Source organism: Rhipicephalus microplus, chromosome 3 (assembly GCF_043290135.1).
Source record: "Rhipicephalus microplus isolate Deutch F79 chromosome 3, USDA_Rmic, whole genome shotgun sequence".
Taxonomy (NCBI): Eukaryota; Metazoa; Arthropoda; class Arachnida; order Ixodida; family Ixodidae; genus Rhipicephalus; species Rhipicephalus microplus.
In genome coordinates, this window is record NC_134702.1 from 88,238,627 (window position 1) to 88,490,856 (window position 252,230).

At 45.0% G+C, this 252,230-nt stretch overlaps 11 protein-coding genes across 12 annotated transcripts in view; 9 read left to right on the forward strand and 2 right to left on the reverse strand.

Moving 5' to 3' along the window:
* Positions 1-1,925, forward strand: part of LOC119172595 (uncharacterized) — a 2,021-nt gene extending 96 nt beyond the window's left edge. Inside the window, exons 2-3 of the mRNA XM_037423754.2 lie at positions 646-1,726; positions 1,819-1,925. Of these exons, the coding sequence (XP_037279651.2) occupies positions 646-1,726; positions 1,819-1,820 (1,083 nt within the window). The 3' untranslated portion in view covers positions 1,821-1,925. The remainder of the gene's footprint in view (positions 1-645; positions 1,727-1,818) is intronic.
* A 20,993-nt stretch (positions 1,926-22,918) lies between these two features.
* LOC119182156 (uncharacterized) lies at positions 22,919-24,912 on the forward strand. Its single transcript, XM_075889952.1, has 3 exons — positions 22,919-22,953; positions 23,655-24,708; positions 24,803-24,912. Coding segments are annotated over exons 1-3 (1,059 nt in total). The 5' UTR covers positions 22,919-22,950; the 3' UTR covers positions 24,805-24,912.
* Positions 24,913-49,163: 24,251 nt separating this feature from the next.
* On the forward strand, positions 49,164-74,720 carry LOC119172556 (uncharacterized). The gene is made up of 6 exons (XM_075887916.1): positions 49,164-49,288; positions 49,990-51,016; positions 65,995-66,056; positions 72,718-72,735; positions 73,431-74,511; positions 74,602-74,720. Coding segments are annotated over exons 1-6 (2,193 nt in total). The 5' UTR covers positions 49,164-49,285; the 3' UTR covers positions 74,604-74,720.
* Positions 74,721-85,288: 10,568 nt separating this feature from the next.
* LOC142802850 (uncharacterized) lies at positions 85,289-106,081 on the forward strand. The gene is made up of 6 exons (XM_075887917.1): positions 85,289-85,341; positions 86,538-87,429; positions 103,278-103,292; positions 103,947-104,029; positions 104,997-105,888; positions 105,972-106,081. Coding segments are annotated over exons 1-6 (1,887 nt in total). The 5' UTR covers positions 85,289-85,338; the 3' UTR covers positions 105,974-106,081.
* A 10,567-nt stretch (positions 106,082-116,648) lies between these two features.
* On the forward strand, positions 116,649-133,765 carry LOC119160293 (uncharacterized). Its single transcript, XM_075887918.1, has 5 exons — positions 116,649-116,728; positions 117,695-118,617; positions 131,406-131,523; positions 132,612-133,551; positions 133,647-133,765. Coding segments are annotated over exons 1-5 (1,986 nt in total). The 5' UTR covers positions 116,649-116,725; the 3' UTR covers positions 133,649-133,765.
* Positions 133,766-139,375: 5,610 nt separating this feature from the next.
* LOC119172548 (uncharacterized) lies at positions 139,376-146,276 on the forward strand. The gene is given in 7 exon segments (XM_037423706.2): positions 139,376-139,508; positions 140,005-140,596; positions 140,599-140,962; positions 141,045-141,168; positions 144,539-144,622; positions 145,119-146,076; positions 146,159-146,276. Coding segments are annotated over 7 exon segments (2,127 nt in total). The 5' UTR covers positions 139,376-139,505; the 3' UTR covers positions 146,161-146,276.
* Positions 146,277-157,762: 11,486 nt separating this feature from the next.
* LOC142803816 (uncharacterized) lies at positions 157,763-161,517 on the forward strand. The gene is made up of 3 exons (XM_075889946.1): positions 157,763-157,920; positions 159,630-160,680; positions 161,405-161,517. Coding segments are annotated over exons 1-3 (1,056 nt in total). The 5' UTR covers positions 157,763-157,917; the 3' UTR covers positions 161,407-161,517.
* A 6,044-nt stretch (positions 161,518-167,561) lies between these two features.
* Positions 167,562-172,371, forward strand: LOC119160260 (uncharacterized). The gene is made up of 3 exons (XM_075887919.1): positions 167,562-167,573; positions 171,349-171,787; positions 171,905-172,371. The coding sequence occupies exons 1-3, from the start codon at positions 167,562-167,564 to the stop codon at positions 172,369-172,371; spliced, it is 918 nt and encodes a 305-aa protein (XP_075744034.1).
* Positions 172,372-191,136: 18,765 nt separating this feature from the next.
* Positions 191,137-194,063, reverse strand: LOC119172541 (uncharacterized). 2 transcript variants are annotated; one of them, XM_037423694.2, is made up of 3 exons: positions 193,975-194,063; positions 191,601-192,747; positions 191,137-191,216 (listed from the first exon to the last, which is right to left on the reverse strand). In XM_037423694.2, coding segments are annotated over exons 1-3 (1,152 nt in total). In that variant the 5' UTR covers positions 193,978-194,063; the 3' UTR covers positions 191,137-191,214. The 2 variants fall into 2 exon arrangements, with proteins under 2 accessions (XP_037279591.2, XP_075746070.1); XM_075889955.1 differs by having other exon boundaries at positions 191,137-191,236.
* Positions 194,064-198,379: 4,316 nt separating this feature from the next.
* LOC142803821 (uncharacterized) lies at positions 198,380-205,741 on the reverse strand. Its single transcript, XM_075889953.1, has one exon. It carries the CDS (start codon positions 204,773-204,775, stop codon positions 201,200-201,202), a length of 3,576 nt encoding a protein of 1,191 aa, XP_075746068.1. The 5' UTR covers positions 204,776-205,741; the 3' UTR covers positions 198,380-201,199.
* Positions 205,742-233,436: 27,695 nt separating this feature from the next.
* Positions 233,437-236,682, forward strand: LOC119172523 (uncharacterized). Its single transcript, XM_037423670.2, has 3 exons — positions 233,437-233,472; positions 235,025-236,471; positions 236,560-236,682. Coding segments are annotated over exons 1-3 (1,452 nt in total). The 5' UTR covers positions 233,437-233,469; the 3' UTR covers positions 236,562-236,682.
* The last annotated feature ends 15,548 nt before the right edge of the window (positions 236,683-252,230 follow it).

Below are 252,230 nucleotides of genomic sequence, written 5' to 3' on the forward strand. Positions count from 1 at the left end.
GAGAATAAATATCCGCTAGTATCATAAAACAACTGCCTGTCTGATGTAAAAATTGGTTCACTTCATAACCGTGGACGTACTCTTCACCACCAAGGAAAATTAGGTTCATAGTAAATCTATGTAGGCTTCATAAAAAACATAGAAAAGGGAGGTCCCATCTATTAGCGTAGCCACAATATGCGAGACTCCAAATAGATGAAGCCAAGATTGCCTTTGCGTGAGCCAGTTAATGTATCCTTGAACAAGTGGCAGGGTACCGTCAAAGTACAGGGTCAGAAAAGGTTAGTGCATGGAACAAAACGTTTTTTGTCGAATCAAGAATTATGCAGGAGAATTTGGTTGTGAGTGTTCTTTTGTTACACATAAAAAAGCTCGGTAAACTAAAACGACGATGCTGGGGCCACTTCTCTCTTACCAGAACACCTAGAAGGCAACGACAATAGGCACAGACTATGAACAGCGTCTTCGTTGTTCTTGTCATTTGGTGTCGCCCTTTACATAGTCTTTGAAATCAAAAAGATGAGCACATTACACAACTAAAATATTTCGGCACCGTTATTAAAAATCCACGAAGAGTGAACACTTTTGAGGCGTAACATAGATGATATTTTTTTAAATCAGAAACAAATTTACTTTTCCTTTCAGCTGCACGGCTGCATCATCCTCGCCATGGCCACCAGCGCCCTTGCTGGTCACGTTGGCCACCTTGCTGGAGGCTACACCCTCCCCAATAACCTCGGTTATGGCCTTGGCTATGGTAGCCTTGGTTACGCCGGTCTTGGATACGGTGGTCTTGGTCTCTCACACTACGGGCTTTCCCATGGCGTTGGATATTCCGGTCTTACTGGCTACGGTGCCGGCTACGGATACGGCTACACGCCAGCCGCCAGCTATGCTGTCGCTGCCCCAGCCGTCACCCGTACCGTCTCCACCTACCACGCCACTCCCGCTGTGACCGCTGTGCACGCTGCCCCAGCTGTTGCTGCTGTGCACGCTGCTCCAGCCGTTGCTGCTGTGCAAGCTGCTCCAGCCGTTGCTGCTGTGCAAGCCGCTCCAGCCGTGACCGCTGTCCACGCTGCCCCAACTGCCACCACTTATGCCGGCTACGGATACAGCTATGCGCCAGCCGCAAGCTATGCTGTCGCTGCCCCAGCCGTCACCCGCACTGTCTCCACCTACCATGCCACCCCAGCTGTGACCGCTGTGCACGCCGCACCAGCCGTAGCTGATGTGCAAGCTGTTCCAGCCGTGACTGCTGTCCACGCTGCCCCAACTGTAGCCACTTATGCCTCGGCACCAGCTGTCAACTACGCTGCCGCCCCAGCTGTAACCAGGGTTGTCCAGCAGTCTGCTCAGGTTGTTGCTGCTGCCCCAGCTGTCGCCACCTATGCTGCTACCCCAGCTGTGACCACTGTCCACGCTGCTCCTGCTGTAACTACCGTTCACGCTGCGCCAGCTGTCGCTGCCGTCCATGCGGCCCCAGCTGTGGCTGCTGTCCACGCTGCTCCCGCTGTCGCTAGCTACGGTGTGGCCCACTCTGTTCCAGCCGTCGCTACCTACGATGTGGCCCACTCTGCCCCACTCTACTATGGTTACGGAGTCGGTTCTCTGGGCTATGGTGCCGGTCACTATGGTTATGGCCACGGTCTCCTCGGCTACGGCCTGAACTACGGCTATGGTCTTGGCTCTCCTCTGAGCTACGCCACCCTTCTGCGCAAAAAGAAGTGTAAGTTCACCTTACTTCTATGAAAGATTTAGGAGGTGAATTTGATTTCTGAAGTTTTCACAAACATGCACCATTATGTTTTCTTTTTACAGAAATGGCGCTCTTCTGAGCCCTTCCGCAGAACTCCTCGATAGTGAACCAGACTTGAAGCCTGCACTGAAGTATGTTGAATATGGGATAATAAAACTCTTGCACAGTACCTGCTTTCTCTATAATATTCCTTCACTCAATCGACAGAAAAAATGATGCCGTTGAACTATAGAATTGAGAAAGGAGTCGCGAGGCAACAACACTGACATTGCACCGTGCTGACGATGAAGTCGCAATATTCACGAACACAAAACACTTACGTTAGTACTGGTGATACTTTTAGTTGAAAATCACTTCATGTTTTATAATAGATTTTATCAGGTTAGGCAGCCATTTTTTCAGTAGTTTTGATCAGGCATATGTGATTCAAATAAAGCTATAGTTTTTCTGGTGTCGAGAACGTCAGGTTTATTTTTCTGTGGCCCTAAAGTGAAAGGCGGTTGGGTTTAACACTACGCATTTATTTACTCTAAAAATTCATGGATAGCCGTTTCGGCCCAGTGACACGTTAATGATATGTTTGTGATTAATACAGGCTCCTTGTGTAGATAACCTTAATCACTGTGGCAATGTGGCATGTCAAGTAATGATTCACACAAGTTTGTTTGTTTGCCACACCCGTGGTGCTGTTTACAAGTACAGATTACGTCATCAGGAGTATCGGTTTGGTCAGTAAAACTAAACCTAATACCACTTTTTCTTTTTTTGGCGAACACTGATACGTGATTGTCGTTGTGGACGTGATTGACAAAGTTTGCGTTTTGACATAACGAATTAGCCAGTTATACTCACCGACGATTTGCCATGGCTAATTTAGTCCAGCACGACTTTAACCAAGGAGGTGGTAATTGAGCAGCTAATCATGCACATCACCCTTATACTTTCAATAAATATTAATGGCTGGGTGTTTACGTACGAAACCCGCGATATCTTTACGAGGCACAACTAAGCGCAGGCCTCCAAAAAGTTCGACCAATGGATGTTTTTTAACGTGTTCTGATATCGCACCAAGCACAGACCTCAAGCCGGTCGCCATCATAGAATTGTGACCGCAGTTGCAGTGATCGAACCCGCGACTTTCGGACTTGCTGTCGAGCACTGTAGCCGCTGCACTGTTACGGCACACATCTCTGCAATTTAGGTTTGTTGGAAACTTTTACCTTGTACTTCGGGACGGAAGGTAGCAGTTAGGGTGCCCGGCTGCTCAATCGAAGGTCGCGGGTTCGATTCCAGCCACGGTGGTCTCGTTTAAATGGGGGCAAGGAGGTACACTTAATGTACTTTGTGATGTCAGTACAAGTTGAAGAACACCAGATGGCCAAATGTTCAGAAGCCCGCCGCTGCGGAGTATTTCATTAAAATATCTTGATTTCAGGACGTTAAACCTCAAATATTAATAGTAATATTCAAACGTTGGCGTATTTTCAGAATAATGTTTACTAATCTGTACAATTACCACTTCAATTTTACTATTTCACGTATTCGGCTTTCAGGAATCAATTATAATAGCTTAGTTCACTAAAAATCAAATCGCAGAGCTTCTAATTGATGTGTATAATATAGCTTGCTTCCACTTTGGCGATCATCTCACAAAAAAAGGCAAGCACAATGTGACCTTAAGGAAACAAAAATTTATTACGCTCGCTGTTTTATTTTGAAGTGATCCTGTTTTCTTCTTAGTAAAGTGACTTCTGAATACTCCTTCACTGCACGTCATGCTCATAGTGCCTTAACTCAAGAAAAACGAAGGAACAGCTAAACAGCCAGAGCGGTCGTAAAACCATGCATTTCTGCCGCGTCAATTTGGCGATTTGGCACTTTGAGAATTTGTCGTATTTCGCCTATTCCTTGGGGGAAAACTTTTATACTGGATTCAAGATATGTGTACAAAAAACTGAAAATAGGTACTTGAGGACATATGTAACTATAAAAGACAGTGACACCAGAGAGAGGACAACACAAGGCGCAAACTTCAACAATTCTTTATTTTCAGTAAACGCCAACGTATGTATCCGTACACAGCGTGCACAACCAGTCTATCCTCTAGCCAAGCAGACAAGCCCTTTCCCGATCAAGAAGGTCAACTGACGGTGCACTTACACATGTGTTCGTTTTGCGAAAAACAGCCTCGGCTTCAATTATCTCTCGGTCGTCTTTATCTTTATCCCTCGCCTGTACACTACAATGTTCGTACATGGGTATGCAATCGAATTCCATGCAATGTACTGACACAAGGCCTGAGGCCAAATGACCAAATTCGCAACGGTGACACATATGTAAGTGCACCGCCAGTTGACCTTTTAGATCGGGAAAGGCCTTTTCTGCTCAGCTAGTGAATAGACTGGTGGCGCCACTGTGCAGGGACATATACGTTAGCGTTTCCTGGAAATAAATAATTGTTGAAGTTAGTGCATTGTGTTGTCCTCTCGATTATGTCCCTGTCTCTTAGCGCTCAATAGTCGTCAAGTTCCATTTACCAACACGCCCAAAAAATAACAATACTAAAAATAACTACTTCTCATTTTTCCGAACTTTTTTTTTGGGGGGGGGGGGGAGATGCGATAGCAGTAAATTCATCCGGCTGTGCGAAAATCAGACACGTTGCGGCACGCGGACCAAGACAGGCGCTCAATGAAGTTGTCGAGGAACGAGCTTCTCCGTGCTGCAAGGATAGTTTGCCATTGGGCCAATACGAGCCAACACTGGCCCCTTTGTCCCCATCACGGGCGCAACCAGAAGGGGCGAAAAAGTCCAGGTTATAATATAACTGGCTTATGCGCTATTGCGTGAACCGCAGCCCCACTAACCAAGCAGATGGTGAAACCGAAATAGCGCAATAATACTGTAATTCAACTTAAATGAACACAATGAACACGATTAGGCGCATGATCATACTCATCATAATCATCATCATCATCATCATCAGCCTGACTACGTCCGCTGCAGGAGAAAGGCCTCTCCCATGTTCCGCCAGTTAACCCGGTCTTGTGCTTGCTGCTGCCAATTTATACCCGCAAACATCTTAATATCCTCTGCCCACCTAAACTTCTGTCTCTGTCACAGAACGAGCGCTCAAAAGGGGCGCGCCTTCAAATTCTCGCGACGAACCGCCGGAGTGACGCCGCGAGGTCAACGAAAAAGAAAGAAAAAGAAAACAAACATCTAAAGGCTTCCCGGGCGCGCGAGCCTCTCCTCTCGGAAGCGTGGCTTCGCCGACAAACCTCCTCACCCCACAACGGCGCCCGACAAGCACTGGAAATTTCTAGATGGAAAGGGGCGTGTTATGCCGGGTTGAGTCATTTGTCAGGGACGGCCCTCGTACAGTCTCGCGCCTTCCCCCCAGCCTTCGCTGCGTATCGCGCCGACGAAATGACGAGAACCTTCTGGAATCTCGCGCGGAAGGTATTTAATCGAGCAGCCGAGACGAAAGGTCAAAAGAAGACGGAAGTTAGCGCAAGAGCGCGTAGGGATTCCGCCGTGTAGTCGGCGAAGGTTTTGTCCATGGAGACAAAGCAGGAGAAGAAGATGATTTCCACCTGAGGGGTGACGACTCGAGCTACGGGCAAGAGTGTGTGTTTACCGCAATCGAGCGAAGACGCGTGGCAACGGCTGCGTGTGTGAAGCCGACGTGTTTCCGGCGAAGTTTGAAGCTTGGAGAGTGGCCAATTGAAGACGCGAGGTTTCCTGGAAGAAAAACTTCGGCGAGGTTCCCTGGAAGAGAAACTTTGAGGGGTAGCGAAACGGCAACAACGCTGGACTTTGAGTGAGTGATTCTCGGAAGAGTATCATTCAGACTTTTGTTCCAAGAACTTTGGACTGAATAGCTTTTCTATCTCTTTAGTCTTTAAGTGTCTTGGTTGTTCAATGCATGCCACTGCATTGTAGTGCGTATTGTTGTCTGTGTCCGTTGTTTCGAGTGTGGCTGATTGTACTGTGTAGTACGTCGTTTGTTTGGTGACCTATTGTATGCAACTATTGTGGAGTGTGCATTCTTGTGTATTGTTTTTGATTTGCCATTATTGAGAATATAGTTTTGTTTGTTTATCAACTCTCGGCTCTGACTTGTTCTTTGGGCCACAGCCGGCGTCCGCTGGCGCGCCGAAAAGGACCACTTCTAAATTGTCCACGCTTTAGTGGTGCGGTTCGGGGGGCCGATACTTCGGCCCTTGGAATTTGCCCGGCGATCGCCTCCCTAATTAACGGGACCTGTGTGTGACAGTCTCCCCCTAACCGCTTGCCTTCTCTGGTAATCCAGTTAGTTCCCCTAATGATCAGCGGTTATCCTGTCAATGCGCTACATGCCCGGCCCATGTCCATTTCTTCTTCTTAATTTCAGCTGTGATATCCTTAACCCCCGTTTGTTCCCTAATCTACTCTGCTCTCTTCTTGTCTCTTAAGGTTACACCTACCATTTTTCTTTTTATTGCTAGCTGCGTCGTCCTCAATTTAAGCGAAACCCTTTTTGTAAGTTTCCAAGTTTCTGCTCTGTAGCTAAGTACCGGCAAGATACAGCTGTTATATACCTTCCTTTTGAGGGATAGTGGTAATCTACATGCCATAATTTGAGAGTGCTTGCCAAATGTGCTCCACCCCAGTCTTATTCTTCTAGTTACTTCAATCTCGTGCTTCGGCTCCGCGGTTATTACCTGCCCTAAGTAGACAGTCTTTTACAACTTCCCGGATGCGGCGGCTGCATTTCCGGTGGAGGCGGAAATGTTGTAGGCCTGTGTGCTCAGATTTGGGTGCACGTTAAAAAACCCGAGGTGGTCGAAATTTCCGGAGCCATCCACTACGGCTTCTCTCATAATTATATTGCGGTTTTAGGACGTTAAACCCCACTTATCAATCAATCAATCAATCAATCAATCAATCTTTTACAACTTGAAATGCATTATTACCTACCTCGAAGCGCTGCTCTTTTACGAGGTTGTTGTACATTACTTTCGTTTTCTGCAGATTAATCTTAAGACCCACCTTTCTGCTCTCCTTGTCTAACTCCGAAATGATGAGTTGCAATTCGTCCCCTGAGTTACTCAGCAATGCAATGTCATCGGTGAAGCACAGGTTACTAAAGTACTTTTCATTAACTCTTATCCCTAACTATTCCCATTCTAGTCTTCTGAAAACCTCTTGTAAGCACGCGGTAAAAAGCATTGAGGAGATTGTGTCCCCCTGCCTTACACTCTTCTTGATTGGTATTCTGTTGCTTTCCTTATGAACACTATGGTAGCAGTTGATCCCCTGTAGATTTCGTCCAGCATGTTTATATATACTTCACCAACACCCTGATTCCGCAGTGTCTGCATGATGGCCGATATTTCTACTGAATCAAACGCCTTCTCGTAATCTATGAAGGCTATGTATAGTGGTTGGTTATATTCTGAGCATTTCTTTATTACCTGATTGATAGTATGACTGTGGTCGATTGTTGAGTAGCCTCTTCGAAATCCTGCTTGTACCTTTGGTTGATTGAGTTCTAATTTTTTCTTTACTGTGTTAGCAATTACCTTTGCAAATAGCTTGTGCACTACAGAGAGAAAGCTGATCGGCCTGTAATTCTTCAAATCCTTGTCATCTCCTTTATTATGTATTAAGATTATGTTAGCGTTTTTCCAAGACTCTGGTACTCTTCCCGTCAGGAGTCACCTCGTAAACAGGGTGGCTAGTTTTTCTAACACAATCTGTCCTCCATCTTTCAGCAGATCTGATGTTACCTGATCCTCACCAGCAGCTTTGCCTCTTTGCATGCTCTCCAAAGCTTTTCTGACTTCTTCTATCATTACTGGTGGGGTGTCATCTGGGTTACTGCTAGTTCTTATAGTATTAGGGTCGTGGTTGTCCCGGCTACTGTACAAATCTCTGTAAAACTCCTCCGCTATTTTAACTATCCTGTTAATAATGGCAGTTATTTTGACTTCATTGTCCCTTAGTGTATACATTCAATTTTTGTCTATTCCAAGTTTCCTCTTCACTGCTTTGACGCTTCCTCCGTTTTTCAGGGCGTGTTTAATTCTCTCCATGTTATACCTGCTTACATCGCATACCTTACGCCTATTAATCAACTTTGAAAGCTCTGCCCATTCCATTTTGTCGGCTGTACTTGAGACTTTCAATATTTGACGCTTCCTAATGAGATTCTTTGTTTCCTGGCAAAGCTTGCCAGTGTCCTGTCTAACTACCCAGCCTCCAACTTCAACTGCACACTCCGTGATGATTCTCGTCAGATTAATATTCATTGTATCTACGCTAAGGTTGGTTTCCTCGCTAAGAGCCGAGTACCTTTTCTGAAGCGAGACTCTGAATTCTTGTACTTTCCCTTTCAGTGCTAGCTCATATATTGATCATACTCAAATCACACAATTACTGGTTTCTAGAGCTACATACGTGCACTCGAGGCTGACTATGTTTGAACTGAAACGTGCGACATTTTCACAGCGAAAGCGCTAAAAGCTCGTTTCCGAAATTTCGTAATCGCTGGCGGTGTCGGCATCGTTGGCTGCGAGCGATTAAGGAGCTTTTGCAGTGAGCGAAAATTTCAGCTTGATGCAGCTGAAAAAACTCATCATCATCGTGATCATCATCATGATCAGTCTGACTACGTCCAGCAGGACGAAGGCCTCTCCCATGTACCACCAGTCAACTTAGTCTTCTGCTTGCTACCGCCACTCTAACTTTCCACACATAACTTTATGTCTCCCCCTAACCCACTTGCCTTCTCTGGGAATCCACTGAGTTACCCTTAATGACCTGCGGTTATCCTCCCTAGCGCTACGTTCCCAGCCCATGTCTATCTCCTCTTCTTGATTTCAACTATGATAGCCTTAAAGCCGGATTGTTCCCTGATCCACTTTGCTCTCTTCTAGTCTTTTAAGGTTACGCCTATTATTTTCCTTTCCGTCGCTTGCTGCGTCGTTCTCAATTTAAGCTGAACCCTCTTCGTTAGGCTCCATTATTCTGCTCCATAGCTAAGTACCGCAAGGTACAGCTGTTATGTACCTTAAAAAATTAAGGGACCCTAAATCTTCGCCTTTAGGTGAACGCGACCGTGACACCCTGGTCGCACTGCGTAATTCAAACATTTGGTACATGAAACGTTTTCGAATTTGCTATGCACCTGCTGCGTGGCCTTAAAGGGACACTAAAGTCAACAATTAAGTCGACGTTGATTGTTGAAATGGCGGTACTGGAACCGCGAAGTGTTACTTCTCTGTCAAGGAAGGGCCTATTTTGAATGAAATCACGTTTTAGTGCTCCGCATAGGGTTAGTGCACTTCAAACTATCCGCCCGACCGGACCGTCTCTTGTCATTGTTGCCATGCACAACGTTGCCCGGCTTTACTGCGCTATTAGCAGGATACCGAAATCAGCAGGAGCAACAGCAGCAACAACGGCCATTGAACAACTTCTGCCATTGCCTTCGAGATTACAGACGCTTTTGTTTCAACTGCGTCCCGGTAGATGGCCCCACCTGTCCGGTGTAACCACGCGAAAATTGAATTTTTGAACCACTCGCGCCATTCCCCAGAGTAACGTCCGGCGGTTTTTATTTCCATAAATTAATTAGAAACGAAGAAGCAGAATTTTATTGCCCCTCTTAATGCAATGAAGGTTCTTTATTTAGGGAAGTTAGATCCATTACTAGTGATTGATTGTAGGTGATCCGTCTGATGTCATCGGGATAATTTTGAAGATGCCTTACTGCGGCTCTTGTGTTCTTGTACATTTACCTTAAGTTCTCGCTAAGTAGGGCACTGTTGTTGATAATATTGTCATTTTAGATGTTCACATACATTGAGCTTTCACTCTGACGTAAATGGTTATTTCACTCAAGTGACCCTTTAAGGGAACCGGCGCGATGGCGTTTGTGCTTTTTGTAGAGTAGTAAAGGTTTTGAACTAAGAGCCATTAATAAAATCACATATTATGACGCCCGTTGGCAATGAACGATTGACCACACATTATTACTGCAATATTTCATGCTGCATTGGGAAACATAAATACAGGACGCGTGTGTCTGTGAAGCATGAAAGCTACTTTCCCTGCATTTTCAAGCAGAGGAAATTCACTGTTTTCACAAACAGAGGCATGGCCGTGTGGTAGAACACGCACTTGCCGCGCAAATGACCCGGGTTCTGTGCCCACTCGTACCCCAACAACCCTGGTCTAGTGTGCACTCTTCTCCAAGCTTCTTGACGCCAACGCCGATTCCGGAATTTCTACGAAACGAAATCTTTAACGCTTTCGTGCTAAAACCCCCCGACCTGCGCCCCGCCACACAGAAGCGAAAGTCGGAAGAGCAGCTTTTAATAGCCTTTTCGGTAACTGGTAGACGCGAACTTACAGAATACCAACCACGTCCTGTATCATCATAATTTCTAAGTCAAAGGGAGGCATTTGCTATGCCGTCCTTCGACACAATGTTACCCGCAATAGACTAGCAAGATTTTTTAGACATTTTTGATGCTTTAGCTGATGACAATGAAGAATCATTCCTAGCGATATTGTAGCATTCCGTTGTACTATTTACCAACCTACTCGACACGCAATTAGCATTGTGTGACTCTTGGTTGTTTCTTTGCTGTTCTAAAGCACTTTATTACACATTATTTTTCCCTTGGGGAAGCCTACCTATGGTCAGTTAGCAACGGAGATCCAAGCAGTGGCACAGATCAGTGGTAGAATACTGGGCGGCCACGCATTGGATGTGGGTTTAAATACAAAGGTGTCCTGTATTTCATTTACTTTATTTTTTTTTCTGAGTTTGCACGATAGTGTTTACAGACACCCGCAGTGGCAGCGGTGGCGGCAGAAAACTACGGCGCACGCCACCATTGTGTTATCATAACAGCTCTCGCTGTAAAATAGGAACACGAAGGAATTGATTGCACTTGGTTCTTCTTTGCAACCCAGTGTCGGTGTCTATCGAGAAACAAAAGCAAGCTAGCAATTGAGAAGGTGATCATATGTATGCGCTTGTGTGTGCGTGCAATGTGTTTGAGCGCTTGCGCCAACGTGTTTGCAGGTGGGGGGTCGTGTGCACATATGCGTGCACATGCAGACGCATACACGCACATACTCGTGCACGCATAAGCACACACTTGCAAGTGCACACGAATTTTCAATGCTTTTTTACCATGACATTGATCTATGCAGAGGTCCACTATGATTTCAGTGACGTATTTCTGTCCCGGAAATGACGTCGACAAATACGCCCGATCAGAAGACAAAGAGAACGAATATCGGGTACATGACTGTGGGTTAGGGACAGCGGATTCCAGACACTCTATCCACTGCGCCACAGTCACATCTTTTGAATGCTAAGAAGGTTATGCCTTATTCATCACTACCCCAATTCTCTCACCGCGTTCTTGGTTAAGTGCAGTAATGTATCATGACCGTGGCGTCCAGATTAGTTTCTTGAACAAGTCGTTTCTGACCGTCCTTCCTATTCCGTTCGTTTGCTATAAAAATGCTAATTTGTCAATGCCCTGAGTGCTCATTCACACCTCCGTCAAACGACCATTCGCGTCGCCGTCACATCCAAACAAGCCAGAGCAGACGCGACGAAGCTGCGTACGAACAGACGATGGTCGTGGTGACTCGTTGGAACGTCAACAGAAGGATACTTTAGTACAGTGTTGAGCAACTGTTGTTATGTTCATTTGAACATCGAGAAATGAAATCAATACTTTTTAGTAAATAACCTAATTAAGCTCTTTTTGGTGCAATGTTAAAGTAAACAAGATTAAACGGTTACTAGAACATCATGAACGCAATATGAGTGTTATTGTAAATCAACAAACAGAACAGTATTGATAACCATAGCTGGCTACACTGCCGTCATTTTTCAATGACCCGGTAGTTCTATCCCCGCGTTCTTCGTGCTTTCCCCGCTTTCTTCTGTTCGCCACGTGCAGCGAGGGGGAACCAACACTGATATTATTAGGGGCGGCACTCGATCACCGTGCTGAATAGGGAGCCTTCATGTGCGCGCGTCTCCGTGTTTTAGGGTGGTGACAACTTCGATCATGGTTGCTTACAACTGGCTAAAACGGCCGCCATAATTGGGAGGCCGCCATGTTGGTTCTGAGCGGTCGCTCATTTACATTGAAGGCAGCATGGGTTTCAACAACAAGTGGGTAGTTTATATATAGCGAGTTCTGAAGGCTGAAGGTATGTATTCTGCAGTTAGCGACGGTTTCGTAAAAGAGGAAAGACACGTTCGTGACTCGAGTTTGTATAAAATACTGTTAAAACAGTTCGTTTCTCCCACCTGGTAGACCTACCGCATTGGCGGAGTGAGGATATTTAGGGAGCCTATATTTGCGTGGGCGAGAACCTCGATATCACTGTGAACGGACATCAATGTCCACGCGGAATTACTGGAGCAAATTCACCTTAGCACTGCAGACACCTGAAAGGCCTTCTAGTGCAAGGCTTGAAACCATGATGTTTATATGATGGTACCCATAACGACAAGGAAGGCAGATCGAACAAGTGGGTAGCTTGCGATGTTCTCTGTAAACCGCATAACTCCGCTAGCCTGTTTCTCATGCCCGAAATATTGCTTTTGTCCGTAATATAATTTCCTACAGCAAGTCCAGTTCCTGCAAACGAATCTGTACAATGGACTGCTTAAAAGCTTACAAGCTATAAGCGTTTCACGAAAATACACTGCGCCGATCATATACCGAGTCCACACACATTTTTTCTACAAGCACTAAATAAAAACCGAGTTCACGATATCAAATCATCTTTGTGGCTGGTTATGAAACAAAAGGACGACAAAAATAACGATTTAGCACCAATCTCCCATACAAAAAATTTGAGTTATCGGCTAACAGCCGACTTTCTTACTGCACATATACTCCACCGTTCAGGACTGGCAGACAAACAGAAGGGCGGACTGACATGAACAGTAAATCTGTAGCAATCTGTATTATTAAAGCAAAATCCTTTTTGCTATTGTTGAGCGATTTTTGGTGTGATTCCGCGTGTCATTGAAGGAAAGAACGAATACCCCATGCCGAGTCGAACAACATTTAGTTCTGTTGCAACTGTGCAAGACTACAAGAGTCTACAGGAATCGTGTTTGCCGGCTCGTCTGTCTACCTCTCCGAATGCCCTTCTTCAGCGACCAGAGTGAAAGTGCAGGAACGCGAAAATCTGCCAGCAAAGGAAAATACGAACGCGAGTGTCTGTTGGTGGTTTACAGGCACGGCGTTTCCCGCAACGAATGCGGTGACGGCTTCGGAAACCGATGAAACGCTGATAGCGAATGCATGCATGACAACACGTTCGACTAGTCATCTCTTTCGATTGGTGAACCTGGCTTCGACTACGAGGATAAACAAACATACTCACATTTATCAGCTTTTGTTTGCATAACCCGGCGTAGTTGAACATAGCCTGATTCATTTTTCGCTGTGCAAGTTGTCATGTTTACTTTGCTCAAACTACCTTTCATCACATGAAAAAGTCCATTTTTTTCACGAAGTATGCAGTGGTATACTCAATCCACTCGCAATACAATGGGTACTCACCTCAAAAACACGGGGAGAAGTAGTCGGCTCCAAGCAATTTCGTTTCACTTGTGTTATTCAGTGTTTCCGTCACCTAGAGGAAGTCGGGAGGTGCGACAGTCTCCAGTTGGCTTTGCATTGCGGCAAGCAGTGCCCTGGCATTTACACTTCAAAGTTATTGTGAATGCACTTAGTGCGAGGATGGTATTGTCGCGGAAGCTACGTGTACGGTGTAGTCAAACGCAGCTCATACTGCATCTTGCACGCCCGCACCAACATTCAGCTGGTGCAGTGCGGCGGAGCAGGAACGCCTGGCTGCAAGAACCAACATGGCACTTGGTGCCATGGAAAACGGGGCTGGCAACATTGTGTTTTAACGGGCGGCGGCAAATAGTGGGTCATTGGCTGACACAAGCCTAAAACACGGAGACGTTTGCACATGAAGGCTCCCTAGTGCTGAAGACGGAAACGTACACCATCGCTGAACGTCGTCATAAACTCGTTTTGTTGATAAACAGCCCCTGAGGGATACTGGTGTCGAGACTATACCGTCGCGGTGACAGAACGGGGCGTTCGACAGCTCTGTGTATGACGGCTGTGTGAACATACCTTCAGGTTGTGACCTTACCTCAAGCGTCGCCGTCGTTCATAGCATTCATGCATATCAAAAATAACTCTGCGACTGCCGCCGGCTTTGACTAGCTTTACCCTAACCTTCCTCCCTCGCGCTCGCCAAGCGAATCATCGCGCCCATTGAAAGGAAAGCCTAGACACGTATTGCGTTTTCCTCTGGTCAAGCATTGGTATTCAAAACTCGAACATGTCGCGAATAGTCGACCATAGCGAATTTCGGAGTCCAGTCAGTCAAGCCCTCTGCCTGTCACATCGCTTTCTTTGATTGCGCTCTCATTTATTATTTCAGCTACTACAAGCATCATGAACCGAAGAGTATGTTTAAGCAACAGTGATGGGTGTTAGTTGTCGGGATTGAGATGTATGAATAAGTTCCAACATGGTGCATCCACGTTAAGCGGTGATATGGCCGTCAAACACCAATAGGGACTGCGCAAGCTCGCCTATATCAATAGACAGTAAACATTACACTACTTCTGCAAGGAAGGACACATCTTACTTTTGTGATTCACCAATTTCTATGACCGAGATATCAACCACGTTTTTCACGTTGACTTATAAGGCCTACTTCAGAGGAACGATACAAAGGTAAATATATAAGCCCCGCGAGCTGCCTAGAGGTGGTACTAATATGGTAGCTCATCTTGGCTGCTCTGCATAGTGTGGTTTTAATGAACTAGATAGGGGTAATAGAACGAGCGTGCTCTTCCCGGCGAGGCCGTTCTCCGAAAACCACTAAGAGCGCTGCGGCGCCTATCTCCTACTCTAAAGGAGAAAGCCGCCCGATCTGAAGGGTACAGCAATATAAATCCATCCATCCATACATCCTGAAGCGAGCCGCTATAGGCGCTTGTTTGCCTAGCTTTTATATGACGAGAGCGATATGCTTCAAAGTTGATGCTTTATTCCTGATGTTTAGAGTAGTACACTGTATCAACAAAAGAGGAATAAATAGTTTGGTCTTGAAAGTTGCAAGACGTGAAGGTTTAGGAACAGGCCTATCAGCGACAAAGTTTTTGGAACGAACGGCACGTCGTTACTGAGACAGAAAGAATGCGATCTTGCTTCACCGATGTCCCATGCACGTGAGAATAAAACTAGAAAGGGACAAACAAGCAACTGAAAGAATTGATCAAAACATTTTGATTAACACAAAGCCACCCGTCAAACAGCACGTGTGGGAACACAAACCCAAGCTTCTAGGTCGTTCAGCTGAACCTATTAATATGATTTGCTCTCCGCCCAGCGCAGGTAAGTGAAGACATGAACGAAAAAGTTCTCGTGCATGTTTTTTTTTCTTCTGAGTGTCGCATATAATGCCATTGTCGGAGAGGACGTTGTTCTTCACAAGAGCCACAATGTTACAAATGCTGTTCATGTGTGGCTCCGAGACAACGAAGCATTCAGCATATTGTCGTAGGGTCATGACGTCCACGAATGCAGAGACTGTAGATCGAAGACGAAACTGTTTATTTGGGCCGCTCAACTGACAAGCGGCGGAACGCGTCGGCATTTATACATGTGCTGTCGAATGATCCAGCCTTTTCACTGGTCATTGCACAAGCTCTGGAATAATCTCGTGCGTTTGTGCATTTCGCGCCATCTTAGCAGAACGATCTACAATAATCGTGAACCTTCTCGAACAATGAGGCGAAGTTCGCGCTGAGCATTCAGCATTTATACCCCGTATTAGAGGCGAAAACAGTATTATCCATGCGTGAAAAGGAGGAAAGCGAGTGGCATTGCCCCCGTTTTAAAAAGTATCATTCCAATCCCTAAAACAAAAATTGACAAAAATTTCAGGCAGAAAGTAGGAAAGTACAGTAAAAACAAAGCACAATAGTTGAGATCAACCACAAACAACACAGTTCTTAGTTTTCTTCACGCGCATGAGACGCTTCAGGAACACGACATGAGTGACTTATGATCGCACACGTTGGTGTTTTTGAGAGTTCGTGATGCTGTCGGGGACACTCTCGTAGTCAAGTGCACCGAGAGGTCAAACTGTCCTGTGTGGTTAGAAGTACGGTGACAGAAGTTTTTTTTTTACTTAGTCCACGGCGGCTTATCGGCGTTCACACTCAAAAAGGGTCACCAGACTTGTATTTCACGAAACTTCATCGAAGACTGTAATGGTGGCTGTCATTCGTCTGTTAGTTTTGGTGCGGTGGTGGGCGAGTTGTCGAGCTTCTTCGGCAAGCAGGAGGTACAATCACGTCAATGTTTGCTTCGTCGCTGACGTTGAGTAACATGGCGTTGGGCCTCGTCGCCGAGGTCCTTCCATGCACCAACATTTACGGCGTCATTTTAATCGTCTCTTGCATGGCGTTGTGCACGAACGTCACGTACAGATGAAGTGCATCCCCCATCTTGCGTTCACCATCGACATACATAGCCAGCATATCTGTGATTGTCCGAAGACTCTCGTTGAGGCTATTGGTTAGTGGATGGTAGGCGGTAATTCAGCGGTGACTTGTCTGGCTGTACCTCAGGATCGCTTGAGTTAGGCCTGTCATAAAGGCCGCACCTGTGTCAGTAATGAAGACCTCTGGAGTCTCCGGAGCTCCGTGGTGTCGGACAATGTTCTGGACGAAGAAATTCGCTACCTCGGAGGCACTGACTTTGGGCAGGGTCCTGGTCTCAGCCTCGAATATTCCAGCTTTATCACTGGTCGTCGAGCAAGCTCCGGAATAATCTCGAGTGTTCGTGTCTTGCGTGCAAACCTAACGGAACGATCTACAACGACGGTGTACTATTTCGAACAATAAGACGCAGTTTGCGCTGAGAATTGCTGAAACGCTTCGTGTACGAAAACAGAAACATACAAAAGTGGAAATAAGGAACGCCTGTGGCAATATGTATTCTGAAGAGCGTCTATGAATGCGCACAATTCAGGTTTCGGTGGAGATACTCATACCAGTAATCTGAAAATACAAATATCGAAACACACGTGCTTGAAGCCTAAAAATTGAGGTAAGGAAAACACCTATAAAACAGTTAACTAGATATTACGAAGATAATTTAGCATAAAGAGAAAAAAGTATTCCGTAATACAATTACAGTACCACACATATATGCAGGAATACAGACAGTAATTTTTTTTGTTCCATTGGTGTTGATGTTCCGCATTTACATTGCCTAAAGGGGCCCAGCAACACTTCTTGAGCATGGTCAGAAAACGCTGCCGATTGATAGTATAGGCTCACGAGAACACGAGAGCCAAATATTATAGCGCAGCACGCGACTTGGAATTAACAATAAATTAACAAATCAGCTAAAGATAGCTTTCTTTTCACTCCACAAATCACGGAATAAGCCCGAAAAATACTCGTAGTAAACCCATGCATCAGCAATTGGCTGATTTGAACATGGTACGCTCCGTTGTTACAGAGGTCACAGCGAGAGGCCGCCACTTGTCCACACGTGCGCGTGCCATCGCACTGAAAAAGCCGTGTATTCGAAAAAAAAAGGAAAAGGCTTTAAGGTCACGAGGCGCGAGTGATGCTTTTTGTTTGCCCCTCCAATTCCTCCCTGCTTAGCTTCGAGCGCTTTCGTCGGGACGAGGGAAGAGAGAATGCAATTGCAGCGTGGGACAAGTCTCTGTAACTCTGCCCGTGCTGGACGGATTCTTAAAATTCCTAGTGGCGTTGAATTTGTGAGGTAATACGCTTTTCCAGTGAATTAATTCTATGGTTACTTAAAAAGGTGTTTCAGCTCCCATTTAAAGGCCAACTCCCGTGATTTTTGAGATCAGTGGATGTCAATGATGTTCACTGTGCACGTTCATCTGCAGGTTTTGCAAAACGTGCAGTTGAAATTTCAAGCCTGCAAATTAGAATGAATGACGCCGGCGTCATTCATTCCAAATTGGAGGCTTGATATTTTAGCAGGTTTTTTTTTTCAAATCAATTTTATAGCTCGCCTTGAAATGCTCACCTCGCTTGCCAGAATAAATGGAAATATCGTTTGTGTGACGTTGAGTTTTGCCGGGCGGAAGTGACGAAACGATGTGCCACTGCAGCATCTGCTTGTCTGCTATAGATTGTGTGGGTTTGGCTGACGCTTCCTTGGTTGAAAGTGCGATTTTCTTTTCCGTGTGGGTGGGCATGTGCTAGGGGCCTAATGGTGTTGTGTTGTGTGCCACACACAATTCGCCTTTTGTTCACCATAACAGCGTAAGCGTTTTAACAGATTGCCGCGGACGGTGTGTACAGGTAGTGCCCTCTAGCACGAATTATGTGCAACCAGGCAGGTTCCGGCAGCGTCGGGCAAATCTTTACGTCATACGTAGAAGCGCATTTGGTTAAGTTGCTTTTTCTGTATTGTGTTTCGGAAAATAAAAATTCTTTTCAAACTTTTTTTAGCATTTCAGGTATCGGATGCGTGAGAAGAGTGTCCAAAAGACATGATAACATGGTGAAAAAATCGCCAGAGTTGGCCTTTAAGTGTACGCTTACATCGTTCGTAATGCTGCAGATAAGTAAAATGCAAGCCAGCCTGATTATTATCGCTTCACTCACTAAAAAACAGCACTGATGTAAGGTGCAGTATGCTCTTGTTTTACACCCATGATCAATCCGTTGTGCGTAGAAAGTTTACACTAATTGCACTAAAGTAACAGCAACTTCTTAAATAGGCTGGCAATAGACAGCACTCGTTTAGTTTGAATTGAAGACTGGCGATATAAAGAAGCCTGTTTATTATTGTAGCCGAACACAACTTCCTGTATAACTACAAAGTACTGAAATTGTTACCCCAATATTTGGCAGTGCTTCAACGGCCTTTAAAAAAATGCAAGATCGTCAGCCCTGCCTCCTCGATTCTGCCGTCAGTCGCGTCATACACCTAACCTCATGAAGCATTTTGTGCGTGTGGGAGATTCTTCCCTCATCTACATGTGTCGCCGACTGGCGGGGCGCTTTTTTGATGCTAAGTGCATACAAGCTTTTCCTTCGCTATTCGATACACATCAACAAAAGAGCGGCGAGATAACTGTGTCTTTGCAGTATTCCAATACATTCAATACACAGAAAAAGTATTTAGCTACTGCGATACAGATACCTTTTTCAAATGTATCTCAATACAGGAACTCAAAAGCATCTCTGAGATACTACTGCATCGCGATACGGCCCACCTCTGCGCTAAAACTCTTGTGAATGATACAAATGACTACTCAGTCATTCAGTGTAGTCATAGGGCGGCAGCACTTTCAATCTGCTATACCCAGTTTCACAACCTTTCGCAAAAAATAATTGCTTTGCCGAGCGTTACTTTCATCACACCACCAAAAATACCACGCACAAGTGATTACAATCATCAGTTCCTGCTGTCAGAATGCAAGTTGCTGTGCTGAGGCTTCAGGATAAAGGCGCAATGGCGCCAAAAGGGCGCGGCTGATGATTTCGATGCTTTTCGCCTCGCCCCCGCTACTTGCTTTCGCTCGTCCCACAACCCTTATCGACTTCACTACAGTGTGGTCATGATGGCATGGAGAGTTAAGTTGTGTGACACGAAGAGTGAGTAGCGCCTGGGGGGACGCGAAGAGCGGTAAGGTAAACAAATCGCTTAATTCTCCCAATGGCCACGCATGACTCTAATCAATGCAACCCACGCAATAGTCTCATGTGTTTGATCATTGAAAAGAAATTACCAAATGCGCTGGATAAAGTCACCTGGCGAAACGAAATAACTCCTGTTGTTGTGAACCACCCGCCACGGTGGTCTAGTGGTATTTTTGCTATAGACTGCATACGACAAGGTGACGGGATCAAATACCGGCTCCGGCGCTTGCATTCTCAATGAGAGTTTAATTGTGTTAAGTCCGCGTACTTAAATTTAGGCGCGCTTTAAAGAACCCCAGCTACTCCCAATATCCGGAGCACTCCACGCTGCATCTCTCACAATCATATCGTGGTATTCGGACGTTAAACCTCACTCAATACTATAAATGCTTGAAAATCGATTTTTGCTTAGCGTAACATGATGAAAAGGTGTCGGGAGCATCATCGGTGGGAGATATACAAAATCATTCGCCTACTGACAAGCGTGGACTCATGCGTCAGTTGTTGATCTCTATACTTGATTGAGCAAGAAAGAAAAGGTGCACTCTTTGTCACGCTAAGGCGCATCAATTTTTCTCCTTCATTCAATATCCATGCACATAGTGTTAAATATAGCGTTATACAATGCCGCTTGGGAAAAACACGCTTTCGTTTGTTAGCGTAACTTCCTGTGTCACACGTTTGAATATTTTTATCAAGCCTGACTTCATATCTAGCCTGGGTGTAAAGCAACCACACCCACACGTGCAGCGCATAAAAACAAATAACGACATAATGACGACAACATCAAGTAATTTTCATGCCGTCAAACGTTACAAAATGAAATACAGGTAAGAAATTCTTTTCACAAAGATACTCACGCAAAAAATAGCTAATGAACGCCAAAAGATACTGAAACTTCTAGTTGTGCCAAAAAAAAAAACCGTACTTTCCTCAATAAACAAAATTCGCCGACTTTTTTTAGGCAGGCTTCGAAGGCAGTGCTTCTATTTCATTCACTGCGTCTCTTTTTATCATGAAGGGAGCAATGAGAGACAAATTTAAACTCAGCCAAACAAGCCCTAATAAAGCTCTACAATAGCCACCTGCGTACGTGACGTGTTGCGCAACCTATGGTAGCTGGAAAATTTGTTACGACCGACTGGGGAACTGAGATTGAACGTCATAAAAGCAAGTCTAACAACACAGAAATCCGTGTTGCTGAAAGAGGACCTGCCATTACTTACAATAAACATTTCTTATGTTGCGCACTGCGACACTTATATTGCCGGCCAATGGCTTGCTGAGAAAGGACACTCAGTCAATCGGAGCCTCTATACCCTGGTCATATAGCTGGCTATTGTAAATAATTGCGGCTATCAGCTGGTTTTACAGATGTGCTTGGCTGTACAATGCTTTACTGAGAAACGAGCCAGGGAAGCAAGCAAAGCTTTCCACAGCGACAATACCGCGTTTCTTTAGTCAGCTTGCCTTACATTTTATCTCACAGCCGCGTATTTCAAAGCTTGTGTAAAAATATTGCAACAGCTACCTCCGAGGATAACAAAATAATTTTCAGTGACATATGGCTGGCTTGATCTGTACACCTACATTTGGATTCATAGGCATGCGACGTGTTTCTCATCAGGCATGGCGAAGCTTTATCTATTCGCCCCCCCCCCCCCGCCCTCTTACTAAGTCACTGTATGGTGCACATTTTGAGCTCTCCCTCTCCTAAATATATTGAGTGGAGAGGAAAAGGAGAGGAAAAGGCAGGGGGACACAATCTCCCCAATGCTATTTACCGCGTGCTTACAGGAGGTTTTCAGAAGCCTGGAATGGGAACAGTAAGGGATAAGAGTTAATGGAGAGTACCTTAGTAACCTGCGCTTCGCCGATGACATTGCATTGCGGGGTAACTCAGGGGACGAATTGCAACTCATGATTACGGAGTTAGACAAGGAGAGCAGAAAGGTGGGTCTTATAATTAACCTGCAGAAAACGAAAGTAATGTACAACAACCTCTGAAGAGAGCAGCACTTAGAGATATGTAATAGTGCACTTCAATTTGTAAAAGACTATGTCTACTTAGGACAGGTAATAACCGCGGAGCCGAACCACCAGATTGAAGTAACTAGAAGAATAAGAACGGGGTGGAGCACATTTGGCAAGCACTCTCAAATAATGACAGGTAGATTGCCACTATCGCTCAAGCGGAAGGTATATAACAGCTGTATCTTGCCGGTTTTTAGCTACGGAGCAGAAACCTGGAGACTTACAAAGAGGGTTCAGCTTAAATTGAGGACGACGCAGCGAGCAATGGAAAGAAAATTGGTAGGTGTAACCTTAAGAGACAAGAAGAGAGCAGCGTGGGTAAGGGAACAAACGGGGGTTAAGGATATCATAGTTGAAATCAAGTAGAAAAAATGGACATGGGCCAGACGTGTAGCGCGTAGACAGGATAACAGCTGGTCATTAAAGGTGACTCACTGGATTCCCAGAGAAGGCAAGCGAGTTAGGGGGAGACAAATGTTAGGTGGGCAGATGAGAATGAGAAGTTTGCGGGTGTAAATTGGCAGCAGCAAGCCCAGGACCGGGTTGACTGGCGAAACATGGGAGAGGCCTTTGTCCTGCAGTGGACGTAGTTAGGCTGATGGTGATGATGATGATGATGATGTTGATTTTCTGACAGGTGTTTTGTTATGTCTCGAGATTCTTCTTGCCTATGAATTGCAATTGCAAGAGCGTTTTTATTAGGCGCTGTGTTTGTCCTCCTAAATTTAATCTCTTTAAAGTATTTAGTTACCGTTCAAAAGCAAAAGACCTAATTATTCGAAAAGGCCAGCTAGTTTTTTACGTACAGAAAGTAACTCAGCTCTTTTTGTTTGCCTCACCCAATCGTCCTTCTCACAAGAATCTGTTAACATGTCAAAATACCGGTCGGATTACAAGTTTCTCCACGCCCTTCTCTTAAGCACGTGAAACAAAACAAAAATCAACGTGGAACGCGTTCGTCTTACCGCGGTTTACAAAGGTATCTGGTTTTCCAGAGCTTGTGCACGAGTCGCTACGCCTCGCTTTCTCTTCTCATGATGGTATTCACTGTAGCAGTCTCAGGTGAATACCCAATCTTGCACAATTTCATCACAGTACTTGCGTTGATCACGTCTTATAAGCGACGGCAAGCACTGTGTACAACATAAACGATTAAAAATTTATCTACAATGGAAAGCAAGAAAATAGCGTTTGTGAATCGTACCAATGCAGGTAATGCACGCTTGTGACGAGAATGAGGAAATAAAAATTACCTTGACATTCTCCTCCCCTGGTGATAAGGCTGTTTTGCGAAAACGTAAAGCTAAACGTCAGGTATATAAGAGCACTCACCACAGACCCAGATCCGAAGCATCTGCTCCTGTAACAGACTAGGACTACCACCATGGTAAGTAAATGAATATCTGTTCTTTTGGCTTGCAAACCTTTAATTCTTTTCTTGCGAATGAATATCTGCCAGTACCTTAGAAAAATCCTGCCCCCACATGAAAACTTTGGTTCACTTTGTAACCGTAAAGAAGGGCTCTTAATCAACAAGTAATATTAGGTTCATAAAACATCTATGCAGGTTTGACACAAGGGCACAAAAATGAGAAGTCCAAATGATTATTGTTGCCAAAACATTTTAAACTTCAAATAAACGAGGCGAAAATTACCTTTATGTAGGCCAGTTAGGTATCTTTAAGCAATTAGCAGGTCATGGTTAAAATACACAGACAGAGAAGAATAGTGGATAAAACAAAGGGCATTTTTTCCGTCAAATCAAGATTTACGCAGGAGAACTTGGTTTCGGTTGTTCTTTGGTTCCCCATAAAAAAGCACAGTGGACTAAAAAGACGATACTGGGCGTCTTCTTCCATTCCAGAACACGTACCAGCTACAAAATGCACTGACTAAAACACCGTCTTCGTTATCCTTGACGATTTACGCCGCCCTTCAAGTTTTCGTTGAAATCAAAAACCTGAGCATTATGCACAACGGGAATATTCCGCCACTAACCATAAAAATTCATGAAGATGCACCACGATTCGTATGTTATATAGGTGAATTTTATTTGAAATCCGAAACCCCTTTATTTTTCTTCTTTAGCTGCGCGCCTGCATCATCCTCGCCATAGCCACCAGCGCCCTTGCTGGTCACGTTGGCCACCTTGCTGGAGGCTACCCCCTCGCCAATAACCTCGGTTATGGCCTTGGCTACGGTAGCCTCGGTTACGCCGGTCTTGGTTACGGTGGTCTTGGTCTATCCCACTACGGGCTTTCCCATGGCCTTGGATACTCCGGCCTCACCGGCTACGGTGCCGGCTACGGATACGGTTACGCGCCAGCTGCCAGCTATGCTGTCGCTGCCCCAGCCGTCACCCGTACCGTCTCCTCCTACCACGCTGCCCCAGCTGTGACTGCTGTGCACGCTGCCCCAGCCGTGGCTGCTGTGCAAGCTGCTCCAACCGTGACTGCTGTCCACGCTGCCCCAACTGCCGCCACTTATGCCGGCTACGGATATGGTTACGCGCCAGCAGCCAGCTATGCTGTCGCTGCCCCAGCCGTCACCCGTACCGTCTCCACCTACAACGCCGCTCCAGCTGTGACCACTGTGCACGCTGCCCCAGCCGTGGCTGCTGTGCAAGCTGCTCCAGCCGTGACTACTGTCCACGCTGCCCCAACTGTCGCCACTTATGCCACTGCCCCATCTGTCAGCTACGCTGCCGCCCCGGCTGTAACAAGGGTTGTCCAGCAGTCCGCTCAGGTTGTTGCTGCTGCCCCAGCTGTCGCTACCTACGCCGCTGCCCCATCTGTGACTGCTGTTCATGCTGCTCCTGCTGTCACTACAGTTCACGCTTCGCCAGCCGTCGCTGCCGTCCATGCTGCCCCAGCTGTCGCTGCCGTCCACGCTGCTCCAGCTGTCGCTGCCGTCCACGCTGCCCCAGCTGTAGCTACCTACAGTGTTGCCCACGCTGCCCCAGCCGTCGCTACCTATGGTGTGGCCCATTCTGCCCCACTCTACTATGGTTATGGAGTCGGTTCTCTGGGCTATGGTGCCGGTCACTACGGTTTTGGTCATGGTCTGCTCGGCTACGGCCTGAACTACGGCTATGGTCTTGGTTCTCCTCTGAGTTACGCCACCCTTCTGCGCAAGAAGAAGTGTAAGTTCCCCCTAATTCTATCCAACTTTGAGTACGTGCCTTCGATTTCAGAAGTTCTCACAAACCTGCACCGTTATTTTTTTTCTTTTCACAGGAATGGCGCTCTTCTAAGCCCTTCCGCAGAACCCGTCAATGGCGAACGAGACTTGAAGACTGCACTGAAATATACGAAAGTGTATGGTATAATAAAATTTTTGCACAGTATCTGATTTCTCTATATTATTCCTTCACTTAACCGACAGAAACAAAATGTCATTGAAATAAAGAATCGAAAAAAAAGTTGCGAGGCAACAACACTGACATTGAACCGGGCTGACGAAGAACTCGCAATATTTAGGAGTATAGAACACTTGGGGTAGTACAGGTCCTACTTTTAGTTGGAATTCTCACCGTGTTTTCTTAAGACATTTTACCATGTTAGCCTCCCATTTTAGTGGTTTTGTTCAGGATTCAGCGATTTATATTCAGATATAATTCTCGTCGTGTCGAAAACGTTGCAGTTTATTTTCCTATTACAGTAAAGAGAAATGCGGTGGGAAGTCATACTGCATTAATTTATTCAGCCTAAAAATTCATAGATACATGTTTCTACCAAATGAGACGTGATTGATATGATCGTGAATAATGTACGCTTCTTGTGTAGATAGCCTTCATCGCTGTGAGTATGGGCACGTCATTTGACGATTGACGCAAGTTTGTACAATGACTTTGTTTGCTTGGTTTACACAACCAAAAGTGCTATTTATCAGTATATTTTACGTATGGAGTACCAGTTAGGCTAGTAAGCTTAAACATTTTTTTGGCAGACAATGATACATGGTCTGGTTGTGAACATGATTGTGAACATGATTGCGCATGTTGCTCCAACAAATGAGCCACACAGTTGCACTCCCGACGATTTGCCTTGGCTATTTGAGCAGTCATCAGTAGTTTAACCAACAGGTTGGTTATTGAGCAGCTATACATTAACACCGCACTTCCACCTAAAAGAATAATAGCATAGTTATTACGTACGATAGTAGCAATATTATTATAAGGAACGACTAATCGCAAATATTTTGTTACTTTTGACCAACGAAGGTTCCTTATTGTTCTCTGACATCGCACCTTGCACAAACCTGTATCATGTCGCCCTCATAAATAGTGACTGCTGCCATAGAGATCGAACGCGCGACTTTCGGACTTGCAGTCTAGCACTTTTACCACTATACCGCTATGGCGCACACCTCCCCACTTTAAGTTTGTTGGAAACTTTTACTTTATATTTTGGGTCGAAAGGTAGTGTCTTTTGTTACGGCGTGTGAATACTGAAACTTTTTGGATCGCAGTGTTGTAGCGGTCAGGGTTCTCGACTGCTGACCCGAAGGTCGCGGGTTCGATTCTGGTCATGGCAGTCGCATTTCGATGTAGGCGAGGTGGTAGAGGCCCGTGTACTGTGCGAAGTCAGTGCACATTGAAGAACACATGGGCCCGCCACTACGGCATCTCACATTCATATCTTGGTTTTGGGACGTTGAACCCCAGATATAGTTAGAAATGCTCAAACGTTGAAGTATTCTTCGAAAAATGTTTTCTTCTCTGTATAATTCGCTCCTGGATTTTAGTATTTCAGGTATTACAGATTTGACGAAACAATACAAGTACTTTCGTTCACTAAACATCAAATCCCAGAGCTTCCAAATGATAAATTTAAATATAGCTTTCTCCCTCGTTGGCGATCATCTAAGAAAAAAAAGTGAAGCACAACGTGAACCCAAGGAAAGAAAGTTTTATTCTTCTCTCTCTTTCTCCTTGAAGTGATCCAGTTCTCTTCTCAATAAAATGAGTTCTGAATTCTCCTGCACTGTATGTCGTGCTTGTGGTGCATTCACACATGAAAAGCAAAGCAACAACTAAACCACCAGAGTGGCTGGTAAACCATGTCGGCGTGCGTCACTTTGACGAATCACCACCTTGAAGATTTGTACATTTTGCTAACTTACTGACGATGATTTTTCACACCGAAGTCATGTTATGCACAAAAAGAATTGAAAATAAATGGTTTTCATCTTTTCAAACAATTTTTTTCTTGAAAAATGCGCCAGCAGAAACAACCCGAGGGGCCCCATCGGCAGGGGTGGCGGTGAATTCAGCCGGCTGTACAAAAGTGACACACGCTGGGGCAAACCGACTACCGACTAAAACAGGCTCTCGAAAAACTCGTCCTTGTCGAGGCCACGAGCTTCGTCGTGCTGCAAAGGTACTTTGCAGTTGCGCCGATACGAGCCACCACCCAACATGGTCCCCAACATGGGCGTTGAACTCTCCCTTGCGTATATATATATATATATATATATATATATATATATATATATATATATATATATATATATATATATATATATATATATAGGAGGAGGAGGAAGCAACAAAAGGGAGAAGGCAGGGAGGTTCACCAGAAAAACATCCGGTTGGCTACCCTACACTGGGTGATTAGAGAAGGGGACAAGAAAGACGAGAAAGAGAGAAGAGAGGGAAAAAAATGGGTGGGAGAGAGACTGACAGTAATTTCACTGCAGCGTGTAGAACTATACCGCATGTCAGAGGTGTTCACACAAGCCTGTCTTTCTCAGGAAACACAGCAGGGCTTTCACTGCCTTGTGGGCTATCGAGACATGTGTACGTTGCTGTAATAGCACCTGCACAGAAAGAGGCCGATCACCCAGTCGCCGCATTGCGTTGGCAAGTACTTGTCTATCTGAGGTGAATCGAGGACAATGGCACAGCAGGTGTTCGATATTTTCGTTGGTGCCGCAAACATCGCACGCCGCACTGTCAGTAATTCCAATTAACGTGGTATAAGCTTTCGTGTAAGCAACTCCCAGCCAAAGGCGATAGAGAAGCGAAGCCGCACGTCGATGTAGGCCGGGTGGAGGCTTGAGTTCTAGTGAAGAGTCGGGCTCGTGCAGTCTTGTACGTCGTATGCTTGGTGTGTTCTACTCAGTCAGTGTGAGACTGCGGGCCAGTTGACGAATCTGCCTCGCCACATCCGGTCTTGAAAGTGGAATCGGAACGCTGTTCGCTGCTTTATGTGACGTGCGAGCAGAATGATTTGCAGAATCATTGCCGCCTATACCACAATTCTCAGGTAACCACTGAAAGACGATGTCGTGGCCTTTTTGTATTAAAAGGTGGTGAAGTTTCACGGTTTAGTAGGTCAACTGGTCGTGGCATCCGCGGTTTCAGCTGTTGAAGCACTGTGGGGTAATCCAAGGCATATCTTAAGTGCTTGGGCTTGAACGCTCTGAATTGCGCGCAGGTTCGTCTTGCCGGTGTTAGATATTGCAGGTAAGCTGTACTGTAAGACTCCGATAAACAGCACTCTGTACTATTGTAGCATGGATGGTATGGGCACTCCCCAATTCTTTCCTGCAAGGAATTTGAACATGTGGCATGTTGCGATCAGCCGCTTCTTCACATAGCTCACGTGTGGAGTCCACGACAGGTTTCTGTCTATTATGACTCCCAAGAACCTGTGGCTTTTGATGAACTATATGTATTCTTCATTATTAGATATGCTGTAAGCAGACAGTGGTTTCCGCGAGAACGCTACCACTGCACATTTTGCACTGGACTCCTCGAGGCCTTGTTTACGAAGGTAGCATGACGTCGTTGTTGCAGCCTTCTGAAGGCGGGCACGAAGCTGTAGCCTTGTCACACCTGATGTCTAAATGCAGATGTCATAAGCGTAGACAGAAATTTCTACAGTGCTAGTTAGCTGCTCGACCAGACCAATGAGAGTTAGGTTGAAAAGTGTAGGGCTTAGCACTCCTCCCTGAGGAACTCCTTGGCTGCTGTAATAATGAGGTGTTGGGCCATTCGCTGTCATCGCGTAAAATGATCTCAGCTGTAAGTAGCTGTACACCCACATATATATCTTGCCACCAACACCTACTGTTTCCAAAGCACTAAGGATGGCTTCATGGGTGACATTGTCGTAAGCCCCCTTAACGTCAAGAAACAGGGCGGCGCACAGTCTCTTACAGGCTTTCTGGGGTTGAGCATATGGCACCAGATCAACAACGTTGTCGATTGACGAATGCCCGCACCTGAATCCAGTCATAGATACTGGATAAATATCGTAGTGCTCTAAATACTATTTCATTCGAATTAGAATCATACGTTTCATCGTTTTTCCCACACAACTGGCAAGTGCGATAGGACGGTATGAGGCAATATCCAAAGGAGATTTACCAGCCTTTAGAAGTTGAATGAGGCGACTTGACTTCCATGCCTGGGGAACCGCACCAGTCTGCCAGGAGTCGTTGTATAGGCGTAATAGTGCCTCCCGAGCTTCTTCTCCAAGATTACAAAGGGCACGATAGGTAATGCCGTCAGGTCCAGGTGCTGAAGAACGTCTGCACAGTGCCAGTGCTGCCTCTCACTCATCCATAGAAAACTTGCATTCCATACGGAGATCACGTGAGGGTGGTGGGTTGTCAAATGTTCCCATTCTTGATACTGTGAAATTGATATCACCGTCAATTCTTCTACAGAAAAATTTTGCGACGTCAATCTCTCTGCACTGAAGGTGAATTGCCAGGGATGTAAACGGGTGTCGCTGACCCAAGGTTATGCTAAGGTGCTGGGCAGTTCGCCATATCAGTGACAGGGGCTTTCGTGAAACCAATGACTCGCAAAAGGATGTCAAACGTCGCCTGGCCAGTTTATTCATGCGCCACTGCATTTTCTTTTGAATGCGTCTAGCCAGCCTCAAATCATCCATGCACTTTGTCCGTCGGTACCTTCGTTCTGCACGACGACGTATTGCGCGAAGTTTCTCAAGCTCAATGTCAAAATCAGTGCGCTTGTGACTAGTCAACAGTGAATGCGTGGTATTCTGCAGGACATTCTTTATCGAGTCCTCTAGGTTGTATGATGAGCCGTCGGTACTGCAGTTTTCCATTAATATTTTGAATTTCGGCCAATCGGTGTATTTGAGGCCCCTTGAGGACTTGGAGCTGGTCAAACCTTCTATACACAGGTAAGTTGGTATATGGTCGCTGCCCCGCGTTTCCAGATCCGAAAACCAGTGCACTTTCCTAGAAAGTGAGCGAGAAACCAATGTAAGGTCCAGGCTGCTGCTATAGCCTGATCCGCGTAAATATGTAGGGCTTCCATCGTTACTCCGAGGCTAAGGACACCAATTTTTTTCCTCTAGAGTTGACCCTGGAGCTTCCCTATAGAAAGTGGTGGGCATTTTATTCGCCAGTGATCACCTATGGCCTTGGAGTCGATGTCAGAATAACGCGTAAGCACTCGCAGTCAAGGCGGCTTGATGGATATAAGTAAGCTCCAATAATCGTGAAAGCAACCTTATCCTTCTTCACAGTAAGGCACACATACTGATTCCCTTCATCAGGCGAGACTCTTTGGTGAACGTAAGTGAGGTCATGGCGCATGAATACAATAGCTTTGCTACACTCTCTGTGAGTGAAGGACATGAAGCACTCATATCCTGACAGCTTGATTGAAGCAGACAGGTTAGGTTCACAAATCATGATAATGGGGAGCGGTTCACAAATACAAGCTGTCTAAAGTCAGACATGCGCGACTTCAGTCCTCTGGCGTTCCACTGAAAGACAGATGCATTCTTGACTTCCGCTCTAAACGACGGTGCCTCGCTGGCCATGGTTTAACCTTAGAGCTGCAAGCAACGGACTCAGGGTGTCCAGCACATGCAGTGCGGTCTGCGCAGCCGAAGTCTTCATATTACTCAGTAGGACACGCATGATACTCATCAGCGATTGCAGCAAGATTATCACTTGATCTTCATTCATCGCTTAACTGGTTTGAGGGGTCGTCGAGGGCGGCGGGACTTGATGCAGCTCCGAAGTATGCTGGCTTCCTGGAAGTGAGGGCCACTGTTCGGAAGGTGCAACTGCTGTCCCTTTCTTCTGTTTGGCAGTATCCGTCTTCAGTGAGCTCGGTGTTTGTGGGTCAGCCTCTTTGATAGAGGATGACATCTCTCTATCAGTAGAGCAGTTTTTCCGGGATGGTCTTCGCCCACGACGCCGTCGTCGGCGTAGTGTAGCGACAGCTTCTTTGTGCGTTGAATTGTCCCGCACCATACGCCTGAGTACCGCGTGCTCGTTTCGCACCCGCGGGCAAACTTTGGATGAGACCTCTTGAGTGCCGCGGCAGTTTGGACATCTAAACATGGTGGCACCGCAGCCGTCTTTTGAGTGATATTCAGCGCTCCGCGGACACACAACTTTGTTCTCACAGACACCTTTTACGTGTCCCATCTTGAAGCACTTGTAGCATTGCAGTGGCTTCGGTGTGTATTAACGCACCGAGTGCCGAACATGGCCAACTTTGACGTACAAAGGAAGGCTGTCTTCCTCGAACACAAGCCTCAAGCAGCGTGAGTTGCCGAGTCTCGTAATGTGCGCGATTCGGGTGCCTTCTGTCGCTTGCTTTATTAGTATTTCAGTGTTTCATCCCTCAAATCCGCGTGTAAGTTATCCCCTTTATCATGTCGCCGACGCATCGCAACCCTTGACATTATTTCACATTTTTTTCACTATCCGCTTAACCGCCCTCTTTACATTCTCCCTGCAGCTCACATATCTCGTCGCACGGGCCATGCGCTTCAAGTTTTATGCCCGCGTGCCCATACTAAAACATTTTTGCTTCTTTTTTTCCCAGAGCAGCAAAAGACTGGAATGGCCTTTCACACGATATCACCACAATTACCTCTCCATCAAGCTTCATGCAGCGTATTTCAAATGACACTTCACATTTATCATTGTGACAAAAATATCGATTGTATGTTAGCCACCCATTATGTAATACCCTCTCGGGGGTCTTCAAGGAAATAAAAATGAAATGAAATGAAATTGGCAGGTCATATCTGGGATGGAAGATCCACATCATAAATGACGCCTACAGTGTGATTACAACCGGTAGCGACCATTGGCCAAACTTTCACGTTGCCGATTTCTGTTATGTGCCGAAGGCTTTGCAGTGTGCTACGGTGCATAACGTCTACAGCAAGGACATTAATCCGTGCATTAATCCTCGCGTCTTTGATCTTATTCGGCACGGTTTCCTCGAGAAGCACCGAAAGAACTTGCCTGTTGAGGAGTCACAAGTTAGATGCAGGGTCTTCGGGCATAAACAGCATGGGTGTGCGGCCACCGCTGTGGTGCAGTCTTAATAGTGGAAACACTTGCCGACGATGCCATTCGCAGCAGTCTTCGTTTTGTAGTTAGATTCATGACGACCGTGAATTCATCATCCGATGACTCAAAGCCGTCCGAGTACCAATCGGTTGCCTCGCTGTCCGTGTCACTCGACGCGTTGCTATGCTTCCTGGATGACGAAGTCCGGCACGAGGGTTGCACGTCTGGAACATTCTCAGGTGTGTCTTGAAGCAGCAACGCAATGGAGAAACAGCAGCTCCCAGGATTTCCAGGAAAACAAACTGAAAATACTGAGACACGGGCACAAGCGTTCCGTGAGAGAATATATATATTGTGGTAAACCCTTTGAACAGTGGGTCTTCCTCTCCAGCGCCTTCTAGCGGGTCACCCTTTTCATAAGACGAACAGCAGCTCGTGCAGAGAGTCGGTCATCGCATTGACTGTCACTGTCGTGAATCATCGCGGAGTGTCCGCCAATAAACCTCTTAGCAATTTGGTGGAGAGTGCTGTGCCCTTCAAACACCCCCGGTCCACATTCGATGCCCTTAGAGCTTCGATCCCGTACCGTGCCTTCAACCATGCACCAAGACGCCGCCCAGAAAACGCTTCCTCCGACGCCGACACCATGTTCCGGTGTCCCCCGCATCCGCGACCCTCCTGTCTTCACCGGCGCGGACGGCACCGACGTCGAGGACTGGCTGGCCATGTACCAACGCGTGAGCGTCCCCAACCATTGGGACGAGGCAGGTAAACTCGGCAACCTGTTTTTCTACCTCGCGGGTGTGGCTGGCATGTGGTACAACAACCACGTATCTGATTTCCCGACTTGGTTCGCTTTTAAAACCGCTGTCGTCGACGTGCTCGGCCGTCCGGCCGTTCGTAAGCTGCAAGCTGAACAGCATTTACGTGAACGAGCCCAGCAGACCGGTGAGTCCTTCACAAGTTATATCGAGGACATCCTTGACTTGTGCAAGAAAGTCGACCTGAACATCTCAGAGGCTGACAAAATCACGCATGTTCTAAAAGGCATCGCCGACGATGCCTTCACCAAGCTCCTGGCAAAGAACCCCCTCACTGTGGCAGAAGTCATTACGTTATGCCAAAGTTACGACGAGCTGCGGCGGCAGCACTTGATGACCCGTCGACCACCACCACGTGATGATATTGATTGATATGTGGGGTTTAACGCCCCAAAACTACCATATGGTTATGAGAGACGCCGTAGTGGAGGGCTCCGAAAATTTTGACCACTTGGGGTTCTTTAACGTGCGCCCAAATCTGAGCACACGGGCCTACAACGTTTCCGCCTCCATCGGAAACGCAGCCGCCACATCCGGGATTAGATACCGCGACCTGCGGGTCAGCAGCCGAGTACCTTAGCCACTAAACCACCGCGGCGGGGCCACCATCAAGTGATGCTGATCTCTCGGCCTTCTCAGCAGTTTCTGACCACGCAACCTTGCTCGCCGAAATCAAGTCGTTCGTGCATAAGGAAGTTGCCCGCCAGGTCTCTTTACTGGCTTTTGCTTCCCCACAACATGCTCATATGCCATCAAGTACACTTCCACCTCCGCTCCGCCGAGCCATTCAGCAGGAAATCGCGGAGGTCGTTCCTGAATACCACCAGCCACCTCCTGTATCTGCGCCACTCAGCTACGCCCAAGTTGTCGCCAGGCCGCCCCCACCGACTTCTGTCGCTGTTCTCCTAAGTTACACCGAAACTGCTCTTATGACCAACCACCACCTGTGTCACCGTCGTCCCGCCCCGTTCGTCTACCCGCCATTCACCATCTCCACGACGTCACTCACTGTCGCCGATGCGGCCACGTCCATTCAAGCGAACAGGAAAACTAGTCGTCGCAGTCCACGAGGCAAGGGCTGCGACGCTGTCGAACTGCGGAAGCCCTCAGGAAAGTCCGTCGAACATGATAGACGTGCTTGTGGATGGCGTTTGTGCATCTCTCTTGTAGATACTGGAGCCGCCGTATCAGTGATGGACGCAAAACTTAGCCGATTACTGCGCAAAGTGACCACACCGCTTTGCGGGCTCTCCCTCCGTACAGCCAGCACCCAAAGCATTCACTCTACAGCGATGTGCACAGCCTGCCTTATGATTCAGCACGTGATGGATGCGGTCAAATTCATCATAAGTTCTTCATGCTCTCACGACTTCATCCTCGAATGGGATTTTCTCTCCCGCCACGACGCCATCATTCAATGAGCACCAGCAGAAATAGAACTCACGCAATTCTCTTCTTTGACGCCGTCCGACAGTCCATCTGCTGCAAGCAAGTTACTCGTCAGAGACGACACTCAAGTGCCTGCAAACTTGTCCACGGCGGTGTCGCTCTACTGCGCAAGCCTTTCTGACACCGCTGCACTCTTCTCGCCATCTCATCGTGTTTTCATAAGAAAAAAAACTTGCTGGTTCCTTTCGCGACCGTGCAACTCACTCACGGCAGCACCACTATTTTTGTTGTGAACTCATCTCCGTACAGCGTTACGTTGGTGCGAGGGGAATGTCCATGCAGCATGGAACTCATCGACGCGCAAGTTATGGATCAACCCGATGACATGCACAGCTCAAGTTCCTGTATGCTTAGGGCTGTTTCGACTTCTGCTTCATCATCCGATGATGTATTCGGTCCCTCCATACCCGACAACTTTACGCCGGGCCAGCGTTCCCAGCTTTTGGGCCTGTTGAAAGAATTCCGCTCTTCTTTCGATGTCGCTCAACCTTCTCTCGGTCGCACATCCACCGTTACGCATCGCATCGACACAGGCGCACAGCCACCGCTGCGGCAACGTCCATATCGTGTATCTCCCACAGAACGCCGTGCAATCAACGAGCAAGTCGACGACAAGCTTCGTCGCGATGTTATTCGCCCCTCCAGCAGCCCCTGGGTATCTCCTGTCGTTCTTGTCACGAAGAACGACGGTTCTGTGCGGTTCTGTGTGGACTACCGAAGCCTCAACAAGATCACTCGTAAGGACGTGTACCACCAACGCGGGTAGATAACGCGATTGACAGCCTGCAAGGAGCAGAATTCTTTTCATCCTTCCATTTGCGCTCAGGGTACTGGCAAGTACCTATGGCTGAGGACGCTCGACCGAAGACCGCTTTTGTCACCCCCGACGGCTTGTACGAATTCAACGTCATGCCGTTTGGGCTGTGCAATGCGCCCGCCACCTTTGAGCGCATGATGAATATTGTTCGGCGTGACCTGAAATGGCACACGTGCCTGTGCTACCTCGATGAAGTTGTTTTCGCTCCGGACTTCTCGACGCATTTTCAACGCCTTCGACGATGTTTAACGCGTCTGAGCGACGCCAGTCTGCAACTGAACCTAAATAAGTGCCGATTTGCAGCTCGGCAGCTAGGAATACTCGGCTACGTCGTGTCCAAGGACGGAATTCTCCCTGATACAGCCGAGCTTCGGGCCGTGACCGAGTTCCCCAAGCCGACATCTGTCAAGGAACTGCGCAGTTTCTTAGGACTGTGTTCCTACTTTCGGCGCTTCATTCGAAACTTCGCGACTATCATATCGCCGCTGACGTAGCTCCTCGGAAGTAACGGGCCTCTCCATTCCTAGTCATCAGAGTGTGACGAGGCTTTCACAACACTTCGTCGTTAGTTGACGTCGCCTCTCATACTCTGCCACTACGACCCTACGTTCCCTACAGAGGTTCACACGGATGCCAGTGGTGTCGGCCTTGGCGCTGTCGTTGCGCAGCGCAAACCAGGGTTCCCGGAATATGTCGTGGCGTATGCAAGCCGTACGCTTACTGAAGCCGTGACTAATTACACAGTTACCGAGAAATAAAGTTTGGCAATTGTCTGGGCCCTTGCAAAGTTCCGACCTTATTTGTATGGTTGCCCATTTGATGTCGCCACCGACCATCACGCACTATGCTGGTTGTTGTCATTGAAAGATTCCTCAGGCCGTCTCGCCCGGTGGGCACTTCGCCTGCAAGACTGACATCCACGTGCTGTACCGCAACGGAAGGCAACATGCTGACGCCGACGCCCTGTCGCGCTCTCCCTTGCCTGACGACAATGCCAACAACTCAGCGTCTCACCTTGCCATTTCTTCGATTAGCATTCATACCATTGCTACTGAACAGCGCAAAGATCAATAGATTGCCTCACTGATAAACTTGCTGACTGATCCATCCACTCCCTCTACTCGCGCGTTGCGTCGTCAAGACCACCATTTAGTCCTTCGCGACGACCTCCTACACAGGCGCAATTACAACGGTGACGGCTGCCAGTGGCTACTAGTCATACCTCGTAGTCTGCGCTCTGACATATGCGAATTCTTTCATTCTGATCCGCAATGTGCGCACTCCGGGGTATCGAAGACTTACCACCGCATTCGCCAACGGTACTTTTGGCGCGGCATGTACCGCTACGTGCAGAAATTCGTTCGCTCCTGCATAGATTGTCAGCGCCGCAAAGCTTCAACGCACCTGTCGCCGGTAGGTCTGCAACCTCTACCTTGCCCTGCCAGGCCCTTTGGGCACGTTGGCATCGATTTGTATGGGCCACTTCCACAAACGTCGGCTGGTAACTGCTGGGCCATTGTCGCTTTGGACCACTTCACGTGATACGCCAAAACGGCCGCTCTTCCCGCGGCTACAGCGAGTGATGTGGCCTCCTTTTGCTCCAACGATTCATTCTGCGACACGGTCCACCCTAGGAACTGCTCAGTGACCGAGGCCGTGTCTTCCTGTCTAAAGTCGTTGAAGCCATTCTCAAAGAGTGCAACGTTGTTCACCCCAAAACTGCTGCTTACCACCCGCAGACGAATGGCCTCACCGAACGCTTCAACCGTACGCTTGGTGACATGCTCTCCAAGTAGGTCGCCACCGATCACACAAATTGGGATTCCATTCTACCCTTCGTCACCTACACATACAATACCACCCCTCAGAGCACTACTGCCTTTTCACCTTTCTTTTTATTATATGAAAGGCACTCGTCAAACACCACTGACACGTTACTTCCGTATTAAGCAGATCCGTCTGAGTGGGCACCTATTTCTGCTACAGCCAAGCTTGCAGAAGAGTGTCGAGAGCCTGCGAAGACCTTTATGCGCATGATCAAGAGCGGCAAAAAAGCATTCGCGCTGAGGTCAGCACTACTGCGCCCACGTTCCTCCCTGGACCGCTCGTCTGGCTCTCGATCTCTACCACTGCAACTCGCCTATCTTCAAAACTATTGCCCAAATGCGATGGCCCCTACCGTGTCGTCAAATGCACTTTCCCAGTCAACTACTTGATTGAACCCATTGAACCATCTTCAGACATGCGCCGTCGAGGACGTGACGTTGTTAACTTAGAGCGCCTCAAGGCCTACCATGACCCGCTCATTGTAACCAGCTGTTAGGTCGCCAGGCGGCTCCCTTTTCGAACCGGGGGTAGTTGTGGTAGAGCCTTTGAACAGTGGGTCGTCCTCTCTAGCGCCTTCTAGTGGGTCGCCCTTTTCATAAGAAGAGCAGCTCGTGCAGAGAGTAGGTCCCCGCATTGACTGTCGCTGTCGTGAATCATCGCGGAGTGTCCGCCGATAAACCTCTTAACAATATATATATATATATATATATATATATATATATATATATATATATATATATATATATATATATATATATATATATATAAATATATATATATATATATATATATATATATATATATATATATATATATATGCGCGTGTGTGTCTAAACTGTGTGTGCGTGAACTCACACGCTAACACACACACACACACACCCGAAAAACCACCACGCCTGCGACAAACGCGCCCGTGTGCCCAGTGGGTGAAATTTCTGAAGACCTGCACTACGGCATCTCTTGTCATATCGTGGATTAGGAACGTTCAACGCTATATATAACTCAACGCAAGAAACGCGCAGCACAGTCACAGCGAAAACTGGAAGACTAGCCTGTAAGGGCCTTTTAAATGTGAAGCATTTCTTGGTGAATTTCGGTGACTTTGAGCGTCTATCTATCTATCTATCTATCTATCTATCTATCTATCTATCTATCTATCTATCTATCTATCTATCTATCTATCTATCTATCTATCTATCTATCTATCTATCTATCTATCTATCTATCTATCTATCTATCTAGCCACCAATGACATTTAGCTCTACTGGCCGTTTAGTCTATCGTACCAATACAAAATTTGGTAGGGAATACCATCACTGTACGACCGGCATAACAGGCTAGTCGATTGATTGATTTGTGGGGTTTAACGTCCCAAAACCACCATATGATTATGAGAGACGCCGTAGTGGAGGGCTCCGGAAATTTTGACCACCTGGGGTTCTTTAACGTGCACCCAAGTCTGAGCACACGATAACAGGCTAGTCATAACACGAATAACATGATATGTTTGTCACGAATGTCATGATTAAAATTTACGAACTTGCTGCTTTTATCGTGGTTTCATTCACATGACATGTTTCAAAACTGGCATGGTATGATATGACTGCATGGCAAACAAAAGTGACAGAAGCTAACGATGAAATCACGACATGCATGTCATGAGTCATGACTACACGCCACGCTTATGACGCGCTCGCGATAGTTTGGCTAGGTTCACATATACGAAACTTTGTATTACGGGACGTGAATGCATGACGAAGGTATGTCACTGGTGCAAACATGATAATCATGAGATGTTCGACTTCGCTGCTCTGCATGGGGCGGTTATAATGAACAAGATAGGGGTAATAGAACGAGCGCACTCTTCCCGGCGAGGCGCTTCTTTGAAAACCACGAGGGGGCGCTGCGGCACCTTTCTCCAGATCTTTCTACAGGTCGACCGGTTCGGACTGTCAAGGTGGAAGGACGTGTTCTTTGAGCGCTCCCGATCGACCGCGCAGATAAGTGGTTTTGCATGTTTTGAGCTTGTCTTTAGAGTTATAAGGCAGCAGTTAAAATCACTGTAGCACTTACTTTATTGTACGCCTTTTTTGGGGGTCAGTCACCAGGTATTTACTAGTTTGCGCGTGTGTGTGTGTTTCATTTTTTGTTTTTTTGTTGTTTTTATTGCCACCCCGTGTGGGAGGTGGGCGTACATTGAACATGCAAATTTTTGTAGTAGAGCTTAGACTTTGTCTTTTTCGTAGGGCAGGGCTTGAATTTTGTAATTATCGAGTGAGACAAGTCATTGGGACAATATGTGTCAGAAAGACATGGCTAAAAAAACTGTAAAGTGTTCAGGATGTGGGGTGGGTTTGAAAGTGGACCCAAGTGTAGAAACAGATGGAGAAGAGGCTGACGCGAAGTATGGCAATGTGAGTTCGAGCAAAAAATGAAAAAAATTATGGTTGCCCAGAGTGACCTGCTGATGAGAATCACCGAGCTCGAGACTGCGTTGGTGACAGAGCAAGAGAAAACGAAGGCAATGGGAGAAAGCCTGAAGTCCGCCGAGGAAGCAATAGACAAGGTGAACAGAGGAGCGGCCTATGGAGATAACAGTAGGAAACCGGCAACCAGAACGGCGGAGAAGAAAGAGCAAGCAAATTTGGAGAAAAAAAAGGTTTAGCCGGTTCAATTATCGCAAGGCCCAGTTTCAGCGAAGTAGTGGTGGGGTTTTGAGGGGACAAAGCAGCCGGCGTCACACGTGCAAGTAACACCCAGGTGCAGAACGCTCCAGCTGAAAAGTCACAGCATGTGATAATCGCCGGGGACTCGAATTTAAATCGATGCACAGAATCCATCAAAAAGAGGGTAAGAAATGATAAGAGGGTTGCAGTAGGGGCATTCCCAGGACGCAAGCTGGAAGCAATCATGAGGCAAGCGAGCGCAAAACTCAAAATTACAGCTGATAGACGAAACCTCGTGGTAATTTCAGGCGGTTTAAACGATGTCTTAAATGAAGATACAGCAGGACTAGTAACCACACTGGCGAAAGGCGTCGATGACACGCGCGCCACTTCTCAGGTAAAGGTAGTGATATGCACGATACCGGAGGAACCGGTGCGTGATAGCAACCTGCAAAGAGCAGTTGTCAACGCAAACCAAGAGATATGGCGGATGAGTCGAGAGAAAGGCTTTGAGGTGGTGAAAATAAACATAGAGGTGCATAGGTTGAGTGGTTTTCAACGAGACAGAATTCACTTCAATGGGCGGCTAGGTCATGAGGTGGGTTGGCGACTTGCAGGACGCGCAGTAGCTTTTTGGGGGGCAAGCAGGCCCTTCGGGGTGCAGGATAGCTAGTAACGAGGAAACAACCAGGGAGACTCTTTTACAAGTGGTATGGGCAGATAAGATTCCAAAGTGGCAACAGTATCTAAGATAGGTAGAGTCCCGGGCAGAAATAGACGTAGCCACGAGTGCCGAGCCAATTCAGACATAGGGTGTATTAACACGCAGGGTGGTAGGAACAGGCTGAAGTGGGAAGAGATAGAACAGCAGCGAAGGGAGGAGAGGCCGATGGTGTAGGGTTTTGTAGAAACACATCTCAGGGACATGGAACAACCTCCTAACAATCCGGACTACGCGTGGGAATATTGTAATAGAACAGAAGGCAGCAGAAAGGGGGGTGGTATTGGGGTATTCATTCATAAAAGTACAGACTGGCAAAGGGTCAAGCAGGAGTGCAAGGAACATTTATGGCTAAAAGGGAAAGTATCAGGGCAAATGACACTTCTTGGTTTCGCGTACTTGTGAATGGGAGCAAAGGCGAGAGAGGAAAACCAGGCAATGTTAGAGTGTATATCAAATGCCATTCAGGAGTTAGTAGGAGAGTGCGAGATAATAATACTAGGAGGTATAAATGCGCACATAGAATATATAGATGGGTATACCGACCCGACAGGCAAAATGATCATGGATATGTGTGAAAGGCTTGATTTGATCATTTGCTACAGTACCGAGAAGGGTGAAGGGCAAATAACATGGGAGGTAGGGAAGCTGCAGTCGACGATAAATTACGCACTGATGCCACAAAGGATGTATGATAAGCTCAGGGGAATGCACATAGATGAAGGTGGCTCCAGAAGTCTGGGTAGTGATCACAAACGTATCAAGCTAAGTTTTGGAAAACCAGTGAAAGTGGGAAGGAGACAAGCTGAGCTACTACAGGAAAATTTTGATTCAGAAAGGCAAATTGAAATAGCCACTAAACAAATTGAGAAACTAATCACTGATGAAAATAAAATAGTGTGAACATACACGAATCTAATTAGACTGTTTGAGCTAGAGCTTGCTAAGGCACGTGACAAGTCACCCCAGAAAAGAAGACACAAACCCAAAAGTTGGTGGGATGAGGAAGTTAAGAGAGCCATAGCAAAACGTCAGGTAGTCTCTAAAAAACACAGACATGCTAAGCAGCGCGGTGAACCGACAGATGATTTTGAAAGAAAATGGGAAATCTTTCTAAGCTGTAGAAGGAATGCATACTTTCTGATCAATGAAAAGATTAGAAGAAAGGGAGCTCAGTGACTGGGAGATGTACATAAAAAAGATAGAAAGGCAGCTGCAAAATTTTGGAACCATCTAAAGTCCCTAAGAAAGGAGACGAGCATAGAGCAGAGGTTTATAACTACAGGTCAAGGTGCTAGGCTAGAAGGGGACGAAGCTATTTAATATATAAGAACAGCGATGACAGAAAAATTTCAAGAAAGAAGTCCTTTATGCACCACAATAGACAAGGATGAATCAAGTGGCGCAATGGTTCCATTTTCAACACGATAGTGGGAAAGAGCTGAGAAAATGGTTCCTAGTAGTACATCAACAGGCCCTGATGGCATTACAGTTATATTGATAAAGACATCAGGTCCGAAGTCTAAGCAGGCTTTGCGAGAGGTAGTGAGCAAAATAATAATCGATGGTGAAGTTTCCTATGGATGGAAACTTAGCAGGATGAGCATGATCTTTAAAGGAAAGGGGGACAAAGCTGACATAAACAACTACCGTCCTATAAGAGTGACATCAGTGGTCTACAGGCTGGCGGTGCACATTACAAAGGAAAGACTGCAGGCGTGGATAGAGGATGAGGGGGTGCTGGGGGAACTGCATAATGGGTTTCGGAAACACAGGAGGTTGGAAGACAATCTGTTTTCAATGACGCAGTGCATCGAAATAGCAGAAAAGAAACACAGGCCCCTGTGGCTAGCATTTTTGGTTATCAAGGGAGCGTACGGTAGCGTGGTTCAAGAGGAATTGTGGGGACTACTGGACACACTAGGCATGGACACACTAGTCACTAATCTTTTAAAGGATATCTATAAAGGTAAAAAGGTAGTTATAAAGTGGGAAAAACAGGTATCCATGCCTGCTGAGGTAAAACGGGGGCTTAGGCAGGGGTGTCCCCTGTCGCCCTTATTACTCATGATGTACCTACAAGGATTAGAAGCCAAATTAGAGGGAAGTGAACTGGGCTTCAACCTGTCTTTGTCAAACAAGGAAAACTCATTCAACAGGCACTACCAGCATAGATGTACGCAGATGATATAGTGCTAATGGCCACAAACAAGGAAGATTTGCAGAGATTGTTGGATATCTGCGGTAATGAGAGAGATAGGTTAGATTTCAGATTCAGCAAGGAAAAATCAGCAGTCATGATTTTTAATGACAATGAAAGTAGTGAGCTTGGAATACAGGAGGTCACACTAGAGATAAGAGATAAATACAAATATCAGGGCGTATGGATAAGCAAAGGGGCCGAGTACCTAAAGGAACACGAAATATACGTGACGACTAAAGGTAACAGGAATGCAGCGGTAATGAAAAACAGGGCACTGTGGAATTACAATAGGTTTGATGTTGTGACAGGAATATAGAAAGGGGTCATGGTTCCTGGTCTGACGTTCGGCAAAGTGGTCTTGTGCATGAGATGTGAAGTTCAAGCAAAATTAGAAATTAAGCAACGTGGAATAGGTAGGCTTGCCTTAGGATCTCAGGGGAATACACCAAATCCGGGAGTACAAGGTGATATGGTATGGAAATCATTTGAGGGCAGGGAAGCTAGCAGCGAGATAAAATTTGAGAAGCCATTGAGAGAACTGGGGGAGGAGCGTTGGGCTAGGAAGGTATTGAGCTGCTCGTACATGAAGAATGTCGATACAAAATGGATGAAGCGAACCAGAAAATTTGACTGGTAAATACTTAGAAAATAGCAGGAGGCCAAACCAAAAAGAATTATTGGTTAAGAAGAAGGTGAAGGAAGCTGAGACAGATATGTGGAGAATTGGCATGATTAAGAAGTCCGCACTAGAGACCTATCAATTTTTTAAGCAGGACATTGCCAAGGAAAGGATCTATGATAATATTTGGGGTAGTTTTCTACTGTTTGAGGCCAGGATGGGAGTATTGCGAACCAAGACATATGGAGCCAAATACGAAGGTGTAGACACGGTATGCAGTGCGTGTGGAGAGGAAGAAGAAACTTCCGAACAGTTGTTAATACTCTGTAAACGACTTCGCCCTATAGTTCAGGATGATGGCGCAGATCAAAGCACTGGGGTTTAGGGACTTGGAGGGCAAATTAGACTTTAAGCGGGTAGAATTAATAAGAAGGATGTTATAATAAGAAGGATGTTATCTGATTGGTGGCTAAAGTCAAGGTACAAGTGGAAATTAAACCTTTCATGGGAAAGTACCAATCCTCAACGTCACTATTTAAAGGAAAAAAATAATAAATCTAGTTTTTAGTTCATTAGGTATTACTGCTTTTTGGCGCTAGCCACCGCCCGATCTAAAGAGTTCCGCAATATTCATCCATCCATCCATGCTGATCTAAAGGAGAAAGCCGCCCGACCTCAAGGGTACAGCCATATCAGTCCATCCATCCATCCATCCTGAAGCGCGCCGCTGTGGACGCTTGTTTGCCTAACTTTCATATGACGAGGGCGATATGCTTTAAAATTGATGCTTCACTCCTGATGTTTAGAATAGTACACTACATCAACAAAAGAGGAATAAATAGTTTTGTCTTGAAAGCTGAATTACGTGAAAGTTTCGAAACAAGCCTGTCAGGCACAAAGTTTTTGGAACGAATGGCATGTGATTACTCAGACAGAAAGGGTGCGATATCGCTCTTCCGATGTGCCATGAACGCCAGAAAAAAACTAGAAAGTGACAAATAAGCAACTGAAAGAATGCATCAAAACATCTTAATTAACAAAAAGCCACCCGTCAAACAGTATGTGTGGCAACACAAACCCAAGCTTCTAGGTCGTTCAGCTGAACCTATTAATATGATTTGCTCTCCGTCCAGCGCAGGCAAGTGAAGACATGAACGAAATATTTCTCGTACGTTTTTTTTCCTTGTGAGTGTCGCATAGAATGCCAATAATGCAGAGAAACTTGTTCTTCACATAAAGTTTTACTCTCTCCTTAAAAAAAAAGTTTTACTCTCACTCTCTTGTTCTTCACATGAGGCACAATGTTACAAATACTGTTGATGTGTAGCTCCGAGACAACGAAGCATTCAGCATATTGTCGCGGAGTCATGATTTCCACGAAGGCAGAGACTGCAGGTCGAAGACGAAACCGTTCATTTGGGCCGTTCAACTGAGAAGCGGAGAAACGCGTCGGCATTTATATATGTGCTGTCGATTAAGGCAGCCTTTTCACTAGTCATTACAAGCTCTAGAATAATTTCGCGTGTTTGTGCATTTCGCGCCGTCTCAGCCGAACCATCTACAATAATCGTGAACTTTCTCGAACAAGGAGGTGAAGTTCGCGCTGAGCATTCATAACAGGTATTGTTGGCGAAAACAGAGTAATACATGCGTGAAAAGGAGGAACGCGAGCGGCATTGCCCCCGTTTTCAAAAGTATCATCCCAACGCCTAAAAGAAAACATGGAGAAAAATGCAGGCCGAAAGAACATGGCGTCGGGATTCGTCGCCGAGGTCCTTCCATGCACCAACTTGTACGGCGTCGTTTGCGTCGTCTCTTGCACGGCAGTGTTGTGCGTGAACGTCAAGTACAGAATAATTGCATGCCCCGTCTTGCGTTCGACATCGACATACATAGCCAGCATATCTGTGATTGTCTTAAGACGCTCGTTCAGGCTATTGGTTTGTGGATGGTAGGCCGTAATTCAGCGGTGACTTGTCTGGCTGTACCTCAGGATCGCTTAAATTAGGTCCGTCATAAAGGCTGCACCTCTGTCAGTAATGAAGACCCCTAGAGTCTCTGGAGCTCCGTCATGCCGGGCAATGTCCTGACGAAGAACTTCGCTACCTTGGAGGCCCTGCCTTTGGGAAGGGTCCTGGTCTCAGCCTCGAATATTCCAGCTTTATCACTGGTCGTCCAGCAAGCTCCGCAATAATCTCGAGTGTTCCTGTCTTGCGTGCAAACCTAACTGCACGATCTACAATGACCGTGCACTATTTCGAACAATAAGACGCAGTTTGCGCTGAGCATTGCTGAAACGCTTCGTGTGCGAAAACTGAAACATACAAAAGTGGAAATAAGGAACGCCAGTGGCAATATATATTCTGAAGAGCGTCTATGAATGCGCACAAATCACGTTTCGGTGAAGATACTCATACAAATGTTCTGAAAATACAAATATAGAAACACACGTGCTTAAAGCCAAAAAATGCAGGTACTGAGGAACAGTTATAAAACACTTAACTAGATATTACGAAGATAACTTTGCAAAAAGAGATAAAAGTATTCCGAAAAACAATTACAGTATCACACATATATGCAGGAATACAGGCACTAAATTTTTTTTAACTTCCATGGGTGTTGATGTTCCGCATTTACATTGCTTAAAGGGGCCCGGCAACACTTCTTGAACATGGTCAGAAAACGCTGCCGATCGATAGTATAGGCTCCCTACAACACGTGAGCCAAATATTATAGAGCAGCACGTGGCTTGGAATTTACAATAAATTAACAAATCAACTACATATATCTTCCTCTTCACTTCATAAATCACGGAATAAGCCCAAAAATCACTCGTAGTAAACCCATACATCAGCAATTGGCTGATTTGAACATGGCGCACTCTGTTGTTGCAGAGGTCGCTGCGATAGGCCGTCACTTGTCCACACGCGCACACGCGATCGCACTGAGAAAGCCGTGTATTAAAAAAAGAAAAGAAAAAGTGTTTAAGGTCACGAGGCATGAGTGATGTTTTTTGTTTGGCCCTCCATTTTCTCCCTGCTTAGCTTCGACCGCTTTCGTCGGGACGAGGGAAGAGAGAATGCGATTGCAGCGTGGGACAAGTCTTTGTAACTCTGCTGTGCTGGACGGATTCTTAAAATTCTCTCGGCGTTTAATTTGTGAGCTAATATGCTTTTCCAGTGAATTAATTTTCTTGTTACTCAAAAAGGTGTTTGAGCACCCCTTTAAAGGCCAACTCCCGTGATTTTCGAGGTCAGTGGATATCAATGAAATTCACTGTGCACGTTCATCTGCACGTTGGCGTCTTTCATTCCAAATTTCAATCTTGAGATTTTCGCAGGCTTTTTTTAATGAATTTTAAAGCTTGCCTTGAAACACTCACCCCACTTGCCAGAATAATTGGCAATATTGTGCGTGTGACGTCGAGTTTTGCCGGACGGAAATGACGAACTGATGTGCCACTGCAGCATCTGCTTGTATGCTATGGATTGTGTGGGTTTCGCCGGCGCTTCCTTGGTTGAGAGTGCGATTTTCTTTTTCATGTTGGTGGCATGTGCTAGGTGCCAATTGAATTGGTGTTGCATCGTGTGCCACACACAATTTGCCTTTTGTTCACCATAACAGCGTAAGCTTTTTAACAGATCATCGTGGACAGTGCGGACAGGTAGTGGCGGGCATTATGTGCAACCAGGCAGGTTCCGGCAGCGTCCGGCAAATCTTTACGTTGGACGTACAAGCGCACTCGGTTGCGTTTTGGTTTTGGTATTGTAGTTTTTTGGTAATTAAAATTTAGTTTTGAACTCTTTGAGCATTTCAGTTATCGGGCGCGTGAGGAGAGTGTCTAAGAGACATAAAAACATGGTGAAGAAATCTCCGGAGTTGGCCTTTAAGTGTACACTTACATCGTCCACAATGCTACAGATAACTAAAATGCATGTCAGCCTGATTATTATCGCTTCTCTGACTAAAAAACAGCACTAATAGAAGGTGCAGTATGCTCTTATTTTACACCCATTGATTGATTGATTGATTTGTGGGGTTTAACGTCCCAAAACCACTATATGATTATGAGAGACGCCGAAGTGGAGGGCTCCGGAAATTTAGACCACCTTATTTTACACCCATGAGCAATCCGTTGTGCTTAGAAGGTTTACACTAATTACACCAAATTAACAGCAACTTCTATAATAGGCTGGCAATAGACAGCGCTGGTTAAGCTTGAATTGAGGACTGGCGATATAAAGAGGCATGTTTATTATTGTTGCCGAACATAACTTCCTGTTATAACTGCTAAGTACCGAAATTGTTTCCCCAAAATCTGGCAATGCTTCAACAGCCTTCAAAAAGATGTAAGATCGTCGGCACTGCCTCCTTGATTCGGCTGTCAGTCGCGACATACACTTAACCACATGAAGCATTCTGTGCGTGTGGGAGATTCTTCGCTTATCTACATGTGTCGCCCACTGGCGGGACACTTTTTTGAAGCTAAGCGCATACATGCTTTTCCTTCGCTATTCCATACACATCGACAAAAGAGTGGCGAGATAACTGTGTCTTTCCAGTATGCCAATACTTCGATACATAAAAAAAAGTTTTTAGCTACTGCGATACAAATACCAAGAATACCACGCACAAGCGACTACAATCATCAGTACCTGCTGTCAGAACGCAAGTTGCTGTGTTGAGGCTTCTGGATAAAGGCGCAACGGCGCGAAAAGGGCGCGGCTGATGATTTCCATGCTTTTCGCCTCGCCGCCGCTACCTGCTTTCGCTCGTCCCACAACCCTTATTGTGTAAACTATAGTGTGGTCGTGATTGCATGGAGAGTCAAGTTGTGTGACACAAAGAGTGGGTAGCGCCTGGGGGGAACGCGAAGAGCGGTAAGGTGAAAAAATGGAGGCCGACAGTGAACGTCATAAAAGCAAGTCTAACAACACAGAGGGTCGTGTTGCTGAATGAGGACCTGTCATTACTTACAACAAACATTTCTTATGTTGTGCGCTGTTACCCTGATATTGCCGGCCAATGGCTTGCCGGGGAAGAACACTCAGTCAATCAGCGCCTCTCTACAATGTTTATATAGGTGGCTGTTGTAAATAGTTGCAGCTGTCCGCTGGTTTACAGATGTGCTTGGACGAACAATGCTTTAATGAGATGCACGCCCAGGAGGCAAAAGAAGCTTTGCACGGCGACAATACGGCGTTTATTGAGTCAGCTTGCCTTACATTTTATCTCACAGCCGCGTATTTTGAAGCTTGTTTGAAAACATTGCAACAGCTACCGCCGAAGATAACAATATAATTTTCAGTGTCGTATAGCTGGCTTGATCTGTGCACCCACATTTGGATTCATAGGCATGCGACGTGTTTCCAATCAGGCGTCTCAAAGCCTCATGTCGTCACCCCCCCCCCCCCCTCTCCTACGAAGTCACAGTATGGTGCACATTTTGAGCTCTCCCTCTCTTAGATACTTAGAGTGAAGAGGAAAGCCCTCCTGTCAGTTTTTTTTTCTTTGCGCACGCCTATTTTCTGAAAGATGTTTTGTTATGTCTGGAGATTCCTCTTTTCTACACATTGCCGATTAAAAAGCATTGTTATTAGGCACCGTGTTTGTTCTTTTAAACTTCTTTTTAAACTACTGTTTAGTTACCGTTAAAAAGCGAGAGACCTAATCATTTCAAAAGGCCGGTTTGTTATTCACGTACAATAAGTAACTAAGCTTCTTTTCTTTGCTTCACCTAATCGTCCTTTTCGCAATAATCTGTTAACATGTTGAAATACCACTCAAATTACAAGTTTCTCCACGCCCTTCTCTTGAGTACGTGTAACAGAAAAAAAAAAATATCAACGTGGAACGTATTCGTTTTGCTGTGGTTTACACAAGTACCTGGTTTTCCAGAGCTTGTGCAGGAGTCGCTACGCATCGCTTTCACTTCTAATCATGGCATTAGCTGTAGCAGTCTCAGCTGAATACTCAATCTTGCAAGCTTTCATCACAGTCCTTGCATTCATCTCGTCTTCTAAGCGACAGCAAGCACTAGATATAGAAATAAACGAATAATAATTTCTCTACATTGAAAAGCAAGAAAATAACGTTTGAGAATCCTACCAATGCAGTTAATGTACGCTTCTGAGGCAAATGAAGAAATTAAAGTAACCTTGACATTTTCCTCCCCTGGTGTTACGGCTGTTTTGCGAAAATGTGAAGCCAAGCGCCGGGTATATAAGACCGTTCACCACGGACCCAGATTCCAAGCTTGTGCTCCTGCAACAGACTAGGACTTCCACCATGGTAAGCAAAGGATTATATCCTTTTTGCGCTTGCAAACCACCAATTTTTTCCTCGCGAATGAATATCCGCTAGTACCTTAAAAAATCTTGCCTGCTAATGTAAACTTTGGTTCGCTTCATAACCGTAGAGAAGTGCTCTTTACCAACATGGAATATTCGGTTCATAGTACACCTTTGCAGGTTTGACACACTAGCACAAAAAATGAGAAGTTCAATTCATTACTGTTGCCAAAATATGCCAGACTTCAGATAAACAACGCGAATATTACCTTTGTGTAGGCCAGTTAGTGCATCTTTAATCAATTTGCAGGGCATGGTTAAAATACACAGACAGAGAAGATTGGTGCATAAAACAAGAGCATTTTTTCCGTCGAATCAAGATTTACGCAGGAGAACTTGGTTTCGGTTGTTCTTCAGTTCCCCATAAAAAAACGCAATGGACTAAAAAGACGATGCTGGAGCCAATTTTTCCATTATAGAACACCTAACAACCCTCTACAAAATGCACAGACTAAAACACCGTCTTCATAATTCTTGACGTTTGACGTCGCCCTTCAAGCTATCGTTGAAATCTAAAACCTGAGCATATTGCACAATGGGAATATTCCTGCTTTAATAATAAAAATTCATGAAGATGCCCCGATATTCAGACGTTATATAGGTGATTTTTTTTAAATCCAAAATAGCTTTATTTTACTTTAGCTCCGCGCCTGCATCATACTCGCCATGGCTACCAGCGCCCTTGCTGGTCACGTTAGCCACCTAGCTGGAGGCTACACTCTCGCCAATAACCTCGGTTATGGCCTTGGCTACGGTAGCCTCGGTTACGCCGGTCTTGGTTACGGTGGTCTTGGTCTGTCACACTACGGGCTTTCCCATGGCGTTGGATACTCCGGCCTCACCGGCTACGGTGCCGGCTACGGATATGGTTATGCGCCAGCTGCTGGTTATGCTGTCGCTGCCCCAGCCGTCACCCGTACCGTCTCCACATACCAAGCCACTCCAGCAGTGACCGCTGTGCACGCTGCCCCAGCCGTGGCTGCCGTGCAAGCTGCGCCAACCGTGACTGCTGTCCACGCTGCCCCAACTGCCTCCACTTATGCCGGCTACGGATACGGTTACGCGCCAGCTGCCAGCTATGCTGTCGCTGCCCCAGCCGTCACCCGCACTGTATCCACCTACCACGCCACCCCAGCTGTGAGCGCTGTGCACGCCGCTCCAGCCGTAGCTGCTGTGCAAGCTGCTCCAGCCGTCACTACTGTCCACGCTGCCCCAACTGTCGCCACTTATGCCACTGCCCCATCTGTCAGCTACGCTGCCGCCCCGGCTGTTACCAGGGTTGTCCAACAGTCCGCTCCGGTTGTTGCTGCTGCCCCAGCTGTCGCCACCTACTCCGCTGCCCCAGCAGGGACTGCTGTCCACGCTGCTCCTGCTGTCACTACTGTTCACGCTGCCCCTGCCGTCGCTGCCGTCCATGCTGCCCCAGCTGTCGCTGCTGTCCACGCTGCTCCAGCTGTCGCTGCCTACAGTGTTGCCCACGCTGCCCCAGCCGTCGCTACATACAGTGTGGCCCACTCTGCCCCACTCTACTATGGTTACGGAGTCGGTTCTCTCGGCTATGGTGCCGGTCACTACGGTTATGGTCATGGTCTGCTCGGCTACGGCCTGAACTACGGCTATGGTCTTGGCTCTCCTCTGAGTTACGCCACCCTTCTGCGCAAGAAGAAGTGTAAGTTCCCCCTAATTCTATTCAACTTTGAGTACGTACCTTCGATTTCAGAAGTTCTCAGAAACCTGCACCGTTATTTTTTTTTCTTTTCACAGGAATGGCGCTCTTCTAAGCCCTTCCGCAGAACCCGTCAATGGTGAACGAGACTTGAAGACTGCATTGAAATATACGAAAGTTTATGGTATAATAAAATTTTTGCACAGTATCTGATTTCTTTATATTATTCCTTCACTTAACTGACAGAAACAAAATGTCATTGAAATAAAGAATCAAAAAGAAAGTTGCGAGGCAACAACACTGACATTGCACCGGGCTGACGAAAAAGTTGCCATATTCAGGAGTACAAAACACTTAGGGTAATACAGGTCATAATTTTAGTTAAAATTCTCGTCGTGTTTTCTTAAGATATTTTGCCAGGTTAGGCTGCCATTTTAGCGGTTTTAATCAGGCTTCAGCGATTCATATTAAGATATATTTCTTGTCGTGTCGAAAACGTTCACGTTTATTTTCCTAGCACACTAAAGATAAATGCGGTGGGAAGTCATACTACGTTAATTTATTCAGCCTAAATGTACATAGATATACGTTTCGGCCAAATGAGACGTGATTGATATAATCGTGATTAAATGTACACTCCTTGTGTATATAACCTTCATCACTGTCACCATTCGGCACGTAATTTGATGATTGACACAAGTTTGTTGCATGACTTCATTTGCTTGGTTTGCACAACCGAAGGTGCTCTTTATGAGTATATAATACGTACGGAGTATCAGTTTAATCAGTAAGCTTAAACACCTTGTAATTTTTTTTAGGCGAACACTGATACATGGTCTGGTTGTGAACATGATTGAACTAGTACGCATGTTGCGCCAACAAATTATCCAGGCAGTTGCACTCACGGACAATTTGCCTTGACTATTTGAGTAGTCATCAGTAGATTAACCGGAAGGGTGGTTATTGAGCAGCTAATTATGCACACCGCACTTCCACTTTAAATAATAATAGCATAGTGTTTACGTACGATAAAAACAATATTATTATGAGGCCCGACTAATCGCAAATCTTTTGTTACTTTTGACCAACAGAGTTTTTTTCTTGTTCTCTGACATCGCACCTTGCACAAACCTCTATCATGTCACCCTCATAAATAGCGACTGCTGTCATAGTGAACGAACCCGCGACTTTCGGACTTGCAGTCTAGCACTTTAACCACTACACCGCTATGGCGCACACCTCTCCACTTTAGGTTTGTCGGAAACTTTTACGTACTCCTTTGGGATGGAAGTTAGTATCTTTTGTTAGGGTGCGCGATAGTGAAACGTTCTGCATCGCAGTGTTGTAGCGGTCAGGGTTCTCGACTGCTGACCCGAAGGTCGTGGGTTCGATCCTGGTCATGGCGGTCGCATGTCGATGTAGGCGAGGTGGTAGAGGCCCGTGTACTGTGCGAAGTGAGTGCACATTGAAGAACACATGGGCCCGCCACTATGGCATCTCACATTCATATCTTGGTTTTGGGACGTTGAACTCCAGATATAGTTAGAAATGCTCAAACGTTGAAGTATTCTTCGAAAAATGTTTTCTTCTCTGTAGAATTCGCTCCGGGATTTCAGTATTTCAGGTATTTCAGATTTGACCAAACAATACAAGTACTTTCGTTCACTAAACATCAAATCACAGAACTTCTAAATGGTAAATATAATTACAGCTTTCTCTCATGTTGGCGATCATTTAAAAAAAAAGTCAACCACATTGTGACCCCAAGGAAAAAAAGTTTTATTCTGCTTCCTCTTTTTTTTTTGAAGTGATTCAGTTTTTTTCTCAACAAAATGACTTCTGAATTTTCCTGCACTGCATGTCGTGTTTGTGGTGCATTAACACATGAAAAGAGAAGCAACAACTAAACCACCGGAGTGGCCGGTAAGGCATTTCTGCGCGTGCCACTTTGACGATTCATCACGTTGAAGATTTGTTGCATTTTGCTAATTTATTGGCGATGAATTTTCACGCCGAATTCAAACTTGCGTGAAAAACATAGAAAATAAATGGTTTTCACCTTTCCAAACGTTTCTTTTTTCGAAAAATGCGCCAGCAGAAATAACACGATGGGCTCCACCGGCAGGGGTGTCGGTGAATTCAGCCGGCTATACAAAATAGACCAACGCTGGGGCAAGCCGACTAAAACAGGCTGTCAAAAAACTTGTCCTTGTTGAAGCCGCAAGCTTCGTCGTGCTGCAAGGGTACTGTGCGATTGCGCCGATACGAGCCACCACTGGCACCATGATAGACACCATCAAGGGCGTTGTATATATATATATATATATATATATATATATATATATATATATATATATATATATATATATATATATATATATATATATATATATATATATATATATATATATATATATATATATATATAAATTTATATATTTATATATATATATATATATAAATATATATATATATATATATATGTATATATTCATATATATATATATATTTATATATATATTTATATATATATACATATAAATATATATATATATATAAATATATATATATATATATATATATATATATATATATATATATATATATATATATATATATATATATATATATATATATATATATATATATATATATATATATATATATAGGACCCCGGTAAACTCAACTGCCTCCGAGAAGTAAGCCAGGAGGCAATTGGTGACAAAGATTGATAGCTGGAGACCATGCTTTTTTCTGACTGACTCGTACGTGTACACTGTCCATTCTTGTTTTCGTTTTTTCTTCATTCATTTTTTCTTTTCTTCCTTTTTCCACATGCACATACAAAGTGTTTTCGTTCGCCTACCACTTGATGACCATTGAAGGGAAACGGACGAAGATTAAAGGTAAACAGAGCCGACCGACCCATTAACGGGAGACCCTCCCTTTACGCACGCCGCATGCCGACCAACCCATTACGGGGAAACCTTTTCTTTACGCACGTCGTCACGGACCCTCCCGGCACCGCGGTGACAATCTTGGTGGCCCGACACACGTCGAGAACTGAACAGCACGTGATAAGAAGCGTATGTGGACGTACACGGACAGTTGGTTTCGTTCTCAGTGCTGACAGTGGTTCTTCCTCTTTTTTACTTTCTTTCTTTTCTCTATTTTTCTTTTTTTCTCCGCCCCTTTTCTTCTAGTTCCCTCTCACTCTCGCAAACATATTTCAAGGCGAGAGGGATGCGGCAGCAACGAAGTTTGGAAATTCATGTCAGTATAACTCATCCCCGGATGAAGGGAGGACCCCTCCCGAAACTGTTGGGAAATAAATATATTTATCCTGGTTGACAACGCTCCCGTTGTGCCATATCCCATACCTTCACAAAGACTAACTGGCCCATTGAATTATTACTCCCACTATGTATATATATATATTATATATATATATATATATATATATATATATATATATATATATATATATATATATATATATATATATATATATATAAGGGAGAGAAGTGTATACCTAAGGGCTCGTATTTCCGTGTTTTAACACAATAATAATGAGATATAACAGACAGTAATGCAAAGAAATGTACAGGGGAAGTTATTAGAACCAATGGAATGTAAACAAGAAGAAAGAAGAAAGAAAAGTGGATGAAAAAATTACCAGCTGTGAGCAGGAATCGAACCTACGACCCTCGAATAACGCGCTCGATGCTCTAACCACTGAGCTATCACAGCGGCCGTCCCTCCATCCACTTTTTGGGGTTTATATATGTGAATTTAGAAGTAGGAGTGACAGTCAGCGCTATCTATAAGCCAAACAACGAGTGTGAAAACATTCTTATTCGCATGTTGGCATTACTGTCTATTATATCTCATTATATATATATATATATATATATATATATATAGCCTTTGTGTGTGCGCACGCACGAACACCCCTCCCCCGAAAAAACCACCATGTGTGCGAGGAACGCACCCGTGTGCCCAGTGGACGAAATTTGCGCAGCGCAGCACTACGGCATCTCTCATAATTATATGGTGTTTCGGAATGGTAAACCCTTTGTATTCACCAACGCAAGAAACGCGCAGCACTGTCACAGCGAAAGCTGGAAGACTGGCCTTTAGGAGCGTTCTTAATGCGAAGCAATTCTTAGCGAACTTCGGCGACTTTGAGCGTATCTATCTATCTATCTATCTATCTATCTATCTATCTATCTATCTATCTATCTATCTATCTATCTATCTATCTATCTATCTAGCTGCTTATACGACTTTTAGCTCTCCTGGCCGTTCCTTTTATGGTACCGATATGAAAATATGCATGGCATAACATTATGTCATGATTTACATTTCATGGTTTTGCTGCTCTTGCGGCGGTTTCGTTCACATGACATGTTGCAAACTGGTATGACATGACTGCATGGCGAACGCAAGCGATAGACTCTAACATGAAAATCATGAAATGCGTGTCATGTAACAATATGACTGCATTGCAACACTCACCATGATGTTCTCGTGGCCGTTTCGCTAGCTTCGCATAAACCATATTTGGTATTACGGGACGTGAACGGATGACAAAGGTATGCGACTGGTGCAAACATGATAACGATGAGATGCGTGTCATGTAGCAGCATGACTATCTCATGCTCATGATGCGCTCGGATCCGTTTCGCTAGCTTCACATATACCAGGTTTGGTATTACGGCACGTGAATTGATGACGAAGGTATGTGACTGGTGCAAACATGGTAAATTTGAGATGCGTGTCATGTAACAACATGACTGCAAGCCACGCTCACCATGCGCTTGCGGTCGTTACGCTAGCTTGATGTGTACAAAAGTCCGTATTACGTGACGTGAATGGATGAGGAAGGTATTTGACTGGTGCGAGCATGATGAATATGATGTGCATGTCCTTTAAGAACGTCACTACCTGCAAAATTTAAGGCACCACTACACTTCGACGTGACCCGGCGCGCACTTTTCGTCCCGTCACACCGCCGATGCCACGCTAGGCCCATATCTGCCTGCCATATATTCGTAGGCATGCGCCCTGCTGCGTTGCTTTGACGCATGCGCGTTTGAGCGCGCCCGGCTTCCCTCGGTCAAAAAGAGAGGCAGCCGTGGTGCTGTCTGGGTTAGGTCGTCGGTGCGCAATGCAGCACGTCGCATTTCGCGCTGGTTGCCACCGGGCCGTGCCGACGGACGCTAGTCGCACTGGTCGCATTCTTGCTCCGTAGCCTGGCGTCAGATTATAGTGTGCTCGCGTTTCGCTAGCGTAGAGTCGCAGCGCCCAGCGTGCGCGCGCGTCGAAATTACGTCGGAGTATATTGGGACCCTCACGATGCGTGCGCCATTTATAGCTTCGCATATACAAATTTTCGTACTACGGGACGTGAATAGACAACGAAGGTATATGACACATCGAAACATGATAGTCATGATATACGTATCATGTAAAACATCACTACACGCTGCTCTCATACCGTGCTCATGGCCGTTTCACCAGTTCCATGAATGACCAAATTTGGTATCACGTGGCGTGAATATAGACGACGAATGCGAAGGACACGTCAAGCATGATAATCATGACTTGGAAGTAACGTACGTGATAATTTACCTCCACTTCGTAACGTTGTCCTAATTTTGATTGATTTGATTGATATGTGGGGTTTTAACGTCCCAAAACCACCATATGATTATGAGAGATGCCGTAGTGGAGGGCTCCGGAAATTTTGACCACCTGGGGTTCTTTAACCTGCACCCAAATCTGAGCACACGGGCCAACAACATTTCCGCCTCTATCGGAAATGCAGCCGCCGCAGCCGGGATTCGAACCCGCGACGTGCGGGTCAGCAGCCGAGTACCTTAGCCACTAGACCACCGCGGCGGAGCCGTTGTCCTGATTTTAAAGGGACAAATCAACATTCATATTCGTGCTTCGCATATCATCGATTCCCACTGTACGTGGGATTTTCAATTTTTTTTAAACTCTTTAGGTAACTGCTTTACCCACACTTGCAGAGTATGCACAATGCCATAAATATTAGTATTTTTGTGTAGTATGCAGGCATTCACTGTGTAATCTTTCGTCATTCTACGGAGAAACGTGGCACCCGCTACACACCTGCAAGGAACTTTCTGATACTTTTTGTTCTGTGGTTAGGACGAGGAAAAAGTATTCCTCAAGCAAGGGTTTGGAGCATTTGATGTCTCACTCGTTACACTAGTCGCATTGTGCGACGCCTGGTTGCTCCTTGGTTTTTCTTAAACGGACACCAGTGGTGGCGGTAGACAACGTATACGGTGCATGCGACCCTTGTTATGATCTAATAATAGCTGTCGCTGCAAAAGTTTTTTTTTTTTTTTGCTACGCTCCTGGATTTCATGTTGAATCTGCGGCTAGTTGTTTACATGACGTGTTTGAGCCAGTGCAGCCAAAGGAGGGAAGCAGAAAGAGAATCTGCTATTGCATGGAGGGAAAATCAGTCAGATGCTCCACGTTATTTCGCTGTTGAATTCGGGGCGAGTTCGAAGGCTTTCGTTTTCTTCGACGCCATGAGGGAACGTGCCATTCGAGCCATTCCCCGGTAGACCTTAGTCCACACAAAGCTTACTGAGAACACCTTCAAACTTGTCATCCAGATTCACATATTTTCCCATTTTCGACTTCATCCTTAAGCTTCATCCTTAAGCAAAACGAGAATCACTTGGCACGACAAGTGACGAGGATGAAGCTAACACACGTGGCTTTTTGTAGTGGTTAAGCGCTTGTGTTGTGTGTTTTATGTAATAGCGGCTGCGCTTCCTACCAAGATGGATTCACGCCAACTGGCCCGATACAATTGTTTATTGAGTTACATTTCTAGTTCTGAGGGCTGTTCACCATTAACATCTCTTCACCCAACCCTTCTAATAACCCTCACTGCCCTCGTCAGATGTCGTGCCAGGTCATTCTCGTTTTGCTTAAGTATGAAGCTAACACGCCCGGAAGTTCTGGCTTTTTGTAGTAATTAAGCGCTTGTGTTGTGTGTTCTGTGTAATAGTGGCTGCGCTTCCTACCAGGATGGTATCAGCCATTGGCTCATTTGAGCATGGCGCGCTCCGTCGTTGCAGAGTGAACCACGGGAGGCTACGACTTGTCCACGCGTGCACGAACGATCACACTGATAAAGCCGCGCATTCGGAGAAAAAAAAAGTGCTCGAGGTCACTAGGCGTGCATGACGTTTTTCTTTGCGCCTGCCATCTCTCTCTGCTTACCTTCTAGCGCTTTCGTCGGGACGAGAGATGAGAATGGAATCATAGCATGCGAGGAATCTTTGTACCTCCACACGCACTGGACGGATTTTTAAAACTTTTGTGGCGTTTAATTCGTGAGGCAATAAGCTCTTCCAGGGAGTTCATTTAATGCTTCCTTGAAAAAGTGTTTCAGGGCCTCTTTAAACGAACGAGACCGTTCGCAGTCATGGTTACTGTTGCTCGCTTGCATTACATGCGTAAGCTGTTTCTGTGTGTCTCCGTATCATTCGGCGCTCGTCTTCGCGTTAATCTCTTGACAGCTGCGGTCGCAAGGCGCAGAAGAGTGTTATTCATTCAAGAAGCCTTCATTTTTTGCGAAACACATTCGTTGCCTCGCAAGGGGTTGGTGCTAGCTCGTAGAGCTCGCCACGGTGGCCGGCACGCAGTGTGAGCTCGCTATGATGCCGGCTTGATTCCGACCAATGTTAGTAGAATAAATTCAGTTTCAAAGCTGCGTATCTCCGCCAGCGGAGGAGAATAGGCCGAACGGCGGTCGCGAGAACTATCAGCCCTGCGGTCTGATCTTGCGCTACACTCGGCGCATCGTCTGCTACGGCAGTGTACCACGGTGGTTCGCTGTGCTGTTCCTCGCGCTGGCTTCTCTTCGGTACTGTTATTGAACTTAACCATTCATCATGCCCTTTCAGTCGACCTTGTTGCGTGCATTTGTGGGCTGCTTATGTGGATACACACAAGGTTCCTTGTATAGATAGGTCCGGATGTCTTGCTCATGGCAAGTTGGCTAAGAATTGATGTCTTGCCTATATTTGCGCTGTCTGCATTCGGTTTATTCTTTAGGTACAGGAAATTAAACGTGATTGAGCATTTTCAGCGTAACAATTTTATGAAGACCGCTACTATATTAACCCCTCTTATCTTGCCTGGACAAAAAGCGGCCTCAAAACGTCTGTAAAAGCCTAAAAAATGATTTACTGGAATACAAGAATGTTATAGAAAAACTGCACTCATGTCTTTGGCTAATTACAAAAAAAAAACTTTCTTGAAGAACATTACGTATGCTTCACACTGTTCACCAGACAAATCCACACAACGGCAACCAATCGAGAGCAGAGTGCGAAATGTTACAGCAGCTTTACCTCCTTTCTCGCATTTTCCACGGTTTCAGAAAGCTCCTGATTGGTTTTCTTGCAAAATATAAAAGAAACAAGCATATTCTCATCAAAATGTAAGACATAACTATCACGTTCTCGTGATCAGTGGTACCACTCAAAAGATGCAGGGTCAACCATGCCAACTTTTTAAGAACAACCCGAAAGAGGTTATCAACTAGGGGGTATTCGACCAAAGCCTTCCGTCAATTTTCTCAATTGCTTTTAATGTAAAAAGAAGGCCGCGTAAGTGGTCATCTAAGCAGCCATCATGAAAATCCCTCATCTCAAGTGAGCGCACTTTGGTTTTGCCGCACCTGCTCCAGAACTACTTGTGCGTGAAGCTAGTGGCCCCCTTAGCACGTTTTCAAAAATTCAATTTATTACGACGGAAACCACAGATACAGTGCACTCAGGGTGTACTACTTCCTGGTGCACTTTCCTGCCCCTAAAAGTGACCCGTGCCACAACCTGCTATAGGCTTCATAAATGAGAACAGTGTGATTGAGAAAGATATAAATTGCTGTAATATGAAGGAAATGTAAGAAAACATAGTCACTGGCAAAACACGGTAACTTACATACGTTTGTGTTGATAAACAAGAGAAATATTTATAAAAGCAAAATCGTCCACTGCTTTTAACGCAGCGAGGCACTTGGCAATTGATCGAATGTGGATCGAAGTATCGACATTCGATCTCCGATGTGTGGATCGAAGTATCCACACATCGGAGATCGGAGAAACACTGTGGATCGAAGTATAAACAGCGTTGCTCGTCGTGCGCCTTTCGTCTTGCTGTTCTACTTCTGGCGGCTCCTCCAAGCTGTGCAATGAGCATTCGAGGGGTGCGATGTGTTTAGAGGGGGGGGGGGGGGGAATAGGCACCTTGGTTATGATCATTTCGGCTTCGATTAATGGGGCGGAATCACTGAAAACAAGCGTGGATGGATACCGAGTGCGAGCTACCACTTTCCGCGTGAGATCGAAACTTCTTGTTCAGCAAAACCTGTCGCTAGTGCGTTACGATGCCGTCATTCTCACATTGAACGCCATAGACTGCGTTTGGCACTGAGCTTTTTATCTTTGAAGACGCAACGTTTGGTACCATCTTTTGAATTGCGCCGGATTTCTTTGGGGGTCTGTCGCAATCACCTATAATTGGTTTATACCCCAGTCAATCCTGATTGATTGCATGCGGATCATTGACTTTACTACGCCCGATTTAAAACTTCTACTATAGTAACATGGTCTCAAACTGTTTGGATCGTCTGATCACTTTTCCAGGTTACTTCTCTTGCAGGTTAGAACTAGCTATCAATGTGTGCTTTGATCATGCTCTCAAATTAGGTTGTAGGATAAACGACTGTCTCTTCTTCAGCTATATATATATATATATATATATATATATATATATATATATATATATATATATATATATATATATATATATATATATATATATAACTTTTATGCGTTGTACATTATTTGAAAGTGAAAGCTTTAACGAGCTCGTTTTCCAGGAATTCTGTTGGTGGTGTCTTTATCAGCGTCTCCAGTTGTGAGTGAGAAGGCATCATATTGTTTATCACAAAAAATAAAAAAGCTGGACAATCGAAGAAAAAAACTTCACTAAAAGTGAGAATTAATCTCAGGCTTTCTGCGGGGAAACCGTCATATCACAGAGGCATGCCAATGATCGAAAATGATTCCAAAAAAACAAAACCAGTGAATTTCGTGTTGTAGAAGTTCCCAATATGCCCATCCCAGCAAAAAAAAAGCGACGCCTCATGTTTACATTCCTTCAATTCATTTAGTAGAAGTAATTTTTTCGATGCACGCAATATTAGGTAGTAGAAGCTCACAATCGCGTATGGCGTCTTAACATGTGGAATACGCAACGAGTGGCTGTTAGAAGGAACTAGCCAATACAGGGCGCTCAAACTTATGTTCGTGTGTTGCTTTACGCGCACGTAAAGGCCCCTTTGCTAATTCGCAAAAGGAACAATTCTGGTGCAGTGAACACTTCACAACTGTACTTCCAGTATACATTCTACGATAGTTTGAAGCGGCCAGTGGTGTACACACAATCTTTCGTTTCCTCACGGCACAGTTGAAGCACACAGAGATCGAAGCTAGGCTTGTAATTGAAAAGGTGATTCGCACAGGGCCCCGTTACGCTATTGCGATCTACTCTCGAAAGCGAGGCTCGAGTGTTCTCTAAGTTTTGTAATTGTTGTGTTTGTAACTGTTATGTAAGTGTTGTTACACAATATATATATAATACTGAACGGCGTCACCTCGGCCATATCCGCCACTTGCTAGCACATGTAATAATAATAATAATAATAATAATAATAATAATATTATTATTATTATTATAATCTTCATTGTCATCTTGAGTTGTACAAAGCAAATAACAGGCCTGTCAAAGCCAGACAGTGGTTTGGAGGACTTGGCCCGGCACATCGGCAGACGAGAGGTGACAAATATATTTAAAAGCTTTTCATGTAAACACTCCGAGAAAGAATACATGTAACTCATGTACGCTACATGTAAACACAATAACAATCGAGAATCAAATTAGCGGATGCAATACTACCTAAACATAAGAAATGTGAAGACAAACATTGAAAAATTTTAAACAGATTATACCCAGTATGCAAGACACTAGAAAAAAAATAATAATGCGATAACTAATGCAGCATTAAAGAGACCTTAAGCTCTTTCGTAGACTGCGTTTATTCGTTGCCGAAAAAACACTGTCGGGGATGTCATTAAATACAGTCGGGACATAGGTCTTTCTAGTAGCTTTGCCATATCGTGTTTTGATGAATGGTACAGAAAAGCAGGCAGTTTTTTCTAAATATACGAGGAGTAATGCATTCGTTTTCGAACTGAGAGCCCCAGAAATGCCGTAATACGACAGTTTGGTTAAAGGACGCTTTGAAAGACGGCAGGCGAAGTAGAGAAAATAAATTTACATTGTCTGTTGCAGAACGAACATACACAATAGATTTCAACATACTTTTTAAAATATTGTCACACCGATGCTGCCATCGCGAAGAATAAAAAGCAAATAAAGTGATGCCATACCGTAGGATACTATACGCAAGAGCAAGCATGAATGTCACTTTTATATTGGTGGGTGCAATTGATCTAATATTGAAAAGTAACCACGACATTTTTCGTAGTCTGTCACAAATGTAAGCCAAAACAGGACCTGTTGCTATCATTCCAGGACAGGTTGATATCGAAGAATACACCAAGGTATTTTATAGAATTAACATATTCAATGGGAATACACTTACAGGAGGCGCAATCACGGGCATGAAAGAGTAGGGGTGCATTCGTAACAATTGCTTTAAATAGATATTTAAAGCAAAATAATTTCGTTTTTTTCTGAATTATCACCAGGCAATTATCTGTAAACCATGAAGCATCCTCATAAACACTGTCTTGTAGTAGTGGCAACGCTTTGTTGTAATATACATGTTTCGTTAACAGAACAGTGTCGTCTGCATGCTTAAATACAAGACATTTCGGAACAGCAGCAGTAAAGTCATTTATGAATATATTAAACAAAAGAGGAGAGAAAATGGATCCCTATGGTACACCAGCTTTCAAGAGAAGCCTATTACTGAAAGGTAACTGATTGTGTAACTGCACTACCAGGGAACGATCAGAAAGATAATTTTTAAGAAAGTCGCAGAACAGAGCCCTAAAGCCAAGAAAATAAATTCTTTCAAACAATATAGAGTGGTTTATGGTGTCAAATGCTTTAGAGATATCAAGAAATAAAGCACAGGCAAAGCATCAAAGCATCATTGAACATTATTCCAAAGCATCATTGAGTTCATTGGAGAATTCTTCAAGTAGATCAATTGTGCCCCGAAATGCTACAAAACCAAACTGGCGGCTTGAAATAAGCAAAAATTTATCTAGAAAGGAAGTCAAGCATCACAATAAAAATTTCTCAATTATTTGAGATAAGATGGGTAAAACTGAAATGGGTCGGTAACTGTCAAGGCTATCTTTTTGTCCACCTTTAAATAGTGGCTTTACAATTGCTGTTTTTAAGTCTGATGGGAGAGAAGCCGTCTCCAGGAATCCGTTAGGCATGAAAAGCGGAATTTCTGATAATGCGCCCAGATTCCGCTGCAGCAAACATACAGAGATACCGTCAATACCTGCTGGTTTCTGCCTTTTGAAGCCGGAAACTATTTTAGTGAGGTCATCTATTGATAAAGTTGGAAGGAAGGCCGACGCAGGTGTTCATTTCTTTGAACCAGAACGGCCTTTCGCCGCTGAAGGAAGTCCAGCAGACACACTTGCGAAGTGGCGATTGAAAAGATCAGCTGTATGCGCAGGTCTCTAGTAAATGCATCAGTAGGATTAGCATCGCTATTTTCTTTAGCTCGAAGATGGTTTAGCAGTGACCACATCCACGCCGGGTTTCTGGCAGGTAACTGAAACTGATGATGGAAGTATCGTCGTTTTGCGCATCGGATAAGGGCAACCATTTTATTCCTTGCGATTCTGTAATTCTGAATTACCAAGGGACCGTTTAAATTGTTTTCAAAGCATGTCTCTGTCAGCGATTGCTTCTAAAATATCTGGGGACAGCCAGTTGGGATTACGTCTTTGCTTATCCCTAGCAATACGAGTACAATACTGTTGCAGATTACGCATTTTTGAGCAAAACCTATCATATACTTCACCAGGAGAACCAGAAACAATAAGATAAGACCAATCAAACTCTTTAACTAACGAATCCAACTTGCGTTGATCAATAACTGAGACACGCATTTATTTACGCGAGCTGTCGGCTTTCAAGCAGCTAGAGGCAGAAGGCAGTGTTTTCGAAGAAAGGCGGCAGGAAGGAAATTAATGGTCTGCTAGGAATTGTGCTATGACACAGGAGCTCAAAGTGTGATTCGGCGCCCATACTGGTATATGGTCCAAACATGAGCGTTTCAATTGACCACTTACGACCTCTTCTCGTGTGAAAGCTGTAGTTGTGTGTTCCAGGCCGAAAGCTGACAGAGATGAAAGATAATCGGACACTTGGATTTTACCTAGACATAAAATATCAATGTCCAGGTCACCCGTGATGCAAAATGTTTCTTCACAACTAAAACGCTTCAAGACAGCTTCTAGTTCTGGAATAAAGCGATTGACACTACTATTAGGGGGGCGGTAGATTGCTAACAAAGTAAGATTTTAATGAAAGGAACACAACTTTGAAGTAAGGACTTCAGCATGGGTGAAACTAACGTTTACTTTAGAAACAGTATAGTTATCATTCACAAAAGCAGCAATGCCACCACCTCTACGAAGTCCTCGAGTTAAGAATTAAGCGGTGAAACCTTTCAGCTCAAATGAATGCAGGAATGAATCTGGAACATTAATTTCAGTGAGTACAAAAACATCAACGTAAGTGTTTGCATCTTCTGCCAACCTTTTAAACTCCTCCCAGTATTTGTGCAAGCTGCGAATATTTACATTAACCAAAGTAAAATCTGAATAGGAGTTAGGACCGAAGCTGCTCTTAATGGTATCGAAGTTGAAAACTGCAAGTGGAGCAGATGGCACGATATTCATTTGATCTTTCCAATATCACCGTCACTGATTATTCGAATGAGTGAAGCGTCCTCATCCTTCTTGGCAAATATTTTGCCTGCTCTCACCCAAACGAATTTGTAGTTGTTTTGTTTGCCCGCCGACCTAGCAAGCCAGAACAGATGCCTGTTGAGCTTTGTTTGTTAAGTTGTCATTGAAGAAAAGTTTCGGTAGCACTTTATTGAGGTATAACTCTCGTAATTTACCACGCCTGTTATACCAATTTGGTCTCATAGCGACATTGCAAAAGCGCACCAGAACTATTGGAAAAGAATCCTGCTTGCCAGAAAGCTGATGCAGGGCAACCACATCAGTAGCAGAAAAATCATGCAGTTCAAGATTCACAGCAAGATGTATGAGCATTTCTTTCAAATATTTATTTTGGGTGACTGGTAAGCCATGAATTTCCAAGTTAGACAGTCTACTGTATTGGTCGGATTCGTTTTGCTCTTGTTGTAAACGATGTATAATTTTAGCCTGAGCCTCAACAATTTCGTTTCGTTTTTTTAATTTCTCTGTCTCTGTTTAACGCAGCACCCTCTGAAGATTTGAGCTGTTCACATGATGTATCATATTGCTTTGAAAGAAAAGAGACTGACTCATCAAGGTCAGCGACTGACTTTGACAGCTACAAAAGTTCTGTGTTTACAAGCAAGAGCAAATCAATCTTCTGACTTAGTGCAGGCAGAATTTCTAAAGTTCTTTTCATATCTCTAACTTCTTCGGCCAAAGAAGAAATAGAATCGCTGCAGCTTGGCGTTGGCGGTGCACCGGAGGACATAGCAGAGGCACATTGCTTTTTGTTGGCTCTGCAGGTTTTGCACACCCAACAGTCTCTAGTAATAATAATAATAACAATAACAATAAAGTTAGAATTTTATTTGCACTACAACGTGCAAAGCTAGACAGCTAATGTGCTTATGATTGTTCATCTGCTAGCCCGCCACCGCAGGGCGAGAAAGATCGAGGGCTACATATACGAGGTTCTCAAGCTGCTTATGGCAACTTTCATATTGTCCCACGCCACTGTGTAACCACATTTACAAAAAAATTAATGAACAAACAAACAAATGAACGAACAAGTTGCGTGAACCGTAGTTGTCATTGCAGTCGCCGCTTTTGGATTCTGGCGCAAAGCTAGTCGGCGTACTTCACTGTAGATAAATCGGCTCCTCCTCGCTACGCCTCGTACATGACAAATGCGTTTTCGTACATGAAACCACGCAGTGCCTAAAACAATCCGAGGAGTGACGTGGGTATACAGCTCTCCATTCGCGGTAGCCGACTCCACGGAGCCGCCGATCAGAACACGCGCGGCTCGGGCCGCTGGATCAAGATCGTACTGCAGCGCCACTAGTTCTCGTGACTGCCACGCGGCCCGCTTCTCCGGAGGAGCTTTCAAACCACGGAGGAAGGAAAGGAACCTCCGTGTTTCAAACTGAGTTCATTCTAGTAACGTTGATACCGACGGCCTAGTGAGGCCTTGTTACCGTTTAGATGTTGCAGCAGCCGAAATACCGGTGACAATCCGAGAAGCCGCCATTGGCGGAGATGGGGTGAGCGCGCCGCCGGCGCAATTCTCACACCGGTTGCCGGCCAACCTGCCATGGTCGAGCAAAGCCTACTTCAGACCTCTTCGAAGTTTTAGACGGTGAAACTCCAGGAGTAATCACTAATGATCGTAACAGCGTACTTTTATTACCATTAAATTATTCCTCGAAATGTTTCGTAACTCGGCCCCTTGAAGCGCGACATTCGCGGCGTTTTGTTGAGGAATCGGACTGATGTCAAGCGTGGTTCTACGATGTGAAATGTCTTGAAACTTTACTACTGATCACCACTCGCTCGTTGCAAATCTTCGTTGTACTAATAATTTCGTTGCTTGTCGACAGATCCTAACACGGTTCGCCACAAAAAGCACTGGTGTTTCACACCGACGAGCAAACAGATGCCCTCAAACACACACACACACACACACACACGCACATCACTACCAAAAAGGGTTTTAAAACTCCCATAAGGAATTTGTAACCACGTCACCTGAAACACCTTTGGGAGTTTAACAAGGTCATGTCATTCATAAACTCTGTCATTAAGCAGGGGGTGTGTTACCACGACATGTGCCGAGTGCACTCCGTACTAGGAAGTAAATAATTGGGACAGGGGAGTTTGGGGGTCATCTGCTGGAGAAACTCCCATCTCGGCTATTTCTTCTTTACAGTGTATAGAGTGTTTCTGTAGACTAGTCTATAGGTAATGTCTAGACTTTATCACAATACGCAATGGAGGAACCAATGCAAAGCACACAGGACAGAGACATAGAAAGAACACAAGGAGAAAGGCAGGGAGGTTAACCATGGCTGAGCGCCGGTAGGCCACCCTGCACTGGGGAAGAGAAGAGGGGAAGGAAAGTTATAGGGGAGGAGATAAAAAGTCACTGACTGGGCCGACACGTAACAGTTTCACCATCACAAACGATGAAACAGGTCGGTGTCTTTGAGAAAATGCAACAGTGCTTTCGTTGCCTTTCGGAAATTGGATGGGCAGTGCCATGGTCCCAATACAGAAAAGAATGAAAGTGTTACCGCTTACTTCTGACTCAGCCTTAATCAGAAAAAAAAGATACAAAAATATATCAACTTATGACAGAGATTACAAGAGAAATATAAGCCTACTTATTTTTGCACACAAAAACAGTGCTATTTACAGATCTAATAGTTTTTGGTATACAAAAGATGCATGGTTTGACAAAAAATTTGGGAGAGAAAGAAATATTATTTGTTGCAATGAGTCTTACAAAAATAAAGTAACAAATAAAAAAAGCACTCCCTAAGAATAACTGAAGTAAGCTCATATTCACAAATGATAATTTGGAGATTTCCGCGGGGTTGTGACGTTGATGAAGGCAATAGTCGGCATGTTCAGAAAGAAACTCCTTATTTGGCTGACATTTTGCGGTGAGAGAACCCATAATACAGTAAGCTCTGTCCAGATGGTCTGCCTCCGTCGACAGATGGCCTGGCTCCGTCAACGACGGGCGTGTGGTCTGTGCCACTCTCTGAGCCTCAAAAATCTCTTCGGCCATGTTCTGCAAACCAACATGCTCGAGTTTCTCGCGTTGCTCGTGCTATTGGGCAAGCCGAGTGCCATTTTCACTCCCTTGCGGAGCATGGAGTCAACCTCTTTTTTATTTCAGCTTTCGTAAGTTTTAGAAACGGGAAAGCGTATTCTAAACGTGACTTAGGAGAATGGCGTGATACGCCTTCTTGATGGATTTTAGAAGGCCTGCTCTCTTGTTGGCGATTCTAGCAATGCCTCTTGCAAAATTGTTCGTGCTTTTTTCAAGGCGCTTGAGTGCTTCCTTGTTGTGACCCTCCTTGGAGCTTAACGTTAGCCCTAGTACCTTAACCGCATATACTTGCGGTATCGTTTGGTTGTTCTCAGCTTTGAGCATTACTTGCAGCTCCTCTTTGTCCGAACTTTGTCGAGGGTGAAAGAGCGTTAGAGTAGAGTTCGTGGGGGAGAGTGCGAGTCCAGTTGGCTTAAGAAATTTTTCGGTGCTAGTTAGTGCTTGTTAAAGGATTCTTTCCAAGGCACCATATGAGTGGTCACATGGGACCCATATGGTAATATTGTTACGGAAATTAATTAAAGGAAGAGGAAGGACACAATCAGCTGAGAGGTGAGCGAGCTTGCCAATCAGCCATTGTGACTCTTGCCTGTGGCTTTTCTTCTGTAAAAGCATTTTGTACAGAAGTCACCGACTCCGTAACATATAACCCGCGTATATGGCATGGTGAACGGATGGCATTTGAGCGAGCTTCTGCGACAACTTGTGCATCGCCACATTAAAGATTAATGGCGAGAGCACTGACCCTTGTGAGGTGCCAACATTTCCGAGTCCTTCGGGTTCTCCGCATTGCTCTCCTGTGCGTATGGTACCGTTTCTGTTTGCCAAAATTGTTTTAGTGTGGTTGTAAAGTTTTTTGCCTTAGTTAATGTGCGATATTTCGCCCGATATGTGTTCATGTTTTGCAGTGTTAAAGGCCTTGGCCAGGTCCACGGCTAATATGGCTTTGGGCGTGTGGAGGAGCCCGTAAACATATGTGTCCTCTTAACATCAACATGGCGTCCTGTGTGGGCTGTGCTCTGGGCAAGCCAATAATGTTGTGTCGAAAGAGCCCATTACTCTCAATGCGGCCCGTGATACGGTTGAGTAGTGCATGCTCAGCTACTTTTGCAACACAAGATGTGAGTGATGTGGGCCTTAAGGCATAGATGCTCAGCGGTTTTCCAGGTTTCGGGATCGTAACACAATCTTAACAAAACCTTATACAACAATCGCGAAGCTTCCCGAACACTGAGTGTCAGGCGCAATCTGCGTCAAATATTTCTGACAGTCTTCATAGGTATAAACCAAACAAAGTAGGTTTGAAAAAAAAGAAGTTTGATAATTGAAGTCAATTAGGATCGAAGTTCTATGTATGGACTTACTGTTACCACCCGTAGATAACATGCCTCACATAAATGCAGTGCCTACAAATCAGCCACTTGTACAAACTTCAAAAACGAGACTAGTGAAGTTTGCGAGAGCAATCGTTCGTTTATTTCAAAAATAAAGTGCAAGGAAACACCGAAACACCCAGTATACGCCCCTATACCATCCGTGATTCTGCTGCTAAGCGAGGTATCCGCTACAGATTTTTAAATCGTTATTAATCGATCCTTTTTTTTTTCCTTGCTATTCTCGCGCTTAACACTCACGATGACTTCATACTATTTTGCTATATGTGCACTTTCTTTCTTTAGCGGCACATGACGATGAATGATAAGCGAGAGTTCCAGACCACACATCCTCTTTCTGCCACTAAAATGAACGTGACATGATCTCGCCCGCGAAAAGCAATGCTGGCGCAGAAAACAAGACCAGCGCGGCAGGGCACCCCTACAAATACTTGAATATACCGAAAACCTGCATAGACCTCGTCTTCGCCTACTTCAGGATAGATCCCACCGAAGAATCATTGCCTCTGCCTTTCACGGGCCACAAAGCAATAATAATAAAGGCAACACGCAATGCAAAACTCAACACAACAGGAGTTACGAGAAATAAAACATTTCATGTACTGTACACAGTCGCATTTTGACTAATTTACGTGTGCGAGTTGTGGGCGATATTCACTCAGTCATCATGATTTGCCTCGAGGAAAAACAATTATTTTTTTTCTTACTATCTTTCCACGTAGCACTGATGATGACTATATTCTATACCGCATTGGGACGTAAATTTTTGGCTTGTATGCGATCCGTGCTGTGCGCCCTGCCTCAATCTGTTTGAAGCTGCTTGATATTTTTATAACGCCTGGCTTGAATTCCAGCCTGAGTGTAACACAACAACGAGCAGGTACGCCGTAGATGCAACTAAAATATAACGCACAGTGAATGGCATCAAGTAATTTTCACACAGTCGCACTGCAAACACTGTGTCTTACAAAAGATGTGGTAAACTTTCGTTCATTGAGCTAGAAAAAGGTGAGACGCTTTGACCACACCCCTAAAAGTAGAATATTAATGAACCAATTGACGGCACGGGCTTCAGCACGTAAGTTCCAAAGCCCTGGTTTCATTTCTTGCAGTGTTCTTCGTAGTAACATGAAGGGGGTTGTAAAAGACATATTTATACCCAATCAAACGAGCCGTATTAAACCCAAGCTATATTCACCTATCTGATCAGGAGTTTCACAGGCTAAGGTAGCTGGAAGAAAAAAGGCTCAAGTTTTCGGTGTGCGACTGCGCCACCTTCTCTGCTCTATGCTGTGCAGTTCAGAAGACGCCATATAAAAAAGAGCATTTGTACAAAAAATGCACCAAGCAATGAAAATGTGCAGTTTAATACAAAAACCATTTGCCTGCTAGTGCAAACATATGGATCACAGCGTGTTATCTTGGTCTTGGGATGTGCGCCTATACCTAAACAGTGTACCTATCCTTCAGAAAATTTCGGTTGTTAAACGCTAAAAAACGCGGACACCTTAAAAGCGGTGACCGATTCCGCATGTATCGGTCGCCGATGAAAGCCGCCATTGCGCTCTCAAAGAGAACAGGTGCATGAATCTACTGACAAACAAGGCAACACAGACCAAAGTATGATGTTGGTGTTGCGTTCATTGGGCAGCACAATGCGCACTCTCAAAGACTTAATGACAACTCAACCAGCTCAAAGAGCAACACAAGCCTACGATACTAAGCAGCCAGTCCTTCAAATTCTTCCTTAACAAAATGGGCATCAGTCCACTTCGTCTTGCACAGCGGAAATCTAACAGTGCTCTGGAACAGTTTGCACTTTAAAACCATTCGGTCATGTGCAAAAGACGCTGCTATTTTTGTGAAATCACTTTTCTACAGCGACAACACTGCGCTTCTTGCGTCAGTTTGCCTCACATTTTCTCTCAAAGCACCGAACTTTGAAACCTATGTGAAAATATTGCAACAGCTACTTCTGAATTAAGTTAACGAAGATCCTTTTTCTTTCCTTGCTATTCTCGCACTTAGCACTCATGATGACTTCATACTATTTTGCTATATGTGCACTTTCTTTCTTTAGCGGCACATGACGATGAATGATTAGCGAGTTCCAGACCACACATCCTCTTTCTGCCACTAAAATGAACGTGACATGATCTCGCCCGCGAAAAGCACTGCTGGCGCAGAAAACAAGTCAGTGTCGCGTAGCCAGCTTGAACTGCATACCTCCCATTTGATTCATAGGCATGCGCAGTATTCTCCATCAGGCAGGGCGAAGCATCGTCTCAGCGCAACCCCCGCCTACTAAGTTTGTTTGTGGGGAATATTTCCAGCTCCACCCCTCCTAAATATATAGAGAGGAGAGGGACAGCCCCCTCTCGTTTGTTTTTTTTTTTGTCTTTGCACATGCCTATCTTCTGACTGGCGTTTTGTTATGTCTGAAGATTTCTCTTCCCTCTACAATGCTGTTGAAAAAACATTTTTATTAGGTGCTGTGTTTGTTCACCTAAATTTATCTTCTTGAAACTACAGTTTTTTTACCGTTTATAAGCGAGTGATTTGAGTATTGCAAAATGCCGGCCTGTTTTTTTACGTACAAAAAGTAACTATAGTTATTTTTCTTCACCGTAACAGCCTTCTCGCCCAAAGTTTTTAACATGTCGAAATACTGGTTGGATAACACGTTTCTCCACGGCCTTCTCCAAGTACGTGAAGCAAAAAAATATCAATGTGGGACGTGTCTGTTCTACATCAGTTTACACAAGTATGTGGTTTTCCAGACCTTGTGAACGAGCCGTCAGGTATTTCTTTCCTTTCTCATCGTGGAATTCGCTGTAGTAGTCACAGCTGAACACTCAATTATACCCAATTTCATCACTGACCTTGCGTTCATCACTTTTTAAAAGCGAGAGCAAGCGCTGGATCATTTTTCCGCATTGGAAAGCAAGAAAATAACGTAAGTGAATCTTACCAATGCAGCTAATGTACGCTTGGGAGAGGTTAACGAAAAAATAACACTAACCTTGACATTCTTCTCGACTAGCGTTAATACTATTTTGCGAAATTGTAAAGCCAAACACCAGGTATATAAGACGATTCGCCATCAACCCAGATACAAAGCTTCTGCACCTCTAACAGACCAGGCCCACCACCATGGTAAGTCAATGAATTATTGCTCTTTGCTCTTGCAAACCTCCAATTGATTCCTCGCGATTGAATATCCGCAAGTGCCTACAAAAAATCCGGCCTTCCTGAGGTAAAACGTCGTTCGCTTCAAAACCGTTGATAGTGCTCTTAGCCAACAAGGATTATTAGGTTGTACACCTATTCACGTTTAAGAAAATCTAAACAAAACATGAAAATTCCCATGTAGTTAGCGTAGCCACAATATGCAAGACTTGAAGTATTTGAAGTCAAGATTGCCTTTGCTTGGGCCAGTTTGTGCATCTTTGAACCATTAGAATGGCACCATCAAAAATACACGGAGAGAAAATATTCGTGCTTTGAAAGGGATCATTTTTGTATCGTATGTCAAGATTTACGTTGGTGCCTCGAGTGTTTTTTGGTTGCATATAAAAGAGCTCATTGGAATAGAAAGACCATGCGGGGGACACTTCCATTCGAGAACACGTCGCAGGCCGCTACAAAATGCTCAGACCAAGAACAGCGTCTTCGTTGTTTTTTATCTTTTGGCGACGTCCATCAAAGCATCATTGAAATACAGAAAAACGAGAATATCGCGCAACTGTGATAACTCAGGACTAATAATAAATAACCACGCAGACGCACAGCTATCCAGGCAATCTGTAGGTAACTTATTAAAATGCAGAACTGTTTTTTTTTCTTTTTAGCTGCGCTTTTGCATTGTCCTCGTCCTGGCCACAAGTGCCCTTGCTGGTCACGTTGGCCACCTTGCCGGAGGCTACGCTCTAGCCAATAACCTCGGCTACGCCGGTCTTGGTTATGGTGGTCTTGGTCTCTCCCACTACGGCCTTGCCCATGACGTTGGATACTCCGGCGTCACCGGCTACGGCGTTGGTTACGGATATGGTTACGCGCCAGCCGCCAGCTATGCTGTTGCTGCCCCAGCCGTCGCCCAAACCGTCTCTTCCTACCACGCTGCCCCAGCTGTGACCACCACTCATGCCGCCTCAGCAGTGACCGCCGTTCACGCAGCCCCAGCTGTGACCGCTGTTCACGCCGCACCAGCTGTAGCTGCTGTGCAAGCTGCTCCAGCCGTGGCTGCTGTACAAGCTGCTCCAACCGTGACTGCTGTGCAAGCTGCTCCATCCGTGACTGCTGTCCACGCTGCCCCAACTACCACCACTTATGCCGGCTACGGATACGGTTATGCGCCAGCCGCAAGCTATGCTGTCGCTGCCCCAGCCGTCCCCCGCACTGTCTCCGCCTACCACGCCACCCCAGCTGTGACCGCTGTGCACGCCGCCCCAGCCGTGGCTGCTGTGCAAGCTGCTCCAGCCGTGACTGCTGTCCACGCTACCCCAACTGTTGCCACTTATGCCGCGGCACCAGCTGTCACCTACGCAGCCGCCCCAGCTGTAACCAAGGTTGTCCAGCAGGCCACTCAGGTTGTTGATGCTGCTCCAGCTGTCGCCACCTACGCCACTGCCCCAGCTGTGACTGCTGTCCACGCTGCTCCAGCTGTCGCAGCCATCCATGCCACCCCAGCTGTCGCTGCCGTCCACGCTGCTCCAGCTGTCGCTACCTACAGTGTGGCCCACGCTGCCCCAGCCATCACTACCTATGGTGTCGCCCACTCCGCCCCACTCTACTACGGCTATGGTGTTGGCTCCCTCGGATATGGTGGTGGTCACTACGGTTATGGCCATGGTCTGCTCGGTTATGGTCTGAACTACGGCTATGGCCTTGGCTCTCCCCTGAACTACGCCACCCTTCTGCGCAAGAAGAAGTGTAAGTTCCCTTACTTTTCTCTAAGGTGTTGTACATGACCTCGATTTCTGAAGTTCTCACAATCATACACCATTATCTTTCTTTTTACAGAAATTGCGCTCTTCGAAGCCTTTCCGCAGAAGTCGTCGTACAGAATGATGGTGAACCAGCCTTGAAGACTCCACTGAAGTATACGAAATTAATTTGAATAATAAAACTCTTGCACAGTATCCGCGTTCTCTATATTAGTCGTTCACTCAATCGTTCAAAACAAGATGCTGTTGAGCAAAAATTGAAAAGAGAGTTGCGAGGCAACAACACAGACTTTGCACTGGGCTGACAAAGAACTCACAATACTCACGGACACAGAACACGGGAGTACTGTTCCTACTTTGAGCTGAAATTCTCGTCTTACTTATTTTTTCAGTGTAGGCTCCCATCTTTGCGGGTTTGATGAAGCTTAAGCCATTTAAATTAGGATATAAGTGTTTTTGTGTCGAGAATGTTGAGGTTTATTTTCCAAGAGCTCTGAAGAGAAAAGCGTTGAAAACTCACTCTATATATTTCGATCAGCATAAATGAAAGTTCATAGATACCCGTTTCGGCCAAGTGAGACATGATTGATATTTTCATGATTAATGCAGGCTCCTTGTGTAAAAAACCTTTATCAGACTGACAATGCGGGTACGTCATGTAATGATTGACACAAGTTTGTAGCATAACTTTGTTTTGAACTACCGCGGTGCTATTTGTGATTTGTACTAACCGGCGTTTTGCCTTGGCAATTTGAGTTGCCATAACCAGTTTAACCAACGGGGTGGTAATTAAGCAGGTAATCTAGCAGAAGGCCCTACTATTTTAAATAATTACAGTTAGATGACTCTGTACGCAAACCACCATATCATCATGAGGCACAACTAAGCGCAGGTGTTCAAAAATTTAGATCAACGGATGCTCTTTAAGGTTTTTTTAACATCGCACCTATCATATCGCCTGACCTATCATATCGCCTTCGTAGAAATGCGAGCGCTGGCATAGTGATCGAACCCACGACTTTCAGACTTTCAGTGAAGCACTGTAACCACTTCACCACTATGACGTACATCTCTGCAATTTAGGTTTGTCGGAAACTCACCGCATACTTCGGGACGGAAGGTAGTATCTATTGTTGGGATGTGCGAATACTGGAATTTTCACAGAAAAAGCTGTTTTGAGATCACAACTGCGTGTGACCCTGTTGTCCGCCGCCGCCGGCACCGCCGGTGTCCGTAACCACATCGCAAGAAACCAGAAAAAACAATTGGGAGACCCTTAAGATTCGCTCTTTAGAGTTGAACGTGATAGCGAAATCCGGCCGCTAGTGCGCCCTTCAACTGCTAAGTGCATACTTATTAATCTGTTTTGTTATACACACACACACACACACACACGCGCGCACACACACACACACACACACACACACACACACACACACACACACACACACACACACAAACGCGCCCACATGCACGACGTATCTATAGTAACGCAGTGATTGTGCAGTGTGGCCACTTCCCTCTGCCATAGTATCACAATGCCTCACAGATGCCAGCACATTATTTTAGCGTTTGCCGTTTACTTATTCAACGCAACGCCCCCTCTACGCCTCTGGAAAGGCATGGTTTGTCTTCCACTAGATGGACATAGCTGTCCATTATTAGAGCTGTATGAAAGTTCCTGGGTTTTTTTACTGGCGATGACTGGAATTTCATAAAGATAGTGAGAACTACTGGCAAGAACAAGCGAAAGAAAACCGGATGAAGGCTAATAGATGCAACGGTAATCATCTGTCAGTGTTTGCTAGGGCGACTGTCTGTAATCTTCTCTTTGCCTCAAAACTTTGGTATGTGATGCAAGTATTGCATTGTTCAAGGGCAAACATACAGAAGTTACATCGGAACTTCGCAGTGTTCGTGTGGGCTTAGAACTGGGAGAGATGCCGTCGAACTAATCTGTTTCGAAAAGTGAAACATGAAGGGCTTGGTTTAACACATCTTTTCATACGCCAAGTTGTAAATAGGTTCTTTTTTTTTCGCTACACAAGGGACCCTTTCTTACGTACAGTGTGCCAAATGAGACTGATGTGGGCTTTACCTGGATATGTGGTTAGCACGAATGACATGACCGGTGCTGTGCGCGGGTATCTTAAAGAGGTTATTCTAAGTGTACGGTTTTTATCTGTTAGATTTTCTAATGAATATTTGTTTTCAGTGACTCGAAAGAAGTTGTACAAAGATGCATGCGATGTTGTTTTACCTGAACCGCTGTACCGTGCCATGTACGCTGGAGGTGAAGGGGAAGATGTGCTTAAACGACTGAAGAGACTGCAAGTGGCTCCTGCCGCGAAGTCTTTCTTTCTCAAGCTGCACACAGGTACAATATCAGTCAGGACGTTTCAAGCAGACCATGGTTTTTACTTACCTTGGGGGCTAATTGCCTTATCTGTAAAAAACCGGAAACTATTGACCATGTTTTCTTACACTGTTGAGAGGGAGTATATTTTTTGGGATGTACTTTAAAGGACGTTACAGAAATAATTACCTTTAAATTCATATGGTATAAGATATCTGCCAATAGTGGACGAAGAGGGAATGCCTTTTGATTTGATTATGCTATGTGGACTTCACTGTTTATGGCGGGCCCGTATGGCGGGTTTCTATCGCGATCAGGATGCACGGCCTGCACGAATGTAGTTCCGTGAATGTATGGCCAAGTTTGTTGAACTGCAGAAAACTCAGGAGATTTTACCTGAGTGGTTTTCGAGGGTGGAGCCCTTGGCAGCACTTAGGGAATTTGAATTTCTGTCGGACTGTTACTGCTTGTTTTTGTACTGCTTGTGGTTTGATGTACGCGCCTCTAAACAGGCAATAAAGCAAAAAAAACTTTGTGGTAGGACTTCTGCTTACCACTCGAACGGCCCGGGTTCGATCCCCAACGGGGCCGAGAATGTAATTTTGTATTGTATTTGCTTCTTTCTCAATTTTTCGGTCACGGATAATTTTTCGCTCTCAACCAACAGTGCCGACGCTGACGGTGAATTTTTTTTTGGCACAAGCTCCCTTACGCTATCACGTTAATACCTAGCACCAATGACACAGTGGGGCACGAACAGCGGACCACTTGGCGTCACCCAACTGAGCTACGCTAGTTTTTTATTATTATCTTATAACCGGTTTTGCACGTGGTACAAACATCAATATAGGTTGCTATGAACAATAATATACACAAGAGAAGCGATGGAAAAACAGTCGCGAAGCTATTAGTGGTTACTGTGCTGAAATTCCTTCAGATTCATCAGGGGTTCAACCCTGGAAACCCATTCCGGAACAAAGTCTTTTTGTTTGAGTATATCAACGTATTGATCAATGCTTTCGAAGAATCGCACGCGCGCCGGACGCCTGTCAGGTTCACAGTAGTAACCAGCCATTCTAGCCCGCCATAGACCATGGAGGCCAAGCAGCATTATAAGATCATAAGGCAGGCCATCCTCTTTTTCTACTGTTAAAAACCTGTTTTTCTACTGTTAAAAACCTTTTTTTACTGTTACCTAGTGAACGTAAAGGAAGTTCCTTCTTTAGAGTGCTCTGTGAACATCCCAGAAGTAGACCCTTTCCCAACAATGCAAAAAAAAAAAGAAAAACGTGATCTGTTTTCTCTGGCTTTCGACAGATCAAATAGTCCGAACGTCTTGCCATATAAAATCTTCCATCTTCTCAAAACACCTTAACCAGTAACGTGCCCGTATGTACTTTAAAGAAAAAGCTGTATGCATGTGGCTGAATTTGCACTTTGTTAACGCTTTTAAGAACATCAGTGCCATCATGGGCAATAGGTGAAAAGGACAAGAACGAGCATTCGATGACCCACTCGTTACGCAATTCGCGTTGTGCGACGCCTGGTTGTTTCTTGATGTTTCTTAAAAGGACACCGGCAGTGGCAGCGGACAATTACGGCACACGTGACCCTTGTTATGATCTACTATTAACTCTCACTGTAAAAGTTTCTTGCTACGCTACTGGCTGCCATGTTGAATGTTTGGCTGGTTGTTTACAACACGTGTTTGAGATAGTGCAGTCAAAGCAGTGAAGCGGAATAGATATGTGCTATCGCATAGCGAAAAAATAAATCGGTCGCATTTCTCCGCGTGATTTTAAAATCAAGCATTTCTTAGCGAACTTCGGTGATTTTGAGCGTATCTATCTATCTATCTATCTATCTATCTATCTATCTATCTATCTATCTATCTATCTATCTATCCATCTATCTATCTATCTATCTATCTATCTATCTATCTATCTATCTATCTAGCCACCTATGCTTTTTAGCTCTCCTGGCCGTTTCAAGAATAGTATTGATACCAAACTTGGTATGGCACAACATGACTGTACGAAAAACATATCTCATTAGTCATAACATGAAAATCATGAACTGTATGTCATGAATGTCATGATATACATTTCAAGGTCCTGCAGCTCTTTCAGTGGTTTCGTTCACATGGCATGTTACGAAACTGGTATGGTATGACATGATTGCATGTCGAACACAAGCCACCGACCCTAACATGAAAATTACGACATGCCTGTCATGTAACAACATGACTACATGCCACGCTCATGATGCGCTCGCGGCTGTTTCGCTAGCGTCACATATACCGAATTTGGTAATACGGTACGTGAATAGATGACGAAGGTATGCGACTGCTGCAAACATGATAATCATGAGATGCGTGTCATGTGACAACATGGCTACATGCCACGCCCATGATGCGCCGGCGGCCGTTTCGGTGCTTCACTTATACCAAATTCAGTATTACGGGACGTGAATTGATGACGAAGGTATGATACTGGTGCAAACATGATAAACATGAGCTGTGTGTTATGTAACATTATGACTACATGCTACGCTCTCGATGCACTCGCGGCAATTTCGCTAGCTTCACATGCACCAAACTTGGTATTACGCCACGCAAACGGACGACATAGGTAAATGACACATCCAAACATGATAGCCATGACATTCTTCTCATGTTACAACATGACTACATGCCACACTCATGGTGCGCTTGCGGTAGTTTCGCTAGCTTCACATATGCCAAATTTTGTGTTACGTGACATCAATGAATGACGAAAGTATGTGACTGGTGCAAACATGATAATTATGAGATGCGTGCCATGTGAGAACATGACTACATGTCAAAGTCAAGGTGCCAATGCATTTTCACGTGATGCGGTGCGCGTGCCTCCCGGCGCTCATTTCGTCGCGTGAAGCCGGTGTTGCCGAGCCAGGCACCGGTCTTACCATATACTCACAGGCGCTTTGCGCTGCGTTGCTTTGATGCATGTGCGTTTAAGTGCGTCTGGTGTCCCTCCGTCACGAAAAGACGGAGACGCAGTGTTGTCTGGGTAATTCATCGGCGTGAAATGAAGCATGTCTCATTTCGCGCCGGTTGCCACTGAGCCGCGCCGACGGACGCTGTTCGTGCCGGTCACGCCTGGTGTCAGACTATAAAGTGCTCGCGTTTTGCTAACGTAGCGTCGCTGTGGCCAGCGTGTGCACACTTCAACGCTACCTTGGAGTATATTGGGCCCTTCAAGATGCGCTCGCGGCCGTTTTGCTAGCTCCAAATTTGGTATTACGTGACGTCAATGGATGACAAAATATGACTCGTGCAAATACGATAATGCTGACACGCGTCTTATGTAAGAATGCGACAGCATACCACGCTCATAGCGTGCTCACGGCAGTTTCTCTAGGTCCACCTATAGTAAATTTGGTATCACATGACATGAATACGTGATAAAGGTAAACGACACATTCAAACATAATAATCATAACACGGAAGTCATGTACGGCATCATATATCTCCACCTCGTAACATTATGCCTATTTTGTAGTTACATATCAACATTCCTCATTCGTACTTCGCATATCGTCGATTCCCGCTGTACGTGGGATCTGCCAATTTTTTTCTGGTTAAAGTTTGGTGAGTTTGACCTCTTTCGCTCCCTTTGACGCCATGTGAGAACGTCTATTAATAGACCGTCTGTGAACCGTCTATAGACCGTCCATGAATTCATGGCAAGTGTGATTTTCTTAGATTTGTTTTTGAAACGTCTGCGTATCTATGTTCAATAGAGCTGTAGTTCTTTCTGAAAATTGTTTGCTGAAGGTCTAATAATAAAGACGTATAAATTTCTTCTTTCACTTAAGTTACATGACTTATATGAAGCAGTCAATTTTTTGTTGTTGTTGAGGTGGCTTAACATCCTATAACCACCATATGATTGTGAAATATGTTATATGTTGTATTTAACGTTCTAAAACCACCATATGATTATAAGAGATGCTGTAGTGGAGGGCTCCGGCATATGATTATGAAAGACTCTGGAATGGAGGGCTCTTGAAATTCCAGCAATCTGGTGTTCTTCAAGGTTCACCTAAATCTAAGCACATGGACCTCAAGCTTTTTCACCCCCACCCAAATTGGGGCCACCGTGGTCGGAATTCGCTCCTGTGGTCAGACCTGCTGGTCAGCAGCTCAGCGCCTTAGCTACTAGTCTATGGTGGTGGGTATGAAACATCCAAAGACAAGCACCTATCAATTACTTATTTGATATAGTTACACTATAACAATATCGTCATTGCTCAGTATTAACACTGTTTGGGGACTTAAGTCCGGCGCCTGGTGGGGTCAGCCAGCATTTTAGGCCAGGCTAACTCCGCCTGTTGCAACATCACAACCATCACCACCATCAAACGTTTTGTACATGTGGTCTACAGATTGCCGAGAGGGTGTTTCTGTAGACCGTCTATGACTATTTTACAGACCTTATCCCAATAAACACTGTAGGAAACAAGGCAAGACACAAAGGAAACAATGAAAGTAGAAGTGCTTACTTATGACTCACCCTCAATTATAAAAGATACAAAAATATTTCAACTTCCGACAGAGCATGCAAGAGAAATAAATGCCTACCTATCTTTGCACACAATGAACGTTGCTACTTTACGGCTCAAAGATCCTTTTGTATGATACAGAAGTTGCGCGGTTGCAGAAAAAAATGGCAGTGGCTTAGCTCAGCTATGCCAGGATATACGTAGCGTTGGCAAAGGTTCAGCTGATTATTCTTGGCTTTCCAGATATTATGCTTACAGCTGTTCCGATGACCCCCACACGGTATACTTATTGTGTGGCACTTGTATATTTATTTTGCCTGGCAACTACTTCTCCGCTCTACTGCACCGTTGAGCAGCATTTGAAACTCTCCTTCTCTATGGCTATACCACAGTGGCAAACGCCAGTGACAGGCGCTATCAAGCGGCTCCGGCACAGTGTCAGATGGCGACTGCACAGGGAAGGCGCGCGCGTCGGCGTCCATATGTGTACCAAGGCTATGACGGCACTCCTCTGGAAAGCGCACACCGGCGGTGGCCAGTCGCGCGCGGCCGCGGCCGAGTGCGAGGGAGGTGCCGGCTCCGATGCGTGACACCACTGATCGTCTGCGCAACGCATCGAATTGCGCGCACACCGGCGGCGAGCCGCGCGCGGCGGCGGCGGAGTATCATTGCGCATGCGCAGACCAGTGCAACGCGAAATTGACTGAGCGAGGCCTGTGTAGCTAACGCTACGAAAATGTGGAGTGGAAAAACTTATATTTCTCAAATTACTCTCACACAAATAACGCAAAATATAAAACATTTACTCGCTAAACAAGTTTATAACAGAAGTGGAACTCGTATTCTCAAACGACAATTCAGGTATTGCCACGAAGTCATGACGTTGAAGAAGGCAGTAGTCGAGGTGTTTAGAGATAAACTCCTTATTTGGCTGACTTTGAACGCGGTAACAAAACTCGAAGTACAGCAAGGAATGCACACATATCGGCAAATATAGAGTCGCCCATTCATAATTTTGTCCACTGCAACGCGCGTCTATATTTTCAACAAGGGGCATGGCATAATTGTATGTTATCACTGGTAGCTGCATTTGTTCGAGATTAAAATTGAATGTTCGCGTTTCGCACACTATCTTACCAAAATGATACACAAAATCACAAAACTTCTCAAACACTGAAAATCAGAGGTGTGGTCTGCGTCGGGTATTGCTGACAGTCCTTATGAGTGTAAACTGCATTCAGCAAACTTTGAAAAAGTAATAGCTTGTGACTTGAGGTTGATTAGGTTTGCAGTATATGTATGAACCTACAGTTACTACCTGTACGTAACACGTCTCAAAAAATGCAATGCCTACAAGTGCACCTCCTATCAAAACATCATGAGCGAGAGAAGGGGATTTCGTGAGACACTCGTTTATTTGCTATGAAACGAATTTGTAGGAGATCACCCTTTATACGCCGCAAAGCCATTTGTGATTCTCCTTAGAAGCGAGGTACCCGCAACAGATTGGCAAGGCATTACATGCATTTTGTTTCTGCTGCAGCATATGACGATGAAGGATAAGCGTGTTCCAGTCTACACATTCTCTTTCTGCCATTGAAGCGAACGTGACGTTGTCTCCGACCGCTTAATGCAGAGTCGACGCAGAAAACAAGCTCACTCGGAGGCGAGAGTTCGGGAAGCAGCGGCCGAGCTGTAATGCCGACAACAAGCTGCAACATCGGGCGCGAGAGGGTGGCATGTTTTGGCTTTAAATTATACGCCAACAGCAAGCCACCGAAGATGCGAAAGCTCGGGAAGCAGCGAATAATCGTTCCGCGGCTACCGTTCATGAGCATCAGGTGTGAGAAGCATGGCTATGGGCAGTGCAGAGGCACAAAACCAAGGGGTCAACATCCCATGTAACAACTGACGTTCAGAAAACAGTGTGATTCTTTACTAAAATTTACTCAACGAAGCTCCCATCAGAAAGCACATCAAGCAAAAACTGATAAGTAAGCCTTTGTATAGGTCCGGCCTTGTACCATTCACGCGTGCTTAATGTACCTAGAAGATTCACTTTCTACAAATACCTAAACATACAGAAAACGTGCATAGACATCAGTTTTGTCAACTTCAAATACCATCGAATAATCACTGCCTCAGCTTTTTACAGGCTACTAAGCATGAGTAATGAAGGCAACACAGAATTCAAAACTCAACACAACATATATGACTAATACCACAATATACATACTGTACACACGCATTTACATACTGTACACCATCACGGCAACACATACCGAATGTGATTACTCAATATGGTTGATCGGGTGAATTGGTGATACATGATTGTTTGAACTAGAGTGCACAATGTACACGCGGACAGAAAAGACAGGGACAAGTGCTTACTACCAAATGAAAGTTTATTCGGAAAGCTGTGAAATATACACCGACAGGTGAAACAGTGTCGTGGCACATACGATAAGACCTAATCGCGAACCAAAATAGCAAAACCGATAAAATGTCTATGTGTTATGTCGGTATTGCGTTTATTGATTAAGCACAATGCGCACTCTCCTAGCCTGAATGACAACCTAAACAACACGAATCGCGATAGAAGACTTCAATATTTTTGAACCAGTCATTCGAAGCCTCCCTTAACGTCATCTTACACATTGGAAGTCCAACAGTGCTGTGTGCCAGTTCTCACTTTGAAACCATTCGGGCATGTCCGATGGATGCTGCTATGCACGTGAATGTATTAGTTGTCCTCTATTTCATTTATCGTTTTCCTACATGTGTCCTCCCCTTATACCTTCGTAGGCGTAGAGTTGCAGTTCTCGTGATCCTAGATTAAACTTTTTTTCTTTCCCGTGAATTTCTCCCCATTGCTGCACCCTAGCGTTTTGGCTGACTAGTGAGACTAATGTAAACGTGGGTATGCATGTAGGTGGTCATATAGTCCTGAAATCATAAGTGCACCGACGAAGATAAGTGGAGATTTACACATACCACGCTAAGTTTCTTGTATCAATTTGCCTTTCATTTTCTTTCGAAGCAGTGAAATTGGATACCTCTGGAAATATATTGTGACAGGTGTACCTGACAATTCAACTAAGATGATTGTCCCTATTTAAGGTAGCGTTGCGATGTATGATCACATTATGAACTCTGTTTTGTTGTGTGCAGACATTCCTGCTTCAAATCAATCGAAGTTAAATTCCGAGGATCAAACTTTTCTTTTTGGGCGACGCCTTGTTTATCGTGCTCAATTCATTCTTTCCAAAGTATCATGTGATTACATTTCATAGACTAGTGTCTCACATACTGCATGACACTCCGTTCATTCTTGCAAAAAGTAACAAATATAACTTCGCCCAACCCATCTGTACTTCTCGCGAGCGCAGTTTGAAAACAGGTTGGAATACTAGTTTCTCCATGGCCTAGACCAAGCTTGTAAAACAAAAGAAATGTGAACGTCAAACGTGTTTGTTTCACCGAAGTTTTGAGGGGTAACTGGTTTTGCTGAACGTCAGAACGTGTCGCCACGTTTCAATTTCACTGCTAATTATGGTGTTAGCCTTGGCGGTCAAAGCTGAATACTGAATCTTTTATAATTTCACCACTTTCCTTTTCCTTTGAATTCATGGCGTCCTTTAAGGCAGCTCAAGAGCACGATGAAACATTAGCAAAAAAACACGATTTCTCCATATTATATAGAGTTAAAAAATAACTTATGTGAGGTATGCTGACGGAGTGCACATACGGTTGAAGAAAGCTGACGAAAAAATGAAAATAGCATTGGTATTTTTCTGCTGGTTGCTAAGGCTGTTTTGCAACTCCTTCAAGCCAAAGACTAGGTATATAAAGCCGTTCGCCACCGACCTAGATCAGAAGCACCTGCTCCTCTAACAGACCAGGAAAACCACCATGGTAAGTCACTAGTTAAATCCTTCCTGTGGTTTAATACCTCGTCCACCGTGGGGGAGCAGTGATTATGGTGGTCGGCTGCAGAACCAAAGGTCGCGAGTTCGATCCCGGCTGCGGGGATCACATCTAGATGGAGGCTGAATGATAGGGGTTCATGTAGTCAGTGAAGTCAGTGGGCGTTAATGTACACAAATAGGCCAAAAGTTTCAGAACCCTCTACAACAATGTCTTTCGAAACCATATAGTTGTTTTGGGACGTAAAATTACATATTATTATTGATTCATATTATTACATAATATTATGATAATAGTTATTATGATAATAATTACATATTATTATGATGATAATATCAACATATTACTATTAAGGACCTCAAATAGGCTGCTCGCGAAAAAAATATTCGCTAGTTCGTTGTGTAAAAGCCCTGCATTTATAAATATAACGTGCTTGGTTAAGAAAGCATTGAAAATTTTTCGTCTTAGCTATCAAGCGCTAGAATGAGTGCTGACTGATTTACACTTGACAAATGAAAGCAAAAAAATGCATAATTCATGTTTACACCAGCCACAATATATTTGAGGCGTACATAAATTACTTATGCTCTTATAATGTTTTTATTATAATTTCAATATTATAAGTATAATTACATGTTTTAATATTAATTACTTATAACGTTTTAACGAAATGAGATTGTCCTGCAGTGAACGTAGTCAGGCTGATGATGATGATGATGAATTATTTATAGTTGATGTTGCTTGGACCACTTAGTGTACTCCAGACAACTTGGTAGGCCACCTCAAAAAGATACAGATAAAAACTAGTAGTCCAGACAGAAAGAGCAATCTAGAGGTTTTCAGATGTTCAGATTCTTGCAGGTGACTTAGGCTGACTGTGCCTTTGTCACACATCAAAAGAGACCAGGGGAGTAAAATACTCATGCAGTGAAACTTTTCTTTAATCGAGTTGGATTATTCCACAACACGTAGCAAACAAGTCATGATAAGAGTTTTTATTTATTCGTGTCTGTTGACGGTGCCCTTCTATGTCTTCTTGAAATCGACAGGTGACAAGTGGTACAACTGGTATATCTGAGCACCAATCTCAAAATCTCAATATCACGAGGCAGCACGTAGGGCTGATAAACAGTTACATAGACTTGCCTTTTTTCTTAATACGAAGCCCTTTTTCTCACATTTAGCTGCGTGCCTGCATCATCCTCGGCCTGGCCTCCAGCGCCCTTGCTGGTCACATCGGCCACCTTGCGGGGGGTTACACTCTCGCCAGTAACCTCGGCTACGGCCTTGGCTACGGCAACCTGGGTTACGCCGGTCTCGGTTACGGTGGTCTTGGTCTCTCCCACTACGGCCTTGCCCATGGCGTTGGATACTCCGGCCTCACCGGCTACGGCGTCGGCTACGGATATGGTTACGCGCCAGCCGCCAGCTATGCTGTCGCTGCCCCAGCCGTCGCCCATACCGTCTCCTCCTATCACGCTGCCCCAGCTGTGACCACTGTGCACGCAGCCCCAGCTGTTACCTCTGTTCATGCCGCCCCAGCCGTGGCTGCTGTGCAAGCTGCTCCAGCCGTGACCACTGTCCACGCTGCCCCAGCTGTCGCCACTTATGCCGCTGCCCCAGCTGTCACCTACGCTGCCGCCCCAGCTGTAACCAGGGTTGTCCAGCAGTCCACTCCAGTTGTTGCTGCGGCCCCAGCTGTCGCCACCTACGCCGCTGCCCCAGCGGTAACTGCTGTCCACGCTGCTCCTGCTGTCACTACTGTTCACGCTGCCCCAGCTGTCGCTGCCGTCCATGCTGCCCCAGCTGTCGCTGCCGTCCATGCTGCCCCAGCTGTCGCTGCCGTCCACGCTGCTCCAGCTGTCGCTACCTACAGTGCTGCCCACGCTGCCCCAGCCGTCGCTACCTATGGTGTGGCCCACTCTGCCCCACTCTACTACGGCTATGGTGTAGGCTCGCTCGGCTATGGTGCTGGTCACTACGGTTATGGCCATGGCCTGCTCGGCTACGGCCTGAACTACGGCTATGGTCTTGGCTCTCCTCTGAGTTACGCCACCCTTCTGCGCAAGAAGAAGTGTAAGTTCCCCTTACTTCTATCCGAGGTTCAGTAGGTGACCATGATTTTTGAAGTTTTTTCAAACATATAACATTATTTCTTTTTTTACAGAAATTCCGCTATTCCAAGTGCTTCCACAGAACATATCGATGGTGAGCTAGACTTGGAGACTCCACTGAAGCATAAGAAACCTTATGGGATAATAAAATTCTTGCACAGTATCTGCGTTTTCAATCTTAGTCTTTCACTCAATCGTAACAAACAAAATATTGTTGAACTAGAATGGAAAGGAGAGTTGCGAGGCAGCAACACAGATTTTACACCATGCTGAAGAAGAACTCGCCATATTCACGGACACATTACTCGAATGGTAGTACTGGTCATACTATTAGTTTAAATTCTCGTCATGTTTCCTTTAACATTATTCTCCAGAATAGGCTGCCACTTTCGCGGTTTCTATGAGACTTAGGCAATTTAATGAAAGATATAATCCTTCTCGTGCTGAGAACGTCACGATCATTTTTCTATGGCCCTAAAAATAATTGCGGTGGGAGTACGCGCTACAGTAATTTATTCCGCGTAAAAGATTATGGTTAGCCGTTTCAGCCAGGTGAGACGTCATTGACATTATAGTTACTAAGGTAGGATCCTTGTGTAGATGTCCTTCATCACTGTGACATTGCGGCATGCCATGTAATGACTGACACCTGTTAGTATAATAATTATTTATTTGGTTTGCACAAACGGGGGTGCAGTTCATGAGTGCAAATTACGTACGGAGTATCAGTTCAGTCAGTAAGGTTGAACATCATGGCATTTTTTTCTTTTTCTAGCAAAGACCGTTAAGTTATTCTGGTCGTGGACGTTATTGAACTAGTACGCATGTCGCGCTAACGAATAAGCCAGGCGTTTGTACACACCGACGGTTTGCCTTGGCTATTTCAGTTGTGATCACCAGTTTAAACGACGAGGTGGTGATTGAGCAGCTAATCATGCACAAGGCCCTTTTATTTTAAATAATGATAGTTAGGTGTTTCTGCACGGAAACCACGATATCATCATGGGGCACATGTAAGCGCAGGTCTTCGAATATTTAAACCAACAGACGATCTCTTTAACGTGTTCGTGCTCTGACATCGAACCATGCACAGACATCTCTCATGCCACCTTCATAGAAAGGCGACCACTGTCATAGTGATCGAACCTACCACTTTCGAACTTGCAGTAAAGGACTGTAACCACTATACCACTATACCGCTATGAGGCACATCTCTGCAATTTGAAGACGAAGTTTTTCCTGAGTGGAACGCCAGTTTCAGACTCTGTTAATTTTTCTCGTTTTTCATTGGTGTTTGTGGAAGACGCCGTTCTTCTGCATTCAGAAATGAACGTAGAATCACCAGGGCTTTCACGTATCTTCCATGTTGTCTGTGGCTACTCTAAGAAAGTGCTCCGGCCGCACTAGTGACGTCGACAGTGAGGGCACGCTGATATATTCTACGTGCAGTGATGAGAAGTCCAATGAAAGTGACTTTGTGCCCGTGGCAAGACGCAAGGCGAAGAGGAGCCTACTTACGACATCTCCTTCCCAAAGTAAAGCCACCCTGAATATTCAAGAGCCACCGGTTCACACTAATTTGTTTGTCCCGCTGAATGCCGCAGACAGCATGAACCGACCTAATCGCCAGGTCACGTCTACGTCTTCACTTGAGGCGCTCGTTCCGGGACAAATAACAGACGTGAGAATTAATGGCCGCAAGAACGTTCTGGCGATAGACGTTACGCAACGTACTGCTCTCGACGTATTGACCAAGGTGAATATGCAGGGGAACGTCAACGTACTTCCTTTCATACCAGATGGCAAGGACTCTAGGGCAGGTGTTATCTACGACGTCGACACTTCTATCAGCGATATTGATTTTCCCATTCGAATCAAACCAGTGACGGAAGCTACTATAGTCTTGCAAGCCCGCCATCTCAGGAACTCACGGTGTGTGAAACTAGTTTTCAAGGGTTACAGTCTCCACATCAAGTAAGAGTTGGTCATTTTCGACACACAGTACGGCCGTTTGTGCCGAAACCTCTTCAGTGTCGGAAGTGCCGTAAAATAGGACACGTAAGTGCTGTTTGCACAAGTTATGCTGTGTGGTCCCAATGCTCGGAGTTACACAACACAGAAACCTGCCAAGCAGAACATCGCAAATGCAGCAATTGCCAAGGTCCTCACGAGGCGTCATCAAAGCAGTGCCCAAGTGTGAAGAAGGAGATGCAAGTGTTAAGGCAGATGGCCAGAGACGGTTCCACCCACAGGGAGGCTGCTTCCAAAGTGCCATAAGAAAGCTCCTAGGACATCCTCTGCCGAAGCCAGGGATACACCGCTACCCCTTATCACGCACTCACCACCACCAGCATGAACAATTGCCAACAACAAGCATCCTCAGAAAGACGCAAAAAACATTGACCCGGACGCGTGGCCAGCGCTGCCGTCAGTGACACCGCCAGTAGAGCTGCAGCATCGCACACTGAAAGCTACCTCAGAGCGAGTAAGACGTGAAAGTCAAGATAACGAAATAATATAGTTGATTAAGACCCTCATGAAGACAATTCGAGTACTCATGAATAATACTTAGACTCCGGCTGCCCACAGCGCTCTTCAAATATTGGACGCTTTGGATCCGGTGCTATCAAATCTAGAGAAGCACCTTGGCTCTTTCGCTGCAGCCCTTCCATAAACAAGTGAAAGAGACATCAATTTTCCAATGCAATGCCCGAGACTTTAAACCGCGCATTATGGATTTTCGACCACATGCTTTCAAGAATCAGTTTCCAATTATCTTGATCTGTGAACCACGTCTTCACAATGCAATACGACTTTCTAAATACGACGCTTTCAGATCTGCGACTCGTAACAAAAACAGTAAGGTCATTGTTTACATCAGGTGCGAACTCACGTATATTTAGCATCCAGTAACACCGGACGACAGCAACCAATACGTGTGCCTGACAGTTAATCGTAAGAACGTGAACTTCACGCTAGTGGCAGTATATATTTCATTTCACCTTCAGGCCACTTCGACCCAGCAAGATTAAGTGCCATTATACCAGTGACACCTGGGCCATGGATTATTACGGGTGATTTTAACGCTCATCACCCCCTGTGGGCAAGCCAAAGATGGACCGTCGGGGAAGAAATGTGTCCTCCTTTGCATCTGACCACCAACTATATTGTTTAAATGATGGAACCCCAAAGTTTTTACGGGGTCTGACATATAGTAGCTGTTTCGACCTAACTTTGTGTCAAGTAGCCTCAATCAAGGCCAAGAGCAAGTCGCATTTCGCGTCCACTTCACGGATAGACTGGTCAAAATACAGATCATCCACAGAGAATCAATGCGAGAGAAACCAAGAAGGTTCTCTTGAAAGCCTAGAAGGTATATTGAAGGCCGCTATCCAAGAGGCAACGTTTAATTGTGGACCTCTGCCAGATTTTTGCAATTATGGGGTGGAGTTGGAGCGACTTCGAGGAATCCGTCATCGCGCCGAACGACGTTATAGGCGCACGAAATTCATGTACGATTTGAGGGAGGCGAGACGTCGGCAAAAGAAGATTCAACGTCGAATCAATGCACTACAGTCGCTACGATGGTATTCACTATGAGAGTCGCTCGATCCCCACAAACCTCTTTCGCAAATATGGAGAATATTCCGCAGCCTACGAACATTGCCGCAACAGCATCACCCGTTCAAATGCCTTGCTCCTCCCAAATCTGACGTGAAATCGATGTAGCAGAAGACTTTCGTGCCAGGGTTGCAAACAAGGGGTCGGGGATCAACCTAAAAAACCTATGAAACGCGCCAGCGTCCAGAGACACTCGGATGGACAATATGTTTTCTCTAGAGGAGCTCCAGGCAGCACTGGCAGGATTCAAGCGCACATCATCTCCTGGACCCGATGGAGTCACTTACATGGCCCTTGCTAACCTAGGGCAAACAACTCAGCGTGCCCTTCTAGCTGTATACAATGACTCGTGGAGCAACGGTTGGGTTCCTCTTTCATGGAAGTGCAGCCGCCTTGTGCCCCTGCTATACCAGGTAAATCGCCTCCGCACATGGCCTCCTAGCGCCCCATCGCGCTTGCCAGCTGTTTTGGAAAGGTGACAGAGAGAATGGTGCTGACTCGCTTGGAGTGGTACCTGGAACATAACAATATACACCCCTATGCTTTGACCGGCTTTCGACGTGGACGGTCTTCCATGGACAACGTTGTTGATCTTGTCACGTCTGTAGCAGCAGAAAAGCCTAATAAGATGATTAGCGGCACTTTTCTTGGATATTAAGGCTGCATAAGACAATGTACTACATGAAACCATCCTGGACGCTTTGGGCAGCATTGGATTGGGAGCCCGCGTTTACCAATTGATCTACAGCTATTTGAAGGACAGAACCTTCTTTGTTCAGACAGACGATGGTGCAACAAGGCACCATCATACTTATCGCGGCGTACCTCATGGTGGGGTCCTAAGCCCCATACTTTTTAACCTTGCGCTCATCGGCCTCGTTGACGTCCTGCCACACTCCGTCCGTCTGTCGATATACGAGGACGACATCTGCATCTGGGCATCAGGGTTCACGCGTCTACACGTACGAGCCAGGCTTCTGACAGCGACTACACTGACGTAAAACTTCCTTCAAGGGCGAGGACTGGAGCTGTCATCTCAGAAATGCTCACTGGTTGCGTTTACGTGCAAGACAATGACGCCATACCGCATCAGAATTAATGGACACACGATCAGCTATCAAAAGACCCACCGTTTCCTGGGTGTAATAATAGATCGTGACTTGTCTTGGAGCCCTCAAATCGCTCACATGAAGAAGAGACTGACCATGATCGCCCACGTCCTAAGGTTTCTTGTGGGAAAATCATGGGGTGCATCGGTACGAGCCATGCTTCAACTGTATGGTGCACGTTTTCTTGGCTTCATGCGCTACAGCCTACCTTTGCTTGGCAAGTCCCGCATTACAAACGTATGCGTCCTCCAGTCATTACAAGCTCAAGCACTGAGAATATGCCTCGGGCTTCCGAGATGCGCATCCACAGCAGTGACTGTCGCAATCGCTCGTGAACACCCTATCACAACCTACATTCGTGTCGATGCTTTAAGAACGCACATAAGACATGCTACCCGGATTCAATCGCATCAACTCGCCTCCCTTCCAACTTCCAGGCCACGCTCCGCGTTCTGCTCTATTATTGCCCTACATCGCAAGGTGATTCCCACGAACTTCGCGCACGCAGCAAGACCGTCGTTACCTTTGTAGTGTCTACATCCACTAGAAGCCCTCATAACCATCCTCGGAATGCAAAAGAACGAAAATTTGTCAAATTCGTTCCTAAAACAAACAACAATACTGTTTCTGCATGAGAAACATAGTGGACGCATTCACATTTACACGAATGGGTCGGTCACTTCAACAAGTTTAACAGGCGCAGTGGTAATTCCGGAGAAATCCAACACGATAAAGTTCAAGACCTCGCATCTGACATCATCCACGGCAGGAGAACTCGCCACCATTCCTGCCACTCTGGAGTTTCTGGTTGAAGAACTGCAGCAGACATTGTCAATCTTCGCCGACTCCAAAGCAGCCCTCCAGGGCAGTGCCTCGCCATATCGTCATGGAGCAAACGAACAGCTAATTGCTGAAGTACGACTGCTTCATCTCCGGGCTATAGAGAAACAACATGACATAGCGTATCAATGAATACCAGGCCACTCCAGCATTGATGGAAACGACCGTGCAGATAAAGCAGCCCGATCTGCTTATGATGATGCCCCTTGTGCCACTATAGCATTATCAAGAACGGACGCCGCTGCAACGCTTCGATCACTTGCACAAGAACTGACACTCGTTCAGTGGAACTCACTGGCATTCACCAACGTCCGCCTTCATAATTTGACCCACACCTACAGCTCCATCTTCCATCAGGAATAACCAGAGCTGAGGAGACACTTTTGTGCCGTCTGTGGATTGATGTGGCCTTTACGAATGCTTATTTTTTTCGAATCGTAATGGCCAGCAGCCAGACATGTGACAACTGTGGCTGCGCAGAGGCTTTCTCCCATCTTCTCTGCGAGTGTCCTTGCTTCAGTGTGCCAAGACATGAACTGGGATTGGGGTGGCCTTTACGAATGCTTATTTTTTTCGAATCGGAATGGCCAGCAGCCCGACATGTGACAACTGTGGCTGCGCAGAGACTTTCTCCCATCTTCTCTGCGAGTGTCCTTGCTTCAGTGTGCCAAGACATGAACTGTCGAAAGTTTAAGATAGACTAGACAACCGCCAATTGTCGGAAGAAAGGGTATTAGGACACTGACCGAGACCGTCCTCGGCACGCAAGGCATTGAGAGCGTTGTTGCACTTTCTGCGGGCAAGTGGTCTTAGAGACCGACTGTAAGCAGCGTCGTGGATCGTCTAATGACCTTCTTTCCCTTTTTTTTTCTTCAACGTCTCTTTTCTATCATCTTTTATCTCCCTTACCTCCTTCCCCAGTAGAGGGTAGCCAGCCGGTCTGAGAACTGGCTAACCTTCCTGTCCTTGCTCTTTCAATCCTCCTCCTCCCCTTTGCAATTTAAGTTTGTTGGAAACTTTTACTTCCTTCCTCCGGACGGAAGGTAATTCTTTTGTTGCGATGTGCGAATACTGAAACTTTTTGCATCCCGCTGATGTAGCGGTTCGGGTGCCCGGCTGCTCCCCCGAAGGTCGCGGTTTCGATTCCGGCTGCGCTGGTCGCATTCCGATGGAGGCAGGAAAGTAGACACCAGTGTACTGTGCGATGTCAGTGGATGATAAAGAACACCAGACGGCGAAAATTTTAGGGGCCTGCTATGGCGTCTTTTATAATCATAACTTGGATTCGGGACGTTAAACGCCAGATATTGTTATTATTCGAACGCTGTCGTGTCATTCTAATGATGTTTGCCTATCTATAGAACTCCCACCTAAATTTAGGTATTTGAAGTATTCAATCCTTGAGGAATCAACTAACATTGTTTCGTGCACTGAACGTCACATCACAGAGCTTTTAAGTGGTATTTATAATTATGGCTTCTTCCTATTTAGGTGATCACCTAACAACAAAAAAGTAACTTCAAGCACAATGTGACTTCAAGGAAAGATGTTTATTCTGCTCGCTGTTTTTATTGAAGTGATACAGTTTTCTACTGATTAAAATGATTTATGAATACTCATTCACTCCATGTCACGCTCACGGTGCCTTCACACTTGAGAAGCGAAGCAATTGCTAAGCCGCCAGAGCGGCCGGGAAACCATGAGTGGGCGCGACACTTCAACGATTTGCCACTTTGACAAATTTCTGTATTTTCTTCTCCTCTTTTACGGGACACTAATTTTTAAATCAGATTTATTTATGCGTACAAAACACTGAAAATAAATAGTATTCGCCTTTCCAAACGATTTTTTCGGGAGATGCACCAGCGAGAACAACACGAGGTGACACACCGGCAGCGGTGGTGAGAAATCCAGCCTGCTGTGCAAAAGCAAGAAACGTTGTGGCATGCTGGAAAACAGGCTCTCAATGAAGTCGTCCTCCTTGTCGACGCCGTGAACTTCATTGTTATGCAAGGGTAGTTAGCAATTGCGGTGATACGAGCTACCACTGACGCCTTTGTTACAATCATGGGCGCAGCCAGAGGTGGGGTAGATTAAACCCGCTAATTCTGAGCTTTCCTTGCGCATATATATATATATATATATATATATATATATATATATATATATATATATATATATATATATATATATATATATATATATATATATATATATATATATATATATATATACATATATATATATATATATATATATATATATATATATATATATATATATATATAAATATGAAAGTAGATGCGCTTTCACATAACAACTGTATATTGTGCCGACGTTTCGACAGGAACCCTGTCTTTTTCAAGGCATAATACTATTTACACATGTTCCGTGCCTTTTTATATCCTGTCGAGATAGGAGGGGAGGGGTCAATTGAGAGAGAGAGAGAGAGAAAAAAAAAGAAAAAAAGAAGAAACAGCGAAACGGGAGGACAAACATTAAATAAAATATATATATATATATATATATATATATATATATATATATATATATATATATATATATATATATACATATATATATATATATATATATATATATATATATATACGTTCTTATAGGGAAGAAGACCCACGGCCGAAACGTCAATAAAATCACTTCGTACGTGCGTCTTCTTCCCTATACGAATAACCTTTCCCGGACCCAGCATCACTTTTCTTTTTGTATAGATATATATATATATATATATATATATATATATATATATATATATATATATATATATATATATATATATATATATATATATATATATATATATATATATATATATATAAAGGCACGCATGAACCCAACGCTAAAACATAAATAAACACCCCCCCCCCGCCGCCCCCCACAAAAACCACACCTATTGTGAAGAACGTGCAGGTGCATTAACAGCGAAAGCTGGAATAGCTGCCTTAAATACCCTTTTTTTTTACTTTTTAGGTAGCTATTTTAATCACACTTGCAGAGTACCCACTATGCAATAAATCTAAATAGTTTTTGTGTAGTAAGCAGCGAATAATTAAGTAATTCTTCGTCAGTATACGGAGAAATGTGGTACCCGTTACACACTTGCAAGAAACTTAGTGCATTTTTATTTTTTTGTTCTCTTCTCCGGTGCAAGAGTATGCGTGGCTGTAAGGGACTTATAATATTGAAGCTGATAGGTCTACTAATTAGTCTGTAATGGTATACTAACTTGACTACAACGTAATACACACTAGTGCTCTAATTTATTCTAAATTCTTTTCTTTATTTATATAATGTATATGAATTGAATCAAGTACGTACCATAACTTTCTAGTTCATGTGCATTATTTCTAATGTATGATCTCTTTTATTTTAAAACTTCATATTATTTTACAAAACCACTCAATTCTTCGTCAATCCCCTACAGTGGGTATGCGTCATGGGCAATAGGTGAAAAGGACAAGAACGAGCATTCGATGACCCACTCGTTACGTAATTCACGTTGTGCGACGCCTGGTTGTTCCTTGGTTTTTTTAAACGGACACCGGCAGCGGTGGCGGACAATTACGGCCCACGTGACCCTTGTTATGGTCTAATAATAACTGTCACTGTAGAAATTTCTTGCTACGCTCCTGGCAGCCATGTTGAATGTGTGGCTGGTTGTTTACAACACGTGTTTGAGATAGCGCAGTCAAAGCAGTGAAGAAGAATAGATATGTGCTATCGCATGGCGAGAAAAAAAAATGGTAAGGTTTCTCCGCGTGATTTTTTCTGGTGAATTTCCAATGAGTTTTACCGCTTTCGCCCCATTCGAAACCTAGTCGAAACGTGTTATTCGAGCCATTCGCCGGAAGACCTCAGCCTTCACAAAGCTAATTGAAATTGAGAACAAATTTACGCTTGTCATCCAGGTCCAAATATTTTCCCTTTTACGGCTTGTGGAAAACTTTCCTTCTCGACGCGAAGCTGTGGAGGTCGTTTGGAGATAGGTTTCGGCAATGCAATAGAGACGCGATGTAATACTGCCCACAGGTGAAACAACTTTCCTTTGATGTGTGCTTTCGTAATTAAAGGAGCGTGGCACCAGTTTCATGGCGCTGGCAACAAACTTACCGCCAGAATACCGTTGTGAAGCGCAAAATGAGCTAGCGCTGAATAGCTGTCAAACTCATTTCATTGTGCTTTTGTAGTGGCAATGTCCCTGCACCTGCAAGAAATGGTACGTTGCTACTATTACTGTAGTTGTTGTTGCGGTCATGTACTCGTGGGACTTCTTTTACCGAACGTGCTTTCCGCAACGTGTGCCGGCACCGCGATATTTGCCTGTGATACAAAATTTTAGTTATTGCCCTCTAACATTAACTTTTTTCAAAGTTCGAATAAAGTTTGTAGGTATCTGCCAATAAAATCAGCAGAGGCCCTTTAACTGTGCACTTCAAACTGGCCTTTGACCATCAACAAATTTACGGCCACTCTAATTTTTATGGATTAGTCCATGAAAAGTCTGCGTACCTATTTTGACTATAGCTGTGTATATTCATAAAAATTTGTTTTTTCTGACTACTGTTTCCTGAAGGTCTGTTAATAGAGGTCTAGAAATTTCTAGTTTTACTTTAGTTAGCTGCTCTATATAAAACAGCCATTTGTTGTTGTTGTTGATGTTGTTGTTGTTGTTGTTGTTGTTGTTGTTTTTGTTGTTGTTTAACATTATATAACCACAACATGATTATGAAAGGTTCCATCGTGGATGGCTCCTGAAATTCCGACAATCTGGTGTTCTTCAAGGTGCACCTATATCTAAGCACACGGGTTTCAAGCATTTCCGCCTCAACAAAAATGGTCGGAATTCGATCCCGTGATGTGACCCTCGAGTCAGCAGCTCAGTGCCTTAGCCACTAGTCCACCATGGCGGGTATGAAACAACCAAACACTAGCGTCCATCAATTACATAGTTGCTATTGTTACACCGTAACCATATCATCATTGCTCAGTATTAACACTGTTTGCGGGCTCATGTCGTCCCCCTGGCGGGGTTACCAGGCTATTTAGGCTAGGCTAACTCTGCCTTTTGCAATGTCACAACCACCACCACACCACCATCACATTTTTAAGTGCGAAGCATTTCTTAGCGAACTTCGGCGACTTTGAGCGTATCTATCTAGCCGCCTACGACTTTTAGCTCTCCTGGCTGTTTGGATGAAGATATCGATACAAAAGTTGGTATGGCATACCATGACTGTATAAACCACATTCGACTAGTCATAACATCAAAATGTTGACTTGTATGTCAAGAATGCCATATTTACATTTCACTGTCCTGCAGCTCTTGCGGTGGTTTTGTTCACATGACATGTTGTAAACTGGTATGATATAACATGATTGCATGCCGAACAAAGGCGACAAGCCCTAGCCTGAAATGATGACATGCGTGTCATGTAACAACATGGCTACAAGCCACACTCATGGTGTGCTCGCGGCCGTTCTGCTATATAGCTCTGCATATACCAAATTTGGTATCACAGTACGTGAATGGATGACGGGGGTATGTGAGTGGTGAAAGCGTGGTGATTAAGAGTTGTGTGAAATGTAATAACAAGACTACATGCCATGCTCATGATGCGCTGGCGGCCGTTTATCTAGCTTCAACTTTACCAAGTTTGGTATTACGGGACGTGAAAGGATCACGAAGATATGAGGCCAGCACAAACATAATAAGCATTAAATGCATGTCATGTAAACACATGACTACTTGCTACGCTCATGATGCGCTCGCGGCCAATTCGCTAGCTTCACATGTACCAAATCTGATATTACGTGACGCGAACGAACGAAGTAGCTAAATGACACATCCAAACAGGGTAATTACTACATGCGTGTCATGTAGGAAGATGACTACATGCCACACTCATGGTGAGCTCGCGGCCGTTTCGCTAGCTTCAAATACGCCAAATTTGATATTTCGTGACGTCTATGCATAACGAAGGTACGTGACTGGTGCAAACATGAATCATGAGATGCATGTCATGTGACAATATGACTACATGCCACAGTCGAGGCGCCAATACACTTCGACGTGACACGGCGCGCGTGTGCGGCGGCGTTCATTTCGTCACGTCACGCCGGCGTTGCCAAGCCGGGCGCCGGACCTGCCATGTACTCTCCGGTGCGCGCCGCGCTGCATTTCATTCACGCATGCGCGTTTATTGCACATCCGGTGTCCCTCCATCACGAAAAGAGGCACATGAAGTGCAATGCATTGGAGTGAAATGCAGCATGTCGCGTTTCGCACTGGTGGCCATCGGGCCGCGCCGACGGACGCTGGTCGTGCATAGCGTCGGACTATATAGTGCCCGCGCTTTGCTAACTTAGCGTCGCTGTGCCCAGCGCACGCGTGCAACGTTACGTTGGAGTATATTGGGCCCTGCATGACCCACTCGCGGCCGTTTCGCTAGCTCCACATATACCAAATTTCGTGTTGCGTGACGTAAATGGGGGATGGAGGCATATGACTGGTGCAAACGCGATAATCATGACTTGCTTGTCATGTAACAACATGACAACACGCTCATTGCGTGCTCACAGCCGTTTCGCTAGCTCCACATCACTTAACTTAACTAGGCATCACTTAACATGAATGGATTTATTTATTTATTTGCTGATTTATTTATTTCCATAATTTTTGTATACGCAGATACACAAGGACACAAAAGAAACAGGGAGGTACCCAGAAGGTAACTGCCACCTGGAGGGGCACAACGCCTGCTCACTCTTTCAGAAGCAGGGAAGAAACAGAAGAAACGAAGATTAGAGGGCAGAAAGAGGAAAGAAGATGAGGAAGGGAGAAAAAAGATGACAAAGACTTCGATGAGTATGAGTGAAAAAGAGAGGGAGAGAAAGAGAGAGAGACCGTCTATAAACGGATGGCCAAGTCCGTTTGGTTAATAAATCTAAGGAGAGCTCGGTCGGCCTGGTCGCGTCGGGAAGCCCTACCACTCGGAAAAAGGTAGTCGTCTAGAGTCGCGCACTTGGGTCCTAGGAATTTACATTCTTTAATTAGCAAAGACCGCTGCGTAGCAAATGTGGGACAGTGCAATATGAGATGCTCAAGTGTTTCGCAGGAGCCACAAGCTGCGCACAACGGGCTGTTCTCACGCCCATGACGGTGTAATCGTTCACGCACCAGCACGGAGCCCACTCAGTTTGTACAACAGCGCTAGGGAGCTACGAGGCAAGCCACGGCCACGAACACGGGGAGGGAACGGTCCACTCGCCACACGCTGGTCTGGGTGCTGCTCTAGGAGGTTTCGGCGTATAAGCATGGCGAAGGCAAACAACACATTCAAACATCATAATCATGACACGGAAGTCATGTATGGCATAATTTACTTCCACCTCGTAACGTTCTGGGTATTTTAATGTGACATATAAACCTTCCTAATTCGTGCTTTGCATATCATGGATACCCACTGTACGTGAGATCTGCCAAGTTTTTGTACATGTGTTCTACAGATTCCCAAGAGAGTGTTTCTGTAGACAGTCTATGGCTATTGTTCAAACTTTATTACAATAATCATCGGAGAAAACAAGGCAGACAGACAAAGCAAGGAAAGAAAGTAGAGGTGCTTGCTTACGTCTCCGCCTCAGTCATAAATATATACAAGAATACACCAACTTATGATAAAGCATGCAGGAGAAATAAATTCCTACCCATCCTTGTACAGAATGAACGGTGCTACTTTACAGCTCAAAGGTTTCTTTTCTTATACAGAAGTAGCGTAGTTCAACAAACAAAAAATTGTGGAGTGTTGCAAGTTATATTTTTCGAATTACTCTCACAAAAATAAAGTAACCGATAAAACATTTATTTCTAAACAAGTTTATAACAGAATTAAAACTTGTATTCTCAAACGACCATTCAGATATTGCCACAAAATTGTGACGTTGAAGAAGGCAGTAGTCGGCGTGTTCAGGAATGAACTCCTTATTTGGCTGACTTTGCACGCGGTACCAAAACACGATGTACAGCAAGAAATTCACGCATATCGGCAAATAGAGAGCCTCATTTCATAACCTTATCCGCGGCAATGCGCGTCTTTTTTAAACAATCGGCATGGGTTATTCGTGCTTTATCGCTGGTAGCTGCATTTATTTGAGAATAAATTCGAATATTCGCGTTTCGCGCGCAATCTTACCAAAATTATACACACTATTACGAAGCTTCTCAAACACTGAGGGTCTGAGGCACCGTCTGCGTCGGGTATTGCTAACGATCTTTATAGGTGTAAACTGCATTGAGCCAACTTTAAAAAAAGAATAGTTTTTGACACTAGGTTGATTAGGTTTGCAGTTCTATATATGCACCTACTGTTACCACCTGTACGTAACACGTCTCAAAAAATGCGATGCCTACAAGTGCACGTCGTATACAAACCTCATGAACGAGAGAGAGGATTTCGTGAGGCACTCATTTACTTGCTACAAAAAGAATTTGTAGGAAATCACCCACTATACACCGCGAAGGCATTTATAATTCTCCTGATGAGTGAGGTATACCCACTACAGATTTGTAAGGCATTACGCGCATTTTGTTTCTGCTGCGGCATATGACGATGAATGATAGCCGCGTTCCAGCCCACACATTCTCTTTCTGCCATTGAAGCGAACGTAACGTGGTCTCGACCGCGTAATGCAGAGTCGGCGCAGAAAACAAGCTCGCCCGGAGGCAAGTGTTCGGGAAGCAGCGGCAGAGCTGTGACGCCGACAACAAGCTGCAACTTCTGGCGTGAGAGCGTGGCGCGCTTCGGCTTAACGTATACGCCAACAGCAAGCCACTGAAGATGCGAAAGCTCGGGAAGAAGAGAATAATCGTTCCGCGGCTACCGTTCATGAGCAACAGGTGTTAAAAGCATGGCTATGGGCAGTGCAGAGGCACAAAGTCAAGGGGTCAACGTCCCATGTAACAATTGACGTTCAGAAAACAGTGCGATTCTCTACTAAAATTTACTCAACGACGCTGCCATCAAAAAGCACATCAAGCAAAAACTGATAAGCAAGCCTTCGTATATGTCCGGCCTTGTACCATTCACGCATGCTTAATGTACCTAGAAGAATCACTCTCTACAAATACCTAAACATACAAAAAACGTGCATAGAGATCATTTTTGCCAACTTCAGATACCATCGAAGAATCACTGCCTCAGTTTTTCATGGGCTACAAAGCATGAATAATAAAAGCAGTAGAGAATTCAAAACTCTGCACAACGTATACGACGAATAACGCAATTTACATACTGTACACACGCATTTAAATACTTTACACATTCACGGCAATACATACCGAAGTGTGACTAGTCAATGAGGTTGATCGTGTGAATTGGTGTTACATGATTGTTTGAACTAGAGAGCACTACGTACACGCTAACAGGAAAGACAGGGACAAGCACTTACTACCAAAGGAAAGTTTATTCGGAAAGCTGTGAAATATACACCGACAGGTGAAACAGTGTCGTGGCACATACGATAAGACCAAATCGCGAACCAAAATAGCAAAACCGATAAAATTTCTATGTTTGATATCGGTGTTGTGTTTATTGATTAGCACAATGCGCACTTTCCTAGCCCGAGTGACAACGCAACCAACATGAATTGCAATAAAAGGCTTCGATATTTTTGAACCAGTCGTTCCAAGCCTTCCTTAACTTCATCTTACACATTAGAAGTCCAACAGTGCTCTGTGACAGTTCTCGCTTTGAAACCATTCGGACATGTACGATGGATGCTGCTATGCATGTGAAAGTATTAGTTGTCCCCTATTTCATTTATTGTTTTCGTACATGTTTCCTCCCATTAGAACTCCGTAGGCGTGGGGTTGCAGTTCTCGTGCTACTTGGTTAACCTGCCTTTCTTTGCGGTTCATTTCTCTCCATTGCTGTACCCAAGCGTTTTGGATGACTAATGGGACTAATGTAAACGTGAGTATGCATGCGCGTGGTTCTATACTTCTGTAATCAGAAGTGCGCCACGAAGTTAAGCGGAGGTTTACAAATAGCACGCCAAGCTTCTCTTATCCATTTGCTTTCCAATTTTTTTTGAAGTATTGAATTGGTATACCTCCGAAAATATATTGTGACAAGTATACCTGACAATTTAACTGACATGAGTGTCCCTGTTTAAGGTAATGTTCAGATGTATGACCGCATTATAAACTTACTTTTGTTGTGTGCAGACATTCCTGCGTCAAGTAAGTCGAAGTTAAATTCCGAGGATCGAAATTCTGTTTTTGGATTACTCCTTGTTAAATCGTGCTAAAATCATTCTTCCCAAAGTAATATTTCATTACAATCCATAGACTAGTGTCTCATGTACTCCATGACACCCCGTTCATTCTTGAGAAAAGGAACATAATAACTTCGCACAACCCATCTCTACTTCTCGCAAGAGCTTATAAATGTACTTCGAAAACAGGTTGGAATACAAGTTTCTCCACGGCCTAGTAGTCTAAGATGATGAAACAAAAGAAATGTGAGCGTCAAACGTGTTTGTTCTACCGCAGTTTTGAGAGGTAACTGGTTTTGCTGAACGTCTGAACATGTCGCCACGTTTCAATTTCACTGCTAAATTTGTTGTTCACCTTGGCGGTTACAGCTGACTATTGAATATTTTATAATTTTGCTACTTTTATTGAATTCATGACGTTTATAAGGCAGCTTAAGCGCATGAACAAACATTAACAAAAAAACACGATTTCACCACAATATATAGCGTTAAAAAATACCTTATGTTAGGTTTGCTGATGGAGCGCACGTACGGCTGGGGAAAATTAACAAAAAAAAAACAAAAAAAAGCATTGGTATTTTTCTGCTGCTTGCTACGGCTGTTTTTCGACTCCTTCAAGCCAAAACCAGGTATATAAAGCCATTCGCCACCGACCAAGATCAGAACCATCTGCTCCTCAAACAGACCAGGACCACCACCATGGTAAGTCACTAGTTAACTCCTTGCTGTGGTTTCATACCTCGTCGACCGTGGCGCAGCAGTGGCTATGGTGGTCGGCTGCAGAACCGAAGGTCGCGAGTTCGATCCTGGCTACGGCAATCGCATCTAGATGGAGGCTGAAGGATAGAGGCCTATGTAGTCAGCGAAGTGAGTGGGCGTTAAGAACACGAATTAGCCAAAAGTTTTGGAACCCTCTACAGCAATGTCTTTCGTAACCATAACATTGCTTTAGGACGTAAGATTACCTTATATCATTAATTTCATACTTCAAATGGACTGCTCGCGAAAAAAATATTTGCTAGTACGTTGTTCAAAAGCCCTGCATTTTTACATATAACGTGTTTGGGTGAGAAAGCATTGAAAATTTTTCATCTTAGCTACCAAGCAATAGAATGAGTGCTGACCAATTTACAATTGACAAATGAAAGCAAAAAATGCATAATTTATGTTTACACCAGCCACAATATATTTGAGGCGTAGATAAACCTACTCATAGGTGATTTTGCTTGGACCACTTAGTGTATTCCAGACCACATGGTAGGGCACCTCAAAAAGATACAGATAAAAACTAGTAGTCCAGACAAAAAGAGCAATCTAGGGGTTTTCAAATGTCCAGATTCTTGCAGGTGATTTAGGCTAACTGTGCCTTGGTTACACATCAAAATAGACCAGGGGATTAGAAAACTCACGCAGTAAAACGCTTCTTTCATCCAGTTGGTTTATTCCACAACACATAGCAAACAAGTCATGATCGGTGCTTTTACTTGTTCGTGCCTGTTTACCGTGCCCTTTTAAGTGTTCTTGAAATCGACAGGTGACATATGGTACAACTAGTATACCTGAGCACCATTCCTAATATCACAATATCCCAACACAGCACGTAGTGCTGATGAACAGTTACATAGAGTTGCCTTTTTTCTTAATACGAAGCCCTTTTTCTTACATTCAGCTGCGCGCCTGCATCATCCTCGCCCTGGCCACCAGTGCCCTTGCTGGTCACGTTGGCCACCTTGCCGGGGGTTACACTCTCGCCAGTAACCTCGGTTACGGCCTTGGCTACGGCAACCTCGGTTACGCTGGTCTTGGTTACGGTGGTCTTGGTCTCTCCCACTACGGCCTTGCTCATGGCGTTGGATACTCCGGCCTCACTGGCTACGGCGTCGGCTACGGATATGGTTACGCGCCAGCCGCCAGCTATGCTGTCGCTGCCCCAGCCGTCGCCCATACCGTCTCTTCCTACAACGCTGCCCCAGCTGTGACCACTGTTCACGCCGCCCCAGCTGTTACCTCTGTTCACGCAGCCCCAGTCGTCGCTGCTGTGCAAGCTGCTCCAGCCGTGGCTACTGTGCAAGCTGCTCCAGCTGTGACTGCTGTCCACGCTGCCCCAGCTGTCGCCACTTATGCCGCTGCCCCAGCTGTCACCTACTCTGCCGCCCCAGCTGTAACCAGGGTTGTCCAGCAGTCCGCTCCGGTTGTTGCTGCCGCCCCAACTGTCGCCACCTACGCCGCCGCCCCAGCTGTGACTGCTGTCCACGCTGCTCCTGCTGTCACAACTGTTCACGCTGCGCCTGCCGTCGCTGCCATCCATGCTGCCCCAGCTGTCGCTGCTGTCCACGCTGCTCCGGCTGTCGCCACCTACAGTGTTGCCCACGCTACCCCAGCCGTAGCTACCTACGGTGCGGCCCACTCTGCCCCACTCTACTACGGCTATGGTGTAGGCTCCCTCGGTTATGGTGCTGGTCACTACGGTTATGGCCATGGCCTGCTCGGCTACGGCCTGAACTACGGCTATGGTCTTGGCTCTCCTCTGAGTTACGCCACCCTTCTGCGCAAGAAGAAGTGTAAGTTCCTCTTACTTCTATCCAAGGTTCAGTACGTGACACAATTTTTGAAATTTTACAAACATGCAACAATTTTTTTGCAGAAATTGCTCTATTCCAAGCGCTTCCACAGAACCCATCGACGATGGAGTCGACTTGGAGACTCCACTGAAGTATACGGAACCTTAAGGGATAATAAAAATTTTGCACAGTATCTGCGTTTTCAACGTTAGTGTTTCACTCAATTCACATAAACAAGATATTGTTGAACTAGAATGAAAAGGAGAGTTGTGAGGCAACACCACAGACTTTACACCTTGCTGATGAAGAGCTCGCCATACTCACGGACACAATACTGTTATGGTAGTACTAGTCATACTTTTAGTTTGAAATCTTGTCAATTTTCTTTAACACAATTCACCGGAATAGGCTGCCACTTTTGCGGTTTTGATCAGGCTTAGGCGATTTCAATTGGGATATAATTCTTCTTGTGCCGAGAACGACAGGTTCACTTTTCGATAGACCTAAAGAGAATTGCTGTAGGAATACGCACTACGTTAATTTATTCAGCATAAAAGTTGATGATAAGCAATTTTGGCAAAGTTAGCCGTGATTGGTATATTAGTGACTAATGTAGGATCATTGTGTAGTTAACCTTCATCACTGTCACAATGTGGCACGTCATGCAATGATCGACACCTGCTGGTAGATTAATTACTTATTTAGTTTGCATAACCGGGGGTGCTTTTCATGAGTACAGATTACGAACGGAGTATCAGTTCAGTTATTAGGCTGAAACAACATGGTATTTTTTTTCTCGCAAAGACCGTTAAGTTATTCTGGTTGTGGACGTTATTGAACTACTACGCAAGTCGCGCTAACAAATACGCAGGCAGTTGTACACTTCGACGGTTTTCCATAGCTATTTAAGTTGCGAAATCCAGTTTAAACGACAAGGTGGTAATTGAACAACTAATCATGCACATGGCCCTTTTATTTTAAATTGCGATCGTTAGATGATTGTTCATGAAAACCACAATATCATCACGAGGCACAACAAAGTGCAGGTCTTCGAATATTCAAACAAACAGATGATCTTTAATGTGTTCTGATATCGCACCATGCACAGACCTCTCTCATGTCGCCTTCATAAAAAGGCGACCACTGTCATAGTGATCGGAGCCACCACTTTCGGACTTGCAATAGTGCACTGAAACCACTATACCATTAGGAGGCACATCTCTGCAATTTACGTTTGTTGGAAACTTTTACTTTCTAACTCAGGACGGAAGGTAGTTCTTTTGTTTGGATGTGCGAATACCAAAACTTTTTGCATCGCGCTGATGTAGCTTTTCAGGTGCCCGGCTGCTCACCCAAAGGTCGTGGTTTCGATGCCGGCCGTGGTGGTTGCATTTCGATGGAGGCAGAAGGTTAGACGACGGTGTACTGTGCGATTTCAGTGCATGGTAAAGAATAGCCGACGGTGAAAATTTCAGGGGCCTGCTACGGCGTCTCTCATAATCAAACCTTTGTGTAGGGACGTTGAACCCCAGATATTGTTATTATTGAAACGCTGTCGTATCATTCTAATAACGTTGGCCTATCTACACAACTTCCACCTAAATTTAAATATTCAAGGTATTTAATTCTCAGGAATCATATAAAATTGTTTCGTGCACTGAACATCAAATCACAGAGCTTTCAAATGGTATTTATAACAATGGCTTCTTCCTATTTAGGCGACCACCTAACAACAAAAAAAAAACTTCATGCACAATTTGACTTCAAGGAAAGTTGTTTATTCTGCTCGCTTTTTTTAGGTGATTCAGTTTTCTTTTGAATAAAATAATTTCTGAATACTCATTCAGTGTATATCGCGCTCATGATGCCTTCACACATGAGAAGCGAAGCAGCTGATAAGCCGCCAGAGCGCCGGAAAACCATGAGAGGGCGTGTCCCTTTAACGATTCGACACTTTCAGAATCGACACTTTCAGGAATGTATTTCGCCTCTTTTGCGGGAATGAATTTTCATACCGGACTCAATTTATGCGTACAAAACACTGAAAATCAATTGTTCTCTTGCCTTTCAAACGTTTTCTTGTTTTGTTTTGGGGAGATGCGCCAGCGGGAGAAAAACGAGGGGACACATCGACAGCGGCGGTGATAATTCCAGCCGGCTGTGCAAAAGCAAGACACGTTAGGGCATGGAAGCAAAAACAGGCTCTCGGTGAAGTCGTCCTCCTTGGCGAGGCCGTGAACATCATTGTGTTGAAGGTTAGTTAGCAATTGTGCTGATACGAGCCACCATTGACGCCTTTGTTACCATCATGGGCACAGCCAGAGGTGGGGAGATTAACCTCGCTAATTCTGAAGTTTTGCTGCGTATATATATATATATATATATATATATATATATATATATATATATATATATATATATATATATATATATATATATATATATATATATATATATTTAACGCGCACATGAACCCAACACTAAAGTATAGTTTAACACCCCCCACCCAAATAAATAAAAACACCACGCCTGCGAAGAACGTGCCGCTGCATTAACAGTGAAAACTGGAATAGCGGCTTTTAAAACCTTTATTTACTCTTTAGGTAACTATATTATTCACACTTGCAGGATACCCGCTATGCAATAAATCTAAGGCATTTTTGTGTACAAAGCAGTTATAAGTGTGTAATCCTTCGTCATTATACGCAGAAGCGTGCTACCCGTTACACGCTTGCAAGAAACTGTGCAATTTTTTTTTATTCTCTTTTCCGGTGCGAGAGTATGCGTGGCTGTAAGGGACTGAATTATTATAGAAGCTGATTGCTTTACAAATTAGTCTGTAATGTTATACTAACGTGCTTACAACGTAATACTCAGTAGTGCTCTAATTTATTGTAACTTCTTTTCTTTGTTTATATAAGATATGTATAAATCAAGTACCACAATTATCTAGGTCATACCTATTATTTCTAATATATAACCTCTAATATTTTAAAACTGCGTATTATTTTAGAAAACCACTCAATTCTTCGTCAATCCTCTACAGTGGGTATGCGTCATGGGCAATATGTGAAAAGGACAAGAACGAGCATTCGATGACCCACTCGTTACGCAATCCGCGTTGTGTGACGCCTGGCTGTGCCTTGGTTTTTCCTATTCTGACACCGGCAGCGGTGGCGGACAATCACGGCACACGTGACCCTTGTTATGGTCTAATAATAACTCTCACTGTAAATATTTCTTGCTACGCTCCTGGCTGCCATGTTGAATGTGTGGCTCATTGTTCACAACACGTGTTTGAGATTGCGCAGTCAAAGCAGTGAAGAAAAATAGATATGTACTATCGCGTGGCGAGAAAAAAAAATGGTAAGGTTTCTCCGCGTGATTTTTTTTGGTGCATTTCCAATGAGTTTGACCACTTTCGCCCCGTTCGAAACCTAGTCGGAACGTGTTATTCGAGCCATTCGCCGGAAGACCTCAGCCTACACAAAGCTAATTGATATTGAGAACAAATTTATGCTTGTCATCCAGGTCCAAATATTTTTCCTTTCACGGCTTGTAGAAAACTTTCCTTCTCGACGCGCAGCTTGGGAGGTCGTTTGGAGACAGGTTTCGGCACTGCAATAGAGACGCGATGTAATACCGCCCACAGGTGAAACAACTTTCCTTTGATGTGTGCTTTCGTAATTAAAAGGGCGTGGCACCAGTTTCATGGCGCTGGCAACAAACTTACCGCCGGCATACCGTAGTGAAGCTCAAAACGAGCTAGCGCTGAATAGCTGTCAAACTCATTTCATCGTGCTTTTGTAGTGGCAATGTCCCTGCACCTGCAAGAAATGGTACGTTGCTACTATTACTGTAGTTGTTGCGGTCATGTACTCGCGGGACTTCTTTTACCGAACGTGCTTTCCGCAACGTGTGCCGGAACCGCGATATTTGCCTGTGATATAAAATTTTAGTTATTGCCCTCTAACATTAACTTTTTTCAAACTTCGAATAAAGTTTGTAGGTATCCGCCGATAAAATCAGCAGAGGCCCTTTAACTGTGCATTTCAAACTGGCCTTTGACCATCAACAAATTTACGGCCACTCTAATTTTATGGATTACTCCACGAAAAGTCTGCGTACCTATTTTGACTATAGCTGTGCATATTCATAAAAATTTGTTCTTTCTGACAACTGTTTCCTGAAGGTCTGTTATTAGAGGTCTAGAAACTTCTAGTTTTACTTTAGTTAGCTGCTCAATATAGAACAGCCATTTCTTCTTGTTGTTGATGTTGATGTTGTTGTTGTTGTTGTTGTTGTTGTTTAATTTATAACCCCCCTGTGATTATAAAAGACTCCGTCGTGAGTGGCTCCTAAAATTCCAACCACCTGGTGTTCTTCAAGGTGCACCTATATCTAAACAAACGGGTCTCAAGCATTTCCACCTCAACGAAAATTGGAGCCACCATGTTCGGAATTCGATCCCGTGATCTGACCCTCGAGTCAGCAGCTCAGTGCCTTAGCCACCAGTGCACCGTGGCGGGTATGAAACAACCAAACACAAGCGTCTATCAATTAAGTAGTTGCTATTGTTACACCGTAAAAATTTCGTCATTGCTCAGTATTAACACTCTTGGCGGGCTTATGTCGTCCCCGTGGCGGGGTTACCAGGCCTTTTGAGCTAGGCTGACTCCGCCTTTTGCAATATCACAACCACCACCACACCACCATCACACTTTTAAATGCGAAGCATTTCTTAGCGAACTTCAGCGACATTGAGCGTATCTATCTATATCTCGCCGCCTACGACATTTAGCTCTCCTGGCCGTTTGGATGAAGATATCCATACCAAACTTGGTATGGCATACCATGGCTGTGTAAAGAACACAATCGACAAGTCATAACATGAATTTCAAGATTTGTGTGTCAAGAATGTCATATTTACATTTCACGGTCCTGCAGCTCTTGCGGTGGGTTTGTTCACATGACATGTTGCTAAACTGGTATGATATGGCATGATTGCATGGCGAACACAAGCGACAAGCCCTAACATGAAAATCATGACATGCGTGTTTAAGTAACAACGCGGATACATGCCACACTCAAGGTGTGCTTGCGGCCGTTTCGCTAGCTTTGCATATACCAAATTTGGTATTACAGTATGTGAATGAATGACAGAGATGCGTGACTGGTGCAAACATGGTGATGAAGAGATGCATGTAATGTAATAACATGACTACATGACATGCTCATGATGCACTGGCGGCCGTTTCGCTAGCTTCAGTTTTACCATGTTTGGTATTACGGGACCTGAAAGGATGACGAAGGTATGAGACTGGTACAAGCATAATGAGCTTTAGTACGTGTCATGTAAACACATGACTACATGCTACGCTCATGATGCGCTTGCGGCCAATTCCCTAGCTTCACATGTACCGCCCCGCAGCGGTGGTCTAGTGGCTAAGGTACTCGGCTGCGGACCCGCCGGTCGCGGGTTAAATCCCGGCTGCGGCGGCTGCATTTCCGATGGAGGAGGAAATGTTCTAGGCCCGTGTGCTCCGATTTGGGTGCATGTTAAAGAACCCCAGGAGGTCGAAATTTCCGGAGCCCTAAACTACGGCGTCTCTCATAATCATATAGTGGTTTTGAGACGTTAAACCCCCCATATCAATCAATCAAATCAATCACAAGTACCAAATTTGATATTACGCGACGCGAACGAACGACATAGGTAAATGACACATCCAAACATGATAATCACTACATGCGTGTCATGTAACAAGATGACTACATGCCACACCCATGATGAGCTCGCGGCCGTTTCGCTAGCTTCATATACGCCAAATTTGATATTACGTGACGTCAATGCATAACGAAGGTACGTCACTGGTGCAAACATGAATCATGAGATGCATGTCATGTGAGAACATAACTACATGCCACAGTCAAGGTGCCAATACACTTCGACGTGACACGGCGCGCGTGTGCGGCGGCGTTCGTTTCGTCACGTCACGCCGGCGTTGCCACGCCAGGCGCCGGACCTGCCATGTACTCTCCGGTGCGTGCCACGCTGCATTTCATTCACGCATGCGCGTTTCGTGCACATCCGGTGTCCCTCCATTACGAAAAGAGGCAGATGAAGTGCAATGCATCGGAGTGAAATGCAGCATGTCGCATTTCGCGCCGGTGGCCATCGGGCCGCGCCGACGGACGCTGGTCGTGCATAGCGTCGGACTATATAGTGCCCGCGCTTTGCTAACGTAGCGTCGCTGTGCCCAGCGCGCGCGTGTACACGTTACGTTGGAGTATATTGGGCCCTACATGACACACTCGCGGCCGTTTCGCTAGCTCCACATATACCAAATTTCGTGTTGCGTGACGTAAATGGGGGACGGAGGCATATGACTGGTGCAAACATGATAATCATGACTTGCTTGTCATGTAACGACATGACAACACGTTTATAGCGTGCTCACAGCCGTTTCGCTAGCTCCACATATACTAAATTAGGCATCACTTAACATGAATGGATTTATTTATTTATTTATTTTCTTAATTTTTTGTATACGCAGGTACACAAGGACACAAAAGAAAAAGGAAGGGACCCAGAAAGCAACTGCCACCTGGAGGGGCACAACGCCTGCTCACTCTTTCAGAAGGAGGGAAGAAACAGAAGAAACGAAGATTAGAGGGCAGAAAGAGGAAACAAGATGAGGAAGGCAGAAAACAAATGACGAAGACTTCGATGAGTATGAGTGAAAAAAGGGAGAGAGAGAAAAAGAGAGAGACCGTCTATAAACGGTTGGCCAAGTCCGTTTGGTTCATAAATGTAAGGAGAGTTCGGTGGGCCTGGTCGCGTCGGGAAGCCCTACCACTCGGAAAGAGGTAGTCGTCTAGAGTCGTGCACTTGAGTCTTAAGAATTTATATTCCTTAATTAGCAATGACCGCTGCGTAGCAAATGTAGGACAGTGCAGTATGAGATGCTCAAGTGTTTCGCAGGAGCCACAGGCTGCGCACAACGGGCTGTTCTCACGCCCTTGCCGGTGTAATCGTTCACGCACCAGCACAGAGCCCACTCAGTTTGTACAACAGCGCTAGGTAGCTACGAGGCAAGCCACGGCCATGAACACGGGCAGGGAACGGTCCACTCGCCACACGCTGGTCTGGGTGCTGCTTTAGGAGGTTTCGGCGTATAAGCATGGCGAAGGCAAACAACACATTCAAACATCATAATCATGACACGGAAGTCATGTATGGCATAATTTACTTCCACCTCGTAACGTTGTGGGTATTTTAATGTGACATATTAACCTTCCTAATTCGTGCTTCGCATATCATGAATTCCCACTGTACGTGGGATCTGCCAATTTTTTTGTACATGTGTTCTACAGATTTCCAAGAGAGTGTTTCTGTAAACAGACTATGGCTATTGTTCAAACTTTGTTACAATAATCATCGGAGAAAACAAGGCAGATAGACAAAGCAAGGAATGAAAGTAGAGGTGCTTGCTTACGTCTCCACCTCAGTCATAAAAATATACAAGAATACAACAACTTATGACAAAGCATGCAGGAGAAATAAATTCCTACCCATCCTTGTACAGAATGAACGGTGCTACTTTACGGCTCAAAGGTTTCTTTTTTTATACAGAAGCAGCGTGGTTCAACAAACAAAAAAATGTGGAGTGTTACGAATTATATTTTTCGAATTACTCTCACAAAAATAAAGTAATCAATAAAACATTTGTTCGCTAAACAAGTTTCTAACTCAATTAAAACTCCTATTCTCAAACGACCATTCAGATATTGCCACAAAGTTGTGACGTTGAAGAAGGCAGTAGTAGGCGTGTTCAGGAATAAACTCCTTATTTGGCTGACTTTGCACGCCATAATAAAACACGATGTACAGCAAGAAATTCACGCATATCGGCAAATAGAGAGCCTCCTTAATAATCTTATCCGCGGCAACGCGCGTCTTTTTCAAACAAGCGGCATGGGATATTCGTGCTTTATCGCTGGTGGCTGCATTTATTTGAGAATAAATTCGAATGTTCGCGTTCCGCGCACAATTTTAACAAAATGAAACACACTATCATGAAGCTTCTCAAACACTGAGGGTTTGAGGCACCGTCTGCGTCGGGTATTGCTAACGATCTTTATAAGTGTAAACTGCATTCAGCCAACTTTAAAAAAAGAATAGTTTTTGACTTGAGGTTGATTAGGTTTGCAGTTCGGTGTATGCACCTACTGTTACCACCTGTACGTAACACGTCTCAAAAAATGCGATGCCTACAAGTGCACGTCGTATACAAACCTCATGAACGAGAGAAGAGGATTTCGTGAGGCACTCATTTATTTGCTACAAAAAGATTTTGTAGGAAATCACCCACTATACACCGCGAAGGCATTTATAATTCTCCTGATCAGTGAGGTATACCCACTACATATTTGTAAGACATTACGCGCATTTTCTTTCTGCTGCGGCATATGACGATGAATGATAGCCGCGTTCCAGCCCACACATTCTCTTTCTGCCATTGAAGCGAACGTAACGTGGTCTCGACCGCGTAATGCAAAGTCGGCGCAGAAAACAAGCTCGCCCGGAGGCTAGTGTTCGGGAAGCAGTGGCAGAGCTGTGACGCCGACAACAAGCTGCAACTTCTGGCGTGAGAGCGTGGCGCTCTTCGGCATAAAGTATACGCAGACAGAGCCACCGAAAATGCGAAAGCTCAGAAAGCAGCGAATAATCGTTCCGCGGCTACCGTTCATGAGCATCAGGTGTTAAAAGCATGGCTATGGGCAGTGCAGAGGCACAAGGTTAAGGGGTCAACGTCCCATGTAACAATTGACGTTCAGAAAACAGTGCGATTCTTTACTAAAATTTACTCAACGACGCTGCCATCAAAAAGCACATCAAGCAAAAACTGATAAGCAAGCCTTCGTATATGTCCGGCCTTGTACCCTTCACGCATGCTTAATGTACCTAGAAGAATCACCCTCTACAAATACCTAAACATACAAAAAACGTGCATAGAGATCGTTTTTGCCAACTTCAGATACTATCGAAGAATCACTGCCTCCGCCTTTCATGGGCTACAAAGCATGAATAATACAAGCAGTAGAGAATTCAAAACTCAACACAACGTATACGACGAATAACACAACTTACATACTGTACACACGCATTTAAATACTGTACACATTAACGGCAATACATACCGAAGTGTGATTAGTCAATGAGGTTGATCGTGTGAATTGGTGTTACATGATTGTTTGAACTAGAGTGCACTACGTACACGCTAACAGGAAAGACAGGGACAAGCACTTACTACCAAATGAAAGTTTATTCGGAAAGCTGTGAAATATATGCCGACAGGTGAAACAGTGTCGTGGCACATACGATAAGACCAAATCGCGAACCAAAATAGCAAAACCGATAAAATTTCTATGTCTGATATCGGTGTTGTGTTTATTGATTAGCACAATGCGCACTTTCCTAGCCCGAATGACAACGCAACCAACATGAATTGCAATAAAAGGCTTCGATACTTTTGAACCAGTCGTTCTAAGCCTTCCTTTACTTCATCTTACACATTAGAAGTCCAACAGTGCTCTGTGACAGTTCTCGCTTTGAAACCATTCGGACATGTACGATGGATGCTGCTATGCATGTGAAAGTATTAGTTGTCCTCTATTTCATTTATTGTTTTCGTACATGTTTCTTGCCCTTAGAGCTCCATAGGCGTAGGGTTGCAGTTCTCGTGCTACTTGGTTAACCTGCCTTTCTTTCCGGTGCATTTCTCTCCATTGCTGTACCCAAGCGTTTTGGATGACTAATGGGACTAATATAAACGTGGGTATGCATGCGCGTGGTCCTATACTTCTGTAATCAGAAGTGCGCCACGAAGTTAAGCGGAGGTTTACAAATAGCACGCCAACCTTCTTTTGTTCATTTGCTTTCCATTTTTTTTGAAGTAGTGAATTGGTATACCTCCGAAAATATATTGTGACAAGTATACCTGACAATTCAGCTGACATGAGTGTCCCTGTTTAAGGTAATGTTTCAGATGTATGACCGCATTATAAACTTACTTTTGTTGTGTGCAGACATTCCTGCGTCAAGTAAGTCGAAGTTAAATTCCGAGGATCGAAATTCTGTTTTTGGACTACGCCTTGTTAATCGTGCTAAAGTCATTCTTTCCAAAGTAATATATTATTACATTCCATAGACTAGTGTCTCATGTACTGCATGACACCCCGTTCATTCTTGAAAAAAGCAACATAATAACATCGCACAACCCATCTGTACTTTTTGCAGGAGCTTATAAATGCACTTCGAAAACAGGTTGAAATACAAGTTTCTCCACGGCCTAGTAGTCTAAGATCATGTAACAAAAGAAATGTGAGCGTCAAACGTGTTTGTTCTACCGCAGTTTTGAGAGGTAACTGGTTTTGCTGAACGTCTGAACGTGTCGCCACGTTTCAATTTCACTGCTAAATATGTTGCTCACCTTGGCGGTTACAGCTGACTATTGAATATTTTATAATTTTACAAATTTTCTTGAATTCATGACGTTTATAAGGCAGCTTAAGCGCATGATCAAACATTAACAAAAAAACACGATTTCACCACAATATATAGCGTTAAAAAATACCTTATGTTAGGTATGCCAATGGAGCGCACGTACGGCTGGGGAAAATTAACAAAAAAACAAAAAAAAGCATTGGTATTTTTCTGCTGGTTGCTACAGCTGTTTTGCGACTCCTTCAAGCCAAAACCAGGTATATAAAGCCATTCGCCACCGACCAAGATCAGAAGCATCTGCTCCTCTAACAGACCAGGACCACCACCATGGTAAGTCACTAGTTAACTCCTTGCTGTGGTTTCGTACCTCGTCGAGCGTGGTGCAGCAGTGGCTGTGTTGGTCGGCTACTGAACTGAAGGTCGCGAGTTCGATCCTGGCTATGGCAATCACATCTAGAAGGAGGCTGATGGATAGAGGCCTATGTAGTCAGCGAAGTCAGCGGGCGTTAAGAACACGAATTAGCCGAAAGTTTTGGAACCCTCTACAGCAATGTCTTTCGTAACCATAACATTGCTTTAGGACGTAAAATTACCTTATATCATTAATTTCACACTTCAAATGGACTGCTCGCGAAAACAATATTTGCTAGTACGTTGTTCAAAAGCCCTGCATTTTTACATTAAACGGGTTTCGGTGAGAAAGCATTGAAAATTTTTCGTCTTAGCTATCAAGCAATAGAATGAGTGCTGACCAATTTACACTTGACAAATGAAAGCAAAAAATGCATAATTTATGTTTACACTAGCCACAATATATTTGAGGCGTAGATAAAACTACTCATAGGTGATTTTGCTTGGACCACTTAGTGTATTCCAGACAACATGGTAGGGCACCTCAAAAAGACACAGACAAAAACGAGTAGTCCTGACAGAAAAAAATTTTTTGGGTTTTCAGATGTTCAGAAACTTGCAGATGACTTAGGCTAACTGTGCCTTGGTTACACAACAAAAGAGACCAGGAGATTAGAAAACTCACGCAGTAAAACACTTCTTTCATCCAGTTGGTTTATTCCACAACACATAGCAAACAAGTCATGATCGGTGCTTTTACTTGTTCGTGCCTGTTTACGGTGCCCTTCTAAGTGTTCTTGAAATCGACAGGTGACATATGGTACAACTGGTATACCTGAGCACCATTCGTAATATCACAATACCCCAACACAGCACGTAGTGCTGATGAACAGTCACATAGAGTTGCCTTATTCTTTAATACGAAGCCCTTTTTCTCACATTCAGCTGCGCGCCTGCATCATCCTCGCCCTGGCCACCAGTGCCCTTGCTGGTCACGTTGGCCACCTTGCCGGGGGTTACACTCTCGCCAGTAACCTCGGTTACGGCCTTGGCTACGGCAACCTGGGTTACGCTGGTCTTGGTTACGGTGGTCTTGGTCTCTCCCACTACGGCCTTGCTCATGGCGTTGGGTACTCCGGCCTCACCGGCTACGGCGTCGGCTACGGATATGGTTACGCGCCAGCCGCCAGCTATGCTGTCGCTGCCCCAGCCGTCGCCCATACCGTCTCCTCCTACAATGCTGCCCCAGCTGTGACCACTGTGCACGCCACCCCAGCTGTTACCTCTGTTCACGCAGCCCCAGTCGTCGCTGCTGTGCAAGCTGCTCCAGCCGTGGCTACTGTGCAAGCTGCTCCAGCTGTGACTGCTGTCCACGCTGCCCCAGCTGTCGCCACTTATGCCGCTGCCCCAGCTGTCACCTACGCTGCCGCCCCTGCTGTAACCAAGGTTGTCCAGCAGTCCGCTCCGGTTGTTGCTGCTGCCCCAACTGTCGCCACCTACGCCGCCGCCCCAGCTGTGACTGCTGTCCACGCTGCTCCTGCTGTCACAACTGTTCATGCTGCGCCTGCCGTCGCTGCCGTCCATGCTGCCCCAGCTGTCGCTGCTGTCCACGCTGCTCCAGCTGTCACTACCTACAGTGTTGCCCACGCTGCCCCAGCCGTAGCTACCTACGGTGTGGCCCACTCTGCCCCACTCTACTACGGCTATGGTGTAGGCTCCCTCGGTTATGGTGCTGGTCACTACGGTTATGGCCATGGCCTGCTCGGCTACGGCCTGAACTATGGCTATGGTCTTGGCTCTCCTCTGAGTTACGCCACCCTTCTGCGCAAGAAGAAGTGTAAGTTCCTCTTACTTCTATGCAAGGTTCAGTACGTGACACGATTTTTGAAATGTTACAAACATGCAACAATATTTCTTTTTTTTTGCAGAAATTGCGCTATTCCAAGCGCTTCCACAGAACCCATCGACGATAAACTCGACTTGGAGACTCCACTGAAGTATACGGAACCTTATGGGATAATAAAGTTTTTGCACAGTATCTGCGTTTTGAATGATAGTGTTTCACTCAATTCACATAAACAAGATATTGTTGAACTAGAATGCAAAGGAGAGTTGTGAGGCAACACGACAGACTTTACACCTTGCTGAGGAAGAGCTCGCCATACTCACGGACACAATACTGTTATGGTAGTACTAGTCATACTTTTAGTTTGAAATCTTGTCAATTTTCTTTAACATAATTCACCGGAATAGGCTGCCACTTTTGCGGTTTTGATCAGGCTTAGGCGATTTCAATTGGGATATAATTCTTTTTGTGCCGAGAACGTCAGGTTGATTTTTCTATAGACCTAAAGAAAATTGCTGTGGGAATACGCACTACGTTAATTTATTCAGCATAAAAGTTGATGATAAGCAATTTTGGCAAAGTTAGCCGTAATTGATATATTAGTGACTAATGTAGGATCATTGTGTAGTTAACCTTCATCACTGTGACAATGTGGCACGTCATGCAATGATTGACACCTGCTGGTAGATTAATTACTTATTTAGTTTGCATAACCGGGGGTGCTTTTCATGAGTACAGATTACGAACGGAGTATCAGTTCAGTCATTAGGCTGAAACAACATGGCATTTTTTTCTAGCAAAGACCGTTAAGTTATTCTGGTTGTGGACGTTATTGAACTACTACGCATGTCGCGCTAACGAATACGCAGGCAGTTGTACCCTTCGACGGTTCGCCATGAGCTATTTAATTTGCGAAATCCAGTTTAAACGACAAGGTGGTAATTGAACAACTAATCATCCACATGGCCCTTTTATTTTAAATTACGATCGTTAGATGATTCTTCATAGAAACCACAATATCATCATGAGGCACAACAAAGTGCAGGTCTTCGAATATTCAAACCAACAGATGATCTTTAATGTGTTCTGATATCGCACCATGCACAGACCTCTCTCATGTCGCCTTCATAAAAAGGCGACCACTGTCATAGTGATCGGACCCACCACTTTCGGACTTGCAGTAGTGCACTGAAACCACTATACCTGCAATTTACGTTTGTTGGAAACTTTTACTTTCTAACTCAGGACGGAAGATAGTCGTTTTGTTTAGATGTGCGAATACCGAAACTTTTTGCATCGCGCTGATGTAGCTTTTCGGGTGCCCAGCTGCTCACCCGAAGGTCGCAGTTTCGATGCCGGCCGCGGTGGTCGCATTTCGATGGAGGCAGGAAGGTAGACGACGGTGTACTGTGCGATTTCAGTGCATGGTAAAAAATAGCCGATGGTGAAAAGTTCAGGGGCCTGCTACGGCGTCTCTCATAATCAAACCTTTGTGTAGGGACGTTGAACCTCAGATATTGTTATTATTCAAACGCTGTCGTATCATTCTAATAACGTTGGCCTATCTACACAACTTCCACCTAAACTTAAATATTCGAGGTATTTAATTCTCAGGAATCAAATAAAATTGTTTCATGCACTGAACATCAAACCACAGAGCTTTTAAATGGTACTTATAACAATGGCTTCTTCCTATTTAGGCGACCACCTAAAAACAAAAAAAAACTTCATGCACAATTTGACTTCAAGAAAAGTTGTTTACTCTGCTCGCTTTTTTTAGGTGATTCAATTTTCTTTTGAATAAAATAATTTCTGAATACTCATTCATTGTATATCGCGCTCATGATGCCTTCACACATGAGAAGCGAAGCAACTGATAAGCCGCCAGAGCGCCGGAAAACCATAAGAGGGCGTGTCACTTTAACGATTCGACACTTTAAGGAATCGCTGTATTTCGCCGCTTTTGTGGGAATTAATTTTCATACCGGACTCAATTTATGCGTACAAAACACTGAAAATAAATTGTTTTCTTGCCTTTCAAACGTTTTCTTGTTTTGTTTTGGGGAGATGCGCCAGCGGGAGAAACACGAGGGGACACATCGACAGTGGCGGTGATAATTCCAGCCGGCTGTGCAAAAGCAAGACACGTTAGGGCATGCAAGCAAAAACAGGCTCTCGGTGAAGTCGTCCTCCTTGGCGAGGCCGTGAACATCATTGTGTTGAAGGTTAGTTAGCAATTGCGCTGATACGAGCCACCATTGACGCCTTTGTTACCATTATGGGCACAGCCAGAGGTGGGGAGATTAACCTCGCTAACTCTGAAGTTTTCGCTGCGTATATATATATATATATATATATATATATATATATATATATATATATATATATATATATTGTAGGCATCTATTATGCGCTTCATCCTCATTCATCTGAACAGCACTCAATCATCATCATATGTTCTGGCTGACAATCATCATCTGCTTGACACGAGCGCTTCTTTGTCGGGTCCGTTGCGCTTGTTCGTTCCCGAGTTCACGGCCAATAAACCTCGCTGCAACCGAGTCGTCATACGTGGTGGAGGTGGATTGACGTTCCCAGTACCTCTACTTACAACGCCTACTCGCTGGAGCTCCGTTCAGGCCGCCGCTTAGACCCTCAGTCCGCCAACATGTCTCAGACTGAGTGGGTGGATGCCCTTTCGGCTCCCGTCTCTGCGCCGCAAGCCGCCACTGCGCCGCAAGCCCCTCCTCTTTACATCGTAAACCACCAGCGTGACCCTCCGATCTTCGCTGGTCTCCGCGGCGAAGATGTGGAGGACTGGCTCGATAACTACGAGCGGGTAAGCGCAACTAATCACTGGGACGACTCTAACAAGCTCCGCCGAGTATCGCTTTATCTCACGGGCGTTGCCAAGACATGGTTCTTGAACCATGAGATTGACCTCACCGACTGGCCTGCCTTCAAGCAGCAGCTTCGCCAAGTATTCGGCACGCCAGCCGTTCGATCCGCTCTAGCGCGGAGGGCCCTAGATACTCGCCAACAACATCCCGGCGAGTCATACACATCTTATATCGAGGATGTCCTTGCGCTTTGCCGGCGCGTCAATTCTTCGATGTCCGAGTCGGACAAACTGCGCCACATCCTGAAGGGCATCGGAAGCATTGCCTACAATGCCCTTGTTGCCCAGAATCCTTCTACTGTCACGGACGTCGTCTCTACGTGTCAGCGTCTCGACGAACTTGATTCTGTTCGCCTTCAGTCGGGCAATAGTGAACACCGTGCCGCCGACCGCGACCTGCGTGACATGATACGGGAGATCATACGAGAAGAACTTCAATCAATGGGCATCTCACAACCTTCTCCATCTGTCACACAGCCTTCAAGCATGGCCCTCCGTGACATCGTAAGGGAGGAACTAACATCATTCACCGGTCCAGCCTACGTCCAGCCACCTCCGTCTAGCCCTCCAACGTACGCGCAAGTTGCGGCCGCGCCTCCTCGCAACGTAAACTCTACTTCACCGCTGCCATCATTCACGCCGGTTGCTGCTGCACCACCGGTCCACTTCCGGCCAATCCCACCCGACCCTCCGTCAGTCCACTTGAGTCCGCTATCTCCCGGTGTGCCGAACGACCTCTACTACCCGCCTTGGCGCCCGTCTCGCCCAACATGCTTTTACTGTGGATATCGTGGCCATATATCGCGCTTCTGCCGCAAGCGCCAGCAGGACGAGCGTCGCGGGTACGACATGCGCGAACGGGACTTTTCCAGAGGGGATTCTTACGCTCGTCGTTATTCATCTGGACAGCAGCGGTCTCCATCTCCGCCCGCGTCGACTGAGACGCGGAACACTTACCGTTCAAGCCGACGCCGATCACCTTCGCCCTTCCGTCGCTCCTCCTCTCCTCTTCGGCCAGCCTCGTTTACTACTGATAACCGGTCGGAAAACTAAATGATGCAGTTTTCGGAGGAGAAACTGCATGTAACAGTAGGACTCATATTCCTCCAGCACGCCCGTTCAACATGGTTTCTGTTACGGTGGAAGGAGTTCTCGTGGACGCTTTGGTGGACACCGGTGCTACAGTTTCTGTGATTAGGTATGATTTGTGCAAACGCCTGAAGAAAGTAATGACACCTTATAATGGACCCAATCTAGTCGAAGCCCAGGGGAACGCTATCCGCCCTTTTGCTCTTTGTACTGCTCGTGTGTTTATTGATGACATTTTGCATTACATCGAGTTCACTGTGCTTACCCGGTGCTCTCACCAGCTAATTCTAGGGTGGGACTTCCTATCTTCTTCTTCAGCCGCTATATGTTGTGGTGAACGGATTCTGCACCTAACTAATACGGACTCCATGTTCGACGAAGGCGTCTACAAGCCTCTACGCCTGTTCGCTCGCGAAGACCTCGAACTACCGCCACACCAAGAACGAATTGTGACCCTGATATCTAAGGACATCGACCACGGTGACGTCTTGGTGTCCCCTTCGTCGACTTGCGTCGCAAAAGGCATAGCCCTTGCATCAGGTGTCGTACGCTTTCACCATGGCTCCGCGCTCGTCATTGCTACGAATAAAACGCCAGAGAAAGTTCTCCTGCCAGAGGGCACTGCAGTAGCCTGTGTTGTGGATGCTGAGCCTGTCAGCGTCACGCCACTTAACCCTGCCTCTACCAACGACCGTTCTATGAGTAAGCCTGCCTCATTCTCTCCCTTCACATCTCGTATCAGTGATGACTTAACAGCTATGCAGGCGCAGCAGTTGCTTGCGTTATTAACGAAACACGCCGATTCTTTCGACACCTGCTCTTCGACGTTGGGCCGAACTACCACTGCAGCGCATCGCATTCAGACGGAGGGAACATCTATTGTACATCGCCGCCCGTACCGCGTGTCTCTCGCTGAGCGAAAAATCATCGAAGAAAACGTCGCTGACATGCTTCAACGAGAAATAATTCGTCCATAAACTAGCCCTTGGTCGTCCCCTGTTGTTTTGGTACGGAAAAAAGATGGCTCCATGCGCTTTTGCGTTGATTACCGGGCACTTAACAATATATATATATATATATATATATATATATATATATATATATATATATATATATATATATATATATATATGTATATATATATAAAGTCCCCTATTTCTCCTCCTCTCTCTCTCCTCTCCCCTCTTTAACCTCGCAACGCCGACGCAAGCAGCGTCTGCTAGTGAGTTGCTTAAATTAAAAAAATAATAATAAAAGCGTCACGCTGCAGACCCGTCTCAATCCTAGAATCAAATTCTTTTTTTACTCCCTACCAGCACGGATTCCGAAAAAGTTACTCATGTGAAACCCAACTTCTTTATTTTACTAATGACATAGCATCGGCTTTAGATCGCGGCTCACTTGTGCATTGCATTTTTCTTGACTTTCAAAAAGCTTTCGATAAAGTACCTCACCAATTACTCCTCCTGAAAATTAGTGCCTTAAACATTGACCCGAACATTCTTAAATAGATTGAATGCTTTCTGACTAATCGCACTCAGTTTGTAACAACTAATGGCTATAACTCACCTCTTTCTAAAGTAACATCCGGCGTACCCCAAGGTTCCGTATTAGGCCCTTTACTTTTTCTTATATATATTAATGATCTCCCAGACAGCATTAACTCCGCTATAAGGTTATTTGCAGATGATTGTGTAATTTACCGCGAAATAAACAATGAATATGATAACCAATTTTTACAGTCAGACCTTGACACTGTCTCAACCTGGTGCAATAAATGGCTTATGACTCTCAACTCTAACAAATCTAAATGCATGTCAATAACCCGGCGATCTATTTCTCCCCCCTGTACCTACAGAATTAACGCCGTTCCCCTCCAGCATGTCTCTTCATATAAGTACCTCGGCGTTTACATTACCAACAATCTATCTTGGCACACGCATGTTACCTACATCTGTAATAACGCTAACCGAACGCTAGGATACTTACGCCGCAACTTTTCTCGCGCTCCGCTGTCCCTCAAAATTCTATTATACCGATCACTAATTCGCCCAAAGCTTGAGTACGCGTCCGCTATATGGGATCCCGTGCAGCAAAATTTATTTAACGCGTTAGAATCTGTTCAGAACCGCTCAGTTCGGTTCATTTGTTCTAATTATTCCCGTACTGCTAGCATATCAGAAATGAAATCTAACCTTGACCTACCCAATTTAACTGTCCGGAGGAAACTGGCGCGAGTGCATTTTTTTCATAAGATATTTTTTCACAATCCATCAATGAAGCGAGGCCTCATTTCACGACCGTCATACCACTCATCGCGCATTGATCATCAGCATAAGGTTGCCATTCCGTTTTGCCGCACCAAATTCTTTTCAGCAGCCTTCTTACCGAAAACAGCCGCCGATTGGAACCACCTTCCCTCTTCCGTTGTAACAATAACAGACCCTTTGTTATTCAAGACTGCAATTTCTCAGCAATTCTTGTAACTATACGCAGTTTCCATTATCTATCTTTGTCTTGTATGTGCTTGAATTCTTATACATTTTTAGTTGACTTATGTTGCCTTCCTGATTTGCGCATCTGACACTTGTTTCTTTATTTTGTCTTTTTTTTCTTGTGTGTTATAATTGTTGTACCTACCCCCTCTGTAATGGCCTACGGGCCCTGAGGGTATTCTAATAAATAAATAAACGCGCACATGAACCTAACAAAAAAGTATAGTTAAACACCCCCCCACCCAAATAAATAAAAACACCATGCCTGCGAAGAACGTGCAGCTGCATTAACAGTGAAAACTGGAAGGAATAGCGGCTTTTAAAATATTTATTTACTCTTTAGGTAACTAATTTATTCACACTTGCAGGATACCCGCTATGCAATAAATCTAAGACATTTTTGTGTACTAAGAAGTTATTAAGTGTGTAATCCTTCGTCATTATACGCAGAAGCGTGCTACCCGTTACACGCTTGCAAAAAACTTTGTGCATTTTTCTTTATTCTCTTCTCCGGTGCGAGAGTATGCGTGGCTGTAAGGGACTGAATTATTATAGAAGCTGATTGCTTCACTAATTAGTCTGCAATGTTATACTAACGTGCTTACAACGTAATACTCAGTAGTGCTCTAATTTATTCCAAGTTCTTTTCTTTGTTTATATAAGATATGTATAAATCAAGTACCACAATTATCTAGGTCATATCTATTATTTCTAATATATAACCTCTATTATTTTAAAACTGCGTATTATTTTACAAAACCACTCAATTCTTCGTCAATCCTCTACAGTGGGTATGCGTCATGGGCAATAGATGAAAAGGACAAGAACGAGCATTCGATGACCCACTCGTTACGTAATTCACGTTGTGCGACGCCTGGTTGTTCCTTGGTTTTTTTTTTAAACGGACACCGGCACCGGTGGCGGACAATTACGGCCCACGTGACCCTTGTTATGGTCTAATAATAACTGTCGCTGTAAAAATTTCTTGCTACGCTCCTGGCTGCCATGTTGAATGTGTGGCTGGTTGTTTACAACACGTGTTTGAGATAGTGCCGTCAAAGCAGTGAAGAAGAATAGATATGTGCTATCGCGTGGCGAGAAAAAAAATGGTAAGGTTTCTCCGCGTGATTTTTTCTGGTGAATTTCCAATGAGTTTGACCGCTTTCGCCCCGTTCGAAACCTAGTCGGAACGTGTTATTCGAGCCATTCGCCGAAAGACCTCAGCCTACACAAAGCTAATTGAAATTGAGAACTAATTTATGCTTGCTATCCAGGTCCAAATATTTTTTCTTTTACGGCTTGTAGAAAACTTTCCTTCTCGACGCGCAGCTGAGGAGGTCGTTTGGAGATAGGTTTCGGCAATGCATTAGAAACGCGATGTAATACTGCCCACAGGTGAAACAACTTTCCTTTGATGTGTGCTTTCGTAATTAAAAGGGCGTGGCACATGTTTCATGGCGCTGGCAACAAACCTACCGCCGGCACACCGTAGTGAAGCGCAAAATGAGCTAGCGCTGAATAGCTGTCAAACTCATTTCATCGTGCTTTTGTAGTGGCAATGTCCCTGCACCTGCAAAAAATGGTACGTTGCTACTATTACTGTAGTTGTTGTTGCGGTCATGTACTCGTGGGACTTCTTTTACCGAACGTGCTTTCCGCAACGTGTGCCGGCACCGCGATATTTGCCTGTGATACAAAATTTTAGTTATTGCCCTCTAACATTAACTTTTTTCAAAGTTCGAATAAAGTTTGTAGGTATCTGCCGATAAAATCAGCAGAGGCCCTTTAACTGTGCACTTCAAACTGGCCTTTGACCATCAACAAATTTACGGCCACTCTAATTTTTATGGATTAGTCCATGAAAAGTCTGCGTACCTATTTTGACTATAGCTGTGCACATTCATAAAAATTTGTTCTTTCTGACAACTGTTCCCTGAAGGTCTGTTAATAGAGGTCTAGAAACTTCTAGTTTCACTTTAGTTAGCTGCTTTATATAAAACAGTCATTTGCTGTTGTTGTTGTTGTTGTTGTTGTTGTTGTTGTTGTTGTTGTTGCTTAACAATTTATAACCTCCATATGATTATAAAAGACTCCGTCGTGGATGGCTCCTAAAATTCCAACCACCTGGTGTTCTTCAAGGCGCACCTATATCTAAACAAATGGGTCTCATGCATTTCCGCCTTAACAAAAATTGGGGCCACCATGCTCGGAATTCGATCCCGTGATATGACCCTCGAGTCAGCAGCTCAGTGCCTTAGCCACTAGTCCACCGTGGCGGGTATGAAACAACCAAACACAAGCGTCTATCAATTACGTAGTTGCTATTGTTACACCGTAACAATATCGTCATTGCTCAGTATTAACACTCTTGGCGGGCTTATGTCGTCCCCGTGGCGGGGTTACCAGGCCGTTTAAGCTAGGCTAACTCCGCCTTTTGCAATATCACAACCACCACCACACCACCATCACACTTTTAAATGCGAAGCATTTCTTAGCGAACTTCAGCGACATTGAGCGTATCTATCTATATCTCGCCGCCTACGACATTTAGCTCTCCTGGCCGTTTGGATGAAGATATTCATACCAAACTTGGTATGGCATACCATGACTGTGTAAAGAACACAATCAATTAGTCATAACATGAATTTCATGACTTTTATGTCAAGAATTTCATATTTACATTTCACGGTCCTGCAGCTCTTGCGGTGGTTTTGTTCACATGACATGTTGCTAAACTGGTATGATATGACATGATTGCATGGCGAACATAAGCGACAAGCCCTAACCTGAAAATCATGACATGCGTGTTTATGTAACAACATGGCTACATGCCACACTCATGGTGTGCTTGCGGCCGTTTTGCTAGCTTTGCATATACCAAATGTAGTATTACAGTATGTGAATGGATGACAGACATGCATGACTGATGCAAACATGGTGATCAAGAGATGCATGTAATGTAATAAGATGACTACATGACATGCTCATGATGCACTGGCGGCCGTTTCGCTAGCTTCAGTTTTACCATGTTTGGTATTACGGGACGTGAAAGGATGACGAAGGTATGAGACTGGTACAAGCATAATAAGCTTTAGATGCGTATCATGTAAGCACATGACTACATGCTACGCTTATGATGCGCTTGCGGCCAATTCGCTAGCTTCACATGTACCGCCCCGCAGCGGTGGTCTAGTGGCTAAGGTACTCGGCTGCTGACCCGCCGGTCGCGGGTTCAAATCCCGGCTTCGGCGGCTGCATTTCTGATGGAGGCGGAAATGTTGTAGGCCCGTGTGCTCAGATTTGGGTGCACGTTAAAGAACCCCAGAAGGTCGAAATTTCCGGAGCCCTAAACTACGGCGTCTCTCATAATCATATAGTGGTTTTGGGACGTTAAACGCCCCATATCAATCAATCAAATCAATCACAAGTACCAAATTTAATATTACGCGACGCGAACGAACGACATAGGTAAATGACACATTCAAACATGATAATCACTACATGCGTGTCACGTAAGAAGATGACTACATGCCACACCCATGATGAGCTCGCGGCCGTTTTGCTAGCTTCACATACGCCAAATTTGATATTACGTGACGTCAATGCATAACGAAGGTACGTGACTGGTGCAAACATGAATCATGAGATGCATGTCATGTGAGAACATGACTACATGCCACAGTCAAGGTGCCAATACACTTCGACGTGACCCGGCGCGCGTGTGCGGCGGTGTTCGTTTCGTAGGTTCACGCCGGCGTTGCCGCACCTGGCGCTGGACCTGCCATATACTCTCCGGTGCGCGCCGCGCTGCGTTTTTTTGACGCATGTGTGTTTCAGCGCTCCGGCGTCCCTCCGTCACGAAAAGAGGCAGACGAAGTGAAATGCATCGGCGCGAAATGCACCATGTCGCATTTCGCGCCGGTGGCCGCCGGGCCGCGCCGACGGACGCTGGTCGTGCATAGCGTCGGACTATATAGTGCCCGCGCTTTGCTAACGTAGCGTCGCTGTGCCCAGCGCGCGCGTGTCAACGTTACGTTGGAGTATATTGGGCCATGCATGACGCACTCGCGGCCGTTTCGCTAGCTCCACATATACCAAATTTTGTGTTACGTGACGTAAATGAATGATGGAGACATATGACTGGTGCAAACATGATAATCATGACTGGCTTGTCATGTAAGAACATGACAACACGTTCATAGCGTGCTCGCGGCCGTTTTGCTAGCTCCGCTTATACTAAATTTGGCATCATTTAATATGAATAGATAGATTTATTTATTTATTTATTTATTCATTTATTTATTTATTTATTTATTTGATTTGCATACACAGATACACGAACACACAGAGGAAAGAGAGAGAGACCAAGAAGGCAACTGCCACCTGGAGGGGCACAACGCCTTCTCACTCTTTCAGGAGGAGGGAAGAAAGAAAGAAAGATTAGAGAAAAAAAGATGAAAGAAGATGAGAAAGAGAGAAAAAATGACGAAGTCTTCAACGAGTATGAGTATAAAGTAAAAGAGAGAGAGAGAGAGACCGTCTATAAATGGGTGGCCAGGTTTGTTTGGTTCATAAACGATAGAAGAGCTCGGTGAGCCTGGTCGCGTCGGGAAGCACAACCACTCGGAAAGAGGTAGTCGCCTAGAGTCACGCACTTGAGTCCTAGGAATTTACATTCTTTAATTAGCAAAGACCGCTGCGTAGCAAATGTGGGACAGTGCAGTATGAGATGTTCAAGTGTTTCGCAGGAGCCACAAGCTGCGCACAACGGGCCGTTCTCACGCCCTTGACGGTGTAATCGTTCACGCACCAGCACAGAGCCCACTCTTAGTTTGTACAACAGCGCTTGAGAGCTACGAAGCAAGCCACAGCCACGAACACGGAGAGGGAACGACAACATTCGCCACACGCTGGTCTGGGTGCTGCTTTAGGAGGTTTCGGCGTATAAGCATGACGAAGGTAAACAACACAATCAAACATCATAATCTTGACACGGAATTCATGTACGGCATAATTTACCTCCTCCTCGTAACGTTGTGGGTATTTTAAAATGACATATCAACCTTCCTCATTCGTGCTTCGCATATCATGGATTGCCACTGTACGTGGGATCTGCCAATTTTTTTGTAGATGTGTTCTACAGAGTGCCAAGAGAGTGTTTCTGTAAACAGACTATGGCTATTGTTCAAACTTTATTACAATAATCATCGGAGAAAACAAAGAATATAGGCAAAGCAAGGAATGAAAGTAAAGGTGCTTGCTTACTTCTCCGCCTCAGTCATAAAAATATACAAGAGTACACCAACTTATGATAAAGCATGCAGGAGAAATAAATTCCTACCCATCCTTGTACAGAATGAATGGTGCTACTTTACGGCTCAAAGGTTTATTTTCTTATACAGAAGTAGCGTAGTTCAACAAACAAAAAAATGTGGAGTGTCACGAGTTATATTTTTCGAATTACTCTCACAAAAATAAAGTAACCGATAAAACATTTATCGCTAAACAAGTTTATAACTGAATTAAAACTTGTATTCTCAAACGACCATTCAGATAATGCCACAAAATTGTGACGTTGAAGAAGGCAGTAGTCGGCGTGTTCAGGAAAAAACTCCTTATTTGGCTGACTTTGCACGCCGTAATAAAACACGATGTACGGCAAGAAATTCACGCATATCGGCAAATAGAGAGCCTCATTTCATAATCTTATCCGCGGCAACGCGCGTCCTTTTTAAACAAGCGGCATGGGATATTCCTGCTTTATTGCTGGTGGCTGCATTTGTTTGAGAATAAATTCGAATGTTGGCGTTTCGTGCACAATCTTAACAAAATGAAACACACTATCACGAAGCTTCTCAAACACTGAGGGTTTGAGGCGCCGTCTGCGTCGGGTATTGCTAACGATCTTTATAAGTGTAAACTGCATACAGCAAAGTTGAAAAAATGAACAGTTTGTGCCTTGAGGTTGGTTAGGTTTGCAGTTTTATTTATGCAGATATATACTGTTACCACCTGTACGTAACATGCCTCACAAAAATGCATTGCCTACAAGTGCACCTCCTATACAAACCACCTGAACTAGAGAAGGGGATTTCATGAAGAAATCGTTTATTTGCTACAAAAATAATTTGTAGGTAATCACCCTTTATACGCCCGACGCCATTTATAATTCTCCTGATAAGCGAGTTACCCGCTACAGATTTGTAAGGCATTACGTGCGTTTTGTTTCTGCTGCGGCTGATTACGATGAATGATAAGCGCGTTCCAGCCACACATTTTCTTTCTGCTTTGAAGCGTACGTGACATGTTCTCGACTGCTTAATGCAGAGTCGGCGCAGAAAACAAGCTCACCCGGAGGCTAGAGTTCGGGAAGCAGCGGCTGAGCGGTAACACCGACAACAAGCTGCTACTTCGGGCGTGGGAGCGTGGCACACTTCGGCTCAACGTATACGCAGACAGCAAGCCACCGAAGATGCGAAAGTCCGGGAAGCAGTGAATAATAGTTCCGCGGCCACCGTTCATGAGCATCAGGTGTTAAAAGCACGGATATGGGCAGTGCAGAGTCAAAAGTCAGAGGGTCAACATTCCATGGAACTGACGTTCAGGAAACGGTGCGATGCCTTCCTAAAGACATACCTAACGATGCTGCATGCAGTGAGCACATCAAGCAAAACTGATATGTCCAGCCTTGTGAAGGAACGTAACATTCACGCGTGCTTTATGTACCTAGAAGATTCACCCTCTACAGATACTTAAACTCGAATTGGCCGAAAGATTTGTAACCTTCTACAGCAAAGTCTTTCATAACCATAACATTGTTTTAGGACGTGAAATTACTTAATATCATTATTTCATACTTAAAATGCTCGCGAAAACATTATTCGCTAGTACATTGTTCAAAAGCCCTGCGTTTTTACATATAACGTGTTTGGGTGAGAAAGCATTCAAATTTTTTCGCCTTAGCTATCAAGCAAAAGAATGATTGCTGACCGAATTACACTTGACAAATGAAAGCAAAAAATGCGCAATTCATGTTTACACCAGCCACATTACGTTTGAGGCGTACATAAAATTTGTCATAAGTGCTTTTGCTTGGACCACTTATTGTATTCCAGACAACTTAGCTGGGCATCTCAAAAAGACACAGACAAAAACGACTAGTCTTGACAGAAAGAACAATTTTTGTTTTTCAGATGTTCAGATTCTTGTTGGTGACTTAGGCTAACTATGCCTTCATTACACATCAAAAGAGACCAGGTGACTAGAAAACTCATGCAGTGAAACTTTTCTTTCATCCAGTTGGTTTATTCATCAACACATAGCAAATGAGTCATGATCAGTGCTTTTGCTTGTTCGTGTCTGTGGACGGTGTCATTTTAAGTGTTCCTGAAATCGACAGTTTACGTATGTAAAACTAGTATATCTCAGCACCAATCTTAAAATCTTAATATCCCAAACCAGCACGTAGTGCTGATGAATAGGTACATAAACTAGCCTGTTTTCTCATTACGAAGCCCTTTTTCTCACATTTAGCTGCGCGCCTGCATCGTCCTCGCTTTGGCCACCAGCGCCCTTGCTGGTCACGTTGGCCACCTTGCTGGGGGTTACACTCTCGCCAGTAACCTCGGATATGGCCTTGGCTACGGAAACCTGGGTTACGCCGGTCTCGGTTACGGCGGTCTTGGTCTCTCCCACTACGGCCTTGCCCATGGCGTTGGATACTCCGGCCTCACCGGCTACGGTGTCGGCTACGGATATGGTTACGCGCCAGCCGCCAGCTATGCTGTCGCTTCCCCAGCCGTCGCCCATACCGTTTCCTCCTACCACGCTGCCCCAGCTGTGACCACTGTGCCCGCCGCCCCAGCTGTTACCTCTGTCCACGCCGCCCCAGCCGTGGCTGCTGTGCAAGCTGCTCCAGCCGTGACTGCTGTTCACGCTGCCCCAGCGGTCGCCACTTATGCAGCTGCCCCAGCTGTCACCTACGCTGCCGCCCCAGCTGTAACCAGGGTTGTCCAGCAGTCCGCTCCGGTTGTTGCTGCTGCCCCAACTGTCACCTACGCTGCCGCCCCAGCTGTAACCAGGGTTGTCCAGCAGTCCGCTCCAGTTGTTGCTGCTGCCCCAGTTGTCGCCACCTACGCCGCTGCCCCAGCGGTAACTGCTGTCCACGCTGCTCCTGCTGTCACTACTGTTCACGCTGCACCAGCCATCGCTGCCGTCCATGCTGCTCCAGCTGTCGCTGCTGTCCACGCTGCTCCAGCTGTCGCTACCTACAGTGTTGCCCACGCTGCCCCAGCCGTCGCTACCTACGGTGTGGCCCACTCTGCCCCTCTCTATTACGGCTATGGTGTAGGCTCTCTCGGCTATGGTGCTGGTCACTATGGTTATGGCCATGGTCTGCTCGGCTACGGCCTGAACTACGGCTATGGTCTTGGCTCTCCTCTGAGTTACGCCACCCTTCTGCGCAAGAAGAAGTGTAAGTTCCCCTTTTCTTTCCGTTCTTTTAAATGTTCACAGTGCCCTCGTGATTTCTTGCATTTCTCACAATCACGTGTATTTTCTTCTTTGCAGAAATTTCGCTCTTCTATGCCTTTCCGCAGCAGCCGTTTTTCATAATGGGGGTGAACCATTGTTGGAGACTCCACTGAATTATTCGGAATCTGATTGGATAATAAACTTTTTGCACTACATTGACGTTGTATTTTTAGTAGCCTTTCAATCAATCGGCACAAGCAATGGGTTGTTAAGTTAGAGTTGATGACGTGACTTCTTAACAAGAATACACAGACTGCCAACATGCTGGCAAAGAACTGAAAACACGCACGTGTACTAAACACTTATGATCGCAATATAGTTCAAATGTTAGTTGAAAGTATACTAGTATTTTCTTTGTGCACCCCTTTCGCACGCACCACCTGCTTAGCGGTTTCGAATACAGCGTTGCATTGACACGACAGACTTGTTTGCGAAAGGATCTATCTATCTATCTATCTATCTATCTATCTATCTATCTATCTATCTATCTATCTATCTATCTATCTATCTATCTATCTATCTATCTATCAATCTATTTATTTAACTATATTTATATAGCCACCTACGACATTTAGCTCTCCTGGCCGTTTCGATAATAGTATCAATACCAAACTTGGTATGGCATAACATGATTGTATGAAGAACATATTTGTCTAGTCATAAGATGAAAATCATGACATGTATGTCATGCATGACAAGATGATATACATTTCATGGTCTTGCTGCTCTTGTGGTGGTTTCGTTCACATAACATCATGCAAAACTGGTATGGTATGACATATTTCCATGGTGAACACAAGAGACCGACCCTAACATAAAAATCATGACATGCGTGTCATGTGTAACATGACTCCATGCCACGCTCATGATGCACTCATGGCTGTTTCCCTAAGGTCACCTTTACCAAATTTGGTATTACGGTACGTGAATGAATGGCGAAGATATGTGAGTGGTGCAAACATTAATCATGAGATGCGTGTCATGTAACAACATGATTACATGCCACGCTCATGATGCGCTGGGGGCCGTTTCGCTAGCTTCGATTACACCAAATTTGGTATTACGGCGCGTGAATGTATGACGAAGGAATGAGACTGGTTCAAACATGATAAACGTGAGATGCATATGTCATGTAACAATGACTACATGCTGCGCTCATGATGCGCTCGAGGCCGTTTCGCTAGCTTCACTTATACCAAATTCGGTTTTACGGTACGCGAAGGGACGACATCGTTAAATGACACATCCAAATAAGACAATCACAACATCCGTGTCATGTAACAACATGACTACATGCCACACTCATGATCCACTCGCGGCTGTTTGGCTAGCTTCACATAAGCCAAATTTGTTATTACGTCACGTCAATGAATGACGAAGGTATGTGACTGCTGCAAACATAATAATTTTGAGGTGTGTGTCATGTGAGAACATGACCACAAGCCACAGTCAAGGTGTTAATACGTTTCGACGTTACGTGGTGCGCGTGCTCGTCGGCGTTCGTTTCGTCGCGTTACGCGGGTGTTGCAACGCCAAGCGCCGGTCCTGCCATATACTCGCATGCACGCGCTGCACTGTGTTTCTTGGACGCATGCCCGTTTACGCGCGTCCGGCGTCTCTCCGTCACGAAAAGAGGGAGTTGCAGTGTGGTCAGGGTAATGCATCGGCGCCAAATTCAGCATGTCACCTTCCGCGCCCATTGCCGTCGGGCCACGCCGACGGACGCTGGTCGCGCTTGGCATCACATCATAGAGTTCTCGCGTTTTGCTAATTTGGCATCGCTGTGCCCAGCGTTCGCGTGTGTGAACGTTACATGGTAGTATATTGGGGCCTTTATAATGCACTAGCGGTCATTTCGCTAGCTTCACATATACCAAATTTGGTGTTACGTGACGTCAATGAACGTTGAAGTAGCTCCACATTCACTTAATGTGGTATTACATGAGGTGAATCGATGACGAAGGTAAACGACACATCCAAGCATGATAATCATGACACGGAAGTCATGTACGGCCTGATTTACCTTAATCTCGTAAAGTTGTGTTGATTGTAAAGTGACATATCAAACTTCCTCATTTGTGCTTCGCATATCATTGATTCCCACTGTACGTGGGATCTGCCATTTTTTTAAAAACGATAGTATTTACTGGTAAACTTCAACGCAAAAATTTTGGTCTGTCTGTTTGTCTCTCTGTCACGTGATTCAACCAGCCGTTTTAACACTTACTAAACATCCAGCCATCTTGAACTAATGGCTGATTTTGCATTTGCGAATATTTGCGACCAAACAGCAAATATTACGCGTATATGAACCTCAATATAAGTACCTAAGCATTAGGCACTTCTAATACTATAAAACACGAATTATAACTATATAGTCTGTAGTGTTTCTGAAGCTGCGCTGCAATTGCGACGCTATGCAGGACAAATACGGCTGGCAGAACACTATCGTCTTTCATCAATTGCAGCTAAGCACGCATACACGCGGACTGAAGCTCCATAAGCCGTGGGTCGTGCGTCGCCGATGTACGTAGTAGCAGTAGTAGTAGCAGTAGTAGTAGTAGTAGTAGTAGTAGTAGTAGTAGTAGTAGTAGTAAGTAAGTAATAGGTGCCACATCTCGTTTAGGAACGTGCGGATGGCAGTACTTGTATATAATCAACATATAATGAAAAGCTGCGAGATGGCGGTACTTGCAGTGTTCACTAGATGAACGGATTGACAGACACACTGACGAACGGACAGACGGATTGACAGATGCACAAATGGGCGGACGGACGGATGGATGAATGGATAGGCGGACATACTGAGACACGGACCGACAGACAGACAGACAAACAGACAGACAGACAGACAGACAGACAGACAGACAGACAGACAGACAGACAGATAGATGCATGGATGGACGGATGGACGAACGCACGAAAGGTTGTACGGACGGACGCATGGATGCGCAGAAGCACAAATGGTCTGACGGACGCTTCGCCCCCCTCATCACCCTTCACTCCGTGGATATGCTGCGACTTTTTTTTTACTTGGTTATCTGTTCTCGTGTGTTTTTTTGCGGATACCTGGTGTCCTTGCCATGACATAGCAAACTTGTAAAACAATCTCTCGTGCACCACAGACGTACGGCCTAGTAGTTAATGTGTCTGTTTCAGCTGTGATACGTGGTGTGTTCAAACCTCAACGCCGGGCACCCACCGGTAAAATTGGTACAGGCAATTCTCAACTCGGCGCACTGTCGTTAAAGTGGATTGCTCAGGAAACTTTCTCCGCCACTACGTTTTGTGGCAAGGATACCTCGTACGTTGTTTCATTTCTTGTATTGAAGCTACCATGCGTCGTACTTCCCTACACTTTCTTTCTTTCCCTTAGATCTTCGGATGCTAATTCGACTCTTTTCACAAAAATTATCGATTTCCTGTGCTTTAAGGGGCGAAGCTTCTCAAGCCGTGAGTGCATTTCTCTCTTGTTACGTGACCGCCTGGTCCTGTGACTGACTCAGCAGCTGCGGGCGGACAGACAGACGGAGGATTCACGGTTTATCGATAAAATGCTTCGCCCGCTCATCATCATTCACTCTGTGAATATGCTGTAATTTGTAAACTACGGCTTTGTGTAATCGGGCTATTTGCAAGAAAATAGATACGCGCGTCTATCCGCAGTAGTGTATTTATGCAGCGGTGACTGCAAGTCGTTAGCCTAGACATTTTGTGTGCTACATTGGTTGTTCAATGTATCAGGCTTCTCAATTTTAACGTTTCAAGGATCCTTGATACTCGCAAGTTATGGGCGCTTTCCAACAATGTCCCCAGTACAAATGGCATGCAGCGAACATTTGCCAGGTCACAATGCATATCGCATATACCCGGTTATGCCTTGCCCATGCAAAATTTCGCATTTAGGTTCACTTGCATTCATTCGATTCCATGGATTGCACGGTGAGCGCATCTCTGAAATGCCGTATTGGCGCACCGTAGTAAAAGATTTGCTGATACTAAAAAGAATAATGAGTTGTGCCCTAAATATGTTGCGTGTTACATTCTCAGTGACAGAGCACCAATAACTTCAGAAAAAGTATTCTTTCAACTATAGACTTCCTATAGCTGCGAGTGCTTGTCCGAGAGCAGCCAATGCTCTCGGACACGTTATCAAATTGTTGTAGATCCATTTCTTACCGGTACGAAGTTCTCTTTTCGCGCCCTTTGCAATAAAATAATAATTACTACCCCCTTCAGTCATGATTCAAGATGGCGATCAGAAACTCTCATAAGTTACATCATTTAATTCCAAGGCAGTCAGTATTACATTACAAAAAATAAAATTCAAAAATGTGTCATTTTGTGTGAGTTTCGGTAATTAAAAAATGAGGGCATTACTACTTATTTAGTCATTGTGTCACTAGTTAGCTTTAGTATTTGCATTAACATGATAAACCTTTAGGCTCGAAATGAATGCACAGTTTGTTTTGTTTTTTGTTGTATTCATTGCGAGTTCACAAAAAAATAATTTTCACGTTAATCCTGGAAAGCGGCACGTCGATCGGTCATCGAACATGGTAGTCTCTGCAACAAAGTCATTCTGTGCAGCAATAAGCAGCACAATTAAATTAGATGACTGACCTGTAGTCGTCCACTCAAGAAACCTGCTGGAACGCGCACACCGAGTTTCTGGCTATTTGCAGAAGCAGGTGGTGTATGACGTACCATCAAAGTTCGCGTACACAGTCGTGTACACCGTGACTCAAAGAGTTATACTGCTGTAAAATTCAACACATATTGTCCCGCATACTTCGTAAGACTTCATAGTCGGATAGTTTATTAAAGGTATTTTTCCTCGAGGGTGAAATAATTCAATTTATTTAGTTTAGCATCCCGTAGCACTAGTTTCAGCAGCAATGTTCACAATCCTAAGTACCTTGCTCATAAGCCAAATGTAGGTGGCTGATATGAAAGCGATGTCGCTCCCGAGCTGCTGAAGGAATTTGTCGAATACAGAACTAAGACGTCCCGCGAATGAAGAGCTTAGATTTAGCTTCCTATCTTTCATAGCTTTCTCATTTTGTTGAATCCCGAGAGACGGAGAAGGGGAGAGAGAGAAAAAGTGGTTTGCATTAAAGTTCCACACTGGTGTCCAGAATGAGGACGTGACGTGCAAGCTCACACGACTCTTGCTTTTATTTTCAAGGCGTTCCTCGTCTTAACCACACCTCACTCTGCCAGCATTGACGTAACCGTAACAGGCCGTGCAAGATAAAACGAGCTTCTGTTACTTAACATAAAACAAAACCAGTGGTAATGGAAACTTGCACCATGCTCCTAAAATACCTGAACGAGACGATCCACATACTAATTTTTCGTCATGCCTTTTGGCTTTCGCGGTAGCGATAATATGAACGATAACGTGCTCGTTCGGACGAAAAGCTCTCGACATCCGGTTACGGCGCACTCGTGCAAGTGTCTGTATACGTTAGGCACTGTTACCAGCTGATGGTGTTCCGCATAATAAATGCGATTGAATACGTAATCGAGCACCAAACTCCTTTGTTCCCTCACCTACGGCACGTGGAAGCAGATTGAGCTGCAAAAAGATGGACGAATCCGCGAAACACGTTAATGAGATGCTTCGATGGGGTGAAAAGAGATAAAGAAGCAAAAAATGAAGAAAGTGAAGAATATTATTTTTATATACCATAACTATTTTCGCAATAGCGTCTATACTAGCTATAGCCGAGAGAGTGTTGACGACTCTAAACTTGTGCACTGTGTCTCTCTCTCCTATGGTTAAAGCCGGTTTAAAACTTGTTCTCGAAGCCATCTACGAGGTATAAAAGCACGCTGGTCAGTGAGTGAAGTCAGAAGCTTCTGCTCCTCCGACGGATTAGGAACACCGCCATGGTAAGCTATCTGTGAAATCCTCCCTATTATTAAGGGACGCTGCGGAGACTTGTCCCTATTGCACTGCTTTACAGAGCATGCTTAGACCAGTGGTAAAAAGCCTCACTGCCACCTTGTTCTCTTCACATAATTTGTTTTCCTTTGGAGATCAAATCACCGTATGTTTCGATAAACTGCATGCCACCTGAAACAACGTGGTTATAATAACTTATCTGTAGTTTCTATACACTATATTATTGCTCCTATAAAGCATATGTACGACCAAAGTCAAATATATTGAGAGAATTCGCATCCCAATCACGTATAAGAAGCGAACGACATAAACGTTCTTAAATTTCACATAAATATACCGAAATCTAAACAGCGCCAAATGCAGCAAATGCAGCAAAATTCTTAGATGAAATCATACCATCATTCACAGGTAATTACGAGCTGTATTTGCAGCCAATGAGTATTTTCTATTCTACCACTTACATCGGTATGTTCACTTTTTCAGCTCCGTGCCTGCATCGTCCTTGTTTTGGCCACCAGCGCCCTTGCTGGCCACATTGGCCACCTTGCGGGAGGCTACACTCTCGCTAGTAACCTCGGCTACGGCCTTGGCTACGGCAGCCTTGGATACTCTGGCCTCGGCTATGGTGGTCTTGGTCTTTCCCACTACGGCCTTTCTCACGGTGTTGGCTATTCCGGCCTGACCGGCTTCGGTGCTGGCTATGGATATGGATACGCCGCTCCAGCTGCCGGTTATGCTGTCGCTGCTCCAGCTGTTGCCCGTACTGTCGCCACCTACCACGCTGCTCCAGCCGTGACTGCCGTCCACGCTGCTCCAGCTGTCACTGCTGTGCACGCTGCTCCAGCTGTCACTACTTACGCTGCTGCCCCAGCTGTCACCAGGGTTGTTCAGTCTGCTCCAGCTGTTGCCACCTACGCTGCTGCCCCAGCTGTCACCAGGGTTGTTCAGTCGGCTCCAGTTGTCGCTGCTGCCCCAGCTGTCACTCGTGTCGCCTACAGCGCCCCAGCTGTCACCAGGGTTGTTCAGTCTGCCCCAGCTGTCTCCTATGCCGTTGCTCCCGCCGTCACCAAGGTTGTCCAGTCTGCTCCAGTTGTCGCCGCTGCCCCAGCCGTGACCACTGTCCACCACGCCGCTCCAGCTTTCGCTGCCGTCCACGCTGCCCCAGCTGTTGCCACCGTCGCCCACGCTGCCCCAGCCATCGCCACCGTTGCCCACGCTGCTCCAGCCGTCGCCACTTACGGTGTTGCCCACGCCGCCCCAGCCGTCGCCACCTACGGCATCGCTCACGCCGCTCCAGCCTACTACGGCTACGGTGTTGGATCCCTCGGCTACGGTGTTGGCAGCTATGGTTACGGCCATGGTCTCCTCGGCTACGGTCTGAACTACGGCTATGGTCTCGGCTCTCCTCTGAGCTACTCCACCCTTCTCCGCAAGAAGAAGTGTAAGTTTCGGTGTCTTTACTGTAGTTCACGAGGTGTTCAAAAATTCTTTCACCTAATATTTATTATGTCTTCCTGTTTCAGAAATTCTTGTCTTCCTGGAAGTGAGACCGAACTGAAGCAATACAGCCATGAAGAACCAGTCTTTCATGTGTCCGTGATATATAGTCATTGTTGCAATGTAATAAAATGTTTGTGTAAAGATCATGTCTCTTTACTAATATAGCTCAGCCGAGTTGAAGCTACTTCATCAACTCTATTATTCCCATCCAGAATATTGAGAAAATTTCATAATTCAACTTTTTCAAGCAGATCTTCTGCCTCAACGAAACATCAGCCTCCCTGACTTGGTGAATAACAACAAGCACCTATTTTTCACAAAGATGTCTTCGTGTGCCGAAGCACACTAAAGTGAAAACCACACATATTTATTCTTTTCTAATTTGCTAGCGCCCTTCAGGATTTTTTCGTCACCTGTCTGCAACAAACAACCACTCTGCCTAATTCCATTTGCAAACAATCATGCAAAGATTGAGAGTACAGTACCCAGTTTCTGCACAGGAATGATAGGTTGTTGTATATAACAATGAAGAGGTTACATTACCTTTGGGTGTAATATATTCACGTTTGCAGTTTCTTTACATGTCTTCGTGTGCAGAGCTGCTATTTTCTGCATAGAAAAGTTTGTGTGTGACCTTGTAGTCCTTGACGCATCATATACAATGATAACGAGGGCTCATGTTATGCTTAGGCATCTTAAATGCCTTAATTTCTTGCGTGCGAACATCAAGCCACAAAGAGGCAAGGTTCTGTGTGAATCTTTCGATGATTCCCGTAGAAAGATAATGCAAACACACTTGAATTACGTCCATGTTCATCTACTGCTTCATCAACGGAGAGACACTTCTGACACTGGTGTTTGGTAATCCTCGAAAACAGCCTATGAATTTTAGACCGAGCGCGTCCACACAAGCAGCTTCGCTGAAGTTCTGTCCACTTGAGAAATCGAGAACTCGGTCTGACACAGGAACGTAGAATGTCAGTCGGAGGCACAGATTCTTAAACGAAACTAATAGTGCTTTAGTGACGAAGCGTACTACATAGAGTCACATAATGACTGTTACCATTGCGCAGAAATTGAATACACTCAACTAAGTGTCGTTCTAATTCCTCATTAAAATGGCTTTCTCAAACATTGGATGAAACGAGGGAAAGGTGTTACGAATTTTCTCATTAAGTTGTGTCATGTGAAGACAGGCACCACATTTTTAAAACACCTTCTCCGTTGAGAACGAAATACGTACAGCTACCTCATTGCGAGAATCCGTCTATTGTCTTCATCCTTGAAAGTTGGCCATGCCATTCGAGCTGAACTGTCGCCTTTCCAGTGGCCCGGGCCTAACTTGCCAGTTATAGAGCGCAGCTCTGATACACCTGTTCATGCCTGGAGTGGCGTCCCTGTGACCATTGCCGTCACTATTGGCAGGGTAACAGAAGAGCACGAAAAAATTAAAGGGAAAAAATATATAAAAACACGCACGGTGTTTCAACCCGGGCTCGTTGCGTAGCAGTCCAGTCTTCTGCCACAAAGCTACGCTGGTGCTTGAAAGTAATTTGCAAAAGGACCAGATACTGACGTCACGTCGGGGGAGGAATACCACCAACGTATGTAAAATAGCTTGGAAGAAGAGTAACAAATCAACCAGTCATCCCACAATCCAAGTTCTGCAACGAGTTCAATGTGTGTGGTCCAATGTATCTCACCCGCATCAGAATCTACAGATATTTTCATTGTCATCAGACACAAGCAGCATCGACAAAGTTCACTAATACCTTACAGACGTCGAGCCTGTACCATTTTTATTCTCAGAAAGATTAATAATAGCGTACGGGGTGCTATCGTACTCCAAAAACTAATTACAATTTGAAGCTCATTGCGAAAAAACAAAATTTCTATACAGTTCTCATGGCCTCAACATAAAGATTCACTGGGAATTCACATTACGGTGTATCCTAACCATCGGAGACATTATTTAAGGTGGAAATTTCATGATCTAAAAGGTGATTTTCAAGGTTAGCAAAACTCATGCAAAAAACCATCGTCATATGGCAGCGTGACACTACGATGGTATATTTATATCAAGAATTACCGAAATTTAAGATGTCGTGATGACGTCATTCTGAGGCTCTGACGACATCACGGTATGTCTGAGTTGCGTACAGTGTCTGTGTCTTTTGTTATATTTTGAAAACATTTAACGACCGAGTACTTAGACATTTGCAGTTGTGGGACACCCAGTTCAAAATGTCCATTGCGTGACTTAAAGTTCTTATTAGACTTTTCTACCACACTATATTACATATGTTAACGTGATTTTTAGGGACATGAAGCATGTGTGAGATCTTACTGCGAAGCAATTCTACGCACTGACATGGCTCTTTTAACGAATATCGGGCTGCCATGAAGAGGGCAGAAGCTCAAGCTTCCCTCCATTCTGAACTCTTCTTCTTTATTTTGCTTGTGTTCTTCTTTCGCGCGTTAGCGGGTACGGAAACCTGTGGCGGCAGACAACTACGGTGCCAAAAACAGGCATTGTTGTATTCTCTTAACAGCTTTTTGTCAAAAAGGAGGTGGCCCTTTCGAGTCTTCTTTGGCAAACGTACGAGAAAGTGGCTTTTGCTTTTGAAGCACATTAGTCAAGGGCACACAAGTCTTTGAGGTTCAGTTTATTATTTGTTTTCAATATTTTTAGGCCTGAGACAACCAAACCAGTCATCTCGCTAAACGCAAAAGCACTTCATTCTGCTTGCACTGCTGAAGACACAATATCTCGTTTTTAAATTCGATTTTCTGTAAGCCTTATTAAAAATTGCGGCAATATATTCAGGGAGCAGCGTGCTTCCTCTCACGCAAGCTTTAAAAACATCAGTTATCCTCTAAAACACCTCGACATGCTAGAAAATTTATTGGCTGTTGCTTATTAAAAACCTACTTGAGGTATATATAGTAAGGTGTCTATAGCCAGGCGCTTACGGTGCTTAAAAGTTGTGAATTCATTACTCATAGTCCTGCCATTGGTGAAAAGCGTGTGCCTACAAAATAACAGTATTTCCGCTTTCTTGTTTGTTAAAATTTAGTTTAAGAGAAAGTGTACTTAACAGGGATTAGAGGATAAAATAGTTATTCTGGAAAAAAATATGCAGGTTTGAATTTCAGTTGGTAACAGGCACTGTTACCAGCTGATGTTGTTCCGCATAATCAATGCAATTGAATACGTAATCGAGCACCACTGGACCACCAAGCTCCTTTGTTCCCTCACCTACGGCACGTGGAAGCAGATTGAGCTGCAAAAAGATGGACGAAACCGCGAGACACGTTAATGAGATGCTTCGATGTGGTGAAAAGAGATAAAGAAGCAAAAAATGAAGAAATTGAAGAATATTATTTTTATATAACTTCACTATTTTCGCAATAGCGTCTATACTAGCTATAGCCGAGAGAGTGTTGACGACTTTAAACTTGTGCACTGTGTCTCTCTCTCCTATGGTTAAAGCCGGTTTAAAACTTGTTCTGGAAGCCATCTACGAGGTATAAAAGCACGCTGGTCAGTGAGAGAAGTCAGAAGCTTCTGCTCCTCCGACGGATTAGGAACACCACCATGGTAAGCTATCTGTCAAATCCTCTCTATTATGAAGGGACGCCGCGAAGACTTGTCCCTATTGCACTGCTTTACAGAGCATGCTTAGACCAGTGGTAAAAAGCCTTACTGCCACCTTGTTTCCTTCACATAATTTTTTTTCCTTTCGAGATCAAATCGCCATATGTTTCACTAAACTGCATGCCACTTGGAACAGCGTGGTTATAATGACTTATCTGTAGTTTCTATACACTATATTATTGCTCCTATAAAGCATATGTACGACCAAAGTCAAATATATTGAGAGAAGTCGCATCCCAGTGACGTATAAGAAGCAAACAACTGAAATGTTCTTAAATTTCATATAAATACACCAAAATCTAAACAGCGCAAAATGCAGCAAATGCAGCAAAATTTTTAGATGAAATCATACCATCATTCAAAGGTAATTACGAGCTGAATTTGCGGCCAATGAGTATTTTCTACTCTACCACTTACATAGGTATATTCACTTTTTCAGCTCCGTGCCTGCATCGTCCTTGTTTTGGCCACCAGCGCCCTTGCTGGCCACATTGGCCACCTTGCGGGAGGCTACACTCTCGCTAGTAACCTCGGCTACGGCCTTGGCTACGGCAACCTTGGATACTCTGGCCTCGGCTATGGTGGTCTTGGTCTTTCCCACTACGGCCTTTCTCACGGTGTTGGCTATTCCGGCCTGACCGGCTTCGGTGCTGGCTATGGATATGGATACGCCGCTCCAGCTTCCGGTTATGCTGTCGCTGCTCCAGCTGTTGCCCGTACTGTCGCCACCTACCACGCTGCTCCAGCCGTGACTGCCGTCCACGCTGCTCCAGCTGTCACTGCTGTGCACGCTGCTCCAGCTGTCGCTACTTACGCTGCTGCCCCAGCTGTCACCAGGGTTGTTCAGTCTGCTCCAGCTGTTGCCACCTACGCTGCTGCCCCAGCTGTCACCAGGGTTGTTCAGTCGGCTCCAGTTGTCGCCGCTGCCCCAGCTGTCACTCGTGTCGCCTACAGCGCCCCAGCTGTCACCAGGGTTGTTCAGTCTGCCCCAGCTGTCTCCTATGCCGTTGCTCCCGCCGTCACCAAGGTTGTCCAGTCTGCTCCAGTTGTCGCCGCTGCCCCAGCCGTGACCACTGTCCACCACGCCGCTCCTGCTTTCGCTGCCGTCCACGCTGCCCCAGCTGTTGCCACCGTCGCCCACGCTGCCCCAGCCATCGCCACCGTTGCCCACGCTGCTCCAGCCGTCGCCACTTACGGTGTTGCCCACGCCGCCCCAGCCGTCGCCACCTACGGCATCGCTCACGCCGCTCCAGCCTACTACGGCTACGGTGTTGGATCCCTCGGCTATGGTGTTGGCAGCTATGGTTACGGCCATGGTCTCCTCGGCTACGGTCTGAACTACGGCTATGGTCTCGGCTCTCCTCTGAGCTACTCCACCCTTCTCCGCAAGAAGAAGTGTAAGTTTCGGTGTCTTGACTGTAGTTCACGAGGTGTTCTAAAATTCTTTCACCTAATACTTATTATGTCTTCCTGTTTCAGAAATTCTTGTCTTCCTGGAAGTCAGACTGAACTGAAGCAATACAGCCATGAAGAACCAGTCTTTCATGTGTCCGTGATATATAGTCATTGTTGCAACATAATAAAATGTTTGTGTAAAGATCATGTCTCTTTACTAATATAGCTCAGCCGAGTTGAAGCCACTTCATCAACTCTATTATTCCCATCCAGAATATTGAGAAAAGTATCATAATTCGACTTTTTCGAGCAGATCTTCTGCCTCAACGAAACATCAGCCTCCCTGGCTTGGTGAATAACAACAAGCACCTATTTTTCACAAAGATGTCTTCGTGTGGCGAAGCAACCTAAAGTGAAAACCACACGTATTTATTCTTTTCTAATTGGCTAGCGCCCTTCAGGATTTTTTCGTCACCTGCCTGCAACAAACAACCACTCTGCCTAATTCCATTTGCAAACAACCATGCAAAGATTGAGAGTACAGTACCCAGTTTCTGCACAGGAATGATAGGTTGTTGTATATAACAATGAAGAGGTTACATTACCTTTGGGTGTAATATATTCACGTTTGCAGTTTTTATTACATGTCTTCGTGTGCAGAACTGCTATTTTCTGCATAGAAAAATTTGTGTGTGACCGTGTAGTCCTTGACGCATCATATACAATGATAACGAGGGCTCATGTTATGCTTAGGCATCTTAAACGCCTTAATTTCTTGCGTGCGAACATCAAGCCACAAAAAGGCAAGGTTCTGTGTGAATCTTTCGATGATTCCCGTAGAAGAATATTGCAAACACACTTGAATTACGTCCATGTTCATCTACTGCTTCATCAACGGAGAGACACTTCTGACACTGGTGTTTGGTAATCCTCGAAAACAGCCTATGAATTTTAGACCGAGCGCGTCCACACAAGCAGCTTCGCTGAAGTTTTGTCCACTCGATAAATTGAGAACTCGGTCTGACACAGGAACGTAGAATGTCAGTCGGAGGCACAGATTCTTAAACGAAACGAATAGTGCTTTAGTGACGAAGCGTACTACATAGAGTCACATAATGACTGTTACCATCGTGCAGGAATATAATGCACTCAACTAAGTGTCGTTCTAGTTCCTCATTAAAATGGCTTTCTCAAACATTGGATGAAACGAGGGAAAGGTGTTACGAATTTTCTCATTAAGTTGTGTCATGTGAAGATAGGCACCACATTTTCAAAACACCTTCTCCGTTGAGAACGAAATACGTACAGCTACCTCGTTGCGAGAATCCGTCTATTGTCTTCATCCTTGAAAGTTGGACATGCCATTCGAGCTTTACTGTCGCCTTTCCAGTGGCCCGGGCCTGACTTGCCAGTTGTAGAGCGCAGCTCTGAAAGACCTGTTCATGCCTGGATTGGCGTTCCTCTGACCATTGCCGTCGCCATTGGCAGGGTAACCGAAGGGCACGAAAAAATTAAAGGGGAAAAATATATCGAAACACGCACGGTGTTTCAACCCAGGCTCGCTGCGTAACAGTCCAGTCTTCTGCCACAAAACTACGCTGGTGCTTGGAAGGGATTTGCAAAAGGACCAGATACCGACGTCACGTCGGGGGAGGAATACCGCCAACGTATGTAATATAGCGTGGAAGAAGGGTAACAAATCAACCAGTCATCCCACAATCCTAGTTTTGCAACGAGTTCAATGTGTGTGGTTCAATGTATCCCACCCGCATCAGAGTCCACAGACATCTCCATTGTCATCAGACACAAGCAGCATCGACGAAGTGCACTATTACCTTGCAGACGTCGAGCCTGTACCATTTTTATTCTCAGAAAGATTAATAATAGCGTACGGGGTGCTATCGTACTCCAAAAACAAATTACAATTTGAAGCTCATTGCGAAAAAACAAAATTTTAATACAGTTCTCATTGCCTCAACATAAAGATTCACTGGGAATTCACATTACGGTGTATCCTAATCATCGGAGACATTATTTAAGGTGGAAATTTCATGATCTAAAAGGTGATCATCAAGGTTAACAAAACTCATGCAAAAAACCATCGTCATATGGCAGCGTGACACTACGATGGTATATTTATATCAAGAATTGCCGAAATTTAGGATGTCGTGATGACGTCATTCTGAGGCTCTGACGACATCACGGTATGTCTGAGTTGCGTACAGTGTCTGTGTCTTTTGTTATATTTTGAAAACATTTAACAACCGAGTACTTAGACATTTGCAGTTGTGGGACACCCAGTTCAAAGTGTCCATTGCGTGACTTAAAGTTCTTATTAGACTTTTCTACCACACTATAATACATATGTTAACGTGATTTTTAGGGACATGAAGCATGTGTGAGATCTTACTGCGAAGCAATTCTACGCACTGACATGGCTCTTTTAACGAATATCGGGCTGCCATGAAGAGGGCTGAAGTTCAAGCTTCCCTCCATTCTAAACTCTTCTTCTTTATTTTGCTTGTTTTTTTCTTTCGCGCGATAGCGGGTACGGAAACCGGTGGCAGCAGACAACTACGGTGCCAAAAACAGGCATTGTTGTATTCTCTTAACAGCTTTTTGTCAAAAAGGAGGTGGCCCTTACGAGTCTTCTTTGGCAAACGTACGAGAAAGTGGCTTTTGCTTTTGAAGCACATTAGTGAAGGGCACGCAAGTCTTCGAGGTTCAGTTTATTATTTGTTTTCGATATTTTTAGGCCTGAGACAACCAAACCAGTCATCTCACTAAACGCAGAAGCACTTCATTCTGCTTGCACTGCTGAAGACACAATATCTCGGTTCTAAATTCGATTTTCTGTAAGCCTTATTAACAATTGCGGCAATATATTCAGGGAGCAGCGTGCTTCCTCTCACGCAAGCTTTAAAAACATCAGTTATCCTCTAAAGCACTTCGACATGCTAAAACATTTATTGGCTGTTGCTTATTAAAAACTAACTTGAGGTATATATAATAAGGTGTCTATAGCCAGGCGCTTACGGTGCTTAAAAGTTGTGAATTCATTACTCATTTTCTGCCATTGGTGAAAAGCGTGTGCCTACTAAATAACAGTATTTCCGCTTTCTTGTTTGTTAAAATTTAGTTTAAGAAAAAGTGTACTTAACAGAGATTAGAGTATGTACTTAACAGGGATTAGAGGATAAAATAGTTAACCTGGAAAAAAATATGCACGTTTGAATTTCAGTTGGTTTGGATGGCTTTATCATTAAAGAAGATTCTGATCAAGTTTGTTATCTTTGCAGCAAGAACAATTCTTTCACGAGACGGTTGCGTGGAATTGCTGGTGAAAGCGTATCTGAAACCAATTTTCAAGAGGCTGCAGCTACACTGGCAAAGAGATCAAACGCGCAGTAAATGTCCGCGTACGATTCTGCATCTTTCATCTACGGAACACTTTCTCTTGACACTGTGCTATAGAGGACAAACAAAAATAAATAATGAAGGCATATTTCTATCCTCGGTGACTGTGGAGTGGCTGGAAAATTTGAACTGAATCTCGTATTCGCGCACAATAATCTAGTAAGTAGTCTCCATTCAATATTGCATTATTGACAATTTATATAGCCACCTGCTCTCGCACTAATTTTGAATAATGCAGGGACCCGTACCTGGTGATATCGCACTGGTGAAAGAGTCAGAATACTCTTGCCGATAAGTCTGCTGAGTGGGTGAAAAGTCACACTGTAGTGGCAAGCGATTCTATAACTATTTCAAGCTATTCAACTTACTCGTGCGATAGGTTTGCGCGACTACAATAAAAATAGGGAGGTATTCAAAGTGGCCAAGTCCGATAACACTTGCCGCTGTGTCTAGTCTCTGCAATAAGATCAAGAGAGAGAGAGAGAGAGCAATTTTAGCACTATTTTAACAGTACTTATTCAAATAACTCGCTGAGCTATTCGGCAGAGTAAAATACGAAATGCGATGCAATTATCTGTGATTTTGGAATCACTTACATACTTGTGAGTGAGCATAGCCAAATGAAGAGTGCGAATGGGATGTGCATTGTGTCATATGCTGTGAAAGACACGGCAGTAATCGACATGAAGTTTCCATATTTATTTATGATTATTATAAAAATATCAAAACTAGAGACCGGATTTAGAGGCAATAAAAACCGGTTTGTAGGTGCCAGAAATACGCGGCAAAAATACAATTTTACCCCCTCAAAATAGTAAATATAGGCACAATAAACTTTGGCAAAATTAAAATTTTCGAAGAAATACATGTGAAATCGGTGTGTATGGCAGGAAAGCAAACTCAAATATTTTATCTTCTGACGGTACAAAGGCGCCAATGGTTTAGCACAGCCATACAATTTTTTTTTCTCGCAGGCTTTGCAGAATATGGTTTCCTTTTAAATGCGAAGCATTTCTTGGCAAATGTCGGTGAACTTGACCGTATCTAGCCGCCTCCGACATTTAGTTATCGTAGCCATTCGGATAATGGGATATATACAAAAGCTAGCGTCGCATAACATAACTGATATCACTAGCATATGTGACCAGTCATAACATGAAAATCGTCGCATGCACGTCATGAATATTTCTATTTACATGTCAAGGTCTTGCAGCTCCTGTGGTTGTTATGTTCACGTGACTTGTCGCAAAACTTGTATGGCAAGACATGACTGCGTGGCGACATTTAATGACGCGCCCTCACGTAGAAATCACGGCATGCGTGTCATGTAAGAACATGACGACATGGCCCGCTCATGAAGCACTCGCTGTCGTTTCGCTAGGTTCACATACATCAAATTTGGTATTTCGTGGCGTGAATGGATGGTGGAATTATATGACGGGTGCAAACACGACAATCATGACACGCCTGTTATGTAATAATATGACTACATGCCACGCTCATGATGCGCTCGCGGTCGTTTCGCTAGCTTCACATATAGAATATTTTGTATTACGTGAGGCCAATGGACGAGGAAGATAAATGACGTGTCCGAACATGATAATAATTACAACCATGACAAGTAAAATATGACTAACTAGATGCTATGCTCATAGTGCGCTCGCGGCCATTTCGCTCGCTACACATATACCGAATTCGGCGTTACGTGACATCAATGGATGACGAAGGTATATGACTGGTGCAAGCATGATATTCATGATATGTGCGTCATGTAAGAACATAACGTCTTACCACGCTGATGGTGCGCTTGTGGCCGTTTCGCTGCAATCAAATATACAAAATTTGGAATTAAGAGACATGAATAGACGACGAAAATATATAGCACGTTCAAACATAATAATTATGAGATGCGTGTCATGTAAAACGTGACTACGTGCTACGTTCATAGCACACTCGCGACCGTTTCGCTAGCCTCACATATACTAAATTTGGTGTTACGTTACGTGAGAGGACGACGAACACGAATACCAGGCGCAAACATGATAATCAAAACTTGGAAGTCATATACGGCATAATTTACGTCCGCCTTGTAAAGTTGTGCTGATTTTATGTGACAACCCGACCTTACTCAATCGTGGTTCGCATATCATCGATTCCCACAGTACGTTGGACCTACCAATTCTATCTCATTTTTTTTTGTCCTTCATGGTTAGTAAAGTGTCCACCGTCGAACAAACACGCTCCCGGGTATTTTTCTCTTCAGCACGGCAGAGAAGGGCAACACTGGAGCAAATAGCCAGGTCTCCAATAGGCCAGAAGGGTGTTGTTGAGTCGTATTAACTTTGTCTAACTGCACAGGGTCAATTTATCTTATGTCTGTGAACACCTTAAAGTACCCTTCACCAAACTTGAGAGTTTTTTCGAGCAGGCAAGAGGAATGCATGTACTGGACGCTCACGATCTCATCTGCATATATGTGCTATGCTTCGCACCCCGAAAGGGTTAAGATGTCCACTAAACGTCGTTTGACCTGCATCTCACACCAGCGCACCCCAACACGTTCAAGGTGACGTATACAACAAAGTTCCTGCGTACGTCAAAGTATTACATGACGCTGCCAGAATTATTCGAGGGGATGTGCGTAATTTGTGCAGCCTATTGCCTGAATAGAAGTATGAAGCATACGCGTGCGTAAACGTGATATCATACAAACGTAATCTATGTCGGTTATTTTTTTTTCTCTTCGTATTGAGCGAGATGCGAGACTATAAGCTGCCTCCATTTCACTTACGTTGGTGTTCTCGCCGTTCTCACATCGCGCCGCCGCCAGAATTCACAGCACTTGGCGTGTTTTTTGAGGCATCGTCCCTCAAAGCAGTTCAATCAGTGCTACGCTGTGTATCGCTGTAAGGATACATTATCAATGTCAGTTTCTCCAAACATGCACGTATAGAAGAGTTTATGCCACAGAAACAGGGAGTACAATACGAAGAACATCGAAACGACTCAACAGTGCTTGAATGCACGAAGTCTCATAAGCATGTCATGCGAATTTTTCCTTGCATGCGCATGGCGTGTTAAAGCATCTGTGTGGTGTGATTTGGCGGCCCCGAGTTGCTTTCATACCGAAGAAAGCAGGGAAGGAATGCCGAAGATACGGGAAAGAGATGACGAGGAGGCGACACGACGTGGGTGAATACATGTGTAGATGCCATATAGTATACACTCTTGTATATGTGCCAACATCGAACAATTTGCTGACTCGCTCATGATTAACACAAGCGTTAAATCCGGAGATCTGACTTTCATCGAGCGATGGCTGTTGTAAGTATAGGTAATTTGAGCTGTTTCAGTGCCTCTTTACTCTCCTTGCGCAGTGTTTCGGCTTGGTTGGCCTCAAGTACGGCTAATTAGAAACTTTACTAACATTCTGTCTACTGTATCAGCACACCCTGAAGAGAACGTGCGGGTTTCTTAACTGATCATTAGCAGCCTCCAGAGAACTAAAACATGCATTTAAAAAGCCAGCACGGCTAGATCTGCCTTCCGCATCTGTGTAATCTCAATAGAGATTCAAGGTAAATTGATGCAAATGTAGTCCATTGATGTCATATGATAGCCCAAATACTTTAGTTCAACCGTATTTTGCTAGGCAGATCAACATCAGCTACATTTCATGAAGTAGTTTTCTTCAACGTAAAAGTTTTAAACTGAATGCTTTTGTTTTCAAACTCATAGCACCTTCTGTTACAATGGCTATGATGATTTCAATGCAATGCACTAAACTAGGCACCCATTGGTTAAGTGAACATCGACAGTTCAGACGACGATGGTGGGATAACTGCATTTATTATTCTGGCCACCGGAACTGCCGGGCAGGCACTGATGTGCCCATTTCGCAGGCCCCAAAGATGTGTGCCGCCGACGACCCGACTTTCCCCATCGCCGTCAGCGTGTCATCGCCACGGGTCATCTTGATGCTCCTGTGAACTTAGCGTGCCGGAACGCCACCTGATTTCCGCTATGTCAATGGCTCGTTCACTTCTTACTACCGTATGTCACGGTCTTTAAGAGAGCGTGTTTCTGTCATACTTTCGACTATGCTTGGGAACTGGCTTGTGGAAAAATGTTGGGATGGAGTCGAACGCATCGTGTACACCTATTATGATACTCCGTCAAAGACTGGGAGTGTTCCAAGAATCAGTGTTTCCTTTATAAAACTGGAAACAGAGCATAAATGGCTGCAGGGGAACAAGAGGTTGAGAGCAACCGTCTAAAATGTCAATGACCAAGAACATGACACAACACAACCGTATTTTGGTGCAGACTGCAAAGCAACGGGCAGATCACGATGACTTCAAAAATATTCCGATGGATGGCACCGCGATAGCAAAAGTTATGTGCGTAAAGCTGACACAGAACGGGCTCATGTGAACTAACGTTCAGAGTGCTTGACGCGGCTAGCTATGTGAGGCTGTATTTGTATTTGAACGCCTTATAACTCACGATGCACTATCCGGATGTTTCTCCGAATAGGCTTGACAAACTGGCCATTGATTCCACTTTACTGCTGCTACACTTTGACATTCAATATAGCTGTAGTAAAACAGATCTTGCAGTAACGTATCTTCATATTTGATGGAACAAGTTTGAACGAAAGTTGAATGTCTGGAAATGATTTTTCCCCCTTGAAAAATATTGTTCTTTTTTTTGCATAGCATTGCCAAACTTGAATGAGGTTTATGTTCACTGTTGTTAAAATGCATGCAGTCAGATAGAACTGAGCAATTATGCGCTGATATATCTAACTGCGACGTTCTGTCTGTGCTTTCTGGAAAAATGCTTTTCGTCGTTGCATATCGATCCCCATGATGTGGCATTGACAATTTGTTTGTTTTGATTGAAAGCGTTTTTGAATTTGCATATCTGTGCCATTATACTGCTTTTTTAGGTGGTGACCTGAATATTAATATTATCGGCAATTCCCCATGACGCACACAGTTATTTTCACTTGAGTCTTATTTGCTTGGAAATTTTATCACTGTACCAGCCCTCATTACCTCGCCATCTCCAACTGCTTTTGACTTGCTCATCGCTAATAAATTTGTTCAATGTGTTTCTTCAGGGGATGTTAAAAGAACATTGAGTGATCACCTCCCTGTGTTTTTGTATGCAACGTCTCTCTCATTATCCACATAATAACGCATGACCTGCTATTTCGGACACATGGTTTATTACCAGCTCATCAAAAGAATTTTCTCGCATCATAAAAAATTTTGATTATGCTCCTTTGTACCATCAGGCAACTGCAAACCAATCGTTAATTTTTTTTCCTAAAACACTTCACAGCGTTATGCCGTAAGACATTCCAATATAGGGTTACTGAAAAACTAAAGAAGGCCCGTAAGTTATGGATGGAGTCTCACGTCCTTTACAAAATTCCTTAAAAAGAAAACAAATCATACCAAAGTTTTTTTTTACTTTTAATTTGTCGCAAGCACATCGATTTCGTTGCTTTTAAAAAAATTCACAATAACTTGAATGTCTCAGTAACATAATTCTGAAAACGACTATCACTTTCGCCTATTTGCAGGCATTGGGGATCAAAAGGTCCTATGCACTAGAATAAACACGTTGCGAAAATTTGAAAGATCGTGGTCACCTGGTTCACTCACCTGTTTCGCATATCAGCTATGTTTGCAAAGACCTCAACAGATAGATTCAATGGCTACTTTACATTCTTTGTCCAAAGTAAGCGTACCCAAGCACTCTTGATTACGTGAAAAATTCGAGCACTTGATGCCAAGGCACTTATAGAGCGCGATTGCGATGAAGTATCAGCTGCTTTTAGACGCTTGAAAATCAGCAAATGCGTGGACGCTTTTGGTCTGACAACGAGATCTGTATTACACATCTTCGACGCTATTTCTACGCTCCTAACGCATAAATATAATTGTACCTCCACATTGGTACTCTTACATCAGAAATGAAGAAGGCGAAAGTGACTATTGTCCAAAATGTGATATATGCAGACGACACTAGCTTATTCTAATCGGGTTAAAATGTAGACTATTTAGTAAGTGAGTCATAAAAAGGTTACATTCTTGGTCTCTTAAATTTTTTCTACCAATTACCTACAATAACACAAAGATTTACCTTTTTCTGAGAAATAAATCAAGCTCATTTTTTTCAGTGCTACTCTTATCCTTGGCAACTACTAACACCGTTCGAACACTTGGAGACCATTTGATTAAATTCATGATCTAGAATGCTCACATTCAGCACCTTCAGTGTAAGCTTTCACGTACCAATGACAGTTTGAGAAAATTCGACCATTAATTGCCTGGAAAACGAAGTCTATATTACACCATGCATTGTTCGAATAACAGTTAAAATACTACGTATTTATATGGGGCAATAAAACACAGACCAATATAGGAAAAGTTATAACGAAAATTGCGCTTCGAGGGATTGCCGATGCTCCACAGGAAACGCCCTGTGCACCATGCTTGCAGCATTTTGTATCATGCACTAATTAAACATGCACCAGCATCTTCTTTTACTATTCTACAAATCACAGATTATGCATGAAATTTTATTCTCAGCTGAAGTCGCTAACATACGCACCAATATTCTGTATTACCCTACAAGGCACCACGAGCATTCGTCTGTGCCTTTTTAACGGACTAATTGCGGCTTCCAAACCATAAGCTACACATTGCCCTATGTGCTTGACAAGTACAGCTTTTGTCACACATCGGTGCGCAAAATTTCTTTCAATTTCTTTCAAACCTATATTAGTTGTTGTTTACATTGCCCACCGTTTTCAATTATTTTTGTTACCACAACCTTATTTCAATGTACCCGTAAACACAGTAGATTTGCATTAGGGACAATTTTAATGTTCACCACGTGTGCCTATTTTGTTTGCTCTACTTCCTGATGTTTTTTCATCCCTATGCTATTTCTGCACCACGTATATCATTCTATACCAATGTGCATGGGGGGAAAGGAGCTTCATCAAGCGGCAACGCAGCGGCTTTTTTTTTCCTTTTCCACTTCCATGTTTTTGTTTATATATGTCTGAAATAAAGATTCAATTCCAGTCAAATCACCCAACAGCTCCGATGTAGGGGTTTTATAAAAAAAACGTGGCGCATAATGTTTTGAAGATTCACACACCAAGAGTCAAAACGTGAAACTTAATATCAATACAATCATGCTTATAGCAAGCCTGTATAAGCGCCTCACGAACTCTTCATCAATGACATAAATATGATTAGACAAGTATGTTTTTCAGACGGACCATGCAGGCTTTGAAAGCATTAGTTCAAAGCTTAGTTGTTTTATGACAAGCACCTTAATCATAAAATATTGTGTTAAGCATGCGGACTTGTTTCCGGATTAACAAAAAGCTGTTGCATCGAAATTAATAATGACGTAAACTGTCGATTTTCTAGAGTTCATCTTATTAACTACAGTGGTCGCCGCAGTCATGAATGGCACTTAGGAAGGAAGAATATTTTTCTTTGATTCGCCTATTAATTTGAATTGTTTGTGCATAGCTTGCCAGTCACAACATGTCATTTGAATAAACTCTTTGGTGTTCACAAAATCGTCGGCACTATTCATTGAAACTAGGAAATACTCTCACGAAGTCAAGTGGTGAAAACCAATAACCAACGTAAAATCTACGATACGGCGTGCGCTATTCTACAGTTTAACGATCCTTGTCAGCATTTCCCCACACCTAAAAGGGCATAAAAAACCATGCTTGGTAAGAACGCGACTCCGCCACGCCTATTAACGTAAACGATAACAGTATGCACTGTTTGTTACGTACGCAGGGTAAACCCGGCCCTACACGAGCAAACGCCCACTCTTCGATGGGGGGATCGCCCGCGCCTTTGAAGCGTTGGTGTTCTCAATGCTATAATATAAATTCCTCGTCAGCTCTGCCATACACGCGGATCCTTGCCTACGTAGAAAGCTTCGGCGGGACAATTAATGCGGCATCAAATGGGCCATCGCTTGCAACTGCGCCGCACTACGTGAATGCTGTGTGGAAGTGCACGTGACCCTGATGAATTGGTGACAGATAGCACAACAGGCGCGTGTCTCGGCAAATAGAGAAAAGAAAGCAAACGGTTTTGGATAACGGCTTCCAGGAGGAATCTACCGGAGCGATCTTTGGTGTAGAGTTTTACATTTGTGGTGGTCCTCTCTCTTTATTTACACAATCGGATGCTCGTTCTTTCTTTGTGCCTCCGGTAGACGGGTTTGTCCTGTGCTGACAGAGGCCAAAGTTTCTACCACGCCCAAATGCCCCTCGCCTGCTTTTTTTTCCCCACGGAATATTAGGTATATAAGGAGGCGCTCTGCATTCGTTCGCTAAGAAGCTCCATCTCCTCGAAGAAACAGACACCATGGTAAGCACCCTACACCACCTCTGCTTTACTTGTCTTAGAAGTCTAGGTTGTTTTCGAATGTCAGATATACGCATTTGCAGCAAAGTGGATCACTTCTATTTCTCTCAGGAGTTGCATTATATGGTTCAAGATGCCAAGCACCTTTTGTGTGGGTGGTATATTCAACTAACTTATCGACGCCTGTTGCACTCCCTTCCCAAACTACACTTCGTTATGGCATACAAAAAATACGCCATTCAAACAAAGTATGTCTGCCTGTAGGGTACGAAATTTCAGCTATTTTTAAAATGATAGTTAAGCATTAGTAATCTTTCTAATTCCGTTCTCCCTATTACCAACAACGCCGTGCGTCATCATCATCATAAACAGGAACAGTTCGAGGCAACGCTTTTCAATATGAGTTCCAAGCATTCCAATCAAAACGTTCAAGTAGACAGTAACTTGCAATATTTTCAAGGCACACGACACCCCTTTCTTTCACAATACCTAGAAGATCTTTAATGTAAAATTTCAAGGCTTTGTCAATGCTTTTAATGATCTATTGACGAAACCAGTGATAACTCTACGTGTAAACTAAAAAAGGGGATACCTGAAAGAACAAAGGCTGTTATCATATCCGGGCCACCATTAATAGAACTGTGCTATTTTTTTTCTCTCCAGGAAACAACCTCCAGTTCTTGTTCTTTTACTTTGATAATATTTAGCGGAAATCACGCAGCATTTAAACACCGTAGACGCACCATGAGAATATATCTAGGAATATGAAGCTCTAATGACGTAGATTGTTTGAGTGTAGAAGTCCAACTGCCCAGCAGCACTGTTTTGATTAGGAAAAACGTAGTGCGAGGTCAGCAGAGGAGCTGCAAAGTATGTGTGATGCGACGCTTTGGATAGCTAACGAAAATAAATACGGTAGTAGATAACAACGGCGTGCTAAAAAAACTGATAGTAATGTAGCCTCACACTGGTGGCGCCAAGCTTGAAGACTTGGCGCCACTAGTGCTAAGCTACATTATTGGGCCAGCAATACACTGATCGTACCGTCGACGCCTGTGGTAATAGCGCTACGGTGGCGTTTAGATTCCGTCGCTCTTCTTCACTGCACATGGTAAATCTCAACTTATCATTCGGGAAAAACAAATCCTGTAAAAATTGAGCATCTTAATCACATAAGCAAGGTGTCCACAGTACATCAGATTGCTTATTTATTTATTGCAGTAGTTTAAGTATGATACCTTTCTAGCAAAACTGCTTCCGCATTAGCATTAGCACCGAATCGACTGCCATTCTCCGTACTTCATAAAATATAAAGGAAATCGACCATCAAGCACAGCTTCGGTCGTCGAATAATTAGGCAAGAAACTCAATCAGGGGCTTTCCGAAACTTCTGTGGTTCAGGCATGGTTGGTCCCACAATCCATGAAGCCTTCGTTTACCTGCTCCGGGAAACATTTTTCATGTAATGTACACAGGCCATGACGGTGCTGATAGGCCTTCCCCAGATACGCCAAACATTATGTGAAACGATAAAATAGTGAAAACGAAGCTATATTTATTCTTTACAAGATATCTACGATTGAAAACCTTAAGTCTTTAGAACCATGCACAAAGCAACTACCAAAAGACCACACATTTTCTCTTTGAGAATGCGAACCATGGTGCTCGAGTACATGCCATTGTCGAATTTTTACATTTATGCGTTCACGCAGATTCGCGCCGCCATCCTCCTCGCACTGGCCACCAGCGCCTTCGCTGGTTACGTCGGCGGTGGATACGCTCTCGGCCACGGTGTAGGCTATGCTGGTCTCACCGGAGTTGGCTACGGCCTTGGTGGATACGGCCTAGGCTACGGATATGGATACGCTCCGGGAGCTGGATACGCCGTTGCACCCGCTGTCCGTACTGTTGCAACTGCGGTTCACGCTGCGCCCGCAGTAGCTGCTTTGCACGCTGCCCCAGCTGTCACTGCAGTACACGCCGCGCCAGCCGTGACCGCCGTGCACGCCGCCCCGGCAGTGGCAGCCTATGCGGCTCCAGCAGTCACCAGGGTTGCCTACGCTGCCCCAGCCGTTGCTAGGGTTGCCTACGCTGCTCCCGCTGTCACCGCTGTCCATGCTGTTCACGCTGCCCCGGCCGTTGCTAGGGTTGCCTACGCTGCTCCCGCTGTCACCGCCGTCCACGCTGCCCCAGCCGTTTCCTATGCTGCCCCAGCGGTTTCCTATGCTGCGCCAGCCGTTTCTTACGCTGCGCCAGCAGTCGCCAGAGTCGCCTACGCCGCTCCAGCTGTGACCGCTGTCCACGCTGCCCCAGCTGTGGCTAGGGTGGCCTACGCTGCTCCCGCGGTCCACGCAGTCCACGCTGCCCCAGCCGTTTCCTACGCTACCAGGGTCTCCTACGCTGCTCCCGCAGTGGCCGCTGTTCACGCCGCCCCAGCTGTCGCCAGGGTTGCTTACGCCGCGCCTGCTGTCCACGCTGTCCATGCTGCCCCTGCTGTCGCCTACGCTGCTCCAGCCGTTGCCACCACGGCCGTCCACCACGCCGTGCCAGCAGTAGCGTCCTATAGCGTGGCCCATGCTGCTCCAGCTGTGGCTTCATATGGAGTCGCTCATGCTGCCCCAGCCTACGGATATGGTGTCGGCTCTCTTGGTTACGGCGTTGGCAACTATGGATATGGCCATGGCCTCCTCAGCTACGGTCTCAACTACGGCTACGGGCTCGGCTCCCCCTACCACTACAGCACGCTCCTTCACAAGAAGAAATGTAAGCATCACGTATTTCATTCACATTCCATAAACAATACCATAATGAGGAGTTCAGTAAGGCTTATATTGGGCCGTTTTCATTACACTGATTACTACAACTTGTCTCGTGCAAATATTATCTATATATTGTAGATTTAGAGATCAGTTTATTTGTATGGACAAATGAGTAAGCTGGCATACTTTATTTGATGAAGACCAGTCTGTTTTTAACAGTACTTCACCAATAAGCAAACACTCCTGCGTAGGCCTAAAAACATTTTAATACATACCTGATTCGAAGTCCAAGCAATACGTGCTTCATCGGTCCACACAAACACGTTATCAGACATTCTGGTGAATCATTCGTCGTGTCCTCAATAAAAACCTAGTAATATATTTTCAAAGAACATTTCGACCAGTACCGCTTGAGAAGATGTTGAGTTAAACGGCGTTTTATGATAAAACAGGTATAAATTTAGAACACAGTGCATCCAATAAGAGAGTTCAACTCATTAAAATTGCTTTGAGGCACCTTTTTTGTAAACAATATTTTACCGTTTATGCTGTACTAGACCTAGAATTACGCACGAAGAAAATTTTATTTCTCTCTTTCAAAACCACAAAACGGTAAATATTTATTGCTTTGTTTAATCATAAAGAACGCCCACGAGAAAACATGGTGCTCTTAAAAATAATGAATGTGTTTTAGATTGTCTCTCAATTATCTTCTATAAACTTTTCAGGAACGCTTTTCCTTACTTACAAGGACGTTCACAAGGATGCAAGTCATCGACTGGATGTTTCTCTTGGAGTTGTGGTGCTTCGGAAGAAATAAACCTATTTGTTGCAAGTTTAATGATGGCTCCGTGTTAACAACTCTTTGAACCTGGTTACATGTTTCCATTAACCTCTACCACACAGTGAAGGTCTACCGCTGCACTGCATTACATTTCCAGCATTTACTGTTCAAGCCAGCTAAATTTTTAAATACAAATAATTTAATGAGGCATGTGGAAACGACACTAAGCATTGAACATAACATATTTTTAAGCTACAGGGTGCAGTTCTGTAAACATATTTGAAACATATGAACTTCGTCTGTTCTGAAAGTAACAGCTAAAAAATAAATGAGATGCAGCTGTAGTGTATATTTCCTCGCTTCTACCATAATGAGCTCGAGAAGGTCAATCACTTATAAGAAAAAAAAGTATAACCCTACTTTCAAGTCTGGTGGTCCCATGCCACCAATTTACCACAGCGCGGGTGCCCTCTGAAGTGACTATGATCTTCGTTCTGCCGAGCACCAGGACAAAAGCGCGCTTGTACATATCAGGGGCGAAGCTCTTTTTAGTATAACCTTGTCATGCGTCTTGCGTAACCAAGTGAAGAAATGAGGACAAAGAAAAGAAGGCAGTATTTCCCGAATAGTATAATAAACGGCGCTGTCTCATAACAGTACATACAAACTGCAGTTGAGTGATGATATTCTAGATGACGCTGCAATGTTACTCTCTGATTAGCTGCAGTTACGGGCTGTGCCTGAGTACGCGGAGAACGAGGGCCTCTCTCAGTCTCCTGGACCGTCACCGCACGTGGAAGATCATTGATAGGGCATCAACGAAGCGGAGCGGTGGGCGTGTTGCAGACATTTGCGCTCGGCTTCCTTGGCTCGCGTCTCGTCGGTGTTACCCGCACGCCGTCTGCACTCTCGAACGCGATAGGATGCATGAACGTATGCACATACTGACGAACACGTCAACGGATAGACAGATGGACCCTTCGGCGCACTGATTATCATTCACTCCGTAGGTTTTCAGCCAGTAGGTGCCTGGCGGCAGCAATTGTCTCCCTCCCAAAAAAGCGGCCAATGCTCCATCTATTTCACTGAGTCTAAGGTGGATCGATGTACACCCAAGGGTCTTCACAGAACCTTATGTGGCTACCTTTCAAGAGGAGCACCGAGAAACCACCGAGCGTGAGGTCGGTGTACTCCTATAGCTATTGAAAAAAAAACAACGGTTGGGTTCCCGGGCGACACTGGTAATTGAACCACGTACCTCCCACGTTGGAAGCGGACTCTTTAACCAAGTATTCATCGCACAGAGTGACTTATTGGGTGAGTAGGTTCATTCTTAAGGTATTTTATGACGCCTTTCCTTCTCTCATGATTTTCCCGCGCCATAAGCTACATTAGTCATCACACCACTCGTAGCCCTCACCTTCATATGCCCTTTACTGTGCCTCTATTTGTCGTAGACTGGTAAGTCTCTGCTCCTGCGCTGTTGAATCAAGGCATTCCTGCTACATTACAAAAACAGAAAGATTATATTCTGGAGTTTTATGTGTTCAAAGAACCCTATATGATAGAGGCACACCACAGAAAGACATTCTAAAATAGTTATGACTACTTGGGGTCCTTCATTGGCCCCACATATGCCTAAGACATCCAAGGCGTCCTGACAAATTGTCCTTGGGTGTTTCATATTGTGCGTACGTTGTTACGTTTGGTCCGGCGATTCGTCTGGGCAGACGCCGTTGTGCGTAAGCCTGTCTACTAGGGGGGCTCTCAACCCCTTCGGCGACCAGTCTGGCAGACGCTGTCGAAGATTTCGGCAATTACCCAGACCATGCGGCAAGCAAAGGCGAGTTCCCGACTTTCAACTGCGGACCCTCTCGTCGTCCCTTCGAGCAGCAGTGGTGCCTGATGACCTCGGCGGCGCATCTGGCGAGGGGGGAAGCCGTTGTGACCGGTGCCAGAGCTGACGGGGAAGCGGCGCTCTTTTAATCCTCAATCAAGTAGACGACCAGCCGGCTGCCTATGTCCGCCAGGCATTGTCCCTGCTAGCCGGAGGATGAGACGTCGTGTCGCCACGACGGCGTGAACGTTCGAGTGAGGACAACAAACACAGCATCTTCCTTGGAAGAGACCCTGGCGGCCGCCGCAAATTGCTGCGCTAATGGAGCGAACAAATCGACGGACCCTTTGATGTATGCTGTCAGGAGCTTGGGACCTCTCGACAAGCGGCACACACACGACGAGGAAGAGCGCCGCTGGCGCTAACTTGCGGTGCAGTGTTCACGACTAAATATTGGACGTTCACGTGGACCGTGCATGCTCGTCCCCCTCATGTGTCGTGTGTGTGTGATTGGTGTTCCACTCAAAGAGGAGGAGTCCGACAGGGCTTAAAACGACGCCACAGAGTGCTGGATGGACGTCACTCTGAACCATGTAACGTTTCAACCACCACGCTCCTGGTTTGTGAAACCACTAACCTTTCTTTGCTGTAAATAAGTGTGAATAGTGTCATAAACCTGTTTCTTTTCGTGTCCTCTTCTTGTCAGCGTTCGTTTCCTCCACCCGGTTACACCACGCTACCACAAGAGACCGGGTAGACCCCCATTCGCAACAACTGGTGGCAGCGATGGGATGTCATCAGCAACTTCCTTCCGACCCATAACAACGTGCAATCAGCCGGAATTTCCGGCTTTTCTTGCCAAAGTGCAAATAAAAGTTGCCATGAATTTCGGTCCTGCAAAATTAATTGACCATAAATAATTACGGCACAACCATTAGGCATATGTTCATATGAAGAATAGGTCTCGTGCATGCCTTAGGTTATAAAAACAAGCACATATGTGAACTCGAATGAGGACGTTCACTAATAATGCTATGTTGATAAATTTCATCTTTTCGGCCTGTCTACCGAAACGTTGAAAGGCAGGTTGAAAACCTGCGAAAGCATGAACTGGTTCGCGACAGGCCAACACGTGCCCTAACTTTCGGTTACAGCAACGCATATTTTCTAACGTGTCATTGATGAGATACTTTAAACTAGGTTCAATTCGGAGTGTTTGGGCCCGCGTGGACTAATCGAAATTCTATGTACGACGCTCCCGCCCAGTTTTATTGTTGAAGGGGCGTGCTATGATGGTACGGTGGTGCTGTTTATTGCTCGTGAAAATTGCCCCATCGATAAAGATTGCGAGAGATTGGCCGGCTATCTCACTTTAAGTGTTTTTTGAAACCATTAGGTCACTTCTCATTTGAATGCAGCTGGGGCTTTTTCTCTCATACGAAAACGGATATTCCAAAGACGGTTTCTTTCTCCTGCGTGAACTTTATGTGTAATGATCGTTTTGTTAAGCACCATTTTATTGCGGAGGATCACATCTGTAATCTATTATCTTATAATGCAGCAAATAGCCTCGTGCTCAGCCTGTTCTATACGAACTAAATAGGGAAATACCTAATCAATATGAAAAGAATACATTTAGAAGAGTGATACTCATCAATAGTAACAGGCATTCATCTCTCAACTATAGAGGTGGCAATGGCAAAGATGTTGGCGAAAGTTGAAGGAGATTTCATCTCATCATTACTATACTATTGCATCGTGCATAAGCTTGCGATTGAGTGGTTCCAACTTCCCCTCCAGGAGAGTGAAAGGTTTGTCGCGGCACCCCCTTCTCTCATTGTAATTACAATATATGGGGCTCGCCTTGCGCCCTCCCGCTCACCGCCTCCCCACCTCCCTTGCGCACTTCTATGACTTCGTGGTAGATCAGTTCAAATATGTATAAACGACACATACCAACACGTAACTGTTAGTTCACGCTGTGAAGCGTGTAGATTTGGCGCATCGACAAGCCAGCAGTCCTCTTGCAGGTATAATTGTCACTTTTTCCATGCGACACAATGATAAACACGCACCAAAGGTCAAGATGTGTGTTTACAAAAACACGGGTGTTGGAAAATCTCATTTTGCTGCTCCGAGCCTCTGAGATTTTCCAAGAGCCAAGTAAAGCTAGAGGTTTACTATAAAGAAGTTTTACTGCTAGGAAAATAAAAAAGAGAGAAAAAAGAAAATTTGAAGGGCCAGGACACGGAAATTGCGTGGAAGAAGAAAAAAAGGTAATGAAAAGGTGATGTGAAAATATATCACCGTAAGGAAACATGAGGCCACATATGCGAAACATTCCGTGGGCAATGGCAAAAATAAGGAAACGCAGGAAGCGAAAGCATGCCCAAAATAAAGCTCATAACAAAATATACTTCCTAATTCCAGAATTAGGAACACAAATTCACGACAATCACGTTTTATAAGCGACTCTGCAACATCACACTGTTCAAAATGTAGTGAAGGCCTGTGCCGCGTTCACGTTTCAATCATCTGATGCTGGAATGAGAAAATACATGTCACTTTCCAGAGCTGTACAAGGGCCGCCTAAAACCACAACATTCCCTTTTCTCAGTGACAATGCCATGAACCATGGGAAGAAACCCTCAATCGCCTCTCTCGCCTAAGGAGCTGTGCTATTTGGGCTAATCTCCTGTGAATTTGAAAATGTGGGTTCAAACGCATGCTTTCACAAAAAGTTGCGAAACTGGTAAGTTCAAGAATTGTGAAAATGGTAAGAACTGTGTGAATTTGTATACGTTTCTTATACAGTGTTTTCGGATGTGCTTTGAGCGATAATTGTCAAGTTAACTGCTGAACTTGTGCAGATAGGTTCGCTCAAGCAACTAACCTTAAGGAACGACGGAGGAGAGACGTGATGTTTCCCAGTGTCGTCACGCACAAACACGCTACTACCGGGTTCGTCGATTCTCTGATACAGCGCAGAGATGTCACACGAGGTATACGTCGTCAAAAACACGGCTTAATTAACACAAGATTCAGCAGATTGTGACTATCATGGGCTTGCGGGCGAACAAGGAAACTTAGCAAGACCGATAGAGTACACTAGTCTAAGGCGCCACAGTTACCAAGCAAAGGGGTAACCGCCGAAGCGTGAATGAAAGGTCGCCCGCAACGACAAAGCGCATTACATCTTTGCTGCAGGCGTGCGAGCATCTCTCCACAACGTGAGCACCAGACGCAAGCAAGCTAATGGGAAAGGGGTTGTCAAAGGTTGCCAATGAGCATCGGAGAAGCAACGTGACTTGTATGAGCATGAAGCGAGTGAAACGCGTTGCCCGGGCATGTTCGGACACATTCGCTCGGGAATTTCAAATCCTGCAGATCCGATATTTTGTAGCGTGGAAGTGGAAATGCTTACAATTTTGCCACAATCTCTCTATTTATATTAGTTCAATCGATCAGCCGTGACAACTTATGTGAGAAAACATACATCAAAATATGCAAAGACAACGTTAATTCGACATTACACTATTCTAATGACGTAACTTCTCCTGAAGCGAGGAAAAAACATACCTTAATCAAATACATAATGAAAAGCATAAATTGAAAAAGAATGCTATCCTTATTACACAATATTGTTGTTAAGCCGAACAGACAAATCAGCAGCGACAAGCCGAAACATTTTCTTTTCATAAACTCTGGTCAAAGAAACTATTCTTATTAAAACTGAATTATTTCATAGTTGATCCGGGTACAGCACATATACCTTTCTTACACACATACGCGTTTACAACATGCTCTAACTAGCAATCAAGCTGTCATAGGGAATCATTTTCTGGGCAACCAAATGAACCTTGCATCTATCTCTATCTGTTAATATATATATATATATATATATATATATATATATATATATATATATATATATATATATATATATATATATATATATATATATATTGCTCAGAACGATTGCTCAGAATCAACAGTTAATCCGAAAAAGGACTAACCAGCCAATCCCTTCAGTTCCTTTTTCCTATATATATATATATATATATATATATATATATATATGAAAAAGGAACTGAAGGGATTGGCTGGTTAGTCCTTTTTCGGATTAACTGTTGATTCTGAGCAATCGTTCCTGGGAGAGGGAACTTTACTCCTTCGGTAGAAATTGTTAATTGTTTGAACAATTTTTCTATGGACTAATAGTCAATCTACTATTCATTCACCTAGCCATCTTCCCCAGACTAGCATGGAAGCTCCGGTCAGTTGGCTTCATTCAGTACTACATCTGTGCTTGTGTGTAGAAACACAAAATTGCGGAGACCAATTTAACTAACATGTGGCTCTTGTCGTGGACGTCATGAAATTCTGTTTCTAACTAGCACCCACATACCTCAGCCACAGCATGTGAATATGCACCACAGGTGTTTTATCGTCACTACTAATCTAGGACATCAAAAATAGACATGGAAAAGGCCAAGATCATTTCACCCATGTGCACATTCCCCGTAATAACTATGACCATAAGCATTTCCATAAAAAATCTTAACTAAAATGTCGTTCGTTGACGGGAAGATTCGCGCTTGCTGGTGATTTCAATGTCAGCATATACGGAATAATCTCCGCCGTCTGTGACTACGTGCTGTCTAGGCATAAATTTTTCCAGCGAGGTAATAGACTAATTGCTTTGAGCCCACTACCACAAATGTTCATTTGTGATGCCGGACAGCTTAACACCCTTCTCAAATGAATTATTGAGATCCACTGCAAAGCCCAGGAAGCCGCCTATCATTTGATAAGTGTCGAAAGCACACTGGGAATCATTCCACGTAATAGCAATCCTCGACAAAGCAGGCATGACAGGCCCTGGCAGGGCGAGGAAGAAAGCAACGCGACATCTCTTCTTGTTACGGGCGTGGAAAGACGACAGCATAGTTGCGCAACATTGGGCTGTTTCCGCGCAATAGCTTTTCAGCCGGTTAATTTGGGAGAGGCTCACACGAAAGGTCCACATAATAACACGCCTGCTTTCGAGTTTCCATAGCGTATAAAAGAAAGTGCAGCGCCCATAATATACTGGAATCACCTTCACCTCCATCATCGCCACACAGCAGCCATGGTGAGATCTACGACATGCTCCGAACTTTGCAGTAACTTCGTAAGATGCCTGTGTGGTAAACACTATTAATCAATGTAGGGAATAATACTGGTATTTCAAAGACGCTGTTATGAAAGCATGCGCTATAAGTACGCTTAATGTGGCTGATCAGCCAATTCTTCATAAAACACTGGATTTTTTAATTCGTCACTATATCCTACATGATCGCTTGCATTAGGAGCACTTCCGTTTTTTTCAGTCCCCATCCTCATGTGCCCAATATGACTATTGAAATTTACTCACATGCTCAAAAATATTACAAGTATCAAGCACTTCTCAAGAAGCTTTTTTTCGCGGCGTGTATTTTATATCGGTATCCAGTTTTTCAGGTCGGGCGCAATTAAACCATGGGCTCTATCTGGACACGGCACTTTTTTTTTTTTTGGGGGGGGGGGTGTATAAGGAAGTTTTGTTTCGCTCTTGGTCATTGATGGCATTATATGTGAAGTTCAACTTCCCCAAACTGCTTATATGAATATGAGAGACACCGTAGTGAACGGTTCCGAAAGTTTAGACCACCTGGGCTTCTTTAACGTGCGTCCAAATCTGAGCACACAGGCTACAGCGATTTCACCTCCATCGAAAATGCAGCCGCCACAGCCAGGTTTAGATCTCGTCGCCTGGGAGTCAGCAGATGAGTGTCTTAGCCAATAGACATCATGGCGGAGCACGCTCTCCGTCAATACATGAAAATTATGTACTTAATACCTGCACTGTTTGGCATGGTAAAAAATGGTAGGAAACATCAAGTCTGCATGCGCTCAGAAAACAATTTCAGCTATTCCTGAAAGTTATAGTCTGGCAAACACTAATGTCAATGGAATACTTTAGGTCCCTCCCTCTTCAGTGCGCCCTCTGTATTTCCAGTTTCAAGCTAATGGCCTAGTATGCATATTTCTGTCAGTGATCAGAGCAACCTTAATAACAGCCCTTAGCTATCGAGTTTTCTGCTGAAGGTACAAAAAGATGTGTTTGCGAGAAAAACAATATCTATTACCTGCAATCATTTAACCTTGTATTGCATGAATTATGCAAACGCCAATTTAAAAAATATTTTTGCAGCTTTTCTTATTGATTCAATGAACCTAAACGTGTACAAAATGGCTCCGAGTTTTCATGGCTGTATTAATAAGATACAGCTTTGTGCCAAATTCGGCACGCCACGAAGATGGCAGAGCCGTCTTGCTGCCATGCACGAAAAACAAAGCATCGTTTAAGGGGATTTTTTTAGCGTGATGTGTGGAATGAAATGAAACATTTGTTTGCTGCATTCAGTCACAGATAGTTGCTGCGCCTCCTGCATCTCACTCACGACATCTTTGTTCAAGGTGGCCGTTTAATGTTTGTCTCTTCTCGCAAAATTCTGGCCAGTGGCTAACTTGGTCAGATCGGACGTCTTTAGGGGGGGGGGGGGGGGGGGAGTGCATAGGTGCTGGCGGTCACCTTCTTTTTTGGCTTGAACCTGGAATTCTATGTCTTCACCTTCCTGGTCCCTTTTTTTGGGTAGGTGCATGTTGTGAGAGGTACGACAATTTGCAATTTAAGTTTTGAGTTGAGCCCCCGGTAGCACTTATTTCTTCCCAAGATCTCCTGAACCCTTCCGTACTGTAGCCATGCTGCTACTACCGATTAGTCTAACATATACGTCAAAATCTGAAAGTGCCAGTTCTTCGACCTAATATGCTTCAGGTAAAGTCCAAGCAGTGAGCCCTGCAGGTCGTCTTCACCCATGTGTCTGTTGCAGACCTTTACTTCACTGGGGCTAATATTCTAACGAAACTTCTTCACTAAGGTAAACCAGCGCTTTGTCTTTTGGGCTGGATTCCTCCTCACAAAGCTCTACAGGAGTGATACGGCGCGGATATCGTATCAACGAACACACGATAACTCCATACCATCTATCATGGTTTTAGAGCCTGTGGCGCACCACATCATCTACATTTCAGTTACTTTTCGCCCTTCAGGCGGCAGTATGGTAGAGGATCAGCTCTCACCCTACCGAGTGACAAAATTCCACCTTGTGAAAGAGTGACCTGTGATGACATGGACGCATTCGTTGCGCTGCCGTGCTACACCTTCACCCCATAACACCTATATCCCTTCCCGTGCACTCCTTTACTATCTGCAACATGGCAAATGCAAGTTTCCAGCGCTCAGCTGCGGTTTCACTGAAAATTGAATAACCGAAGCTCAAAGGCTATGCATTACATATATTTGTATTGCGTTTTACTGGACAGGTGGCACGACAATACAAATTTGGTCATTCAAGTTCATATTTTGCCAGATCGGGCACGCACTGGTATCGGGTTCTTGGGTGTAGTTGCGGAGGAACTTCAGAGGACTAATAATGAGCTTGAAATTATGAGACCATAAATTATACCAAAATAATTTTTATATGTTGGTGAGGTGAGACCGCTCAAAGAAAAAAAAATACCAATTTCCCGTGTTTGCCCTTTCGAGTTGCACACCGCATTCTGATTTGCACTTGACTCTGTTTTGCTTATCAACCAAGAGATATGGAATTACTTTCCCATCTTATATGCGCAAAACTATAAGAATTACTTCGATGGTATTACATTTTTAAGGGGGGCAGCCCACATGCGCAAAAAAACATCCTACATGGTATGTGCCAAATATGGGACACCGAGCTATGAAGAGATACCTATAGTTAGAAATATAGAACACGAGGTTGCATCTGAATGTCTTACATTGCGTTTCGTTCTAAGAAAAAAAAATAGATCGGGATAAGTACAACATTTTGGCTGAGGTATTTCCAGCATTCGTTACATCATTACGCATTCTATGTAAAATAAAGAAAGATTGAATTTTTATTGTGTGTTAACAGTGCCCGAAATTGTCTTTTAACGTGTTGTTGCAGTTTCGTGTCTGCATTCTCCTCGCCCTCTCCACCACTGCCATCGCTGGCTACATTGGTAGCGGCTATGGACTTGGCCACGGCCTCAGTTATGGTCTCGGTAGCGGCCTTTCCAGCTACGGCCTGTCCCATGGCATTGGATACTCTGGTGTGACCGGCTACGGCCTGGGCTCCGGGTATAGTTATGCACCAGCTGTCAGCCGCACCGTGTCCGCCTACCACGCTGCCCCAGCGGTTGCCACTTACGCAGCTGCTCCAGTAGCCACCTATGCCGCTGCCCCTGCTGTCGCCAGGGTCGCCACATACGCTCCGGCTCCAGTCACTACCTACGCTGCTACTCCAACAGTTACCAGGGTTCCTACTTACGCTGCTGCCCCAGTTGCTACCTACGCTCGGGCCCCAGTTGCCACCTACGCTCGGGCTCCGGTTGCAACCTATGCTCGTGCCCCAGTTACCTCCTATGCTCGTGCCCCCGTTGCTGCCTATGCTCAGGCTCCATTGACCACATACGCCGCTGGGCAATCCGTGACCAACGTTCCAACTTATGCGCGTGCCCCAGTGGCCACTTACGCTGCTGCTCCAGTGGCCACATATGCTGCTCCATCTTCTGTGACCAGGGTTGCCACTTTTGCTCGAGCCCCAGTTGCCACTTACGCTGCTGCCCCGGCCGTGAACAAGGTTGCCACGTACGCACGGGCACCAGTCGCAACGTACGCTGCCGCCCCAGCTGTAGCCAACGTCGCCACCTACTCGGCAGCCCCAGTCGCTACTTACGCTGCTGCCCCAGCTGTGGCCAGCATTTCTCATGCTGCGCCAGCATTCACCTCGTACGCTACCCCAGCCTCCACGTCTTACAGCGCTGTGCCTTCCTATTACAATTATGGAGTTGGCAAACTCGGATACGGTACCGGGCACTACAGCTACGGTCACGGTCTCATTGGCTATGGCCTGAACTACGCGTATGGCCTCGGCACCCCCAAGCACTACACTGCTCTTACTCACAAGAAATGCAAGTATTCGTCATGAGTTTTCCCTAATGTAGTGAACTTTATTGTAGGGTATCTCCGCCCTGTTTTGTTCCTTTTGTGCTATTAACACTCGAATATTGCTGAGCTCAGTGGAGGAACATAATTTACCCGGTTCTTCTGTGTGTATGATGCAGCATTTGTTCTTTGATTACTGATTTCGTTGCCTAGTATTGAGGTTGTTGGCTATCGTAAGCGGTGTGTATTTCTCTGATCTTTGTTTTTGATGCTTTTTGTTTTCATTTTACGCAGGAAATCAACTCGGACATTACCGACGCATCGCATTACATTCAACACATCAGGACGCCCAGAAGAAATGACTTCACCTTGGTGCAGTAATGAGTGGAGGTCAAATAAATTATTGTTTTATATTTATGCAATAAATTCGCATGTCTGCCAAAGCCAACATGTAGACCAGACATTAATGACGTTGTTCTGCGATTTCAATGCACCAATCATGAATCATGCCTCTGTGAAGGGCAACCTTTTTGTTAAGATCACATGGGGTTTGCTAATGTGTTCAAGGAAGACACTATAAAAGATCCTTTTACGTAAATTAGATCCAGAAGCTTCTTCTCCTCTCATGTCATTTAAACGTGGAGAAAATGAAGCGCTGGTACAAACAAGCCCTGCCACCTGCTTTCACAGATATTCGATAGAGTCAAATGTAAGAAAATGAGTCATATTTTTTCTTAGCTTGCAATATTCATCACATAGCGGAACCACGCAGCTGTAACGAAAGTGTGGCCATAAATATTACTTCATCACTGCAAAAAATGCTTACGAACACAAACAAAAAAACGGCAGGCCTGTGAAATGCCCCTGCACAGTCGTAGTGAAAGCTCGAAGACTGGCCTTTTTTATAGACGCTTACAATTTAGTAATGAGAGTAGGCTCTCCCACACAGACCTAATTTGCATCAAATGAAATTTGTTCATTTCATGATCATCATCATCAGCGGCAGCCTGACTGCGTCCACTGCTATATAAGGTCCTTTCACAGTATCCGCCAATCAACCCCATCTTGTGCTTTCTGCTGCCACGTTACACCGGTGAACTTTTTAATTTCATCGGCCCACCTACCCTTCGTGCGTTTGCCTTCTCTGGGAATTCAGTCAGATGCCTTAATGATCAGTGGCTTTTCTGGTTACGCACAAGGTTCCCGGGCCACGTCCATTTCTTCTTCTTGATTTCAACTATGATATCCTGAACCCGGTTTGTTCCCTCACCTACTGTGCTCTCTTCTTGTCTCTTAACGTTAAAACCAATCATTGTCCTTTCCATCGCTTGCTGCATCGTCCTCAATTTAAGCCAAACGCTCTTTGTAAGCCTACAGGTTTCGTCTCTGTAAAAAATTATTGGCAAGGTGCAAATAGAATATACCTTTCTATCCAGTGTTAGTTGCAGATTACCATTAATCATTTAAGAATGCTTGCCGAATGTGATCCACCTCATTCTTATTTTTCTAGTTCTTTCACTCCCTTGGCGCGACTTAGCAGTACTACTTGTTCCAAGTAGACATATTTCTTTACAGCTTCCAGCGTCTTTCCACCTATTGAAAAGTACTGTTTTTTGCCAACACTGTCGTACAACATTTAGTTTTGGCCATACTAACCTTCAGACCGACTTTTCTGGTTTACGTGTCCAGTTCGCCAATCATAGGCTGTAATGCGCCTCTTGAGTCACTCATGCAGGCAATGCCATCGGCGAAATGCAGTTAACTGAAATTCTCTTTATCAACTCTTATCGCTAACATTCCCTCATCTAGGGCCCTGAAAACATCCTCAAAACACGCGGTGAAGAGCACGGAAGAGATAGTGTCTCCTTTTCCTACACCTTTCTTTATTGGGACTCTGTCACTTTCTTTATGGAAAACTATTGCGGCTGTGGATCCACTGTAGATTTCTTCCAGTATGTTTATGTAGGGTTTGTCATTGCCCAACTTTTACAGTGTCTGCATTACTGCTGATATGTCGACTGAGTAAAACGCCATCTCCAACCAATGAAGGATATATATAGGGGTTGGTTGTATTCTCCCATTACTCTATTACTTGGTTGACAGAATGAATATGGTCTATTGTGCAGATCCTACTTGTTCTTTAGCTCTATTGAAGTCTAATGTCACCTTAATTCTATTATCTATTATTTTTTATAGAAAGTGCATATAACAGATTGTAGGCTGATCGGCTTGTAATTTTTAGAGTCAGTGACGTCTCCTTTCTTATGGAATAATACCATGTTGGCATTCTTCCAAGATTCTGGTACCCATCCCGCCAAAAGGCACTTCGTATATAAGGTGGCCAGTATTTCTAACACACTTTCTCTGCTATCTCTCGGCAGGTCTGTTGTTACTTTATTTCCACCTGCAGCTTTGTCTCTTTGCAATTCTTTTGGGCGTTACTTCCCCTTTCGCTAGTGGTAGGATGCTGAATTTCTCTTGGCTAATATTGCTACTTACGATGCCATACTGATTGCTTCGGCTTGTGTTCAGCTCTTCTTCGCCACCTCAACTATCCTAACTGTATTTGTTCTGACACTGCTTTCCTAGTCCCTTAATTCATACATCGAATTTTGCCACAAGTTTGCCTTCGTAGCTTTTAGGCTTCCACCGTTTTTAAAGCCTGCTTCATTCTCTCTATGTTATACAATTTAATGCCGAAATTACATTCGTAAGCTCCACTAGCTCTATTTCGTCAGTTGCATTTGAGGCTTTTATGGTGCGTCGTCTCTTAATGAGATTTTTCGTCTCCTGAGATAGTTGCCAGTGTGCTGCCTAATCACTGTAGCTTAGACTTCTGTTGAACACTCTTTGATCACACTAATACGATTATCGGTCATTGTGTGAACTTTAATGCCGGTTATCTCGTTTAGAGCCTCGAATCTATTCTGAAGCAAAACTCTGAAGTTTTGTACTTAGTTTCTCACCAGTAGCTCCATAAGTGGCCTCTTGCGTATAAGTTTATACCATTGCTTCTTTGAATCTAGGCGAATACGAGCTCTTAGAATTATATTGTCACTACCTCGGAGCTTTTCAACTACTTCTACCACTTGTACAATGCCTCTGTGTGCATACAAAATGAAGTATATTACATTTTTAGTTTCGCCGTAAAGACTTCACCATGCCTATTTACGATTAGCTCATTTTTCGAAGAAGATATTTAAGATTCATAAATAATAACGTTCTGCGAACTCTACTAATAACTACCTTCTGGCATTTCTATAGCCAATGCAATATTACCCCACTACATAATCGCCGGCCTGTTTCTTGCCTACTTTGGCATTAATGTCGAATAATGTACTGTGTCTTTATTAATGGCTCACGCTACGTTATCATAGAAGCATTCAACCAAATGGTCATTATAGCTTGGCGTAGGCACGTAGGCCTGTAATACCACCAACTTGTATGTTTTGTTTAACTTAGTTATGATACTTTGCCACCCTCTCACTGATTCTGTTCATGACTCCCACTGAGCACTTGCCACCTAGCGGGTGTACCTGATAACGGCGCTAACAGGGTCAACCTCGAAAGAATACCACGCTGCAGGCACTGAGAAGCAGTTCCATAGTTTATTTTGTTTCACTATGCCCCATGCGTGAGCTCGAAAATGAAGAAAACAATCTCCAGAGAGCATTGCATTGTACCGCAATGCGTGGCACCATGGTGGAAAGATGCCAACGTATCGTTCTATGACTTCCTGATGAACGCAGACGACGCATCACGGAGAACAGCGCAAATTAAAGACTTGGAAAAAAGGTGGCGAACTCTTAGTTTGTTTAAATCAAGTCGCTCCCTCGCTTCGATAGGCTTTTATCCTTGGTGAGTGCGCCATAATTTAGCTTACATGCATTCTTATCGATATTCAGGCTCCCCTAAGCGCGGAGTATATAGTTTCGTTTATATAAGTAAGTGTTTTAGAAAATATGTTGCGTTACTTATAGGACTCTCTTTCGAATATGCTTGTTCTTTTATGTGTGTAAGTCGTAGTGATACCTATTCTCTAATTACCCTACTGTTAGACCCCCCCCCCCCACTTGTGTAGAGCGTGCGTAACGTGCGTGTATGTATGTTCGTGCGTATATACATCATGTCCGTGGATTCGTAGCGTGCTTACTCTGAGTGCTCATATCTATCTGCTTTGTATATTAACTACTGCTAACACGAACAAGCGAGTGTTTGGAGGAGCAATTCATAAGGAACCGAATAAAATGGATGAGTAAACAAAAAAAGGAGCACTTTTATTGAACTCTAAGCTATCATTCGCCTTATCTCATGATACAATGCCCGAGGCCACGGTGTAGGATATATATTACATCGTGGTCCAGGCATAGCTACGTTCTGTGGTCGAGTGTTATTTCAAGTGCCATTTCAAGTGATAGTGTTAACAGACACGAGCTTCGTCGACATCAGGCAACTACGGCGTCAAAACCGGCCCTTGTTATTTCGTAACATAGTAGTAGAGAGCTCGATGAAGGTCCATCTGGTCAGACATTGAAAGAGATGAAACACGGTTACTGAACAAGTCCGATGGTGGTCCGGCGTTTCAAAACCACTTACGGTTTCCCTGCTCACTGAGCTACACTAGAAGTGGTGGACAATTATGACGCCACTGCGTAACGCAACGAGCATGCGTATGAAGAACGCAGAGTCCCTGTTGTCCTATTGATTGTAGCTAGCGTTTACTGGATGATTAGAGAATGTAGGAGCTGGCGGGACGACATGCTCTTTTCCTTCACGATCAGAGCTGCATTGTTACAGTAATGTCGCGATTATGCTCTTGCTCATACATCAATGACATTTGTCCTGAGACTGTTATTACTTATTAGGGACGTTATGTCTGTGCTCCTTCAGATGTACGAAGAACATTCCTGTTTCACCAGTGTACACTTAACGGCAATTATCACACGGCCTCTTGTACACAACTCTTGTGAATGACTGAGTCGGCCGCCTATCTTTCACGTTACTAAGCTGGTCCCACAGCTTGCTGGTAGGGTGGTGTGCAATGCGCAAGTCGTATTTGTAAAATATGCGTGAAAGAGCCTCTCTGATTTCTTTGACGTAAAGTATGACAGCAGATGCGCAGATTGTCGCGATGGTCTGTACGCTTCACTGTAGTATTCAGTTTTCACTTTTAGTGAATAAATGATCAGGATAGCCATCGCGACTTAGCTCCTGGTGTATCCGTCTCTACTTTTCTTCAATTCCAAGAGAGAGAGAGAGAGAGAAATAAATAGAAAAGACATGGAAGTTAACCTTTAATGCCAAATTATTTGAACAGACCCATAAGGTGGTGTTACCAAGGGTGACATGACGGACGTCTTGTAGCTGACGGAATGATGCGAAATAACACTAAGTTAGTGGCCTGTGTGCATGGACTTTCTATACACAAAAAAGGCTTGGGCGCCTTCATCGCGGTGAACCTCGACTTTCAAAAAGGCAGCGTGTTTTCCTTCTGCTATTCGACGATAAGCTGAAGGTTCGCATTGAACAACCGCTGGTTGTCGAAACTTACGCAGCCTGTGCACGGCTCACAACTACGCTTTTGTAGCGATATATAAATTCAGATAATAAAAATAATAATAATAATAATAATAATAATAATAATAATAATAATAATAATAATATAAAAATACGTTATATTATCAGTTAGATATAGTTATATTTACACTAATAATAATATTATATAGTAGTAGTAGTAGTAGTAGTAGTAGTTGTAGTAGTAGTAAGAACATTGCAGAATTCTTTACTTGCACGCGCACACGGGAGAGACTGTCCCGATGATGCACAGAAACTGTTCCCGTTCGTTTGTCAAGCTTCTGCAGTTTTCTGTGCTCAGTGAGCACTTTTATACTGCCGTGCCGGTTCTCGAATTAGTGTACTGGTAGCCGCCCTTATGTTTTCCTGCTTCGAATGAAGCTCACGCACCTTGAAACCACTTAGGAGAGCTATTTATCACAAGCTTTCTCCACGTGCCCTTTTATGAGTGAGTTAGAAATCAGGGCAGTCTTTGAGGTGTCTCCAGGCATCCGAATGGGTTTGAACAGCGCCAGCAGATACTTCAACAAAATAACTATAGGCGGAGGTGTTGGCAAGACTGGTGCGCCGCAAAAAATTGTCGGAAAAGCTTCAAAAAGAACTAGCTATGCTATTTCTTCAGAGATGCCTGACGCCACGAACTAGCCTAACCTTCCTTCCTCCAGCGAATAACTAAAACTGTTACGATAAGCACGGGTCGCTATTTGCAAATAGCAAAACTTTCACCCTCCCTGCAGTTTTTATGGCTTCAGTTCGATGCGTTCGGGGTGCGAGCAGCGGAATGTAAAACGCATTTCTCGCTACGCTTGTGAAGCCGTTCGGATGGAGCGTGAAGATGCGTCTACTTTTGTGACGCCGTCGTTCTGCAGCCACTCAGCCCACGCATCGGCACACGCACTTATCAAAAAACGTGGCTGATCCTTCTCTTCAGGAAACGGTATAACGCGAAAGTAAAAGGCGTCTTCACAGCGATATAGTTGGCCGTTTATTGAGCTTCGTTTTGCCACAAGGGCGAAGGAATACACGCTACAACAAGAAATTACAAGGTAATGCAAAGAATGGCATGCAGCTCAATTTAACCTTTATAATGTGGGCTAACCACCATGTGATTATCAGAGACACCGTAGTGGGACGGCAAGCAGTTGGAAACTTGCAGCGCACATCTCAAGCAAAAAAGCACGCACGAAATAAGCAGACACATGACGAGCACCGACTAAGAACGATCACAGCTCGGTATTTAAAATGCGCTGCTCAAACAGAAAGAAAAGAGTCACAGCATATCCGCGGAGTGAATTAGGAAGAGTTGGACGACACGTCCATCCGTCTGTTTGTCTGTCTGTCTGTCTATCTGTCTGTCTGTCTGTCTGTCTGTCTGTCTGTCTGTCTGTCTGTCTGTCTGTCTGTCTGTCTGTCTGTCTGTCTGTCTGTCTGCTCCTATGAACGGATGAAAAGACAGACGCTTCGCCCCACTGATCATCATTCACTTCGGCCCCGCCGCGGTGGTCTAGTGGCTAAGGTACTCGGCTGCTGACCCGCAGGTCGCGGGTTCGAATCCCGGCTGCGGCGGCTGCATTTCCGATGGAGGCGGAAATGGTGTAGGCCCGTGTACTCAGATTTGGGTGCACGTTAAAGAACCCCAGGTAATCAAAATTTCCGGAGCCCTCCACTACGGCGTCTCTCATAATCATATGGTGGTTTTGGGACGTTAAACCCCACATATCAATCAACCGATGGCGGCGTAAATGTTCTATGCCCGTGCGCTCAGGTTTGGGTGCACGATAAGGAACCCCAGGTGGTCAAAATTTCCGGAGCCCTCCACTACGGCGTCTCTCATAATCATACGGTGGTTTTGGGACGTTAAACCCCATATATCAATCAATCAATCATTCACTTCGTGGATATGCTGTGAACTTTTCATCATAATAGCGCCATCTATACATTTTATACGTCAGCTGTACGAAAACCACTAAAATCACCTAGCGATGTCATTTCCAAAAGCACATACACACCACGCCACCTATTGAGTAATTCTTAAACTATAGGTGGCTCATGTCTGCTACATACAAACAGAGGAGGAAACAACCCACACCCTATGAAGCTTCACCCCTAAATGTGCACAAAACCAACGCACAAGCACACACGTAGACAAGCCTCAACTGTCACAATTCCTTCTTCGCGTGTGAGCAGCACGTTCCTTTTGTAAACGTGACCATGGCAGCGGCTCAAGCGACCTTCGTGCCCTTTTTAACCGCTGTTTCTACACGAACTTTGACCTCGCCATGTGGAAGCGAGCACGCATTGCAACTCATGGAATGGGCTGGTCGTGGGCCTATAGAGAGCGCGCGAGCCTCGCGCTATCTCGCTACCGATGACGAAAGCACGCTGAAGTTGCTGAGCACTGCGAAATGGCAACGGTACGTGATGTGTATGAAGGCTTGCCGTTCAACACCTAAGAAATGCTCGTGTTGTGTTTTAATGGCTTGCTTCACGCGCTAAGGAGGAAGACTCCTATTCGGCCTAGTAGTCAGATATTCATGTTGAAGTACTTGCGCAGGCACACGGTGACACAGAAGAGACACAAAAACTGGCGTTATCTAACAACTGGTTCATTTTTTGAAAACATTCACCATACCCCCAGATTTGCGCAATCTGGTAAACATTTTTTTTAACTGCACGCATGGCAAAACAAATGAATACATGCTCACTGAACAACAGAAAAGAGCGAAACTTCTTTTTTCAGCAAAGCAACTTGCTTGAGAAGTAAACAAAAAAGGTAGCTGGAAGTTCCGACGTAAAAAAGGCTGCCAAAAGTGAAATTGTATAAGTGTGAGCGTTAGTTAAGCAGAAATGTGACAAATTGAGCAGGGCACAAAAAGAATGCAGCTGTGGTAAGCACCGGAACACGCGCCTCAGCACCCCCACGTAACATAAGCCATGTGCCCTCAACTATACTGTGTGTGTTACCTCTTACATTGTGCTTTTGTATATGCGTAAAACGTCCTCCCTTGTACGCTTTCCTCCTCCTCTAGTTTCTTCCCCCTCTCGCGGCGGCGACCCGCACTTGCGTGCAGCCGCAGCTCAGCAGACGGAAATAAACAATCATACTTCACTGACGTCTTTTCTCGCACTCAGTCAATCCGCTGCATGCCCTTTACATAGCATCAAACGCAAGCTCCAGTTTCTTAATGAACAAATAGTGTTCATTATTTATACTTAGGGTTCACATCCCAAAACAATCATATGACTATCAGAGACGCCATGGTGGAAAGCTCCAGAAATTTTTGCCACCACCTGGTGTTCTTTACCGTGCACTCAAATCTGAACTCACGAGCCTGCAGCATTTTAGCCTTTGTCGAAAATGCAGCCGCCTCAGCCGAGATTCAATCCCGCAACCTGCAAGTCAGCAGCCGAGTACCTCAGCCACTAGAACACCATGGTGTGGTAGCAAATAGTGTGGTATATAGTATACCACAGACGTGTGGTGATGTGTAGGTAGGGCAGGCGGGCAGATGTATTAGCACGAACCTGAAGAAGAATTTCTCGAGTCTGAGAGGTCGTCCTAATACACTTTCAGCACTGCATTGCAATGAGTGCGCATGTTCGCATTGTTTTCTTAATGCTACCTTAGAATATAGGCATCAAATTCGAACTTCAAAAAAAATATTGGAAGCCTATCAAATTGACAAGCTGCAACTGAAGTGTGTTAGCCATGCATTGGTTGCCTTGCTTGAAAAAAAAAAGTTAGCTCTTGTCTGCTGTTTAGAGAGCATGTGATCATACGTTGTGCCGTGTGGGCAGTTCAAATGTTTTTGTTTTTTTACCAGATTGCGCTATTTCGAGCGTTATAGGAAAAACGTTTTTGAAAAACAAGCCAGTTAGATTGCGCCCTTCTGCGTCTCTGATGTGTTCCCGAGTGCCTGCACATATATTTCAAGATGAGGGAGGAAAAGTTCACTGATTCGATGTCTCGTTAAGCAAACTTTTTCTTTTCAATTTCGCTTTGCAGTTCTTTGTATACACTCAACAACGTCATATCCATGATGGAAATACGTTAGCGGAGCTGGGGTGAACGCAGCCATGAAGTGCCATGAGAGAAGAAAATACTTAGGGTAGGCCCTATAGTATCCCATTGTGTTGCGAAAAGTGGGGCGGAAGTGGCGTCAAATTTAATAGGCCAGACAAACCGGCATGAGGCAAACAAAACACCAGACGCTCCACTGCATGCTTTCCGGGCTGGTTGGCTTCTGCATGGACTTAGAGTCTCGGTGTAAGGTTAACGCATATTTTGTGCTTTACATGCAGTAAAATGTTGCGAGCACACGTTTCCCATATTGTTAGAGCGTGGCAGGCCCAAGTGCTGCGTGCTGAAATTCCTCATGGAGTGTTTTTGTACGACAGCACAATAAGAACCTGCACATGCCGTAATAAAAAACATTCAGCCCCTGCGGCATCCTATTGAAACCCACCCGGCTTTGACTAACGCAATCTGTCAGCTTTAGACCTTTGTTCTTGATTCTCATAGCTCAAATTCCAGACCTACGGGCCGATTAGCGGTTCTTTTTCTTTTATATGGTGTCAGTGTGCCACTGCGCGATTTTAAGAGCTTGCGTAGCTTCAGTACCATTCAACGCTTACCTATAATTTGACGGAAGCTCACGTCGAAAAGCAGACACCACCGTATTGTATACGCGACGTTCCACGTAAAATTTGCAATGCTAGTGAGCACACAACTAACACGCAGCGAGCGCACACCGCACAATAAATACAGTACACATGTAGTCTGATAACAACAGGAAAAATCTATCGCCCTTCCGTATGAACGACACAACTTCTAAAAGGGCGATACGATGCCTACAAGACAAAGAACAACAGTTCACGTTTGTTCTCAGTTGACACGAGTAAAAACCCACGCAGCGAACAGCCGAGAGCTCCGCATGCAAATTCCGTGCGTTAGTGATCAGCAATGAAGCGAACGTACGTAAATAGTGACACCAGGTACCTTTAGCAGTGCAAGAGGTGCGCACCGAGTATATATAACTGCTGGGCACTGCGCGGCTTTCCTAAAAACACGTAAAATGAGCAGGATTCGCGAGTTGACTCTCCTCCGGCGGCGCTTTCAAGGCCACCGCGTGGCGGAAATCGGGAAGTGTTTAATTGGATCTTCAGCTGGAAGTCGGCGCGGGTGTTTGCGATGTGGCGTCTTCACGAATATGACGTCAAGGCGTCTCCTTAATATTCCTTGTCCATAAAAAGACACTTTCGGGTTAAAATGTGACATCTGTGAAGTTCCTAACACTGTCTCGGGACGCTACTTTATCGCAACGGTGAGCGTCAGCGACGCTCAGATAAAAGGCTCTAATGTCAAGGCTTACACTCACGGGTCCGTAGGGCACACGAAATCATTCTTGAGAAAAACCAAACGTGTTAGCTAGACATGGTGCTTTTGAAAAAATCAAAAACATACCTTTGAATCATGCAGGGAGTGCATGTCCGTCATCCCGATGAGAAGCACGCTCTCACTTTGCTTCTTGGTCACCCTTGGGGAATGAGAACACTGAGACCTTTGGTACATTGTGAATAGGGGCGACAATTGGGCCCACAGCACTGCCCCACTGGGAAGGCTTGGAAGTGTACACTACGCGTATATTCAGTGACCGAAGCACATCATAACACCAACCGGCACTTCGCAAAGAAAAGAGTGGTCATCTTCATGCAGTCCCAAAAAGTAAGACGAACACGTCAAGACAGGCTTTTGTCAGGCTTAACAATCCTGATATCGCGAATGGCGGGAGCATGCATGCGATCATCTACTCGGCAGGAGACGAGGGTTAATTAGAACTCAGTGACGTCCTAGGTCACGACAAATGACTGTGCGGGCCTGAATTATTCTTCTAGGTAGCGTTGCCCTACACTCCCTCAAACGTGGGGATATCTCAACGACCGTCATTCTGTACTGCCACCTATAGACCACCACTATCACACCCAGGCTTAGCACGCCAATTTCACACCCAGGCGTCGTGTCTCCCAGCGCATACTCTCACACCCAAACGACCATTTCGCTCTGAACCGCCAAGGCGTGTATTCGCGTGGCCAAGTTAGCATGGCAAGCGGCATCTATGTGACTTCAAAGCACGCCAAAATGCTTATTCAGGTTACTCACGCTTACAAACAGTCCTTGGACATCATCACTACATTGTCTTTAAATCGAAAACAATGAGTGCAAAAATAAGGTGAGAATATTCTTTCAGTATTAATTTAATGAATCATATACTTTTACTACACACCTTAAGCTTTAGATGCGCGTCACAGACACACTAATACATGTTCTATAGCACCTGTGCTTAAGTGTTACTAAAACAAACGATTTTCCCTCCTAAATTTGTGTAACAAGCGCACTGCAGAACAACCAGACTAATAGGAGAAAAAAAACGACCCGCAAAACAAGCGATGACACTGAATTTTTTTTGTATTAGTCCATGGCTGTTCTGTTGGGTGCCTCTACATTGAAGTATGAACCGATACCAACTGGCCAAGTTGCCGTCTTGCTGCAGTTGCTTGGCCATTCGCTTACAAAATTCGTGGTGAAAACAACTTGCGGTAACCTGTTCGAACAAATGGAACGCCCCCTGGTATATCACCGATGTCCAGCCGTGACGACGAAGTCATGAGCTTTTAAAACAATATTACCACGCATACAGTAGTATCTCTTCGGTGGGAGTGACAGCACGCTATAATAAACAACAAAAATCTGATGGGTCTCTCTGCTCACTTCACGGGTTAGTTGCCTTTTTTCAAATCACTTTCTAGCAGCTTCCAATCTAATGGTTCTTTACTTGTCCTGCTTCAATGCCCTGAAGCAGTTCCCGAGCATTCATTGTATCTTCTACGCCTCCTGGTCATAAGAGGGGACATAAAATCAAATCCTGGACATATTACTAAAATTTTAAAACAGAAGCCTAATCCTGTTTTTGATAGCGCGCAACGTATTAAAGCTAACAATGTGAGCATTTCCAACTCCGCCAACTAGTGCCACTCGTTCTCGCCACAATAATAAATGATTTCGAATTCGTAACAAAAAAGTAACAGATTTGCCCCAAAGGCGTAGCAATGAATGCAATAGCAATAAATTGGCTTGTTGCGCGAAGAATAGCAAGCAGACTCAACACGCAGTGCAACAATCATACCACATCGAAAAACCAGGATATGAAATGGAACAGTAAAAGTTGCCGATTGGCAGGCTTTTCGCTCTTATACTACAAGCACTGCGCTAGAAGACGTGGAAAAGTGTACAAATGACAGTTTATTCAGGGCAGGAAAGCACTCAAAAACGACCCAGCTCACATAGGACAACCTTGCCGTTCACCCTAACTTGCTTTACATGTGGGAAGCCCACAGAGAATTCGTCAGACGCTGGAAACACAATGAAATGCAGCTGAAACTCAATATAAGAATTAAAAGCATCCCTAAACAAAAAGCGGACTAGGCCCATTAGGTGCAATGGACGATGAGCCCCAAGAGAGAGAGAGAGAGAGATAAATAGAGAGGAAAGGCAGGGAGGTTAACCAAGCTTGGCTCGGTTGGCTACCCTACACTTGGGGTGGGGGAAAAGGGGATTAATAGAACGGAAAGAGACAGAAAAGAAAAGGAGTAAGAAAGAGAAGCATAAATAGTCAGCTCAAGACTACACAGCACGCCCTCGCACAGTTCTTTCACAAGCGGTCGTGAAGTTTGGTGGTCCTTAAAAAGTGCAAGAGGGCTTTCGTGGCTTTGCGCGTATGGGAAGCCGTCGGCCAAGGTCGCAGGATCTTCTCTTCTGTAAGCGGCCGTGAATCCAGCTGACAGAGCTTGGCTTCCATAATACGTCGTTCAGTCTGGTATGCTGGGCAATGACATAGAATGCGCTCAAGCGTTTCCTCGCAGGCGCAGATGTTGCATGCCGAAGTGCTCGCTATTCCAAGGAGACGAGAGTACGAATTCGTAAATGCCACGCCCAACCTCATGCGACACAGTAAAGTTTCAGCGCATTGTGGGAACCCAGATGGCAAACGAAGTTGCAAGTTTGGGTCGATCGAGTACAGGTGCGTGTTGGAGAAACCCTGCGTATTGCATTGTAGTAGAGATATACGGCGAGCAAGTGATTGTAGTTGCCTTGCAGCGTCCGTTCTCGATAGTGGTATGGGCGTGCGCTGGTCTTGGTCATGAGCCGATTGAGCAGCTTCATCCGCACGGTCATTGCCGACGATTCCGCAATGACTCGGCAACCACTGAAATACAATATCGTGACCTTCCGCGACCGCTTCGTGGCAGTCGTGCCTTATGTGATATAGTGATGAGCCCCAAACTTACTTAGGCAGTGCTTGAAACACTCTTCGCGAATAAGGCACACAGGGGAGCCACAAGACATAATGTCTATTGTCTTATACGTAATTACCAGAGGACAAAGATGAATTCATAATGAAGGTAAAGAGAATTTCTTTCTCGGAATAGATCGCTGCACTACGGTGCACCTAAAATTTTGTTCAGACACCAGTCACGTCAATCTTGAATTAGACCGTCATTACAATGCAGTATATATGTGCTTGGCCTTGAGCAACAGTACTCGCTATACTGCTCCAGGCTAGGACCACATCAACAAAATTTTTCGTAACCTTCTTGGTCAAGCATTTTGTTCACTTCTCGATTATCTGTTCACTTCTCAGCCTTTTGGCTAAGATCAAAGTGTCAATGTATCTCGAGATTTGAAGGGAGACTTCCATCGGAATGGAAACATGCTCAAACTATAGAGCCTAACCCAACCAGCCTTTCAGTATGCAGAATCTTCACCCCGTCTCTGTCACTTCGTGTGCGGCAAAACTTTTAAAACTTTTTGAGCACATAATTCTCCGTCGCCTCTCCAGGTTCTTCGAACAGAACGGACAATTCAAACACCATGTTTGGTCTCAAGTCTAGTTTTTCTGTGCAAGACACCCTCCTATAAGGTAAAAAAGAAGTAATTGACCAATTAGACGCCTACAACAAGTGAGCTATCCTCGCCCTTGATGTTTTTGACAAAGGCGTTCTTGACAAAGTCTTCAATGAGAGCATATTTCATTCTCCAAACGCTTACAACTGCGGAGAGCAACTGTATCACTATGTTCGAAATTTCCTCACTGACATGACTGCAATGGTGGAACTGGAAAATCTTCGCTCCTAAAAATTCACGCAGCCACCAGAAGTGGCACCACAAGTTTCTGTTATATCAACAATGTTCTTCGACTTAGCCATGAGCTCGCTGCCTAACCTGCTAAAACAAGTAAAAGGCATAAAGAATGCTATATGTGCCGATGACCTCACAATCTGGACCACAGGGAGATCTACCGGAACCCAACATGATCAGCTGCAAGGAGAGGTGAAAATAATTGAACGATACCTTGCCACGAGAAAAATGGAACTTCTGGTTTTAAAGAATTGCATGCGAGGCCGCCTACCACGGGGAATTCCAGATTCCTGAGTGACTCTTGGAGGACACAGATATCCCAAAGTATATACAGTAAGCTTTCGTCACCTTTCTACTCAAAAAGATGGAACTTGTGGGGAGGAGCTACAAAAGCTACCACGAACTGTTAAACCAGCAACGCATCTTATCAATCGAGTTGGAAGCAATTGTCATAAACTTGAAGAGGAGTACTGCATAGCGATGATTCAAGCGTTACTTACAAGCACCATAACAAACGGGACTCCGAACGTCGACATAAAAATGGTCAGTGTAACACGGTTAATATCCTCATTCACAAAGCCTAGGAAATTACCTTAGGATATTCACCCACCAGGTTCACAAAAAGCTCCTCAATAATATTGAAGCCCAAAATGTGAACCAGCTAGAAAATTTGAAACATAAAAAAATGAGACAAGCATTTAAACAACTTCAGCATTGCAGTCGAAAAAAAGACCCACCTGTCCTGGTCTATTCCCCACAATGCCGAAAATTTGGCAGATCTCACGTACCTCAATATCGACGTTATGCAAAGCATGAAAAGGAAAGGTAACCGTGTTGCAATTTTTTTTATTCAGTGACACGTCATGAAATGACGCTAAACATATGTACAAATGTTGCACGCCAGATATATGTTAAAGAGTTGCAGATGTTTATATAACCAGTTGTTTACACTTACGCAACGATGTCAACTGGAACATGCATATTAGCTACACCAGAAGCTGATATGCAGCGCTGATACTCGTGAAGATGCTGGTCCTGGACACTGCGACGTAAATGAACTGCAGCGCATGGCATCCAACTACAATTGATGGTAACCAGACATTACGGCTGTATCAAATGAGTACATATGTAATGTTTATAATATTGGGCAGGCAGCACTGCAACCACTGTAGATGGTTCACGAAGATAAGCATTTTATTGAAAAGTAGTTCCGAGACCTAGCGTAGCTCTTTGGTAGAATGCTTGACTGCCACGCAAAATGCTTGGGTTCGGTTCCTGCTGGCACCCTGAAATTTATTATTTGCAAGCGTCCAGGGGTCAACACTGCCTATGTGAGGTTTTTCTAATCACTGATATTTATTCTAAGCCTTCGTTGGGTCGAAGCTACCGATGTCGCGTATTGCTTAACGCTGACGCTTTAAAATTTTTACAGTGTTCTCGTAGTTCTTGGATAGATACTTTCAACTAGCGGCACATAACCGCCCATGGGTATATGCCACTATCTTGTGGGAAGTGTTTGACGACGTACGCGACCGGGCTGTGACAATATCAATGCCTTGACGCACGCGTCATATTCGTTGAACCATCTTACCTTCCCATGCTAATTTTTGTTTACGCCAAGTTTGAGTTGAGTTTGAGTTTATTTAACCACGTGACAAGTACACAAAAATACACTGTTTACGCGGTTTGGTGCGAAGGGAAAAAAGCTGCATTTCACAGCTTCACTGTCCCCTTCACCCAGAAAAAAAATTTAAACTACAAATTTACAAAAAGTTACAAACGTTACAGGCAGCGGAAAGCGACAATACAAAAAGAAACACGCATGTGGCCCATGACAGCAAATAATAGAATCACAACTCTAAAATACACACAAAAATATTCATAACAAAGCAATGCATGAAAAAATAAAAACTGAATAACCTATAGAGAAATCACCCAACATTCATTTACAACACAATGAGCACATCCGATTTAACATTTCAGTTTTAGACAATATACGCAGATTATCAGTTGTTAGTTTCCATTCGTTCATCACACTTGGAAGGCGGTAACGTAGTGTTTTAAATCCATAGTTTGTGCGAGGAAAAGGTACGTGCCAAGTCTCCGTACACCGAGTAACGCGACTGGCAGGGTTTGGTTGCAAGGTGGCCAAGGTGCGTAAAAAGATACTTCTTCTGCGTATTTCTGATTTAAAAGCTGACAAAAGCTGGTATTCGTAATAACAGGCAATTCTTAAAATTCTATATTTTGCAAATATTGAAGCAGTGTGTGCGTTATAGGATACACCTTCAATGCACCGAAAGGCCTTTTTTTGTAACACGACCAGCTTCTTTAGAGATGCTTTAGAGCCTGTAGACCAGACCAGATGACAATAGTGTAAATGTGAAGAAAAAAAAGCATTGTACACTAATAATTTTTGTTTCACAGGTAGTATGTTCTGGCATCGACGCAACACACCTAGAACTTTACAAAGTTTGTGACTAATGTGTTCTGCATGGTAATTCCATGCCATGTGTTCGTGAAAATGGACACCGAGAGTTTTAACTGTTTGACAAAGTTAAATTTCAACGTTATTAAGTATTAGTTTGTGAGACGTTTCAAATGACTTGGCTTTCGCACGGAACAGTACAGCCTTGCTTTTAGAGCAATTAATGTGTAAAGAGTTCGCCACAGTCCAGGCATATATTTTATTTAGTATTTCATTAGCAGAAACAATGAGGTCATCAGCCGTTTCCCCAGAAAAGTTGAGAGAGTGAGCACAAGAACACTTCAACGTTAGCGGCTATATAGATAGATAGATAGATAGATAGATAGATAGATAGATAGATAGATAGATAGATAGATAGATAGATAGATAGATAGATAGATAGATAGATAGATAGATAGATAGATAGATAGATAGATAGATAGATAGATAGATAGATAGATAGATAGATAGATAGATAGATAGATCTGATAGATAGATAGATAGATAGATAGATAGATAGATAGATAGATAGATAGATAGATAGATAGATAGATAGATAGATAGATAGATAGATAGATAGATAGATAGATAGATAGATAGATAGATAGATAGATAGATAGATAGATAGATAGATAGATAGATAGATAGATAGATAGATAGATAGATAGAGAATGTTACAACACTTTTGACAGGCTTGTCTATTAGCACAAACTCACGTGCTAGTGACAGAACGAGCTTAGGGGGAATTGCATTTAAACCTGTGTTTCCTTGAGGTCCTGAGAAGTTACAACGATGCAATTCTCGTTCAGACAGCTTCCACTTTAGCAAGCCTTTTCCGGAAGTCCTTTGAATAAATTGTTGAGTTTGCTTTGCACGACATAACGCAAACTGCTCAATTTCATTTGGGTGCACTTGCAACAAGCAAATTTGAGATCTTTTTCATATAAAGAAGTCTCTCATAAAAGTACACAGACTGATAGAACATATAAAATTCATAATTATGACGCTTTTTTCTATCTTTGTGGCACACTTGAGAAAAGATCATGAAGGGGACGCTTGTAGCACTGATTCATTTTATCTTGACCCATCTGCGCGAGCCCTTCATCCTAATCAGCGCTATCTTAAACTAAGAGCAGCATTTCATCACAGTTATCATTGGCACCATCAATGTTAATCACATAGTTCTTTTGGCATTGGAGAAAATCGTGCCTGTGAGAAAAGCGGCGGTAGCCTTCACTCGGGTGCACCAGCTCGATGCGCCGCCGTTGCGTAAAATTTGCCTTCATCATTACGTTTGATTTTCAAATTCATTTAAAAAGCATTTTGTTACACAGTATCGTATGTTTGTTCGGTATCATAGAATAGGAGTGATGCAGTAGTAGATGAGTGGAGATAAGGTAAGCTAAGAAACACAAATATTAGCACGATGTGTCTCAGTACCCTTGAATTAAGTCACAACAAATAAGAACAGTGGTGACTGTTGCGACACTGATGACAATTGCCCTCCATGAACAGTCCTGTTCATTCGTGTGTAAAGTCGATTGTGAATAAGGCCGTAATTCCAGGCAGAGTTCAGGGGTTTCTAAAAATTTTATTTTGTGACTTGTTGATGTTCGATCTCTTCCCACGTATCTGCAACGATGTTCATCCTCTACAATGAGAGAACCGTTTCTGAAAAAAGAAAAACAAAATACAACTGTATTAGCAATCACCAACCACAACCATTAATGCCCTACCTGAATCAAGTAAGAGCATTTTATCCCGTAATACCATGCCAAGCATTCAATTGAGAACAAGTGCATGGTTTTCCCAATGGCATGAGCGTAATGTACACAAAAGCAACGGAACTGCCATAAAATATATTAAAGGCAACGTCACTATAATGCAGAAAGCCTACTGACCATGCAATGAATTGAAAATATTTTGCCTTTGTGTTCATGCACAAACTTTTTATTACTAGCGCCATCACGTGTATACTTCCAGGCTTTCCTCTCACTTGTATAATATTAATTTATTAAAGAAGATATGTACTCACACTTCTTCCTGCGGAGAAGGGTGGTGTAGTCGAAGGGAGTGCCGAGACCATAGCCATAGTTCAGGCCGTAGACGCCGATGCCATGACCGAGAGCGTAGCTGCCAGCGCCGTAGCCCAGGGTTCCAACGCCATATCCGTAGACTGGAGCGGTCTGGTAAGTAGCGAAGGCTGGGGCAGCCTGAGCAACGGTGGCAACAGCTGGCGCGTGGTGGACGGTAGTGGTGGCAACAGCTGGAGCTGCGTGGACAGCAGCAACAGCTGGGGTAGCAGCATAGGTGGCGACAGCTGGAGCAGCAGCCACAACTGGAGCAGCCTGGTGGAAAGTAGTAGCAACTGCCGGAGCAGCCTGGGTGTAGGTAGTGACGCGGGACACAGCTGGGGCAGCGGCAACAGTGGCAACAGCTGGAGCAGCGGCCACAACTGGAGCAGACTGGTAAACCCGTGTGACAGCTGGGGCGGCAGCAACAGCTGGAACAGCCTGAGTGTAGGTGGTCACGTGGGACACAGCTGGGGCAGCGGCAACAACTGGAGCAGACTGGTAAACTCGGGTGACAGCTGGGGCAGCAGCGACGACTGGAGCAGGCTGGGTGTAGGTGGTGATGCGGGACACAGCTGGGGCAGCAGCCACAGTAGCCACAGCAGGGGCAGCAGCCACAACTGGAGCAGACTGGTAAACCTTAGTGACAGCTGGGGCGGCAGCGACGACTGGAGCAGCCTGAGTGTAGGTTGTCACGCGGGATACAGCTGGGGCAGCAGCCACAACTGGAGCAGACTGGTAAACCCTAGTGACAGCGGGGGCGGCAGCGATGACTGGAGCAGCCTGAGCGTATGTGGTTACTTGGGACACAGCTGGGGCGGCGGCGACAGTAGCGACGGCTGGGGCAGAAGCCACAACTGGAGCAGACTGGTACACCTTGGTGACAGCTGGAGCAGCAGCTACAGTGGCGACAGCTGGAGCAGCAGCCACGACTGGGGCAGCGTGGTAGGAGGTGGAGACCGTGCGAGTAATGGCTGGAGCGGAAATGGCGTAGCTGGCAGCTGGAGCAGCGCCATAGCTAAGACCAGTGATAGCATGGCCAATGCCATAGGTTGGGAGATAGCCACCGAAGGCGCTGGTGGCCACAGCCAGGAGGATGCATGCACGGATCTAAACACAAAGGAATGAAAATGTCCGGTAACATCAAAACTTTGGTGGGTTGGTGGTAGTTCATGTTTACTTGTGAAACAGCGCGTGTTCTTTAATGTGGACTCAAATCTGAACACACAGGCCCACAGCATTTTTGCCTGCATCAGAAATGCAGCCGCCGAAGCCGGAATTAGATCTCGTGACCAGTGGGTCAGCAGTTAAGTACCTTAGCCATTAGACCACCGCAGCGGGGCAGTAAATATGAAGTGTCGGTTCATCATCTAATAAGCAAACGAGGGTGTCACTCTCTCCTCATAGCTTTTACACGTATAGTAAAAATTTTGAATATTTCCTTTATATCGTCAAAATCATTTAAACTAGCCCAGACATTGTTACGCATGAGAATTATATGAGCATAATTATTTTTTTATTTAAGCTAAACAGGTTTTCCTGGTCCTTTGCTTGTCACGGATTCTTCGAAGGGGTTCACATATATGGTGTAGTTACTACCAAGACTGATACTACGCTTCTCTGGAGCGGTTGTTTACGTGTACCTTTCAAAATACCATTCGTCTTCAGCATAATACATTCTTCCCTATACGAGTGCTTCCTCACAATGAGGGGTGGTTTTCAGGTAATGCCTAACCAACTCTTTCGAGCAATTCAACACCTATATTCAATTTATTGGCACATAACTATGCTAAATACTTTGGACTGGTAGCTATAATGTTTCACAAGTCGTGGAAACAGGTTAAAGAAAGATGCAGATATATCAAGCTAAACAAAAAATAAGTCATCAGTTTTCGTGAATAGGAGAAGCCACAAACATTGTTTCTCCTCAACCAGTAAATGACAACCGAGGAGTGATGATTGAGGTTCAATATTAAGGAAGTTGAAGATCACTAGTATGAGAGGACCCATTCTTCGAAAAACAAACATCCAATCCTATTATGAAATACTGTGGTAACTGTATACTGAAAAGATAAAACTGATTTCCTTCAAAAATGTTTAGTATGAAAAATATTTAGACTGCCAGGGGGAAATCAACCTGATGCTCTAAGGAAACCTAAATTACCCTTCCAGTTCATAGGACCGTTAATATCTGCGTTTCAAGCCCTATTTTCACATTGGTTGGTTCTGAACATATTAAAATAACCCTTTAAACTAAGCTCGCACTGAATCGTCTCTGCCAACACAATTGCGACTCTCGGCAAATATCCCAGAAACTCGAAAAACTTCAAGGATTACCATGATGGTAGTGGAGAGCTGTCGGCGTACCAGTAGCTGCTGACTTTCTGTGGCTCAGACAGCTGCTTTTATACTCGACAGGGACCATTCTGGAGAAAGAACAATGAGGTTATGCATAAGAAAGTGTGCGTCTCACCACGCCCTTTCCTTTTGCGTGTCCGGTTTCGTACCTGACTGGACGCGGTAACAGGAGAAACATTATTAGAAGAAAAATATTCGCGAACAATTCTTTCGCTCGCTCACGGAGAGTAAAAAAAAATAACTCTCACCGCCGACGTTAGATCACCCTCAACGCCATCTCCTGACTTGTTGAAATTCATCACAACGAGAACCTAATCCTGAATGCAAGTAAGTCACCCCATTTATGATAGCACTTTACCTAATTCTGTCGGTGGTAACTACTCTTTACAGCTCTTTGTAATCGACTGAGAAACGTCCAAGATGCTTAAGGGTTTTTTCTCGCTCAATGTTATACATCATCTCTTTATGCGCGTTTAGAGGCCTCTTGAAAAGCGAGATTGTTTTTGGGCAAGTTTTACTGCTGCAATAGGCACTTATAAATATTTAATCGCAATATACATCCATATTTATTAACGCCTGTCAGAAATCCTAGCATTCGTGTCATCCCAATGTGGCAGCTCTGCTTACCTTAGGCGCTGACAGACAGGCGCTGTTCACAGGCGCTGTGACAGGCGCTGTGACAGACAGGCGCTGTACATAGAGGCGCTGTACAGAGAGGCGCTGTCCGTCTCTCACATGTGTACGTCTTTTGTAGAGCTAAAAGCACCGTGTTATGTGATCAACTCGCCTAGCTACAAGTTTTCATTAGGTATTGTCTTTTTGTTTCCTTTTCTCCATTTGTTTGCAACGGTTAAATGTATTTGTTAGCTTCCATAACTTTTTTTGCTATCAATTTCTGTTTCTATATTACTTTCTGTATCTTTCCATTCCGTTTCTATCTACATGGTTCTCTCACTTCACGCTTTACTCTCCTCTTTCTGTTTTTCAATTTTTTCCAACTTTTCCTTTCTGCCCCGCCACGGTGCTCTCGTGGCCGAGGTACTCAGCTGCTGACCCGCAGGTCGCGGGATCGAACCCCGGCTGCGGTGGCTGCATTTTCGATGGAGGCGGAAATGCTGTATGCTCGTGTGCTCATATTAGGGCACACGTAAAAGAACCCCGGGTCGACTAAATTTCCAGAGGCCTCCACTACGGCGTTTCTCCTAAACTAATGGTGGTTTTGGCACGTTAAACCTCACATATCAATGAATTTTTTCTCTCTATTTCTGAGTAGTTTTCTATCTTTCGATCCTTCTATATTTTTTTAAAGTAATGAAACTATAATTTATCCCAATGAACTGCTTAAAGCACAAAAGCTGACTGCGTCTTCACCTCGGAAGAGGAATGTCGCAGGTGTATGAGTGGTGCCTGCCCAAGCTTCTAGCACTACTCGACAGATGACGTGCTCACCAAGGGCACTTCAATAGAGCGCAATGCATGTGTACGAACGCTATGAGCTGTCGCTTTGTTAATTTTGCGTGGCAAAAAAATTGATCTTCACGTTTATAAGGACGTCGTGCACCTCGGTGTTCGCCCTATATTAAGGCTGCAAATAACGAGTACCACGCCCGACACGATTTGCAGGTAGTCTTGCAGCATGCAAGAAAACTTCTGCCCTATCACTGGTTCACGAAGATAATCCATGCAACAAAAGTGCAACCATAAAAAGCGCCGACGCACACGTGACGTGCACAAACGTGCACAAGCCCCGACTACGAGGAAACTAAAGAACGCCCTTTTTTAAGTAGAACCACTTGAAACGAATCGACTTCATTATAAAAAAAAATTGTTGTTGAAGATCTTTTTTTATGTAGAGCATCACGTACGGTAGTGTGGATACAATATCAATTTAAGCACCTAAATAGAAATGGAATTCAAGATTTTACAACCTAAAAACACAATGTATCTATGCGGGACACCATAGTTGACAATTCCGGAAAGATCGACCTTGCAGTGTTCTTTAACGCTCACTAACGAAGGGCAGTACACGGGCCTCTAATATTTCGCCTCTCCCGAAATGCAACTGCAATGACCGTAATCGAACCCACGACTGGAATCAAACCGACGACCTTCAGCTCAGGAGCTGAGCCCCGCGTTTCTTCTGGCATTGCGCTTCAGCGCATTGCCAGAAGAAATGAGCAAATTATGCCGCTTGTGAGGTGCAGATATTTTAGACAGTGAGTGACTCTCCTCTGAAACATTGTAATAAATATTTCTTAATAAAGCACAAGTATGAGCACACAAGAAGATATAAAAACTGTGTATTCTAGTCTAGGTCATTCGGTGCTGTATTTATTCAATAATGTTATCCGTGTTCGTAGCTTAGAGCTGGTGAAGGGTCGTGCGGTCGAGCTTAAGACAGGAGTTCTAGTTTCTGGAGCATAGTAAAAATGGCACCGTTGTGCGTTGAAGAATCTCAGATGATGAATATCTATCCAGAGGCCCTCACAACACCCAGCCCGTCACCACTATCACAACCAGGATAAGTTTTACGTGCATTTTGCACGTATACCCCAGCCATTTCAATTACTACATTTACTAGCAGTATTCATTTTTAATCTATTTTTTTTTCAGTCAGTCGCTGTCATCATTCGTTCCACGCGATTGTATGCGTAGGGGTGTTTGGTTTGCATATATTTTGCATTGGTTTCCAACTGTGCATGTCAGGAGATCCCGACAAATATTTATTGTTTGCAGCTGTATCGATATTATTCTACATTAGTTAAATGAAGAAATCTTCAGTGTATAAGCTATGCTCATCACTCGGGCGATTTCCACTTCGTTAGGTCGTGAAACCGGTTCACTATACTGTTTTTCATTGCGACCTTGAGCGTGTCAGTGGACGTATATTGAGCGTGTCAGTGGACGTAAAAACAGTTATTCTACATGCTCTCAATGCATACGTAATTACGTCTTACGAGTATCCGGTTCGGTAACCCCGCCTGACGTGCTCTGCCTTCAAAGCCCTCCTTCAGCTTCAGTCTCTGCAGTTCTCTAGCTCCCAAGTCACTTTACATCTTGTCTCTTTTATTTCAGGGGCGAAGCTCCTTAAGGCGTGGGTCTGTCCATCCCTTGTATGTACGTATTGTAGCGACTGTTGGCACATACCCGCTCGAAAGCCACAAGGGATGTGAGGTGGGAGACGGTAGTACTTGAAGTGTTCGCTAGATGGACGCACGGACGCACGGACAGGCAGCCTAGCAGATGGACGGACGGATAGATATACGCACGGACGTATGAACGCAGGAACAGACAGGCAGATAGATGGACGGACTCAAGAACGAACGCACGGACAGGCGGATGGACGCATGGATGGACGCACAGATGGTCGCGCGGACGGACGGAAGCAAGAACGAACGAATGAACGAGAGCACGGACGGCCTAATGGACGCTCCGCCCCACTCATCTGCATTCGCTCAATGGATATGCTGTGCTTTTTTTTAAATTCGTCTGAAGCATTCGTTTTCTTCATTTCTTTTTTGTACAATATTTTATTCTAGTGCATGAAAATGGCGTTGTTTCAACACATTATTTTTGCCAGCTTTTCCCAAAACTCGCATATGTTTCATCTGCAATGCGCCATAGCGATAGGTCACAGAAAACTAATCTAAAGCATGATTTCCGGGTCACACTTGTCTCTGGAACTTTCAACCATAGCCACAGCAAACGAGCCCGTATCTTATTTTTACAAATTCCCTTCGGTATTAGGGCTAGACTAAGTGGTTTTCACAAACTAACAGACAGGAGTCGGAAGCTTTCTGCCTGTGCTATTAGCAGGAGATCAACGTACGTGGATTACCTGTATATAGCACCTAAATGAGTTATTTATTCAAACAATCAGTTTTCAAGGCTGGTAGCGTCGTGTTTTGTAATGGGAATTGCTTGGAGGGAAGTTACGTTCAATGTGATCGTCGGTTCTCGGGTGGTTAACATTCAAGGTACATTTACTTCCCTGAGAACAAATGAGGCTCTTCTAATGAAGGGCTTCAGTTTTTCCATTCAAGCCGATTATTTTAGTTCACAACTTAAAAAGATAACAAATTTGATTTTCGTACTGATGAATGGTACCCCTATTTGCTGAATGTGGCTGCCTTTAGAGCAGCAGTACTAATAAAGGTATCAAGCATATATTCCGTATTCCTAGTTTTTCAGGATTTCTGGACACGTTTAGTAAAATCAGGTTCGCTTCTCGATGTAGAAGAAACCACTTCTCCCCACTCGGCGCCCGAAGCGCACCACCCGTGGTGGTGTAGCAAAGTGGGAGAAGAACCGTACGCCGCTATCCCAATAGCGGCTATTGGCCTGCTGGACGCTTGACGAGGAAGCAGAAGCAACGCTGAAGAAGTTTTAGATGGCTGAGAAAAACTTGTATTTACAGATTTTACAAAACAATGGACATCAATGTTACAAAAAAAAAAGGAAAGAAAAACAACTTGGAAATGAACCGACTTCTGTAGGGCGACCCTACGGGGTTCGGCGGAGCCGATGGTGCCTAACACCGCAAGCTCGGTTCAGAACACCTGGCGGAGCCACGGGGCCTCTTCTTATCTCTTCCTGGCGCTCCGCCCTTACCACCATCTCGGCACATAATCACTTGCTTGTCCTCTGATTGGACAGTACATTGGGTACATTAAAAAAACGCCACGAGGATCCCGCCTTCGTGCACGTGGGACTTATGCACTCTCCCCAAACCACACAACAACCAAAACGTAAATAAAACAAAACTAGAAAAAGCATAGAGGCCAGGGCCAGCTTCGCGGCGCACAATTATTTAGACAGAGCTAGCCGTACTCGGTAGTGCGGCCATAGGGCGATTTCTCTCTACCACGTCAATTTCTTGACGACGGGGCTATAATCCTTTTGCCTCTGTGCGCCGTACGAGGAACCGCTCGCTGACCGCGCATATTTCTGCTTACGAGTTCCTTTGCCCAGATAAACGGGGATGTAGTCGAAGACATGCCCGATTCAACAATAGGAAACCCAGGCGTCCAACGGGCGACCGTCACCATTTCCCGTGTCGCGAGCCCGCTTCTGAGAGTCACTGGACCAAAGCCGGCCCGGCAGAAAAAGGTCGTCGGTGACTTCAGAGTTTTCGCAACGCGCGCTGCCGATTTTGCAGGCGCGCAAACAGTACGTGGCCGGGCCATACGCCGAACCGATGCGAGGAGTCACCGCGGTGCGCGGGGTCTCGGAAGAGGCCCGTTGATGCGCCGACTGCCAGTTCCGAGAGGCAATTAGGGGGCCGTCGCCACGACGTTTACAATCTCAACCCTTTCGTTGCCCGGGTTGGTTCCCTTTTCTTTGAGTTAGTAGTAACTGGAAACGCTCGACCGTCGACAAAGCAGGGCAATATGCTGGCGCCGCGTGTCTGCGCTCGTGGCAAAACCGGTTGGTCGCGCTTCAACCGCTTGTCACTCAAGCAACGCTGGCCGCCCGCGGCTGACATGCCTTCTTAAGCTTACGCCGCAAAGCAAATAAAAGCAAACAAAAATTGCCGCGCTACGAATTCTTACCGCGGTCCTACACCCCCCATCCAAGACTTCGCAACAACTTGCGTACAGTGTTGCCGAAGTAAACCCACACACAAAAAAAAACGGACCGCGCTCAACCAGTGGGTGTACGGTGGGTTAACAGCTACTGCCAACGGCCGGGGTGTCCCACCCACTATGCAGTGGTCACGCTGCACCTGGCCGGCAGCAGCATGCGCAAATTCTCTCCTGCAAAGAAAGCGCGCAAAGAGCCCCACTTTGTCTCGGTGCTCAAAAAAAAAAAAACTCACACACAATGAGACAAACCAATCTCCAGCGCCAGCTGACATGACAAAGCTACTTGGTGAGCTGCCCTGCTCTCTTAATATAGCGAGCCTATTCCAAACATCATGCGGCTGAAACGCGGTATCTATCCCCGACCAAACATGCCAGAGCTGCTCGCTCCACGCGCCTTTCCACCAAACGCTTATGATGCATGCAACATCTCACATTCCCTGCCGTGGGTAATTTTTTGCACACTCTGTAAGAGTTTTCATTAACATGACACACACTGCAACACATGCCCCAGCACATTTGGGCGCTGTTGCCCCACCCAACATAATAAAAAAACGCAACAAAAAAATATTGGCACGTAAAAGCAAACAGACACCACACGCAGTTCACACCACTACACTTGGTAATTGTCACACACTGTTGTATGATGTTCAAAAGTTCCATCATCATTCTGAAGTGTTATTGCCATGTTTGCACCATAAATCCATCACTTAGTCCCGTGGCACATAACACTCGTTCCCCCTCCTTCACTGATCGCGGCTGCGGGGCTTTCAGGCTACTGCACCTCCTCCCAGTATTGGTTTGTCAGCCGGGAAAGCGCGTCTGCATTAGCATGTGCTGTACCCTTTCTGTGTTGCACTACCACGTCGTAGCGCTGCAAAGCCAATGCCCAACGTATCAATTTGGCCCCTTGTGGCGAAGCTTGAGTGAGGTACGCGAGTGGATTGTGGTCGGAGACGACAAAGATTTTGGCCCCGAATACCCAAGTGTCGAACTTTTTGAGTCCCCAAATGACACCAAACGCCTCGCGTTCTATCGTAGACCATTTCATCTGAGCAGGCGTGAAGCGATGACTGGCAAAAGCAATAGGGCACTCGGTACCGTCATCGGCCATTTGGGCCAAACAAGCTCCCACAGCGATAGCGGAAGCGTCCGTAAAAAGCCAAAACGGCTTGTGAATGTCTGGAGTGGTTAATTCAACAGCGCTGCACAGGGCACCCTTGAGTTTTGCAAATGCCTCGTCGGCCTCGGGCGTCCAAGGGATGTGGTTAGGAACATGTTTAGCCGTCAATTGGGTAAGGGGCTTGGCAATGCCAGCAAAATTGGGTATGTAACCCCGGTAATACCCGCACAGACCTAGAACACTCCTTAACTCTTTTTTACTCTGGGGTACTTGCAGCCCCTCAATAGCCGCGAGCTTGCTGGGGTCCGGACCGTGCTTTCCCGATCCCACAATATGTCCGAGGTAGCGGATAGACGCGCACGCCACCTGACATTTTTCCATGTTAGCTACTAGACCTACGGACGTTAGGGCGGAGAACACAGCGTGGAGGTGCCGGAAGTGCTCCTGTAGGGACCTGCTGAAAACCGCAATGTCATCCAAGTAGGCACAAGCATACGCCTCATGGGGTGCTAACAGCTGGTTCATACTTCGCTGAAAGCGGGTCCGCATTCCTGAGCCCAAACGGCATTACCCTCCAAGCAAACTGGCCTAGGTGCGACACGAACGCAGTCAAGCGCTGTGAACCCTCCGCTAAGGGAACTTGCCAGTAGCCTCGTCGGAGATCAATGAGAGTTATATAACTAGCCCGACCTACATTCATAATCAGTTCTTGCGGGAATCCCATCGGGAATGCGTCTGGTTCGGTTATGGCATTTAAGCTTCGGTAATCGACACACAGGCGCACCGTGCCATCTTTCTTTGGGACGCACACAAGGGGGTGAGCAAATGGACTTTCGCACCGGTATATTAAACCAAGCTCGAGCAGTTCCGCTATCTGTTTTGAAACCTCGTCCTTCAAGGCCACTGGCATGCGGTAAGGGCGGCTACGTTTCGGCGTAGCCCCTTGCATAAGCCTTATCTTATGTTCGCCGACTTGCGCGATCCCCACTTCTCTGCTAAATAAGGCCGCATGGCGTTCAAACACCTCCCGTACTAACACTCTCTCATGGGGCTGCAAATGAGCCAAGCTACCCGCCGATAGGATAGATGCTCTGTCGTGCGAGGAGACAGGACGCGGCACGTATTCCACCTCCCCGAACTCGTGGTCGTCATGGAATATGACACCAATGCCAGCGACCCGGCACGTGTACGGGCGCAGGTGGTTGGCATGCACTAGCATACGCTTACCCGCCGGCGTCTCTAAGTAATAGGAGTGTTGGCGGTACTTTCCTGTGATCCTGCACGGACCTACCCATTTCGGTTGCATCTTACCGGAACGGTTGCTATCAAAAACAAGCACCTGCTCCCCAAGTTGAAACTCCTTTTCTTTCGCACGAAGGTTGTATTGCGTCGCGTACGCCCTCTGTTGTTTAGTTGCGGTCACGTTAGCAGCTTCCGCGGCTATCTCCAACTGTTGCTTCAGTTTTCGCATATACTCCGCCGGCTTGTCTGCCACTGTCGCGGGCATTTCCTGTTCTCCCGTCCAAGCCCTCTGTAGGATCGCGAGCGGACCGACGGGTTTTCTGCCGTACATCATCTGGAACGGGGACACGCCCGTAGTGTCGTGAGGAACTTCTCTATATGCCCACAGTAGAAGTGGCACGAACTTGTCCCATTGTCGCCCCTGTTCAGATATCACATGGAATAGCATGTTTTTGAACACTCTGTTCCACCGTTCGACCGCCCCGTTGCTTTCCGGGTGCTCCGGTGTCGAAAACCGAGGGGAACAGCCGAGGCGCGTCAGGAATTCGCGGGTCAGCGCGGCGGTGAAATTGGTCCCGCAATCTGAACATACTACCTCTGGTATACCGCTGCGGCTGAAAATTTCCAACATTGCGTCGCAGGTAGCTTTAGCTGTCAATGATTTGAGACATATGACCTCGGGCCAGCGGGTGCAGAGATCTATCATGCACAACGCGTAGCGGTGGCCGCGAGTTGTCGGCGGCTCAATTGGTCCTATGACGTCGATATTGACTTTCTGAAAGGGGTATCGGGGCCTTACGAGGGGCGCTATGGGAACTCTGTCTGTCTGCCTCCTGTCAGCCCTGATCTGGCACGAGTGACAACAATTGCAGTAGTCTCGGACGTCCTTTTCTATACCTGGCCAAAAAAAACTAAGTTTAATTCTCGCTTTCGTCTTACGAAACCCCAGGTGTCCGCCCCAATACGACTCATGCGCCAGGCTGAGCACATCAGCCCGCCGGGTGATCGGCAAAACTAACTGCTTGATCGGTTGACCCAATACCTGTTCTCGGTGATACAGCAACCCATCAATCACAAGCATTCCACCTCGCCCTTCCGCGGCGTCTCTCCATGCCCGGCCCAACGTTTCGTCACTCTGTTGTTCCTCACGCAACGCCTCGAAATCGCCCCTCTCGCCACTAGCGCCACTTTGCGACACGCAACTTGCCTCGTTCTCGGCGGTGTGTGGTGTTTTCTCTCTAGCGTTACGCTCTCCTTCCGGCCCCGATTCTCCCTCCTCTACCGCCACGGCTGTAACCACTTCTTCCTCCCGTGTGCGTTCGACCTCGCTGGGCTGTAGTACGCTTCCCTCCGCTGACCGCGGATAATCCAGAGTCGGTCTACTCTGCTCTACTACTCTCCCATCTAGTTTTGCGGCCGCCTCTCGCTCGTCGGAGAAGTTTTGGGGGGATAGTGTCATGTCCTGTTTGTCGTAATCACACTGGCTCTGCTGCAACGCGGTCCAATCGCTCGCCCAGAGCAGGCATTCACTCACGTTTAGTTTATCTGTGACCGCACACAAGACCGGTGTGGCCTGTGAAACTTCGGCGAACACCGGTTGCCCCTGTTTCAGCGTTAGCGGGAGCTCTACTAGTTTGGCCTCGACTCGTTCACCAAATGCTGCCCGGAGGCTTACGCGGCCATGGGCCTGGATAAATTCTTCAGGGACCACGCTTTCCTGCACTACCGTAATCTCGGCGCCCGTGTCTACTATTGCATTCAAAGTTTTATCTTTGCAATTCAGAGTTACCTTCCACAAGCGGTCGGCCGGCGTTACCTTATCTAGGCAGACTCGAGCAGTGAGTTTATCATTTCCCTCCGAAGCGCTAGGATTCGGCGCCACCCTTTCAAGGTAGTGCGGGCAGTTGAGTCTAATATGTGTGTTCGATCCACACTCAAAACATCCCGTTTTCCTTGGTTGCCTAGCTGAATTATAGGAACCCTTCGGTCTCGTGTTCGAACCCTGACTCGGGCCCGATGGGCTGCTACTCTGTTGGTCGGTCGTCTTTTCTACCCCTTTGCTGCTGGCGTTACGCGGCTGTCCTTTCTGCGCTTCCGCACTGCCGTTCGCGTCTTCAAAGGTGTGCAAGAGCCTTGCAATTTCTGTGCTTTTGTACCACGCTGCCCCCTCACGTAACCTCAAGTATTTTAATGCCTCTTCAGACAACACGGTCTTCAATTGGTCCACTACCAGTAGTTCCAAAAGCTCCGTGAAGGTGGACACGTCTCTTGACGCCACATAAAAATTTAAGTAGCTGCCCAATCTTGTTGTAAAACTTTTCCACGTCTCTGTTTTTCGTTTACGTGCCCCTGTGAATTTCTTTTGGTATTCTAAAGGAGACAGCTTCAGTTCATCAAGCACTACTTCCTTCACGGTCTCATAGTCCCGATGTTGGGCGGGTGTGAGCCGAGTTGACAAATACTCTATGCGCTCAGCCACGAGTGGGAAGACTATTTGTCCCCAATAACTTCGAGGTACCTCATATGCCTCCAGAGTGTGCTCCACTGACTCGAACCAAATTGGGACCTCCGCGTCTGCGGGAAATTTCGGGAAGGCACCCACTAACAATTTGGCGTATTTGCGCCACTCAGTGTTGGAGCAGCGCTCAAATGTTCTGCCAGCATCACTCACGCTACCCGATGGGCTTGCCGGACGTAATTTAGCGAGCTCTAACTCCAACTCCATTTGCCGGCTTCGTTCGCGAGCCATCTTAAAATCATGATCTGCTTGGTCTCGTGCCGTCCAAGGGACGTCACCACTCCCATCCTCACTCGCCCCATCGCCACCCTCCATCCTGCTGAAAGTGGTGCTAGCCTGTTTGCCCCGCAACAACAATACAGCAATGAGAAAGGGAACTCACGTTAGCTCGGTCCCGTTGTCGTGGCGTCGCTCTGGCTTGTTGCTGCAGGCTTCTGGTCGATGCTCCGCCTCGTCGTGGACGCGCCTTTCGGGTGTTGAGAACTCGTTCAAGGACCGCTTTGACCCAGTCACTCCCTCGATGTCTTCCGGGAACACCAGGCTATCTGCAGCTTCCAGCCGCCGCAGCTACTTGCTGCAGTGTCTGTCCGTTGGTCTGGTGCCACTTGGCGTCTTCATCTGTACTTCGTCTTTCCTCTCAGCCAGCTTCTTCCTTTTTCCCCTCCGTCCACAGCAAGCCAATCCTGCTCGACTGCGCCAGTAAAATCAGGTTCGCTTCTCGATGTAGAAGAAACCACTTCTCCCCACTCGGCGCCCGAAGCGCACCACCCGTGGTGGTGTAGCAAAGTGGGAGAAGAACCGTACGCCGCTATCCCAATAGCGGCTATTGGCCTGCTGGACGCTTGACGAGGAAGCAGAAGCAACGCTGAAGAAGTTTTAGATGGCTGAGAAAAACTTGTATTTACAGATTTTACAAAACAATGGACATCAATGTTACAAAAAAAAAGGAAAGAAAAACAACTTGGAAATGAACCGACTTCTGTAGGGCGACCCTACGGGGTTCGGCGGAGCCGATGGTGCCTAACACCGCAAGCTCGGTTCAGAACACCTGGCGGAGCCACGGGGCCTCTTCTTATCTCTTCCTGGCGCTCCGCCCTTACCACCATCTCGGCACATAATCACTTGCTTGTCCTCTGATTGGACAGTACATTGGGTACATTAAAAAAACGCCACGAGGATCCCGCCTTCGTGCACGTGGGACTTATGCACTCTCCCCAAACCACACAACAACCAAAACGTAAATAAAACAAAACTAGAAAAAGCATAGAGGCCAGGGCCAGCTTCGCGGCGCACACTTATTTAGACAGAGCTAGCCGTACTCGGTAGTGCGGCCATAGGGCGATTTCTCTCTACCACGTCAATTTCTTGACGACGGGGCTATAATCCTTTTGCCTCTGTGCGCCGTACGAGGAACCGCTCGCTGACCGCGCATATTTCTGCTTACGAGTTCCTTTGCCCAGATAAACGGGGATGTAGTCGAAGACATGCCCGATTCAACAATAGGAAACCCAGGCGTCCAACGGGCGACCGTCACCATTTCCCGTGTCGCGAGCCCGCTTCTGAGAGTCACTGGACCAAAGCCGGCCCGGCAGAAAAAGGTCGTCGGTGACTTCAGAGTTTTCGCAACGCGCGCTGCCGATTTTGCAGGCGCGCAAACAGTACGTGGCCGGGCCATACGCCGAACCGATGCGAGGAGTCACCGCGGTGCGCGGGGTCTCGGAAGAGGCCCGTTGATGCGCCGACTGCCAGTTCCGAGAGGCAATTAGGGGGCCGTCGCCACGACGTTTACAATCTCAACCCTTTCGTTGCCCGGGTTGGTTCCCTTTTCTTTGAGTTAGTAGTAACTGGAAACGCTCGACCGTCGACAAAGCAGGGCAATATGCTGGCGCCGCGTGTCTGCGCTCGTGGCAAAACCGGTCGGTCGCGCTTCAACCGCTTGTCACTCAAGCAACGCTGGCCGCCCGCGGCTGACATGCCTTCTTAAGCTTACGCCGCAAAGCAAATAAAAGCAAACAAAAATTGCCGCGCTACGAATTCTTACCGCGGTCCTACACGTTTCTTTAAACACAATAGTGGCAGCTCATTAGAGCACAAGCTCTAAATATAGCTGGCGGTAGCTAATTTTCAGCACATGCTCTGCTATGCTTCTTGTTATTGAAGCGATTGAAATAACTCGACCATGTGGTGCTCCATCCATGGAGTGAATGATGATGAGTGTAGCGATGCTTCGAAGGGTTTTATCGGTTGTGATGAGGCATCAAGACATCGTTGAAAAGACAACGAAGTGACTGCAAAAACGCACGAGCACGCACACTGGCACACTGAATGAAGAGTGGTTTGCGCCCGTGGCCTCGTGGCTAGTGCAAAAGAAGACAGAACGGGCCATGTTGGCCGATCAGACAGAGCCAGAAGCAAGAGAGAAGGCGCGATGGCCTGGCCGGATGTCAACGTTCGGGAGGGTAGCGCTGCTGGAGGTAGCTCGTCGGACATCAACGCCCGAAGGACTACATACACGGCACGCCTTCTGCTCCGGCGCTCGGCGGACGCAGACTCTGCGACAACCGGCCTGGCCCTTCTCGTCCGAGAGCAGTGACGACGCCGCAGTTGCTTCGTCAGTTCCCTAACGCGAGAGCGCGTCGTTTGTTTGAACTGATTAGATTATAAAGAGACTTTCCAAATTCATATTGCTTGATGTGCTTTGTAATTGTGTTGTTTGTACCATTTTGTGTTAGAATACATGTTTGTGTGCAGTGCCCACGTGCGTTTTATTCTTTGCTGTCCTAGCCAGCGTCTTTGACATAGACGACAAAGCATGCTTCCCGAATTTTATATCCTAACATAGAATCGTTAGTCCATTCGTCTCTCTGTCTGCCTGTCTGTCTCTGTATGTATGTATGTATGTATGTATGTATGTATGTATGTATGTATGTATGTATGTATGTATGTGTGTGTGCCTCTGTGTGTGCCTGTCTGTCGGTCACTCCCTCACACTGGCGCCACCTGCTGAGTCATCCACACACTAAGTGGTCACAAACCAGTCACAGTAGTAGGACAAACCCCCGACTTCAGGAGCGTCACCCCTAAAGCCGTGGGTCATCCAGAAAGTCTGCAATGTGGCCTGCCAGTGTCAACGGGGAGATGTGCACTGCACGCTAGGCGCGTATCTCAGGACTCTACTTAAAGTTTCAACATCCATCTGGTGTCGGCGGAATAGCGGTGTCATCGACATGACCTAGTCTCACAAAACGTGCTGCATGTGGCACTCTAGAGGGCATTTTAAGTCGCACAAGTACATGATTAGTGAAGATAAAGGCATACCTCATCGTGGTCATAATTGTGAAGCAAATGTACATTACGAAACGTTGACAGAGACAGCTAACGAGTGACAAAGAGTGCCTATTCTCACTTGAAGGGCCACTCACCACCTACGTTTAAAGACGAGGGGGTGATTTTGTTCTCTCCTTCATACACACGACGCGTCCTTCTCACTCCTTACTTTTTCAAAGCAGGTGAATAATGTCGGCCATAAACGCTAAAGCCTATCAGCATTTCACGCTTCTCGACTACACGCTGTTATCGCCGCTTGTGCAGTTGTAAACGCACAAAATGAAGTTTGAACGGTTAATTGTGCACAACATTCATGCGAGACAAAGAAGAACGGACGGGCGGCTGCATGACAAAGCAGCGCAGGAGATAAATCGTACGTGATAGTTGGCGTATATATAAACCAATCGAGAGCATGTACATTGTAGACGTGACGGTAACTACTGTCTGCGTCACAGACGTTCACAAGAAGGACAAGATAGATCAGGATGAAATATTGCGCTTTTTTGTATTTTGAGAGCCTGGTGAGTGATCCTTTATTCCATATAAGGTAGTTTAGCTACTGGTTTGGCTGTTCAATCTCATAAAAAAACATTGCGTGCAGCTGCATGAGTCGTGAAAGTTGGAAAAAACTAGGTACAATGATTCGCATCCTCTTGGCGACGGTGGCGTTGATGGTCAAGCCCGCGCTGTCATTTCAAGCGTACAGCTTGCTCGGAATTTATGGCGGAATACAGAACTTTCACTTGGCTATATTCTATACGCTTTAACCTTCACCTCCTCATCTCCCGCAGCCTCGGCGTTATTTATCTTTTGCATCCTCTTGCTATATTGGTGGTGGTAGTGGCTAGAAGAGGAGAAAGGTACCTGATTTTTTCAGTCCGGTTGGGAGCACGGCGCAGTGCCTCCATACTATATTATGCTATACACACGGGGATGCTACGCTGTGCCCTCTTCTCCCTCATGTCGCAACTCGTCAACATAGCTCCCCTTTCCCATCACTTACTGCACTATAATACACGAGACTATGTTATACCCCAACTTCTTCCTTTCTCGTTTTCATCCTCCTTACCCTTTTATCACTTCTCCGTACCCTCAATTTTATTTCACGCTCTCTTCCTGAATGGTCGATCCTGATATATTAATTCAATGTATCCTATGAACCAATGTAAAGCTCTTGAATACTGTACCGTAATATCAGTGTGCAGGTTGGCTTCAATGCAGTGTTGAAGGGTGACCTTGTCGGTTAGTTGGTTAGTCGTATCGTAGAAGAAGCAGCGCAAAAGACCAAGACAGAAAAGGCACACGCAACTACATGTAGCGCTGAGTGGCATCTGAAATTCCTTGCGGCGAAGAACGTATCCACGTATCTACCGTACCAAGCACTCGGCTGCTCAACGTTATTTTTAAGAACCACTTTTTTTAGCCGCAATACCAATTCGAAGTGGTAAAAATGAGGCATAGGCTCACTTGCTAAGGCTACGTCTGAAAGTTTCGAAAATTTTTTTTTACTCTGAAAGTGTAATATAGTGTAATTTTCTGTATACTTAGAGTATGGCTTATTGCAGGTCAAACTTGTGCCAGTTTTTGCAAAAGCTGACGCAATTAACGTGCTTAAAGTCACCGATTTTTCATCTGCCTACATTAATGATTAAATAGAGTGCGATTACTTGAAACAAGTCGTTCAGACGAAACAAAGAAAAGCCACAAGAAGTAAAATTATTCAGGTAATGGAGACCTGATGACATTCAAGCCAAATGAGGTCTTTGAAGGCAGAGCACGTCATGCAGGTTTACTGAACGAGATACGCATCAAACGCAATCACGTATGCATTGAGAACATGTGGAAGAACTCTTTCTCGTCTATTACTACGCCAAATGAAACACACTCAAGGTCGTAATATAATGTGCGACAGTAAACCACTTTTACTAGCTAACAAAATTGAAATTGCCGGAGTTCAGTGCACGACATACACGCTGAAGATTTCTCCGTTTAACCTAAAGCATTGCATGAAAATTAGTACGCCTGTGAACCTTAAAAATGAAGTTCAGGATATCCCGATGCCCACGTCTGGAAACTTGTGCGATCTCGTATTCAGAGGAAACATACGTATACGCCTGCACTCTGGTGGAGTGACTTAGGACTTCGACTTATTTAAAAATAAACCCATATTAACATTGAAATGTGCTATGGAAATGTAGTAATTTAAACAGGTTAGGTTTGCGTGCTCTTTTTTTCTTATATTTACTATGCACGGTGTTGTACGTGTCTCCCGATAGATAATATTAACCAGATTTGATTGACGATAGCTGATACTTGAATACGTATTTATGTACGCTTTTCGGCGCAATAAATTTCGATGGCCAGTCAACGCTATAAGTGCGGTTGCAAGTGTGTCTTTTCTTTTCACTTGTTTAATGCTCCTTCTCCAACGATTCGATGCAGCGCTTGAAGATAATGCATAAAGGGCGGCCTAAAGGAATGCTAGGGAATTTTATTTGTCTGTTATTTTTCCGTGGTATGTAGTTGGGTTGCGGTTCCCATGTAGTCATGGAATGCTGCGGAACAAGCATGGTTTGAGTGTAAACAGTGCCTTGAAGGGGCTTACAATAGGATTACATTCTGGTGTAAATAAAAACACAGTGAAGTACAGCTTTGAATAATAGCAAGTTTTTCGCGAACTAAGTAGGAAATATATTTCTCAATCCCATAAAAACGTAACAAAATCGGCAAGTCACACAGCCAAGTAGAAGGCCTTTCAAGCTGCCCTACAGAGTCGATCAATGTTGCCAGGCGCTGCCACGTAGTATCATGCTGCCGGGCGCGCCATGTATAGTGCTCTGAATAAGAGTATGCGTAACATTATTCATCCGCACTTCAAATCTATGCTGCCTCCGAGGTTAGATGATTTGCATAGTGAGAAGCGGCGCTGTTTTCGTGACCCAGAGTGTAACACGCCGAGAGGCGGCGCATGCGAGTGGAGATGCGTATGCAGTAAGTCACCGTGGTCGAAAGCGAACGAGCTGTCGTTCTAATTCTTTGAAGCATGTGTTGTCACATCTGTGTAACCCTTCATATTCGCCGCAGTAGAAAAAAAAATCATGCATCTCCACGAAGTGTGTCGTGACGATTAGGCACAGCACTGAGCATCGTTCGGTGTTTCCATAAATCACGCGTGACATTATCAACCCACACATACAAATGGGTCTCTACATCGGCATACAGGGCTCATGGCCTTTGCCATCGCTTTCTGCTGCTTGAACTACCGGGTAGCTTATAGGGGCTCTCAATTTGCCATTTTTATAGTGGTGTGGCCTTCTATTTTATTCGCGTTTGCAGCATTTTGCCTCTTTCATCTTTGCGTTGCTAAGCTTCACCAAGTTATCTTTCTTTCTCGGCTATGTTTGTTTTTTTTTGTCTCTATCTCCCAAATGTCTAACTCATGACTCAATGTGGGAATATCGCAGGCAGGAATAATTTCTTTCTGGTATTTTACCAATATGATCAGAAATAAAGATCACAGGCGCATGTTTTGTAGAGCAGGACACGACTAATATAGGGATTGGGTGTACCCGCTTTCTATATTATGTTTTCAAGTTTGATGGTGGCTCAACTAACAGGGTCTCCTACTAAATACGGAGACCACTGCAGCCTAAAACGTCACGCGTGTCTTGTCAAACATGTAGCAGTTACAGTCTGCTTTACACCCTTGTGCGCGTCCTTTCTCATCTTCGATTGATATGTGGCGTTTAACGTCTCAAAACCACCATATGATTATGAGAGACGCCGTGGTGCAGGGCTCCGGAAATTTCGACCACTTGCGGTTCTTTAACGTGTACCCAAATTTGAGCACACGGGCCTACAACATTTCTGCCTCCATCGGAATAGCAGCCGCCGCAGCCGGGGCTTTCTCATCTTCGAACGCGTCATTTCTTGGAAAGGCTATACTACATTAGTACGAGCAGGCACGCATCGTCTCGATATGCGCCAACTCTACGTCCCATATTCATCGCTCATGTTACGCAAGCATAGGGGCCATTGTGTACGGCAACCTGTGCTTGAGATATCTCCGCGGCTGTCTCAAAATGGGATCTTCGCCAACATGAAAACCCTGAGACCCACGATGTACAGGGTCAAAGTATTGTCGCGTAATATTCACAGCACGTTAGGATTCCTACAGACCCACAATCAAAGATCATTCAAAAGACTGCAGTTCATTTGGAACACTCGTACCACTCGCTAGCGGGCTCCAGATTTGAAATCTTTCCAAACAACGAGCTTTATCCCAAATCTAGAACCATCACTTGGCTAAACCAGTGCGCTTACCTTGAAAAGTAATCGATCCGTCTAGAAAAATGGAGCCCGTTTCACATTCTGACGTGATTTTTATCGCCTTCTAAGGCTTTGCACCAAGCTTTTTTTTTTCCTTGGCCGCTATTGCTGTGTTTCCGCTTGTGGCAACTCCACGTTTGTTAGGAAAGTTTGTACATTCTTTCTTTGGAAGAAATTCTGCTAAATCATCGAAAGAGGAAGAACTGGGAGGCAGAAGCAAACGACATTACATCTGTGTCACTGAGTCCACCTCTGCCGCTTATTTCTTCCTATTTCAATGTTCTAGTGACTTTCTTCAGATATATAACATGGTGTTTTGTAGCCCTATAAACAACTCTGAGTTTAGAGGCAATACAATAGCTTCTCTCATCCCTTCTGCGTCATGATTACAGGCACTGTCTACACTTGAACAACTATATCTTGAAAAGAAGACATGGATAGTAGGAGTACTAGCTTTGCGCCTATCAGGATTCTGAGCTTTTCAGCTACACACTCTAATCTCCGCTTGCAGAGTCAAAATTATACAAAACGAAGTGAACATCAGTTTAAAACACAGACTGCCCTTATGGGGACCAATCGTGTTAGGACCAATCGAAAACTTATTTCCCCTTGATGTCACAGGCTGCCTGCATGAAGAAATTGCGCCGAAATGATTGGAAACGCCGGGAGAAAATAATATGTTCATTTTTCTATTTTAGAACTTATTTAGAGTCCCTTGAAAAAAATACAGCTTAGCTGTACCTTTTGACTTATGGACCGACACTTTAAGTTACGCTGTTGCAACTCCGCCTCATGAAGCGTGGTGCGTTTCCTTCAAAACGATTGATTGATTGATATGTGGTTTAACGTCCTAAAACCACCAGACGGCGTAGTGGAGGGCTCCGGAATTTTTGACAACCTGGGGTTCTTTAAATTGCACCCAAATCTGAGCACACGGGCCTACAACATTTTCGCTTTCATCGGAATTGCAGCCGCCGCAGCCGTTCCTAGCGAGTGTTCAATGATGGAACATTTCATGTTTCCGCTCTATGCAACATTTACTTACGCAAACCTGCCCAAAAATGCAAATAAAATACTGTACAATATTTGGTTCACGTACAAAATTCATTTGCCTAGTTTTGTTATACTTTTGTGCATGTGTTGAGGCAGTTAAGGCCTTCACTAAAAAGCAGTACTTCAGAGTGCAACAATGTGCGACCACTTGCCCAACTCGCTTTTTATATCGTGCCAAAAGACAACAACATTTCTTTGAACACCTCAAACGTGAAAAAAGGCTTGCCGTTCGCAGTCGCAGATCCACCCATGCGTTTCCTAAGCATACGTATTTATTGTGTTTTTGTTTTTATGCCTTTCCTTGCTGTCGACAAGTGAGCGAAACGTTTTCGCGTGATGTATGAGAAAGTTATGCAGTACGATTGTGCCTTTCAGGATTCACAGGCTCTCGGTCTGCCTCCTTATCTTTCTTTCTCGATGACGGAACGCAGCTCTATAAGCCGCGCCTGTCTGAATCACAGAACATGGCGGCAATTATTTCTTTCTTTCGGGTATTACTGGCTACGCGCCCAGCGTTTCGATGACGAGCACCTTTAGCTATTCACGTGCAAAGCGCACGCGTTAGAGGGTTGTTTTGGCACACCCGGACCTTTCCGCCCTCGGTATTATAAGTGTTTCGTTCATATGAACGCGAGATCTGATAACGGGTCCTCAGACGACGCGACCTTGTTGAGCACGCTCGTACGAGAACGGAGCGTCTGGCATTAACTACGAGTGCGGTTATAACTGAGGAAGGGGCAAAGGCGGGAGGGAATCGTACCAGGCAGAAACTATGGGGTTCTCTGGGAATCGGTATTGCGTTAGTTCGTAAAATGCTTGAATCAGTCAAGGTCACACAACGCTAAGCTCCAAAATACGGAGATAAAAACATCCTTGAGTATAAAGTATGGTACATAGCAGACGGGAACGCTGCCTGTGCTCAATTAGATGAAAGTTGCGCAGATGGAGGGTAGTGAAGAAGGGCTCGGCGTTCTCACTCCTAATTTAATGGTGGCCTCGGGTAGTTTAAAACCTTTCTTACGTATGCCGGCCTCTTCTTGTGCTTTGACGCAACCATGTCGTTTCAGAGGAAGCGTGGGCTTGGTGCGCCACGGTTTCTTTATGGAGAAAGGTTATCGCGGGCCCCGCAGGCTTTAATGTCTCCAGATATCTGGAACATAGTCGTTCCTTTTCCGGGGGACGGCCCGAATGAAAGATACTACGTACTTAGCAATCGATATTGGTGGCCGCTTCAAGCTCGCATAGAAAAGTGTCTTCGTAGCCGCCATTGTGACCTCCAACAAAAGTACAATTCACACGAGGAATTATAAGAGTTGGTACATAGTTTAACACACATGCGTAAATAAAGGCGCCTTGAATGCAATAACATGTTTCATCTAGTCATAAACAAGGGCCGACGGACATAACATCCGCAATATGCTTGCTTGTGTTTAAAGTTACTTTACATCTGTCTTGGTTTAGAAAGAAGTAACATAAATATGCTTTACTTACACCCGCTACTGGTTTCGGTTCGGCTCAGTGCCTCACTTGCCATGGTGACATTAACAGCCTTCCCTAAGCGAAGACTCAAAGTGGTTTCATGCTGCCATGTTTATCTCGGCCACTATGAGTAACATGCAAGCGATGTTGTGGTTTTTAATGCGAAGCATTTTTTAGTTAACCGAAATCACTTTGACCATTTCCGTCTCATTATCTAGTCCTTTACGTCTTTGAGCTGTCATGGTCGCCTCAATTACTTGGCACCTCCCAAACGTCGCCTGGGAGGGTTCTGGAAAGCATATTCTGGAAAGAACTAAAGCGTCTGCGTGGGTTCATTAACGATCAACGAACAATAAAACATTTGGTGCAGCGAACACCCATGTCTCCCCAAAAGTGTATGGCAAACCTGACACAAAGGTCAAGACATGCTGTGGCATAGGCCTTGAAACAATCTTTCAGAGTCACGTGTGACGGGCACCCAAATATCACGGTCCTTGTAAATCACGTATGCGACACAGATTTATGATTCGCTTTCTCTGTCAACTGAGGAACATTGTCAAGACACATTGTAAGTAATAACGCAATAGCACTACAGACCCCGTAAAAAAAATCTGGTGGCGGCATCATTGGTAAGGGCGGTGAGCATAAAATTTCAAAAAAAATGCAAATACAAAAAACCACTACTCGAGCAGGAACCCAATCGAATTCTGCGTATCAGTCAAGTGTTTAACAACAAGTGAGCACAACTGCTAGGAATTGATTATAAAAATCCGCCTTACACAGGTGCCTTATCACTGCAATGACATTTGTGTTTTCTGTGTTAACTGTCAGATTTCGTAACTACGCAATAAACCATACCTATGTGCCCCTATGACCCGGAAAGCTGTACTTGGGGAAGACTTGTTGCCGGGCCAAGGTGGTCGTCACCATTGGGGATACGTATTAAATCAACTAGTAATTAAACGGTATAGAAATGAGTAGATGAGAAACACTTCTTCAGCATAGTCTAAAAACGCTGCCGATAGATAGTAGAAACTCCTGAGCACACGTGGGGCAAACATAATCGTGGGCTACGCAGCCTTGAGCTCTATTTGCAGAATTTATTCGGAAAGTCAGCTAGAAATCTCTCTTTCTTCTCTTTAAAATGATTCCACCTACCCAGAGAGCTTAGACATAGGCCCAAATTTACGGTAACTAGATTACCTAAGAATCGTAAGCTGAATAGTTACCGCAGCCACCGCGAAAGGCCATCGCTTGCAAGCGCACACACACGCGATCCTAATCCATGTGGGCCGCGTGTTCACACACAAACAAAAAATAAATTGACCACTATCAAAATACGCGTGTGACGTAACTTCCTTCTCTTGTGCAATCCCATCCTGCTTAACTTCCAGCGCACTCATCGGTACGAGCAAAATGAAAGCAGTTATAGCGTCCTACAAATCTCTACTTCCACACGCCCTTGATGGTTTGCGTTTGCTTGGGGAGGCAAGGAACTCATTTACCGTAGCCATTTCATAGTTTTTTTTTCGTAAAAGTTTACTCGTTTCCGGGACAATACATAAACGATCGGTAGTTGTGGCGTACATATCATCACCACAAAGCGTGCCATTTGTTTCGGCACGATTGACGTTTTTGATCTAACTTGAGGGCCAACATTACGCCGGACCATAGGCTACCTTTTAGGCACCAGTGTATCTAACGTTCTCGGTGAGCCTACAATGGGCTCACTGCTCCACTTCGAAGACTTTGATGCCATTAGCACACAAGTGTCATTGTGTGCGAGCGGGATCATTGGCTTCGAAGTCGACGAGTGAGCCCATTGCAGTCTTACTGAGAACTTTGGCGACAGCACTAGGCTCAAAAGAAAAAAAGTAAGGAGGAGCAAAGTATATAGAGAAGGGTATTTTAAACAAACGTGATTTCTGGGGGAAGGACGAAAAATGGAGCGTGTTCTTGTGTTCCCCACGACAAAATCTTTGATATTTACTGCTTTATCCGCCCCCACCAACCTATACCTTGACTTTGAAGATATATTTTATGAAGTGGCATTTCAAATAGACGAATTCACCGTACAGATGCTTCGAGCTAAAATATTTCAGTGTCTCCGCAAATTCTGAACCTCTGCTAAACCAAGAAAACTGAGTTTTTTGTTTACTAATGATGAATTTTTTACAATATGAAAAGTATAAACCGGTGGAATTTTGTGCAATTTACCCAACAGCTACTTGATAATTTGTTCACTATATATCAATTACCGCAATGTGTAGCATCAGACGCATTTTTTTCTTTCAGGAGTTGGATGTCTGAGCATTTCATCGTCTTTCTTTTGGACCAAATAAATGTATTTTCTCTGTCGTCCTGCTGCCCATCATTAGCACCAAGACTAACTTTTCGTGGCACGCCTTCCGTACAATATGCCCTGAAAGACGCAGTCATCAAACCTAAGCTGCGATGCGTAGCGAAGCTATAGTAGTATGAATGGAAGTATAACCAACAATGGCTCCCTATTTACAGGTGTTCAACATTGAAAGAGCTGGTTCGTTGTACTTTGTGCATAAGGGAACATAGCGGTCTCCTCTCTTGTGTCGTTTTTCGATGCGTCATTTTTGGTGTGTTTACGTACCTTGCTCACAAATTCAAACCGGACAATTTAGGGCTAAATAGCGCTGGCACTGTTATTTCCAGCTTATGTCGGCGTCACTTCGGCTCCAACGAGTAGATGCGGGCAAAATTTATCTTTAGCGGAAATATTTGTCACGACATGGCATGACTACTTGTGGAAATTGAACGTACACCAGTCGTGAAACTTAAAATTTGAATGTGGCGTTACCATTCGTTAGATATGTACATGACGATTGCATGTAAAATACTCAACGTCACCGTTGTGCTCATGTTCGCACCTTCATGCATTTTCAGAAGCTAAGTATTTGTGGTGTGAATTTGTATGGGCCCGTACTTTTCTGATTTTCTTTCTTCTTAAGCACCCAAACCTCTAGTGTTCTTTATGAAACACTGCTTTTGAAGCAGAAATGTCACGGTGCGCTTCATTTGGAATTAAATAGGCAAACGTAACTCGTCCTTTCACAGGAAATCAAAAGTAACCAGTATGGCTAAGTGCGTTTCTTTTACCACGAACATTTAGTTATCACGACGTGCCACCTAAGAAACAATCAGATTTATTAAGCGCCGCTTCCTCTTGGCTCATCACGCCACGTGCCCACATCGTCAACGCTGAAAAGCCGAAAAGTACACTAGCGAATGACAACTTGTAGGCCTCTTGACACTCCTTGCCGAACTCTTGTCAGGCAATTCTGAACACTCCTTCGCATCACCGGGCAGCTGGCGAACGTGCTTGCCGAAGCAGGCTCAACAGGGTTCGTGCTGAGCCTACAATATGCGGGCGCTAACCAAAGCGCTATCCTCGCACTGACGCCTTCCGAGCCTGGGAAAGATACTACGCTTCTGGATGCGTGCGGAAACTACAAAGCGTTCTACTTTCGAGCAGTGCAATTCTTAAAGCGAAGGTCCCGCTGACGTCCTCACTGCAAGCGCGACCTTGCTACCACTTTTGCTGTACGCCTTCTCGCAACGAAGAGCGTCCAGCACGATTTCGGTCGGTGCCACTTAAGCGAATCGATTTTTCTTCTGATCCCAAATCCGGTTACTCGATCAAAAGCTCACAGCGCGCATACAAAGCTGCTGGAAGATGTTCAAGAAAGCCACCTTGCGGCTACTTCTGTGCAACTCTCAAGTGTAGTTCATATTATTTATTACCTGAACGATTCATCGATAAAATCAATCATACAATATACACACCCGATGGAAAGAGGGTGGCTTCCATCTCCATGCCAGTAAAACACCGTCAAAAGACATAGGACAATTGTGTTATTAGTAAATGCCTTGTTCGTTACAAGTGTTGTAATATAATTGGCTCCTACGTACTATTCGAATCTCGACACAAAGACTTGCATGGGGTTATAACAAAATGTTCTCTCAATAAATGACCTGTGACCACCATTTTTTTTCATATTAGAAAAATATAACTTAATTCACCCTGGCTTTATAAAGGCGACGATACATTTTTTTTTCAAGAAAGTATCAAAATCTGAGATTCCTTGGACAGGCCAGTGTGTAAAAGCCAGGTACTCTGCAGATGTTAAGGCGTAGGCTTTTTGAAGAAATCACCTCGTAAGAAGTGAACCGCACTTCTGAGATTATGCATTTTATGACAGACCCGTTTAGCTTTATAGCGCAATTTTGCGCTTTTCAGTCACGAAAACACTTTCCTTCATTTCAAAATTCAAAGAAAAGACTAAAGCCTGTCTGTCTCTATATAGATCCAAAAATTAAGTAGTTACACGTACCTTGAAAAGAGGGCTTGATATTTGAAGGTAGAGTAATTTTTATTTTGAAAAAGTTGAACTGACCACTTGGGCTTCGAGAGCTAGCTTCTTGGCAGCCAAAAGACACATGATTGCTCGATGACGCGATTTGCCATATACGGTAGCATTAGTTTGTTCCTGGTTTTCCCGTAGCAAGTGCTACGCGGGGAAAATACTAGAATGATTTATGAAATCTGTATGCTCCCATTTTCATAAGCCAAGATTAGTAGCTGCCTCAAAATTTGTGGACCAACGTGTCCTACGAGATCTTAGAACGTCGCCCCACTTATCAGGTGTAAAAGTATCATGTAATTGTGGCTCAGCCAAACATAACTCGGCCTTTATTAGCGAATAACCTAAATCACAAAGTGTTCATTCGACGAGGGGTTAAGGGTTATGCATATCTCAGTTACTGCTTCTTTCGTGCACTATAAGAAGGTTTTGGGCTACTAAAACTGTGAGCATTACGCACCGCAACACGGTATCACTATGGGGAAACTGTTCTGCAGCATTAGAGTAGTGCTGTTAAAGCGTCACCATCATCATCACTGACATCATCATCATCAAGTCCTCATCATCATCAGCCTGACTACGTCCGCTGTAGGATAAAGGCCTCTCCCACGTTTCGTCACTCAACTCGGTCCTGTGCTTGCTGCTACTACTTAATACGCGCAAACTTCCTCATCTCATCTGCTCACCTAACTTTCTGTCTCCCCTTCACAAACTTACCTTGTCTTGAAATCCACAGCATTATACAAGAACTTAGACTGCTATTTTATTACTGTTCCCATATTGGCATTAATCTAGCTCTCTTCAATTTCGTGTGAGCTGTTGCGTGATTTTCAATACGATTGCGAAGATAATAAAACTGAGTCACATTCACTGCACTTTTTCGCATTCAACCTTGTGCAGCGTATGTTGGTATTCAGCATGTGGGGCTCCCCACCAGATTTCTGCTCCGACGCACCTCTGCGCGCACATAGAGCCATTTCGTGGGCTATCTGTAAATGTGAAATATTCACAGGATGAATACTCAGTGACGATGAGCTCACATTTATTGAAGATGTAGGCGTAACTGAAGGAGAGACTACGCACAGCCCGTGCCTACACTCACGCGTAAACATACGTGGCCCGTTTGCTTGTTCGCTTACACTGGTGTATGAGCGGAGACTCACGCACAAATAATTCTTATACGTACAGCCGGTGATGTCACACATACGTAGTTTTAACATCCATCCTGGGAGATTTGTCGAAATGGAAAACGTTTCGTGACACCCGACAAAGGCTGGCACAAAGACCCCTTCCAAACAACATCTTTCGATCCTATACTGACGCTTTTATACATCATTGAAGCAGGTATAGCTCTAAACAGCCTCGTTGTTGAAATGCCGACTTCACTTACCTGATGAATAAAAATGGAATTTGTTTTAATTTCTTCAGTAGGATTCATTCTGTTTTTAGCTTTTGTTACTTCTTAGTTATTCTCCTCACAGTGAATGTCTTCTAATAAGAGGCATCTTATATAAAAGTTTTGGCCTATGGCATGAAGCTCACCCAGTATACTTGAGTTTGTTCAATCACCCCTATGCTGAGGTGACACTGAACTGGACCAGTGAGAAGGAAAAAAAAACATACAGTGGCTGTAAGGCGGCATTTAGTGAAAATTCTTGGCTGGTGACTGCAAAAAAATGTTAGCGTATTTCACATTCTTGTACTGCATTTTACGTACTTCTTCTTCTCCTCTTTCTGCCCTATTACCCCATCGCGTTAGTGCAGGGTAGTAACCCGTGTGATACTATTCTGCTTGACCTCCCTCTTTTTTTTTTATTTGATTGTCTATCTCTCAATCTTTTGCTTCGTAGCTTTATGCAGCTCTCAGAGACACTTTGGTGCTCTCCCAAAGAAAAGTACGTACGGCTCAAAACATTTCTCGTATTAAGAATAAAGCTGTCTATAGATATAAGAGAGCAAAGCGCATTCGTAATATGTACTCAAGGCGCGTGCGCGCCACTCGAATTAGACAAGCTCCACGAGTACTCACTAGTCCGCACAAAAACAAAAAAAAGATGTCCTCCACCAGGAAACACTTATGTGCTAGAAATATCGAACGTATCTTACTACTCGTCACCTGTCCATTCAAATTGACGAACCAAACGTAGGGACAGAAAGCCTCGATTGATATATTTGGACGCACTAGCCAATGATGTTTATGAAAGAGTGATAAAAGTGATAAACACTAGGGCTGAGCATTAGCCACGCACTCGTGTGCTTGAGCATTGATGTTTTCTCAACATAACTGTCACATTTTCGAGCTGTCTTTTGTCAGCGACCAGGATGCCTTACTACCCTCCCGTAATGAATTACGTATTTCATTATGAAAAAATGCCCCGCCACGAAAGTCTAGTGGCTAAGGTACTCGGCTGCTGACCCGCAGGTCGCGGGATCAAATCCCGGCTGTGGCGGCTGCATTTCCGATGGAGGCGGAAATGTTGTAGGCCCGTGTACTCAGATTTGGGTGCACGTAAAGAACCCCAGGTGGTCGAAATTTCCGGAGCCCTCCACTACGGCGTCTCTCATAATCATATGGTGGTTTGGGGACGTGAAACCCCGCAAATCATCATCATTATGAAAGGTCTATTTTTAGGGGCGAAGCTCTTTATAGCGGCACCCGTTCGTTTCGCGTCGCGTCCTGTCGTAGTATGTAACCAGTCTTACGCTTTGACCTGCAAGGTGGTGCCGGTGGCAAATTTTTGACCTCCAAGGTGGTTCCGGTGAGAGATTTCTTCTGTGCGTTGTTGAACAATAAAAGATAGTGCTCAATGCACATGGTAATGGCTGCTAAGGGGGAATGAGAGACAGGAGCATTCGGCCTTCAGGTAACGCGCACGCTGTGATCCCGATTAGCAGCTATTGGCATGTACATTGAGCACGATCTGACAAGAAAGGGTTGCTACGTTATACTCGCTTGGTGTAACCTCCTTGGTTTTAGAAAGGTTTAGCGAGCGTTGGGCCGCATAGCCATGAATACAGTGAACTAGTATATACCATGAACTCTAGGTGGTTGAAGGTAGGAAGTAAACCCGAAGCGCAAGCCGTAAGTAAGTGTGCATGTGCCACCTCCCGTTTAGTCTTTGAAATGTCCGCTGGATGGCGGTGCTTCTATATGGAGAATATATGAAGAAAAAATGCGAGATGGTGGTACTTGGAGTGCTGAATAGATTGACGAACGGACACACAGACAGATGCATGGATGGACGCGTGAATGGACGCAGACGCGGATGCATGGACGAACACAGGGACAGACGCACGTACGGACGGGTGGATGGACGCATGGACGGTCACACAGACGTACGCATGGACGGACGGAAGCAAGAACGAATGGACGGACGAATGCTTCGCCCCACTCCCCATCATTCACTCCGTGGATATGCTGCCATTTTTTTGTTTGTTCTGAACTCTAAAAAATTACCTTGAGCATTCCTTGATGACAGCCGTCCAACACCGACTACGAAAGATGCTTACAGCTCTTCTGTAGTCGAGTCCATATACTCTGCATAGTTCACTGTTTGTTCTAAAAACGCTTCTCTCCCCTGAAGACACAGAAGGTTCATGCGGCTATTTTGTAGAATATAGAACATTGTGCTGTTTGAAGTGGGGATAACGTAACTTTTATTTTCACCTAAATATTATTAAGCTTGATTTGAAGGACGCCTTTGCACTCACCTACAACAGAGTAAATAGAGCTCTTTGGCAGAGTACACATAGTAAGCATCACCTTAATGTTTTAGGAACCACAAGCATGAGGTAAATGTGATGGCTCGCCTATACTACAGCACATTGCACTATATGTAGTGTGTGTTATTTCAGAAAAAATTTCTGAACTTCTTATCAAGCATGTTAATTTATCGTCGGCAGTGAGGTCGTTATGAGGGCTACAAAATGTCGTGTTTTTATCCCGTCATTATGATATGGCACCAACATGACGGGACAGACTGCCACAACTTGTGATGGCGTAAGCACATAACATCGCTTTGTGAAAGGTGGGCAACTCTGGGAAAACTTGTTTAACCACGCAAACTGAAAACAAGATTCAGGCGCAATACGTTGTCGCTCCTGCTAACCTTGCGAAGGCATCGCTTTTTTTTAGTACAGTGCTATGATATTCCAATAAAGTAACACTAACGTAAACAATGGCCGCTGTACCTACTTAAGTCGAGGCTTTGAATAAAAGCGTTGTACAGTTCTTCAACTCTCCTTTGCGTATACAACTTAAACGGCACATGTGAGCTGCAGAGATAAGAAAGGGACCCCTTATTAAATAAAAATGAAACGTTTATGGTGGCAACTTGAAAGTGTACGTTAAACTTTACACTTTCAATATCAGTTTGGCCTCTAATTACGGCATAAAAACAAAACAAAAATGTTTAAAAACAACTGAAGCTTGAAGTCAAGATAATTAATCAAATATGCATTGCCACGGGAGTCAGAGCTCCATTAAGTGGATATCCCTTTGCCATTTATCAAGGCTCACGATTGTATTCAATATTACGAGATCAGAAAAATGTTGAACTCCTTTCGATATCAGAGAGAATGGCGTCATTACAAAATACGACTTAATGTTGTTCGTTATTAAGGCAAGTGATGGCCATCATTATGAAGTCCACTTGATCCAAGCCACAGCTCGCAAGTGCCGTCAATAGCGTGAAAGCTTAGAAGCGGGACGGTATAAGAAAATCGTTACATGCTGCAATCAAAGCAAGCCAAGCAATGATTAAAGTAGATGCTGTACTGTTATAGTTGAAAAGCAACGCTTCAGTAATTTCAGCGTAAGTTTGTCACAAAATAGCAAGCATATTTTCTATAGGTGAGGCTGCATGTGTTAGTAAAAGTTTCTAACAATCCGTATGACAATTAACCAGCCCTGCCGATGTTGATTGAAGCCTATCAAGAGTATTTTTTTCGCAGTGTGTTATTAAATTGCATAGCATGAGTCAGAAAATTTTCTTCAAAAGATGTCACTCACAGAGTTACCTCGCATACCGTATTGTATTAAGAGTTAGGTTTTCTCGCCAGATTTTTTATAGCTTTATTATACATAATGCCGGGCAATCGTAAGGCGGTTAGTATTCCGGCCTGACACGAGCCCTATAGCACGCAACAAAAGGGTTCAAAAGTCTCGAGCACGGGAAGGACAATTAATAGTCTCGTTCCCAGAGCCACCAATCTTTAATTACTAAAATTTTCTTTTGCTTTACCAGAAACCCATTCCTCTTGTCTCCTTGCACACTCACGGACAGCCACGGCCTTCTTGGCAGGCATAGCCTTTCGTCGACGTCCTTGCCAGTAACACTGGTGACGCACTGCAATAATTTTTGTATATCAGCCTTTTAAACTCGAGATCCGCCATTGGCGATTGAGTGTATCCTGCTGGAGCCAGGCCGTGTCTCGGTACACCGACGTGCTCGCCATTCACGATTGGAGCGTGTCCGCACTACTGATTTCGCATGCGGCGAAGCACTGCTTTAAGGCCGTACCAGGCCTTTCTCTCTTTTAGCACCGGCAGCACACACGAGAAGTGAGCAGGCATTGTCGCGACAAGAGAGAACCATGCCTCTCACACCCTTGGAGAAGGCGTTACGCAACTCACAAATGAGCTACAAATGCCCTTCTCGCAAGCGATTGAATCTCGCAGCTACACCTTTGTCTCGTAGAGCCGATGTGTTCGTTGAACATAAAAAGATACGCATCGAATTCCGCTAACATTCGCAGTGAATAACTGAATGCATTGGTGAAATGTACTTATTTATTGCTTTTTCATTGTATTCTATGAAGCAGAAGGTGGACTTTCTCCAAGTGAGAAATTAGAGTATCACATTTCTGTATACATAACCATTTATATGTTAACGAGAGACATGACGTATTTACCTTTCAAAAAAGGTGAGCGCGAGAATTATCAATGAAACATTAATATCTATATGCACAGTGGCACTTGCATCACACGCTTTTGGTGTTTGATCTGCACCGCGCACCGCCTAAGTAATAGCGGACCGTTTACAGCGCAAGGCGTGATTCTCCTCCACGTAGTGACGCCACATGTGACGCTCTTTTAGTGCACTTTGAGCACCCCTCTTCACTGCGCACGCTACGAGCCAGCGTCAATGAAGTTACTGTAGCAAACATTTAGGTCACCACATGTTCCGTTTCAGGGGCGAAGCACCTTATTGTCTTAGCATGTCGGCATGTGATGTGATCCTCACAGTCCATCGTAAAAATATATGCCCCACAAAATTTGAATAATTCCCACTATACGATACCGATATTGGCTATGTCGGTAGAAAGAAAAGACTGTGGATAATCAATTAAGGCTCATCGTTACTGTTGAAACCTTAATAAAGTTCTTTGCCTGCCTGCCTACTGTTGAAACCATTATGTTCTGATTAGCAGCTGTATCACAATCACTAATGATATTTGCCGCAGTGCTCACTTTCTTTAAAACCGGAGACACAAAAGCGCACCTCTAGGCTAAAGTCATGTGCTTGAAGTGCATATCTTGAAGCATGTCTCCAAAGTTATAGTTTCTTAAAAGACTGGCGGCGAGTTTAATACAGAGTAGACACTTCGCTGCGGCAAACATCGGCGTACACTGCATATGCTTCGTCTACACCAGTTTTTATGTAACTGCCGCTGAAACCCCTTTCTCTACATGGTCTTTTATGATCCGAAACCTTTACCCAACTTCCATTCCACTGGTTTGAAGTTTTATAAAAAGTAACTCTCGTATAAAAAAACATTGCTTATTCGTTAGAAATGACATATCAAGCAGTGAGAAAACGTACACGTGTATATGCCACGGAATAAATGGTGCAGCAATGCCCGACCACGTAACGCTGCGATCATGCTGCATTGTCCATAATGGCCCAACAGTGCAACACAGTAGCCTTAAAGTAGATTAGATGAAAAAAAAGGCTTCTTTGATTCAGAGCAGCAGCCCAGAAAATCATTTTTTTATTATGTTTTCATTCATTTCTTGAAGCTACAAAGTAAGGCAAAAGCTAAATTACTGCAAGGAGGAAGGACAAAAACATTATAAATTGCAAATAAGTGGATCAAGTGAATTGTCGCATGTGGTGCCAGGCAAATCGAGGAGGCGATTCTTCAGGCTGATTCAGCTGGCCGCAAGTCCTTGAGTTTAATCGACCTCTACACCCCAGCACATGAGTGGGACTTGGTCTTCCGGCCTTGGACTGCGCGAATAAGCGTCTTACTGGTTCTAGCATAATAGAATACTGCATGCAATAAGTGTCGTTACAGTAGCTACCACTGAGGTTGATGTAGAGGACCAAAAGGACTTACGGCGACCATCTAAAAACGCAGAGACATGCATGTGTGAAGGTGTGGAATTTCTCGTTGAATGAAACCACGTTCTAGAGGTCGGAGCAGAGTGCCATATATTAACCTTAGCCTTGGCGTACGCGCTCTCATCCGTGGACCGGTCTGGCCAGACACTGAGAGATAGTTCTCGCGCCCGGAGGCAGCGCGGGTTGGTGTGTATAAATCGCAATGACCCCCCTCCCCTAAAGTCCTAGGATCATAGATCTTGTTTTATCGTGTTAACAATGCTTCACTGCATGTATAATATGTCAGTGCAGTTTCTGCGTGTGAAAAGCTTTAATGAAGAAATATATTTGAAAAACAACTTCGCAATTTTTGAGCTCCGTTCGGCTCTCGGACTTTTTGCCATGGACCTTTCAAGTTCAACACAACCTTGAAGAATATTTTTTTAGCTTGTTTGGCAGGATCTGACGAGCAAAATCAGCCCACTCGGCAGCTGGTAGGCGCGTTGATGAGGCCACGACAGGCATGTTTCTTTGTACAGGCACACACTTACAAACAGCTCCAAGTATGATGATGACTATCTTTATTTAGAGGAGATATATCCAGAAAACTTCAGCCCTCTCATGATGTGTTACGATCTATGGAACATTGTCAGAAACAAACGTCATCTCAAAACGCTTTTGGCCTCGTCATCATGGCCGGCTGGTCAACGGCTGGGAAAGCCATTGGGTTCGCAGTTCTAACACCAAAATTATCTACCTGCGACGCGGTACCATTGCTCAGGTACAACCTTCTCCCAGAAAGCTCTCACACCAACTCGTTGATCTACAATGGAGGCATAGGTAGAAATTTTTATCGTTGCGAAAACCATATTATTCTAAAGGAGGGCCTGGGCAGGCAGATCTGGCGGAGTGTCATTGTGTGTTCTGTATGCTATTGCAAAACATAAAGAAACATCAGAGGTATTCAATCATACGAGTTGCTAAACTCCCCATGGGCTCCATGTATCGAAGTTCAGACACTACGTTGGCCCATGTGTCGGGAGTGTGCAGATTGTCGCGTCATTTGTCTATCAGCATGCCAGCTATTAAATCGCACTATTTTGTTTTGCGTTCTTGTTCCCAGGTGACGCGACAGCCAGCTAATTCTTTCAAATTCGGGCCCAATGCGTGTCGGGGTTACGAAACATGGTTTCGCAACTGGTCTGATCAAGTAACTCGGAAGAAGTATTAGAGGTCGGGGGATGGCATGGGCCTGGTGTGCTACTCCATTACTAACACTGCTCTATGCCTTGAAATTGGGAGGTCCATACTTGATCCAGTCCCGAACGTGATCCTGTTTATGTCGTATCCTTTCTGTGATGAACGATGGCATTGGCCGAAGAGATTAAGTCTACTTGAGCTTCCACAATTGAGGCGATGGAAACACCTTGATTATTAGTGGTGTCTCAACCGGCTGGTCTGCCTTTAGGTGGTTCACCAGAGGTGCAGTTAGCAACGTAGCCTACCACTGAACAGGCGGAGTGGCCACGTTGTTTATGGTACGTTGAATTGTGCGTGCCACTGTGGGTAATGCTCATAATATGGCAGAAGTAGGCGCAAACTGGACCTTGCGCTTTGCCTAGAATAGTATAAACATAGCAAAAAAAAACCGCGCAAAAACATCTGGAAAGAAAATGAGGAGACAGAACAGTAGAGTTTTTGGGCTTTCTTTTACTATATATGTGAAGTAACTCACTCACGATTTAGCCTTAGGGAGTACAAACGTCGATGCATGCGATTATGAAGCGAGGGTTTGGTGAATTCGTGCGTCTGTAATAACCCGCATGTCCCCGACTGATACTTATATAGTGACTTGTCCTTTGGTGAGCTGCTAAGTGTTACCTTGTAGCAAAGTGTGAGAAGTGCACCACACTTGATCATTCTGCCTTTTTGGTACCAATGCTCGGGAGGTTCTACCGTGTCTAGCTACAGCGAGGGACTGATTTTGGGATTGGAGATCACACTGCATTGATGGAAAAACTCATGCACACAATTAGCTACACGATTGCGGGTTCTATACACAAACGTTAGTGTATTAAACGTTTTGCTTATAAACTTGAGAAAACAGTAAACCATAGCTTCTCACCAGATTAGCTGCGCAAATATCATGGGCGAGAACTCAAACGTAAAACCTAAATATCCTTTTTTATTTTGAGGAAGCATATCTTCTGCGATATTCATACTCCCCTCAATGCTGATACCTTATCAATAAACATAATCTAAACATAACCAAACTGAGTACATACCGTCACTTGTTGATCAATGGTTGTTTTTTGCACGACAAGATAGGACAAGAGCGAACCACCGAAACATTCAGGTAAATTTTTTTATTATTATTTAAGGGTCTTCACTACCGTTAAGCAGATCACGCAGACCCAGCAGTTGTTTGGGATCACTCGGATCGAGAAGTTGACCGCGGTCATGAATACTATCAAATTCACTGCACTAAAGGATCAAAAGGTTAGCGTTATTGTACACGAAAGAACCAAGAGCGCACACACTTTTGTGGAATAATGGCCTTATTTGAAGTGATCTTCATATATATAAGCCGTCGTTATTTACAGTTGCGGGCAGCTGAAGCATCCATAGGAAACCTTACCACTTCGAAAGAACGGTTATTTCCTGACTGAGGTCTCCAACATGAGTGTGTGTTGAATTGCGATGGTGAGTGTGTGCGTGCAATGCAAACAATGTATAGCTTAGTATCTTGTTTCTGCGCCGTTTTCGTGTGTCTGAAAGTGCGCTTGTTCGTCTCTACAAACGCTTTATTGTTACTCTACAGAAGGGCAAATCATGCATGACCAAAACGTTCCTTCGAGATTTTCTCTTACGAAATAAAGTGGGGCGTATTGCGAGCCTAAAACATATCTGGCCATATATTGCGTGAATGAATAAATAATTTGAAGACCTGCAGTTTATTTATATTCTCATAAAAGCTTGGTATGTTTTTTGGGGCTAGAATGGCAGGAAGAGGGGCCCTGTCCCGTCACACCCTTCATCGACGATGATGGTGTTGCCTCAAGTGACGATTCGAAGTACTCGGACCCATGGAGTTTCCTAAAATTACCTATACGGGACTCTGCCCCAGTGAACAACCATGAAAATGATGGGTAGTGTGGTAGTGTACGGATTTCCTTAGTCTTTGCACTTTTGGGCGGTGAATCGTACTTGCGGCTTCATTTATTGCTGTACTTCAGTTTTGTTTTGAAGGAAAGAACGAACCTTTTTGAACTTCATGACCCGATCTAAAATGGCAAGCCTAAACGAATATTGTGGCAAAGTGCAAGCGCTGTATATTTGCAGATTTTTTTCATGAGAAAACAGCTCTAAGCCAGACGAACCCACACGAAGCTAGAAGTACGAAGATTCGACAAATCTGTGTACTACCCATCATTTTCATGCTAATTGAAGCGCCATGCGTTGCAGATTCCATAGGAACCAGCGCCAGAGTTTTCTCTAATAAATATTTAGGGAACCTTATAGTTGGAACATGGTAACTTCTTGTACTTGCTGGACCGCCCAAAGCTGGTCGGCAAGCTGGATGTATGGATGGATTGATATGGTTGTACACTTTAAATCGGGCGGTGGCTAACACCACCAAGCCGTAATACTTAGTGAACCAAAAACAAGGTTTATTTTATTTTTCTTTAAATAGTGAGGTTGAGGACTCGTACTTTGCAATGAAGGGTTTAATTTTTACTCCTGCCATGACTTTAGTTACCAATCAGATAACCTCCTTCTGGGTAATTCTACCCGCTTAAAGTCTATTTTGCCCTCCCTGTCCCTAAACTCCAGTGCTTTCAAACACTCTGCACCATCATCCTGAACTATAGAGGGAGGCCCTTAACAGAACATTATCAAGTGTTGGGCGGTTTCCTCCTCTCCACACGCAATGCATACCGTGTCTACCCCGTCGTATTTCGCTCCGATATGTCTTCGTTCGCAATACTCCCGTCCTGGTCTCAAACAGTAAAGAACTACCTCGAGTTTTATCATAGATCCTTTCCTTGGCAATTTCCTGCTTAAAAGTTCGTCGCTGAGGAGTAGCGCCTCCAGCGGCAGTGAAGCTTCCGCAGTCGGTCTGCATCAGTGACGCCAGTGCTCGCGGCGGCCGGCCTCGGAACCTCTCGTGGTAAAAGCAGCGACAATTCGCCTCGGAGTTCGTCTCCGCCTAATATGCGTCACGAAGTGAGCAGCGTACACGACATCCACTAACCCGCTACATCCTTTCAAGAAAAAAAGGTGACTCCAGCTCTGTGTAGAAGTATATTATTATTATGTGGCGTTTTACGTCCACAAAATTATTTTGAGAGATGCCATTGTGGATGGCTCCGGAAATGTTTACCCTCTGATGTTTTACGTGCGCTGACGTCACGCAGCATACGAGCCTCTAACATGTGGCTTCTCGAAATGTGACCTCCGCGGCCAGGATCAAGCCCGCGCACTTCGGGCCAGCAGCAGAGCACCTTATCCACCGATCCACCGAGGCGGACTTCTCCGTAGAAGTCAAGTGTTGAGATCCAAGATCCGTTTGTCGCGTATTGTGTGTCTGGTATCTCTCTGGGGGGGGGAAGCTCCTCTGTGTCTGGTATCTCTCTGGGGAGGGAAGCTCCTCAATGTCGAAAGTTGTACGCTGGCGTTGGCGTTGTTCGCCGAAGCCGAGCTTATAAAGGTACCCACTATACGCCATGACGATGGCGATTGCACTGATGACGATGATGATCACGTCTCGATGTGCCCTACGATGATTTTCGTATGACTAAAAACAATAAACACCTGGGAAACGTGACGAGACCTTGTCTTTGCCGACTTCAGGCTAGATAGGCTAGATTCGATGCGACAACGCAGTGATAATGAAGGCTAAACAAAGTTCACATGACAACACAGCACACAGTTTATGACCAATGAACATTGTACATAACTGTACTTTGCTTTCTCGCTCATTTAAATTCGTGAGTAGTCAGTGTCATAGGTGATCTAGGGTAACGCTAAATTACTCCTCTGATTCACCCATTCATCCTCGTTAACGTCTTGAATCTGCCATGTTTTTTTAATATGTTTTACGAAAAGTTTGCATGAAGATGCAGTGCACTGAACAAAACGTTATTTTTCTCTCGTTTAAAAAGACTAGAATGCGTGTCGAAGACCTCGCTTTTCCAGTGCAGTATAACATAAAACTTTTTTAAAAAAAAATACAAATACAAATCAAAAGCAGTTGCACTTGTATATAGTGCAAAGAGCATATTCCAAGAATGCAATAAGAAAAACAAGGTTCCACAGAACACAGGCTGCAATCAAATATTTCTCAATTTCTTCCTTGACAAATTTCATCCAAACATCACAATCAACATTCGTTGCACTTTTAATATACGTGTAACAACTACACAATTTCATTTGTTTACCCCAGTTAGCATTGCTTTCAGCAAAATGGTGTATTTCTTTTAAATATTTGTTGACAGCATTACGTAAAATACGTTTTCAGTGTGTACTTTATTAGTTTTAACGTGCTACAACAAACAAACAACATACATTTGATTAACTGCTTAAAGAAGTGTTAACAGGAGAGTTTTCGGTCAGTCGTCATAACTATTAACCTAGTGCATTTTTTAATAATAAATTAACAGCTGCTCCAGAGAGTAATAGCTCATGCTGAATATAATAAGTTAACGTGTTGTACACAAGTCCACAGCAGCTCTGGGTCTGCAGCCACACCTTAAACAGTGTGAAACTTTACTTATTACGTCATTATCCAGAGCCCTCCACTACGGCATCTATCATAATCATATGGTGGTTTTGGGACGTTAAACCCCACATATCCATCTATTACGTTTATTTTTTTTAGCATGTGTGTTCTAATAATTGTTTCGGCGTAACCAGGCAACAAGGAATTTCCTGCATTGAAACTTATAAACAGTCCGATATTCAACGCTAACATATTTTTTCATAAATCGCCAGTACTCACGTCAATGCACTTGATGTCAGTATCAGACAGGTTTAAACCAAACACATCGAATAAGCGGAGAAGATGAAAAAAGCCAGCAATTGAATCAAACCGACGGGAAAAAATGGTGGCTCAGATGACAGTAACGGCTTGAACACGTTTTATCACTGCCTTCTAAAACGAATGAAGTGTATCGAGAGATGCCGCGTTGAAAGATGTATTACGAATTTCTCAAGCGCAGTATCTCACGTTTCTCTACACGCTCCGCGAAGTTCACTCCTAATTTCAACAACTCGTTTTTTAGGGGTAAAAGAATTAAAAAATAAAAAGTTATTTTCACCGCTAGTTATGCTCTTGAATCTAGCAGTAAATATGATTCCAAACACGTTTCCACAGTACCGAATTGAACGACACATAGCTTCGTAAACCGGTTGCCGGGAAGTGATTTTAAGTGTGTTGTAACAAATTGAACATAACAACTCTCTCGCTCCTTCTTCACTAACCGTTCGGAATCAACATGCGTGCTTGTAAATAGAAGGGCACAAAACTGAAGAGAACAGAAAAGCATCTGTGCATAACGCAAGGATGAATTCGCACTCTACTTTTCTTTGGGATAAATGACGCCTGAGGGTTCGAATACCTGTCCCCGTTAAAGCGGCTTTAACATTACAACATTGCGCGTAATAACGCCCTTACATTCCTCCCTTTCTCACCTTTGGCTTCGGTGTCTTGCGCAATTGCTTCGGCCTACATTGGGCAGGAAAGGGAAGGTAAAGAATAAAAAGATAACTCAGCTTTAGTGGCACTACCGTTATCATCTCTGCAGAAGGAACTTCCCAAGATTGGAAAAATATTACTCAACAAATTAAGCCCTCCTGCGTCATTTTCGACGCTTAAAACGCTAAGACCACCCTCAACCGGATCTCAGGCTCTAAATGCGCCCGAGGTTAGAATGAAATTCTGATTAACAGCAAAATATATGTTACTGTTCCTTCCCTCACTATCATCACATCCTTTCCGTTTTCTTTCTCACTCCTCCACATTGGGAGTATAAAAAGAAATCGCACTCTGTGCCACTTCAGCAGCTCTTGGTTTGCCAACGGTACTACAGCAGCAACCATGGTAAGCCCTACCTGCCTTCACCTTAGAGCCCGCGACCACTTTAGAGTATTTAAACATAACTTCAGAGCTCGCCTGCACCATGCCCGCTCTTAGCACCAATATATAAAGGCCATATTCATATTTGCCTATTGAGTATGGAGATCACGGCTTCGCATATTTCAGTAATCAACGCATCCGAAATCACCGCAATGATACGCAATATTCAACATTTTGTTTTAAGGCACATCAAGAATAAGCCTAGATATACATAAAAAGGTATAAATCACAAATTCTAGTATACAAACCAGGCTGTACAAACAGTAGAAAAAATATTGCACCCCCTCCGCCTCGTTTAACACGATAGATTACCGACATAGTGCCAACGAACTGGATCAGTTATGGTCTTACTACCCACATGCATCTAGCATACGTTACTTCAAGTAGTCTCTCAACCTACTGCAAACACAAAAGCATGAAAGGTATTCGAACCTTGTTCAGGAAATGTTATGACTCTAGTTCGTCATTCAGCGCGTGCCAAATAAGGTGTGGCAATCTTGTAGCCGTGCACATTGGTCATCTTTTTAAACTGCAACATGCTCTTGCACGTAAGATCTTTTTAAGGTAACTACGCCCGTTTCCCAACGATAATTCAATAAAATTAAGTGTCTTCTCTAATCATTTCCTCTCTGAAACACTCAGATTTGCTCTATAACTGTTAAGGCAGTAATTCCCATGCAAAGTTTTTTCCACAATACAGAGGTTCTGCGTATATCTTTTCCTGTCCGCACACAAAAAAAATAGTTTGGACGCTTGTAAAGATGTGCTTTCCTTCTTATTTTTTAGTGTTTTTATTTCAATGATCAGCACTGTATTTCTTCAAACGTGCTTGCAAAAATATGAAGTTCTGCATTTACTTTTTATACTAGTTTTGCTATTTCTTCTACCTCTATATGTCTTCTATATCTCGGTATGGTATCTAGGGTGTAAGGTCCCAAAACCAACATATGTTTTCGAGAGATGCCGAAGCGGAGGAATTCGGTAATTTCGAGCACCTTGGGTTATTTAACGTGCACCCAAATTAGAGCACACGGACTTTGAGCATTTTTACTTCCATTGAAAATGCAGCTGCAGTAGCCGAGGTGTGATTCCACGACCTCTAGGTCAGCAGCCGAGTGCCTCGGCCACTAGACCACAACGGCAGGGATGTGTTCCATACCTTGAACAACCTGCCTAATGATATTTACTATATTGTATTCTTGTTTTCGATCTTCGATATCTGTCTTGATTTGAGCACTGTAAGTTGTGCTCAATAGTTTCATTAAATCTGCTCAATTTTCAACAAGGTTCACGGAATCACACATCATACTTACCAATGTTCGTAAATCCTTGTAGGTGAGTTGAAAGTGAAAACTTCCCACAATTACTTCTGTGGCTAATACCTATTGAATATAACACAGCATTTCAGTGGCTATAAAAGCAAATAGATATCAATCATCGGCAACCTATATTCATCCCATTCACGCCAAGCAGAATATTTACAAGAGATGTTTATGTCAACTTTTGCTTTTTGTAGTTCCGCGTCTGCGTCGTCCTGGCACTCGCTTCCAGTACTCTGGCTGGATTCATCAATGGTGGCCACAGTCTCTTCGGTGGTGCTGGCCTCGGCAGTGGTGTTGGCCTCGGCAGTGGTGCTGGTCTTGCCAGCTATGGTCTAGGCCATGGAATCGGCTACTCTGGCCTCACCGGCTTTGGTGTCGGCCACGGCCTAGCATATGGACCAGCTGCCAGCTACGCTGTCGCCGCTCCAGCTGTCGCTACCTACGCCGCTGCTCCAGTCGCCACGGTTGCCGCTGCCCCAGCCGTCTCCCGCGTGACCACCTACCAGCCCGCCCGAATTGTCGCCCCGGCCCCAGCCGTCACCACCGTTGCTGCTGCTCCCGCTGTCTCCCGCGTGGCCACCTACCAGCCCGCTCCAGTCGTTGCTGCTGCCCCAGCTGTTTCTCATGTCACCTACCAGGCGGCCCCAGCCGTGACTAAGGTCTACCAGGCTGCTCCAGTTGTCGCTTCTGCCCCAGCTGTGCAACGAGTCACCTACCAGCCTGCTCCAGCTGTCGCTACCTTCACCGCCCCAGCAGTGACCAAGGTCGTCCAGGCTGCCCCCGTTGTTGCCGCTGCCCCAGCTGTCTCCCACGTCACCTACCAGCCTGCCCCAACAGTGACCAAGGTCTACCAGAGTGCTCCAGTTGTGGCTGCCGCCCCAGCTGTTGCTACCGTTGCCGCTGCTCCAGCCGTAACCCACGTCTCTACCATCCAGTCTGCCCCTGTTGTGGCCGCTGCCCCTGTTGTGGCTGCTGCCCCAGCTGTCTCCCGCGTCACCTACCAGCCTGCCCCAACAGTGACTAAGGTCTACCAGAGCGCTCCAGTTGTGGCTGCCGCCCCAGCTGTTGCTACCGTTGCCGCCGCTCCAGCCGTAGCCCACGTCTCTACCATCCAGGCGGCTCCAGCTGTCGCCGCCTATCCCACCCCAGCAGTGACCAAGGTCATCCAGTCTGCACCAGTCGTCGCTGCTGCCCCAGCCGTGACCAAGGTTTTCCACACTGTCCCAGTCGCGGCTGCTGCTCCAGCTGTGGCCACTGTCTCTCACGCTGCCCCAGTTGCTGCTGCCCCAGCCGTGGCTACCGTTCAGGCTGCCCCAGCCGTGGCTACCGTTCAGGCTGCCCCAGCCGTCGCCACTGTTCACGCTGTTCCAGCTGTTGCAACCACCACTGTCCACCAAGCCCCAGCTGTCGCTACTGTCCACACTGTTCCAGCTGTTGCAACCACCACTGTCCACCAAGCCCCAGCCGTTGCCACTGTCGTCCACGCTGTCCCAGCCGTCGCTACTTACCACGCCGCTCCAGTCTTTGGCTACAGCGCTCCCAACTATGGTCTCGGCCACGGCATTGGTGTCTATGGCCTGAACTACGCCTATGGTCTCGGTACTCCTTCCGAATGGAACGCCCTTCTCCGCAGGAAGAAGTGTAAGTATATAAAGTTTGCATCATTGCTGAGTGTTGCGTTTACTGACACTAAACTTGATCGATCATGCGCGTTCCTTTCTTTTTGCAGAAACTGCTCTTTTCTGCTAAGGACGTGGTACGTCGAAGTCAACAAGAAGATTCTCCAGAGCGTGCGCTCAACTGTGCATAGTGTTACATATTGTTGGCAAATAAATGATGCCTCTCGTAAAAAGGAGTTGGTTGTGGTTGTGATTATATAGCTTCGATCGGTGTTGTTTCCGAAATATAATTCTTGAGGGATACGTCTTCTTGAACCATAACATAGATCAATGCGTCTGTCTGCTTAATGCCAATTTTGCGAACGTACTGAAACTAAAGTGCTACAGGCATAGAATAAACTGACAAGCAAAAGCTTCTTTACTACAAGAAACGCCATTGTTGTAGGATCCTACACAGAGGTGCCACACACCTCTTTCCTACGTCTTGTCCAACAAAAAGAAATATGAGGTTGACTGCCCCGTCGACAAGGCAATCACCAGGCTGTTGATTTTCCCATCACTGGTGGTGAGGTGCTGGACCATAACAATACGTTTGTTTCCCCTAAAACTGCTGTCAACTGGAGTAAGGATCCCAAAGAGGTGATTCGAGATTACGTGAATGGCCGACACACACATACACACACGGGCATATATATATATATATATATATATATATATATATATATATATATATATATATATATATATAAGGGAAAGAAGTGTATACCTAAGGGCTAGTTTTTTCGTGTTTTAACACAATATTAATGAGATCTAACAGACAGTAATGCCAAGTAATGTACAGGGGAAGTTATTAGAACCAATGGAATGTAAATAAGGAGAAAGAAAAGTGGATGAAAAAATAACCAGCCATGAGCAGGAATCGAACCTACAACCTTCGAATAACGCGTTCGATGCTCTAACCACTGAGCTACCACAGCGGCCTTCCCTACATCTACTTTTTTGGGTTTATATGTGAATTTAGAAGTAGGAGTGACAGTCAGCGCCATCTATAAGCCAAGCGACGAGTGTGAAAACACTCTTTTTATGCGCATGTTTGGCGTCACGTAGCACGTGAACTTATTATGAGCGGGCAGCTGATTATTAGTCCCTCGTATACAACCTAATGACACCAAGTCTGCCAGTGCGAGACCCTCGTTTAATGAAATAAGGGAAAGAAGTGTATACCTAAGGGCTCGTTTTTCTGTGTTGTAACACAATAATAATGAGATCTAACAGACAGTAATGCCAAGTAATGTACAGGGGAAGTTATTAGAACCAATGGAATGTAAATAAGAAGAAAGAAAAGTGGATTAAAAATAACCAGCCGTGCGCAGGAATCGAACCTACGACCTTCGAATAATGCGTTCGATGCTCTAACCACTGAGGTACCACAGCTGCCTACCCTCCCTCCACTTTTTTGGGTTTATATGTGAATTTAGAAGTAGGAGTGACAGTCATATATATCTCATATATATATATATATATATATATATATATATATATATATATATATATATATATATATATATAGTGACAGTCATATATATATATATACATATATATATATATATATATATATATATAGAGAGAGAGAGAGAGAGAGAGACCGTCTGATTATATTCAACCACCTTTTCTTCAACATAGTGTTACTGTACACACTCACGTGACACGAATGTTTAGTATTAAATATTTTCCGCACAACAACAATTTTTCACGTAAAAAAAGTGGGTACCCAATTTCACAATAGGAACTGGCCAACACCACTGAAGGAACTTCCGATTTGAAAAGTCTCCTTAAACTTTGCTTTCTGTGTGAACCGCCGGCATTTCCTGGCAACCAAGCACATCCTCTGGCTGTTAAAGGCACGCCATGACCGGCTACTCACCGCGAATTTACGAACGTAACCCATCCTGAAATACTCATTTAAACGAATGAAAGTAAGAGCACCCGAACAACAGCAACACGCACGGACGCCATCTACGTTGACATTAGATTTGACATGTGCTAGAACATAGCTCCTTTTGTTAGACCCGTTCATAGACACGTATGCTGGCTTCATTCTCTTATAACGCCCGACGTCTTCATAGAAGTGCTTGGGGAAGGGTGCAGTGAATCTTAAATAGAAAAAAAAGAAAAAAAAGCACCCAGCAGTTGAGTGCATGCAAGCGCGACACCTCAGCAGTAGCTCAGAAGGAAAAGGATCGAAAGAGAAATATAGAAGTTTGAGAGCAAAATGAAAAATTGAGTGACAGATGCAGAAATACGTCGACGTGGCTCCGATCGGTGAGCAATCGTCGAAGAGAGAACATCACGGACGAGACGACTGTCAGTGACAAACTCCACGGAGCGTCTCCTCACAGATAGAAGACGAAAACAAAACACGAAAACACCAATCAAAAATGAAGAAAAATGGCACATGATGGCGGCCGGAAGAACACGTGCCGCGAAAACTCTAGATCTGTTCTTGTTACAGAAGACTTGAGTCTTAAACATTTCAAAATACTTACACGCCCATGCTGGCAGCACCATACCTTATTTGCACCTCGATGAACCTTCTTCAAGCCAACAAAAGCCATATACAGGCTGTGTCAACAATTGTGTCCAATATTTTTAGAAAATCGGGGAGCGGTGCTATTGCCTCGCTGTCCTAACAGTTGCTTTTTATAGTGGCAGGCATCTTAAGAGGGTCGAGGATGTTATATGTGACGGTAATTAGGTAATTTAGAATAATAATTTTTTATTTAGTGGAGTTAGGCAGTTTAGTCAAAATGGATAATTAAAGTCCTTCACGCAAAAAAAAAAAAAACGAATCGCCACTCAGAGATTTCGAAAAAAAACGGCCTCTAGATTTAACTGCGATGTAATGAAGTTGTCGCCAAGACTGCGGCGAAACCGAAACGCGAAAGAGCGTAACTCCAATTAGGGAGCTTTTTTATGTCAACCATGAACCGATCTTGTTGGTGTGGGCTGCGCTCGCAATCACAGCGCGCATGACGCACGTACGTTATCAAACGTGGAATAACTTCAGCCCTGTAACCGCTGTTTTGAACAGTAACGTCACGTCACTGTACTTGTCTGCTTGTTGCGCTCTGTGGTCCGTTGGTTTCTGTTTCACCGTAGAACTAACGAAACCTTCATCAATTGATAGCTATTACAAGAGGCCGCTTCTCTGTAATCTCAAAGCGGCAATGGGTTTTGCACATCAAGAATTTTCATTCTCCCTTTTGACTTAACTGCCGAATTCTACTAATTAGAAAGGTAATTAACTTAACTTTCCTAATTACCATTCAAAACGATGTATTCAACCCCATTTCTGCAGCTACAGAAAAAGCAACTGTTAAGACAGCAAGCAAATGTCGTCTTCTGCTTATTCCAAAAAAATATTGAACAGCTTTCTTGAAAACCCTGTATACAGTGCGTCAAAGAGTCGAAGTGACCTGTATACAGACTTAAAAGATGATCGTATTTCATGAGGTACTTCGACACAAAAATTTTGATCTGTCTGCTTGTCTGTCCTGTGCATGTACATTTGTGTGTTTGTCCCCCAAAACGGCACCCGTAATGGTTAAAATACAAACCCATCCGCAGCCCCCACTAATACTGACAAAGCTTCAGCGCTCATACTTGTGCGATTTTCAATTGAAGGGCAATGATTGCGCGTTTCTGAGGCCCAATAGCAACACGTCGGTATTCCGTGGCGTGTCTGTTTACATTAGAGAAGGCATACATAAGCAATATATGGACCCTAGTGTTTATCACGCTGCACTGACTATCCAACGCTATTCACAAAAGGGCAAGTGTTTCGAACGCTTTGCTAAGAAGATACGGTGGTGGCACCAATCCGTCACTTTGAGTTCTAAACCTTATCGCCTCCGAGATAGGCGCGCACGCCATCCTTCGTTTTCGAATATAACTGCCACATTGCGGTCGCGCCTCACGTGCCTCGATGAGCTCGTTCGCATTCCCTCTACGGATCGAGCCTCCAGAATACGATACACCATTTTTTTTGCGCAGAACATGAAATAAACGTATTGTTCACTCTTTCCAGACGCAATATTATTGTATTTGGACGACATTTTTAGTGAAACACGCAGATACGGGGCCAATTTTTTTTAATGCGAAGCATTTCTTAGCGAACTTCGGCAACTTTGAGCGTATCTATCTATCTATCTATCTATCTATCTATCTATCTATCTATCTATCTATCTATCTATCTATCTATCTATCTATCTATCTATCTATCTATCTAGCCGCCTACAACATTTAGCTCTCCTGGCCGTTTCGACAATGGTATCGATACCAAACTTGGTATGACATAACATGACTGTATGAAGAACATATTTGACTAGTCTCAACATAAAAATACGACATGCATGTCATGAATGTCATTATTTACATTTCATGGTCCTGCAGCACTTGAGGTGGCTTAGTTCACATGCAATGTTGCAAAGCTGGTATGGTATGACATTATCGCATGGCGAACACAAACGACAGACCCAAACATGAAAATCATGGCATGCGTGTCATGTAACAACATGACTACATGCCACGCTCATGATGCGCTCGCGGCCGTTTCGTAACGTCACATATACATAATTTGGTAATACGGTACGTGAATGAATGACAAAGGTATGTGTATGGTGCAAACAAGATTATCATGAGATGCGTGTCATGTAACGATATGACGAAATGCCATGCTCAAAACGCGATGGCGGCTGTTTCGCTAGCTTCACTTATACCAAACTCGGTGTTACGTGATGTCAATGGATGGCGATGTGACTAGTGGAAACAAAATGATCATGAGATGCGTGTCATATGAGAACGTGACTACATGCCACAATCAAGGCGCCAATACATTCCGACGTGACGCGGTGCGCGTGCTCTCCGGCGTTCATTTCATCGCTTCACGCCGGCGCTACCACGCGAGACGCCGGTCCTGCCATATACCCGAAGGCGCGCACCACGCTGCGTTGCTTTGACGCATGCGCGTTTCAGCACATCCGGCGTCCCTCCGTCACAAAAAGCGGGAGACGCAGTGTTGTCGGGGTAACGCATCGGCGCCAAATGCAGCATGTCGCATTTCGCGCAGGTTGGCGTGGGGCCGCGCCGGCGGACGCTGCTCGCACCGGTCGCGCTGGGCGACAGACTATAGGGTGCTCACGTTTTGCTAACGTAGGGTCACTGTGCCCAGCTTGCGCGCGCGTCCATGCCACATTGAAGTATATTGGGCCCTTTATGATGCGCTCGCCGCTGTTCTGCTAGCTCCACATATACAAAATTTGGTGTTACGTGACGTCAATGGATGACGAAATATATGACTGGTGCAAACATGATAATCCTGACGAGCATGTCATGTAAGAACATGACAAACATACCACGCTCATAGCGTGCTCGCGGCCGTTTCGCTGGCTCTACATATACTAAATTTGGTATCACGTGACGTGAATAACTGACGAAGGTAAACGACGCATCCAAACTTGATAATCATACCACGGAAGTCATGTTCGGTATCATTTACTTCCACCTCGTACCGTAAGGTTATGCTAATATTAAAGTGACATATGCGCCTTCCTCATTCGTGCTTCGCATATTATCGATTCCCACTGTAGGTGGGGTCTGCCAAGTTATCGCGTGTACACGCTCGCAGGCACGCTGCAAGTTCCATATCGACAAAAATAAATGGCAGCTTATCCATGGAGTGAATGATGGAGAGTGGGGCGAAGTATTAGTCAGTCCATTCGATCTTGCTTCCATCCGTCCATGCATCCGTCTGTGTGACCATCTGGGCGTCCATTCGCCCGTCCGTGCATGCGTCTGTTCGTGCGTCCACACGTCCATCTGTGCGTCCGTCCCTGCGTTCGTCAATGCGTCCATCCATCGGTGCAGCCATCCGTGAGTTCGTCCATGTATCTGTCTGTGTGTCCGTTCGTCAATCTATTCAACACTTCAAGTACCACCATCTCGCATCTTTTCATCATATGGATGGATGGATGGATGCTATGAGCGTCCCCTTTATAACGGGGTGGTGACAAGTATGCCACCAGGATCGACAAAAAAAAACCTTTTTTTCTTTTTTTATGTTGGCCTAATGCCTCTACTTCGATACATTCTATCTTAATGGAAAAAAAGGTAAATTTTCAGCTTAAGTTCTCTGCCATTTACGGCACACTGTCCATATTTTATTTTTCCAATATTTATTTTTGTCCTTTCTCTCTAATTTTCTGCCACCAATACTCTAACCGTCTCTTACTTATTTCAATCGCGGGTGTGTTCAGCTTTCCATTGTTGTCCCTAAAACCCAAGGCTTCCTGTAGGCTCGTGCCCAAACGTACACCTGGGTGGATATCTCCACATTCAATCAGAACATGCTCCGCCGTTTCCTTATCTTTCCCGCAGCATGTGCATTGTTCTTCTTCTTTACTGAATCTTGCTTTATAACTACGCGTTCTAAGGCAACCCGATCTCGCTTCAAACAGTAAAGCGCTTCCCCTTGAATTATCGTAAAATGCCTCCCTCCTTATTTCATTTTTGCCCTTTCGGTAGTTACTCAAAGCCGGTTTTTTCTCCATAGCTGCCATCCAGTAAATCCTCTCCGCCTCCCTGACTTTTCCCTTAACGCTCTTTGTTGACATATGGCTTACAATACCAGCCGTATATTTACTAGTGAGTCTTCTAGTTCTTTTTCTCCACTGTGTGTCCACGCTCTTCCTATACAAATAACGGAACACCTTCTCTGCCCATCTACTCTTCTTCATATTTCTTAGCCTTTCTTCGAACCTTATTTTGCTCTGCGCTTCCCTCGCCTCAAAACCTGCCCACCCCATATCGCCCTTTACAGCCTCGTTTGTCGTATTCCCGTGAGCACCCAACGCGAGGCGTCCCACAGTACTTTGATTTACATCCATTCCCGATTGCACCTCTGCCCTCATGCACACCACTGAGTTCCCAAAAGTAAGCCCTGGAACCATTACACCCTTCCACAGACCTCGAAGCACCTCATACCTATTGTATCCCCACAACGCTCTGTGCTTCATTATTGCCGCATTCCTCTTTCCTTTTGCTGCCGAGGCTTTTTCCTGTACCTCCATGTATCTATCACTCTCATTTACCCATACTCCAAGGTACTTGTATTCACTTTTGTATTCATATTTTGTATTCATATTTTCCGCATATGCACCGCCATCCAGCGGACATTCCAAGAACTAAACGAGAGGTGGCACACGCACACTTTCTTACGGCTTGCGCTTCGTGTCTACTTCCCACCTTTAACCACCTCGAGTTCATGGTATATACTGTCACAAAGCGAGCGCTCAAAAAAGGGCGCGCCGCCAAATTCTCGCGACGAAGCGCCTAGAGGTCAACGATAAAAAAAAGAAAACAAGCATCCAAAGACCCCCCGGGCGCGCGTCCCTCTCCCCTCTCGGAAGCGTAGGTTCGCCGACGAACCTCCTCACCCCACATCGGCGGCCGAGCAAGCACTGGAAATTTCTAGATGGAAAGGGGCGTGGGTATGCCGGGTTGCGTCATCCGTCGGGGACGGCCTTCGAACCGTCTCCACCTCTCCCCAGCCTTCGCTGTGCATCGCGCCGACGAAATGATGAGAATTTTCTGGAATCGCGCGCGGAAGGTATTTAACCGAGCAGCGGAGATGGGAGATCAGCAGAAGAAGGAAGTTAACGCCAGATTGCGTAGGGTATCCCTCCGCGTCTGTCGGTGAAGGTTTTGTCCTTAGTGACAAAGCAGTAGAAGAAGAAAGTATGCGCCAAAGTGCGTAAGGTGTTCTGCCTTGTGGGCGAAGCCTTTTGTCTTCCGTGACAAAGGAGGAGAAGAAGAGGATTTACACCTGAGGGGTGACGACTATAGCTACAGGCAAGAGTGTGTGTCTACCGCTATCGAGCGAAGACGCGTGGCAACAGCTGCGAGTGTGAAGCCGACGTGTTTCCGGCGAAGAAGTTTGAAGCTTGGAGAGCACCCAAGTGAAGACGCGAGGTTTCCTGGAAGAGAAACTTCGGGGGCAGCGGAACGACAACAACGCTGCACTTTGAGTGGGTGATTCTCGGAAGAGTATCATCTAGACTTTTGTTCCAAGAACTTTGGACTGAATAGGTTTTCTATCTCTTTAGTCTTTGAGTGTCTTGGTTGTTCAATGCATGCGACTGCTTTGTAGTGCGTATTGTTGTCTGTGTCCGTTGTTTCGAGTGTGGCTGATTGTACTGCGTAGTACATACGTTGTTTGCTTGGTGACATATTGTATTCAACTATTGTGGAGTGGGCATACTTGTGTATTGTTTTTGATCTGCCAATATTGAGAATATAATTTTGTTTTGTTTATCAACTCTCGGCTCTGACTTGTTCTTTGGGCCACAGCCGGCGTCCGCTGGCGCGCCAAAAAGGACCACTTCTAAATTGTCCACGCTTTCGTGGTGTGGTTCGGGGGGCCGATAATTCGGTCCTTGGAATTAGCCCGGTGATCGCCTCCCGAATCAACGGGACCTGTGACATATACTAGTTCACTGTATTCATGGCACTGCTGTCCAACGCTCGCTAAACCTTTCTAAAACCAAGGAGGTTGTGTCCAGCGAGTATAACGTAGCAACCCTTTCTCGTCAGATAGTGCTCAATGTACATGCCAATTTCCCTTGAATGAGAGACAGGAGAATTCGGCTTTTAGTTAAAGCGCACGCTGCAAATTTTTTATTGTTCAACAACGCACAGCAAAAACCTCTCAACGGCACCACCTTGGAGGTAAAAATGTAAGACTGGTTACGACTACGACTACTACTACGACTACGAGGGACGAACGGGTGCCGCTATGAGGAGCTTCGCCCCTAAAATGTTATTTTGACGTACACTTGGGTGCACCTGGAAACGATGTCGAACACCTTCGGCTGTGAAGGCCACAATCTGCGATGAGCAAATAGTCGCCTTCTATAACCGGTTGCATCAGTCAATTTATGAGATGCAATCACTTACAAAACAACGCGTATAGCGTGGTCCCAGCTCCTCAAATCGCGAGCGTAGGATATGCTTCGAAATAAAGGTAGCCTACTTCAACAGAGCGTCTGCAGACGCCCTGCGAATTGCTGTGTAATAGGTGACTATCAAAGCAGTACACTCGCCACTAACAGAACACGTTGTCCATGTCTACACTTACATAATTGTTCTCACTTGAAGCGCCATCTGGAGCATGGAGCCTGGTGTGACCACCCCTAAAGATGGTTATGCTCACTCGAACTCAAAACTGCAAGACGCGAACAGCGAACCAACGAAATGCTTTCAAACACATCGGTGAGACAGCGAGAGAGAGCAGGTGATGGGAGCCGAGCGCTGGCAATGGCGCGGCTATGGCTGCGACACGTGACACCCCAGAGCCTATGCGAGCGAGTGAACCGGCCACAACGGCGCCGAACGTCAAATGCGGGATATGTATGGCGTATTCGCAATGCCCATGAAACCCCTTTACAGATGCGAAGCAGCTCTTTGACTAGCCTGTGTAATGCTGTCTGTCCATGTCTCCGTGCCAACGCGCCGCGGTCGTTGGGACGGTGCTAAGTTGGTCGCGCCTTTCCTTGCAGTGGGCGGTGACGTTATTCTCGGCCTCACCTGCCACGCGTCGAGAGCGCGCTCGTTTTTTTTTTGACTGCTACGCCCCCCCCCCCGCCCCAGCGGCGCACTTCCTGTTGGCGTTCATTTTTCTTTTTTGGCTTGGACGGTTCTGGCGACCCGCGAGGAGCCCGAAGGTCGCCAGACACTTCCAGGATAATTTAGTCGTGGAAGCTTTCCGGAAGGTTTTGGGCAGGTTTCGGGCCAGCAGACGCCGAAAAGGTACGATTTGCGCTCGGCGCCATCTTTGTGAGGACTCGATGGACTGCAATGTGGGCACTTGAGGACTGCGCCTTCGCTTGTCATTACGCGTGGCGTTACCTTCTAAAGACTGTTCCGCCTTGCAAGATTAGGCAATTACGAGTGGCGGCGGGTGTTCGAAGCTACTGTTCATCGCTTTTGTTCTGTTTCCCGAGAAGCTTTTTCCTGTGGACAACGCGGTGAACTGTTGCCTGCTGACTGCGTCGCGCACAAGCCTCAATAGTTGTGTATCACACGTTCGTTCACGCATGGAGACAACTCTGGACTTTTTTTTGTAGTACTCGTTTATGAAGCCGTGCCTGCTTTCTGTGAACTTAGCAAAGATGATTGTGATCGAACTAGTTCGCTCCGTCATGTGTATGCGTACGTGAGCCTCTTAGAACCGCTGTCCTGACTACTCGATTGATCTTCGATGGTTATAGAAGGCCCTAGATCGCGACTGTTGGTGATGCTCGCTGGTAGCGAACAGCGTGCGAAGCCACTTCGATCCAGCACATGGGGTATGATATATAATACGACGCCAGAAAAAAAAACGAAGAATGGATTCAGAACTGTATGCATCCTTTCGTTGCCCATTTCATCGTTGACTTTGTGTTTTTTCACCTCTTCGTAATAATGCCGCGCCGTATGTACTATGACCTAGTAGGTCAAATCAAAGCTGACATACATGAAATTTGTTAAGCACCACTTAGGACTGGAAAACAGGCCAAGGCAAGTTCTAAAATGGGTAGAAAGTGTGTCATGCAAACGTTTATTTTTTATAAGACGTGCACTACTGGCAAAACTTTAGACAAACACCTAAGTTGGTCAACGTTTGTTTGCGACAAGTAATACGCCATAGCTGAGCAGGTATATATCCTCAAACTCTTTTAGGAACACGACCACTTTCGCGTGATTTTAAGTCATGTTGTGCAGTGACTGTTACATATACTAAAGGGACGTGAGCTTGTCAAGCCGTCACCGTCGCGTAAGCTCACCTTTCATCGTTCTCGAGGTGGCATGCGCCATCTGGCTGTTTCGTTCGTGGACGCCGCGAGCGATCATGCGAGCGTACGAAGTCGTACCCCAAATGCGTACCCTCGAGGACATTATTGCAGCTTTTCGGCGAGCTTAGCTACGTATTTCCAAGCGGACAATGCAGAAAAAAATGGCAGATCCCACGTATAGCGGGAATCGTTTATATGCGAAGCACGCATGAGAAAGGTTCGTATGTCACTTTCAAATCAGCACAACGTTACGCGGTGGAGGTAAATGATGCCATACATGACTTCCGTGTCATAAATAACATGTTTCAACATGCGATTTACCTTCATACTTCATACACGTCACGTAATACTGAATTTTGTATATGTGAACTTAGAGAAATGACCGCGAGCGCTTCATGAGCGAGGTACGTTGTCAAGTTCTTACATGACCCGCATGTCATGATTATCATGTTTGCACCAGCCATATATTTTTTTATCCATTGACGTCACGTAACACGAAATTTGGTATATGTGAAGCTAGCAAAACGGCCACGAGCATATCATGAAGGGCCCTACACTCCAATGTAGCGTTGACGCGGCGCGCGCTGGGCACCATTGCCCTACGTTAGAGAAACGCGAGCACTCTATAGTCTGACGCTGGGTGCGACCGGCGCGACCAGCTTCCGTCAGCGTGGCCCGACGGCAACCAGCGCTAAATGCGACGTGCTGTATTTTGCACATATGTGTTACCCACACAACACTGCGTCTCCCTCTTTTCGTGACGAAGGGACGCCAGGCACGCTGAAACACACATGCGTCAGAGGAACGCACCGTGGCGCGCGCCTGCAAGTATATGGCATGACCGGCGCTTGTCCTGGCAACGCCGGCATCACGCGACGAAATGAACGCCGGTGAGCAAGCGCACCGAGTCACGTCGAAATGTATTGGCGCCTTAACTGTGGCATGTTATCATGTTCTTATTTGACACATCTCATGACTATCATGTTTGCATCAGTCACATATCTTCGTCATTCATTGATGTTACGTAATACCAAATTTGGCATATGTGAACTTGTGAAGCTTGCGAAATGGCCGCGAGCGCATCACGAGTGTGGCATGTAGTCATGTTGGTACTTGACAAACATGCGATTATCATCTTTGGATGTTCCATCGACCTATGTTGTCCGTCCTCGTCACGAAATACCGAGTTAGGTACATGTGAAGCTAGCAAAGCGGCCGCGAGCATATTATGAACGTAGCATGTATCATGTTGTTACATAATACTCATCTCATGTTTATCATGTTTGCACCAATATGATAACTTCGTCATCCATTCACGTTGCGTAATACCAAATTTGGTAGAAGCGAAGCTAGCAAAACGGCAGCAAGCGCATCATGAGCGTCGCATGTAGTCATGTTACATGACACGCATCTTTTAATTTTTGATTATATTTGCACCAGTCAGATACCTTCGTCAGCCATTGACGTACTGTAATACCAAATATGGTTTATGTGACGCTAGCGAAACGGCCGCGAGCGCATGATGAGCGTGGCATGTAGTCACATTTTTACATGACACGCATGTCATGATTTTCATGTTAGGGTCTCTCACTTGTATTCGCCATGCAATCATGCTATACCAAACCAGTTTTGCAACATGCCATGTGGACGAAAGCACTGCAAGAGCTGCAGGACCATGAAATGTAAACCATGACATTCCCGACATACATATCATGATTTTCATGTTATGTCCAGTGAAATTTGTTCTTCATACTGTCATGTTATGTCATACCAAGTTCGGTATCGATACCATTATCGAAATAGCCAGGAGAGCAAGATGTCGTTGGCGGATAGATAGATAGATAGATAGATAGATAGATAGATAGATAGATAGATAGATAGATAGATAGATAGATAGATAGATAGATAGATAGATAGATAGATAGATAGATAGATAGACAGGCAGACAGACAGACAGACAGACAGACAGACAGACAGACAGACAGACAGACAGACAGATAGATAGATAGATAGATAGATAGATAGATAGATAGATAGATAGATAGATAGATAGATAGATAGATAGATAGATAGATAGATAGATAGATAGATAGATAGATAGATAGATACGCTCAAAGTCGCCGAAGTTCGCTAAGAAATGCTTTGGAATTAAAAACCAACATGCTCGTGGCGCATTCTTTCGTTTGCTGCCACGATGGTAGAGTTTGTTTCCGTTTAGGCTGGCTGTTCCAACGTTCGATTTTGCGATCTTCGGGCAGCTTCGGGTTGTCTCGGGTTCTCCACACACGTGACCACGACGCTGTTTTCTTTCCAGACCGGAACTAGCTGACTGACCCTCTGGCTAGCTCTGGCTACTAGAGAGCTGCCAGAGGCCTGAAAATTGAAGAGCCCCATTGAGTGATGACTCTTCCGGCTCGTTTATCTCCAATAAAGAGGACGCCGGGAAGCGAAGCTCCTTTGCCCAACTAAACATGTGGGGATGCGATTTGGCCTAACCCGGCCGTCGCTAGTGTTGCGAGGGTTAGCAGAGCCGATCGCGTTCGTGAAAAGCAACGCCGCGCCTGCAACACAAACTAGGCGCGAGCTAGGCAAGCTGAACGCAAGCATTGGCAGTGGATGACGAACGACACCGACGAGGTTCGAGTCAAGCACGCCGATCGCGTTCGAGAATGGAGATGGCGCGCGAGTAACACCGGCGAGAGGCGAGCCGAGAGAGCCGAGCGCAAGCGTCTTCAACGCGGCGACACCACCGACGAGATGTGAGCCAACAACACCGCGTAAGATATCATACACAGTGGCTCGAGTATACCCTGGCCAAGGAAGCCGAGTGGAAGCCCCGACGTTGGAAGGTCAACGCCGACGAATCCTCGACATCGCCGTCGTTGGCACCGTCTCGATAAAGATCAAAAGGCTTTACGTCTCGCAAGCACCAGGCGCCCTCTGCGGAAGCGCCCACCCGCAAGCGCCGGGCTTCGTCGGCCGATCCGGAGGCGTCTCGCCACCGCAAGGCCGTTCGCGTCCGAGCGTGGCGAGACCCGTCCGCGACGCCGTAGGCAACGCCATGGCTGACGCTCGCTTCCAACGAGAGTTCCTCCAACGTAGCTTCGGCCACACTTACCGCCAGCCATAGCTTGAAACGAATCTTCCAGTGCTCTCCACAGCATCCGCGTTAACGCTGTTTTTTAACACAAAAAGTAGCAATTGTACACGCTGCGAATTCACTCGCATCGAAAAAAGGGCAGTTCCCTGATTGATTGATAGATATGGCGGGTTTAACGTCCCAAAACCGCCATATGATTATGACAGACGCCGTAGTGGAGGGCTCCGTTAATTTCGACCACCTGGGGTTCTTTCACGTGCACCCTAATCTGAGCACACGGGCCTACAACATTTCCGCCTCCATCGGAAATGCAGCCGCTGCAGCCGGGGTTTGAACCCACGACCTGCGGGTCAGCAGCCGAGTACCTTAGCCACTAGACCACCGCAGCGGGGCAGGCAGTTCGCTCCTGTCGCAGTGGTTTGCGGTGAGCCACCAGCATATAGGAAATTTTTCGCTCTGATCGCAGCGGAGCAGCGATTTTCGGTCGGGACCCGTCGAAATAGGACCAGGCCGGCCAAGACGTTGAAATTGCGCGTAGGTGTTGGTTTTCGTAATGAACGGTGTTGCGCATTTCGAACTGGATTGGGATTTGAAGGTGTTCTTGAATGACGAAACACGCGTACGTTTTGTTGTCGTTCGTGGAGACTTCATAAGATCACAACGCACTGATCTTTCTATTACATTTGAAAAAATCTGCAGCGTCTGCCACCGTAGAACCGTGGCAAAAAAAAAATTCCCTGCCACTTCAGTCGCAGAGCGAAAATCGCAGAGCATTTGCAGTACATGTGAAATGATTGTGAGCGAACGGAATGACTTTTTTTGCTGCAATCGCAGCATGTGAAACAGCATTTATGGCGCATTCCCGCTTGAGAAGTGAAGCCAAAATGAAATCGCCCGAGAGGTCGAAAAACCACAACCACGTGCGTCGAGAATGTTCGCATACGTTCTGTTCCTGACAATGCTACCGCCGCCACTTTGAGAATAATTGAATTACGCGTGCTTTCTGAGCACTCAATTTCGTATCAAATTCTAGTTTTGTTTTGCTTTTTAGACCAGTGCTGCCAGCAGACGGAAAGTTTTCTGGAGTGGCGAATCGTGCGGTGCCCTCCAGAAGGTTTCAATAAAAACAGGCACCGATAATTTCGATGCACTCAGTCTCAACTATTTCTAATAGATGTGGAGTACTTTTGAAACTATAAATATTGCATTTTCCACTAGACAAATTTAGGGGAAATATATTGCTTAGTAGCAATTCGAGATGAAAAACTTTTTTCATTCAAACTAAGCCATAAAAGACGAATGAAGATTCACATCAAATTAACCGGTTAAAAAAAGATATAACGCGGCAGAATGTTCGTTGAAAAAATTGTTCTGAATGAAGAGTACCAAATGACACACACAAAAAGGTACCTTGTACACTCTCTCACGTTTCATCTCGCAATCCTGTACACGTCAGCGGAGTCCAGTCCAATAAAACCGCAACCGCTCTCTTTTTTTTTTATAGATTACAACAAACAGCGCTTTCCGCTTCTCATTATCCACTTTTATATCACACTTTTTGTACTTCCGTGTTCATTACTGCATTCCACAATTAATTTGTCCCAAATTTCCGAACAGCGATTGCCGGAAAGCCAAATCTTCAGAGCGTTACAACAAATTGATGATAACGCTCTCATTGCTCCTTCATTCATCCTTTGGCACAGACTAGCACGGATGTAAATTCCAGCGCGGGAAACCGAACGTTCTCTGTTCGTAGTACAAGCCAGTCGGTGCCCTCTTTTTTTTCTCGCGA

Coding starts and splice junctions, on each gene's coding strand:
- LOC119160293 (XM_075887918.1), top strand. Junction 118,618..131,405: donor TTACTTCTATGCAAGGTTCA/GTACGTGACACG, acceptor TGCTTAATGCAG/AGTCGGCGCAGAAAACAAGC. Junction 131,524..132,611: donor GTGGCACACTTCGGCTCAAC/GTATACGCAGAC, acceptor TCTCACATTTAG/CTGCGCGCCTGCATCGTCCT.
- LOC119160260 (XM_075887919.1), top strand. Junction 171,788..171,904: donor TCCGGTTGCAACCTATGCTC/GTGCCCCAGTTA, acceptor CGCGTGCCCCAG/TGGCCACTTACGCTGCTGCT.
- LOC119172556 (XM_075887916.1), top strand. Junction 51,017..65,994: donor CCTTCTGCGCAAGAAGAAGT/GTAAGTTCCCCC, acceptor TTCATCTGCTAG/CCCGCCACCGCAGGGCGAGA.
- LOC142803821 (XM_075889953.1), bottom strand. CDS start 204,775: ATGGAGGGTGGCGATGGGGCGAGTGAGGATGGGAGTGGTGACGTCCCT.
- LOC142802850 (XM_075887917.1), top strand. Junction 104,030..104,996: donor AGACCAGGACCACCACCATG/GTAAGTCACTAG, acceptor TCTTACATTCAG/CTGCGCGCCTGCATCATCCT.